A 288,358-nucleotide genomic window follows, 5' to 3' on the forward strand; every position below is an offset into this window, starting at 1 on the left:
GTCAGGTCACGGAAATGGGTGTTTTCCACCCTAAATTTAATTATGCACATAAAGGGGGGGTTTGTGACCTGTCCATACCAGCATTATGAACGCTGACACGTCTCCATCCCAATTAGTAATACCAAAAAGAGAAAAGAGGAAGCGGGACTTTAATGAGACGTGTCAACGCATAATTATTAATAGATTGGCCAGGCACATATAGAATTGGCCTGTATCCAATATAAGTATAATCCGGACATCAATATTCTATAACCAGGGAGACACTGGGCGTAATCACAAAGGATTTACAACAATATTCGTATAAAACATTGTTTAATACTTCATTAGACATAAAGAGAATTGTTAAAAATCAATCAATCAAAGGTATGGTGGATACAAAGCGTATACAGTTATGCCGCGTACACACGGTCGGACTTTTCGTCTACAAAAGTCCGACAGCCTGTCCGACAGACTTCCTGCGGACTTTCGGCGGACTTGCAGCAGACTTTCTAACGAACAGACTTGCCTACACACGACCACACAAAAGTCCGACGGATTCGTACGTGATGACGTACACCGGACTAAAATAAGGAAGTTCATAGCCAGTAGCCAATAGCTGCCCTAGCATGGGTTTTTGTCCGTCGGACTAGCACACAGACGAGCGGATTTCGGGGTCCGTCGTAGTTACGACGTAAAGATTTGAAGCATGTTTCAAATCTAAAGTCCGTCGGATTTGAGGCTGAAAAAGTCTGCTGAAAGTCCGGAGAAGCCCACACACGATCGGATTACCAGCCAGCTTTAGTTCGTCGGCGTCCGTTGGACTTTTGTAGACGAAAAGTCCGACCGTGTGTACGCGGCATAACAGTACAGGTAGTTGTTAAATTGTAGGCATCCTTAAGTTGTTAACTCTACGCGTTTCTTGGCTTACAACCAATCATCAGGAGTTCAGATGCATAATAACTAGAAAATAATAAAGCAGCCATTAATCTAATGATTGACATAAACATATCGAGAAAGCAAGGACTACAATAGTACTCACACGTAAAATGGATAGATGATAAAATGAGAAGGTGGTCCGGTCTATGAAGTCTCACCCGGGGTTGAGGCAAGGACCAGCCCCCCCGAGGTAACCCCTAAAGGGGAGGGGGCTGCCATCAAAACCAGGACACCCCACACAGTATGGCCCAACGAGAAGGGGGAACCTGGCAAGCGCATGTGGAGCGCTATGGGGGGAGAAAAAAAGAAATGTGAGTGGAAGTGAAAGTGAAGTGAAAAAACCATCCATTAATGGACAGATGAAAGTGACAGGGGGATATAGCAAGAAACGTGGAGAACAAGAGGGAAGTGGAGGGATGATGAATAGTGCTGGTATGGACAGGTCACAAACCCCCCCTTTATGTGCAAAATCTTCACTTTCACTTCCACTCACATTTCTTTTTTTCTCCCCCCATAGCACTCCACATGCGCTTGCCAGGTTCCCCCTTCTCGTTGGGCCATACTGTGTGGGGTGTCCTGGTTTTGATGGCAGCCCCCTCCCCTTTGGGGGTTACCTCTGGGGGGCTGGTCCTTGCCTCAACCCCGGGTGAGACTTCATAGGCCGGACCACCTTCTCATTTTATCATCTATCCATTTTACGTGTGAGTACTATTGTAGTCTTTGCTTTCTCAATATGTTTATGTCAATCATTAGATTAATGGCTGCTTTATTATTTTCTAGTTATTATGCATCTGAACTCCTGATGATTGGTTGTAAGCCAAGAAACGCGTAGAGTTAACAACTTAAGGATGCCTACAATTTAACAACTACCTGTACTGTAACTGTATACGCTTTGTATCCACCATACCTTTGATTGATTGATTTTTAACAATTCTCTTTATGTCTAATGAAGTATTAAACGATGTTTTATACGAATATTGTTGTAAATCCTTTGTGATTACGCCCAGTGTCTCCCTGGTTATAGAATATTGATGTCCGGATTATACTTATATTGGATACAGGCCAATTCTATATGTGCCTGGCCAATCTATTAATAATTATGCGTTGACACGTCTCATTAAAGTCCCGCTTCCTCTTTTCTCTTTTTGGTATTACTAATTGGGATGGAGACGTGTCAGCGTTCATAATGCTGGTATGGACAGGTCACAAACCCCCCCTTTATGTGCATAATTAAATTTAGGGTGGAAAACACCCATTTCCGTGACCTGACCAACCATATTCCAGAACTCACTGTATCATCTCTGTTATTTATTTTTCCAATTTATTATAGCTTTCGGCTTCTTTTTCTTGTTTTTTTCTTTTCATCAGCTAAACATTTGCTGACCAGTATATGCAACTTTGATTCTGATTTAATTCAGTGCATACTTTTCCACTCCTTTACTTGTACTACCCCATTATGTGTGTCTTTTACCACTCACTATAATATAGGTACTGGGAGGTTGGTCTTTGGTCTGGTCGTGTCTCATTCCCGGGGTTGTGATGCGCCCAGTTTGCGGCCCCTCACCCGCCCTACACCACGGTGGGGGCGGACCGTGACCTCGACGCATCAGCGTCATGGGTTTGCGCCCTTGGTGCGGCGTCTCACGATGCCGCACTGCGGGCGTCTCTGTTCCATTCTTTGGGAGTCATGGCAACAGGGGGAGGGCACTCCGCCCAGATCACATGATCGGGAGTGGATCTTCCCTCCTCCTTGTATGCCGTACGGACGTCCCCTCATGACGCTGGCGGGGACACGCCCCCTGCCTGGGGTATATGGCGGCGGCCTCTGACTAGCCCACTCCACATGCTGTCCCGGCGTGTATAGGGATGACCGGCACACGCTACACTCGCACATCACAGGTAATCTCCCTCACTGCTCATAGCCATCCATGTTCTCACATTCTTAATACTCATATTCCCCTCAGTATTCATCATCCCTCCACTTCCCTCTTGTTCTCCACGTTTCTTGCTATATCCCCCTGTCACTTTCATCTGTCCATTAATGGATGGTTTTTTCACTTCACTTTCACTTCCACTCACATTTCTTTTTTTCTCCCCCCATAGCACTCCACATGCACTTGCCAGGTTCCCCCTTCTCGTTGGGCCATACTGTGTGGGGTGTCCTGGTTTTGATGGCAGCCCCCTCCCCTTTGGGGGTTACCTCGGGGGGGCTGGTCCTTGCCTCAACCCCGGGTGAGACTTCATAGGCCGGACCACCTTCTCATTTTATCATCTATCCATTTTACGTGTGAGTACTATTGTAGTCTTTGCTTTCTCAATATGTTTATGTCAATCATTAGATTAATGGCTGCTTTATTATTTTCTAGTTATTATGCATCTGAACTCCTGATGATTGGTTGTAAGCCAAGAAACGCGTAGAGTTAACAACTTAAGGATGCCTACAATTTAACAACTACCTGTACTGTAACTGTATACGCTTTGTATCCACCATACCTTTGATTGGATGATTTTTAACAATTCTCTTTATGTCTAATGAAGTATTAAACAATGTTTTATACGAATATTGTTGTAAATCCTTTGTGATTACGCCCAGTGTCTCCCTGGTTATAGAATATTGATGTCCGGATTATACTTATATTGGATACAGGCCAATTCTATATGTGCCTGGCCAATCTATTAATAATTATGCGTTGACACGTCTCATTAAAGTCCCGCTTCCTCTTTTCTCTTTTTGGTATTACTAATTGGGATGGAGACGTGTCAGCGTTCATAATGCTGGTATGGACAGGTCACAAACCCCCCCTTTATGTGCATAATTAAATTTAGGGTGGAAAACACCCATTTCCGTGACCTGACCAACCATATTCCAGAACTCACTGTATCATCTCTGTTATTTATTTTTCCAATTTATTATAGCTTTCGGCTTCTTTTTCTTGTTTTTTTCTTTTCATCAGCTAAACATTTGCTGACCAGTATATGCAACTTTGATTCTGATTTAATTCAGTGCATACTTTTCCACTCCTTTACTTGTACTACCCCATTATGTGTGTCTTTTACCACTCACTATAATATAGGTACTGGGAGGTTGGTCTTTGGTCTGGTCGTGTCTCATTCCCGGGGTTGTGATGCGCCCAGTTTGCGGCCCCTCACCCGCCCTACACCACGGTGGGGGCGGACCGTGACCTCGACGCATCAGCGTCATGGGTTTGCGCCCTTGGTGCGGCGTCTCACGATGCCGCACTGCGGGCGTCTCTGTTCCATTCTTTGGGAGTCATGGCAACAGGGGGAGGGCACTCCGCCCAGATCACATGATCGGGAGTGGATCTTCCCTCCTCCTTGTATGCCGTACGGACGTCCCCTCATGACGCTGGCGGGGACACGCCCCCTGCCTGGGGTATATGGCGGCGGCCTCTGACTAGCCCACTCCACATGCTGTCCCGGCGTGTATAGGGATGACCGGCACACGCTACACTCGCACATCACAGGTAATCTCCCTCACTGCTCATAGCCATCCATGTTCTCACATTCTTAATACTCATATTCCCCTCACTATTCATCATCCCTCCACTTCCCTCTTGTTCTCCACGTTTCTTGCTATATCCCCCTGTCACTTTCATCTGTCCATTAATGGATGGTTTTTTCACTTCACTTTCACTTCCACTCACATTTCTTTTTTTCTCCCCCCATAGCACTCCACATGCGCTTGCCAGGTTCCCCCTTCTCGTTGGGCCATACTGTGTGGGGTGTCCTGGTTTTGATGGCAGCCCCCTCCCCTTTGGGGGTTACCTCTGGGGGGCTGGTCCTTGCCTCAACCCCGGGTGAGACTTCATAGGCCGGACCACCTTCTCATTTTATCATCTATCCATTTTACGTGTGAGTACTATTGTAGTCTTTGCTTTCTCGATATGTTTATGTCAATCATTAGATTAATGGCTGCTTTATTATTTTCTAGTTATTATGCATCTGAACTCCTGATGATTGGTTGTAAGCCAAGAAACGCGTAGAGTTAACAACTTAAGGATGCCTACAATTTAACAACTACCTGTACTGTAACTGTATACGCTTTGTATCCACCATACCTTTGATTGATTGATTTTTAACAATTCTCTTTATGTCTAATGAAGTATTAAACGATGTTTTATACGAATATTGTTGTAAATCCTTTGTGATTACGCCCAGTGTCTCCCTGGTTATAGAATATTGATGTCCGGATTATACTTATATTGGATACAGGCCAATTCTATATGTGCCTGGCCAATCTATTAATAATTATGCGTTGACACGTCTCATTAAAGTCCCGCTTCCTCTTTTCTCTTTTGGGTATTACTAATTGGGATGGAGACGTGTCAGCGTTCATAATGCTGGTATGGACAGGTCACAAACCCCCCCTTTATGTGCATAATTAAATTTAGGGTGGAAAACACCCATTTCCGTGACCTGACCAACCATATTCCAGAACTCACTGTATCATCTCTGTTATTTATTTTTCCAATTTATTATAGCTTTCGGCTTCTTTTTCTTGTTTTTTTCTTTTCATCAGCTAAACATATGCTGACCAGTATATGCAACTTTGATTCTGATTTAATTCAGTGCATACTTTTCCACTCCTTTACTTGTACTACCCCATTATGTGTGTCTTTTACCACTCACTATAATATAGGTACTGGGAGGTTGGTCTTTGGTCTGGTCTTGTCTCATTCCCGGGGTTGTGATGCGCCCAGTTTGCGGCCCCTCACCCGCCCTACACCACGGTGGGGGCGGACCGTGACCTCGACGCATCAGCGTCATGGGTTTGCGCCCTTGGTGCGGCGTCTCACGATGCCGCACTGCGGGCGTCTCTGTTCCATTCTTTGGGAGTCATGGCAACAGGGGGAGGGCACTCCGCCCAGATCACATGATCGGGAGTGGATCTTCCCTCCTCCTTGTATGCCGTACGGACGTCCCCTCATGACGCTGGCGGGGACACGCCCCCTGCCTGGGGTATATGGCGGCGGCCTCTGACTAGCCCACTCCACATGCTGTCCCGGCGTGTATAGGGATGACCGGCACACGCTACACTCGCACATCACAGGTAATCTCCCTCACTGCTCATAGCCATCCATGTTCTCACATTCTTAATACTCATATTCCCCTCACTATTCATCATCCCTCCACTTCCCTCTTGTTCTCCACGTTTCTTGCTATATCCCCCTGTCACTTTCATCTGTCCATTAATGGATGGTTTTTTCACTTCACTTTCACTTCCACTCACATTTCTTTTTTTCTCCCCCCATAGCACTCCACATGCGCTTGCCAGGTTCCCCCTTCTTGTTGGGCCATACTGTGTGGGGTGTCCTGGTTTTGATGGCAGCCCCCTCCCCTTTGGGGGTTACCTCTGGGGGGCTGGTCCTTGCCTCAACCCCGGGTGAGACTTCATAGGCCGGACCACCTTCTCATTTTATCATCTATCCATTTTACGTGTGAGTACTATTGTAGTCTTTGCTTTCTCGATATGTTTATGTCAATCATTAGATTAATGGCTGCTTTATTATTTTCTAGTTATTATGCATCTGAACTCCTGATGATTGGTTGTAAGCCAAGAAACGCGTAGAGTTAACAACTTAAGGATGCCTACAATTTAACAACTACCTGTACTGTAACTGTATACGCTTTGTATCCACCATACCTTTGATTGGATGATTTTTAACAATTCTCTTTATGTCTAATGAAGTATTAAACAATGTTTTATACGAATATTGTTGTAAATCCTTTGTGATTACGCCCAGTGTCTCCCTGGTTATAGAATATTGATGTCCGGATTATACTTATATTGGATACAGGCCAATTCTATATGTGCCTGGCCAATCTATTAATAATTATGCGTTGACACGTCTCATTAAAGTCCCGCTTCCTCTTTTCTCTTTTTGGTATTACTAATTGGGATGGAGACGTGTCAGCGTTCATAATGCTGGTATGGACAGGTCACAAACCCCCCCTTTATGTGCATAATTAAATTTAGGGTGGAAAACACCCATTTCCGTGACCTGACCAACCATATTCCAGAACTCACTGTATCATCTCTGTTATTTATTTTTCCAATTTATTATAGCTTTCGGCTTCTTTTTCTTGTTTTTTTCTTTTCATCAGCTAAACATTTGCTGACCAGTATATGCAACTTTGATTCTGATTTAATTCAGTGCATACTTTTCCACTCCTTTACTTGTACTACCCCATTATGTGTGTCTTTTACCACTCACTATAATATAGGTACTGGGAGGTTGGTCTTTGGTCTGGTCGTGTCTCATTCCCGGGGTTGTGATGCGCCCAGTTTGCGGCCCCTCACCCGCCCTACACCACGGTGGGGGCGGACCGTGACCTCGACGCATCAGCGTCATGGGTTTGCGCCCTTGGTGCGGCGTCTCACGATGCCGCACTGCGGGCGTCTCTGTTCCATTCTTTGGGAGTCATGGCAACAGGGGGAGGGCACTCCGCCCAGATCACATGATCGGGAGTGGATCTTCCCTCCTCCTTGTATGCCGTACGGACGTCCCCTCATGACGCTGGCGGGGACACGCCCCCTGCCTGGGGTATATGGCGGCGGCCTCTGACTAGCCCACTCCACATGCTGTCCCGGCGTGTATAGGGATGACCGGCACACGCTACACTCGCACATCACAGGTAATCTCCCTCACTGCTCATAGCCATCCATGTTCTCACATTCTTAATACTCATATTCCCCTCAGTATTCATCATCCCTCCACTTCCCTCTTGTTCTCCACGTTTCTTGCTATATCCCCCTGTCACTTTCATCTGTCCATTAATGGATGGTTTTTTCACTTCACTTTCACTTCCACTCACATTTCTTTTTTTCTCCCCCCATAGCACTCCACATGCACTTGCCAGGTTCCCCCTTCTCGTTGGGCCATACTGTGTGGGGTGTCCTGGTTTTGATGGCAGCCCCCTCCCCTTTGGGGGTTACCTCGGGGGGGCTGGTCCTTGCCTCAACCCCGGGTGAGACTTCATAGGCCGGACCACCTTCTCATTTTATCATCTATCCATTTTACGTGTGAGTACTATTGTAGTCTTTGCTTTCTCAATATGTTTATGTCAATCATTAGATTAATGGCTGCTTTATTATTTTCTAGTTATTATGCATCTGAACTCCTGATGATTGGTTGTAAGCCAAGAAACGCGTAGAGTTAACAACTTAAGGATGCCTACAATTTAACAACTACCTGTACTGTAACTGTATACGCTTTGTATCCACCATACCTTTGATTGGATGATTTTTAACAATTCTCTTTATGTCTAATGAAGTATTAAACAATGTTTTATACGAATATTGTTGTAAATCCTTTGTGATTACGCCCAGTGTCTCCCTGGTTATAGAATATTGATGTCCGGATTATACTTATATTGGATACAGGCCAATTCTATATGTGCCTGGCCAATCTATTAATAATTATGCGTTGACACGTCTCATTAAAGTCCCGCTTCCTCTTTTCTCTTTTTGGTATTACTAATTGGGATGGAGACGTGTCAGCGTTCATAATGCTGGTATGGACAGGTCACAAACCCCCCCTTTATGTGCATAATTAAATTTAGGGTGGAAAACACCCATTTCCGTGACCTGACCAACCATATTCCAGAACTCACTGTATCATCTCTGTTATTTATTTTTCCAATTTATTATAGCTTTCGGCTTCTTTTTCTTGTTTTTTTCTTTTCATCAGCTAAACATTTGCTGACCAGTATATGCAACTTTGATTCTGATTTAATTCAGTGCATACTTTTCCACTCCTTTACTTGTACTACCCCATTATGTGTGTCTTTTACCACTCACTATAATATAGGTACTGGGAGGTTGGTCTTTGGTCTGGTCGTGTCTCATTCCCGGGGTTGTGATGCGCCCAGTTTGCGGCCCCTCACCCGCCCTACACCACGGTGGGGGCGGACCGTGACCTCGACGCATCAGCGTCATGGGTTTGCGCCCTTGGTGCGGCGTCTCACGATGCCGCACTGCGGGCGTCTCTGTTCCATTCTTTGGGAGTCATGGCAACAGGGGGAGGGCACTCCGCCCAGATCACATGATCGGGAGTGGATCTTCCCTCCTCCTTGTATGCCGTACGGACGTCCCCTCATGACGCTGGCGGGGACACGCCCCCTGCCTGGGGTATATGGCGGCGGCCTCTGACTAGCCCACTCCACATGCTGTCCCGGCGTGTATAGGGATGACCGGCACACGCTACACTCGCACATCACAGGTAATCTCCCTCACTGCTCATAGCCATCCATGTTCTCACATTCTTAATACTCATATTCCCCTCACTATTCATCATCCCTCCACTTCCCTCTTGTTCTCCACGTTTCTTGCTATATCCCCCTGTCACTTTCATCTGTCCATTAATGGATGGTTTTTTCACTTCACTTTCACTTCCACTCACATTTCTTTTTTTCTCCCCCCATTGCACTCCACATGCGCTTGCCAGGTTCCCCCTTCTCGTTGGGCCATACTGTGTGGGGTGTCCTGGTTTTGATGGCAGCCCCCTCCCCTTTGGGGGTTACCTCTGGGGGGCTGGTCCTTGCCTCAACCCCGGGTGAGACTTCATAGGCCGGACCACCTTCTCATTTTATCATCTATCCATTTTACGTGTGAGTACTATTGTAGTCTTTGCTTTCTCGATATGTTTATGTCAATCATTAGATTAATGGCTGCTTTATTATTTTCTAGTTATTATGCATCTGAACTCCTGATGATTGGTTGTAAGCCAAGAAACGCGTAGAGTTAACAACTTAAGGATGCCTACAATTTAACAACTACCTGTACTGTAACTGTATACGCTTTGTATCCACCATACCTTTGATTGATTGATTTTTAACAATTCTCTTTATGTCTAATGAAGTATTAAACGATGTTTTATACGAATATTGTTGTAAATCCTTTGTGATTACGCCCAGTGTCTCCCTGGTTATAGAATATTGATGTCCGGATTATACTTATATTGGATACAGGCCAATTCTATATGTGCCTGGCCAATCTATTAATAATTATGCGTTGACACGTCTCATTAAAGTCCCGCTTCCTCCTTTCTCTTTTGGGTATTACTAATTGGGATGGAGACGTGTCAGCGTTCATAATGCTGGTATGGACAGGTCACAAACCCCCCCTTTATGTGCATAATTAAATTTAGGGTGGAAAACACCCATTTCCGTGACCTGACCAACCATATTCCAGAACTCACTGTATCATCTCTGTTATTTATTTTTCCAATTTATTATAGCTTTCGGCTTCTTTTTCTTGTTTTTTTCTTTTCATCAGCTAAACATATGCTGACCAGTATATGCAACTTTGATTCTGATTTAATTCAGTGCATACTTTTCCACTCCTTTACTTGTACTACCCCATTATGTGTGTCTTTTACCACTCACTATAATATAGGTACTGGGAGGTTGGTCTTTGGTCTGGTCTTGTCTCATTCCCGGGGTTGTGATGCGCCCAGTTTGCGGCCCCTCACCCGCCCTACACCACGGTGGGGGCGGACCGTGACCTCGACGCATCAGCGTCATGGGTTTGCGCCCTTGGTGCGGCGTCTCACGATGCCGCACTGCGGGCGTCTCTGTTCCATTCTTTGGGAGTCATGGCAACAGGGGGAGGGCACTCCGCCCAGATCACATGATCGGGAGTGGATCTTCCCTCCTCCTTGTATGCCGTACGGACGTCCCCTCATGACGCTGGCGGGGACACGCCCCCTGCCTGGGGTATATGGCGGCGGCCTCTGACTAGCCCACTCCACATGCTGTCCCGGCGTGTATAGGGATGACCGGCACACGCTACACTCGCACATCACAGGTAATCTCCCTCACTGCTCATAGCCATCCATGTTCTCACATTCTTAATACTCATATTCCCCTCACTATTCATCATCCCTCCACTTCCCTCTTGTTCTCCACGTTTCTTGCTATATCCCCCTGTCACTTTCATCTGTCCATTAATGGATGGTTTTTTCACTTCACTTTCACTTCCACTCACATTTCTTTTTTTCTCCCCCCATAGCACTCCACATGCGCTTGCCAGGTTCCCCCTTCTTGTTGGGCCATACTGTGTGGGGTGTCCTGGTTTTGATGGCAGCCCCCTCCCCTTTGGGGGTTACCTCTGGGGGGCTGGTCCTTGCCTCAACCCCGGGTGAGACTTCATAGGCCGGACCACCTTCTCATTTTATCATCTATCCATTTTACGTGTGAGTACTATTGTAGTCTTTGCTTTCTCGATATGTTTATGTCAATCATTAGATTAATGGCTGCTTTATTATTTTCTAGTTATTATGCATCTGAACTCCTGATGATTGGTTGTAAGCCAAGAAACGCGTAGAGTTAACAACTTAAGGATGCCTACAATTTAACAACTACCTGTACTGTAACTGTATACGCTTTGTATCCACCATACCTTTGATTGATTGATTTTTAACAATTCTCTTTATGTCTAATGAAGTATTAAACGATGTTTTATACGAATATTGTTGTAAATCCTTTGTGATTACGCCCAGTGTCTCCCTGGTTATAGAATATTGATGTCCGGATTATACTTATATTGGATACAGGCCAATTCTATATGTGCCTGGCCAATCTATTAATAATTATGCGTTGACACGTCTCATTAAAGTCCCGCTTCCTCTTTTCTCTTTTTGGTATTACTAATTGGGATGGAGACATGTCAGCGTTCATAATGCTGGTATGGACAGGTCACAAACCCCCCCTTTATGTGCATAATTAAATTTAGGGTGGAAAACACCCATTTCCGTGACCTGACCAACCATATTCCAGAACTCACTGTATCATCTCTGTTATTTATTTTTCCAATTTATTATAGCTTTCGGCTTCTTTTTCTTGTTTTTTTCTTTTCATCAGCTAAACATTTGCTGACCAGTATATGCAACTTTGATTCTGATTTAATTCAGTGCATACTTTTCCACTCCTTTACTTGTACTACCCCATTATGTGTGTCTTTTACCACTCACTATAATATAGGTACTGGGAGGTTGGTCTTTGGTCTGGTCGTGTCTCATTCCCGGGGTTGTGATGCGCCCAGTTTGCGGCCCCTCACCCGCCCTACACCACGGTGGGGGCGGACCGTGACCTCGACGCATCAGCGTCATGGGTTTGCGCCCTTGGTGCGGCGTCTCACGATGCCGCACTGCGGGCGTCTCTGTTCCATTCTTTGGGAGTCATGGCAACAGGGGGAGGGCACTCCGCCCAGATCACATGATCGGGAGTGGATCTTCCCTCCTCCTTGTATGCCGTACGGACGTCCCCTCATGACGCTGGCGGGGACACGCCCCCTGCCTGGGGTATATGGCGGCGGCCTCTGACTAGCCCACTCCACATGCTGTCCCGGCGTGTATAGGGATGACCGGCACACGCTACACTCGCACATCACAGGTAATCTCCCTCACTGCTCATAGCCATCCATGTTCTCACATTCTTAATACTCATATTCCCCTCACTATTCATCATCCCTCCACTTCCCTCTTGTTCTCCACGTTTCTTGCTATATCCCCCTGTCACTTTCATCTGTCCATTAATGGATGGTTTTTTCACTTCACTTTCACTTCCACTCACATTTCTTTTTTTCTCCCCCCATAGCACTCCACATGCGCTTGCCAGGTTCCCCCTTCTCGTTGGGCCATACTGTGTGGGGTGTCCTGGTTTTGATGGCAGCCCCCTCCCCTTTGGGGGTTACCTCTGGGGGGCTGGTCCTTGCCTCAACCCCGGGTGAGACTTCATAGGCCGGCCCACCTTCTCATTTTATCATCTATCCATTTTACGTATGAGTACTATTGTAGTCTTTGCTTTCTCGATATCTTTATGTCAATCATTAGATTAATGGCTGCTTTATTATTTTCTAGTTATTATGCATCTGAACTCCTGATGATTGGTTGTAAGCCAAGAAACGCGTAGAGTTAACAACTTAAGGATGCCTACAATTTAACAACTACCTGTACTGTAACTGTATACGCTTTGTATCCACCATACCTTTGATTGATTGATTTTTAACAATTCTCTTTATGTCTAATGAAGTATTAAACGATGTTTTATACGAATATTGTTGTAAATCCTTTGTGATTACGCCCAGTGTCTCCCTGGTTATAGAATATTGATGTCCGGATTATACTTATATTGGATACAGGCCAATTCTATATGTGCCTGGCCAATCTATTAATAATTATGCGTTGACACGTCTCATTAAAGTCCCGCTTCCTCTTTTCTCTTTTTGGTATTACTAATTGGGATGGAGACGTGTCAGCGTTCATAATGCTGGTATGGGCAGGTCACAAACCCCCCCTTTATGTGCATATATATATATATATATATATATATATATATATATATATATGTACTGTCAATAGGGCATACAGCCATAGCAAATAATACAACTCTGCAATGGATCCTTTAATTTGGAATGACTTCTATAGTCTGGATATATCTGTTGGGTAAATAGTTTAAAGCCTAACTCCAGGCAAAAATTAATTACCCTATTTCATAGTTTTGATTGCAAACACCTCTTCCTAAGCCATCCTGCAGTGTAATAGATCAGTCTCCATTTCCTTTATGAGCCAAGCTAATTTCCTGCTCATGGGGACCAGATATTTTTCCCTGCTTGTTATCTTATTGGGCACTGGTCCCCTCACTGCCCCCATGAGTTCTCCAGCCTATGCAGCTTATGAGAGGACCCAGACTCGGCAAGTATCACCTCCACCAACCGAAGGTCATGCAGGCAGTGACACCCAGTGACACCCAAAGAAGAACTTCACAAAACAAAAGAAAAGAGAAGGATCATCATGTGTCCATGGCTTCAGGTAAGTAAAATGGGTATTTGGATATTTTTTTCATACCAGCTGTTAGTTAGAGGAGTGTGGAAGGAGGGGTTGCTAATATCTTGTAACTGGGCTTTAGGATAGAATGGATGTGTATAACATTTTAGTACTTTAATCAGATAGTTGTGATTTAGACTTGCAACACAAAAAACTCTGCAGCAGCAAGGTGGCTGGTCCCAAATCTCTCTCCTCAAAGGAGTCTCCCATAGGTCCCAGACCTTGTCTAGGCTGAATGTCTACAAACATATCCAAAGAACTGAGTTCATGTTGATACTTATCAACCTAAAGAGTCTTGATGTGTTTAACACACAACGTACTTTTCTGAATGACTAAGATTTCCATGTTCTGTATTGGTTTGCCATTGCAAGAGAATAGTATTCTGCTTTCTTCATATAACATGATTTCTTTTTTTAATTTTTCAGTGGGAAAAAAATCAGCTAAACTTTAACTACTTCAATACAGGACACTTAGACCCCTTTCACACTGGGGCGGTTTGCAGGCGGTATTGCGCTAAAAATACCGCCTGCAAACCGCCCCTAAACAGCCTCCGCTGTTTGTTCAGTGTGAAAGCCCGAGGGCTTTCACACTGAAGCGGTGCGCTGGCAGGACGGTGAAAAAAGTCCTGCAAACCGCTTCTTTGGAGCGGTGAAGGAGCGGTGAATACACCGCTCCTGCCCATTGAAATCAATGGGACAGCGCGGCTATACCGCGGAAATACCGCGGCTATAGCCGCACTGTACGAGTGATTTTAACCCTTTTTCGGCCGCCAGCGGGGGTTAAAACCGCACAGCTAGCGGCCGAATACAGCTGCAAGAACGACGGTACAGCAGGGCTAAAAATAGCGCTGTTGTACCGCCGACGCCCCCACCGCCCCAGTGTGAAAGGGGCCTTACACCCCCTTCCTGCCCAGACCAATTTTCAGCTTTCAGCGCTCTCAAATTTTGAATAAAAATTACTCAGTCATGCAACACTGTACCCATATGAAATTTGCGTCCTTTTTTTCACACAAATAGAGCTTTCTTTTGGTGGTATTTAATCACTAGTGTGCTTTTTATTTTTTGTGCTATAAATAAAAAACGACCATAAATTTTGTGAAAAAATACCCTTTTCTTTGTTTCGGTCATAAAATTAGCAAATTAGTAATTTTTCTTCACAAATTTTGGCCAAAATTTATACTGCTACATATCTTTGGTAAAAATAGCCCAAATGAGTGTATATTATTTGGTCTTTGTGAAGGTTATAGAGTCTACAAACTATGGTGCCAATCACTGAAAATTGATCACATCTAATCACATCTGATGTACTGAAGGCCTATATCATTTCTTGAGACACTAATGCCCCGTACACACGGTCGGATTTTGTGCGATCGCAGCATGTTGTCGGAAATTCCAAATGTGTGTGGGCTCCATCTGACTTTTTCCATCGGATTTTCCGAAACGCAAAGTTCAAGAGCAGGCTATAAAATTTTCCGACAACAAAATCCGATCGTGTCAATTCCCCTTTGATCCCCCGTGATGGCAGGTAGCACATGTTGACATTTGGCACTTTGTGTGCATCTTCAAAATTTGGCTTTTCCTGGGGTGACTTCACCCCATCTGAACACAATATCAAACACAGTTTGTAAATACTCATGTCTGATATTGCCTTCAAGTTCTACCAAATGTGAACTTTGTAAGTTCAAGATTTGGGTCTTTCTTGTTGGTTTTAAACATGCCTGTTTTATCTTAAACGGACATTTCTACTTTTTCTAATGTGACCCCAAAAATTGTTATACAACAAACATGTTGGTTTGTTTTAAAAACCTTTTCTAAATGCACATGTGATTGTGCTGGTATTAAAAAGATTGATAATCAAGAATGTGTGGATTATTGTTTCAACGCTCCAAAACTTTTGTTGTGCTCTAATTGGTGTTTTCAGTGACAATGGGGATTATTTCCTAAGGGAAAATCCACTTTGCACTACAAGTGCAGTTTCAAGTGCACTTGTAGTGCAAAGTGTCTTTGCCTTTAGTAAATAACACCCAACAATGCTTTGTAATGTTACATAATCATGCCATTTTCAGGACTCACCACATTTCTGTCAGGGTCAGCTAAAAGAAACACAAGCAGTAAATGTCACCAAAGATTTTAGTAGTTATTTTTTTTTTTTTTCCTTCCACTTTGTCTTCTGGAGATGGCAAGTCCAAGCTGCCATTCTGGAGACGCCTGTAGAACTCCGTCTGGGCGATGACTCCACCATCGGACATCCAGTCATTCTTCCCCACGTCCACATACAGGAACTCGTAAGTAGCCGACACCACCGCCAACATCACAATACTATTGAACCCCTTATAGTTGAAATAGTATGACCCCGAGTTGGGTGGTGGGACGATGTGGACGTGTTTCCCATCAATTGCCCCTCCGCAGTTAGGAAAGTCCCACCGCTGGGCAAAGTGGGAGGCTACAGTCTGCCATTCCTGTGGCATGGAAGGAAACTGTGGAGTCAAACAACAACAAAAAATTAGTCATTTTGCACATAAACAGGGAAAGCAGATTAGACATAAACATTCTTGACCAACATCAAGATAACATTTATTTGAGGGAGTTTTTAAAGACCGAAGTATAAGGTCCACCTATCAGATTCCCCCTCCCCCCCTCTCATAGACCATTTCTAACATTTTAGGGGGGGAGCTTTTGGACAGGTAACCCTCTCCACTTCATTGAGAGATGAATGCCTAAATAATGTGTGTTACTTTGGCCAGCCCCTCTTTAGTTACACTATTGACAGCCCACTGGACATGTAAGAAGTGTCATAATACAAAGATATAAATACACACTGTACACATTTTAGCACATTTGGAAATTCTGCTATTACCTATCAAGATAATAATAGGATACAAAAACTTTAAACAGTACCATTTGAAAGTATACAGGCAGGCCCTTGCACTACATGCTTTGGGGAATTCATCCATACATCTGACCACAAAAGAGATGGGTATAGTGTGTATGGGTTTGGCACAGTCAGCAGATAGATGATTGAGGATAGATAGAGAATTGGTATCAGCTGACTTAGCAGTTGGGGGGAGGGAGGGTTCCAAATGATTTGGGGACGCCCCAAAAAAAGCTTCTGACACTCTGCCTGAATTTAAAGCACAAATCACATTTAAAAACATTTTAGGGGGTGTTTGGGGTAAAGCACTACTATGGAGCTGATAAAATACATTGTTAAATGACTACATGAGGTGAATATAGGGCCAGGAGACCATGCTGGGGAGGTAAGTGAAGGCAAATATGTATGAAGGACAAAAAAAATTACAGAAAAATCCAGCATGCATGAGGACAAAGGGGACATTCACAGCATATTACAAACATGGTAATTAGGGAATGAGGAAAGAAATACAATATATTATCAAACATTAAATACAATAAAATGTGATGTTAAAGGATAAATCTTACCTTAATATACTCCTTCTGCAGGACCTGAATGATGGCAGAACAGGTCTCCGGGATAATGATCCCCAGAGCCTGGGGGGAGATGCCTGTCGAGAACTTCAAGTCCTGCAGGCTTCTCCCCGTCGCCAAGTACCGCAGGGTGGCGACTAGCCTCTGCTCCGGAGTGATGGCTTGCCTCATGCAGGTATCCTGCCTGCTAATATAAGGGGTCAGCAAAGCCAACAAACGGTGAAATATGGGGTCCGCCATCCGGAGAAAGTTCCTGAAATCATCAGGATTATTCTCACGGATCTCATGGAGCAAAGGCATATAATAGAACTGGTCACGCTGGAGCAACCAATTCTTGGTCCATGAACTCCTCCCCACCCTGTTCATGGACTGGGCTTGTGTCAAGGTAAGGACCCCAACACCAAGCCCCCGCACAGCACGAACTCTATGAGGAGTACGTATATGCAACATGGCTAGAAAACGGTCGGCTGCTCAGAACGAAGTAACAGAACGCACTGAAGAACAGCAAGGCCTGTGAAGATGTCAGAGAGCTCACCTAGCTGGTCATGGTATTGGCTGCCTTGGGGCGCGCCTGTGAGCATCGGCGTGCACGTGGGCGTCGTTTGGCGCCAAGCCAGCCTATTTAGGTTTGTCAGGCACTCTGTTCAGTGCTGCCTGATCATTAGCTTCCTGTGCCATAGTTCCTGTTTCCTGTCTTGTCTTCCTGTTTACCTGATCTCCTGATGACCCGGATGGCCCTTGGATTCTCCTGTTTGCTGCCTGTACCTGACCTTGGCCTGTTTGACTCCGCTTCTGCCTGCTCCTATTGTACCTTGCTGCCAGTCTGTTGCTGAACCCTGCTTGTGTCCCGATCTGCCTGTCTTGCTCCTGCTCAGCACCTGTTACCAGTGGACTACTGACCTGTTGTCTGAAGATCATCTCTCATCCTGTACCTGGATCTCTTCAGCAGGCTCTCATACCATTCCGTACTCTCATGCCTCCTGTCTGCTCTACCAGGGGCCGTGAGTCGGATAAGTAAGGGAGTCTAACCTCTGCCCAAGCGGACTCATCAGTCTGGTAAGTAAATCTGACAGAAGAGCGACCTGAAAAACAGTAACGAACTAACAAAGAACACAATGACAAGAGTCACGCGTAACTCGCTGCACGCACTGAAGACCAGATACAAACCCACAAGCACAAACTGAACAGCAGAAAACGATCTGAGAACCACGAGTCTGAAAAAGCGCAAATCGTCTCTCACCAAACTTTTACTAACACGAGATTAGCAAAAGGAGCCCAAAGGGTGCCGCGCTTGGTTCAGAACTGGCCTTTTCTAATCTTGTCGTACGTGGTGTACGTCACTGCGTTCTTGGCGATCGGAAATTCCAACAACTTTGTGCGACCATGTGTACGCAAAACAAGTTTGAGCCAACATCCATCGGAAAAAATCCATGGATTTTGTTGTCGGAATGTCCGATCGTGTGTATGGGGCATTACAAGTCAGGAAAGTACAAATACCCCCAAATGACCTATTTTTAGAAAGTAGAATTTCCAAGGTATTAACTAAGTAGCACGGTGAGTTTTTATAAGTTGTAATATTTTTTCACAATTCTTTGCAAAATGATTTTTTTTCTTCTTTTTACAAAATTGTCATATTAACAGGTTATTTCTCTCACAGAGCATATGCATACAACAAATTACACCCCAAAATACATTCTGCTACTCTTCCCGAGTATGAAGATACCACATGTGTGAGACTTTTACACAGCTTGACCACATACAAAGGCCCAACATTGAAGAAGCACCTTCAGTCGTTCTACGAGCATAAATGACACATCTCATTTCTCAACCACCTATTACACTTTTAAATGCCCAGGAGCATCCAGGACAATGGAATTGCCCACAAAATGACCACATTTTGGAAAGCAAACACCCCAATGTATAATCTATGAGGCATAATGAGTCTTTTGAATGGTTCATTTTTTCCAGACGTTTTTGGAAAATGTGGAAAAAAAACGCATTTGTTTTACACAAAGTTGTCCATTTATCAAATATTTCCAACACATAGCATGTACATAGCAAAGATGACAAACCAAAATACATTCTGCTACTCCTCCTGAGTATGACGATACCACATGTGTGAGACTTTTACAAAGCCTGGCCACATACAAAGGCCCAACATTGAAGTAGCACCTTCAGGCGTTCTACGAGCATAAATTACACATCTCATTTCTCAACCACCTATTACACTTTGGAAGGCCTTGGAGCACCAGGACAATGGAATTGCCCAAAAAATTACCGCATTTTGGAAAGCAAACACCCCAACGTATAATCTATGAGGCATAATTAGTCTTTTGAACAGTTCATTTTTTTCCCGAAGTTTTTGGAAAATGTGGAAACAAAATGCAAACGCTTTTTTTTTTTTACACAAAGTTGTCCATTTATCAGATATTTCCAACACATAGCATGTACATAGCAAAGATGACAAACCAAAATACATTCTGCTACTCCTCCTGAGTATGACGATACCACATGTGTGAGACTTTTACACAGCCTGGCCACATACAAAGGCCCAACATTGAAGTAGCACCTTCAGGCGTTCTACGAACATAAATTACACATCTCATTTCTCAACCACCTATTACACTTTGGAAGGCCCTGGAGCACCGGGACAATGGAATTGCCCACAAAATGACCCCATTTTGGAAAGCAAACACCCCAACGTACAATCTATGAGGCAAAATGAGTCTTTTGAACGGTTCATTTTTTTTCATTGTAAAATGTTGGAAAATGTGGAAAAAATATGGAAAACACATTTTTTTACACAAAGTTGTCCATTTATAAGATATTTCCAACACATAGCAAATACATAGCAAAAATGACACCCCAAAATACATTCTGCTACTCCTCCTGAGTATGGCAATACCACATGTGTGAGCCTTTTACACAGCCTGGCCACATACAGAGGCCCAACATCCAAGTAGCACCTTCAGGCATTCTATGAGCATAAATAACATATATAATTTCCTGGCAACCTATCATTTTTGAACATATCATTTTTGAAGGCCCTTCATATTTCTTACACGTATGATGTACTTACCAAGAATTACAATCCAAAATAAATTCTTTTGCGGAAAGGGTAAAAAAAAAAAAAAGCATTACATGTGCTTTTATTAGTGTCCACAGAGGAGAGCACAGGTCCAGGCAGCAGGCAGGGATGTGCTTAGTGACAGCAATAGTAATTATCCAGGCAGCAGGCAGGAATATTGTCTATAGTCAGCACAAGGATATTCTCAGCACAGCACAGTCCATATAAATTGTCCAGGCAGAGACAGCCAACACAGCCATAATATTGGTCCTGGTTCACTGTTACCTGCAGACACTCATTATTGTACAGCTCTCCTGCCCTTCATAAACATACTGCCTCTTGCTACAGCTAATTATTTGCATAATCCAGGTAGCAGGCAGAGGTGTGGTCCGTTCATGCGGCAGGCAGAGGCATGATGACAGTAAGTCAGCAGCAGGCCGAGGGCCGCAATCAGGTAAGACCTGTGCACAGGGGCAAAGGGGTAGAGGCTTTGCCCACCCAAATCTCTATGAAACCTCCAGACTCCAGACCCTAATCCGGAAATTACGAAACCCGGAGAAAACAAAAAAAATAGTTTTCTCCATCCGGAAAACAATTCTGGAGCCCCTCACATATGTGAAACCCCTGTGCACTACAGTAGCAGGGCAACAGATCAGTCCAAGCGGTAGGCAAAAGCATAGTCCATAAAACAGGCCAGGGTCAGTTCACGTGCAAGCAGTCCAAGTGGTTAGCAGAAGCGTAGTTGATAAAACAGGCCAGGGTCAGTTCATGTGGAAACAGTCCGAACAGTAGGCAGAGGCATAGTCAAAAAACAGGCCAGGGTCAGTTCACGTGGAAGCAGTCCAAATGGTAGGCAGAGGCATAGTCAAAAAACAGGCCAGGGTCAGTTAACGTGGAAGGCAGTAGCATGGTTATTTGGGGAAGCATGGAAAATGGTCAGCACAGATGATGAAAATGGGGAAATGGTTAAAAATATGGGCTAATATTTTAGGGATGTATGATAACGTTGGAAGCATTCACCAATGCAAAGGACAGGTTGGGAGGGACACTGGGGACAATGGTAGCTGGTATCTCTTCAAAATCCTTTTTTGCTTCACATGCAACATTTTTTTTTGCCGTCTTCGGCCTGCTTCAGATGGTGGAATGTTGTACGGGAAGTGGGGCTCATGAAGTCGGCTAACAGCATCAGAGCAAAGGTCTTCTGGTGGGGTCTTTGTTGATAGATGAGGGATGTGACAACTTCATCTATGAATTTTAGGAAGGGGGCGGGGCTTTCTGTGGATTTGGTGTAGACTACGTAGGAATTATAAATGGCCAAATGGATGAAATAAATTGCTACCTTCTTGTACCAGAATCGGGACCACCTTATTGACAAATATGGCTGAATCATTTGATCATTGAAATCCACCCTGCGATGTAGAGATTGTAATCTTGGACACATGTTGGCTTTTCAGTGGGACCTCGTCTTCTTTGAACCTCAATTGTAGTGTCGTCATCGATGGTGGACATCATGTGCATGTCCCTTTTATCCTTCTACCTCAAGGCCAGCACTTCGTTGTATCTCAGTGTAGCTCTTTACCCCCTTTGCAGCTTTTTGTTCGTTAGAAATTGTGAGAAGCCCTTCCTATTCTTTCTGGAGGTTCCGCAGGCCAGGGTTTTTGCGATGTATAAGTGTTTGAAAAGGGGCAGGCTGGTGTAGAAGTTATTATTATTATTATACAGGATTTATATAGCGCCAACAGTTTGCGCAGCGCTTTACAACATGGGGCAGACAGTACACTTACAATACAAATCAATACAGGAGGGATCAGAGGGCCCTGCTCGTTAGAGCTTACAATCTAGAAGGGAGGGTCAAGTGGAGACAAAAGGTAATAACTGTGGGGGATGAGCTGATGGGAAAAAAAAAAAAAAAAGTACAGTTGTTAGGTGTGGGTAGGATAGGCTTCTCTGAAGAGAAGGGTTTTCAGGGATCTTCTGAAAGCTAATAAAGTAGGAGATAAGCGGACAGATTGGGGTAAGGAGTTCCATAGGATTGGAGAGGCTTTGGAAAAGGCCTGGAGGCGAGCATGGGAGGAGGTGACAAGGGAGCTAGAGAGCAGGAGGTCTTGAGAGGAACGAAGAGAGCGAGTAGGTTGGTATTTAGAGACTAAGCAAGTGATGTAGCTGGGGGCGAAATTGTGGATGGCTTTGTACGTAGTTGTTAGAATTTTGAATTTAATTCTTTGGCCGAGCGGAAGCCAGTGGAGGGATTGACATAAAGGAGTGGCAGACACAGAGCGACTGGTAAGGTGGATGAGTCTGGCAGCGGCATTCATAATGGTTTGAAGAGGTGATAGACTATGTAGAGGTAAGCCAATGAGAAGGGAGTTGCAGTAGTCAAGGCGAGAGATGACCAGCGAGTGAATTAAGAGCTTTGTTGTGTCATTGGTTAGAAAGGGGCGTATTTTGGAGATGTTGCGGAGGTTGAGGCGGCAGGATTTGGACAGTGATTGGATGTGTTGCTTGAAGGAGAGTTCAGAGTCTAGGACTACACCTAGAACCTTGGCATGTGGGGATGGGCTTATAGTTGTGCCATCAATTTTGACAGAGAGATCAGGGGAAGAGGCATAGGGGGGAGGGAAAATTAGAAGTTCGGTTTTGGCTAGATTGAGTTTAAGGAAGTGGTGAGACATCCAGACTGATATATCTGAGAGTAAATTACTGATACGTGAGGAGACAGAGGGAGTGAGCTGAGGGGTATAGAAATAGATTTGGGTGTCATCAGCGTAGAGGTGGTATTGGAAGCCATGGGAGGCTATCAGTTGACCCAGGGAGGCAGTTCTCCTTTTACCATCCAAGAAGAAACATCTGCCAAGTCGAGAACCGAGTACCTAGCTCATCGATCGAACTCTGATCAACCATCGGACATTAATTGCAAGTATTCTTTCTTCCCAATTCTACCTTATTGCTTTGCGGCTGTATATTGTCTTTATCTTTTGAAACATCTTTTTTCTGTAAATATTTTATTTGCATCAACTTTGACCTTTTCATAATAAACCCTTATGTTGAAAAGTGTTAACCTTGTCTCTAAAGCTCTTAATGCAAGCTATAAACGAACCTGCCTCTTGAAGGGCGCTACTATTGTAGAGTAAGACTCTGAGCAGACCTGTCTGTGGTGGCAGTGTGTGTGGCAGACGCTTATTCTAAAATTATAATTGGTATTGCTAAAATTACGAGTCTCCCCCGGCTCAGTCTTTTAAACGGGGGTGGTGGCAGTTAAAGGGTTAATTGTGTAATTAGCCCAGTGACAATCACTCTCAGGTTGCTCGCACCTAGATTGTGGTCCTGCAAGCTGGAAAATCTTTGTGCTGGGCGCAGCTGAGAGTGGCATTGTTACGTAAGTGACAGCGTGGTGTGAGGTTGGCCGGTCCTTCGTTGCAAGTTAGCGAGGAGGGCGGGGATCTGACACCCGCGTTTGTCACATATTGGGTATATGTGTCAAGGTATATGTGATATCCTTTGTTCAGAAGTGGATATGCCAGATCCCATACAATCTTTCCAGTTGTGCCCATGTAGGCCAGGCACTCAGGGGACTGGAGCTGGGAATCTCTTCCTTCATTGATGCGGAACGCATACAGATATCCCGTGACTCTCTCACAGAGCTTCTAAAATTTTACTCCGTGTCTGGCCGTTTTGCTAGGAAAGTATTGCTTTATTCCTAGCCGGCCTGAAAAGGGTACCAGGGAACTATCTACACATATATTCTGATCGGGGATATAGAGTTCTGCAAATCGTTGGGAAAAGAAATTTATCAGTGGGCAAATTTTATATAACTTATCGGAATTTGAATGATTGCGGGGAGGGCACTGGGTGTTGTAGCTAAAATGAAGGAATCTCATAATCATCTCGTATCGGGGACCTGAACATTACGGCAGAATAAATGAGCTTGTGGTGGATGGGGTTGGTGGACCAATAGGCATGTCCTTCATTTTTTTTGTAAGCCCCATGTTTATGGTGAGGCCCATAAACAATTTGAACTCCTCCAAATTCAGATCTCTCCACTCAGACGGACATATGATGGTTGGGGGTTGTTGGCAATATACTGCTGGGCATATAAGTTGGTCTGGTCCACAATAAATTGTAGCAAAGTGTCGGTCAAAAACAGATAAAAACAATCGATCTTTGTGAAATTTTGGGTGTTGGTCTGCACATCTGGCTGTGTTGTGAAAGGGGGAATATTTGGTGATCCCGAGTTCGAAGGCAGCCATGTTGAGTTGGCAAGACCATCTGGCATGTATGTAGCGGCCCTGGCTCTTGTGGGACGTGACACTCCTGTAGTTGGGGGATCTGAATTTCCTGTGCTGGTACTTAGGCGTGATGTGGCAGCATTGGTACTGGGCCTGGGCATTTGTTCCCGGGGCCTATCGCTGGCGGCAGCACTGGTACTGGGCATTTGTTCCCAGGGCCTATCGCTGGCGGCAGCACTGGTACTGGGCCTGAGAATATAATCCTAGTTGCTGGTGGCTGCCTGGTTTCCAGAGCGCTGTGCCCTTTTAGGAGGGACCCATTCTTCCCCCGAATCATTTCCCAATTCCCTACTCTCAATCGGTTCAAATGCCGAATTTGATTCGGAATAAGAATTGGAATCTGATGAGAACTCCCCGCTGCTCTCATCAGTCATGGAAAGGATCTGGAATGCCTCTTCACTGGTATATAATCTTTTGGACATGACGCTGATGGCTGTGTGACAGGTGGCAGGTGATGGTCACTGATGGGCTGTGCGATGGGTGGCAGGTGACGTTCACTGATAGGTGATGACGGTGTGATGGGCGATGTTCACTGATGGGTGACAGGTGATGGTCACTGATGGGTGACAGGCCATGGACGGTGACGGGTGATGGCCATAGATGGGTGACAGGCTACGGTCACTGATGGGTGACAGGTGATGGATGACAGGCCACGGTCACTGATGGGTGATGGGTGACAGGGCACTGTCACTGATGGGTGATGGGTGACAGGGCACAGTCACTGATGGGTACACGGGTGCACCTCTGACGGTCACTGATGGCAGTCTCTTATGTGACAGGTGCACTTTCTGGGGTGACTGTGGTGAATGTTGGGTGACAGATGACAATGGGGGGGTGATGGGACAAGTGTTGTGCTTGGTGCAGACACTACAGAACACAGATCTGTAACTCCCTGCTCCTGGCTCTTCTCTCCTCACACTGGAAACAGCGTGTGAGGAGGGAAGAGCCGGTAACAGCTAGTTACCTTTCTGTGTTTACATTTAGTGATAGGCTGTGAAAGGATCACAGCCAATCACGTGGTAAACAGCCGCCGTCCAATGGCTGTTTATCAGCGTTGGTGACGACCAGTGTTCCCGGGAACACGCTGCCACCGACGTGCACGTGCAGTGCGCTTGCGCGCACATGCCGTGCAAAGTGGGGTGGTACCATCTGTGATCGGCCATGACTTCCTCACGGCCGATCATGTTGTAAACAGCCATGCCCAATGGCTGTTCACCCCCATCGGTGACGAGCGGTGTCTCGGTGACACGCTGCCACCGACAGTATAGGGCTGCGCGCACACGATTGTGCGCATGCCCTGTTTAAATGGACGGACATCATATGACACCCGCCCAGAACAAGAGCCGTGCCGCCCAGTCGTCATATGACAGTGGACGGATGGCAAGCGGTTAAAAATGCTGTAATCCTTGGTACTCTATAGCATAATTGAATATCATGCTTTTGGTTATAGTCTATTTATCACCGTCTAATATGTCCATTTACCCGAAAGCTTGTCCTGAAAAATTGTATGTTAGTGCAAATAAAAAAGTTATTATGGACAGCACTCAATTGTTTCTGTCTATTTACCAAAAAACTATTTCTAGCTCAAAGGGAAGGTGCACATGCGATACCGACTCCATTTTTCTCAATACAAGGCTTGACTGTAGCCTGTCAACCTGCTGATAGGCTTCCACTGAAATGGATGCATGAGCATATGGGTTCCCTCCCTAGCTGGAAAAATGTTGTTTGAAGTTGTGTGTCATGGGATAGGTTGATTATAAAGATGGCCAGAGCCCCAGGAAATCATATGTTATTGGTAAAATTCTTAGCAAAGAGAAAGTGCAAGGAAAAGATATGAGCACAAAAAGCTCAACTATCCTTTAACACACAATGACACTGTGACCAATAGCTTAAAACTTATTTTAATGTTAGTAGTGACATTTGGGACCTTAGTGTTGCTCTCCTTTGATAACATCAGCAAGATAATAATGGCACAACAGCAGGTATGCCAATGGTTCTCTACCTTTTGAAAAATGCCTTTTTTGTGAATTCAACAAGAAGGAAATTCTATCAGACCAATGACTAATTATTCCTTACCTCATTGATGCATTGAAGCACCAGCTAAGTAATGGCTCAGTGGCTGGACATTTGAACTGGGTTTCTTTAGAAAGAAATGTATACTTTAAAAGGAACATTTTTAGCTTCAAGGCTTTGTGTTAAACTGCAGCAAGCTCGGATAAAAGCATCCCTTCTGGATAATCTCATAGATGGATAAACCCTGATAGTATTTACCATGACATCTCAGTACATGAAAGGAGACTCTAGTAACATGATTTCACAAGGCTATAAATTACCACAGCATGCTCTAAATCTTAACTTAACAGATGGCTTTGGGTCATGTTGAACAACTCTGCCAGATCTCTCATTGCCCTTCAGAAAGGGAGGATTACAGATCTGAATGTAAACATGTAGGAGTTGGAAATCAGAACAGTCTAATTCTTGCTTGTCCTTGATGACACTAAGTCATATCACAATGAAAGTAACTACTAAGTAACACAGTAAGATGCAGGATTGGTTCCCTACAGTTGAAGTTCTGGTGATGGTATTAGCATGGGAGCCTGAATGAGAGGTCAGAAAGAATTATAAAGATTACGTTATATTGGTAAATTACAGCAAAGGCTCAAATAAACTGAATAGCTGCAGCTCTTGATATACAAATTGTATGCACTGTATATCTAGGCAGATGACAAAGATCATTGTATTGTGGACTACGCTATAGCAAATGGTAATGTGCTTTTATTACTTGACTAAACTTGACTGATAAATTTGTTAATTACAACCCTCCTGATGAAAGACCCCAATAACACACTGACTGCGGAACATGGGTTCCAGCCACAGTAGCCCTTTATTTAAGCACCAAAAACAATTAACAATTAAACTTAACAAATATCATAACGACTGCTGAAATTGAGAATTGAGAACTGGTGTCCACTAACCACCCTTGTACCAAGCCGTATCTTACCAGCTCCAATATTGACTATAGTTAACTTCCAAGGGACTGAACCCCCATTAAAACAACTGACACCAACGAGGGTAGTGCCATACTACCAGATGAGATGGGCTCACCTTAATACAGACTCCTAAAGACCTCCTAATACGCCATAAATTTAAATGAACATATAGTATAACACCTGCTGAAATTGAGAAGGAGGTCTTTGGTGTCCACTAGCAACCCTTGTATCCAGTCATATCTCACCAGCTCCAGTATTGACCATAGTTGGCTTCCAAGGGGCTGAACCTCCTTTAAAACAACTGATACCAACGAGGGTAGTGCCATACCACGAGATAGGCTCACCTTTGTACAGTTTCCCAAAGAACCACTAATCCATCAAGCTGCCTTGTCAATAAAATGTAAATCTAAGTCTGTTGTCAAAACATTTACAAGGGCACAACTTTCCCTCCTCATTGACCTTCCAAAAAGAATTTCTAGCATCCTCTGCAGTTCCTACCCCTTTGGCTCCTCCCTACTACCTAACCCTTGATCTCCAATCAGGTAAAAACTAACCTACGGCAGGGCCACAAAACCATGGCTTACAAACCTCTTTTTTTGAAACCAGGATGGTAACCAGTAGCCACAATCATAGATCAACTAAGGAGGTAAGACTGGGGTTAGGCTTTACATTTTAATGAAAGTCAAATTAAGTACCTTAATGTTCTTGTTACACTAACCAGTCATGATCAAGTGCATCCACCAGATAATGGCACTAGTTAGTCACATCATAGTATTGGGTGACTAGCATTTCTGTGTACAACAGTGCTGCACTACTTAGAGGTCACTTATCTAGACAGGCTGCAGGTACTCCTTTCTTAATTATATAGAATTTTACACTACATATGACCTGACCTTTCCTTTAACATACACAGATGGTCAGCAAAAGTTCAAAAGAGCACACGTGGCCTTTCTGAAAGCCTTCTGGCTTGATCTTGTAGGGTGATGCTCCAATTATAGTTTTGTAGTGAGTTTGCTTTTCTCTGTCCTTTTTGTGGGGGATTGTGTGGATATTAGAGAGCTAATATAACTGATATTTGTACAATGTTATTTTTGGGTTATACTGATACTCAGCTTAGCATATTAATGAAATAGGTATTGTTATTAATGTGATGGTTGTTATACATGACTTTTCAGTTCTTATTGTCTGGACTACACATAATGTAACATCATTATGTGTAGTCCAGGCCACATGTGATGACAATCTAGCAGTTTCCCTTATGCCATGCTTTGAAACTTTTCAACTTTCTGGTTTGCTTCTAGTGGCACTACGCCTACGTTCACATTGGAGGTGGGTTTGAAATGCGCGTCAGCTGAATTCACACGATTTCAAACCTGCATTTCATTGCGAGTTTGGGGGCGATTTGAAGGACATCTGTGCAGATTCATGCACAGATGTCTGTTGAAATCACCCCCGAAGCCGCCAAAAATAATGCAGGAACTACTTTTTGGTGGGGTGCCGTTGCCGACATAAGGCTGCGATTTGGCATGCAATTTGACATGTCAAATCAAATGTCAAATCGCCCTGATGTGAACGGGGCTACAGGGGACACCTGGTGATCAACAGTGAATGGGAATGCCAGCACTGTGCCTCTCGGTATTTCTTTTGACATTACTTGGCGATTTATGTGTTAAATGTATCTAAACCAAATGAAAAAAAAAAAAACATATTGCAGCTTACCAGTCTTTAGATGTGGTGGCTGCATTCGATTTCTTGTTTTTTTTTCACTTGGCAATCTTGCCAGTAATGCAATTCTTGTCTTAGGGTGATTAGAATAGGACTAGACGGACAGAAACCCCCACCTCTCATTTTCTTCTAACATGTATGGGTGGAGTTCTTTAGTCTAGAGATGACTGGGAACAATGTAACTAAAGTGCAGCACAAGCAGAGAGCAACTAACAGGATTTGTGGCAAGATCAATACATTTTTTTTCACTTATCAATCGGATATGACCAAACACTTTCATTGGTATATTTAACAGATCAAAATGGACTGAATAAGCAGAATTTACTGTTGGAGTTTTAATACGCTTTTTTGGTGGTAGTAGGTTTTGGGATCATCTATCCCATAGCAGCATTATGTTTTATTATCCATGAGACACGATTGAGGTGGTTTTGCACTCAAATAATTATTGCCTACAAATATTTGATTCACAACATACACCATGTTTTTTTTTTGTGGGATGTATGTGAGAAAGAAAGAAAGAAAGAAAGATGACACAAGTCACAATGTGAAATAATGTGTTTCATGCAAAGTAATGAAGTAGAATGCCTACAGTTTCTGTTTTTCTTCTCTTTGGAGATTAATAACAAAGTATATCTTGAAGTATATCTTGAAGAAATCCCTTGATACAGTTCTCTGTGCCTGAACTAGTGAAGAAATTAATGAACTAGCAAGGAATTTTTTTATTTTGTGCCCTAAGGTGATAATCTTTGAAAACAGAGTTATGTTTTGAATCTGTTCAATAGAAAAGTTATATTATCAATCAGTCTTCAACAACACACCCTGCACATTTATTATTACTAATATTATTTTACTTTTACATTAAGCCTGTTTATGCATCCTGCTGGATTAGCGAATGCAAATGTGTTTCAAAAAGCTAATTCTGGGAATTCAGACTAACAGCTGCCACCTTCCTTCTTTAATTAACCAAGTTCCAGTGGAACAGCTACTGTGAATTTGCAACATGGCAGTGACTTTGATAAGCTAAGCAGCTGAATTAAGCTAGCCATGAAATAGAAAAATAAACCCAAGGCAAATAGTGCTCGGTGCTTACTGTTAACCTGTTCAGGTAGTGTACATTATATATAACCAGGGCTACAAAAACAATATTTATTTAATAATAGCTTTCATTGGATTTAATATACTAGCAAGCCAAATGTTTGTGGATAGTGCTGGCTAAACATTATGCGATTTTAATAACTCATGCATCAGATATGATAGTTGTTCAGTCTAATAATCAGTAATTGAACACTAATTGGTATTTGAGACGAAAACAGTATATGAAATATCACTAAGTAAATAGTACTAAGACTTTGTACATCTGATGTGATTATTGTATAAAACGAATGAGTCTGCCTAACTTAGTTGATGGGTGCAAACGATTATTTCATATGCTTTTAGGACTATATTGCTGTTTAAAAAAAATAAATTGCAATATCTCATTTGTTCCTATTGTCATCAGAAGGGATTGCCTAATGCACATGCAAATACATTTACTTTGTGTGGCTAGCTTTAAGAGGAGAATCAATTCTTTTTGCTTTACCAACTAACACACTGGGGGTTATTTACTAAAGGCAAATCCACTTTGCACTACAAGTGCACTTGGAAGTGCAGTCGCTTTAGATCTGAGGGGAAGATCTGAAATGATGGGAAGCTCTGCTGATTTTATCATCCAATCGTGTACATGCAAAAATGCTGTTTTTTATTTTCCTTGCATGTCCCCCTCAGATCTACAGCGACTGCACTTCCAAGTGCACTTTCACGTGCACTTGCAGTGCACTTGTAGTGCAAAGTGGATTTGCCTTTATTAAATAAACCCCACTATCTCCCAAATGTCCCTTTTTTGATGATCTGACCCTTTTTTGAAACAAAATCCATCTGTAATATTTTTTTCTCCTCAGTTGCCCCTCTTTTTGGTTGGCTGTATATACATTAAAAACAAAATATATTATATAACACCTGAAAGTGTTTTACTTCAATAAATCCATTTGTTCAACCTCTATTTTTGCATTTTTTATTTTAAAAGGACAATGCAAGGGATAAGTTGTTAAATCTAGCACTTGTGAGTTTAACCAAGTGCATTTAGCCTATTAATTCTTACGTACTTTGTCCTATAAAATGTCCTTCATATGCCCCGTACACATGGTCCGATTTTCCAACGGAAAATGTGTGATAGGACCTTGTTGTCGGAAATTCCGACTGTGTGTAGGCTCCATCACGCATTTTCCATCGGATTTTCCGACACACAAAGTTTGAGAGCAGGATATAAAATTTTCCGACAACAAAATCCATTGTCGGAATTTCCAATCGTGTGTACACAAATCCGACGCACAAAGTGCCATACATGCTCAGAATAAATAAAGAGATGAAAGCTATTGGCCACTGCCCCATTTATAGTCCCGACGTACGTGTTTTACGTCACCGTGTTCAGAACGATCGGATTTTCCGACAACTTTGTGTGACCGTGTGTATGCAAGACAAGTTTGAGCCAACATCCGTCGGAAAAAATCCTAGGATTTTGTTGTCGGAATGTCCGATCAATGTCCGACCGTGTGTACGGGGCATTACTCATTTTAGAAGGTTGGAAGGTATGCTAACAGTACATGTGCATAGAGGCTATTGCAAACTTTTTATCATTTCTTTTTTTGGGTCATAGCTATCCAATCAGTAAATAGAAGCTGTGAAACTCTGAGTAAAATTGCTTTACTGCTCGGACTATGGACATTCCAGTATTTACATAGTCTTAATAAGCAGCAAATTCCCTGTAAAATAATCCCTTACTGACTTATGTAGCTGAATGCGCTATGGAGGAATTAATCCTCACATTTCACAGAATAGGTACTTAAAGACATGCTTTAGTCTCATTTTAAAAAATGAAAAGTCAGCAGCTACAATAACTGTATCTGCTGACTTTTAACCACTTCAGCCCTGGAAGATTTGGCTGCTTCCATTTTTTACGTTACGGCACTCTGTTGCTTTAACTGACAATTACACTGTCGTGCGAGGTTGTACGCAAACAATAAAAAATGGACGTCCTTTTTTTCCCACAAAAAGGGCTTTCTTTTGTTGGTATTTGATCATCTCTGCGGTTTTTATTTTTTGCGCTATAAACAAAAATTTTTTTTCCTCAGTTTAGGACGATATGTATTCTTCTACATACTTTTGGTAATAAAAATTGCAATAAGCATATATTGATTGGTTTGTGCAAAAGTTATAGCGTCTACAAAATAATTTTGCTCACTCTGTTTGCAGCAGACTCAGAGATTGCTCTCACAGTGCCTCTCCTCACTTCTTGTCAGAGGCACTGAGCTCAATGGACAACTTGGAGTCTTGGACCAATGGTAAATTACCATTAGCCCCAGCTGTCCAATGAAAATGCTGCAGTGGAGGCACATCTCTTACTGAAGTGTCATAGAAGGGGCATGTGTCTAAAAGGCAAATGCTTCCTTCCAGCCCAGCCCTCTTAACTACAAGGAAATATATGTGTTTATAGGTATAAGATTTACCCACAATCCCATGTTTTTCTCACACAGTTAAGAGGGAGAATGAGAATCTGCTGCTGTTGTAAAGGTACTGTTATAATCAAGCTAAATCATATATTATTATGCTATATGTTATAAGATAATCATTTATTATTTATCGATTTACTGTGAAATTTCTGGTTTGAAGTTATAACTTCAAACTTCAGTAATTTTTCTGTTAAGCCACCTGATTCAGTACAGTTTTTGAAAATATAGTACATTACCTTAAAAACAATATTTAATAATTATTTGTAGATTACGTATGGTAATTAACCCCTTGCCACCCAGGCCAATTCTGATACATGTAATAATCATCATTTTTTTGCTAGAAAATTACTTAGAACCCTCAAACATTATATGTATTGTTTTAGCATACACAATAAGGAATAAAATACTGGTCATTGCAACTTTTTATGTTAAACGGCATTTGCGCAACCTTTTTTTAAATGCATTTTCTGGGGAAAAAAACTGTTTCATGAATATAAAAAAAGAAAAAAAAAACACTAAAGATGACTCAAATTTTTTAGTATAATGTAAAAGATGATGTTACGCCAAGTAAATAGATACCTAACATGTCACGTTTTAAAATTACACACACTCGTGGAATGGCGCCAAACTTCAATACTTAAAAATCTCCATAGGTGGCTCTTTAAATTTTTTTTACAGATTACATGTTTAGAGTTACAGAGGAGGTTGATTGCTATAATTATTGCTCTGATTGCAGTGTATGCAACCTGTATCTGGCTCTGATACTAGCCAGTGCCTCACCAGTCACTGACCTTGCCACATGTCCCTGGTTTCCTCCCACACTTCAAAGAGATGGTGGTAGGTTATTTGGATGGATCTTAATTGGCTCTTGTATTTATGAATGTGAGTTAGGGACCTTAGAATATAAGCTCCTTATAAGGGCAGGGACTGATATGAATGTACAATATACTGCATTTAAGTAAAGCGCTGCATAAATTGACAGTGCTATATAAGTACCTGTAATAAATAAAAAAATAAAATAAAACATATTGACACAAGTGGCAAGTAAATAATTAGCAATGTAGAAAGCGAGCAGTGTGAAAATTTAAGGTATTGGAACGCCTTTATGAAGACATTTTTCCTGTGTTAGTTACATACCGCTCAAACTCTCATTGTCCTTGGCTGTTTGAAGGTCATACACAACAGAAACATTTTGAGCTTTAGCTCAGCTAGTTCCAAAATGATAATGACTAATAGCAGTTTTTAGAAACACCTCTACACTTACCTTTTAGCAGGGATACAGTGTACTGTACATATAAGCTACTTTTGATTTTTTTTTAGGAGAATTTATATAGTCTAACATTCTTGGTTAACATGTTAGTGTAAAGATGAATCTTAATATGCAAGGTGCAGTAATTCATAGCAACCAATCATAGCAACCAATAAGGTTTCAGTTTTTATCAACTTAAAAAATGAACATTGATTGGAAATCCCATAGCATGATGTATGTCTGAAATGGATATGTTATGAACAGGCAGCCATTCTTATTTAATAATATGACAAGTCATATGCCATTGCAGTGCATGTATTTAGACAGGAAATAGCTACAAAAGGGCTGTAGGAGGTTATCAGTACTTAGTGGCAACAGAGGATGAAAAAAGTTGGTACAATATTTTTTTTTTTTAAATCGAGATTCTCAATATACCTCCATACTGGAATACTGGAAAGATCCAGAACCTGGAGAAAGACCAGAAGATGATGTTGGCACCAGCAAGGGAGTGAGGGGAGGTGAGCATGCTTGCACTTTAACTTTTTTTGTATGAGTCCCACAGTAATATAGTTTTAATAACTGCTGATTCTGCCAATAAATGCATTCATTTTCCACTTCATGCAGCAGTGTTGCCAACCTGTTGATGTCCCCTCTATTCCACACTGGCCATTAATATTCACTGTATTTTACACCAACCCTTTCCTATCCCATCATTGTCCTAATTTATCTTATTTGGATCTAATCATTTGATACATTCAGAGCCCTTTCACACTGCCAGCGCTCGGGCATCATTTTTGCATCGCTTTTCAGGTGCTAGCGGGGAGCTTTTAACCCCCACTAGTGGCTGAATAAGGGGTTAAAAGCGCCCGCAAAGCGCAGATGCTGAGAAGCTTTACAGGCGCTTCTGTGGCGCTGCCCATTGTTTTCAATGGGCAGGGGCGCTTTAGGAGCGGTGTATTCACAAAGAAGCTGCTTGCAGGACTTTTTTTTCTTGCCAGCACAGCACCCTGGTGTGAAAGCACGCAGGCTTTCACACTGGGATTGCAGATGAGGCCTTTTTCAGGCGCTTTACAGGAGCTATTTTTAGTGCTAAAGCACCTGAAAAACACCACCAGTGTGAAAGGGGTTTAAGTATTTTTATTAAAATTTTTATTTTGGTGTCGCGCTTGCACAAGTGTTTAATACATGATCTGAACATATACACACATATGTCTCTATATGAATTCATGTACTAATTTTTGATTTTTAATTTCATTTTTGAACTGATTACATTTTCTTAATATTTTATATTGTTAAATAGTGTGTAATGTCTATTGGCAATACAGGGAAGCAAGCCTATGTAATTATGGGTGGGTTTTTCATCTTTTATTTCTCCACAAGATGGCGATATGCGCTCCCATTGCCATAGGATTGTGTTTTCGTTTAAGGTTTTGTCCTTCCCGGATGATGGACATATACAGTAGCTCTACCAATGGCTGCAGAGATTATTTGCTCATTTCACCTATGTTTGAACATCCAATGAGCGCCTTTGGGTCATTTTGTTTGACCAATGGCAGCACTCCCTTGTCTTGCTAATGGAGTATTTATAGCGTGAGCACAGGCGTGTGGGCGTACCCTTGATGACATCATTCATGATGAAGCGATCATCGGAGCGCTACGCACACACGCTCTGCCCATGTATGATCGATTTTATGGACCTGTAACCTGTAAGGAATTGCTTTTGGCTTGTTTACACTGGAGATATACTCTGAACCTGTGTATGCAGCATTGCAGCATTGACAATACAACTGCTTAAAGAGACAATATCACACTATCTGGAGTCTCTTGTCTCTTTGCATATTTAAACATCCTGTTGCTGAGGCTGTCTGAACTTCAGGCATTTGACCATCGCCCGGTGCACACAGAGGCTTCTGGTGGGAGATGCTTGGATACCTCTTCAGTGGATATTTGATCCAACAACCTGAGTAAGGGTGGTCGCAGGCTTTCTGGTAAGCCTTTAATCTTACTATGGTGATGGGTATCACACTGCCAAGCACCTGATCAACATTCCACACCTTATATGGGATCTCTTCTACTGAATATCAGCTGCTGAATATCAGCCATATATGAACATTTTTCTTTTCATCTTTTTTAAACTTTTTTTACATTTGTACTGTCACTCAATATCGCACATTGGTCACAGTTGGCATTGCACGTTTGCACTTTATAGTTCATTACATGCTAAACATGCATTGTGTTAGTCTTATACGAACCTTTTTTCCTTTCACTACTATTTTACATTTGTATTGTTATTGCATATCAGTCATAATTGATATTGCATATTGTTTATTGCACGTCCGCACTTTATATCACATGCTATATATTCGCAAAAAAAAAAAATATTTTCCCGAAACTTGTGACAAAATATAAAATATTCCATGGACACAACATGCCTCTCAGCAAATATCTTGAAGTGTTTACTTTCCAAAATGGGGTCATTTGGAGGGTTTTGTGCTATCTTGACATTTCATGGCCTCCGAAACTGTGATAGGTAGTGAGGAGTGAAATAAAAAATTTACTCCCTTAGAAATACTGAAGGCGGTGATTGATTTTCAGGGTCCTATACACGGCTAGGCTCACTCACTCAGAAGAAGCATCAGAATGTATTTTGGAGTTAAATTCCACATATACCCATGGCATGTTTGAGCAATATATCATTTAGTGGCAACTTTGTGCAAAAAAAAAAAAAAAGTTTGTAATTTTCCCGAAATGTGTGGCAAAATATAAAATATTCCATGGACTCAACATGCCTATCAGCAAATAGATTGGGGTGTCTACTTTCCAAAATGGGTCATTGGGAGGGTTTTGAACTGTCCTGGCATTTTATGCACAACATTAGAAACTTATGTCACACATCAACCACTCTTCTAACCACTTGAAGACAAAGCCTTGTCTGACACTTTTTGTTTACATGAAAAAATATTTATTTTTTTGCTAGAAAATTACTTTGAACCCCCAAACATTATATGTTTTTTGAAAGCAAAAGCCCTACAGATTAAAATTAAAATTTACACAGTATTTGCGCAGCAATTTTTTAAACGCAATTTTTGGGGAAATAAACACCTTTTTTAATTTTATGCCACTAAAACACACTATATTACCCAAATGTTTGATGAAATAAAAAAGATTATCTTATGCTGAGTACATGGATACCAAACACGACATGCTTTAAAATTGCGCACAAACATGCAGCAGCGACAAACTACATTCCTTTTTAAAAGCCTTTAAAATCCTTTACAGGTTACCACTTTACATTTACAGATGAGGTCTACTGCTAAAATTACTGCACTCGATCAGACCTTTGCAGTGATACCTCACATGCATGGTGCAATTTCTGTTTACATATGACACCAGACTGATGCTTGCGTTCGCCTTTGCACATGAGCACGGGGGGTCAGGGGTGCTGTTTTTATTTATTTATTTATTTATTTATTTTTTGCTTTTTTTTTTTTTTTTAAACTGTTCCTTTCATTTTTTTAATCATTTTTATTGTTATCTCAGGGAATGTAAATATCCCCTATGACAGCAATAGGTAGTGACAGGTTTGAAAAAATTGGGGTCTTTTAGACCCTAGATCTCTCCTCTGCCCTCAAGGCATCTGACCACACCAAGATCAGTATGATAAAATGCTTTCCCAGTTTCCCAATGGCGAAACCTATTTCACGAAATCCGATCAGCTTTATGGTCAGCTGGCGGAACTACCGGCTGCATTCTCGGGTTCCCTATTGGGACAGGGGAGGCCAAGAAAACCATGAAAGATGGTGGGGGGGTGGGCGTTCCCTCCCATTGCTTGTAAAAGCAGTCTAGAGGCTAATTAGCTGCCAGGATTGCTTTTACATGAAAGCCGACTGCTGGCTGAAAAGAATGATACCAAGATGATACCTAAACCTGCAGGCATCATTCTAGTATAGTTTGTAAAAAAGCAAACTGCGCTATTAACCACTTGACGACCGCCTCACGCCGATGTACGTCGGCAAGGTGGCACGGACAGGCAAAATCACGTACATGTACGTGATTTGCCTTCCGCGGGTGGGGGGTCCGATCGGTCCCCCCCCCGGTGCCCGAGGCGGTCGCCATTTGTTCCCGGGCGATGAGAGGTGAGGGGGCGGCCATCCATTGTTGGCCACCCCCTCCCGATCGCTCCCGGCGAATGAAAATGCTTCCTTTCCCTCTGTAATGTAAACAGAGGGAAAGGAAGTGATGTCATCTCTCCTCGAGTCGGTCTTTTTGATCCGACGCAGAGGAGAGAAGACATCCAAGTAAGTGCACCAACACTACACTTACAGTAGAACACGCAGGCACACATTTCACCCCCCTGTCACCCCCCGATCACCCCCCGATCACCCCCCTGTACCCCCTGTCACTCTGTCACCAATAGCAGTTTTTTTTTTTTTTGCATTGGTGTCAGTTTGTGTCAGTTAGAAGTGTTAGGGCAGTTAGGTTAGCCCCCTTTAGGTCTAGGGTACCCCCCCTTAGGTCCAGGGTACCCCCCTAACCCCCCCTAATAAAAGTTAACCCCTTGATTACCCCCCGTCACCAGTGTCGCTAAGCGATCGTTTTTCTGATCGCTGTATTAGTGACACAGGTGACGCTAGTTAGGGAGGTAAGTATATAGGTTCGCTGTCAGTGTTTTATAGCGACAGGGACCCCCATATACTACCTGCTAAAGGTTTTAACCCCCTGATTGCCCCCTAGTTAACCCTTTCACCAGCGATCACCGTATAACTGTTACGGGTGACGCTGGTTAGCTAGTTTGTTTTTTGTAGTTTATTACAGTTTATTACAGTTTATTATAGTTTTAGGGCACCCGCCGTTTATTACCCTATAAAGGTTTAACCCCCTAATTGCCCGGCGGTGATAGAAGTTAAGTTTTTAGGATCAGATAAGGTCTGCGTCGCCCCAGGCAGCGTCAGGTTAGCGCCAGTACCGCTAAAACCCACGCACGCAGCATACACCTCCCTTAGTGCTATAGTATCTGAACGGATCGATATCTGATCCGATCAGATCTATACTCCCCAGCAGTTTAGGGTTCCCTGAAACGCAGTGTTAGCGGGATCAGCCCAGATACCTGCTAGCACCTGCGTTTTGCTCCTCGGCCCAGCCCTGCCCAGCCCACCCAAGTGCAGTATCGATCGATAACTGACACTTACAAAACACTAAGCACACATAACTGCAGCGTTCGCAGAGTCAGGCCTGATCCCTGCGATCGCTAACAGTTTTTTGGTAGCGTTTTTATACAGTCGCCAACAGTCAGGAGCTTTTTTGCCTGTGAGTCTCACTAGTGTACCCCTAAATTTAGAGGCCAAAATGGCAAATCGAAGGTACACTAGTGAAGAGGCCTACACGTTTCTGAGTATGACAGATAGTGAAGAGGAAGTCACTCATCTGTCAAGTTCAGGCTCAGAATACGAACCTGTAGAGGACAGCGGCTCCATGACAGATAGCTCTGACGACAGAGTTGTGGTCCCTGCTAGAGTCAGGCGTACCAGACCCCATTCTTCTTCTTCTGTCCTTGAAGTGCAAGAACCGCAGGGCTCTCGTATGGAGCAGAGAAGTACTAGCGCCGCTATTCCTTCTGGTGAACTGGCAAGCACCAGCGGCCTAGTACACCCTGGTCGTACATCCAGCACTGCAGTATCACGTGGTGACGTGGCGAGTCCCATAAGTGCAGTTCAAGCTGGCGAGGTGGCAAGCACTAGTAGTGTCCCGCTGCCACCAAGAAGACAAAGACAGGCCCGTCGTGCCCATAGTGCCCTTCCTGCTGCATTCGCCAATCCGAATTGGGAACCTTCCACTTCTGCAGCACCCGTACTTCCCCCTTTCACTGGCCAACCCGGAATTCAGGTGGAAACAGTTGACTTTACGCCACTGGATTTTTATTCACTGTTTTTCACCGAAGATCTCTATAGATCTATTGTGGACCAAAGCAATTTATACGCTGGTCAACACATCGCCGCTAATCCCCAGTCCTCCCTTGCCAGAGATTGGAGACCAATTACGGTCTCCGAATTTAAGACCTTTCTGGGCCTTTCCCTCCTCATGGGGTTGAATAAAAAGAGTAAGTTGCGGTCATATTGGTCCACTGACCCAATTTACCATTCACCCTTGTTCTCTGCTTCCATGGCCAGGGCACGATACGAGCAGATTTTGCGGTTCATGCACTTCAACGACAATGAACTCTGTCGTCCTCGTGGAGACCCTGCATACGATCGGCTCTACAAAATTCGGCCCCTCGTAAACCACTTCAACCAACGTTTTGCAGACTTGTTTACCCCCCATCAAGTTGTCTGCGTTGATGAGTCCCTGATTAAGTTTTCTGGCCGCTTGTCATTCAAACAGTACCTTCCCAGCAAGCGTGCCAGATACGGGGTCAAGATGTATAAGCTCTGTGACAGGGCCACAGGCTATACATGTAGATTTATGGTTTACGAGGGCAAAGATAGTCACGTAGAGCCGATCAACTGCCCTGACTACATAGGAAGCGCTGGCAAGATAGTGTGGGACTTGGTGTCACCCTTATTCGGAAAGGGGTACCACTTGTACGTGGACAATTATTATACGAGCGTGCCACTTTTTAGTCACTTGTTTGATCAGCAGATTGGAGCATGTGGCACCGTGCGACCTAATCGCCGGGGCTTTCCCCAGCGGCTTGTAGATTCCCGTCTTAGGCTGGGGGAGAGAGCCTGCTTGAAGTATAATAATTTGCTCGCTATGAAGTGGAGGGATAAGAAGAATGTTTTCGTTCTCACCTCCCTTCATGCAGACACGACGACCCAAATTTCTACGGCGACTGGTGTTGTGGAGAAACCCCTCTGTGTCCACGAATACAACCTTAATATGGGAGGGGTGGACCTCAACGACCAGTTGTTGGCGCCGTACTTAGTTGCCCGTAAGGCCAGACGCTGGTACAAAAAAGTGTCTGTATACTTATTTCAATTGGCTTTGCTGAATGCTCATGTGCTATACAGAGCTTCAGGACAGACTGGATCCTTCCTTAAATTCCAGGAAGAGATCGTCAGAGCCCTTCTGTTTCCAGACGGTGCTCTACCTCACCTTCCCCAACCAAATGCAGTAAGCCGGCTGCATGAGCGGCATTTTCTTTATGCCATCCCGAGTACCCCTACCCAACGAGCCCCCCAAAAAAGATGTCGTGTCTGTAGCAAGCGCGGATTTAGGCGTGACACCCGGTCTTATTGTCCCTCCTGTCCTGGCAATCCTGGTCTTTGCATGGGTGAATGCTTTGAACGCTACCATACATTAGTTGAGTATTAGCGTAGGGTTCAGCACTGCACAGACTAGGCACACTAACACAGGGTCTCCCAAGATGCCATTGCATTTTGAGAGACCCAAACCTGGAACAAGTTACAAAAGTTAAAAGTTACTAAAAAAAAGTGTAAAAAAAAAATTAAAAAAAAATTAAAAAAAATAAAAACAAAAAAAAATATAAAATAAAAAAACCAAAAATAGTTGTTGTTTTATTGTTCTCTCTCTCTCTATTCTCTCTCTATTGTTCTTCTCTTTTTTACTCTATTCTATTCTGCAATGTTTTATTGTTATTATGTTTTACCATGTTTCCTTTTCAGATTTTTCATACTTTACCGTTTACTTTGTTTTGTTGGTAACCATTTTATTGTTTTCAGGTACACCATTCAGTTGCAGCGCGGATTTATTTATCTTGACAGCAACAGCGTTTGCTCCCACGATATCTAAAGCCGTGACTCCAGCGCTGTCGGAGGTGATTTCACCACCACAGTTACATACTTCAGCATATATGCCGAAGCGTGGGGGCAGCAGTGGGTGGAGGAGCAATTTGCTCCTGCCTTTTGCGGGAGGATGCCCCCATGCTTCGGCATATATATATATTTTAGGCACAGGTTGCGTTAAATGTTTTATTTTTTACTATGGTTTTTTTTTGTATTTGCTTTGCAGGTATGGTAAGTCTTACTGTTATACTGTAATGTTACTTTGTTTTATTGTTAACCATCATTTGCTTAGCAGGTACGCCATTCAGTTGCAGCGCGGATTTATTTATCTTGACAGCAACAGCGTTTGCTCCCACGATATATAAAGCCGTGACTCCAGCGCTGTCGGAGGTGATTTCACCACCACAGTTACATACTTCAGCATATATGCCGAAGCGTGGGGGCAGCAGTGGGTGGAGGAGCAATTTGCTCCTGCCTTTTGCGGGAGGATGCCCCCATGCTTCGGCATATATATATTTTAGGCACAGGTTGCGTTAAATGTTTTATTTTTTACTATGTTTTTTTTTTTGTATTTGCTTTGCAGGTATGGTAAGTCTTACTGTTATACTGTAATGTTACTTTGTTTTATTGTTAACCATCATTTGCTTAGCAGGTACGCCATTCAGTTGCAGCGCGGATTTATTTATCTTGACAGCAACAGCGTTTGCTCCCACGATATATAAAGCCGTGACTCCAGCGCTGTCGGAGGTGATTTCACCACCACAGTTACATACTTCAGCATATATGCCGAAGCGTGGGGGCAGCAGTGGGTGGAGGAGCAATTTGCTCCTGCCTTTTGCGGGAGGATGCCCCCATGCTTCGGCATATATAAATGGTGCATGTATGCCCATCATTAGAAGTGGGTGGATGAAGGGAGGTATTCTAATGGTGGGCATACCCACCGATCAATATCTTTTTTTCGTTCAGCCCACAGGCTGCATGAAAAAAAAGTTTACAATATATGCCTAACAAGGACCAGCAACGTACTGGTATGTTGCTGGACTTTGAGTGGTTATACCAGAATGATGCCTGCAGGTTTAGGTATCATCTTGGTATCATTCTTTTCAGCCAGCGGTCGGCTTTCATGTAAAAGCAATCCTAGTGGCTAATTAGCCTCTAGACTGCTTTTGCAAGCAGTGGGAGGGAATGCCCCCCCCTCCCCCACCGTCTTCCATGTTTTTCTCTGGCTTTCCTGTCCCAACAGGGAACCTGAAAATGCAGCCGGTCATTCAGCCAGCTGACCATAGAGCTGATCAGAGACCAGAATGGCTCCAAACATCTCTATGGCCTAAGAAACCGGAAGCTACGAGCATTTTATGACTTAGATTTCGCCGAATGTAAACAGCGCCATTGGGAAATTGGGAAAGCATTTTATCACACCGATCTTGGTGTGATCAGATGCTTTGAGGGCAGAGGAGAGATCTAGGGTCTAATAGAGCCCAATTTTTTAAAAAAAGAGTACCTGTCACTACCTATTGCTATCATAGGGGATATTTACATTCCCTGAGATAACAATAAAATTAATTTTAAAAAAATAAAAATGAAAGGAACAGTTTAAAAATAAGATAAAAAAGCAAAAAAATAATAAAGAAAAAAAAAAAAAAAAAAAAAAGCACCCCTGTCCCCCCCTGCTCTCGCGCAAAGGCGAACGCAAGCGTCGGTCTGGCGTCAAATGTAAACAGCAATTGCACCATGCATGTGAGGTATCACCGCGAAGGACAGAACAAGGGCAGTAATTTTAGCAGTAGACCTCCTCTGTAAATCTAAAGTGGTAACCTGTAAAGGCTTTTAAAGGCTTTTAAAAATGTATTTATTTTGTCGCCGCTGCGCGTTTGTGCGCAATTTTAAAGCATGTCATGTTTGGTATCCATGTACTCGGCCTAAGATCATCTTTTTTATTTCATCAAACATTTGGGCAATATAGTGTGTTTTAGTGCATTAAAATTTAAAAAAGTGTGTTTTTTCCCCAAAAAATGCGTTTGAAAAATCGCTGCGCAAATACTGTGTGAAAAAAAAATATGAAACACCCACCATTTTAATCTGTAGGGCATTTGCTTTAAAAAAAATATATAATGTTTGGGGGTTCAAAGTAATTTTCTTGCAAAAAAAAATTATTGTTTCATGTAATCAAAAAGTGTCAGAAAGGGCTTTGTCTTCAAGTGGTTAGAAGAGTGGGTGATGTGTGACATAAGCTTCTAAATGTTGTGCATAAATTGCCAGGACAGTTCAAACCCCCCCCAAATGACCCCATTTTGGAAAGTAGACACCCCAAGCTATTTGCTGAGAGGCATGTCGAGTCCATGGAATATTTTATATTGTGACACAAGCTGCGGGAAAGAGACAAATATTTTTTTTTTTTTTTTTTTTTTTGCACAAAGATGTCACTAAATGATATATTGCTCAAACATGCCATGGGAATATGTGAAATTACACCCCAAAATACATTCTGTTGCTTCTCCTGAGTATGGGGATACCACATGTGTGGGACTTTTTGGGAGCCTAGCCGCGCACGGGACCCCGAAAAACAAGCCCCGCCTTCAGGCTTTCTAAGGGCGTAAATTTTTGATTTCACTCTTCACTGCCTAGCACAGTTTCGGAGGCCATGGAATGCCCAGATAGCACAACCCCCCCCCAAATGACCCCATTTTGGAAAATAGACACCCCAAGCTATTTGCTGAGAGGTATAGTGAGTATTTTGCAGACCTCACTTTTTGTCACAAACTTTCGAAAATTGAAAAAAGAAAAAAAAAATACATTTTTTTTGTCTTTCTTCATTTTCAAAAACAAATGAGAGCTGCAAAATACTCACCATGCCTCTCAGCAAATAGCTTGGGGTGTCTACTTTCCAAAATGGGGTCATTTGGGGGGGTTTTGTGCCATCTTGGCATTTTATGGCCTTCAAAACTGTTATAGGAAGTGAGGAGTGAAATCAAAAATTTATGCCCTTAGAAATCCTGAAGGCGGTGCTTGGTTTTCGGGGCCCCGTACGCGGCTAGGCTCCCAAAAAGTCCCACACATGTGGTATCCCCATACTCAGGAGAAGCAGCAGAATGTATTTTGGGGTGTAATTCCACATATGCCCATGGCATGTTTGAGCAATATATCATTTAGTGACAACTTTGTGCAAAAAAAAAAAAAAAAAAAAAAAAAAGTGTTACTTTCCCGCAACTTGTGTCAAAATATAAAATATTCCATGGACTCAACATGCCTCTCAGCAAATAGTTTGGGGTGTCTACTTTCCAAAATGGGGTCATTTGGGGGGGGTTTGTGCCATCTTGGCATTTTATGGCCTTCAAAACTGTGATAGGTAGTGAGGAGTCAAATCACAACATTACGCCCTTAGAAATCCTGAAGGCGGTGCTTGGTTTTCGGGGCCCCGTATGCTGCTAGGCTCCCAAAAAGTCCCACACATGTGGTATCCCCATACTCAGGAGAAGCAGCTAAATGTATTTTGGGGTGCAATTCCACATATGCCCATGGCCTGTGTGAGAAATATATCATTTAGTGACAACTTTGTGCAAAAAAAAAAAAAATTGTCACTTTCCCGCAACTTGTGTCAAAAAATAAAATATTCCATGGACTCAACATGCCTCTCAGCAATTACCTTGGGGTGTCTACTTTCCAAAATGGGGTCATTTGGGGGGGGGTTTGTGCCATCTTGGCATTTTATGGCCTTCAAAACTGTGATAGGAAGTGAGGAGTGAAATCAAAAATTTATGCCCTTAGAAATCCTGAAGGCGGTGCTTGGTTTTCGGGGCCCCGTAGGCGGATAGGCTCCCAAAAAGTCCTAAACATGTGGTATCCCCATACTCAGGAGAAGCAGCAGAATGTATTTTGGGGTGTAATTCCACATATGCCCATGGCATGTTTGAGCAATATATCATTTAGTGACAACTTTGTGCAAAAAAAAAAAAAAAAAAAAAAAAGTGTTACTTTCCCGCAACTTGTGTCAAAATATAAAATATTCCATGGACTCAACATGCCTCTCAGCAAATAGTTTGGGGTGTCTACTTTCCAAAATGGGGTCATTTGGGGGGGTTTTGTGCCATCTTGGCATTTTATGGCCTTCAAAACTGTGATAGGTAGTGAGGAGTCAAATCACAACATTACGCCCTTAGAAATCCTGAAGGCGGTGCTTGGTTTTCGGGGCCCCGTATGCGGCTAGGCTCCCAAAAAGTCCCACACATGTGGTATCCCCATACTCAGGAGAAGCAGCTAAATGTATTTTGGGGTGCAATTCCACATATGCCCATGTCCTGTGTGAGAAATATATCATTTAGTGACAACTTTGTGCAAAAAAAAAAAAAATTGTCACTTTCCCGCAACTTGTGTCAAAAAAGAAAGTATTCCATGGACTCAACATGCCTCTCAGCAAATAGCTTGGGGTGTCTACTTTCCAAAATGGGGTCATTTGGGGGGGTTTTGTGCCATCTGGGCATTTTATGGCCTTCAAAACTGTGATAGGTAGTGAGGAATGAAATCAAAAATTTATGCCCTTAGAAATCCTGAAGGCGGTGATTGGTTTTCGGGGCCCCGTACGCGGCTAGGCTCCCAAAAAGTCCCACACATGTGGTATCCCCATACTCAGGAGAAGCAGCTGAATGTATTTTGGGGTGCAATTCCACATAGGCCCATGGCCTGTGTGAGCAATATATCATTTAGTGACAACTTTTTGTAAATATTTTTTTTTTTTTTTGTCATTATTCAATCACTTGGGACAAAAAAAATAAATATTCAATGGGTTCAACATGCCTCTCAGCAATTTCCTTGGGGTGTCTACTTTCCAAAATGGGGTCATTTGGGGGGGTTTTGTACTGCCCTGCCATTTTAGCACCTCATGAAATGACATAGGCAGTCATAAACTAAAAGCTGTGTAAATTCCAGAAAATGTACCCTAGTTTGTAGACGCTATAACTTTTGCGCAAACCAATGAATATACGCTTATTAACTTTTTTTTTACCAAAGACATGTGGCCGAATAAATTTTGGCCTAAATGTATGACTAAAATTGAGTTTATTGGATTTTTTTTATAACAAAAAGTAGAAAATATCATTTTTTTTCAAAATTTTCGGTCTTTTTCCGTTTATAGCGCAAAAAATAAAAACGGCAGAGGTGATCAAATGCCATCAAAAGAAAGCTCTATTTGTGGGAAGAAAAGGACGCAAATTTCGTTTGGGTACAGCATTGCATGACCGCGCAATTAAAAGTTAAAGTGATGCAGTGCCAAATTGGAAAAAGACCTCTGGTCCTTAGGCAGCATAATGGTCCGGGGCTCAAGTGGTTAACTGTATGTACCAAGCTGAAACTCAAGATGTTGTACAACACCAACACGAGAATACAAAAAGAAGGGAAGCTGCGCTAAATAAATTGACCTGTGAAGCACTAACCATTCAGGAACTGGAAAGGTGCACTCACAAAAAATGATGAATGAAAAACATATAAAAATTGTGATTAATATGTGAACTAAATAGTGTAAACACAACAAACGTGAAAAAATGTGTGAATGAACTAAACAAAATTAACAAATGGAAGTGAACCAAATATGCCAATAAGACAAATGAACTAGAAGGTACACTAAAAATAAAAAAGAGGAAAAATTGTCCCAATAGTGTTAGAATGAAGCTGAGCAATAAAGGATTGACAAATAAATAAAAACATATAATTACAAATTGTCAACCTGCTTAAGTGATAATGGTGAATAATATTCTCCAACCAAAAATGGTGTTAAATATGTAACAAAAGTAAGTCCATATAAAAATAGCAGAAAAAAAAAAAAAGAAAAAAATTCCAACTGCATGTGCTAATGGTGACTACTGGGACTTTAGTTAGTAAATTAAAAAAATGATAGTCCATAAAGATGTATCAGTGAATCCTCCATGGTGACATATGATCCAAACATCCCAGAAAGTGTGAAGAAATAGGAAAGTGCCTCCACCTGAGCACACGCTGCAGCTTACCAGAACGATATGGTCCCTTATTACAGGGGACCAGGGGGCGCCTATGGCTTATAACCCAGCCTAGGGTCTCTGTGCCGTGCACCGAACTCCTCAGCCTCAGCGGTGATAATCCTCATACAATAGGATACAATTAATCCACAAAAAACAACAAAAGGCTTGCATAGTATAAAACCCTTTAAATTTAATAAGCTTAAAAAGACGAGTGAACACTTACAGTTAAGTGAAATAAAACCAGCGATAAGAAAATCGAGCCAGCTGGCTCTCAATAACAGCCCTTTACTTCCGGGACTAGCATAGTAATCATCTCGGGGCCATTCTGATATAACCACTCAAAGTCCAGCAACATACCAGTACGTTGCTGGTCCTTGTCGGGCATATATTGTAATGTTCTTTTTTTCATGCAGCCCTTGGGCTGCTTGAAAAAAGAGATTGATTGGTGGGTATGCCCATCATTTGAATACCGCCCTTCATCCACCCACTTCTAATGATGGGCATACATGCACCATTTTTTTTTAACTGTGGTGGTGGAATCACCTCCTACAGCAATGGAGTGGCTGATTTACGCATCGTGAGAGCAAATGCTTTTGCTGTCAAGATAAATAAATCAGTGCTGCAGCTGAATGGCATACCTGAAAAGCAAACAATGGTAACGATACAACATTAACTCAATTAATGTTTATTTATTAATGAAATAAAACAACTTGATTTATTAACACAATATGTGTCTAAAAAATATATGCCGAAGCATGGGGCAATCCGCCCCTAATGTTAGGAGCAAATTGCTACTCCACCCCTGCCCCCATGCTTTGGCATATGTGCTCATTTTTTTAACTGTGTTGATGAACTCACCTCCTACAGCACTGGAGTCACGGCTTTAGGTATGGTGAGAGCAAACACTGTTGCTGTCAGGATAAATAAACCATTGCTTCAGCAGAATGGCGTACCTGCTAAGAAAATGATGGTTAACAATAAAACAAAGTAACATTACAGTATAACAGTAAGACATACCCTACCTGCAAAGCAAATACAATAAAACATAGTAAAAATAAACCATTATCGTTCTAAAATACAGTAACAATAGAGAGAGAGCAATAGATATAGAACAATATAGAGCGAACAATAGAGCAGGCAATAGAGAGCGGACATAAGAGAGAGAACAATAGAGAGAGAAAAAAAAAAAACACAACTATTTTTGGCTTTTTTATTTTTATTTTTTTGTGTTTTTGCACTTTTATATAAACTGTAAACTGTAAACGTTCCAGATTAGGGTCTCAAAATGTGATGGCTATCTTATTTTTCAATACCCTGTGTAAGTGTGCCCTAGGACTGTGCAATGCTGTACCCTACGGTAATACTCCACTAGTGTGTGGTAGCGTTTCAAACAGTCACTTTTCAGACACCAGGTTGGTCAGGACATGAGGGACAATAAAAGTAGGTGTCACACCTAAATCCACGTTTTCTGCAGACATGACATCTTCTTTGGGGATTTCTTTAGGTAGAGGTACCAGGGAGGACATACGGAAAATGCCTCTTATGCAGACGGCTCACTGCATTTGCGTTGAGAAGGTGGGCCACAGCACCGCCTTGAAACAGAAGGGCTGTGATGATCTCTTCCTGGAATTTAAGGAAGGATCCAGTTCGTCCTGAAGCTTTGAAGGGCACATAAGCATTCAGCAGAGCCAATTGGAATAAATATACAGACACTTTTAATGGACTTCAATGGACTTAAGGGTCTGGTATGGATTTTGGGGGGTGGACCCCTACGCCTTTTTTTAAAAATTTGGCGCAGGGTTCCCCTTAATTTCCATATCAGACCCGAAGGGCCTGGTATGGATTTTAGGGGGACCCCAAGCAACATTTTTTTAAAATTTTGGTTCGGGGTTCCCCTTAATATTCATACCATGCTCTTTAGAAATATAATTTTGCTGTTGTACTATTCTTTACACAGAAAAAACTGCCATCTTTAAAAAAATTTTTTGCATAGATACATGTCCCCTGGGGCATGACCCAGGTCCCCAAATACTTTTTATGGCAATAACTTCCATATAAGCCTTTAAACTTAGCACTTTGATTATTCATGTTCGTGTCCCATAGACTTTAATGGTGTTTGTGTGTTCTGCTGAATTTTTTGCCTGTTCGCATGTTCTGCTGTGAACCGAACAAGAGGGTGTTCGGCTCATCCCTACTGGTGACACTTTAGAAGTTCAGCAGCTATATACACTTTGATTTACACTACTTTAATTGTCAACATTTCTAGTAGCGCATAAGTACTTTACCCACTTCTTAGATCAGCTGTCAGCACTCTGGGTAGAAGACACCACTCCAGTGAGGTCCAAGCTCCACATCCGAGCTTTGTTTGGCACCTCAAGACATCTGGAGGTCCTCCGTGGCTCTTAAAACCCCAGGCTCGAAAGGCTAGGCCCCAATATCACGCCTCTGTCCAACCTCGTGGCCACACTCTCAGGACGCAGGCCTAAGAGATTAGCACAACACACCCCTCCCCAATGCAGGAGGCCCAGGGCAGAACAGACTGACTCCCCAAGATCACACCCTGGATGTTTATACCCTCTCCCAGCATGCACTAGTGACAAGAAAACTCCTACTAGTTGACAAGAGATAAATATTCAAGATTCTGGTTAGTGCAGCTCTCATGCTATTATCAGAAACAGCAATACCACCTATCAGGACACATACAGTAACCAGGGCCTAGGAGAAACCCAAAGAATCTGAGCTAGCAATCCACCTAAGCTGACTGCAGCTTAGTACTACTAAATTTAGACACTCCTGATTCAGGCATCATTGATACACTATAAAGAAATATATTGGATCCACTTCTTTTCACGTATACTTTTCTACATATTTCTTTGTGATTAGAGTGATGTCAGAAAGCCATGCTACATTAGCTGAAAATAAACATTATTCACAATGAGTTTTGACACTCTTTTGTTTTATTAGAAAAAAATACATCTGCTTGTCTTTGTTAACAGCGTTCTGATAATACCCCTGATAATATGCACTGGAACATTTTTTTTAATGTATATGAACTTTGGATTTTTGAATTTACCAAGCTGTTTATTTTAATTAAAAGCGGCACAATTCTCAATGACATTAAGGCTGTTCCTTCTCTAGTTACTGCTCGTCAATTTAGCTCTCTGTCAAATTAGTGTCTTGTTGACTTACTGGTTTGTCGACTTAATGCGCTTCACCCTCCAGGATCTTATCTACACATTTTAATATGGGTTGATAATTTTCCTCTACATTTGCTTGTCATTTACACTACATTCACTTCACAGTTTCTAAATTACAGTCATTCCGCATCCCATATTTCATTGTGTATGACAGCCTTGACTGCAGATGAAAAGAGCAGGGGATAAAAGGTCCAGTTGTTACCAAATAAAATTCTACATTAAATGGACAAATTGTAAAACCCTCCAATTAATAAGGAGGGGATATTTCATGCACTTTAGCAATAGATTCTTTGCAGGAGCTATTTACTTTTCACTGATACTACAATGATCTGTCTTGTCTGGATTTCTTTTCCTCTCCATATCTTGCCTTGAAACATGGAATTTGTTCTAGAAATAAATTGTGTTAACTTGATTTAAAAGAGCCTGTGATGCCCTCAGCACATAAGCTTCTTGGAAGCCTTCACATGTTACTGTTCATGAGGAACCTTACAAATGTCTGAATAAAATAAAATAAAAATGATCTCTAAAAATACTCTTAGGTATATGATGGTTGTTAGATGGTCTTGTTGCTTTTGGCAGGATTGGGAAATGATTGCTTTGTCAATAGGCATGTTCAGAGCTTAGACACCTCTGGATGAATGAACACAGGGAAACATATACTGTATGATGCTGAATTTTATTATACAAAAGATTTTCCTTCCTCAAGAGTCCCGTTCATTTTAAAAAAAGATAACCTGTAGGTCAGATCATGCGTATGTGCCAATACAGTTGATACAGTTTATGTACTGCAGAATGGAGCTGTCATCCAATCAAAAGCAGCATTCAACTGGCAGGATCCATTCACAAAATGGGGTTGATTTAAAAAATTAGTGGAGAATGGCTGCATTTCAAAGTTAATGTTCACTTAGCTTACTTAATAAAGGGAAGCTTTGTTCGCTTTGAATAAACAATTTCATGCAGTAGAAGTAAAAAAAAAAAAAAAAAAACAAGAAACAGATTTGTAATTGGGTGACTAGCATGGCTTCACCTTATTCACCCAAGATGTTCACATTTCATGTAAGATTTACTTAAAAAAAAATGTAAACATTTAGAAATAGACTCATTGGTTAATAAGGTGAAGCTGTGTCAATCATTCATACCTTCCATGCATATAGAGCCAAAAGTGTTATATTTTATAAGACAGATTTACTTTAACCACCTCAATTCAGGGCAATTTCACCCCCTTCCTACCCAGGCCAATTTTCAGCTTTCAAGCGCTCTCACATCTTGAATGAGAATTACTCATTGAAATTACTTGCTGAAATTTTTATCATTTTTTTTCACACAAAGAGATGTTTCTTTTGGTGGTATTTAATCAGCACTGGGGTTTTTATTTTTTGCACTACAAATGAAAAAAAAATGAAAATTAAAAAAAATATTTTTTTCTTAGTTTCTGTTCTAATATTTTGCAAATAAAGTAATTTCTCTTCATAAATTTTGACCAAAATTTACACTGCTACATTTCTTTGGTAAAAATAACCCAAATCAGTGCATATTATTTGAAAGTTGTGAAAGTTATAGAGTCTACAAGCTATGGTACCAATCATTGAAAACTGATTACACCTGATCAGACCTAATGTACTGACAGCCTGTCCCATTTCTTAAGGCCCTAACATGTCAAGACAGTACAAATACCCCCCAAATGACACCTTTTTGGAATGCAGACAGTCCAAGGTATTTAGTAAGAGGCATGACAAGTTTTTTGAAGTTGTCATTTTTTTCCCCACAATTCTTTGGAAAATTAAGAAATAATTTTTTTTTTCATTCACAAAAATGTCATATTAACAAGTTATTTCTCACACACGGCATAGGCATACTTGTTACTCATCCTGAGTATGGCGATACCACATGTGTGAGACTTTTTCACAGTCTGGCCACATCCAAGGAGTACTACAGCCATTATCTACAGTAGTTTAAGACCAGACCTTATTCCGACACTTTTTGTTTACAATTAAAAATCAGTATTTTTGCTAGAAAATGACTTAGAACCCCCAAACATTATATATTTTTGTGCAGAGGCCCCTAGAGAATAAAATGGTGAGTTTTGCACATGTTTATGTCACACGGTATTTGCGCAGCAGTTTTTTGAACTGGGTAACTCTACTTTTGTAGGATAAAAAATAGCAAATAAAAAAATACTATAGCATATACAATTGCGACTTAAGTCAATAATTGAATATTATTAAAAATTACCTTTCCTTTTCAATCTGCAGCTCTGTCATTTTCTGAAAATACAATGCAATATGGCTACCTGGAGGTGTTCTGTACACAGAATGTGTACAGAATGCCCCCAGAAACATAATTTCCTGCTTGTGTGATTGGCTCACTGATTCTCCCAGGAGTCTACACTAAGATAAATGTCAGATTTCAGACATCCCCTACAACAAAAATGTCATTTTTGGTGAGATACTCCTAATAGGAAAGCACATCTTAAAGGGATGCAGGCCCAGCAGCTTTCCTTAGCGCCCTGCAGGTGCAGCAGCTGGTTGATAATTATGAAACCACTCCCATTAGATACACTTTCCCACATGGACACAAGCACACAGGGATTTCTTCAGAATAACAAAAGGTAGGAATCAGCAATAAAGTTTGTTAAAATCCTTGTAGTGTACATAGATCACCCAGAGGTAATTGTTTTTTTTTCAACAAAAGTGGAGTTACTCTTTAAAATATCATATTACTGCATATTTCCTCCCCAGTTCACTGCCCGAATATACACAGGCTGCTGAGAACCTTTTAGGTGTGTGTTTTAAAATTATATAAGTTTTTCCATTTCTCTAATGCTGGACCACAGAGCACATTCATCTCTGCGCATCTTCATAACGTGGTGGAACTAAAGTATGCAATATTTACCTTAGCCCATGAGGTCCCTTGACAATGCTTGCACCTTCTCCCCGGCTTCTTCCAGGTGCTCTTCTTGGCCATATTGATTGGATGGCTGCACAGAATGAAGTTAACTCACTTGCATGCCCAGGAGTTCAGTCATCTAGGCATACAGGGAATGTGCCGGAATGTATACTGAGCTGCAGATGCATAGCTTAGTGTACATTTTATAGAAAATTGTTCACAAGAGGTAATTTTATTTTATTGCAGAGGGATAAATACAATAAACAGCCCGGCTGCTCCGAATTTTTTAAGGTTCTGCTTTAAAGCGGGTCCCCACCCAACCTTCCCCTGTTTTTTATTTTAGTTTACCCCCGCTTACCAGGAGGTGGTATCTGCACATTTCAGATACTTACTCACCCAGCGAATCCAGCATTGTCCCGAAGAGATTGTCTCATGTGCTGCCATCGCTCTGTCCTACGCAGCCATGTTCTTTCTGACATCATCGAGAGGCCTGCCGTCTCTTTCAGGCTTAGTGGGCTGGCCCCCGATGATGCGCCAATAGGCCTGTCCCCTCCTTCTTAATAAATGGCTATGCCTCCTGGAGCAGAGTGCATGCCATCTGTCTAGACAAATGACGTGTATGGGGGCAGGGGTGGACATATTTCTAAAAACAAAGAGAAAAAAAATAGAAAATATAAAAAAAAAGGCACAGTGCTATACATGTACTGGATGGGAGGAGGGGTGGAGTGGAGGGACCTTGTTTAAGCGGGAGAGGATACAGGGTTATACTGGTTCTGACTGCTTTTACACATTCACTTTAAAGTACTGCTTGGCTATGTTGTAGAGCATACAGAGTGAGACCCAGATAAGGCTACCAGGGTCAAATAGCGGCTACTTTGGCAACAGAGTGTCTTAATCAGGGTTAGTTCTAAAAAGTACAAAATTTATTGATTTCACAATTTATGCAAAATATAATAATTCATAATGCGACTATAAATATCTTGACAACTTCATTCACAATACTTCAAGAGTTTAAAAAACACTAAGAAGTAGTGCTATAAAAACAGACAAGAAATGTGAAAAACACATAACGATACAAACACAAATTCAAAAACAAAGTCCGGACACCAACTACAATTCACAAAAAAGCTGTCATGCGATAATGATCACATTAGTTCAAAAATATAAAAATAATTACTTATTAGTATTAATTTCAACAGCTTCTTTGTGAATGGCCCCCGAGGGATCTAGGTCACTTCCTAATCTCCCTAGAACTGGAAACCTGCTAAGCAGTTACTGAATAACCTAATTAGAAGTAGTTGCTATATAGCAAGATGAGCGATGATCTGGTCCTGTTAAGTAAATCTGTTAAAGCATTACATGTTATGTCAGTCCACTGGTGCTATAAGTTGCAATTTAATTGGCAACCAGGATTTTTTTTGAACAGTGCTCCTTAATCAAACTCAGTCCCACTTGCATTTACTGCAAACAGTACAAATCAAAAGATTAGGGACATATGATCCCATTAAAGACATGGTAAAAATGACACAGTGATTAGAAGGTGATATTGATCAGGTACCAAGAACATTTATCATGTGTTCCTATATGTTGTCCAATCCACTAATGGAATCCTCAGCAATATCCCTGCTACTTTGCTTATGCCCAGCTGGAGGCAGCAAAAAATCGGGAAATCTAAACAATCATTTCTTTCTGGTAATCCCTGAGAAAACAAAGCATAACCCGCTTTATCGCCGGCAGGAAAATCAAAATTGGCTGCAGGGTGGATAGACACAGTAAAAAACCACTGCTGTGTTCTCACTAACAATCAAGGCATTTCACATAACATGCTTCTGGCAGTCAGAATCAGCTGTTTCAGGGAGAGTTCCATCCTGTGGAGTCAGCTGGTTAACTTATCCCGCTGAATTATAGCGGTGCTGAGGTTCAGTTTTAACCGTGCTTATGGTCCATGTGCTCTTTAGTAAAGGCGGATATTCCGATGAACAGCTGCTTGATCTGCGGCAATCACCGATTGAAATGTACCGCGGGGATGTATGCAAGGATGTGCACCTTCCGACCTGCAATCTCAGTTTGAACAGGGCATTCCGTAGCTGGCGTCACATGACTGTAGTGACTTTTAATAAACACACACTCACCTGTCCCATGATCCAGTGATGTGGCCACCTGAATCCCTCAGCTCTCTCCCCCTCCTGTCCTCTGCGCCGGCATTACTAGTATGGGCACCCAGCTGTGACAGCTTGCTGCTTCACAGCCGAATGCGCATACACGAATCGTTCTGTGCTGTCCTGATTGGCCAAGCAATCCTCTGGGACCTGTGATGTGTCCCAGAAGATTGCAGGGAGGGAGGGGGAGAAGAGGAGTCACCTAGGCAGCGAGGGTGGAAATGGGAGCTGGGTACCTGTCAAACTAGGTACCCACTAACCCCCAAAAACAAATTACATGCCAAATGTGGTATGTCAGGGGGTTAGGACTCCTTAAAACGGAAGTTCCACTTTTGGGTGGAACTCCGCTTTAATGTCAATAAAGTTTTCTTAGGATAAACAAAAGAGGGCGAGGATCTGCTATAAAGAAGAAGTATGGGTTTTTTTTTCTCAGATCTTACTTACCTAGTTGGATGCAGCATCGATCTGATGCTGCATCTATCCCCCAGCGTCTCTGCACTGAGAACCGAGCCATCGAACACTGCCAATCGCTCGGTTCTCTCGGCTCCTCGAGAGGAGAGCTGCTTACTGTCAATCAGCAGCTCTCCTGCTCTGCTTCTCCACGCTCACTGGAGCACTGAGCTGTGGAGGGGCAGGGAGCGGTCATCTCAGTAGCTCGCTGAGAGGCTGAGACTGCCATCAGTCCAGGCACCTGGTGGATCCAGACTTCCAAAGTTGGGATGACTCTGTGCCTGGACCGAACTTGGTGACGTCAGCAGAGAACAAACTTCAGTCCGCTCTCTGCTGAAAACGGGTCTCAGGAGTGCAAAACGAATTGCACTCCTGTGGCCCTTCGGAGAAGCTCAGCCAAATGAGCTCAGGCTGGACTTCTCCTTTAAGGGTGGGGTGTTTTGTAGTCCTTCAGAGGAAATTTTAGGTAGTGCTGACAACATTCACTAACAGGAGCCCACTGGATTTCTAGCAGATCAGATATATTTTGTTATTTGCAACATTTTTAAACAGAAAACAGAAAAACATGAATAAATAGATGTTCTGATCTTTTTTATTTTGACCAGACATGTATTTCAACTCTTCAAAGAGTTTTATTTTTTTGTCCGGTGGTTTAAATAAAAAAAAAGATAAGGGTAAGCCAAGACAGGGGGTATCCTGCTCCATATGGAGTGGATCATGGTGGAGGAACTGAACACAAACAGGAGCCATGAAGGAAGAATCAGGGGCTCACAGAAAATTCCCCATGTGTGGGTGCTTGATGAACTGAGCCCCTGATTGGAGGAACATAGCTGAAACCACCATAGGAGTAATTGCTCCTCGTACTGATGCATACAAAGAATATTGGTTTGATTGCTAACCACAAAACGCAATTGGATTTATCTTTTAGTTTAGCAAATGTATATACTAACTAAGCACATCATTAGCAACCTTGCAGATGTATCATAACTGATTTCATATTCTTTTGATCAGGTTCACAGCCTGCTTGATGTATGTAAAAATCAGAATGTAGCCATAGAATGAGTTAGAAGGCATATAAATACACCTAAAGTTGTCTTAAGGTCACCAATTTTCTATGTGACATATCAATTACAAGGCTGGAATACCAGTAAATTCATAGTCACCTGATGTTAACTGATCGATTCACTATCCTAGATACTTATACATGTGGGAAGCTAATATCAAACAATTTTGTATGATTGTTGTTCATAGCACTGTGAAGATTAAAAAGCAAGCTGACTGACTAATATCTCTTGATGGTATAGATTATAACAGTAATGGTAGAGCAGATAATGAAAGCTTATAAGCTTAGATGTGAAAAAAAAACTTGTTAAGATAAACTGTATCTTTGATCCTTAAGTAAAAAAAAAAAAAACCTAAGAATAATTTAACTGAAGTGATAGAACTGTATGAAATGCAATACGATTTAATGATTTGCAATGCTGTATGAATCTGATAAAATATTTTCATAGAGATATGTAATACATCAGGAAGTTTTGCTCATTATAGATGGCTAAAATGTGTGCTAGCACAACAAAAGAATAATTGTTACAAAGAATATTATTTAGTTTATGGAAGACTACTCAAAAAGTTGAGAACCTTTACCTAAAAAAATGTGTGAATATTTACTTCAATTTTAAGGTAAAGTGAAAAACATCTGCACATGATTTAGTATTCAAAGAAAAAGGTAAGTTGCTTTTCACATGACTGGATATTAATATTTACATCGTTTTTTGAGTGAAGATTCTCAACTTATCTAGTAACTCAGCCTATATCTAGGCTCACAATACCAAAAAAATCTTTACTTTTAAAACACTTGAATCTTATTTTAATAATTAGCGTTATTTTTGTTTTGTGTGTTATGTTCTCATGATAATTTTTTCTTAAAAATGTAATGTCGTGTAAATAAATATTGCTTTTTTTTTTTGTTAAACGTTTATTATTTTTTATGAATTACATGTTATGTCATTTTAAGGCAGTACCTTTACCTTTTTACTGTTACCCCTTCTCAGAAGGCACAAGACCGAGTGTACAGAGTTTTGTCAAGGAAGGCATTCCTAATTCGCTAGTTTAATCCCATAGGTTGATGGGGATCAGCTGGTAGTAGGCACAATGCTCCGGATTCATTTTTTTTTTTGTCCCTTCTTTACACCTGTTTCTTTTACTACCTTTTGTTTGTTGATTGATGGATTGACTTCAGTATAATCAGCCTATAGTGCAGCACTAAGATATATGCAAATAAAGTTCATATGACAAAAACAAATGCAAATAAATGCAAATAAGGTTAATTTGTCTAAACACAAGCACTGATATGGGACTTCGTGTCTGAATGGACACAGGGAGCTGTGACTTGGGTGCCCCCAGAGCAAGCTGCTTTCTCTGGGGGCACTCGATAGGAGGGAGGGGCCAGGAGCTGTGAAGAGGAGGATCCAGGCTGCTTTGTGCAAAACCAACTGCACAAAGGAGGTAAGTATAACATGTTTGTTATTTTAAAAAAATGAGACGTTACAATCACTTTAAGGGTACATAGAAATTTTGCAACATTTTAGTATTGCTGCCGCAAAAACAATGAATCAATGGAAGGACCAACATACCTTGCTCCGAAACTAAAAGAAAACGGTTGGCCATTAGATATTGTATAATTTAATAAATTGTCCACCATAGATGTATAGTAATAGCAGCTTCTAGCTAGGCATGAGAGTTTAATTTCCTCAAAATTTTGCTGAAAATTGGGAAATTTCAGTGAAAATGTTGTCACTACTAAACAACTATGTTATGGAGAAAAGGAAAGAGGTGTGTTTTTGTGTGTTGTAGTACAACAGGGGCAAAGTGGGCAGGGCTGACAACACAGATTGGGATTTTGGTGTAACAGGGAGGGCATTGCCAGCTCAGTTAGGAGCTCACTACTCGTCAACAGCTATTTTATTCATTATTATAGGGATAAAAATAGGGAGAGTTGCAGAGATGTAGTGAATATATTTTTTTTGTCTTTGTATTGTCTAGACATAGACTTTAATACCATAATTAAATAAATTAATTTAAAAAATAATTTGAACCTCAGATAAATGATAAAATTGCACAAAAAAGAATTACGCAGATTCAATACACCTCCTGTGGTATAACAGTATAAAGTAAAATTACATCTGCCGTGATTAAAAACAAATTCTCTGCCACAGCAAAACCTCCAAAATATCAAAAATGTGTCTAACATATTGAAGGAATGCAGGCAGCTTAAAAAACCAAAGGTTTAGGAAAAAAAATCAATATACTCTCCTAACCTTGCTGTAACTATTCCATTTACAATTGTTTATCCCTCAGGATTTGTAAAATCTCTATGTATTCTAGGTAAATAATACATGGCAGACATTTTACAAGAAGAACTAAAGATCTAAATATCTAGCTTTAAACCCCAACAAAACTTTCAGTTTAAATCAGCTGAATACATTTTAGGTGCATCAAAAAAAACAAGTGTACAAAGTCTTACAGTTCACTTTCTTAAGAAAAATAGCCACAGACTAGAGTTGTAAAGCCTGTCCCCTGCCAGCATTCTACATAGGGAGACTCTTGCTATCTGTGTGGAAGCAGTGGTCTTTCTGAAGAGGTCTAATTTGCCCCCTGCTAGAGCTCTCTAATCAGCAGAAAGTTAGACAACTTTCACACTGGGGCCGCTGCCGCATTAGCACTAAAGCACGGCTCGTTTTAGCGGTGCTTTAGCGCCGTTTAAACTGTGCTTTTCGGCCGCTAGCGGGGCACTTTTAACCCCAAAGAAGGGGTTAAAAACTCCCACGTTGCGCCCCTTCCGAATCGCTTTTCAGGCGCTTCGGAAGCGCTGCCCATTCATTCCAATGGACAGGGAGTTTTGGGAGTGCTAAATACAGCGTTCCCAACCCGCCCGAAGATGCTGCTTATAGGACTTTTTGGAATGTCCCACTTGAATGAATGGGAGGCGGTTTTCAGGTGCTTAGCAGAGGCTATTTCCAGTGCTAAAGCGCATGAAAACCGCCCCAATGTGAAAGGGGTCTTAAGGTTACCAGATTTTCAAAATTAAATTCGAGACAGCCTACTTACCATATCTACTTTTACCCACACACACAAAACCACATCCCTATTTTTAACCACACCCACAAATATATGACCTCATTTTTAATAGGCCCTAAAAAATAGTCACAGACTTTTGAATAAGAAGCAGACATTCAAGGCATAAAGTCAAAATGCCTATGGCACCACGAGTATAAAAATAATGATGCTTGGCACATTGTGGAAAAGTGTGTGGCCAAGTTACAGTAACAGTGGGAGGGGCTTAAAGGGGTACTGTTAAAAAAATCTTGTGCCTTTTCTTCTTTGGGTCAAGGGTGCATATTGCACACAGTAACACAGAGAGTGCAGGGATTAAGGGTGTGTAACGCACAGAGTGCAGGGATCAAGCATGTGTAATGCACAGAGTGCTGGATCAAGGGTGTGTAATACACTGAGTGCAGGAGTCAGGAGGAACTGGCCGAGATTCAAACTGCTAATGTGCAGGCTGAATCGATCAATCAACATGGGTACAATCAGCCTGCCAGATTCCCTTGTGATTATTGCTAGTGGCTAAGCAGCTATCACTGTCTTCTCTTGGCAGGGGCAGTTTCCCCTGCAGCCCCCCTTCTGGGGGAAGACCAGGGCCGGACTTACCATTGGGCTTGATTGGGCTCAAGCCCATGGGCCTCGCCCAATAGGGGACCCCGCAGGCCCCAGCCGAGTGTACCCGGCTATACTCGGCTAGTTCCACTCACAGTCACGCCTAGTCCCGCCCTATGATGGACATAACACAGGGACTGGGCGTGACTGTGAGCAGAGCTACCCAAGTTCACTAAGCTATGTATGTATATTGGCTCACAGTCATGCCCAGTCCCGCCATTGGACCTGTGTTATGTCCATCATAGGGCGGGACTGGGCGGGACTGCGAGAGGAGCTGAGAAAAGCCAACAGGAGCCGAGATACACAGGACCGGCTCTGTGTATCTCGGCGGCGCCATATTTAAACTGCAGTGACACTGACAAGTCACTGCAGTTTAACTGCAGCCTGGGCAAGGCTGCAAATGACACGGACAAGGCTGCAGATGAACACTGATAAGGCTGCAGATGGAGGCTGCAAGGCTGCAAATGACACTGACAAGGCTGCAAGGCTGCAAATGACACTGATAAGGCTGCAAGGCTGCAAATGACACTGATAAGGCTGTAGGCTGCAAATGACACTGACAAGGCTGCAAGGCTGCAAATGACACTGATAAGGCTGCAAATGACATTGACTAGGCTGCAATGTCACTGGGCAAGGCTGCAAATGACACTGGACATGCATGCAGATGGATGCTGTGCAAGGATGCATTGATGAGCATTTAAATGTAAGTTTTTTTTCTTAAATAGTTTTTTTCCTTAAAATTCCTTAAACTCTTATCTTGAGGTTTGCTCATTGGTTATTGGCAGTTACGTAGTGCCTCGTTTAGTGCCGTTGAGAAAACCTGTCTGCATTAGAAAGTGATGTAATGGCGGACAAACGGTATCAGAGTGGCACGCTTAAAAGAAAACTAAAGGTTTAAAGTAATGTATAGAAAGTAGGGCCCGAAAGTGACTCAAGCCCAGGGGCCCCCACCATCCTAAGTCCTGCCCTGGAGAACACAATGGCAAGAGGGATTCCCCTGTCAGCACTGTCTGTGTGGATGGGGGAATCAGGCAAATTTATTTCCTGCAACCTGTGGTTGCAGGAAAGAAATTAGCACCTTGTATGACCTGCCTTAGTAGTATATAGAGTGAAATTTTCAGGAGTAAGTAATCCAGGAGTAACACTCAGAGTGCAGGGGTCAGAGGTATGTAACACACAAAGAGCAGAGGTCAGGGGTAAGTAATGCACAGATTGTAAAAGTCTAGAGTAAGTAATGCTAGAAAGTAGTGTGTCTGGTATTTAAATGGTTTATACATAATAAATATAGCAATAAATGTTCCAATTTTTCTGTCATTTTTTGCTAAACCATATGATGGCCTTCACTTTTCCACCTGAACTAAGAAAACAGAAAAGCTGTAAGTGGATTGGCTGCGACAGCCAACTCTGGGAGCTGGTCTCTGCAGCAAAATGTTTCCTCTGTTATTGAGAGGAAGGTAGGACTGAAGTAAAATAATCAGATCTCTGCTTGCGCTAATCTGGAGAAGTGGCAGAATGTGTTTATTCAGACACCTCTTCTCCTACTCTTTGATCTCTATTTTATTGGCCATCTTGCTCAGTTGTACAAGCACTGAGATCTTGTAAGGTGCTCTTCAGTCCAGGAACACGTGTCCTCTAAAGTTTATGGCAGGGAAATCTGACCCATATTGTGCAGGTGCTGTGGTCACCCCACTGTAGCGCTGAGAGACTTAAAGTGACCACTTTTTTTAACCACTTAAGGACCGGAAGATCTTCCCTCTTAATGACCAGGCCATTTTTTGTAATATGGTACTGCGTCGCTTTAACCAACAATTGCGTGATCGTGTGACGCTGTACCCAAACAAAATTTGACGTCCTTTTTTTCCCCCACAAATAGAGCTTTTATTTGGTGGTATTTGATCACATCTGTGGTTTTTATGTGCTATAGACAAAAAAAAAACAATAATTTTGAAAAAAAAACAATATTTTCTACTTTTTTGCTATTATAAATATCCCATTTTTTTAAAACTAATTTCTTCATCAGTTTAGGCCAATATGTATTCTTCTACATATTTTTGGTAAAAAAATTGCAATAAGCGTATATTGATCGGTCTGCGCAAAAGTAATTTTTATTATTACTTTTTTTTTACTAGTAATGTTGGTGATCAGTGATTTTTAGCGTAGCGTGACTGCGACATTGCGGCGGACAGATCAGACTAACAAAGCAAACAGAATATTGGCATGCATTAAAAAGGGGATCAACTCCAGAGATAAAACGATAATTCTCCCACTCTACAAGGCTCTGGTCCGGCCGCACCTAGAGTATGCTGTCCAGTTCTGGGCACCAGTCCTCAGGAAGGATGTACTGGAAATGGAGCGAGTACAAAGAAGGGCAACAAAGCTAATAAAGGGTCTGGAGGATATTAGTTATGAGGAAAGGTTGCGAGCACTGAACTTATTCTCTCTGGAGAAGAGACACTTGAGAGGAGATATGATTTCAATATACAAATACTGTAACTGGTGACCCCACAATAGAAAAAAAACTTTTTCGCAGAAGACAGTTTAACAAGACTTGTGGCCACTCATTAAAATTAGAAGAAAAGAGGTTTAACCTTAAACTACATAGAGGGTTCTTTACTGTAAGAGCGACAAGGATGTGGAATTCCCTTCCACAGGTGGTGGTCTCAGCGGGGGGCATCGATAGCTTCAAGAAACTATTAGATAATCACCTGAATGACCGCAACATACAGGGATACAATGTAATACTGACCCATAATCACACATAGGTTGGACTTGATGGACTTGTGTCTTTTTCCTTGTCAAAAGAAGTTTATTGAGTATACAATATTTTAAAGATACATAAAGTAAGTTTACAAGGATCTATAAAGTAAGCTCATTGTTTTACAGTAGGGTTTATATAGGTAAATATCATGAAATTTCAAATATTAAACATTGGGTTCACGTAAACCTAAATTAAAGATATATATCATTTCCTTAGTTACTTTTGTAGGTATTTAAATGATTTATACCTACTATACATATTGTTTACAGGTAGAGTGTATATAGGTCAAATAAATTCTGATAATGAGCTTTAATCGTAAGGTGGAGAAAAGGAAAGAGAAAGAAGAAAAAGGGTAGAAAGGCAGAGGTATGGTCCACAAGGTTGTCCCGCTCGTCAGTTTATTTTTCTTTTTAGTTCTCTTTGAAGCCTTAGAATGGGTGTCTCTGTAAGTCATTTAATCTGCTACCATGGCAACAGGACAGAGTCATTGAAGTTTGACAGGAACTGTTGTTTTATCCAAGGATGCCAAAGTTTTTCAAATTTTGGAATTTGATTTTGATCGATGGCTACCATCTTAGCATGGGACATTGTATTATTCATTCTGTGAATTGTTTCTGCTAGTACCAATGTAGGAGATTTCCATGCCTTGGCCACTGTTTGTTTTGCAGCCGTTGTTAGTTGGATCATAAGTTTGAATTGAGAGAGTGTTAACCATTCCGGTTTTAGATTAAGTCAAGTTATATAAAGATCTGGTTGTATTATTTTTTTAAATATTTTAGATGCAATCACGAAGACTTCCTTCCAGAAGGTTTGGATTACTGGGCACGTCCACCATATGTGTAAATGTGTGCCTATTTCTGGGCATCCTCGAAAACAAAGAGCTGAGGTATTAGGTGAATATTTTGCCACTCTAGCGGGTACAAGGTACCAGCGAGTTAGGACTTTATAATTTGTCTCCAGTGCTAAGATGTTGGGTGAAGATGACTTAGATGTGAGCCATATGTTAGACCAGTCCGTGTCTTCTAAAGTTCGTCCCAGGTCCTCCACCCACCTCTGAACGTAAGAGGGTCTATTAAGATTTGGTACTCCATATAATTGATTATAAAGTGATGAAATTATACCTTTAGCAAATGGATTTTTGGAAAGATTGATTCAAAAATGGATAATTGGGATAATGGTGTATCCCCCTTTAGGAATGGTGTATAGAAATTTTTGATTTGGAGATATCTAAATATCTCAGAGTTTGGTAGATCATATTTTTCTCTAAACGATGGGAATGAAAGGAATGATTTAGATGCTATGAAGTCATTTAGTGTCTGAATGCCTGATGTTGTCCAAGCTTTAAAAGAATTTGGGTAGATCCATGCCAGATAAAAGGCCAGATTTCTGATAAAAGAAAGGAGAGGATTGTGTGGAGATTGTAACTGATATTTGGTTTTTAGTTTATCCCAGAGAGATAAGAAGTGTTTAGTTATGGGATTATGAATTTTAAAACTGTCTTTAGGATCAAGCCATAATAAGTTTGATATTAATAGAGGGTCATTTTCTGAAGCCTCTATAAATACCCATAATGGGATTTCCTGTTTTGCATGGTATTTGGACAGACTGGCCAAATGTGCTGCTCTGTAGTAGTTAGTAAAATTAGGGTATCCCAGGCCTCCTTTATTTTTGGGAAGATGTAGTGTGTGTATAGGTATACGTGGTTTAGAAGAGCCCCATATAAACGAAGTTGCTCTTTTTTGTACTATTCTCAAAAAATAGGAAGGAATTGGAATAGGGAGGACTCTGAATAGATAAAGCAATTTGGGTAGAATAGTCATTTTGATTGCATTAATCTTCCCTATCCAGGATAAAGGAAGTTGTGACCATTGTTTTATTAGATTTGTGATCTGTCTTAATACAGGAGGATAATTGGTTGAGAATAAGTCAGAATGAGATGCTGTTAAATGAATTCCAAGATATGGGATTGATTTTTCTGCCCATGTGAATGGGAGTGCAGCCCTAGCCGGGATCAACTCCATGTTTGTGAGTGAAATATTAAGCACTAGGCATTTCTTGGGATTAATCATAAGGCCGGATAGGGCTGCAAATCCATCAAGAGCTGGTATTAAGTTAGGACCAGAGACCTGTGGTGATGATAGAAAAAGTAATATATCATCTGCAAATATACATAATTTGTGTGTGATACCTCCTACTTCAATGCCAGTTATAGTTTGGTTTGTTCTGATGTATTGGGCCATGGGTTCGAGTATAAGGGCAAATAATAAGGGAGATAATGGGCAACCCTGTCGGGTACCTCTTTCGATATTAAAGGCATCAGATTTGTATCCAGCATATTTTATATAGGCTTTGGGTTTATTATATAATGCTTTGATCCATGTTAAAAAGTGGGGTCCATAACCCCATTTTTGTAATGAATATTGCATATATTGCCAGGATACTGTGTCAAATGCCCTCTTAATATCGAGAGATAGAAAACATAAAGGGATTTTCCGTTTTTTAGCAATATGTGCCAATAACACTGCCCTGCGTATATTATCGCCTGCCTGTCTATTTGGCATGAAGCCTACTTGATCTCTATGTATTAATTTTCCTATAATGCTATTGAGGCGTTTTGCTATTATTTTTGCTAATAATTTAATATCAAGGTTTAACAGAGAGATAGGCCGATAATTCACACAGGAAACAGAAAGGGGTTTTGGGATCATACAAACAATTGCCATTAGTGTTTCTTGCCGAAAAGAATGTCCATCTAGAAGTTTGTTAAAAGTTTCAGTGAGAATGGGAGAGAGTATTTCTGAGAATGTTTTATAGTATAAAGCCGAGTAGCCGTCTGGGCCTGGTCTTTTGTTAAGTTTTAGGTCTTTTATGGCGTTAGCAACTTCATCTATAGTTATAGGCTCATCCAAACTGCTTTTTTGATTCTGAGATAACTCAGGTAAGGTTATTTTTGAGAAGAAGGATTCAGCCTCTGTAGGATTAAATTCATTGTTTGTCTTGTATAAAGTTGCGAGATGTGAGTGAAATTTATGGACTATTTTAACTGGATTACAAGTATAAACATTTTTTGATAATTTCAAACGTATTGGTTTGAAAGATTTGTTAGTTGAATTTAATGCCCGAGCCAAATATGTACCTGGTTTGTTTGTATTCATGTAGAAATTGTGTTTGGAGCGTTTGAGGGATTTATCAACTGACTCAGTGAGAAACAGATCGTATTCCAATCTAGATTTTTCCAGATGAGATTTTGTACTCTGAGATGGATTATCTTGGAATGATATGTAGGCTGCATTAAAATTGAGTTCTAGTTTTTTTGCTAGATTTTTGCGTTCCCGTTTAAATAGTGCCATTTGTCTTTATATTGTACCACGCAAGACATGTTTATGAGCTTCCCACAGTGTTATTGGGGAAATGTCTATTGTATTATTAATTGATATGTATTCCTTTAAGCCTCGGTTCACACCAGAGGCGGCACGACTTGCAGGTCGCCTCACCGAGGCGACCTGCACACTACTGCCGGGGCGACTTGCAAAACGATTTCTGTATAGAAGTCTATGCAAGTCGCCCCAAGTCGCCCCCAAAGTCGTACAGGAACCTTTTTCTAAGTCGGAGCGACTTGCGTCGTTCCGATTAGAACGGTTCCATTGTACTGAACGGGACGCTACTTGTCAGGCGACCTAGGTCGCCTGACAAGTCGTCCCAGTGTGAACCGAGGCTAAAGCTTGTTCAATGGCCATCTGATGTAGTGGGTGTTTGAGCATTATGTCCGGTAAGTACCACGTTGGGTCATGCGCTTTTGGTATGGCTGAGGCTATAGTAGTGTATACTGCATTATGGTCAGACCACGGAATCGGAATTATATCTGATGCAATAATTTCTGGTATCATTTCTATTGTTAGAAAAATATGATCTATTCTGGTGAAGGTTTGATGAGGGTGCGAGAAATAAGTGAATTTCTTTTTCATTGGGTTACTTTCTCTCCATGAATCTACCAGATTGTATTTGGAAAGAAGTTGAGAAAAAGGTAATCTAGAGGTTATTTTGGATGGTGTAAAACGTGATTTATCTAGAAATGGGAGGAGGACTTGGTTCGAATCCCCACACATTATCACTGTTCCTATTTTGTGTGTATTAATCACTTGTAATGTATGTGAGAGGAATGGTGTAGGTTGTTTGTTAGGAGCGTAGTAGGAAATCACCGTGATTGCTGTATCCATTATATAACCCATGAGTATCAGGTATCTACCTTCTGGGTCTTTAATTTCTGATGATAAGGTGAATGGTGTGGATCGGTGAAATGCAATTAGAGTTCCCCTTTGCTTGGTACAGGCAAAAGCCGTGTAAATTTGTTGATAAAAAGGAGAAATATATTTTGGAGTAGAATCTTTGGTGAAGTGTGTTTCTTGGAGGCATACTATGTGAGCCTTCTTGTTATGGAAAGTACGGAAGGCTTTGGTCCTTTTTTGAGGGACATTTATTTCCTGAACATTCAGGGAGAGTATATTCAGTGGTGCCATGGCAACAGATCAAATAGTTTTGACTTACTTTTTGTTATGCAGAGCTGACTGCGCAGATCAACCTGTGTGGACTGAAGAGATGAAAAGATAGAAAAGAAACCAGTGAATTCTGGAGTAAAGAGTAAACAAAAAACATATGAGATTAGATGATACATTGTATAAATTATTTTTTGCAAGTAATCACAATTTACCCGTGAAAGAGAATAAATATCTCTCTCAGGGGAATAAGTGCCTTCGTCACACTCCCACATAATATGGTTGGGAGAATGAGGAGGGCTAATGGGGGTACACGGATCTTCCGCTTACAGGAGAGAAGTGCTATGTCAAAAGACATCAAAATGATGTTTCATTAATTGGAGTGCAGAATATAGTTTTTGTTGAAATTATTTATTCCAGGGTGGTTGTATATGGTTAGTTTTGCCCTAGGCTAAATAATTCAGTTAGAAAGGTACTGTTAATAACATTGGTATTGATGAAGATAGTTTGAATTATTTTGGGATTTTAACCCTTTTAGAGTAAACAATTACATATTTTATTCATATGCAACTGTTTAGAAATGTTAACTCATAAAATTGAGGTTGTATTGCTTCAGATTAGAATAAATAAAAACATAATTCTAGGAACTAGTTAGGTAATAATATATTTGTTTTAAGAAAAGAAAGAAAAAGCTTCCATTACTTCTGGATTATTGAACATATTTGTCCTAAAAAGTAATAAATCTATTGTTATTACCTGATAATATATAACTGAACAAGAATTTCCTTATTTCACGTATATATTCTAAGGCTATATGAATCAGAAGCAATAAGAAATATAACTGGAATGTAACATGATCCCACACAGTGTGTGACTATCAGAATGCAGTTACATTCAGTTATAAATATAGGTTTTTTATAGAGAACCATCTCTTAGTATAATAAATGAAGAGATATCAGGAATTAGGATGTCAGTCCATTGAATCTTCTTGGTCCATGGATGATGTGGCATAACGGCCTCTTTTGTGAGAATGATGATTCCCATTTTGTTCTGAAATTTTCTGGGTGCTGCCTGAAGGTGAAGATGATGCCATTCTTCTGCGTGTGGGAGTGTTGCTGCTTGTGGGTTCTGTCAGATTTAATTTTAAAAGGGTTTGTTGTAGTTCATCTGCTGATCTGCTTCTGTAAATTGTACCTTGGTGTTTAAATCTGACTGAAAAGGGGAAGCCCCATTGATACATAATGTTGTGGCGTTGCAGTTCCATTAGTTGGGGTTTCATGGATCGTCTTTTAGTAATAGTGAGTTGGGATAGGTCAGCAAAAATTTGATAATTGTGTCCTTGAAAATTAAGTTCCTTTTTTTCTCTTGCAGCAATTAGTATTTGTTCTTTCGTTCTGTAATAATGAAATTTTGTGATTATATCACGTGGGGGTCCATCTTTCTTTTTGGCTATGAGGGCTCTGTGTACTCTGTCCAGTTCTAAACGTTCAATAGGGATATCTGGCTTTAGTTCTTGTAATAGAGCAGTAATAGTAGATTGCAGGTCTGTCACAGTTTCAGGTATTCCCCTTATGCGCAAGTTTGAACGTCTGGCTCTATTTTCGTAATCTTCGAGCTTAGTTTGAAGTATTAAATTCTCTTTTTTTAATTGTTCCAATTCTGTTATATTTTCTTGGGTTGTAATTTCAATTTCATCCATTTTTATTTCTAAGGCTGCGGTGCGGTTTCCCAGCTCTCTTATTTCTTTGGTTAGGCTTTTTGTTATTTGGTCTGAGGTTTGTTTTAAAGCCTTATGAAGCATCTTTTCAAATTGTAATAATATTACTGGGGATGCTGAGGAGGCTTGTGGAGAAATTTGTGAGAGGATTTGTTCTGTATCTGACTCAAATGGAGAGTCTTGCTGTGACATTTTCTGTCTGTGAGAGTGCCCTGATGCTGTATATTGTGAGGTGACTGGAGCTGCTTTAGTTGCAGTGAGTGCCTGTGAGCTCTTTGTGAGGTGATTTTTATTTCTGCCACGGTTTCCTCCCAGTACCATATTTCCTGCCCAAACTTTCACAGTTTGTTCCCTGGGGCAAAAAGGTTCAAATGGATACCTTTTGAGCCTGCAGGCTCCGCTTTGTCCTTCTCTTCTCTCCTCAGCGGTGTGGAGCTCTAACAATGCATGTCTGCTCCGCTAGGCTCCGCCTCCTGCTCCCGGACTTGTGTCTTTTTCAACCTCACCTACTATGTAACTATATATGTAACTATGTAACTTTTGTGTGGGGAGGGTGTGTACTGACTGGAGGAGGAGAGTGATGGTCTACTCCTAGTGATTAGGAACAGCGATCGCTCTCCTCCTCCAGTCAGTACACTGCTCCCACACAAAAGTGTCACGCCCACTGCACGGCGGGGATGCTGATGCAAGTGGCCATGATGTCCGCTGGCCACCCGCGATCGATCCCCTGACAGAACGGGGATCTGTTTGTTAACATTGACAGATCCCCATTCTGCCTCTCTGTGGGGCGATTGTGGGTGGATGGCGGACATCGTAGCCACATGCATCAGCACCCCCGCCGTGCAGTGGGCGCGCACGCCTGCTATAGCTGTTTAAAGGGCTGACATACAGCTACAGCGATTTGCTGAAATGAGTCGACCTGCCACAGTATAAAGATGGTCGGCAAGTGGTTAATTTACATTGTCTCTTCTATTTCTGTATATGGATAATGGCACTGTAATTATTTTAATAAAAAAAAATGTAGTACCTTTTTCCTAATCGAAATATACAGCTGTCACATCACTCAGATCTTTTCCAGCCTGTCTGCAGGGAAACACAAGCAGGAATAGCTTGTAGTCCTCTGCTGCTTGTCACAAAATAAAAAAACAGCCTTTGGAATACAGAGTAAAAATAAATAAATAATATCAATAAACTGTTTTAAATTGGCATACAATTATATATTTGAAATCAAATCTTTATTATTTTGTGGAAATAACATGGCGTGGATGGATTTCTGCCAGTCACAGGCTGTGTCACGCCCCTACAGCCTGTGTCTTAGAATAAGAGGGAGGAGAAGCAACCATTAATCTACATGTAATATCCCACCCCATTGTGTTTCGCTGGTTAGTGGGCATGAAAAAGCTGGAGGGATGGAGTGGGCTGTCATTTACCACTGTGTATATGCACACATGTGTGACTCTATAGTCACATGGGTTGTGATAGGGAGAAGATGCTCAGCATAGAAACTCACTGAAAACTGAGCATGTGCAGAGCTGGCACTACAGCTGCAAAATTCCTAGCTGAATTGCAAACGTGAACAGAAGATGGAGATAGAGAGCAGTAGGATCAACCAGGTTTTTTTGCAGAATACAGAAAATGAATCTCATAGTGAGTGAGTATGAACAGCATGTAATACAGCATTTATTGATGCAAGGGTCCTCTTGTGCAGTATTCTGGCAGGAGATAGGCTTTTCTACTCAGGCGCTGGTTGTTTTCTAAAGAAAAAGAACATATGACTTTGCACACATGTTGTTCTGATGCATCTGTATTGTATTTAGCTGACTTAAACATTCAGTTGTATTTTAAAAAAGTCCCCTTAGACAAACACTCTTTTGCTAAATTTTCCAGCTTTTCTAAAGATTGCATGTATGTGTATAGTTATTATTTTTTAAGATTTATTCACCCTTTATTCCGTATCCTACAAAACTGGTTGCTTACATACCTCCAAATACTTTGTACATTTTGGAGATTACTATTATTATTTTTGTAACTTTTGCTTTCTAAAAAAAAAAAAAAAAAGAAAGCTGGCAAAAGCTTAAAATGCATTAATAATATTTTTTGTTAAAAACTTCAAGTCCTTTCTTTCCAGCCCATGAACAAACCCTCCTTTTTCCTTTTGTTTGAAAGCCCATTTACATTTTTTAAGGTACATTAATGTGTGTTATGTCATGCTAGGGGGCATTTTTCAAAATGATTTCCCAGCAAAATAAGCATGGAGACATGGATGATGGGAGAGTTTGCTCTGAATATCAACAATTAATTAAATAGCGTTTTTTGGTTTGTGGTGCTCAGATGCAGTGAAGATCCACTTTAAAGTGGAGTTCCACCCAAAAATGCAACTTCCACTTTTTGGATTCCTCCCCCCTCCGGTGTCCCATTTGGCACCTTTCAGGGGGAGGAGGGAGCAGATACCTGTCTAATACAGGTATTTGCTCCCACTTCCTGGCATAGATCACCACCGCGCTTGCAGTGACCTATGCCACTTCCGGCGCCTACTCCGTCCTCCCCCGCTGTATTCTGTGAGACACAGAACACAGCAGGGACCTGAGAGGATGCGTAGCGTGACTCGCGCATGCGCAGTAGGGAACCAGGAAGTGAAGCCGCACGGCTTCACTTCCTTATTCCCTTACCGAGGATGGCGGCGGCAGCAGCCGAGAGCCAAAGGACGGACCAGCTTAAGCTGCCGACATCGCGGGCTCCCTGGACAGGTAAGTGTCCATATATTAAAAGTCAGCAGCTGCAGTATTTGTAGCTGCTGGCTTTTAATTTTTTTTTTTCAGCGGACCTCCGCTTTAAGATGGGCCACTAAAATTAATTGGCTGCTAATACAGCAAAACGGCTTGGAAATTGGACATGCCACAAACTGAGTATCTCAATTCACTATGATATGCAGAATTCTGCAATGAATCTAAATTGCCTTAGTGTGGTGTGGGGGCCAGTTGTATTGCGGCAGGTTGGCTCTCCTGCGCGAATCACCGTCATTGTATGTCGGGCGTGTACACGGCGATCTGTGGGCGGCCACGCGGGTGTCCATTCGCTAGCGGGGGAGCCAATCAGTGGGTCCAGCGGACTCGATTTTCACCGGCTACCCACAGAGAGGCACAACGGGAATCTGCCAGTGTAAACAAAGCAGATCCCCGTTCTGTCAGGGGAGTACAGAGAGATCGTCTGTTCCTAGTAATTAGGAGAAGAGATCTCTCTCTACTCCCCGTGAGTCCACTCTCCCCACAGTTAGGAACACCTCCCTAGGGAACATTTAACTCTTTGATTGCCCCTGGTGTTAACCCCTTCTCTGCCAGTGTAATTTATACAGTAATCAGTGCATTTTTATAGCACTGATCACAGTATAAATGTCACTGGTCCCAAAAAAGTGTCAAAAGTGTCCGATCTGTCCGCCGCAATGTCGCAGATTACTAGTAAAAAAATAATAATAATATTAAAAATGCCATAAATCTATCCCATATTTTTTCTAGACGCGATAACTTTTGCGCAAACCAATCAATATATACTATTTGGGATTTTTTTTTACCAAAATACGTACAAGAATACATATTGGCCTAAACTGAGGAAGAAATTTGTTTTTTTTACATTTTTTGGGGGATATTTATTATTGCAAAAAGTAAAAAATATGTTTTTTTTCAAAACTGTCACTGTCACTCTTTTTGTTTATAGCATAAAAAATAAGAGGTGATCAAATACCACCAAAAGAAAGCTCTATTTGTGGGAAAAAAAGGAAATCAATTTTGTTTGGGTACGGCATCGTACGACCATGCAATTGACAGTTAAAGTGACGCAGTGCCATATTGTAAAAAATGACCTGGTCAGGAAGTGGGTAAATCCTTCCGGCGCTGAAGTGGTTAACCTGGCTGTAAGTAGACAAGAGGAGGGTGAGTGGGATTAAGCAGTGCTTTTTGTGTGATGTGTGATCAGTAGTGTACAACAGGTGGATAAGTAGTTTTAGTTAAAGGGGTTGTAAAGGTAAAAATTTTTTCACCTTAATGCATTCTATGCATTAAGGTGAAAAAACTTTTGACAGTACCGCCGCCCCCAGCCCCCCCGTTTTACTTACCTGACGCCTCGAATCTTCACTCCTCGTCCTCGTCAGCTTCATTGCAGCTCAGCCTGGTCGCTGATTGGCTGCAGTGGATGGATTGAAAGCAGCGCAGCCATTGGCTCGCGCTGCTGTCAATCACATCCGATGACGCGGCGCGCCGGGGGGCGGGGCCGAGTGATACAGCGAGCGGCTATAGCCGCCAGCTGTATCACGGGAGCGCGCCCGCAAGCACTCACCACCGTGCGAGGGAGCTCGCATGAAGGTGGTAAATGCTTGCGGGGAGGAGCTGAAACAGCCGCCGAGGGACCCCAGAAGACCAGGTTCGGGGCCACTCTGTGCAGAACGAGCTGCACAGTGAAGGTAAGTATAACATGTTTGTTATTTTAAAAAAAAAAAAAAAAACAACTTTACAACCCCTTTAAGGTCCTTTACAGTAATCCATGCTATGTACAGCACAGGTATATGTTAATAAAGTATAACTAAAGGCAAAACTTTTTATGAGCATTGGATATAGTGGAGAAGGACTATTAGGTTGTATTGGTATCTGTGTCCTCGATAAGGAGAGCCACTCTCCATTTTTCCTAATGACCATTACATACCTCCCAACTTTTTGAGATGGGAATGAGGGACACCTATCAGCAAAAGCATGCAGGCTTAGGACACACCCCCTGTCATGCCCCCTTAAAGGAGAATTGTACAAAAAAACAAGATTGGTTAAACCCACAAGTGCTTTTTTTTTACCACTACTATTACTTTATATTGGCTTTTGTAATTTACAAATGCAGCAATTTAGAAATCAGATGAAATGTTTAGCGCTGGACAACACTTTTTGATTGATAAATAGTGCATTTTATATACAACCATAAAGATCAGACAAAAATGAGGGACAAATGAGGAGGAAAGAGGGACGGAGGGACATTGCTCCAAATCATGCCATTATCAATGAGAGTGAAAGTGAAAGAAATCGAGTTTTTCACCCAAACAGGAATAGAGTGTAAATCTTTGTGACTTAGGAAACCGCTAACTGTTTCCCACACTTTGGAGGGATTTCCTCTGGCTTCCTGTTTTGGCTATGGGACAGGAAGAAAAGGGAACTCTCCCCAATAGGACAAAGATAACAAAAAACTGACAGGGGTTAGTTTAGACGTTTGACTTTAGTTCTACTTTAAGTTAAAGTGCTATGGAAAAGCACACCTGTCAGCAAGAGATATATACAGCAGTATGATGTATGTCAAACAACCTGTAGGAGGAAAAGGCTGATAATGAAACTATGCTACAAGGGAAACACTGAACAACATAAAAATCAACATAACATTACATCCTGCAGCATATGGCGTTGTTGCTTTTGCCAAAAGTTCTACTATAATTGTAGCACCCTCTAGTGTGTGCTACTAGAATTAGAGTAGGAAAACTATAGTCTGGCCCAGGGATAAACCTGAGTCACTGAATCTGGGACAGGGTTATTAGAGTCCAGGGCTGGATGACTTATCCTGGCAGCTCTCTGGTGTCTCCCCTGTTTCTAGAATGTTGGAGAACGTTCCGGAAGATAGTGGGCAGAAGCTAGGAGGGGTTGCCTTGAATATTTAGGGACCCTTAGCCAATCTCCAGTTAGGGGGCCTGGCAGGGAACTAAGGAGCCCTTTAATAGACATGAGCCATGCCAGCAGGGGAGTCAGGTGAAAGATGGAGAAGCAGTGCTGAGGAGTGTCTGTCAGTGGCCCTTAAGGGACCCCTGCTGGGGAGGGGTTTGTGCAGGTGGAAGGAAGGAGAGAAGTCTGGAATTAGGGAGAAAGTTGTCCCTGGTTTTGATTGTTGGACATTTTCAATTTGGGCTCCCTTATAATCCCTTACCACACCCAAGTTACCATCTCCTAATAAAACAAACAAAAACAAGCCAAATGACTGATTTCTTTGTCTGGATGTAAGAAGGAAATGCTATGTGACTGGCTGTGCAGCAGTGGGGAACTCTGACATCAGCAACTCCTAGGGGGAGTGCTACATAATATACAAAAAAAGATTTAAACCATTGTTTAACTAAAACTCCACTTTTGCGAAGGCCCTAAACAATCCCTGCCTGTTAGTTATACGTATTGCAGGGATTTTATCAAACTTCATTGCATAGTCACAACTGGTGTCATTCATATTGAAACTCAGACATACATACACATCACTTCCTACTTTGTGAACACTGAGTGGGATGGTCTTCCTGTTATAGTCACATGTACAGTCCTGGTATTTTAATTGGAGAAATAATGCTGGCAATAGGAAAAAAAAAAAAAAATAAATATATATATATATATATATATATATTTTTTTTTTTTTTAACATGATGTTACCCTTTAGACATACAGTATGTTATAGCCATTTCTGATCATTAATCTGAGAAGTACTGCAGCTGGAAAACCTATTGTTAAAACAACGGCCACAATTCTTAATATTTGTTTCCAGAGAACACAATACATTATTATACCCTGCAGGTTTAATAATAAATTCTACCTATGTAGAGACTTTGAAAATAAATAAGTGTTCATGGTCTACAACAAATGCAGGATCTGTTACCCAACTATATATCATTTTAAAAAATGGCATTGTTAAGGTAAATTTAACCATTTTATATTTGTACTTTAAGTTAATTTTTAATCTTTTAACTACCAATTAATAAGGGAAGGCTGGCATGGAGGTCAAGTTTGCAAATGCTTAACAGGTACTGGGGTTTTCACAAGATAGGTATCTTGTGTTATATAAACCAGGGACCAGTTTCAGTGAATTATTTGCAAATTCATTGCCAATAAATTCATAGTCCACCCCTGTTCCACCAGATCCTGCTCCTACCGCCTTTCATGAGGACCTTCCAATTCCTGCTTCCTTCCCACATTTTGCTCCTTATATCACCCCCAGTACTTCCAAACTATCAGGTGCAATTATGCTGAGTGTTTCATGCTTAGTCACTGGAGTTGATTTTTGCTCAACATGATTGGATGATGGAAGTCAGGTAAGCTTCACCTCATTCACCAAGCACTGGGGAAAATTACCTTGCAAAGTGCAACGTCCTTTGCAAAGTGCACATTCTATTTACCTTTAGTAAATCAACCCTGCACGTCTAGGTTGCTCACCACTGGATTTTTTAAGCTGAATCTAGGATTGTCTAGGATTGTCCTGGTGATGGAACCCTAGTGATGTAAAGTTCTCAGCTCCTAAAACTGTGGTCACTACGAAGAGGGCCTAGGCTGCAAAAGAGCCCTGTTGTCTCCTCAAACTGAATGTTCTTAACTAGCCCTCAAAGATTTGCAGTTTCATGGATAGAAGACTAATTTCAGTCAATGTTTGACTATTCTTTCTATCTATCTATCTATCTATCTATCTATCTATCTATCTATCTACTGTATCTATCCTTATATCCATACCTTTCATACTATATTTTTCCCTCTATGCAATAACTTATCTCCCACTGCTGCCACATCTCATACTCCACCAACTATGCAGCTATATGTGTATATACCTCACTCTGCATCTTCATCACCCTCCTATGCCCCCATCCCTATCCCCCTCCCCGTAGCCCAATATCTTATCCCCAACAGTTACAACTTCTCAGTTTCTATGATGTTACAACAGGAGAAATTATATTGAGGTGAATCCAAATGAGTTTACTCCACGGTTTGGAGTGGAATATATGAACTGGAGTACAATGACAGGTTCAGCTGCTCTCATGCATGCATGCATCCCCCCCCCCCCCATTTCCATAAAGCTCTTGAATCTTGAAAAAGGAACTATGTGCCCCTGAAAAATTGCATTAGTTCTTCTGTCTGTAAGAGATGCTTATTTATGTAAGATTGCTTGCTTCATTGAACTATGGGGCAAAGCCCATCTACACCAAATTTAAATCACAGAGCATGCAAATTCCTGGTGGTGCAGGTTTTAGAGATAATAATCATTTCTTGGAAAACTTTGGAACAGCAGGGATGGTGTTTGCCTGGGTCTTTAGTAGGGACAGGGACACAAACATAATGATTTTTACACTATGTTATATAAAGCAAGGTTTAGGAAACCTTGGGAAGATCTGTACAACTGATAAAAACGTTACCAGTTATAACCATGATCTCATAGACCTAAGGACAGTGGTTTCATCTACATACCTTTTATGTTCCATTAGTTGGTGGGATTGGAGATCTTATTTTCAATTTTATTCAGTGTGAGCAGTGTGACAGTACCTGGCTGCATGTATAGCAATATTAGATCTAGAAATGAATGCAACTTCCAAACCACAAAGTGGAAAGTTCTTAATTGCATTCAAGGAAGGCCGTAGATGGTCAATGATGAAAAGAGTAACATTTGCATATCCCTGAACATATGGGTATCTACCTCCATGAAGCAAATGTATGAAAATTATGGTAATAAGAAAGGTTTGTGTTGCTTATGACAACCAGTCAGTCTTCAACTGTATTTTCTAAAGCCCCTGATTAAAAATAAATCAAGGATTTATATTGGCTGGTATGAGAAAGCTGTTTTGAAACCTTCTATCTTTAAAGTTTTGAGTTACCAAAAACTCTGCTTTTATTGTTGGTTAAAACGGTGCAACACTGCTGCTATTTTTATCATTATACGGCAATTTGCAGCATGTCTGGGCAGAATTGGAGATCAATAAAAAGCTGTTTGCACCAATGGAGGTTTTTCCTTAGCATTTCAATAATGGGAGCACTTTAGAGGGGACTTACCAATACTGGTGCACACAGAATCTGCTGCAGCTGTGCATAGTAACCAATCAGCGTGTTCAATTAAATTTTGACAATAAGCCCCCATTCACATCGGCGCAATTTGATATATGATTTGACATGTCACAGCCTATTGCCGACAATGGCACTGTCTCAATCGGTGCAACGCTGACTTTGCAGCGCCACACCGATTTCCAAAAGTAATTCCTGTATTTAACTAGAATAAGGAACAGAAGTATGTAGGCTAGATATTTAAAGGGGCTGTAAACCCTCGTGTTTTTTCACCTTAATACATCCTATGCATTAAGGTGAAAAAACACCTGGCAGTGACCGCCCCCAGCCCCCCGTTTTACTTACCTGAGCCCTGGAACTTCACCTGGCGGGGACGCGCTGTCCCTCTGCCTGGGGTTCTTGGCTCTTGATTGGATAGATTGATAGCAGTGCAGCCATTGGCTCCCGCTGCTGTCAATCAAATGCAATGACCTGGGTGCCGGGGGGCCAGGGCCAAGTCATACATTCGGAGACTATGGACACCGAATGATGGACTTGGGAGCGAGCCCGCAAGGCAAATCCCTGGGAGAGCGCTTCTCCTAGGAAGCTATCTTCTCCTAGGAAGCTATCTGATGTGGGAAGGAGCAACAAGAGCCGCAGGGGGACCCCAGAAGACGAGGTTCGGGGCCACTCTGTGCAAAACGAGCTGCACAGTGGAGGTACTGTAAGTATAATATTTGTTATTTAAAAAAAAAAATGAACCCTTACAATCACTTTAATTGTAAGTAGCTGTAAAGCAATGTCAGCTTTTAAAATGCTTACATAATACGTTTGCTAGAGTGCTTACATTTAGTAAGCTTACACAATAATCAATTACGGAAACACATTAAATTATATAAACAGACTACTATATGGGTGTATCATATACTATCCTTGCAAATGTGTTTTTTTGTCTTATTGCTTAATGTAATATTTAGATTGCATGTCAATACTCTTGTTTGAAAATTCATAATAAAATCTTGTTTTTCTACTTGTTTTGACACATTAAATCATATTTATAGATCTTTTCATAATGCATTCCAAGGTTGCTGCATTGTTTTACCATGTCCTTTCAGAAAATTCCTTTACGGAGCGTTGTTTTATTGCTGTCAGCTTAACTAATCCATTGATTCTTAGTAAATATGAGAAGGATATGGTCAGAGAGCTAATTTACAGAGGAATTATACCTGTAGGCAATGCTGTTCTACAATGTGCATAATAATAAGGGTATTTTCATGGGTTACATACTAACACTCTGGAGGTTTATTTCCACTTGGGAATACACCGAGCAGTTCTCCGCTGATTAGCTCCTATACAGAACTGTAGAATTAAGTTTAAGCCAGATTCTTAACTTGGCCAAGTATTTTAGGTGCTCAAGTATGACAAGTTTACCAACAAAGTCTGCAATATCTTCAGTTATTTTTATACATACAAACAAAATGTGATACTCTTAGGTAGGCTATACCTACCCTATTGCTATATGAATTTAATGAAGTGTTTTATTGCAAATACATAGCTGCCTGAAGATGGACTAATATTTTTTAGCAGATGCCATAAACCTGTGACATTTGGCCACAATGATAAATACTTACATACTTAGTAAAATTACTTTACAGATAAACAGTGATAATTTTTTTTTTAAATGTCCCCTCAAACATGATTGGGTACTTAACTACTTGCCTACAGGGCACTTTTAACCCCTTCCTGCCCAGACCAATTTTCAGCTTTCAGCGCTGTCTCACTTTACACAACAATTGCACGCTGTACTCAAACACATTTATTTTTGCTCTCATTTTTTTGAGACAGATGGTGGTATTTAATCACCACTGGGTTTTTTATTTTCTGCTAAAAAATGAACAAAGACTGCAAATTTTGAAAAAAAAATTTTTTTAGTTTCTGTTACAAAATGTTTTAAATAAGTAATTTTTCTCCTTCACTGATGTGCAATGATGAGGCTGCACTGATGGGCACTGATAAGGCGGCACTCATGAGACTGCACTGAAGGGCACTGATGAGGTGGCACTATTATGCAGCACTGATGGGCACTGACAGGCGGAACTAATATGCAGCACTGATAGGCGGCACTGATAAGTGCCACTTATAGGCACTGATTGGCGGCACTGATGAGCAGGCACTGATGGGCACTTAAAGGCAGCACTAACTGACATCACTGATGGGCACTGATTGGCATCACTGCTTGGCACTGTTGGGGCTGGACCGATAATCAGTGCCCTGGTTATCTGTGCAGATCTCCCCTGTGAGGAAATGCCACTGATTGGCTCTCCTCTCCTCACATGATGAAAAAACGTCTGGCCTTAGAATCACTTAGGCCCCGACCCCACGCTCTACTCATTGGCTCACTAGCCCCAACACTCACTCTCTACTCATTGGCTCACTGGCTGTGATTGACAGCAGCGGGAGCCAATGAGGAGAGAGAGACCTGGGGGAGTCGCTACTCTCATGCACATTACTGGACTGAGATAGGGCTCAGGTGACTCTAATTGTAGTATAAACTGTTGAAAGGGAAGGTTTGTTATGCCCACATCCCTAATTACTGCATACCAAAACCAAACCCAGTTTGGGTTTGGGTACCTTCTGTCACCACGATCCATCAGCTGACAGAATTCTCTGGTTTTCATGTATAATCATGTATTATATGTTATATGACTGTGAAAATTCTGTGCTTTAAACTTCTCTACTGATTTTAATCAGAACAAAGTTTAGTTTGATTTTACATAGATACATTTCTTGTGCCCTTTAATCCCATATAGAGGGTTTGGTTCTGGTATGCATTTTGGCTACTACACCAACTGGCGAAATATGGAACTATTGTGTAAAGAAGGGCACGGCAGTTATGGGCCCACTATCATGGGATTGCATTGCTTTCTCCCTTATTTAAATTCCATTTTGTGCATTAATTATAGCACATGTAATACTGGTTTTTAAATTTTTTGACATACTTGGAGAACAGGTAAAAGTGTCCAGTGAAGTGGCTTGTATCCTTCAGGAAAGCCTGGAGATCAGTATATAAAGAGCTTGCATGCTGGGGCGCAGCGCAGTTGGTCAGCAGAAGCAAAAGAGCTCCCTTACCCTCCCTCCTGATCTGAGCACGTTATGTGGTATGTCACCCTCGAATCAAGGGGGGACTTTGTTTTGATGATAAATTATAATTTAGCTTGAGTTCTCATGACTATGCATTTAAATTATTTATATTTTATAATTTGTGCATTTATATTTATTCTGAATAAAGATTATTTAATTTCTTGTTTGAATCAATAAAACTGCCACAGCCAAAAATGTATGTCAAATATATTTGTTGTTTGTGTTTTTTCTTAAGAAAATGGGATGGTTGTTATTTAGTTTTGGAAAGTTGGAGAATGTGCGCTCTGCAATCCCATGTGTCTCCTCCATTTAGCAAGGAATCTAGCATGGTACATTTCTTCAGACTAGAAACAAATGGTCATAAGCATTTACCCATACACAGCAAAGAAAGTTTGGTATAAAATTGTGCAGACAGCCTAAAATGAAGTTATTAAATAGTGATATATATATATATATATATATATATATATATATATATATATATATACAGGGGCTCCCCGGGTTACAAACAAGTTAGGGACTGTAGGTTTGTTCTTTTTGGATAGCATAGGGAAGGGTTAACACCCCTGTAACATTTGTTTTGCTGTCTGTGCCCCTGTTCAGAAGATTTCATCTCACATTCTGTCCCTATGACAATTGGATTTTGAAAATTTGGGGTTGTTGTGGAAACAAGGATTGGTGATAAAGCTTCAGTGGAGACACCTTTTTCCCATGATAACTCTTAAGCCACGTACACACAAGCGGAATGTCTAACAGAAAAAGTCAGACGGAAGCTTTTCATCATCTATTCTGATCGTGTGTAGGCCCCATCGGACTTTTTTTTTTCGAAAATTGTGATGGACCTAGAAATGGAACATGTTCTAAATATTTCCGATGGAACCAATTCCTATTGGGAAAACCAATCATCTGTATGCAGTTCCGACCGACCAAAAACGACGTATGCTCTGAAGCAAGTATGAGACGGAAGCTATTGGCTACTGGCTACTGAACTTCCTTTTTCTAGACACGTTGTAAGTGTTGTACGTCACCGCGTTCTTGATGTTTGGACTTTGGTCGGACTTTGGTTTGACCGTGTGTAGGCAAGACCGCTTGAATAGAGTTCCGTCGGAGAAACCTTTGGAGATTATTCCGATGGCTAAACCTGTCCTGTGTGCGCGGCATGACAGTAGTGGATTTCCCTTCCTAGGGGGAGATGTCCACTCAGTTCCTGTTGTCTCCCTCCGTTTGTAAGTAGGAGTGGCTTGTAAGTCAGATGTTTGTAACCCGGGGACAGCCTGTACTGGCTTTCAGGCAACCTCCCAACTTAAACAGACATAAACTAAGCAGGAAACTTCATTCTAATTTGAAGTCATAAATAAAGGTACCAATCCCTGCAACAAAAAACACTGCAAATTATGTAGACAAATCAATCCATTAAAAAGTGTAATACACACAAAAGGGACCTTCATTACTACAGGATCGTTTAGCTATACCTTCAGTAATGTGGTGTACCTCATCCAATGCAAAAAATGCAATTAGGGATATAACATTGGCAAAACCAGACAGACATTACAAACAGGAATGAACTATGCAATAAGAAGGCGTCAACTCATACATCCTTTTACCAAGTGCATCTGCCCCTTTAAGTGTAAATAACACTAAATCATTAAAATAATATAAAGGTAGGCACTACTCTTTTAACAATTAATGACATATATGTCAAAAGGAAATAATTACAAACAAATATTACAATTATCCACATAAAACATTAGTTGAAAAATAATACAATGAATATAACTCCAATAATATCCTAAATGTGTACTGAAAGGTTGCTCTGTCTTCAATCCAAACAATGTGCTCCACCACTTGCAGTAACATTGTTCACTCACGAGACAAAAGTGGCAATAAAGACCTGCCAAGCCTTAGCATTAAAACCCAAATGGGAGAAAGGATGGATCTGATGTCACCATAGGCTCCACTGCAGCTTCTCTGTCATATGCAGCAGAAATTACAAGCCTATCAGACATGAACTTGTGTCTGATAGGCACCAACATAACCAGCTTCCTGTTAGGGACAATGCTTGTGCACCACCTCTCATATCCACAGAGCTGATGTGTATTCCATGGACCCAGAAGTGACATTAGCAAGTGATGACCGGGACCCAGCCTCAATGCATTTCGCAATTGTGTGTCCTCAGGAAGCTTCCATTCTGAGCATTATTCATTATATTATTTTCAAACTAATGATTTATGTGGATAATTGTAATAATTGTTTGTAATTATTTCATTTTGATGTTTATGTCATTAACCACTTGCCTACTGGGCACTTTTACCCCCTTCCTAAACAGGCCAATTTTCAGCTTTCATCGCTGTTGCACTTTGAATGACAATTGCATGGTCATGCAGTATTCATATAAAATTTTTATCATTTTTTTCACATAAATAAAGCTTTCTTTTGGTGGTATTTAGATGCCACTGGGTTTTTTATTTTTTGCTAAACAAATGAAAAAAGACCACACATTGGTCAATAGATGCACCCTCCCAGAACTAAACGACCGTGCTGTAGCCATCATTTGGCTATAGCGAGGATGGCCAGTGGTTAATTGTTAAAGTGTTACTAAACCCAGAAGCCTGCATTCATTATATCTGGTCTCCCACAGTACACATAACATGGAAATGCAATTATTTTAGTAAATATAAATGGATACATACCTTTTCTCATCAGCAGTATATACTGTAGCAGTCTTGACTTCTATCAGTGTCTGATTAAAACATGTAGGAGGAATTTTCATTCTCCTCTTACTGTCCTATGAAGCTGCATAACCCCTGACTTTCTGTCTTGGACAGTGCTGATCGGCCCTGTGCTGATCACATGCACATTCTCCCCAAAAAAACTCTCTAGCAATACACAATAAACTGTGCATGTGCAGAGTGCCTCTTAGGGCTCATTTCTATCAGCAGATAGGGGACAGTAAAAGAAGGGGAGGATCAGAGAAGCCAGGATCAAACAGCCTGTTTACACAATCTAGAGGATTTACCCCTTAGGTTCCACAGAGAGTTTAATAAGCATGCTTTACTGCAGATACAGACTGATTTTACTGCTGTAGGTTCAGTGACACGGGTGGCACAGTGGTGTAGTGGGTAGCACTCTCGCCTAGCAGTAAGAAGGGTCGCTGATAGGTTAATTGGATCCTGTCTAAATTGTCCCTAGTATGTATGAATGTGAGTTAGGGACCTTAGATTGTAAGCTCCTTGAGGGTAGGGACTGATGTGAATGTACAATGTATATGTAAAGTGCTGTGTAAATTGATAGCGCTATATAAGTACCTAAAATAAATAAAATAAAATAAAGGAGTAGCACCTACCTTTACATTATTTTCATTACAAACAAGAATGAATTTACACAGGCACAACATTAAATAGTAAAAAGAAAATTATTTCTGCACGCTCGTGGGACATCATTTCTCACAACCAGGCCACACTGGTCGACGCAAATGTTTTAGTTCTTAAAGGGAACTTCAAAACTACTCAAGAAAGGAAAATGTTTGAACTAACAATGATAATTCTAATTGACACAAAAAAATAATGGACTAAATTTGGACCTCAGCTTTCTAAATCGCTATCCAACAGTTTTATGACCACTGTCACCTGTGACTCTAACCCTCTATCCAGTTCGTAGCTCTCTGTCTGCCATATCTCACTAACTATCCACGTTTAATTACCATTGCTGTGTATGTGAATGAATGAGTGACTTGTATAGCACTACCTATGTGAACTGAATCGCCTCAGGGCGCTTCTTTGTGTTTTTTTTTTCCTTCTCAGAGATTGTCTTATTAACATTCTGCTAAAATGTTTGTGTATTAATGCTTGGACCTTGAAAAACAGGGTACACCCCAAAAGGTCCTGAGAATTTGGATGTTAGTGCTAAAAAGTATCTATTTTTTTGAATAGTGAAATTGGCCTAATTCTTTAAAAACTGCTGTAAAAGCTGTATAGTAAACAGTACCCATTAGCAAGATGAGGACATGGTGATGACAAACAATGTAGACCCTGGCTGGATGCTGCAACTAGGGACACAAACCCTGTCTTTCTAATGCGTATTAAGATGGGAGATTTTTAGGCTATTTAGAATAAAGTTTTTATAACACAAATTTGGTATTTTAGAGTTATTATTTGATTGCCTGGTTCAGCAGAATACATTTCACAGATGCTTTAAGTGTACATCCTCTACTCTTTTAAAACAAATTCTATTGTAACAATATTGTTGCATTGAGCGCTGTTTAGTGGGACTGCTTCAGCAGTCCCACTATTGTTATTCGTTTTTTTATTTATTTTTAATTCTAATTTTATTATTCCGTACGTTTTTTGGCTCTGCGTAACTTCTGCATACTTTCAGCTATTAAAACCATTCAACTTTTAAAATGTTCAGCTCTTTCAGCTAATGATGGGGCTTCTTCAACTTTTTTTCTACTATTTATACTTTTTAAAATATTAAGCTTTTTATCACTTATTTTTAACATTGAAGTGAATGAGAGCATGCTTCAAATCCTTAAAATCTTCTTCCGCTCCCAAAAGTTTCAGCTCCTTCTTTCACCTACAGATGCCAAACAAACTTTAAAATGTTCAAAAAATATTCAGCTATCTGGCTATATATTTTCAGTTTGATATCTTTTACAGTTTTTGTGAAAAAGCTGTTTAAGTTTAGTGATCATTTCAGGACATTTTATTGATTAAACAGAATGTGTATTGGGCTGCTTAGAGTGGATGATGTCATAGCTAGAGCATAGAGCCTTAAAAAATGATCTTAGTTCCTTCTCTATAAATTGCTCTCATCCCCACAAGATCTACTTGTCATACACAATTTATACATCAAAACGTAGGTATTATTGTCTAGTTTCAGGCACTGTGCTCGGTTTTGTGATACACCTTTTACTTTTGGCTGCTTGAGCTTCCAAATGACACTTTCTTCCATTGACTGTCCTGTATAAAATTCTTCACATTTCTCAGCGAAACGCACAGCCAACTTCTTTTTTAAATCGCTGACATGCCCACATTTTTAAGTTTATCAACATAAATTTTATACCCATACATTCACAAAGGCCGTGTGTCTCTAACGGTGAAGTCGCTGTTTCAATAGCATGTACTGTTGTGGATTTTTTAAGGCTTGTTTGAAGGGTTCTCTCACACTGTCTCTCACTCATTAGGTGTGGGGATTAATGATCAAAAAGCTTTTCAAAAAACCTTTAAATATTCCACATCTTTCATACATTAGTGATGTTGTTAAACTTTTTTAATGAAATTCATGTTTATTTTAAAACCATTCCTACTTTTCCAACTATTCTCACTTCTTCTACTTTTTCTTACGGATTTAAGCTATTCATCCAGTTAGCTTTAGCAATTCAGCTATTCAGCATTCCCACTCATTTTCTCCAGGAAATGAATTTTCTAGTGTTGATTGATATTGTGATAGCTATTATGAGCAGATCAAAAGCTTATTTGGTGATAAGCTAATGACAGTCACAGCAAAGCTGAAAACGTTTTTTTTCAGTTTTTTTCTCTTATTAACCCTTAGGCTGGCGATAGACAAGTCGAAAACAGAAAATTCTGTCTGCCAAAAAACGAAAATGACATATACAATGGTGCCATTATTTGTTCTGTTTTTCTAAAAAAAATCCAGCATGTTGGATCAGGCACTTTGGATTGCATGAAAATTGTGTGTCGCGACTGGCACACTAATGATGCTAAAAACTACTGAACTGGCAATCTACAAGAATTTCAGTTTTCAACTCATCTATGGCTTGCTCTAGTTAACCATGACTAACTGCCTTCATCAACTTCTCTCCTAACTTTTTTGTTTAGTTTTTGTGTTTTCTTACTGTTGTTACGATTTTTTTTTCTTGTTTTCATTATTTTGCACCATTGCATAACCAGTTTATCTTTCACACCTGTATTACTCTTTCAAACCAGTGCAACTTTTGTTTTTGCTATGGACCTATCGATTTGCAAAATTATTCACAAATGAACAAAATCTTTAAATGTTTTAATGCAGCACTTAAAATGAAAAATGAAAAGAACTGATGAGAAGATAAGGTTTAATTATTATTATTATAAAAAAAAAAATAAAAAAAAAAATGGAAAAAAATAGCAATAAGGAGGAGGGATGGATCAGAGCTGATTAGAGTTGCCTTATGGTTAATGTGCAGATCAAAAGTCACTCCTTTGATCTGCACATGAATGAAACATAGTAAATAATATTATTATTATTATTGATATACACAATTTATATAGCGCCAACAGTTTATGCAGCGCTCTACAATGTAGATGGGGGACAGCACAATTACCGTACAGTTCAATACAGAAGGGACAGGAGGGCCCTGGTCATAGAGCTTACATTCTAAAGGGAGGGGGTGGTGGTACAAAAGGTAATAGATGCAGTGAATGATTTGATGGGGGTGGCTCGGGGACAGTTGTTAGGTGGGTGTGGGATAGGCTTCCCTGAATAAGTGAGTTTTGGTGGACAGGTGGACAGGTTAGGGGCTGATCAGACATACCAGGGCAGGGAGTTCCAGAGGATGGGAGAGGCTCTGGAGAATTCCTGAAGGCGAGCATGGGAGGAGGTAAAAAGGGAGCTAGAGAGCAGGAGGTCCTGGGAGGACTGGAGGGGTCAATTTGGGCAATATCTACAGATGAGGTTGGTGATGTAGCTGGGGCGATATTGTGGATGGCCTTGTATGTTGTGGTTAGCATTTTGAATTTTATATGGTGGGGTAGGGGAAGACAGTGAATGGATTGGCAGAGAGGAGCAGCAGTCACGGATCAGTTAGTGAGGTGTATTAGTCTAGTAGCAGCATTTATAATAGACTGAAGGGGGGATAGCCTGCGTAAGGGTAGGCCATTAAGGAGAGAGTGGCAGTTGTCAAGGCCAGAAATAATCAAGGAATGAATAAGTTGCTTTGTGATGTAATTCTAGAGATGTTGCGGAGGTTAAGGGGGCAGGATTTAGCCAGAGGTTGGATGTGGGGGCTGAAGGAGAAGTCAGAGTCAAGGATTACACCTAGCACCCTGGCATGTGTAGAGGGACCAGTGGTTGTGCTGTTGATCTTAATGGTAAAGTCATGGGGGGGGGGACTGGGAAGGAGGAAATATAACAAGCTCAGTTTTAGAAAGATTGAGTTTGAGAAAGTGGTGTTACATCCATACCAATATATCATTCAGTAAGTTTGAGATCCGTGAGGAGATTGAAGGGGTGAGTTGAGGAGTGGAGAGATAGATCTGGGTGTCGTTGGTGTAGAAGCGGTATTGGAATCCATGGGAGGTTATTAACAGGCCCAGTGGTACCTCAACAGAAAGAGGAAGAGGGGCGGAAGAGATGGAGTTGTAAGTGACACTGAAAGTGCACTGAGATAGGAAGGAGGAGAACCAAGATAAAGCAGAATCACAAAGGCCAAGGGAGTGTAGTTTGCTGAGGAGGAGCAGGTGGTCAACTGTGTCGAAGAGGTCTAAGAGTATGAGTGTGGAGTAATGGCCATTGGTTTTAGCAGTTAGTAGGTCATTGGTGAGGTTAGTAGGGCAGTTTCAGTGGAATGTTGTGGATGGAAGCAATATGTAATCGTATTGTTGTTATATGCTATTTTAAGCTTTTGAACGGTGACCTTTTACAAAGCAGTAGCTTCAGCTGCTACTGTGACACAGGGCAAGTCCTTATTGTCATTTTGACAGCCATTACCTTGAGGTAAATGCCTTAAAACAGAAGTCCAGGCTCACACTAAGCTTAAAACTGCTCTCACCTCCCTACTATCTCCTATATAACTGCCCTGTGGAAGCAAGATGCTTATACTTACCTATTCTCTGGGCACTCTCAAGAGAGGTAGAGGGACATCCAACAATGGATGCCCCTGTAGTAAGCCTATGGGTGATGTCACCACATAGGCATTTCATCTGTTGTTGGCTTTCCCTCATCTCCTTGAAGCCGACCTCTGCAGAGATCACATGACCTGTCTGGAGCACTCTGAGGCTGGGTTCACACTATTGCAAGCTTCTATGGATGCCGAATGAATGACTCGGGAGCGCGCCCGCAAGGTAATGTCCTTGAGAGAGCGCTTCTCCTAGGGGGTTATCTAATGGGGGAGGAGCCACAAGAGCCACCGAGGGACCCCAGAAGAGGATGTTTGGGGTCACTGTGTGCAAAACGAGCTGCACAGTGGAGGTAAGTATGACATGTTTGTTATTTAACCCTTTCATGACTAAGCCTATTTTTGACATTTGGTGTTTACAAGTTAAAATCCACTAGAAAATTACTTAGAGCCCCCAAACATTATATATATATATATATATATATATATATATATATATATATATATATTTTAGCAGAGAATCTGGAGAATAAAATGGCGATTGTTGCAATATTTTATATCACACGGTATTTTTGCAACAGTGTTTTAAACTTTTTGGAAAAAGGGACACTTTCATGTATTTAAAAACAAACAAACAGTAAAGTTAGCCCAATTTTTTTGTATAATGTGAAAGATGATGTTACACTGAGTAAATAGATACCAAACATGTCACGCTTTATAATTGCACGCACTCGTGGAATGGCGACAAACTACGCTACCAAAATATCTCCATAGGCGACGCTTTAAATTTTTTACGGTTACCAGGTTAGAGTTAAAGAGGAGGTCTAGTGCTAGAATTATTGCTCTCATTCTGACGATCGTGGCAATACCTCACATGTGTGATTTGAACACTGTTTACATATGCGGGCGCGACTTCCGTATGCATTTTCTTTGCTGCGCAAGCTCGCGGGGACGGGGGCGCTTTAAAAAAATGTTTTTCTTATTTTTTTATTTATTTTTATATTAATAAATTGTGCTTAAATTTTTTTTTTATCACTTTTATTGCTGTAAAAGTGATGTAAACATCCCTTGTGACAGTAATAGGTGGTGACAGGTACTCTTTATGGAGGGATCGGGGGTCTAAAAGACCCTCCGATCACTCCTTTACACTTCAAAGTATTCAGATAGCTGTTTTCTTCGATTCTGAATACTGTATATTTTTTTAAAACCTGCGCCATTGGCAGCTGAGTATACGGGAATTGACGTCATGACGTCGCTTCCATGTTTACAATTAAGAGACTGGAACGAAGCCGCTTACAACTTCGTTCCAGTCTTTCCCTAACCACCGGAGGCGGCGGATTGTTAATCGGGCCTCCCGGTGGAAAAGGAGGCCTGGTAAGAGCAGCAGGAGGGAGGGACGTCTCCTTCCGTTCCTCCGGTATAACAGCCGAGCGGCTTTTAGCCGCATGGGTTGTTATCCCTGGAAAGCTGATCGCCGGCTCTAAAAAACAGTACCGGGATGATGCCTGCAGCTGCGAGCATCATCCTGGTATAACCACCAAAAACCGAGTACGCACATCTGCGTACGCTCGGCGGGAAGGGGTTAAAAAAAAAATGAAGCTTTAGTATCACTTTAAGTTTAGTTAGTTTTAGCTTGGACTTCTACTTTGAATCTTGTTTTAAAAAAAAAACAACACAAAAGGTTTAATAATGTACATTTTGCCATTTTTTGCACCAGGAATATAATTTTAGTGTCATGATAAAAATTTTGAAATAAAATGTTCTTTGCATCTATTGTAACACTAATTGTTTTAAAACTATAATTAATCAAACTTTAAAAAAAAAAATCATCTTTAATGTTTTTACTTCATTTTTCTTTTTAGAGGGTATAAAAAAAAATTAAAATAAGATAGAACAGCCAAAAGAAAACTTTAGTTTGTTCCAAAGCCAATCTGTGCATCTCTTGTAACAATAGTTGTTTTTAAACTATAACTAATGAAACTTAAAAAAAGCATCATCTTTCATGTTTTTACTACATTTTGCTTTTTGCAGGATATAAAAATAAATTAAAATGAGATAGAACAGCCAAACGAAAGCCTAGTTTGTTACAAAGCCAATCTGTTCATCATCTTGCATCATAGATTGTATCAAAGTTATTCATCAAGCTCTTAGCTCATAGCTGAAATGTAAAACTACTCTGGTTTATAAGGGGGACTTAAAGTTTAACTTGAGTTTCGTGAAAAAAATAAAATAAAAATTAGCAAATAAAAAAAGAAAAATAATATAGCATATGTAATTTCTACACAAGCCATATGGTAATTTAATATAATTAAAAATAAGTCCTCTTTTCAATTTGCAGTCTCTGTAGCTTTCTGAAAAATTAAATGCAATATGGCAACTAGTAGGCCTTTTGTACACAGTTGGTGTACAGACCTTCCCCAGAAATGTAATTTCCTGCTTGTGTGATTGGCTCACTGATTTTCCCAGAAGTCTACTCTGAAGTACAAGTAAAATTTTAGGCATTCTCTGCAATAGGAATGATATTTTTGGTGAGATAATACCTAAGCCCTGGGAAACACCAAACTGTCAAATCGCATGACAAGTACCTCTCCATTTGCGGCAATGGAGCCATTCAAATCACTGAGACTCAAGTCACAGTGACTTTGAAAAAGCTTCCTGCTCTATTTCTGTGCGATTTTATTGTGACTTGCATTGACATTTGTTAAATGAAGTCACACAGATGTCAGCCAGCTACACATGAAATCACACCTCAAAGCCACATGGGTGTGAACCAGAGCTAAGGGTTAATTACTTCTAAAGGGATGCAAACATTGCAGATTTCCTCATTGCAAAAGAATCAGCCGATTAGAATGAACACAAACACTCCAATTCAGAAATCAGTATTCCAAGGACAAATTTGAGCATACAGCTTTTTCTTAACAACAGAAATAGGTAGGCATCTGTTACAAAGTTTACAGGCATCTGCGCTGTACATACAGTGCCTTGCAAAAGTATTCACCCCCCCTTGGAATTTTACATGTTTTGTTGCCTCACAACCTGGAATTAACATGGATTGTTTGAGGATTTGCATATTTACAGAACATGCCCACAACTTTGAAGATGTTTTTTTTTTATCGTGAAGCAAACAACAAATAGGACAAAATAATAGAAAAAGTCAATGTGCATAACTATTCACCCCCCTAAAGACAATACTTTGCAGAGGCACCTTTTGCGGCTATCACAGCTCTAAGTCACTTTGGATAAGTCTCTATGAGCTTGCCACATCTTACCACTGGGATTTTTGCCCATTCCTCCTTGCAAAACTGCTCCAGCTGCTTCTGGGCTTTGACTAGGCCATTCATACATGTTTCTCCTTAAACCACTCAAGTGTTGCTTTAGCAGTGTGTTTGAGGTCATTGTCCTGCTGGAAGGTGAACCTCCGTCCTAGCCTCAAATCACACACAGAGGGGTATTGGTTTGGCTCAAGAATATCCCTGTATTTAGAACCATCCATCTTTCCCTCAACTCTGACCAGTTTCCCAGTCCCGACTGCTGAAAAACATCCCCACAGCATGATGCTGGGGGATGTGTTCTTTGGGTGATGTGATGTGTTGGGTTTGCGCCAGACATAGCGTTTTCTTTGATGGCCAAAAAGTTCAATTTTAGTCTCATCAGACCAGAGCACCTTCCTCTGTACATTTTGGGAGTCTCCCACATGCCTTTTTGCAAACTCAAAACATGCCATTTTGTTTTTTGCTGAAAGTAATGGCTTTCTTCTGGCCACTCTGCCATAAAGCCCAACTATATGGAGCATACGTCTTATTGTCGGCCTATGTACAGATACTTCTCCAGTCTCTGCTGTAGAATTCTGCAGCTCCTCCAGGGTTACCTTAGGTCTTTGTGCTGCCTCTCTGATTAATGCCCTCCTTGCCCGGTCCGTGAGTTTTGGTGTGCTCCCGTCTCTTGGCAGGTTTGCTGTTATACCATGTTCTTTCCATTTGATTATGATAGATTTGATGGTGTTCCTAGAGATCATCAAAGATTTGGACATTTTTGTATAACCTAACCCTGACTTGTACTTCTCAACAACATTGTCCCTTTTTTGGAGAGTTCCTTGCTCTTCATGGCAGTGTTTGGTTAGTGGTGCATCTTGGCCCTCTTGGGGCCTTTCAAAAAGGTATGTATATGTAATGACAGATCATGTGACACTTTGACAGACTGCACACAGGTGGACATCATTTCACTAATTATGTGACCTCTGAAGGTAATTGGTTGCACCAGAGCTTTTTATGGGCTTCATAACAAAGGGGTGAATACATACGCACATGCCAATTATCAGTTTTTTATTTCTGAAAAATAGTTTTATGTACCGTATTTATCGGTGTATAACACACACTTTTTTCCCCTTAAAATCAGGGGAAAATCGTGGGTGCGTGTTATACGCCGATCCCCCGCCGATCCCCCACTGATTGTGAGCGGAGGAGTGAGCTGCCGAGATACACATAGCCGAGTGTACTCGGCTAGGCTTGGCTCCGCTCACAGTCATGCCCAGTCCCGCCCTATGATGGACATAACACAGGGACTGGGCGTGACTGTGAGTGGAGCCGAACCTATCTGTATCTCGGTGGCACTCGGCTCCTCTCGGCTACTTTCGGCTCCGCTCACAGTCACACCCAGTCCCACCATTGGACCTGTGTTATGTCCATCATAGGGCGGGACTGGGAGGGACTGCAAGAGGAGTCGAGAGCTGCCGAGATACACAGGACATCCGGCTCTGTATCTCGGCGGCGCCATTTTTAAACTGGAAGGCTGCAATGACAAGGCTGCAATGACACTGGAGCAAGACTGCAATGACAAGGTTACACTGGCAAGGCTGCAATTGACACTAGGATAAGACTGCAATGACAAGGCTGCAATGACAAGGCTGCAATGACGCTGGACAAGGCTGCAATGACAAGGCTACACTGAAAAGGCTGCAAATGACACTGCGGCAAGACTGCAATGACAAGGCTGCAATGACAAGGCTACACTGACAAGGCTGCAATGACACTGGACAAGGCTGCAGATGGACACTGATAAGGCTGCATTGATGGGTATTTAAATGTAAGTTTTTTTCCTTAAACTTCCCTCCTAAAAGTTTTTTTTCTTAAAATTCCCTCCTAAACTTGGGGTGCGTGTTATACGCCGATAAATACTGTATATATTTTTCTAATTTTACTTTCTCTAACTTAGACTATTGTGTTGTGATCCATTACATATAATTCAGATTAAAAAAAAACATTGAACTAAAGGCTGTAATGTAACAAAATAGGTAAAAAGCTAAGATGGTGAATACTTTTGCAAGGCACTGTCTATCTCCCAGAGGAGATTGTTTTTTCTCACCAACAGTGGAGTTACCCTTTAAGGACGAATTTATCTAAGTTGGCAAAACTTAGGCAACTGCAGAAAGTTCCCGATGATGTCAAGTTGTATTGAATTTAAATTAGAACTAAAGGCAAGACTTTTTGTCTAGAATGATGAAGATGCATATCCTCTGTCAGTTTTTTTTGCCTTCTATGTTCTATTGGTGAGATTTCCCTTTACTTCCTGTCCCATAGCCAAAAGAGGAAGTGAGAAGAAATCCCTCCAAATTGAGGTAATCCCTTGTTGTCACCAGGGTCACCAGAACTGGTGTCCCTATTGTAAAATTCCCCCTCTATAACTGCCTGGGTGACAACTCAAAATTTGTAATTTTCTTTCACATTCACTCTAGGTAATAACAGTAAGCAGGACAAATAGAGAGGATGAATCTCCCAAAAAGGGAACTCAGACAGAAATAAAAACCTGACAGGTATTCTAATCCCTCTTCATTCTATCCAAAACAAAAAATTTGTTATTAAAGTACAAATTTGATGCTATGGATATGTCTCACTGTGTTGCACTGATTTTAAAAAAGGTCTGATTTCTGGGGGTCCAACAGGACACTATGGTTGTTGGAGAGCAGCCTTCAGGACCACACAGTACATATAAAGTCATAACAAATCACCTCAAGGTTCAGAACTCCTATACCATAAAAAGAGTGGTGGATGGAAGACGTGTATTTGGTGTTCTTGGGGAGGGTGACTATATTGTCCCTTATATATGTTGTGGAGGAGAAGGTGTATATACTGCTCTGAAGCGCTGGGGTACTCTATATTACTCTGGGAAGGGAAAAAAATACTGCACCTTTTGATATTTTGGAAAGAAACTGAAACCTATCATATACTGAACTGGCTTAGTCATTTTAAAATGTTTCCTTCTGAATTATCTAGAAGTCGTTAAACCCAGGCTTCCAATGTGCAAATTGCATCTTTAGCTGCAAAGTGGGAACTTTGCAACGTCCCCACATCTCTCTGAGTGGTGTGGGTGATCCTGACCTATTGAAAAGCAACACACTGGAAGGGGAAGGGCAATTTGGAGGCTTCAGGGGATCTCAGAACTACAAAAGAAAAAAGGTTACATGCAGGCATCTATCATAAGTGTCTACTTTCGGGTTTATATGCTAACTTTACCTGTTTAGGTGTATAAGCCTCTTTTGGGGAGGAGGGGGGGTTATGAGATATGGTACTCCCCGAACAGGATATTGCACTAAAGCTATAGGAAAATACAAGAACTAGAACAACGAGAATAAATACAAAAATATGAGAAAAAGGGAACTCAGACAGAAATAAAAACCTGACAGGTATTCTAATCCCTCTTCATTCTATCCAAAACAAAAAATTTGTTATTAAAGTACAAATTTGATGCTATGGATATGTCTCACTGTGTTGCACTGATTTTAAAAAAGGTCTGATTTCTGGGGGTCCAACAGGACACTATGGTTGTTGGAGAGCAGCCTTCAGGACCACACAGTACATATAAAGTCATAACAAATCACCTCAAGGTTCAGAACTCCTATACCATAAAAAGAGTGGTGGATGGAAGACGTGTATTTGGTGTTCTTGGGGAGGGTGACTATATTGTCCCTTATATATGTTGTGGAGGAGAAGGTGTATATACTGCTCTGAAGCGCTGGGGTACTCTATATTACTCTGGGAAGGGAAAAAAATACTGCACCTTTTGATATTTTGGAAAGAAACTGAAACCTATCATATACTGAACTGGCTTAGTCATTTTAAAATGTTTCCTTCTGAATTATCTAGAAGTCGTTAAACCCAGGCTTCCAATGTGCAAATTGCATCTTTAGCTGCAAAGTGGGAACTTTGCAACGTCCCCACATCTCTCTGAGTGGTGTGGGTGATCCTGACCTATTGAAAAGCAACACACTGGAAGGGGAAGGGCAATTTGGAGGCTTCAGGGGATCTCAGAACTACAAAAGAAAAAAGGTTACATGCAGGCATCTATCATAAGTGTCTACTTTCGGGTTTATATGCTAACTTTACCTGTTTAGGTGTATACGCCTCTTTTGGGGAGGAGGGGGGGTTATGAGATATGGTACTCCCCGAACAGGATATTGCACTAAAGCTATAGGAAAATACAAGAACTAGAACAACGAGAATAAATACAAAAATATGAGAACAACCTTTACTAAGTGGAAGAGTGGGTTTGATAATGAAGTTGGCAGAGCCTCCAACCAGAACAGGGTTTCTGTGAGCAGAGGGAGTTCCCTTCCTTTGAAATTAACCAGTAAGCTAATCAAATTAATTGGGAGAAGTGAAACTACTGCAGCCAGCATATGGCATAAACCATAAGTATATAGATGCACACTAGTATGGGAATAATACAAGCATTATGTAATAAAAGATTCATAATAGTACCTACATCCAATGTGCAAACAGGTATTATCAGCAAAGAATTTTCTCCAACCATTGTCCAACCAGCTTGGAACACAGCTTCTCACCAGCAGAAACTGTGGTGTGACACTGGAACTCAGATTCAACCAATCTAGTCTCCTTTTTAGTCCCTAGTAATTTCTAATCTGCCATGTGACTGGACTTTTAACTACCTATGGGCCACCAGGTGCCTAACTTTAGTATATGCTTGTTACTGAACCCTGAGCTAACACTAGCTATAAAATCCCAGACCAGAAGGGACAGGGTTAACTAGAATAACAGGAGATGCATATAAACTATATTGCAATAAACTGGTACTTCTGGTTTGGATCAGAAGCAGCTCCTCCTTGGCAGGACATATGTCCCAGACTCACACTCTCCACTTCCTCCCTCTGGGGTTTCCAACCCAGCCACCCAAAGATGGGAGATGCTGATACATAATTAACGTCTTAATACTAGGCAGCACAGTTTTTTACAGTAGAGGGCAGCAGATGCCTACAGGTGTATGGCAGGTTTATCGTATCTACGGCCCTACCATATTAGCTGCTATAAATGGCTTGTTTTTAAAAGGTGCACATTCCAGGAGTGTTATTTAATTAATTAATTTAAATTATGTCTCACGGATCCTTCCACAGCCTCAGTAGCCTCTTAGAGGAATACGACTCCTGGCCAATTCTTCGTTAGCTAACTGGCAAATACTCATGACCATTCGAAAATTTTAGGTGGGCATATGTATCATAGGACTGCACTATTTTCAAATTAAGCTGGCATAAATACCATGACCAATGTATGTATGTATGTATGTGGGATTTTTTTTCTTTCTTTGTCCCTGGTTTTGTATGTATATTATTATTTATGCAATTGTCAGAATTATTATTTCTTTTTTTGTCTGTGTTTTTGGAAAATACTGTAGATAAAAACGTATATCTAAAAAAAAAAAACAACTGACAGCTCCGGTTGGAGCCGCTGTACTAACCATGCAAGGTTAATCCAACTATCTCCCCCGTTGAGTTTTTGTGTTCTGGCAGGGGGATGCCCCCCCGCTAGAACACTCTGATCAGCGCTCTCTGCCATTGGACGAGAGTGCTGATTGGGAGTCAGTTGGCTGCTGGTTTTCCAGCATCCATGTCCAACATACACACAAGCTCAATGTCATCTGTTTTTTTGCACTGTCCGTTGTCTCCTGACATTCGGCCCGTGTGTTTGGGACTTTAAACACCGGATATACACATGCTTTTTCTACACTCTGTAGACTCTCTATTGCTCTATAGTAAAGCAAGCTTGTAAATATAACCCTGGGACACGCATATTTAAAATCAGGTAATTTTCCATATTTCTAATTTGACAGAAGATTTTGTTATACCAGTATACATGACCAGATTCATGAATACAAATTACAACACCAGGAAGTTAACAATTTAAAATAGAAATTTTACTGCTGGGGCCTGCTCATAAGCAATTTACCCTGAGACCACCAATGTTTTAAAACAGCCCTGAGTACAGTTATCTTTGCATTTCTTTAAATTTCTTCCTCTTCCAAGACTTTCAAGCCCTTCACTTTCCCGTCCATGATCTCTTGTGGGGCTGCTGGGTGTCCCATAGTATCTGAGCAAAAAGTCTCTTGGCAGGTTTGCGCTCTTGTAGAAGATTTCCTATTCTTTCCTACTGGAAGCCCTTTAATTGATGAGCCTAACTTTAATGTGAACTGTGAAAATTAATTTCTCCTCAGTGCCTGCAGCTAGGGAGGTCATAAAAGGCTTGGTTTAAACTTCTTTTACTGCTTTTTAAGAATATGTAAATATTTTAAAGTCCATAGTCTGGGCACATAAAGGATACCCTGAAAGATTAATTTCATTAGATTAATCACTCAACAATTGTCCCAAATCTCCTACAGTAGCACTACATTTTATCCTTAGATGATTTTTTTAGTCTCTGAGAATACACTCTCCCATGTAGCCCTAGTCTTAAACTGTGCAGAAGGCTTAAAGGTTTTCTTTTAATCTAAAATAAATATTCCATTATGTCTTTCAATAGACCTTTTCAATCATGTACTTATTAATATGTGTTAACGTTAATACTGAGGAATATACTATAATGGCAACATATCTCACACACTACAAAAACTGATACTTTTATTACCTGCATTAACCTGTCAAAAATGAAATAATTAACACTAATAATATTTTTAATCAGTTTCCTACTGGTTAAGATATAATGCAATGAGCCAAAATAAAAATTACACCTAGATGTTTCTATAATGTAATTGTACTGTAGCTTAATTAAATGAACATTAAAATATGACATTTAATTTTACTACTTTCTAATCATTTTTATGTTGGTCCAATAAAAAGGTACCATCACCTGGAAAGAATCCATTTTCTCTTAACTCGGTTAACATAACACCGTAGCATTATTAGATTGAAACATGTATATTGCACAATGCAATTGCTGTTTTAAACTATATTCATGTTTTACAGCATCATAATTTTACTCTTTTTTTTTTTTTTTTGCAGTAAAGAGGACATTTAAACATAGCTAATGTGATACTGATAAAATATTCCACTTTATTAATTAGTTCATTTACTATTATTACAATATGTCGTTTCTAAAGGTAGTGCATTGTAACTTTTTATCTTAATCATGAGGATTTAAAAAAAAAAGTTAGGTAAATTATATATCAAACTATGAAGTATACTTTTAATCTTACAAGGAATGCTTGAAAAACATTTGGGAAAACTGGACACAAGTCTGAAGAGGGATAGTACATAACAATGGAACAGTTGAAACATACATGCTCTCACCTCAGGGGGTTGATTTAATCAAAGGAGTAGAGGCTGTTCACTTTATAAAACCAATCGCGTGCAAGGAAAATGAAGAAAAACAACTTTTTTTTGCTGAATTGTCAATTAACTAATGCTACTAATTTATACATCGAACAATACATGCCAGGTAATCAGCTGATAAAGTGAATCTCACACAATATGACGAGAGCTATCACCAGTTTCTGCTTTGTTAAAAGAATACTTCAAGGATGTACAGAAATCCTGGGGCTTGGGTGGTGCAAATTTTGCTATGGTGCTGACAATTCAAAAAATACTTATATAATAAAGGAGCAACATATTTAACCCCTTGAAAAAAATGAAAAAAGAAAAAAAAAATATTTTCATTTTATTTCTTCATAATCGAAAATCTTGTGGCAACAAATAAGATCTGCAAAATACTTGCCATGTCTCTTAACAAATACCTTGGAGTGCCTACTTTCTAATTTCCAAAAAGGGGTCATTTGGGGGTGTCTGAACTTTCCTGGCATTTTAGGGCCTCTAAAAACATTACGTGCATGGCCAGCATTAGGGGTTTCTACCACATTCCTTATGTTGGGCATACATGTAATGTTCTTTTTGCAGTTCAACCCAACAGATTCCTCCATTCACATAGATCAGTGATGGCAAACCTTGGCACCCCTGATGTTTTGGAACTACATTTTCCTGTGAAGCTCATGTGCTCTGCAGTGTAGTTGAGCATCATGGGAAATGTAGTTCCAAATAATCTGGGGTACCAAGGTTCACCATCACTGATATAAATCAATGTGGATGAAGAAATCTCAGCCAGAAAAAAGTGAAAAAGTATATGCCGAAGTATAGGAACTACCGCCCGTTGACCACCCCACGTGCCTAATGCTTGGGCATACTTGTTCTTTTTTTTTTAACTGCAGATGGAGAAATCTCCCCCTGCAGCTCTGCAGGCACTGACGTATTTATTCAGAGTACACAGATCCATGCTACAGCTGATTGGCATTCCTGCAAAGCAAACAACAATTAACAATAACACACAGTAACTAAAAATATTAACACAATAAAACAACTTTTTTTAACTTTTGATTTGTTTTTTATTATCTTTTTTTTACTTTTTTTCTAACAACTTTTAAGAACCATAACATTTCCAGGCTTTGATTTTAGGGTCTCTCAAAATGTGATAGACAGTTTCCTGACTACCTAACATCTTTCAAGACCTTTATTGTGCAGACTTGTGTGCCCTAGACTATGCTGTGCTATACCCTAGACCAGTGATGGCGAACCTTCGCACCTCAGATGTTTTGGAACTACATTTCCCATGATGCTCATCTACACTGCAGACTGCATGAGCATCATGGGAAATGTAGTTCCAAAACATCTGGAGTGCCAAGGTTTGCCATCACTGCCCTAGACTAATACTCCACTAGTGTATGGTAGCAATGGAAACATTCCTTAATGCAGATGCCAGGTTGGCCAGGACAGGTGGGACAAAAAAAAAAAACAGGTGTCACAGCTTATTCCATATCTCCCACAGATACATCTTTTTTGGGGTGACCTTTGGGGTGGGGTATCTGAGAGGACATCTGGAAAATGCCTCTCATGCAAATAGGATGTGGTGATCGCTTACTGAAATTTTAAGAAAGATCCACTTCTTCCAGTTGCCTTGTAAATCACAAAAGCATTATATAGAGCCAATTAAAATAAATATAAAGGGGGCGTGGCCTGAGCAGGGTATGTGAGCGGTCGCACTACACGGAGCTCCCGCTGTTAATCCTCATCTGATCCTTCTCCCGCTTCCGATTCGGACTCTCACCTACCCCATCTGCCGCCGGACACCCCCGTGATTCCCGTAGTGCTTACCCCGCGCTGCACGGTCCTCATGAAGCTCCGTAAGGGGGATAAAGAAACCGAGAACAGGCCCAGCATGGAGATCCAAGATGACGCCGACACCCCTCAGGCACAGAGGACGGCGAGAGGCTCCGCTAAACAGCATGACGGCGGCAGTAAGTCTCATACTGCCCAAAAGCACCAGGGGAAAGACCAGGGGAAAGACCAGCCTAGAGACATGCTGTACTATGCACAGAAGTTGCAAGGGGCAGGCTGCTCGAATCCTTCATCCATGCAGGCCCTTCCTTATGACACTAGCAGAGGCCGCAGCCCTCCAGCATTAGATGACACAGTGCCGCTGGAATCATCCCTGATCTCTACCCCTGATATGTTTGACATGCTGCAGGATGACTCACAACAACCCACACTGAATGATATATTGCGTGCTGTGCACCGCTGTACTGCCTCAGTGGATGGCTTAAAGGAGCAGTTTGGGGGTCTTACAGAAACGGTCTCTCTATTAAAGCAAAACCTCCAGAAAATTAGGGAGAGAACCACAGCAGTGGAGGGCAGAATTAGCGATGTGGGGACCAGATGCCCCCACTTACTAGAGACACCAGAACAGCACTACAGCAGGCGACGCAAGCTAACGCCAAAACTGACGACATTGAGAACCGTCTCAGACGGAATAATGTTCGCATTGTGGGACTTCCAGAAAAGGTGGAGGGCAGAGACCCAACGGCATTTGTAGAGCAATGGCTGCAGGACACTTTTGGCAAGGAGGCCTTTACACCACTATTTGCAGTAGAGAGGGCACACCGCACACCGCCGCGACCCCACCCCCCAGGCAACCCGCCAAGATCCATGCTGGCGCATCTACTGAATTACAAAGACCGTGAGATCATACTTAAGCTAGCGAGGGAAAGAGGCTCCGTCCATTTTAATGGGACAAAAATTTTATTTTACCCAGACTTTTCTGCTGAGGTGCAGCGAAAAAGGGCCAAATTTGCAGAGGTGAAGAAACGCCTGCAAAAACTTCAAGTAACATACGCCATGCTGTTCCCAGCTAAGCTTCGCATTACTGCCAGAGGTCAGGTTACTTTTTTCGAATCGGCAACGGAAGCGACATCATGGCTAGATCATAATGAACAAGACCTACGGAGACGCCGAGAGAATGAAAGGGGTGACTGATGGCTGGAGAATAATCCTGATAAGGTCGGTAAGCTGTTGGCGGATGGTTACAATACATGGTTAACGGGACACTTCTCATTAAGCCAATTTCAGCGTTTTGAACGGGCTCAAACAAACCACAGAACTGAGCTCAATACCACAATGGGTGAGTCACACCCACAAGATCTTGCAGATCACCAATAGGTCCCAGTTTCAGGGATAGGTTAACAGTTGCCCGGTTGGCACAAGTTAGATTGACTGTTATGAATCTAAAGAAGCAAGGGGACGGTCTACTTTCATCCCATATCGATGGGCCAAGGATGGCCATACTAACACCAGGGACTGTCTCCCCCGTTTCATTTCTGTTGCGCAGTTGCGCCTTGCTCTAAGTTACACTCTCTGCTGCATCATATTACTAAATTTAAATCTTGGTCAGTTTATGTCCATGGGCTATCACAAGGAACTGCCTACATTCTCACAAACATGGGACACTTCACCTTCCAGGTGCGAGGCCGGCTGGCTCTTGCTCCACCCGGATAAGAATTCAACTTACTGGACATGGCTACTACAATAATGGTGTCCTGGAATGTCCGAGGTGTACATGATCCACTAAAACGCACAATGATAAGTTCATGTTTAAAGAAGTTTCACCCTGCTATTGTGGGGTTGCAGGAGACTCACCTCACAAAGGATACAGTGGGACTCCTGCAGTACTCCTGGGTGGGCAGGGCTTATCACTCCACACACTCTGCGTTATCTCGAGGAGTGAGTGTGTCGGTTCATAAGTCCCTGGCCTACCAGGAATTAGACTCTGCTATTGATCCATTAGGTAGATATGTATTTATTATTGCTTTTGTTTACATTCCCCCCCGTTTTCTAGAGAGATATTGCAGCTCCTGCTGACGTACCTGGTTGACAAGCCTGATATACCCACTATAATTATGGGTGATTTTAACGGGTATCTTGACCCAAAACTTGACAGACATCCTCCGGTCCGAGCTCCGCTGGGGGGAAGAGGCACTATTTTGAGCCGCCTGCTGGTGGAGGTTGGCTGGATAGATGTCTGGAGAGCAAAAAACCCAACATCCAAACAATTCTCATGTTTTTCTAAATCACATAGCTCGCTCTCACACATTGACTTATGTGTGGGGTCCTCGCATGTTGTAAATCTAATTACCAAAGTTGAGTATTTTCCTAGAGGGGTGTCAGACCACTCCCCAATAGTAACACACCTGATAACGCGCCCTGAGGTCTCTTTGCCCAAAGCTCCTTGGAAACTTAATGCCTTTTGGCTAAAGCTTTTCACATCACAAGAAAGGGTAATGAAGCAAATTGAACAATACTTTTATGAGAACCGACTTCATCCTGATGGTGCAACTAAATGGGATGCTTTTAAGGCATGTCTTAGGGGCATATTCATAACAGAAATAGAAACCAATAAACATAATTCATCGGCCCTCGTGAAACAGGTTGAAGACCAGGTGCGGCGGCTTGAGTTATCCTATGTCACAGATCCTTCTGAATCTGCAAGGGAGGCGTGGATATCGGGACAGGATTCCCTGGACCAGTTGAGATCCTCCAATGCAGAGCGGAAACGATTTTTTACTAAGCAAGCTTTTTACGAGGAAGGGGAAAAGACAGGTCGGTTACTGGCCAGAAATGCCAAGTCTCAGCAGTCGTCACCGACTATAGGAGCTATCAGGTGCTCAAATGGGAGATTAGTAAATGACACTGAATCAATTATTAATGAACTAGCATCCTTCTATCAGGATTTATATAAGCCATGTGAGAACTATACAGATGAGGCATTACAGGGGTACATAGACAAGATTTCCCTGCCTGTCCTGACGTGTCAGGCGCGCATGGAGCTGGAGGCCCCAATTACACTGGACGAATTAAAGGAGGCGGCTGCCTCCTTTTCTACGTGCAAGGCGCTGGGGGATGATGGGCTCCCAATGGAGGTGTACACACAATACGGGGAGGCCATTTTACTGAAATTGCTGGAGGTATTCAACTCATCCTTTAAATCAGGAAAGCTACCAACATCCATGACAAGGGCCAATATTATATTACTACTTAAACCCGGTAAGGACCCTGTAGATCCCAGTTCATACAGGCCTTGCTACTGCAGGGTGACGTGAAATTACTGGCCAAAATTCTGGCCCTAAGGGTTAATAGAGTTATCTCTTCCATCATACATCCCGACCAGGCAGGTTTTATGCCCAAGAAGTCAACCGCCACTAACCTGCGGCAACTCTTTCTGAACATGCAGACCCAAACAGAGGTGACCGGCAGTAGGGCACTGTTGTCTCTTGACGCTAATAAAGCATTCGACAGTGTTAGCTGATGATACTTGTGGGCTGTACTGTTCATATTCGGGTTCGGTCCTAGGCGGTGCGAGTAACGGACAGGATGTCACAGGTCTTCGCACTGGGTAGGGGGACCAGGCAGGGGTGTCCCTTGTCCCCCCTGCTATTTGCGTTGGCCATTGAACCACTTGCCGCACAGGTCAGAGAATGTCAGCAGATTAAGGGATTTAGATATGGTGAATTGCATGAGAAGATAATGCTTTATGCGGATGATATGCTCCTCTTTTTGGATAACGTGGGCGCCTCATTGTCCCATGCAATGTCCCTGATTGCAGACTTTGGCCACTATTCAGGTCTTACAATTAACTGGTCCAAGTCTGCATTGATGTTTTTGGATGAGACTCCGGATTTGCGGGTGAGTCTCCCATGTCCGGTCCCAGTTGTAACCTCCTTTAAATATTTAGGCGTTTACATATCTCCCAATTTGAATGATTACTACAAACTAAACATATACCCCCTACTGACACGTTTTAGAGACAAAATAAATATATGGAACAGACTTAAAATATCCTTGGCAGGGAAGACGAATCTCATAAAGATGATTCTGATGCCCCAGCTCCTATACATGCTGCATAATACGCCGATAGTTATCCCCCTCAAAATATTTAGAGTTGTTAATACGCTATTCAGAACACTGCTGTGGCACAACAAACCCCCTAGGATCAAGTTGGAGCAACTGCAATATCCAAAGGAGGGAGGAGGTCTTGCACTCCCCAATCCTTGGATATACTATCTGGCGGCGCAATTACAACATCTAATAGGGGCTATGGCTCCATTCCCTGCAGGCTCCTCGGCCAAACTTCTGCTGAGGGGAGCAGGGGTGGAGTCCATACCAGAGGGACTAGAGGCTCAGAGATTCCAGAAACCCAATAAACAGATGCCTACTTACGCACTTCTCCAAAAAGTATGGAACAAGGTTAAACAACTGCAACATGTCACGTGACACACCGCCTACAGCCCAATATGGGAAAATAATTCTTATGCGGAACTGGCCAAAATTAAGCAGGGTTCTAGATGGCGCCCTCTGGGAATTACTCACCTAAAACACATATTTCAGAATGGGAAGCTGCTATCTTTTGCAGACTTGCAGTCTGAATATGCATTACCATCTACTATGCTGTTTTATTACCTACAATTACAACATGCAATACAGGCGCAGGGTAGGGCAGTGGAGTGGGTACAGTCACCCACCCCTATTTTTCACATATTACAGGGGAACAGTGGGAGGAGGCACTTCAAGCCGTCAATACATGCTCCCTGAACGTTTCTCAAAAAGTTTCCCAATTATATATTTTGCTGAGAGTGCATTACACACCAGTAAAACTACACAAAATGGGGAGGTTACAAGATCCACTGTGTAGCAGGTGCAGAAATGCGCCAGGTGATCTGATTCATCTCCTCTGGTGATGCCCCAAACTCCATAGATACTGGACAGGGGTTATGACATTACTCAATAGGGTTTTTCAAACTAATGTTCCCCTTGACCCGCTGGGATGCCTTCTGGGAATACTGGAAGAGGCCATCCCGGAGAATATAACTAGAATGGCCTTTGCCAGAGCCCTATTTCAGGCGAGAAAAACAATACTTCTGCACTGGAAATCAGCCACACCACCGTTGGTTAAAATGTGGATCCAACAGATGGGTAGTACCCTGGTTATGGAAAAGTACATATATCAGCATAGGGGGAACCCAGGGAAATTTGATAAGCTATGGGATGCATGGCTGGATACCCCAGGTATAAGTCCGGTAGAACTGGTACAAATGAGATTACTTAGAGGTATATAGAGATGTTTGGGATTGTGAGCAGAGGAGATACTATGTGAATCCTGGAGCAATGTCGTGGATGTCAAAGATATGAGACAGTGGTATAAGGGAGGGGGGAGGAGGAGAAGGACAACAAACATACTGGTTAAAAAGAAATTTATTAAAAATGTATCCGTTAATTTTCAGTTGTACATGTAAATGTGAACTTGTAAACAAGGGGAAAAAGGCCTAATTGAATGTACACATAACATATAACTGACTGTACAGAATGTGATAACCTAAATGTATAGTGATATTGTATGTTTTATGAGCAATAAAAACTTTGTTGATTTAAAAAAAAAAAAATAAATAAATATAAAGACACGTTTTAGTACCAGTGTCTAGCTCTGCGGGACGCTAAATACGATTTCATCATTTGGTCGTTGAAATCTACTCCTCCCCATATAAAGATTATAGTCATGGACATAGAGGGGGTTTTTCAACAACACCAGATGCCATGCTAATTTGGACTGCTATGTCTTGGTGAATGGAAGATAAAATGAATACATCCCCAGAGGCGGCTCTAGACTTTGTGAGGCCTTAGGCAAAACTTAGACATGAGGCCCCACTGTATTATGAACTGTATTAGGAGGGTAAGAAAGAGAAAGAAAAAAAAAGAAAGATGGACAGGAAAGAAAGAGAAAGAAAGACAGATGGAAGGAAAGAAAGAAAGAAAGAAAGAAAGAAAGAAAGAAAGAAAGAAAGAAAGAAAGAAAGAAAGAAAGAAAGAAAGAAAGAAAGAAAGAAAGAAAGAAAGAAAGAGAAAGAAAGACAGATGGAAGGAAAGAAAGAGAAAAAAAGAAAGAAAGAAAGATGGAAGGAAAGAAAGAAAGAAAGAAAGAAAGAAAGAAAGAAAGAAAGAAAGAAAGAAAGAAAGAAAGAAAGAAAGAAAGAAAGAAAGAAAGAAAGAAAGAAAGAAAGAAAGAAAGAAAGAAAGAAAGAAAGAAAGAAAGAAAGAAAGAAAGAAAGAAAGAAAGAAAGAAAGAAAGAAAGAAAGATGGACAGGAAAGAAAGAGAAAGAAAAAAAAAAGAAAGATGGACAGGAAAGAAAGAGAAAGAAAGACAGATGGAAGGAAAGAAAGAAGGAAGGAAAGAAGGAAAGAAAGAAAGAAAGACAGATGGAAGGAAAGAAAGAAGGAAAAAAAGAAAGACAGATGGAAGGAAAGAAAGAAAGAAAGAAAGAAAGAAAGAAAGAAAGAAAGAAAGAAAGAAAGAAAGAAAGAAAGAAAGAAAGAAAGATGGACAGGAAAGAAAGAGAAAGAAAGACAGATGGAAAGAAAGAAAGAAAGAAAGAAAGAAAGAAAGAAAGAAAGAAAGAAAGAAAGAAAGAAAGAAAGAAAGAAAGAAAGAAAGATGGACAGGAAAGAGAAAGAAAGACAGATGGAAGGAAAGAAAGAGAAAAAAAGAAAGAAAGAAAGATGGAAGGAAAGAAAGAAAGAAAGAAAGAAAGAAAGAAAGAAAGAAAGAAAGAAAGAAAGAAAGAAAGAAAGAAAGAAAGAAAGAAAGAAAGATGGACAGGAAAGAAAGAGAAAGAAAAAAAAAGAAAGATGGACAGGAAAGAAAGAGAAAGAAAGACAGATGGAAAGGAAAGAAAGAAGAAAAGAAAGAAAGAAAGAAAGAAAGAAAGAAAGAAAGAAAGAAAGAAAGAAAGAAAGAAAGAAAGAAAGAAAGAAAGAAAGAAAGAAAGAAAGAAAGATGGACAGGAAAGGAAAAAAAGAAAGATGGACAGGAAAGAAAGAAAAAGAAAGAAAGATGGACAGGAAATAAAGAGAAAGAAAGACAGATGGAAGGAAAGAAAGAAGGAAAGAAAGAAAGAAAGAGAAAAAAAGAAAGATGGAAGGAAAGAGAAAGAAAGACAGATGGAAGGAAAGAAAGAGAAAAAAAGAAAGAAAGAAAGAAAGAAAGAGAAAGAAAGAGAAAGAAAGAGAGGGGGATGGAGGAAGAAGGAAGGAAAGAGAAAAAGAAAGAATGACAAAGAATGGAAATAAAGGAAGAAAGAAAGAAAGAGAGGGGGATGGAGAAAGAAAGAAAGAAAGAAAGAAAGAAAGAAAGAAAGAAAGAAAGAAAGAAAGAAAGAAAGAAAGAAAGAAAGAAAGAAAGAAAGAAAGAAAGAGAAAAAAAAAGAAAGATGGACAGGAAAGAAAGAGAAAAAAAAAGAAAGATGGACAGGAAAGAAAGATAAAGAAAGACAGATGGAAGGAAAGAAAGAAAGAAAGAAAGAAAGAAAGAAAGAAAGAGAGGGGGATGGAGGAAGAAGGAAGGAAAGAGAAAAAGAAAGAATGACAAAAAGAATGGAAATAAAGGAAGAAAGAAAGAAAGAGAGGGGGATGGAGAAAGAAAGAAAGAAAGAAAGAAAGAAAGAAAGAAAGAAAGAAAGAAAGAAAGAAAGAAAGAAAGAAAGAAGGAGAGGGGGATGGAGGAAGAAGGGAAGGAAGAGCATCCCCTACATCAGTGTACTCACTGGGAGGCAGGAGGGACTGGATGGATGGATGGATGGATCAGACTCCCCTTTTCCTGGTCTTCAGATTGAATCTTCCCACCCACACATCCCCTTCTCTGAGGCAGAACAGAGAACACTGCCGAGGAGAGTGGGCGGGGCAGACACAGGAGGAGAGGCGGGAGGAGGAGGAGCATAAGCTCTCTCTCCTCTTCTGTCTGGCTGTGCGGGCAGCAGGGGGAGGGGGGAGATCTGTCAGAGCAGGCTGTACACTGAGCGGCTCTCCCTCCCTGTCTGTGATCCGGAGATGTATGTGAGCTCCGATCACACGTCTCACTCGCAGCCTGTTATCTCTCCCTGTAGCAGAGCGAGGGGACTAAGGACGGAGATCTCTGCTGCTGAATGAGGCGGCTCTCTAATTAGGTAAACTAGCCAGCTGTGCGAGGCCCCTATGACTGCGAGGTCTGAGGCCACCGCCTATTTCGCCTAATTAGAGAGCCGCCTCTGTACATCCCATTTGTCCTTCCACTTCACTGCAAGTAGTTCATCATTCCACAAGCAAGCTTTCTCCCCCTTTCTAAATGGGGTGATAACGAGTCATTGGGGGAAGCCTCTGCGACTGAGTCACATGGCGCTACAGCAGTCAATTGTTTTAATGAACAAATGTAAAAAAAGCGACACACTTGCATAAGACAACATACAAATGGTACCCTTATAGGAACAAGGGTGACACCAAGTCCCCACCATTCTATCTTGCCAATGTTTCCAACATAGTCTGGGCATCTGGGGGGCTCCAGCTGGGTGTTTTTTCCACCAATATGTTTAGCATGCTACCCTTTGTAAGAGCTTATACAGGTTTACCCCATATCTGGCACGCTTGCTGGGGAGATATTGATTAATTGCAAACCTGATAGCAAAATGTAATAGGGACTACACAGATGTTTTTTTGTGGAGCATATAAACAAGTAATTTATGATTTTGTGGAGTTGATCATAATCAGGGTCACCCCGAGGATGCCTGAATGCATGAAACGCATTATATGCTCATATCTATGCCTTGCCATGGCAGCAAAGAACACGGGCATATGATGATTTCGATCTGTTGACCAATGTGATTCTTTTTTGTAATGCCCATGTAAAGGTTTAGGCCCAAAAAAGTTTTAAATTTGAAAACTGTGACAGGTCTCCACTTGAACGGTCTGGCAAAGTATGAATTGGCAGGCAATGAAAGTGCGGTAAATATTAGAAAAAATCGCGCTAATAATGTGATGAAGGCAACAAATAAATGCCTTAAAACCTCATAAAGGAATATATATATATATATATATATATATATATACAAGCAATATGCAATGTGCAAAATGAATTATAAACAAGTGATATTCAATATTAAAAAACAAATCTTAAAGAGCGCAGATAATGTCCGGTATGATCTGTGCGCAATAAACAGTGAATAGGTGAAGTCCATATATTGTGTATGGCAAAAACCAAAAACCAAAAAAAAGGACCAGAAAAAAGGACCAAAAAAACCCAAAAAAACTATATCCCCAAGTGACAGGTGAAAAAGACTCTTGCTGTAGTGAATGGGGTGCGTAGATGAAACCTCCACCTTCAAAAACTGCTGCCTCTTACCAGAGAACGTTGGTCCCTTAATTATAGGAGACCTCACTGGGCAGACGGCTGTAACCCCAGCCCGGGATCTCAGAGACAGGCACTAGATGTCATCATGTCCACAGGAACCCTCTCCACAGACCGCAGTAGGATATGTGTGTCAGCGTGAAAAACATAAATTGCTCCACATAGCATAAAATCTTCACATTTATTGAATAAAATAAAGCCAAAGATAAACTTACAAACATCAGTTGTAAATAGGCATAAGCAGAAAGCCGGCTGGCTCCAGAACAGCCCGTAACTTCCGGGTACTCGAATAGCGGTGTCGTCAGGACGTGGCTCCTCCTCCCTACGTCGTTTCGTCGCTACAGGACGTGGTCACCGCTTACATGCAGAAAAAAACCCCGCCTCATTGCAGCAGGAAAAATGAAGCGCCATCTCATCTGAGGGAAACACTAAGGGCAAATGCAAATAGTTATGTCCCTGATAGACATACCAAGACATGGTAACAGTGTATGTTTCGGCGCTGCCAAAATTGACATACAGACGTCGAAAACCTACGGGCTGAGAAGGTGCTATTACAAAGTCTCTTGAGATAAAAACAAATTGACATATAATCTAATCACAAATTATAATTAATTATAATTAAAGAATTTAAAAAAATATAAAATAAATAAAATAAAATAAAAAAATTAAAATAAAAAATTATGAATTAACACCATTAGTGCGCAGTCTATGGGTGGTCATTGAGGGACATAACTCGAACGGCCCAGGTGGTCTAACCCCAATATCCTAGGTAATATGGAGATAAATATAGAATTAAACGCCACTGGCCAAAAGAAACAAACTGAATATGGGTTGTGACTCGGATGGCCTGGGTCACTAAACTGGAAATAATAATCCCATATTTCATAAGCTCCATGTGGCTGAAAATAAATATTAATGATCCATAAATAGGGTCATTGAATGCTCAAAAAGCAGACCAAGATAATGCCGTCTCCCTGAGATGAGAAGGCACCCCAAACCCAGAGAGTAGTACAAATACCAGATATTAAATCAAAAATATCTTAAACAATCGGAAGTCGCTAGAAAACATAATGGGGTTCACATATATGTGATGTAATACTCCAAAAGCAGAAAATAAAAATAAAAATGAAAATAAAAATAAAAATAAATAAAAATATAAATAAAAATAAAATTAAGGAATAAATATGAAAATATCTTGTTGTAACCATAGTAACCCAAAATATCTAGGAGTTGTCAATGAAGGAATTAACATCAACATCGATGTTAAGGCCAAAGGGGGTATAGGTCTTTAGCTTATAAACCCAGGCCATCTCTAATCTCGAGATGCTCCGAACAAGAACGCTGCCCCTCCAATGGGGCCTAAATTTATTGATTCCCAGGAAGATGGTGCCTGTGGGGTCTCTACCATGAACAGTCAATTTATGTTTTGATACAGAATGCTTAGTGAATCCTCTCCTGATATTATTAATATGCTCATTTAGTCACACCTGCAGGGGTCTTTTAGTCCGGCCCACATACTGCAGGCCACAAGGGCACTGCAGCATGTAGACGACCCCTGAGGTGGAACATGTAATAAAGGGCTCGATGGTAAAGGATTTTCGGGCACGGTTGGAGGTGAAATTCACAGACCTTCTACTCCTGCAACCGTTCAGAGAGCAAACCTGACACCTCCTACATTGAAAATACCCGGTCAATTCAGAAAAAAAGGTAGGTCTTGAGATGGGAGGGTCAAAAATGTTAGGTGCCACTTTGTCCTTGAGTGACGGTGCCCTCCTAAAAACTACTATTTGGGGTTTGTCTGGCAGGATAGATGTCAACACCCTATCATTTTTAAGGATATGCCAATACTTGCTGATAATATGTTTGACTTTAGAGTGTTGGCAGGTAAAGTCAATGATAAAGGGACAGCGAAAGGAAGCATCGACTGGACCCTTGGCTCGCTCTGTAAGCAAATCCTTATGGTTCACTTTGACTACCTGATCCAACGTACTGGCAACAAAATCAGGGGAATAACCCTTAGCGACAAACCTCTGAGTTAAGATCTGTGCCCGAGTCTGGAAGGTGGCAACATCAGTACAATTCCGTTTTAATCTGAGAAACTGGCTCTTAGGTACAGATCTGAGCCATGAAGCATGGTGGCAGCTATCATGAGGAATAAAAGAATTTCTATCGGTCGGTTTGAAGTATGTTGAAGTAATGAATTCATTGTTGCGTATGGAGATTGTAAGGTCCAGAAAATTGATCTGCTCCGAACTGGCCTCATATTTGAGCTGAATGCCCCTATCGTTGTTATTGAGAAAGCACATGTACTCAGATAGATCAGAGTCAGTGCCATCCCACAGGAGGAGGATGTCGTCTATGTAGCGAACCCACAAGGCCACCTGGGGCCTTGGCTGGGCATAGACGACATCCTCCTCCCATCTGGCCCTGAACAAGTTCACCAGACTAGGGGCATACTTAGCCCTCATTGCAACCCCCTTATCCTGGCGATAATAGTTCCCATCGAACCCAAAAAAATTGTGAGTGGCTGCAAACTCTAACAGTAACATAATAAATCCAATTTGTTCATCAGGAAGATTGGACAATCGATTAAGATGTTCCAAAACGGCCTCTAAACCCAATCGGAGGGGAATAACCGTGTACAAGGAGGTGACATCGGCTGTCACCAATATCATCTCCTCCCTCAGTGTGAGGTTGGAGAGGAGATTGATGACATCCCGAGTGTCCTTGACATAGGACCTCATAGTGCGCACTAGAGGTTGTAAGTAAAAGTCTATGTATTTGCCCACCCGGGACGTAACAGAATCGATACCAATAACTATAGGACGTCCCGGGGGGCAAACAAGGCTCTTGTGTATCTTCGGCAAATAATATATTATCGGTATCCTAGGTGCCCTAGGGACCAGAAAGGCCCTTTCTTTCTTATTCAGGATACCAAGATTAGAAAGTGCGGGCACTGACAGCGTGTATCATGCATGCCCGCAAACCGTTGTCTGTTGGGGCTGTGCTGCTCGCTTGCAGTAAAACTACTATGGGCAGGTGAAAAGCAATTAAAAGAAAAGCAGGTCATATTTTTTCATTTTTATAGTATAAATATTTTGAAAGAGAGCACAATAAAAAATAACGCATTCATAAAATTTACTGTGCAAATACTCCCACTTAAGAGGATACACCTAGAGAAAACTTGTAACTTTTCCAGGGTCAGATTCACATTGTTACACCCATATCTAGGGTGTAACATGTAGCATATTCAGCACACACACCCTCTCCTCTCGAACCCCACCCCCACCATGACAGTGGGTGGAAGATCCTCTCTTCCTACACAAAAACAGCACAGCCATGTGTGGCTCTGCCCACACAGCAGCATCATTCATTCACAGTTTCCTGTGAATAAATAGATTACAAGTACTGTCAACCACTGTAGTGAGTGCTCTCATAGTTAATTGATCTCCTTTCTCTCAAGAAACTGCCTGCCTGTATAGGAGGTACAGACAAACAGCTATATTGAGAGTCTGCATGAGCCTTGCGTTGGTCGTAGTTGCAATGCTCTGAAGGCTCCTTAGAAAAAAAATAATTGCACATTTTTTTTACATGCAAAAAGTGGATTTTTTTTTCATAAGGTGAACTTATCCTTTAATAGAAATCCTCCCTTGCTCCTCCTGAGACCCATAGTTTTGTGAGACTTGTAGTTTTGCAGCTATCCCTGTACAAGAAAGCAATCCTAACCCTGAACTACACCTCCCAGTGTCCCTTGCTTCTGTCCTGTGTCCTCCTTTTCCTGCTGCGGATTGGCTGATTGGCAGCTGCAGGAGGGAGGGGGTTAGTGGGCTCCCACACAGACACATTGTTGCCTGCTGCACTTTGACATTACAGCAGCGGTGATGGCAGGGTGCAGGGGGGTGTGAAGAAAAACTGTAAATGCAGCGGTGCCAATGGGAAGGGGGAAGAAGACAGCCCTCCCTCCTCTGGGTCATACATAAATAAACAAGCCAGCATGATCTTGCTAGTGGGGGGTAGTGAATGCTGATTAGCCTCATCAGCAGTATGAGGCCCTTAAAGCCTCTACGTTTCAAAAGTATGTGATAGAAATTCTGTATCTAGCCCTACAGAACAGACAGTGCACAGTCCACATGGGCTTTCCTGCTGCTTAAATGCAGACAGGAAACAAGAACTTTATTATACAGAGAAAAGACATTGAGTTTTGCAACAGAGATCAGTTAAAAACTTATAAACACTGCCATCTACTGGCTAATGTAGTTGTTGCACAAAATACATAAACAATGTATTCCAACAGTAAGCACTGACTTTATAAACACATTTATTTAAAGTATATCTACAGCCTTTTTTTTTTATTCTGGATAGAGTAGGGGAGGGTTAAAGTGTAGTTGCACTTTTGAAATTTGGGAAAACACAGCTATGTGTTTGTTATGTTTAGACAGCATTCCTAAAAACAAAAGAAACATGTACTATCTTTCCAGTTGTTTCTTTGGTGCAGGTCTTTGGACAGACTGCAAGATACTCTGAACAATTACAAAGTGAAAGTGGAGGGATAAAGTGGGGACAAGCTTAGTTTCCTTCATTAACATTCAATGCAGAATTCAGACTTTGAGATCTTGATCCTTTTGTTGGGCTAGACAGTGTTAAAATGTAATATACAACTGATAATGAGATCCACCAGCACAATACAGAGTAACAGGGCTATTTAAGAGCAGGAGAAAACTTTAGTCTGGGAGTTTTCAGAAAAAGAGCAAGCATAAATGTAAGAAGCAATTATAAATATATATTTTTAAATTATAGTTATGCTATGTGAATGGGAAATTGTAACAAATAGGAAATGCACTTTAAAACTGCTGTCAGTGTTTGCCATCTATGTCTCATTAGGGAGATTTCCCTTTCACTTTCTGTCATGTAGACTTAAAGTGGTAGTAAAGTCTACTTTGTGATTTTTACTTACAGGTAAACCTATAATATAGGTTTACCTGTAGGTAAAATGAATATCTCCTAAAGGTGCACTGTTTAGGAAATATTCACACTGAATGCAGCCTGTGCCATCAATGGCACATGTGCTCTGAAGGCCTGGCATACTGTCTCAGGCCTTCCGAGCTCTGTGCTGGAGCCGAGGGCTCCTGCGCATATGTGCGGGAGTGACATCATCGCGGCCCCAGCCACTTAACCAGCCAGAGCCCACAAACCTGGAAGGACGACCGGGGGCAGATGGAAGCTCTGTCAGTGGTGACAGCTCACTGCTGGAGAACTTCGTCCTAAACTATTTCATAATGTGCTAGTAAGTGATGCATACTAGCACATTATACAATTGTCTTACAGGGGATTTATTTTTATTTTTTTCCGAAAGGACGCGGTTTACTACAGCTTTAACATGAAGTGAGCAGATATCCTTCCAATGTAAGGGAAAATGTGAGGAAAGTTGTCACAAAAACAAGTTTCTCCTTTGGAAGTTGTCCCCTCTATTCCAGACATGTGTGGCACTTAAATAAAATGATAAGTGAAGGAGTAGCAGGTTACATTTTAGGGGGTTGGGGATAAAGTGAGGGGCTCTTACCTTATTGGATGAGCTGATGGGGTGACGGGGAGGAGCAGGAGAGATAATAGTTGAGGGGAGGAGCGTAGGGGCGTCACTTGCAGTCTGGAAATCGTAGGAGGAATGTCCCTCCGTGGTGAGGATGTCTGGTTAGAGTTCCTGAAGAGGATACTCGCTGGCGGTTGGGGTCCTTGACGAGGGTATAAAACATGAGGTATATTGACAAAACAGTGGGACCAATCTCAGGTATGAAGTCCTCATGTTGGTCTTGTTCAGTCTAGACTGACCAGGTAGTTAAGGTGGTAGGGGTCTGTGGTCAGTTAGGGTAGTCCTCGAGGCAGTGTTTAGCGGCTGGGGACAGAACCTAACTTAACGGTATCACAGATTCCAAACTGTGGGAGATGGTGTCGTCAAGGATCTGCATTTCTTCATCTTTGAGCTGGAGTGTTTACGAATGTTTTATGTTCAATTATGGTTTTTGGTTTAATAAAAGGCTGAACCGGCCATTTAACCCCAATGCAGATTTTGGTGTCGTTATGGGTGGTAAGGTACAGGTTTACGTAGTATGGTAGCAGGTGTTATCTGAACTACCCTAGTCATGTTCTGGTGGACACTGAAAATTTGGGATTTACCCTCACTTTCATTCTAAGTGACATTGCTGATCAGGACAATTAGAGCGAGCTAATCTTCCTGATAGAAACACAGTCAGCAATAAAAACCTGACAGTGGTTCTGTCCCCACACCACTCTATCAAAATCTAAAAAAAGGTTTGGCTTTAATTATACTTTAATGAAATAATTAAAATCCTGATCGGTGGGAATTGTTTAATTTGAGAAATCCAATATGCTGCATTTTATTTTGTACCACTAAGGCCCAGACTGCGTTTCCTTTAATCCTTGTACCCCATGGCATTCCATCTCCTAATTGAGTAGAACTTTAACACGATGTTGGAGCCGTAGTTAACAGAGAAACATTATCTTGTTTATGTTTAGCAGTATCTAAGCAGACACTCCTTCGCACATTATGATCAGGCACAGAAGTGCGTGTTGCATAGTCGGTGCAGATTTAATGAATATAGGATTTATTACACTGAATGTACTTGTTCTTCTGCTGAGAAGTTGTTGCTCCCTCGGTGTTTCTGTGTTGTGCTTTTTTTCATTTTCTGATCTGTGTTGCTGCAGTTTGAATGTTGTATGTGTACTCTTGGGTTATTCTTCTGAAAACCCTGGGAATTAATGATTTCTACTTAATGTTCTCCCAAACTGGTACATTCAGACTAGGAAGCTATTATTCTTGATATAAAGGCAGCTAACTGAAGCAAATTCTGCATGAAAATCTCTGATGGTGTTTTATGTGCTAAGCAGAAATGATGCTTTTGAATCTCCAGGAACGCGAGATGGAATGCAGGTTTACAACACTTGTAATGATGCACTATAAAAATATTTTATAAGTGATTCAGGTGTCTATGGATTGGTGCGTAATATGCAACTGATCCAATTTTATGGTAAACTCTCAAGGATACTCCTGTCTAATTCTCCCTCTCTGCATATAGTAAATTATTTGATATTATTTGTTGTTGACACAGAGCAGAGTAATACATTTCGGCTATATAAATTGAATTTCCAGAGGAGAAATACATATATAATATAGAAGAGTAGAATTATTAACAGAATCAGAATGTATCTTAAAACATAAAGAAAAGTATATGCTTGTTATTTAAATGTAAGGATCTTTTAAAGATACTATATATTTAATATATATTTTATATAGTATATAATACTATATTTAATACCTTGCTGTGTTTGAGGATGTTGGGGATTTGAAGACCAGGCATTTTCTGGCACTTTTTTATTCATGTGAAAATATTTTTTTTTTTTGCTAGAAAAGTACTTAGAACCCCCAAACATTATATATATATATATATATATTTTTAAATCAGAGGCCCTAGAGAACATAATTGGTTGATCTTTGCAATTTTTTATGTCCACATAGTATTTGCTCAGCGGTTTTTCAGGTGCAATTTTTGGGGAAAAAATACACTTTTTAAAATTTTACTGCAAAAAAAAACATACATAACCCATTTTTTATAAGATTAAAAAGATGACGTCATGCCAAGAAAATTGATACCAAATATGTCACACTTTAAAATTGCACACGCCTGCAGCGACGACAAGTGCTATAAATTGTACTATCTGTAGGAGACATTTTAAAAGCCTTTACAGGTTACCACTTTAAATCTACAGAAGTGGGCTAGAATTACAGTCCATGATGTGCTGTTCACAGCGATACCTCACAAGTGTGGCACTTTCAATTTTTGCAGATTAACATAGCGAAGACCCGATCAAAGCCGGTTGGATGGGACAGCCCAAGAGAGCTGCGGAAGGTCGTGGGAGGGGGGATGTCCACTCCAAGTTAGCCACACCTATTGCTATTACAGAAGAGCTGACCGTCGGCTCAAAAAAAAACTTATTAATAGTTAAACATACATGAGGTTTTGTATTTCACATATAATCACAAAAGTTTTACAAAATGTATACAATGTAAAATATCAAAAGCTTATAAGAATAAATATATGCAGCTTAAGATATCCAGTTGTTCTTTTTTTTATTTTTACACAGTTGCTTTACATTTTTTTTTAGCACTTTTATTGCTGTCACAAGAAATGTAAACATCCTTGTGACAGCAATAGGCACATGACAGGTACTCTTTATGGAGGGATCTGGGGTCAATAAGACCTCAAATCCCTGCTTTGCACTTGAAAGCATTCAAAACACCAAGACCGGCGTTTTTGAATAGTTTTGATTTAAAAATTTTTTTTTTGAAAAAATGGTGCAGTTTACAGCCAGATAAACCAGAAGAGATGTCATGTCATCACTTGCAGGTTAATATAACGAAGACCCGATCAAAGCCGGTTGGATGGGACAGCCCAAGAGAGCTGCGGAAGGTCGTGGGAGGGGGGGATGTCCACTCCAAGTTAGCCACACCTATTGCTACTACAGAAGAGCTGACCGTCGGCTCAAAAAAAAAAAAAGAAAACGGTACTGGTGTGATGCCTGCAGCTGCAGGCTGCAGGCATCATCCCAATACAACCACTTGAAGTCAAATGACGTACCAGGTACGTCATTTGGCAGCAAGTGGTTCATTTTGTTTGTTTTTATTTTATTTTATGTTGATTGGGCCTTTTTTAAGTTTAGGGCAATCAAGGAGCAGCATTCACTGTTATGGAACTGAAGCTGCCTTTTGTTGGAAGCACATCACCGCTTCATTTAAAATAAATAAACAAAATATGCAAGATTTTTTTTCATTTTTTGTTGCATCTTGGTCCTTCTCATCTCCAACAGCCTTTTTGCAGCTACCTTCTGTCTACATGCACTTCAGTGATGACTGCATGGCATTTCTCATGTGGGTTACCTGAAGGTGACAACAGTGGTGTATGCCTGTGTAGTGTGTGTTAATAATTGGCACATGTGAGGGGAGGAGGACAGACATGTCCAGCTGAAGCTCCACATCTCTCAGGACTCCTCAGCTGATAAAGACACCCGCAAGGATTGGTAAGCTGAAAATAATCTTACCATAAGCCTCCTCAGTGACCCTGGGATAAATAAAATGGTCTTTGGTGCCACCCGAGGTAAAAATAGTCTAAAAAGTGCCAAGGATACACAGTCAAGAGGCCCCTGTAAAATGGCATAGCCTCCTTCCTCACACACAGGCACATCTCGTGCTGCTAAGCAAATGCTGTTACCTCAGGATGCCTATAATGACTCTGACTGTGAATACACCTCACAAGAAAAACAAACAGATTCCCTACATCCAAATATTTTGAGACAAAATAGAAAAAATGTTACAGAAAGCCTTAAAGCAGACCTCAGACTATATAACAAAAGTCTCACAAAAGAAATCCGTGAGTTAGGCCAGTGCACTTCTGACCTAGAAATCAGAGTGGATGACATGGAAACAAGTGTACTGTCCCATGATAATGAATTGGAGACTCTTAAGGAAGAAAACCTTATTCTGCAAACACGCTTAGAGGACTTTAAAAATAGAGCACGTTGATCAAATCTTCGTATACGAGGAATACCTGAGACTATTGTTGACTTTCATTCTTTTCTAAGAACTACTACCGTCAATCCCGGTCAATCGTTTGGAGATGGATAGGATTCACAGATCTTTAACAAGACGGAAACCAGAAGGTCCCCCTCGTGATACTATTGCGAAATTCCACTTCTATCGCACCAAAGAACAACTCATGGCTGCAGCTAGAGGAAAAGATTCCCTCATCTTTCAAGATCACCCTTATCAGGTTTTTGCTGACCTTTCCCCAAATACTGTGGCTAAACAACGTGCACTGAAACCCTTACTTCATAATCTACAGCAACGCCAGATCCCTTATCAATGGGGATTCCCATTTTCTATCGATTTTTCAAGGTGTCAAGCTTTCCTGTAGATCCTCAGATGAACTACAAAACACTTTACAAGAAGTACATCTAATGAAAAGATCTTCAACTAGCTCTCATCGACGCACAACATCCAGCTCCCCTCAAGAATCCTCCAAATCTGAAAAAGATCGAGGCTGACAAAATTCATCTAAGAGAAGTCGATTCAATTCTCCTGATATAGATCCTGTAGACACAATGGGCTGAATGACTTTTACTACTCATCTTGAAGCGTATTCAATCTTAAGGCTTTGCCTTTCTTTGGTCATTAAGTAATTTACCACCTTCAGTATAATCGGACTAAACTTATTTAAAATAATATTGTTCTATTATGTTTTATCTATATACCCCCTTTCTCCCTCCCCCTCCCTTAAGCCAATGAGATACCTATTGTCTTGATTATAACCTTATTTACTTATATTTATCTTAGAGAAAAATCTAGTTATTTTTAAAATTGAAGTACTTCTATTGTTTTATAGTTAATGATGCTGTTTATCAATATCACTATTTTCCTTCTTCATTACTGGAAATACTATGATAAGTAATATTGCTATGCAAACTATATAGTTTCTTATTTATTTATGTATTTTTCCCTAGGGTTACCTGTAGGTATATATACTCACCTTACAGTATAGTTGTTAATAGGCCGTTGGGGTCTCAAGAGATTGTCACTGCTCCCCCAGTTTTTCTGTCCTAGGATAAACCTCCATTCTGACTTATTATTGGAGGACCTCCTCGGATAGATACCAGGCCTCTGAGTTAGCGTTTTTTCATGCACTCAGTACGCTGCCTTTTTACTTTTCTTATTCGCACAATTTACTTACTATTATTTGACTATATGACTCTTACTCTCTCTTTCTTCCTCTTTATTCTGTCTCTACTCCCCTCTTGGTTCTTGCCCCCTCTCCCCCTGGGGTAATTGTAGACTCATGAATGCAGTATACTGAAATATTTCCTTTAAGATTTACCGATGGCCCCCTTAAATGTCCTTACGTTAAACGTACAAGGTCTAAATATCCCACAAAAGCGAACTAAAGTTTTTCGCTCCTTAGCTTCCTCAAAAGCACATGTTGTATGCCTCCAAGAAACCCATTTTGCAGATAAGGCAACCCCTAAATATTTTGGTTTAGCTTATCCCCAAGTTTTCACAGCCTCTGCCAAACTGAAACAACGAGGGGTCCTAATAGCGTTTCATCGTACTACACACTTTTTCCTTCTGACAGAGACTAAAGACCCAGAAGGTCGCTATCTTATACTCATGGCATATCTATTCGATTCTCTAATCACAGTGGTATCCTACTATGCTCCTAACAAAACTCCCTCCTCATTCTTCTCCCATTTATTACAGGTAATTGATACTCATGAAATGGGCACACTTTTAATCTGTGGAGATTCAAATCAAGTCCTTTATCCTTTTTTAGATAAATCCCCAACTCCTATTGCATTTAGTTCTCAATCTCGTAAGTTCTATCAACTTCTTCAACAGCACTCTTTATTATATTCTTGGCGTTAAATCAAACCTGATAGGTGCCATTTACTTTTTATTCTCATCCCCATAAATCATTTTCCCATATTGATCACATTTTGATCTCAATAGGCATGACCCCTGAACTCCTTTCTTCATCTATTATCCCTTTTACATGGACTGACCACTGTACTGTACTTTCAACTTTCACTTCTCTAATACCCAAAACACAAGATTCTACATGGCATATTAATGACTCAATCCTATCTCATCCATCACACTCCTCTGATCTAGAAATAGCCATAAAAGATTACCTGACCAATAATGAGACCCCTGATATATCCCCGCTGACCCTATGGGAAGCTCATAACCTGTTCTCTGTGGGGTCTGTATACGCCAAGCCTCATTTCTTAAAAGAGAAAAAGGACAACTAAAACAAAAATTAGAAGCAAAATTTAATACATGCCACAAATCTTTCAATCCAATCCTACCCCTGTGACTAAATTACTGCTTGATAAAGCCTGTTTAAACCTTGACCTTTTTTTATCAGAATCTGTAGATAAAAAGTTATGTAAGTCTAAACATAAATTTTATCTTAAAGCGAATAAACCAGACTCTCTTTTAGCCCAAGCACTTAAAAAATGATACATTTACTAGTAATCCAGTAAAGATCCTTGACACCTTTCAAAAACATCTTACCTCCTTATATAAAAAGGAAGGATCTTTTGATCAGAATCATTTTTTTTCACAAATCAAACTTCCTAATATTCCTTTAGCCCAATGCGATTGTCTTGAAAGCCCCATTACAGCTATCAAAATTAAATACTATAAGAAATTCTCTCATATCCTTGCTCCAATGTTAACAAATGCATTTAATTCTCTCCTTAACGGTCAATCCTTTTGCCCGGAAACATTAACGCCTATAATTTCAATGGTCCCCAAACCACAGTCAAATGATACATCTTGTTCTAACTATAGACCCATATCAAACTCAACCTTGACATTAACCACTTAATGACCGAGCCTCTTTCTGAGATTTGTTGTTTACAAGTTAAAAACAGTTTTTTTTTGCTAGAAAATTACTTAGAACCCCCAAACATTATACATTTTTTTTCTAACACCCTAGAGAATAAAATGGCGGTCGTTGCAATACTTTCTGTCACACAGTATTTGCGCAGCAGTAAAGCTAGCCCAATTTTTTCTATAATGTGAAAGATAATGTTACACCAAGTAATTTGATACCCAACATGTCGCGCTTCAAAATTGCGCCCGCTCGTGGAATGGTGACAAACTTTTAACCTTAAAAATCTCCATAGGTGATAGTTAAAAAAATTCTACAGGTTGCATGTTTTGAATTACAGAGGAGGTCTAGAGCTAGAATTATTGCTCTCACTCTACCGATTGCGGTGATACCTCACTTGTGTGGTTTAAACACCGTTTTCATATGTGGGCGCTACTCACGTGTGCGTTCGCTTCTGCACGCTAGCTCGTCGGGATGGGGCACGTTTAAAAAAAAATTTTTTCTTATTTATTTTACCTTTTATTTTTTATTTTTACACTGTTTTTTAAAAAAAAAATTGTGTCACTTTTATTCCTATTACAAGGAATGTAAACATCCCTTGTAATAGAAAAAAGCATTACAGGACCTCTTGATATGGAGATGGGTGGGGGTCATCTTCCCCTCACTCGTCTCCATGTCAGACTGGGGAAAACATATGATCGCCTCCGCTGCTGCTGGCGGCTCCGGTAAGCGGCGGAAGGCACCGGAGCAGGGAGGGAAAGAGAGGCCCTCTCCCACCGACGATAAAAGTGATCTCGCGGCGAATCCACCGCAGAGACCACTTGTATCTGAAAGCGGACCGCCCACTGAAGAAGAGGTTACCGGGGGAATGGCAGCTAGCTGCTGCCATAACAACGATATTCCTCTTCAAAGTATGACGTATAACGACGGTGGACGGTCCGGAAGTGGTTACTAGCAAAAGTCTTAGCGACTCGCTTAAATAGTGTAAGAGGGTCTTTAATAAAAAAAGACCAGGTTGGCTTTATCCCACAGCTCCAAGTGGCAGATAATGCATTTGATACAGTTTCGTGGCATTACCTACATTTTGTCCTGCAGTGTTGGGGATTTGGTCCTCATTTTCTTAGCTGGGTCTCTTCATTATACAAAAATCCCAAAGCTTATGTTAAATATGCTGGATATAAATCAAACCTATTTGACATCTGTCGGGGTATGCGTCTGGGATGTCCACTTTCCCCACTCTTATTTACCCTACTTATTGAACCCCTTGCTCAATCAATCCATACTGACCCCTCTATTAAAGGTCTAGATTTAGCTTGTCACCAACATAAACTTTGCCTATTTGCTGATGATATCTTAACCACTTCAGCCCCAGAAGATTTGGCTGCTGAATGACCGGGCCATTTTTTTGCAATTTGGCACTGCATCGCTTTAACTGACAATTGAGCGGTCATGCGATGCTGCACCTAAACAAAATTGATGTCCTTTTTTTCCCACAAATAGAGCTTTCTTTTGGTGGTATTTGATCACCTCTGCGGTTTTTATTTTTTGCGCTATAAACAAAAAAAGAGCGACAATTTTGAAAAAAACACAATATTTTGTATTTTTGCTATAATAAATAATCCCTTTTTTTTTTTTTTTAAAAAAAGCACATTTTTTCTCAGTTTAGGCTGATATGTATTCTTCTACATATTTTTGGTAAAAAAAATTGCAATAAGCGTATATTGATTGGTTTACGCAAAAGTTATAGCGTCTACAAAATAGGGGATAGATTTATAGCATTTTTATTATTATTTTTTTCTTACTAGTAATGACGGCGATCTGTGATTTTTATCGGGACTGCGACATTATGGCGGACACATCGGACATTTTTGACACATTTTTGGGACCATTGGCATTTATACAGCGATCAGTGCTATAAAAATGCACTGATTACTGTTAAAATGTCACTGGCAGGGAAGTGGTTAACACTAGGGGGCAATCAATGGGTTAACTGTGTTCCCTGCTACGTGTTTATAACTGAAGGGAGAGGGAACTGACTAGAGGAAGTGATGGATTGTGGTTCCTAGCTAATAGGAACACACAATCTGATCTGTCACTCCTCTCAGAACAGAACAGGAATGTGTGTGTTTACACACACACTTCCCTGTTCTGCCTCTCGTGCTCACAATCGCTCGTGGCTGGCTGTCTTTGTGACTGGCTGTCTTTGTGACCGTCGGCTACTAGCAACGACAATCGCTATCCCAATCCCGCGAGCCGATGTATAGCTACAACGGTTCGCGGGATCGTGCCGACCTGCCGTAGTAAAATGACAGCGACTGGTTGGCAAGGAGTTAATCTTTAGGTCATCCCCTCATATTTCTGCTCCTAATCTTATAAGTAAACTTCATCACTTTGCCCACGTATATCTGGTCAAATTATTAACTCTCAAAAATCTATAGCCTTAAGTATATCTTTACCTCCTCATATTTTACAACAAGCACAAACATCCCGCCCTTTCTCATGGTCCACTTCACGCCTTCTTTACCTAGGGATAACTTAAATACCCAATCTTTCTGACATTTTCACTGCCAATTATCCTCCAATTTTGTGTCAAATATCTAATCTTCTGACACAATGGTCCTCTCTACCATTATCTTGGATAGGTAAAATTAACATAATAAAGATGGCTATACTGGCCAAAATTCTTTATCTTTTTTTGAATTTTACCTATCCCTGTTCCAGCATACTTTCTCAGAATAATACAACGTAAGGCATTAACTTTCGTTTGGGGCTCCTTGAAAACCTTTCTGCCCAAACACACTCTTTACCTTCCAAAGCCCAAAGGAGGACTAGGATTTCCTCATTTTACCACCTATTACCATGCAGGTCAATTAGCCCATATCCCTAAATATCACGCAAAATGTGAAATTCCGCTTTGGGCTGCACTGAAATCTATAGATTGTGACCCACTTTCAATAACCAACCTCATATGGTCTAATTCCTCCGACCGTAAAAAACTCAATAATCCTATAACTAAACATACACTAGCCATTTGGGATACATTCAAATTAGTAAATGGACTACAATCTCCCCATATACCTCTTTTATCATTTCTTAAAAATCCTCTTTTCTATCCTGCTTGGTCTTCCCCTAAATCTTTTAAAGCACGGTCCTCCACTAATTTAACTCAACTCTGTGAACTAGCATTCTCACTTCATTCAAAACTTTCCCTGACTTATGTGAATGTCACAAACTTCCTAATTCGATATCTTCAGATTAAAAAAAAAAATGTGCTCTATATACAAGGAAGAATTCATTTAGATAAATTAAAGTGCTTTTAAAATATATGTAAACTTAACCCACACACTAAGGGACTTATTTAAACTCTTTACACTCATCTTATTACTAAACCCAACTCAGACCCGCCATCATATGTGGCTAAGTGGAAGATGGTTCTTGGGTTTTCGTTAGAAGCAGCCGATTGGGAGAAGATCTGGGTCACAACTAAGTCATCCTCACAAAACATAGCTGCCTTAGAGACAAATGACAAAGTACTCACACGGTGGTATTTGGTCCCTGTCAGAATTGCGAGGGGTGAGCACAAACTGTGGGACAGAATGCTGTCACATTCCAGGAGGAATTGTCTGAATAAGACACTTCATAACAGGATCACCAGGTATTATTTTATTAAAAGGTACAGATTAAAACATATTGAAATGTATGTTTAAAATTACAGCAATATGTTAAAGCATATGTGATGTTTTATGATAATATCAATGAAAAGCCACGCTGGTCCCCCCAAAAAAACAAACAAAAAATTACTATATAATCAAACTAGGATGTTATTCAACTACCACTCATCATTTTATGATTTTTAATATTTAAGCTTATCTTTAGATACATCATTGAGGATGTCTTTTGCTCAGATACAGGCTGATTTACAATAGGAGTAGAGAATCTTACCATGATAAAATAATCCATCTTGTGAAAAACAAATTCCTGTTTACTTATTTCATCTGCGCGTGATTGGATAAAAGAAGAGAATATTTATACAATTTATTTTGGGAAGATTCTCAACTCTTGTAGTAAATCAGTTGACCCATCTATACATAGACATGATGATGTAACAATGTTCCGTAATTTTTCAGTCTGATATTTTGAAATACTTATTTTATTTTGTTATGATATAGTTAGACAATTAAATAATTTAGCATGTAGGTAGGCTGCCTACTGTTGTTCATTTTAGCCAGGCTAGTGTAGCTGCCCAGGTTAAGGGGGATAACATATTCAGAATATCAAATGAGGTTATAAGGACCACAGTGTATCGCTGCACTTTAAACTTCACCATAATTAGGATCCCTCTGGTTTAAAATTTTGGTGTGTAGACCATATAAAACCAGTGTGGCGGAATTCAAATATGGTGAGAGAACTTTCTAAGCGTGAGACTCATTGGATTTTTTTGGCAGAAACTCTCACCCCGAATAGGTTAAACGTGGAGCTGGATATTCATTGTTTTATTAGCAACTATTAAATGTAATCCTTGTCAGTTTGTTTGCACATTATCAATTTTCTTCTTTTAGGTAATTTTAGAATGCAGTTGAATTAGTATATGATTTTAACCATTTACTATGTACTTATTTATTAGATATGAGTTTTATATAAAGTTATGAATGACTAACCTGTATTTTGTGATATAATCCAATATGTTAGATTTTATTGTGATTGATTTTAATGTGGCAATGCCCTCTAATAAGGTGGAGTTGTAATATGACCGTATATGGCTAAATGTTATAGATTACCATCACCAGCTGCTGAGAATGTATTGACCTCTGAGTGGTGTACTGATCACCTTCTATGTGCGCCTCTAGAGAACGGCAAGGAAGTACCGTCAGGGGGTTAAATTTCAGCTGTGTGGTTTTGGCATAAATACCAGGACGCCACGCCATAAGGCCTCGTCCTTTGACCAAGTCGTGATGACAAAACGCATCAGTTAGTGACCTTACAGCAAAGTGACGTTTTGCATTCCACAGCTAGGAAGGGACAAACCGGAAGTAACCAGCAGCCGCTGTGCTTTCATGGTGAACGTCCTGCTGCTATTTAGAGCTGTTAGTAATGTTATTTAGTACACTCTTTTGTACATTTTATCTATTGGATAAAATATAAAAAATATGGTCTACACTGTTATTCTTTGAAGTTGGTGACAATAAAAGGTAAACGGAATCACGCTATGTGGAGTTTTTTTCCTATGTATCCGAGTGCCTGTGGAGGTAATTGGAGGTTCTGATCCAACTTAAGATGTGGATGGTGTACTTCTTGGCATATTAAAGGCTGTTTTTATGCTGACATCTGGTGAGTGAAACCCCTAAGGGGAGTGCGACACACATTTTGGAGGATCTTGGTGTGAGGTGCACTAGTACTATTCAGCATTAGGACCGCATCCTGTGTCTTTTGGACTTTTTCTCATCACCACCTGTCATCTATTTTTCCTCATGTGTTTATAAACATATGAAAGCTTGTCATACGGCAAAGTGACAATAGCGCTACTTTAGTGAAGCGCTTACACCCGAAGGAGCGGCTGAATAATTGTTATATCCGTAATTCACGTTTACCACCCAACCCTCGCAGCCCATAGATTTAAAAGTCACAGTCCTTAATGCTTTTTCTTAAAGCTTTATTCATCAACATAACTGGGATGGGAGAAGGACTTTCTTTGAGATGCTTTTTGGTTGATTTCTGATCTTTCCTTTGTTTCACTGGCAAAGACTCATAACATTGTGGGTGACAGTGATTCAAAACTGGATGATTAAATTGCCGGGGAAGATGGAAGTAGATTTTTTTGATAGAGAATAAACAATAAAGAGTCACTCTGAATAACGTCTTTATCTGCAGAACTTTTAAGAACAGTCTGTATCTCTATATATGTGCTTGCAGCTTCACCGCCACCTTTTTACCACTACTTCCCATCCACATGGTACTTCCAAGTTGAGCTAAAAAGAGTCACTCTAAATGACCTCTCCCGATTGACTGATTGGAATCCCGGGGCAATGCTGAACCCAAAGTCACAGGCCACAACCACCTGTCTTGTTGACTTGCGTACCAACATCCCTCGGCCTCTGGACAGTACCCCTCCCGGGGCTTTTCACTCACTTGATCAATAGCCCGTGTGTCGCTCCTAAGCAATTGATCACCCAGTTTCCTTCAGCTTGTCTCCACTTCTCCCGCTTGACTCTTAGTTCCTCTTCTCGCTTTGTGGCCCGCTCCCCTCCCCGCAGGGGCGGCCAACGACATCAGCGACTACATGCTGTAAGATGTCATCTGTTCCTCCATGAGAACCGGTTCTCCACCCTTCTTGCTAAGGTGAAGCCCCGTTGGCTCCCCGGAGGGGAAAAACCTCCACCTTCCCCTCTGGGAGCCAGGCTGACTCTCCTGCTCCTCAGAGCAGGACTCAACTCGAACTCCAAGCCAAAATGGAAGATGAAAAAACCCCCCCGGTCACCATGTGACACCACTTTTATATGAGAGTCCCGGGACTACCAAGCAAATCAATGATTGCCGGAGACTAACACATAAACTGCCTGCCACTCAAAAATGGAAATTGACAACAACAGGCCTGCTGTAATAGCACAAGCCTGTCTAAATTTACCTGACATAGTAAGCTAGCAGGAAGGGTCACCTACCTAAAAGTAGGTGCCCGCTACATACACCCCCCTTGAATCACAACTGTCCCCAGTTGTGGGGAATGAATTTCAGAGTAACTCCTTAACATGTAAGAAAGAAGAGCATCTCATTACATCAATTGGAATGGGGAAAAAGGAAATAAACTTTAACAAAGTTAACATTAATTGCCACTGTATACAATATCAGCACAATAGTATTTACATGCCTGACTGTAGATCTCTACATCTAACATTCAATACAAGCAGAACCAAAGCATTGCTCCCGTGGGAGGAATACTCTGATTACCACAGGCCTTCATCTGTAGAATGGACAGCCGTCACATCTTCAATATACCTAAATGAAGACACACAATATTTCTAACTTATTCTAACTATTACACAAACATTACCATGCAGAGGGGGTTATCATCCTCTACCGGGTAATTAAACAAATATACAATTCTTTATGGCATGTGTGTTTCTATTGGGATAGTCGCTCCCTCAAAAGGAGTCCAGCAGTACTCCTGCAAAGCGCATCCCAACAGTCATGCTCGGCAAATAAATCCATTTGCCCATTGGCAAAATAAACGTTCTGTTTGGCTCTTAAACAAGAGTCCTTGAAGAAGTACTTGTGCTACAAAGGGACTTCTAACAGAAACAGCACACCCTAGTGTCCATAACCTTGTACTTGTTAGGCACTATGAATGTGAGTCTCCTGCTTAACAGTTTAATTGGGGAAAACCCAAACGAACCCATCTGCCATCCTGCAGTCAATCTGGGTAAAGAAAATATATTTGTGAATACAATCCTGCTCACAAAAAATATCTCGGGTCAGGCAACCTCCTTCGACTATCTCCCGGTCCCCTCACCGAGATAGAGTAGCTGCGGGTATTTTGTCCAGCCTTTACCGCTAATACTCTGTCTTTGTGGATCACCCTTCCAAGCTTCTACTCCCGATGAATATCCTTGAACCAGACCCAAACCTCACTGTCAGGTGTCCTTTTTGGCTTGGGAACATGAAGATAGTCCCACACTAGTTCATCTTCCCATGATTCCCGGGAACTTTCCACAACACCCATAATTTGTTCCGGGACATAGGGGTAATCAAAGCCCCATTCCTGAGCTACCTTTCGCTGGACCTCTCTCTGGAATCTAGAGAGTCTAGGCAATTCCTTAGCCTTTCCTCTGCCAGGCAAAACACAAGCATCAGTAGCTCTACTGATCCATTGCTGGAACGTAGCTGGCCTTCTAGGAACGGCAGTATTTGACACATTAAATGGGGGTACTGGAACTTTAACTGTACCGAACACTCCTGTGGAAGCCTCCACTGAAGTTGAGCTTTCAACAAAACACTCCTCATCACTGCTTGAATTAAACTCTTCAGGGGATGACCATTCGAATAGATTGTCTATCGATCCGTATTTCTGCAAGATCTGTGGTGATCCCCAATCTACAACCCGATCTTCATCTACTGTGTCCGGCTCACCCGAGGGATCCCCCTCCTGTAACTTAGGCTCCTTCCGGACGGGCAAATCAAAGGGCTCGCTGTAAACCGGCTCCTCAGGGGTTTTCTCCAGAGACTGGGCAAAAACTTCAACAGTCCCTGGGTCCCCAGCCAGATTACAGGCTTTCTCAGTAGATCCTACCTGATCTCCTGGTGGCTCCGATTCAGCCAATTCAGATGGGAGCAGCTCCTCTACTGCTGCTGCAGGCGATACACGACCCTCTCCGGTCTTTCGAATCACCCATTCTTGCGGCAGACAAAGTCCCGTTGTAACATTAACAGAATAATATTTGACCTTCTGTTGGACGGGTCCCAATCGTGTTAACTGGATACCACAATGTCCGGACTGAGCCCAGGCGGTGACTCCAACCGTAGGCCTCCAACATCCAGGACACAGCATGCAGAGCCTCTCCACTCCGTCAATCACTCCCAACGCCAGTCCTCCGGTTAGCTCCAACCGAACACCGGTGTCAATCAGAACCCAGTCCTGCAAATCAGATAGCCGCTGCATGGCAAGCGTGTTTCCAACACCTTCCGCCATCTTCCTCCGCCTATCTCGCTCTGGCGCGTGGCACGCTGAACACTAAGAAACTTTTCCTCTGGGGCATGGCTCCACCCCCCACTTGTTGGTTCAGCGCGCGAGGAACTGTAGCTGTACATTTTCAAAGTCCTCCCCAGCGACCCCTGGTGGCAGGCACTGTTGTACTGCAGGCTATCTTGGCAACAGTCACTGAAATGCAGGTTTTTGTTGCTATGGGAGATAGTTAGCGGTAAACGTGAAACAGATATCCCGGACGACGCCCCCACATGAAGCGCTTACTCCTGAAGGAGTGGCTGAATAATTGTTATATCCGTAATTCACGTTTAATACCCAACCCTCGCAGCCCATAGATTTAAAAGTCACAGTCCTTAATGCTTTTTCTTAACACTTTATTCATCGACATAACTGGGATGGGAGAAGGACTTTCTTTGAGATGCTCTTGGGTTGATTTTTGATCTTTCCTTTGTTTCACTGGCAAAGACTCATAGCATTGCGGGTGACAGTGATTCAAAACTGGATGTAGATTTTTTTGATAGAGAATAAACAATAAAGAGTCACTCTGAATAACATCTTTATCTGCAGAACTTTTTAGAACAGTCTGTATCTCTATATATGTGCTTGCAGCTTCACCGCCACCTTTTTACCACTACTTCCCATCCACATGGTACTTCCAAGCTGAGCTAAAAAGAGTCACTCTAAATGACCTCTCCTGCTTGACTGATTGGAATCCCGGGGCAATGCTGAACCCAAAGTCACAGGCCACAACCACCTGTCTTGCTGACTTGCGTACCAACATCCCTCAGCCTCTGGACAGTACCCCTCCCGGGGCTTTTCACTCACTTGATCAATAGCCTGTGTGTCGCTCCTAAGCGATCGATCACCCAGTTTCCTTCAGCTTGTCTCTACTTCTCCCGCTTGACTCTTAGTTCCTCTTCTCGCTTTGTAGCCCGCTCCCTTCCCCGCAGGGGCAGCCAACGACATCAGCGACTACATGCTGTAAGATGTCGTCTGTTCCTCCATGAGAACCAGTTCTCCACCCTTCTCGCTAAGGTGAAGCCCCATTGGCTCCCCGGAGGGGAAAAACCTCCACCTTCCCCTCCGGGAGCCAGGCTGACTCTCCTGCTCCTCAGAGCAGGACTCGAACTCCAAGCCAAAAAGGAAGACGAAAACCCCCCCGGACACCATGTGACCCTGCTTTTATATGAGAGTCCCGGGACTACCAAGCAAATCAATGATTGGCCGAGAATAACACATAAACTGCCTGCCACTCAAAAATGGAAATTGACAACAACAGGCCTGCTGTAATAGCACAAGCCTGTCTAAATTTACCTGACATAGTAAGCTAGCAGGAAGGGTCACCTACCTAAAAGTAGGTGCCTGCTACATTAGTATATACTAGTACTTAAAGGAGTACATGTGGAATTGATGCTATTTGCTGATATAAAGTTGTATGTTTAAGCAGCTGCTGCTTAATGAAATATAGGTGAATTGTATGTATTAGTGTGTTGGTAATAGCATTTTAGCTCCGGAGCGCTGAGAGAGTGGAAGGAGGCCTTGTTTTCCATTTTTTATATTTATATTAAAGGATGTGTGTTGAGTTATTTTGAAGGGACAGCAAATTTACACTGTCATACAAGCTGTACACTCACTACTTTACATTGTAGCAAAATGTAATTTCTTCAGTGTTGTCACATGAAAAGATATAATAAAATATTTACAAAAATGTGAGGGGTGTACTCACTTTTGTGAGATACTGTATATCAATTTTCTATGTTCCTAAGAATTGCAATTTGTTATAGTATCTATTTTTTATATCAAATAAATATGTCATTATTTTTGACCATTTTTCACCACCACGTTTCATGTGCCTCATGTAAAGTCCCACCCTTCTCTCTTTTGTTTCAAGTAACAGGGATGGAGGCTCCATGACCACTATCATGCTCCTCATTTAAAGTCCCAAAAAAAAAAACCCTTTTTATGCAAAACCAGAAGTACTGTCTATCACATTGGAAGGTATGTTTTGTATGTTTTAGCCCTCGGATTTTCAAATGAACTAATATTCTATTTGTATATGTGTTAGGAACTTATCTGGCATACTTTCATTAAGTTAGTTGGTCAGTGGATGTCATCTGGAGCTGGATGGGTATTGAGCAGTCAGCTGTGGGTAATTCCTCATGGGCTTATCATTTTGATTGTTCTCCTGGTGGTTTTGCTCTCACCCATCAATTAATTTGTTAGTGCATTGGTACAACTCCTTTGCTGTTCCTCAAACTTGCTTTGATTTCTGACTATCCTCTGTTTTTAACACCTACTTGTAATGACCCTTGGCAAAAACCTGTGGTTATGTTTCTGACAATGCTCACGTCTCATACTTTAGTATAGTTTACATCTGCGCTACGTAAACTGTTGGCGCTATATAAATCCTGTATAATATTAATAATAATCTGTCTGGTTCTGATCTGTGTTCATTTTCTAGTTCCTCCTAACAAATCTATGGTTTAGTATACTCCTGTGGGGCTACAGCTACCCTATCCAGATCTGTAACCTGCTGAATACATTCATAAGGGCACTCTAATATTAGTAGACCCAGCGGGTTGAATGAAAAAAAACTGACAATTCAGGTTGGAGCTACTGTACTAACAATCCAATGTTAGTATAGGGATCTCCCCTGCTGTGCTATTGTGTTCTGACAGGAGGACGCCCCCCGCCAGAACACTCCGATCAGCACTCTCAGCCACTGGCTGAGAGCACTGTCCGGGAGTCGGTCGGTAGACCTTTTTCAGACATGACCCTTTGACAGAAGCCTGCCAAACAGACCAGCTGCCATACACAAGGGCCGAATGTCGGCTGGTTTATATTGATCCGGCCGATGCCACCCTACATTTGGCCCATGTGTACTAGGCTTCACCTATCAATCTGTAAAGATAATTACCTTTTGTTTACCAAAGGTTATGTTGACTTCTGAAGATTTAATTTCTGATTTCCATTTGCTCATCTAATTAGGGGCTGCTATGGCAATTTAGGAAGCAGGATTTCGTACATTTAGTACATTGTTCTGTTATTAAGTTTATATATTCAAAAAAGCTGTATTATAAATATAACTTCAAATATACAGGTCTAGCACCCCCCTTCCAACAACATTATGTAGAAATTGTGCATCCATTTTCAGTTGGGGGTGTCGGGTAAGGGTTACTATAGGATTGACATGAATTACTCCCTACTCCATGATTTGTGATTCTTTTTATGACACTTTTGGTACATATTCACATTTGTTTTCTTCTACATACATTTCAAAAGCTAAAACTCGCTGGTGTTTCTGCTAGATTTTTCAGTTTTGGTTTGTTCAATATAGATAGTTCTTATGACAAGGACTTTATCATTGCTCTCTGACATTTTCTACGCAATACAAGGCTTTATCAGCCAAACCAGCACTTCTTTCTGAAATCCTGTGTTCAGCATATCCGTAGGTATTAGTTCGGGAATTAAAGTTCATATTTCCTTGACTTTGATCTGTATTGCCACATATCTAATTTCTACAAGATGTATGTTTGCAGAAAGGGCCAGTGTGCATCTTACAGCCATGATAATTGATAATAACACAGCCTTTCATTTTGCCCTTCATTTTAGAAGGCAAACGAGGAAAGAATAAACACTTTGTGATGTACTCATATAATCTTCCTAATAGTGGAATACATTTAGAAAACATAACCTTTCTTTAACTTGAGTCTGAAATTCTACAAACAAGAAAGGAGTCAAAAGACTGCCATTGTACTCTCTACCACAGTAATAGGCATCTTTGTGTAAGATAAGCAACTTTGCCGTATGTAGAAGAGCATTTTCATGAGAACAATAATTATATGATGTTATATCTCTAGAGTGCTGTAATGCTTTTAACATTTAAAGTACACCTGTCATGAAAATGATGTATAGACTGCCATTTCTGGACATTTTCTTAAAACTGTAATTGCCTAGAGGTACAGCTTTAATACTTCAGAATCACAGACTCAGAAACAAGTATGCATTGAAAAATGTAGAGAAAGGAAAACTCAGAGAAAAGTTTTAATTTTTGTCTGTATACTTGTTCCAGCTTTGAGACTCAAAGTTTTGGAGCCAAAGCATTAGCACGCCAAGCAATTAACTAGCCTTTGTAAAAAAAGAGGCCAGCTGCCCACACATTTCTCTCATGACAGGTGTACTTTAGAAGGACAGATATAAAGTGCACAATTGCCAAGCCAAGCCAAGCCCCAGAACTTTCTTCTCCCCTGTTTTCCTCCAGCAGGACCAGACCATTTTTTTAAAATCAGTTTGGAGATGTGGGGAAACCCACACATTACAAAATTTGCTATATGTCAACCGAAGCACAAAGCAGGGGCCAAAGCCATTTTTGACATACTTAGAGATGTAAACACTAAACATGTAAAAAGAAAAAAAAATAATTCAATATTTTTGTTATAGAACAAAATGCAGACCTGTTGAGCAGGCAGTGCAGTCAGTAATTAAACTAAAATATATGAGTCTACTTTATCAGCACTTTAGGGCTCACACACGGTTGATTTGGGCCATACGCCTCCAAGAATTAGCATTTCTCTGTGGCAGGTCTGTTTGCGATCAGCTATGGCAAATGGCCTGTAAAAGTCAATGACAGGCTGACAGGCACCATGGCTGTTTGCATATAACTGTACATCTGAGTGGTTACATGTGATTAAGAACAGATGAGTGGCCCTATATGCAGGCAGTTTGCATACACAATCACTCATCTGTCCCTAATTGAATGCACATGCTCAGATGCATAATTACATGTGAACAGCAGTGGCCCCTGTCATTGATTTGTACAGACTGCTTTCCTTGGCTAATCTTATACAGCACACCTGTATTTAGAATATAATTTAACATTGTCAGCAACGGGCAATGAAAGAGATCCTGGTTGGGGAGGTGGACCACTGTGTATAGTGTGACCTGGCAACTTAAGAATCTACCAAGTGATAAGAGCCCCCCTGATCTAGCCCAACTACTGCTAGGCAATAATTTAAATAGTAAGTGATAGTTCTCCTTGTATTGTATTGCTCAATCATAGTGAAGTCAATTGCTAAATAAGTAAATATATATTTATATATACAATATATATACTGTATATGCACACACTATATATATTTGAGGATATGTTTGAAAATCTATAATGCAGTTTTAAAGCGTTAAAAGCATTTAGAAATGTGTATAGAGAGTCTCTAATATATTATTTGTATGGTAGAAAGAGTACAAATAAGTTATAAATATGTGAGTTTAGCATCTCCGGAGGAACTGGTAAACCTCATATAAATTCATTTAATGCATCCTGCAAGTGGGAAATAATACAGATAGTGAACTTTGTATAGAATCAGCTGCTGTAGATGTCTGGACGAGAAAGTATATTATTTTTTAGCACAATATAGCCCCTTTCACACTGGGGCGGTGTGTGTTTTGGCGGTAAAGCGCCGCTATTTTTAGTGGCGCTTTACTGTCAATTTCGAAGCGCTATTCAGCCGCTAATGCCGAGAAAGGGTTAAAACCACCGCAAAGCGCTGCTGCAGCAGCGATATGCCGATGGTATAGCTGCGCTGCCCCATTGATTTCAATGGGCAGGAGCCGTTTAGGAGCGGTGTATACACCGCTCCTTCACCGCTCCAAAGATGCTGCTAGCAGGACTTTATTTAGCATCCTGCCAGCGCACCGCTCCAGTGAGTTTATTGCCCCTAATGTGCAGTGGCTCCCATTATTTGGGTTTAGTTATAAGCAGCTAACACCAGACATTCTCTCATGAAGAAATCTTCTGGGTCCATGTGTTTTAACAATATCAAACTTTAAAGGTACATCATGAGGCAACATAAATTCCATAAAAATGTGCAGGAGTGGGACAGACCCAGTGGCTGGCATACTGTACTTAGGTTATATGGCTCCTACCTTCCACAAGGGATAGACACAGAGATTTCTATTCATGGGGTTAGGACCTGCCCTATCTGCTCTGGATGTCTACAGCTGTGTTTCTCAACTCCAGTCCTCCAGTCCTCAACATGTTTTCAGGATTTCCTTCAGATGAAACAACTGTAGTAATTACTAAGGCTGTGAAACTGATCAAATCACCTGTGCAAAATAATGATAAGCCTGAAAACATGACCTGTTGGGGCGCCTTGAGGACTGGAGTTGAGAAACATTGGTCTACAGTATCTAGCTTTTAGATCTTTTATTGGACTCTCTACTTGGATTTTCTACTTTATATTAGGGATAGATATTCCTTCTCTGGATGGGTTAAGACTTGTAGGATCCGGCAATTAACATCTGGGACTCTCCTCTATAGGTGGTTACTAGTTTTTGTTGCATTCTGCCTTCTGTTGCCCCTTCTGGCCCCTGTGCCTGCCGGGAGACCAGTAGGTCCTCTCTGCACTGCCTTGCCTTTATTTTATACACACCGTGCTATCCTGAGAAAGAGGCTTTGGCCGTGATATGTGTCAACATGTAACATGCAAAGGATGCCTTTGTATACATTACTATAATGGCCCGTTAATAGATATAAGTATGAAAACATGTTTAGAGTCTATTTTTGAGGGATCATTTCCTTATTCTTGGTATGGTTTGGTCACTATGTTTTTAAATAATATTTTGTGTACTGTGTACTGTACATTATTTTGTGTGTTCTTTTTAACGTTTTGAAAATAAATTGGATGTTTTTATGTAATTTATGTGTTGCATCATGATGTACCTTTAAAGTACAATATTGTCGAGCAACAGTTTTGTTTCTCTAATTAGGAATGGTTATTGATTCCGCACCAGACAATGTTTGGTGAAAGTCACATCCACTGCTTCATAAATATACCTATGTGTGTGAATTGGATTGTCTGCCTCCAATCTGCTTAGGTATATAGCAAAGAGTAGCCTGTGCATTTCCATCAAAGATCTCTCAATGTTTTATATGTTATTTTGCATTTTTCAGTGTTTGCTAACTGTGATTAAATCCTATTGTATATGCACATATATGAGCTATTACACTTCATAAGCCTACCAACAAAGTGGAAGAGAGGGGGAAGGAAGAGTAGAAAAAGTTAGAGGGAAAGGGTGGGTAGGAAAGCAAGGAAAGAAAGTCGCTGGGGAAACTACCAATATATAATATATAATATGTCACAGATATATATGGTAAAAACATAAACAGTATAAGGACCCTTTCACACGGACGTGTCCGTGTATGGGCTTCTCTTTTCTCAGCAAGGGATCGCTCCGTCGATCCCAGCTGAGCAGGCAGATGACAGGTCTGTCTCTGCACACTGTGCAGGGACGGGCCTGTCAGAGCGCCGCTCTCCTTTATGGGGGATCGGATGAAGACGGACTGTAGAGTTCGTTTTCATCCGATCCGATCCGCAGACAGATGGAAAAATAGGGTTTTCCTCCGTCACACTTTAGCAGATTGGAGCGGGTCGGATGTCAGCGGATATGTCACCGCTGACATCCGTCGCTCCATAGACCTGTATGGAGTGTCCGATCAGTTACAATAAAAAACTGACAGACAGACCTAAACGGTCTGCCCGTGTGAAAGGGGCCTTAGAGAGTATGCAGTGGTGCCCACCAAGCAGCAACATGGTAAAAAGTCAAGACAGCTTCTTTGAAAAGTCTCTCTCTTTGAAAAGTAAATAATAATGACTAGTTTCTTTGGACATACATAATACATCCAAGGAGTGAAGGGTTAAGCAAAAGCTGAATAAAAAAAGAATTTCCAAATTTTCAAATTTCCGAATTTCCGAAATTTCAAATTTCCGAACTTCAGAATTTCTGAAATTTCGAATTTCCGAAATGTCAAATTTCCGAATTCAAATTTTTGAATTTTCCAATTTCCGAAATTTCCAATTTATGAATTTTGAATTTACGAAATTTCCACTTTACGAATTTCCAATTTATGAATTTTCCAATTTCTGAAATTTAGAATTTTCCAATTTCTGAAATTTAGAATTTCCGATTTGCGAATTTCCAAAATTTGAAAAATTTGAAAATTCGGAAATTTGAAAATTTGGAAATTCGAAATTTCGGAAATTCTAAATTACAGAATTTGAAAAATTCGGAAATTCAGAAATTTCGGAATTAACGAGTTAAAATTTGTTAAAAAACTAATTTGAAACTAAACGAATTGCACATGTCTACGAATGATCTAATGATGTTTAAAATGCACATGTGCTCAGACTATGAACATTGAGGTGTCTTTGGGGTTAGCAACACCTGCTGCGTGTTTTCATTAGAAGGCTGAAAAGCTGCCAAGATTCTGAGAGCAGTAAAAAGTAATAGGAAAATAGCTGAGAGTTCTGTGTCCCTATTGTAAACTTTTAAGATGAATTTCTCCACAATGCCTATAGCTAGGGAGGTGAATGATGGTGTTTTAAACACATTCATTAGTGTTAGATAAAAAGATCTAGTTCTTCCTGTTACAATTTGACATTCATTTTCAGGGACCTTATATAGTTATAAAACTTGAAATGTAATACAATTGTGCACTTTCTTCTTCTTGGCATCTGCTCTGGTTAAAATTTTTTTAGGAAAAAATGCATGCAAAAAACGACAGGTAGCTATGAGCAGCAAATAGGTTTCATGTAAGAAAAAGATACTTGCTTTCTGCTGTTTAGAGTTGGGCGAACAGTTGGAGCTCAGCGAAAGTTCGACCCGAACATCGCCCGTTCGGCGAACACCTGAATTTGCGGGGCGTTAGGAGGCATGTTCGCCCATCAAACGCCCCACAATACACTGCGCACCACACAGTGCATTCTAGGGCCCTAATTTGATGAAGCAATGCACCTAACTGCTGGTCAGGGACAAGGCTTTGCCCAATCAGGGCACAGAGTACAGTCAGAGCCATGATTGCACAAAGTCATGATGACTTTGCCCAATCATGGCGCAGTGCTCATAGTCCCACCCCACACTATAAAGGTTCCTTCCCACAGTAGGATCTGAAGAAGCCCAATCAGAGGATAGGAAGGAGGATCCTAGCCCGTGACATCATGCAGTCACCGTGAGCTGAGTATAGTGGTGAGCCAGCTGACAAATTATGTATATTAGTGTTTTTTTATTGTACTTTTTGTAAGTGTTTTTTTAACGGAGGCATTTTAATAAATTGATTGAAATGGAGAGCACTATGTAGTTGCCTTTCTATTACATGTGGTTCGTTTGAGTAAGAATTGGTTTGAGAGAAGCACTGTATCCCAGGTGGGAAGGGAGGCGATCATCCCAGAGTGGACTGCGGGAGTTGTAAAGAGAAGCCTTTGATTATTGTTTGGTAGGTGAGCAGGTTTTTCACCTTCATTTTTCAAGATGATTATAGAATATCACTGCGGTGGATTATACACTTAGACCAACTTTATTTTATTTTTATTGTGATTTGAATTTAGTTTTTCGGATAAAAAGGACTATATTAATAAAACAAGATTTAGGAATGTTTATTACTCAGTAACGCTGCGCTATATGAGTCACTTTATATGGCAGTGCCTTGCAAAAGTCTTCACCCCCCTGTGCTTCTTACCTGTTTTGTTACATTACAGCCTTTAGTTCAATGTTTTTTTAATCTGAATTACCGTATTTATTGGCGTATAACACACACAGGCGTATAGCACACAACTTCAATTTAAGAGGGAAGTTTCAGAAAAAATGTTTTCTTTTCAAAATAAACCACTATGAAGCAAAATAATGCTCAGTGCCCATCATTGCAGCCTGATTAGTGCCCGTCTGCAGCCTCAATGCAGCCTGATCTGTGCCCATCTGCAGCCTCAATGAAGCCTGATCTGTGCCCATCTGCAGCCTCAGTGAAGCTTGATCTGTGCCCATCTGCAGCCTCAATGCAGCCTGATCTGTGCCCATCTGCAGCCTCAATGTAGCCTGATCTGTGCCCATCTGCAGCCTCAATGCAACCTGATCTGTGCCCATCTGCAGCCTCAATGCAGCCTGATCTGTGCCCATCTGCAGCCTCAATGCAGCCTGATCTGTGCCCATCTGTAGCCTTAATGCAGCCTGATATGCGCCCATCACCCATCTGCAGCCTCACCATCTCTCATGCAGGAAATCACTGAGCCCTCATCTCCTGTTTACTTGGCTCTCAGTCAGCAGTCATATACACAGTCCCGCCTCCGCCATCGGCATTGGACCAGCTCCTGTGATTGACAGAACACTGGTCCAATGCCGGTGGGGGGACTGTGTGTGTGTGACGTCAGAGCTGATTGAGAACAGATTATACAGGAGATGTCAGCTCTGTGAATTCCGGCGGCACTCGTCCCTCTCCTTCCCCTCCAAGGTAAACTATCAGCATATAACACGCACCTGTGATTTGTCCCCTATTTTCAGGGGGAAAAAGTGAGTGTTATACGCCGATAAATACGGTGTATGTGATGGATCAGAACACAATAGTCTAAGTTGGTGAAGTAAAATTAGAAAAATATATACATAAAACTATTTTTCAGAAATAAAAACTGATAGTTGGCATGTGCGCATGTATTCACCCCTTTGTTATGAAGCCCATAAAAAGCTCTGGTGCAACCAATTACCTTCAGAAGTCACATAATTAGTGAAATGATGTCCACCTGTGTGCAATCTAAGTGTCACATGATCTGTCATTACATATACACACCTTTTTGAAAGGCCCCAGAGGCTGCAACACCTAAGCAAGAGGCACCACTAGCCAAACACTGCCATGAAGACCAAGGAACTCCCCAAACAAGTAAGGGACAATGTTGTTGAGAAGTACAAGTCAGGGTTAGGTTATAAAAAAATATCCAAATCTTTGATGATCCCTAGGAGCACCATCAAATCCATCATAACCAAATGGAAAGAACATGGCACAACAACAAACCTGCCAAGATACGGCCGCACACCAAAACTCACGGACCAGGCAAGAAGGGCATTAATCAGAGAGGCAGCACAGAGACCTAAGGTAACCCTGGAGGAGCTGCAGAGTTCCACAGCAGAGACTGGAGTATCTGTACATAGGACGACAATAAGCCATACACTCCACAGAGTTGGGCTTTATGGCAGAGTGGCCAGAAGAAAGCCATTACTTTCAGCAAAAAACTAAGTATTGACTTTAGGGGGGTGAATAGTTATGCACATTGACTTTTCTGTTATTTTGTCCTATTTGTTGTTTGCCTCACAATAAAAAAAAAAAAATCTTCAAAGTTGTGGGCATGTTCTGTAAATGAAATGGTGCAAAAACTCAAACAATCCATGTTAATTCCAGGTTGTGAGGCAACAAAACATGAAAAATGCCAAGGGGGTGAATACTTTTGCAAGGAACTGTATGTTTTAGTGTTGTGGAATCACTAAAAAGTGTACAGCGGCAACTGGAGATATTTTATACACAATATTATGTTATTACATAATTTTATATGATTTATTATTTGTTTGATAACATATACTTGTCATAAGAATCACTGTTTTGCAGGTAACGCTGATTGTATCTATTTTATTTGGTTAAAATAGATTGTTTGCCTTGAGTCCTATGAGCTCTTCTTTCAGAGCAGAGTGTTGCGACACATTAATGCCGCGTACCCAAGGTCGGATTTTCTGATGGGAAATGTTGGATGTGAGCTTGTTGTCGGAAAGTCCGACCGTGTGTATGCTCCATCGAACATTTGCTGTCGGACTTTCCGCCAACAAATGTTGGCTAGCAGTTTCTCAAATTTTCTGCCAACAAAACTTTGTTGTCAGAAAGTCCGATCGTGTGTACACAAGTCCGCACACAAAAGTTCTTGCATGCTCGGAATCAAGTACGAGCCAGAAGCGCTCGGTCTTGTAAAACTAGCGTTTGTAATGGAGTTATCACATTCGTCATGCTGCAAATTATGAAATCTAGAAATGCAGCGCATTCTGTTCTTCTTTATAATGCTATAATAATGAAGTTGCTTTGCTGCTGATATTCACAGAGTTCTGACAAATGGATTTTTTATTCTTTATAGTAGTCTCCTGAATAATATTTGTTTTTGTTGTTTTTTTTCTCGTGATCTCAAGAATAATCTTATTTATTTTTATTTTTTTCTCATGATCTCCAGAATAATCTTTTTTTTCCCTAGTGATCTCCAGAATAATCTTTTTTTTTTTTTTTTTCTAGTGATCTCCATAATTTTTTTTTTTTTCGTTTTGGGGGTCAAGTTACCACAACACCATTATTATCTTGTACTTTTTAACCTCAAATATACAACTATGTTGGTGTCCCTTGTTAATTTGACATTGTATTTTTGAAATGTACCTGCCTACTCACAAACAAACTGTCCTTTTTTGAAATAAAACACATAGCCAAGTATTTGTCAAAAACAAAATGTAAAATTTAATAGGGAGCACAAGGTCAGAAGGAAATAAAGAGGAAAGCAACGCTGGAGAAACAGTTGGAATTGGTGAAGCCTTTGTACCCCAGGGCAGACATCAGTTATTTAACTGTCAAAATTGGTAACCTGAGGAGTCCATTTAATAGGGAGCACAATACAGTCGAGGACTCCGAGAGATCGGGAGCAGCAGCAGATGACATATATGTCCCGAGGCTGTGGTCTTACAACAGCCTGCATTTTTTGCCAGACCACACCAAACCCAGGCCATCACTCTCAACACTTCCTTCCACACTTCCTTCCATGCTGCTATGGTGGGTTGGGTGGCTGTGGTGTTGGTGGTGTTGCTGGAGGTGGTGGAGGAGTATGGTCCAACTCACACGGGTGGGTTTGAGTTTTTAGTTCGCCCCTTGTCCCCTTGTTTAGGGCCTTCCAAATTAGTTCTTCATAGATTGTGCGTTGGCCCTCCTCCATGTTTTCTAGTTTGCTTGCAGCGACAAGTCCAAATGCCTCGTGTACACCAGGGGTCATGTTAAGTGCCGCAGTAGCTTGTTTGAGGAAAACAGCCACGGACTCCTCAAGATTCCTTGCCTTCCTGGTCCTTTTGGTTGGAGGGCAGAGGGGAGGAACCTGGGATTTCATCAGGCTGCTTGCCACTGTCCCCTCCTGGCTGAGACTTTCCTGTGTATGAAAATGGGACATCGTTTTTGGTCATCAATCACACACAATTTTGAGCTCATGACTGTTGCAAATTGAATGTTAACAAATAGAAAAGACTATCATTCTGACCCCAGCATTTTTCATTCTTGTCCCAATCATTTTTGGCTATTACTGTCTATTGATATGCAAACCACTTTGTTAAATCAGAAATTAGTGATCAATAACATCTAGTTAACATCATTCATTTTTGACAAGAAATATGTTCAACAACGCTATACATGGGTCAAGCTAGGCTTCTCCACATCTTCTTCATGGGTGGAAGGCCCAGGTTGGACTTCAGGAGCCTCAGCTGATGTGGAAGGAAGTGTTGAAAGAAGTGTTGATAGTGATGGCCTGGGTTCCATTTGGTCGGACAAATAACGCAGTCTGTCGTAGTACCACAGCCTGGGGACATATACGTCATCTGCTGCTGCTCCGGATCTCTGGGAATCCTGGACCTTCTTGCGCTCCCTATTATATGTGCTCCTCAGGCTACCAATTTAGGCCTTCAAATAGTTGATATCTGCCGTGGGATACACAGGCTTCACCAATTCCAACAGTTTATCCAGCGCTGCCTTCCTCTTTTGCTTGTTTGAATAGTCCCTGCATTGGACTTGCCAGAGACATGGCAGCTCCCTGTATTTATCAATGAAGCTGGGCAGGAAGTCAGGGTCTGTGAATTTATCCACCATTTTATCTGCAAGACACAACACAAGACAAACCCTAATGTCAGGCTAAACTCTCCTAATCTTGTCCCAATATATGCCTCAATCTCTAAGCAGTATAGGCCACTAACCACTGATGCCCCAAGTTACAATTGTACCTTCATTTGAACAATCGGCACTTACAATCCTTCGTCCTCCACTCACAGATCGTACGTACGTGGCACGCGTGTTATGCTTTATATATACTGCGCATGCCTGCAGAGAGCAGCAATGAGGAGGAAAGCCCGGAGCAAGGTAGTTTCACATCCAGGAGGAGATATAAGGCCTCAAATATGTCCTGGTGGAGATGGTGGACATCTTGAAGAGGACCGACTATGATGGGAATCATGAACCGTACAGAAGCCCAAATGTGAGAAAGGCCAAGATCATGACTAAAGTTGTGAGAAGTCTACACAGGACTTTTGGGGTACGACAATCCAAGGAGCAATTGAGGAAACGCTGGCCAGACCAGAAACTGAGGGAGCAGGATCAGTATAGAAGGATCAAGAAAGTGCTGCAAAAAAAGTAAGTATTTGTTGTGTGTTCCTATTATTATTACTACTTTCGTGCTGGTACATGTGCTTTTCTTTACTGATGTACAGTTTCAAATGCCAAGTTTGAGGTTCGTGGGCACAGTAATCGTTCGTATTAAACATTGTTCCTTTGACCACTAATACAACGTTTTTGGCAGATGCAGGTTAACTACTAATTTGTTCATGCCTATTTTGATTAAAAGAAGTTTATTACATTGTTGTCTAGATGTGTTTGAAACTAGAATGAAATGAAAACTTGATTCAGTGTAAGGAGAGGACACTCAGCAGCTGTTTACACATCTAGACGCAGGAGCACTAGTGTGAAACACCATAACAACCTTTTTATGGTGTCCCACTCAGGTGCTCCAGTGGATACTAGGGGTCTCTCCATGTGTGAAACTTGCACAAAACAGGTAAGTATTCCAGCTTTTGTAAGGGACAAAAATCATGTCTTCAGCTTGGAAATCTGCCAAAACAGACAATTGGATGACACTTCCAAGCAATGTTTCATATTACTATTTCTAGCCTCAAATATCTGTCTAAGTATACCATTTTTGTATTCACATAGGGAAGAAAAGAATCGTGATATCTGAGGACACCAGGAACCCCACATCTGAAGAAAGGGAACTCAGCACACAACCTGATGATGTGGATGCAGAGGTTCAGGAAGTGGTCGAAATGGTGACCACAACAGGTCAGACCACAGCTTCAGGTAATAGATGTATGCCTGCATTTTTATAATACATGGTGTGTTTTTTTTTATTTTTAGGTGATGTGGATGTTGTGGAAGAAGAAACTCACTTCAACGGTGCAAGTGCACAAATACTCATCAGTGAGATAATGGTGTGCAATCGGGATTTAGAGAAGGTCAAGCAAAATATCAATGATGTTCAAAAAAGATGTTCAAAAAAGACTGACCAACATCATTGATGTTTTAGCCAAAATCTAAAACCCCCAAAAATGTACATTTTGTCGTTATTGTTTTATGTTTTTTATAAGTTTTAAAGTAATTGAAAAGCCAAATTTTGAAGATGCACACAGTGTGTCAACATGTGCTATCTGCCATCATGGGATATCAATGTATGCGTTTTGTGGGTGCAACCCCTTCCTCGAAACTAAAGTAGGTGAGAGGGAGGGGTTGCACCCCCGAAACACATCCATTGATCCCCCATGATGGGAGCTAGCACATGTTGAAACACTGTGGCTTTTTTCAAAAGAGTAAAACAACTTTGCACTACAAGTGCAATGCAAATGGATTGTCGTTTCTGAAATAAGGTCCAGTGTGTCAACATGTGCTAGCTCACATCATGAGGGATCAATGGACGTGTTTCGGGAGTGCAACCCCTTCCTCTCACCTACTTTATTTTCGAGGAAAGGGTTGCACCCACAAAACGTGTACATTGATATCCCATGATGGCAGATAGCAGGTTGACACACTGTGTGTTTTGTGTCTTTAGAAAAATAGATGTAGGGAAATGACACACATTTTAGGCATGGAATTATGAGGGAAATCAACATTTTGAGTCTCATTTTTTGTGCATCTTCAAAATTTGGCTTTTACAGGGGTGCGATCACCCCATCTGATGAAGGCAAAATCAACACAGTTTTGACATACTAATGTCTCATATGGCCTTCACTTTATCAAAGTTGAACTTTGTAAGTTCCTGATTTGGGGATGTGTATGTTATGGTTTTAAACATGCTGGTTTAGCCACAAAAAAGGCTATATACTGTCAAACATACATGCTATACACCAAAGATGTTGGTTTGTTAAAAAACCCTTTTATAACGCACATGTGAATGTGCTTGGAGTAAAATGTTTTATACTCAACAATGTGTGGCTTCTTCTTTCAATGCTCAATACCAGTTTTTTTTAGAAAGTTGGTGTAGTTACAGTGACAATGGGGGTTATTTACTAAAGGCAAATCCACTTTGTACTACAAGTGCACTTTCAGTGTAGTGCAAAGTAGATTTGCCTTTAGTAAATAACCCCCACTGTGCTGTCAAATGTTCCAAAATCAGGCCATTTTAGGGACTCCAAGCAATTAATTCATGGAGTTGAAAAGGATGAATATTTTTAGCATTAATGCATTACATACATTAACAACTTAAACATTGTGTGTGTGTGTAGCAGACTCACAGCACAAGATAATAGTTAGCTGAAGAAGAGATTGTCACCTCATGTATCAAATAAGTTACATTTGCACCAATGAATAAAATGGCCAAAAATAAAAGGCCATTGGAGAACCTAGGAGACAGATAAGAAACACAAGCAGTAAATCAAATGAAATATGAGTTTAGTTTTTCCAAAAAAAAAAAATTATTTTAAGGAGCTTCCAGATTCTCTGGTATATCATTTGCCCCCCTACCCACAAAGTACTCCACATAGCTTTGCCATACTTTGGGGGCGCTTTGGGGGGGGCAAGCCAGGACGGCCAGTTTCAAGTGCCGTTGTTGTTTCTGCGGGTGAAAAGTCGGCCTCAGTCGCAACTGAGGCCAGATAGTTGGCAGCATTCTTACGTAGAAAATTATGTAGAATGTAGCAGCTTAAAATTATGTGGTTCAGTTTGTATTCGGCCATGTTTATGGCCGTTTGGAAAAGCCAGAACCGGCTGGACATTTTGCCAAAGGCATTCTCGACCACTCTTCTGGCTCTGGCCAGCCGGTAGTTAAAAACCCTCTGCTCCAGGGTCAGGGTCCTCATGGGGAACGGCCTCATCAAATGCTCCCCCACGCAAAGGCCTCATCCACAACAATAACAAATGGGAAGCCCACCACGTTATCTGCTGGGGGTGGTAACCCCAAGCTGCCATTCTGGAGAAGCCTGTAAAATTCTGTCTGGCCGATGACTCCTCCAATCCGAACGTGCTTCCCATCTATCGCACCACCGCAGTTGGGAAAGTCCCACTGCTGGTCGAATCGGGAGGCCACAGTCTGCCATTCCTGCGGGTTGGAAGCAAACTGTGGAGTCAGACAAGCAGATTAGACACAAACATTCTTTGCCAACAGAAGTATAACATTTATTGAAATGAGTATTTAAAGATAAAAGTATAAGGTGCACTTATCAGATTCCTCGCCCCCTCTGATGGCCCATTGTAAAAATTTTAGGGTGGGGGAGGTATTTTGGACAGGTAACCGTCTCCACTTCATTGAGAGCTGAATGCATAAATAATGTGTGTTACTTTAGCCAGCCCCTCCTTACACATTTTTACTTTCTGCAATTACCTATCAAGATAATAGGAGAACACAACTTTAAACAGTACCATTTGAAAGTATTCAGGCAGGCACTTGCACTACATGCTTTGGTGAATTCATCCATAAATATGAACACAAAGGAGGTAGGCATAGTGTGTAAGGGTTTGGCAAAGTCAGTAGATAGAGTATTTGTATCAGTTGACTTAGTGGTGGGGGGGAGGGAGGGTTCAAAATGAGTTTAAAAAAAGCCTTTTGCACTCTGCCTTAATTTAAGGACAACAATAACATTTGGACACATTTTAGGGGGTGTTTAGAGTAAGCACTACAATGGAGCTGACAAAATACATTGTTAAGTGACTAGGCTAGGTGTGTATGGGCCCAGAATAGAATGATGGGTAGGTTAGTGAAGGCAAATATGCATGAAGAACAAAAAAGGAGCATTAAAAGCTTACAGCATGCATAAGGATAAACAGGACATTCACAGCATATTACAATCATGGTAATTATGGAATGATGAAATAAATACAATACATTAGCAAACATTAAATACATAGAATGTGATGTTAAAGGATAAAACTTACCTTAATATAGTCGTTCTGCAGGACCTGAATGATAGCAGAACAGGTCTCTGGAATAATGATTCCCAGAGCCTGGGGGGAGATCCCAGTTGTGAACTTGATATCCTGGAGACTTCTCCCCGTTGCCATGTACCGCAAAGGTGGCGACAAGCCTTTGCTCAGGAGTGATGGCTTGTCGCATGAAAGTGTCCTGCTTGGTAATATAGGGGGACAGCAAAGCCAACTGATGGTGAAAGACAAGGTCCGTCATTCGGAGATAGTTCCTGAAATCATCAGGATTATTCTACTGGAGCTCCCGCAACAAAGGCATATGACAGAATCGGTCACGATTAAGTAACCAATTCTTGGTCCATGAACCCCTCCTCCCCCTGTTTATGCCCAAGCCCAACAGCAGCACGAACTCTATGACGAGTACGTAACCGCAACATGGCTAGAAAACGGTCAGCTGCTCAGAACAAACTGACAGAACGCACTGAAAGTCAGAAAGGACCTGAGAAGAACGAGCTGAAAATCAGAAATGAGCAGACAAGAATGCACTGAAAAACAGAAGCGAACTATAAATAGAATGCACTGAAAGACAGAAATGAATTGACAACATGCACTGAAGAACAGATACGAACCGACAAGCACAAAATGAAAAGCAGAAACTAACTGAAAAGCATGAGGCTGAAAAGCGCGAATCGTCTCTCACCAAACTTCTAACACAAACATGAGATTAGCAGAAGGAGCCCAAAGGGTGGCGCACTGGCTATTGAACTTACTTTTTATCGGCTCGTCGTACGTGTTGTATGTCACCGTGTTACCACGTTCGGAATTGTTGGCCAACATTTGTGTGACCGTGTGTATGCAAGACAAGTTTGAGCCAACAACCTTCGAACAAAAATCCACGGTTTTGTTGGCGGAAAGTCCGATCGTGTGTACGCCGCATAATGCCTCATACACACGGTCGAATTTTCCGACAGAAAATGTGTGATAGGACCTTGTCGGAAATTCTGACCGTGTGTAGGCTCCATCACACATTTTCCATCGGATTTTCCGACACACAAAGTTTGAGAGCAGGATATAACATTTTCCGACAACAAAATCTGTTGTCGGAAATTCCGATCGTGTGTACACAAATCCGACGGACAAAGTGCCACGCATGCTCAGAATAAATAAAGAGATGAAAGCTATTGGTGACTGCCCCGTTTATAGTCCCGATGTACGTGTTTTACGTCACCGCGTTTAGAACGATCGGATTTTCCGACAATTTTGTGTGACCGTGTGTATGCAAGACAAGTTTGAGCCAACATCCGTCAGAAAAAATCCTAGGATTTTGTTGTCGGAATGCCCGAACAAAGTCCGACCGTGTGTACGGGGCATTACACTACATTGCAAACTGCTGCATGCAAGTGAATAAAATGTAATTTTGTGACATTTCAATAAAGTTGAAAAAAAAGTTAAAAAAAGTAAACAATGCAATCAGAATATCAGAATATGGAAGAATGAACTGAAAAACATGGGTAAGGCATTCTTTTACGCTATAAAAAGACTGTGGAAGAGCTTTAATTCAGAGGTTAATTTATATCCCTGGATTGTCAAAATCTTCCATTTGAGCTTTGATAGAAGCATTTTCAGATTTTAGGTCAGTGTATTTTATGGTCCAACTGCTGCAGAGCGGAGGCCAAGTTATCATGCTTGTTTTCTAAGGCATCTGTGCAGCGGCCTAGAGCAGCAATTTCAGCTGTGACCTCTAGCTTACAATTCCTCGGATTACTTTAAAAGAGATCATATATTTCATTTAAAAAGAGATATTTGGAGATATTTTTAAGCCAGAAAAATAGAAATGATAACAAATTTTTAATAAGAGATGATTTCAGATAGGTGTTACCATTACCGAAAAGCATCAATGTTTGAGTTGCTGCAACAGTTTTTGTTCTTTTCCTATCATCAGCACATTCTTTGTTATGACAAGAGAATAATATCATTCATGCCACAGGTCTCCCTGCTTCTCATATCAGAAAAAAAAAACAGAGAAGTTACTTTTCAAGCCACAAAAAAGGGGAAAGTATTTTGGATTTTTAATAGAAAAAAATAGCCTTGCCTTGCGCCATGATGTCATTGCTTTTTCTGAAAATAAGGAATGATATGATTCTTGTCACAGTTTTCTCAGACAACTCTGGTCACTCTAGTCAGATAAATAGTAGACTTCCATATGCATCTGAGAAATAATGTCAGTCATTTTTTTTTAGCAATTTTTTTCAACATTTTAAAATGTAGGAAAAGTGTGTAAGCCATTAAAGAGGTTGTAACCATAAAAAAATGCTCCTGTCCCTTTAAGGCACGAGAAATATTTCCATGTCAATTGTCCCTTTCTATGTTGTACCATACCTGGTTGATCCTGCCTGTTCCTTTTTTCTCCTCTGTAAACTGACCACATTTATCATAGTTACATAGTTACATAGTTGTTGAGGTTGAAAAAAGACAGATCAAGTCCAACCTATGTATGTGATTTTATGTCAGTATTACATTGTATATCCCTGTATGTTAAGGTCGTTTAGGTGCCTATCTAACATTTTTTTGAAATGATCTATGCTCCCCGCTGAAACTATTGCTTGTGGAAGAGAATTACACATTTTAACAGCTCTTACAGTAAAGAACCCTTTACGCAGTTTAAGGTTAAACCGCTTCTCTTCTAATTTTAGTGAATGGCTGCTTGTCTTTTTAATTTCCCTTTCGCAGAAAAGTTTTATCCCTATTGTGGGGTCACCAGTACGGTATTTGTACATTGTAATCATATCCCCTCTCAAGCATCTCACCTCTAGAGAGTATAAGTTCAGTACTCGTAATCTTTCCTCATAACTAAGGTTCTCCAGTCCCTTTATTAGTTTTGTTGCCCTGCTCTGCACTCTCTCCAGTCCCAGCACATTTCTCCTGAGGACTGGTGAACAAAACTGGACAGCATACTCCAGGTGCGGCCGGACCAGAGTCTTGTAGAGTGGGAGAATTATTGTTTTATCTCTGGAGTTAATTCCCCTTCCTAATGCATGCCAATATTCTGTTGGCTTTGCTTGCAGGAGCCTGGAATTCCATGCCATTGCTGAGCCTGTCATCTACTAAGACCCCCACCATTCCGAATACTCCCTATTTATCACTACCCTCTGAATTCACCCCTGTAGCCAGTTTTTAATCCATGCACTCACGCTATGGTCCATGCCGACAGACCTTAGTTTGTACAATAAACGTTTATGGGGAACTGTATTGAATGCCTTTGCAAAACCCAGATACACCACGTCTACGGGCCTTCCTTTATCTAGATGGCTTCTAACCACCTCATAGAAGGTTGCTGCTGATTTCTGATAGTGTTGTCAGATTACGTGCCTCCATCATCCAGCTATCTCCTCAGCGTCTCTGCTTGTCTCCCTGTCTCTTCTATAGTCTGTGTGAGAGCCAATCTCCTCCCCACCCCTCCCCGCGATCATGTCTACATATGCATGGGCGACTTATGTATGTGTTTGCGTTTTCATGTAAGCCCTGGGGGAGGGGGCTAATGATTATTTTTTTAATATTTTTATTATTTATTTTATTCAAAACGTTTTTTACACTGTCTTTAACTTTTTTTAAATCAACTTTATTGCTTTCACAAGATGACCAATCCAATGACCGATCCTTCCTACAATTGACCGACTGATCCTTCCTTCTACCAATTCTTCCATCGATTGATCGACTTATCCTCCCTTACTTTTATCCTTCCTGTGATCGACCGACCGATCCTTCTTTTGATCGACCAATCTTTCCTGCAATCGATTGGCTGATCCTTCCTGCGATTGGTCGGCCAATCCTTCCTGCGATTGATCTACCAAGTCTTCATGCAATCGGTCGACCAATCCTTTCTGCAATCGATCAATCGATCCTTCCTTACTTTGATCTTTCCTTTGATCGACAGACCGATCATTCCTGAGAGCGACCGACCAATCCTTCCTGCGATCAACCAACCGATCCTTCCTGCGATCGACTGACTGATCCTTCCTTCTGACCAATTCTTCCTTGGTTCGATTGATCCTTCCTATATTTGATCCTTCCTTCCCTCATTAGTTTTGTGCAAGTAATTTTTTGCAATGCTATTTATCCTCTTCCATATAGTATAATACCTGGTTGACCTTGCCTGTTCCTGTGTTTGTGCTAGTAAACTGACTTTTCCTTATCCTGCTCTCTCTGCAGCATCTATATCTCCCTCTCGCCTCCTCCCTTCCTGTCATTTCTGTGGTCTGAGTGAATCTGAATCTCTCCCCGTCCCTCCCCTCCTGAAAATGAAACTAACAGCAGAGGAATGTGAGCCCCTCCCACTGGAGTCCCTCTGCTTGGGAGAAAGACCCAAGAAAACCATGTGACTGCACAGAAGCACTGCTGGGAAAATGTATTTAGATCTTATATTGCTGAAAAAAAAAAAAACATTGCCATTACTATTGCCCCATAAGAGAACCTATCATGGGAGTTTACTGTGGAGAGTACAACCACTTTAAACTTTTGAAGAGCCTCAGAAGGTCAATATATCCCTGCTCATCTACCACTAGCAAAGTAACATCATGTTTGCAGATCAACTTGCAAACAACTTTGCTAAATTAAAGAAAGCACTTTAACCCTTTAAAGATCCTCTAAACCACATAACATTTATTGGGAAGGTCAGAGACGTTTAAATTTCCAGGGTCACCCTTTGACTGCTTTTTCAAAGCCAGGACAGACTTTTAGGGGTGTATTTATAAAAAATATTGCAGAGCTATTTGTCCTGTAAAACTGTATGTACATTTGTTCTTTGCAAAATCAGCAAACATTTGTTTTGTGTAAACAAAGGTTATTTCACATTCAAAAACATCTTTATTAAGAAAAATAAAATGCAGGTAATACAAGCAGCATAAAGTGAGACCCATAGGAGAGAATGGACGCAGGGGCTGCATGACTATGGGAGGAACAGGGGTCAAGTAACGGTCAGTCAGGTCAGTGGTGGGGGCACGAAGTCATCTCTTACCTGATTGGAGGTAGAAATCAGATGGAGGGCAGGGTCCAGAGGCTTGGGGTCCGGTGTAGGGGGTGGATTCTTCATCACTCAGAGAAGTTGGAGAGGAGACATCTTCTAGGGACATCCTTGCGGATCACCTGCAGGTAGAAAATTAGGGAGATGAGTGATCTTGAAGCCTTGCTGGCTCAGGTCAGAGCTGCAGCGGTCGAGCGGGGCCCTCAGTGGCTAAAACAACAGCTATCTGATGTGTTTGGGGGGTCGGGAGCTTCCCCCTCACCTGCCCCTTCTCCCCCAGGGCGAAAACGAGCCAGGAAAGTGCGCCCTCCGGAGCGCCTGAGCCCATCTCCTGTCCCACGGGCTCAACAGGCTAGAAGGAGCCCCTGTCCCAGGGACCCTCCAGGGCTTGCTGCCGGGCTGCACACTATCAGTTCCGGTGGGGGCCCTGGGAGGAATCCTACCCCCCGGCGCTCTCCTGCAGCTCGCAACACTGGCCGGAGCAGAAGGCAGCCATCCCCCTCCCCCCCCGCATGGATGTCACGGTGGGGAGGGCGGCTCGGCGTGGGAGAAGCAGCGGTATCAGCGGTGGGGGGCGGCCATGCCCCTCAGCTGTTCAGAGCGAAGAGGAGCCGCGGGAACAGAGGGTACTCACTGGGGGGGTGCCGCCATCGTCCCGCGCCAGCCGCAGTCGCAGGGCTCCGGAGCGTTCGGCTCCCTCCACAGACGCTGCACAGAGGGGAACTCGGCAGGAGAGAGGAGCTGATACGAACGGCAGGGGGGTTGGAGCACCCTCTCCTGGTTCGCCAGCGGAATCGCAGGCCAGGAACAGTGCAAGGCTTCAGGCTGGGGGACACGCCCCCTTAAAGAGACAACGCGTCCCTGCTGCAGCTGGGGGTACTACAGTGCCCAGCAGCTCTTCGGCGATGAGAAATGTGCCTGGGGCAGAAGAGGAGGCTTCCGGGAGCCCAGGTGAAGAGTCGTCGGTGTGAAGGAGGCAGGGGACGTCGCAGCGGCAAGATTCTTCGGCTGAGTCCGGCGAGATTACCAGCGCAGATGATGAGGATGATCGGTCGGTCGGGAGGCGTCCTGCCTTACGGAGTCAGCTGGGATCCGGACAGACGGCTAGTCGTGTGGCGGTGCGACTGCAGCCTGGTAAGTCGCCAATTTTACCTATACTTAGTAGTCAGGTGGGGGGGTGAAGTGGGGGTTTCTGCGGGGGCTAGTACAGCTGGATCAGGAGTTGTGGGGGGAGATGCGGGTGCCACGCCGGTTTTGTCCGCATTTTTTGCAGGTTTTCGGGATTTGTTGGCCCGTTTTGACCCGGCGGGAACTCCTAACACATCGCAAGGGCCTGTTGGGGCTTGGGCTCCGGCAGCATTGGGCGGGATCTCGAGTTTTCCGACCACGGTCCCCTCAACGGGGCCGGTGGTGGTCTCGGGGGCGGGGGTGTCCTCCGGTGATAGCGTGACGGCCGCGTCGCAGACAGAAGTGACTGGGGCGGACCCGAGTAAGGGGAAGGAGTATGCGGAGGATAAGGTGCGGTTGGCGGATGCGGCGAAGTGCGAAATTTACGTGTGCTTCGAGGGCCCACTGGGGGTTCATTTGAAGCAAGACGTACGGGAAAAAATTTGGAAAGGGGAATATGTTGAAATATTCTCTCTTTTGCCACTGGAAAAATTTAATATTGACAAAGGGAAAGCAGACGAAAGCAAGAAGGAGGAAGAAGAGAAGCGTCGCTGGAGGCTTATTCCTCGCACTTTTGCGAATTGGCTCCAGGCGTTTGCCATCTTGGCTAGCGTGATTGGCGAAAAAGCACCAGAGAATTGTTCTCCCCTTTTTTGTTATCTGGATGCCATTGGGGAGGCTTATGGGGTTTATGGGGGTATTGCTTGGTTGCGTTATGACGAGCAATTCCGACAGCGCAAGGCTTTGCGTCCGGGCCTGCGTTGGGATCACAAGGACATTGGGCTTTGGATGAAGCTTATGTCCCAGGCACGGGTTTCGGGACAGCCCTTTCTTGGGGGGGCCGGCAGTTCAGGTACCGCTGGACAGTCGACCTCACAACGAAAAGGAATTTGTTGGCAGTATAACGAGGGGTCATGCCGTTTTGGCACGAACTGTCGTTTCCGGCACGAGTGCTCTGGTTGCGGGGGCTCCCACAGTTATGCCAAGTGTTTTAAGAAAGGAAAGTCCCAACCCGCCGAGTCGACTTCAAAAAGTGAAGACGCTGGTAAACCTCCCCGCGATGGTGCCGTATCTAGATAGGTATTCGCGGAGGGAGGCAGCACGTTTTTTAGCTGACGGTTTTGCCCATGGTTTTCGGATCCCGTGTTCGGGGCCAGTGACCCCGTCGCCTCGGCACCAAAACTTAAAATCAACCCGCCAATTTCCCCAGGTGGTTTCTGACGAGTTGGCGAAGGAGGTGGAACTCGGGAGAATGGCTGGACCATTTGATCACCCCCCTGTGTCGCCTTTACACGTGTCCCCCTTGGTGGTTGTCCCCAAAAAGGAACCCAACAAATTCCGGTTAATTCATCATTTGTCGTATCCAAAAGGGACGTCGGTGAATGATGCGATTTCTCCGGATTTGGCTGTAGTGTCGTACACCTCTTTTGATGCCGCAATTCGTTGGGTTCAGAAGTTGGGCCAGGGTTCATTGATGGCAAAGACGGATACTGAATCCGCTTTTCGCTTGCTACCAGTGCACCCGGACAGTCAGCATTTGCTGGGTTGTCGTTGGGAGGGGCAGTTTTATCTTGACCGGTGTCTTCCGATGGGCTGTTCCATTTCTTGCGCATATTTTTAGGTCTTCAGCACCTTCGTGGAATGGGTGGTTCTGGAAGAGACTCGGTTGAGGTCGGTGCTGCACTATCTCGCTGATTTCCTCTGCATTGGTCCCCCGGATTCTTCAGTCTGCTCAGTGATGTTGCACACTTTGGAATCTATTGCTACCCGTTTTGGGATTCCCTTGGCGCCGGGTAAAACGGAAGGTCCTTCCACGGTCATACAATTTTTGGGCATTATCATTGACACGCGTCTAATGGAATGTCGGCTCCCGAGCGACAAACTAGAAGACTTGCGTCGGGGGGTGGCGGAGGCTCTGGCGGCAAAGAAGGTGAGGCTTAGGCAGTTGCAGTCGTTATTGGGTAAGCTTAATTTTGCTTGCCGCATCATGCCTATGGGACGCATCTTTAGTCGTCGTCTCTGTGCGGCTACCGCGGGGGTTCTGATGCCGCATCACTTCATCAGGCTTTCGAGGGAGCTGAAGGCCGACCTGCAGGTTTGGGGTGAGTTTTTGGTCACATATAATGGCAGGTCATTATGGATGGCCCCTGTTGTGGCAGCCTCCGACATTGACATTTTCACGGATGCGGCGGGTAGTTCGGGCTTTGTAGCTTTTTGCCAAGGGGCTTGGTGCGCGGTGGCGTGGCCCGAGGAGTGGAGTGTGGCGGGGTTCTTGCGTAATTTGGTGTTGCTGGAACTATTTCCGATTGTGGTGGCGGTTGAGATTTGGGGCTCCAAATTTCGGGAAAGGCGGGTTTGTTTTCACTGCGACAACTTGGGGGTGGTGGAGGTAATATCGAGCTTGTCAGCTTCTTCTCCGCCGGTGGTGCGATTGCTGCGTCACTTGGTTTTACGATGTTTAAGTTTGAATTGTCTTGTACAAGCTGTTCATGTCCCGAGTGTTTTGAATTCCATTGCCGATTCTTTGTCTCGTTTTCAGTGGACAAGGTTTCGAAGGTTGGCGCCGGAGTCGGAGCAACTGGGGGTGCCTTGTCCAGACAGGCTGTGGAGACTGGAATTAGAGTAACGGAGGAGCTGTTACATCGATCGGTGACCGGGGGTACATGGGCAGCGTACTCGTCGGTGTGGGGTGAGTGGTCTAACCTTTTAAGTTCGGTTGGGGGGAGTGTTTCACAACAGGAGCACTTGGCTTTGCTGCTGTACTTTATTGGGAATGGGTTTGCGCGGGGCACATCGGTGTCAAAAATGAACAAGAGTTTAGCTGCCTTAGCCTTTTTCTTTCGGATTCAAGGCCTGACGGATATGACGAAGGATTTTAGGGTGCGCCAGGCCATGAAGGGGTTTCGGAGGGGGCGAGTGCAGCTGGATTCTAGGCACCCGGTATCGTTTGAGTTGCTTCAGGAGTTAGTGGGGCTGTTGCCAGGGGTTTGTACTTCTGATTATGAGGTGAGGCTGTTCACGGTGGCTTTTGCGTTAGCATTTTTCGGGGCGTTGCGTATTGGGGAGCTGGTGAGTAAGAACAGGTCGGGGGCCGGGGGGTTACAATTGACTGACGTGCAAATGTCAGGGGAGTGTGTTCAGATTTATATTCGTAAGTCTAAAACGGATCAGTTGGGAAAAGGAGTTTCTGTGTCATTGTTTAGGGTGCTGCCGGCGTCTGTTTGTCCGGTTTCTTCGGTGCAACGGTATCTTGAAGTGAGGGGGTTGGGGTCGGGGACCTTTTTATTGCACGAAGATGGTTCGTCCCTGTCGCGTTTTCAATTTTTGGCCGTTTTTCGCTGTTGTTTAAAGCAGGGGGGTAGGGAGGTTTCACAGTTTAATACTCACTCTTTTCGCGTGGGGGCAGCCACAGAAGCGGCCAGGTGGGGTTTGGATTCCCAGGTAGTGAGACGGATAGGGAGGTGAGAGTCAGATCGTTTTAAGATTTATGTCCGCCCTCACCTGCTTTGAAGTGTCATTGAGTATTGTGCATGGTTCTATGTTCCTTTTTGTTTCCTTTCAGGTCTTCCTCCTGGTCTGGTGTGGATCCTGGGGGATTCATATGTTTTCTGGGGGGCTGTTCGGGCTGATGTCCGACCGGATGGGAGACAACTGGGCATTTCACAGAGTGAGGCTGTCCTAAAATGGTTAGGGATTTGTGGAATGATGTGGGGCCAGATTCTCCCGGAATTTCATTATTTTTCAAGAGTTGACAGGCCACCAAATGTGGTAGTTCTCCAGGCAGGGGGCAATGATTTAGGGGTACGTGCAGCCAGGGATTTGGCGAGGGATATAAAGTTTGATGTTTTGCGCCTGTTGCGTGATTTCCCTGACTGCATCATAGTATGGTCGGATATTGTGGCGAGAAAGAGGTGGCGTTTCGCCCGCTCCGTAGCCCGTGTGAACAAAGCTAGAACCAAGTTGAACAGGGAGATTGGGAGGTTTGTGGCCAGGCTGGGAGGGATAGTGGTCCGACACAGGGAGTTGGAGGATCAGTCTGTTCGATATTGGAGAGATGACGGTGTTCATTTGAATGCTGTGGGTATAGACATCTGGTCCCTTGACCTTCAGGAAGGGGTGGTTCGGGCTTTGCAGGTGTGGAGGGATTCGCTTGAATGAGGTTTTTCAATCAAGCTCATGTGGCGGTTCAAGGGGTCTTTGGGGGGTCAGTGAAAATTTTGCATGGTCACAGGATTAGTGGGGCCCATCTAAGGATGGCGCTTTCCTTTGGTTAGCGGTGGTTCTCCCAGGAGATAAATCCCCTGGTGGAAGGGAATATGGAAGTTGGTGTGATGTCCGAGCGTCCTCGAGCCAGTTGGGGTTCAGCTGAGGATATAGACCATTAAGGTCATAAAGTGTGCCTTTTTTAATACACCCAAAGACCTCTTGCTGTTGGATATTATTTTTGTTCTTACGGGTATGTGTTACGTGTTTTTCACGTTATGTTATTTATTATTTGGTTAATAAATGGGGCTGCTGTGGCTTTTTAAAACCCATGTCACGCGGTCTGTGTCTTTAATTTAATGGTAAGGACCCAAGGTTGACGAATCCTTTAGTCATGTATCAAAGAGATTATGCCAAGTAGTATGCCCATAAAACTGACATTACAGCGGTCATAGCCCTACATGAAAAAAAACAAATATGAAATGGCATGGTATTAGTAAGGAGTAAACAACTTAAAATAATACTATCATTCAAATACTCTTAGAGGCATGTGGCTGGTTGCACCAACCATCTGTCCCACAACTTGTTGTATTTAGCTGGGCATCCTCTGTGCACATAGATCATTTTTTGTGAATTCCATCCTCCCACACCCACGCCTCAAATAAAGGGGGGTTGCCTGCATTCAGTTACATGCAATCACTTTACAAGCAGTAAGGGCTAGTTTACACTTGCTGCAAAACATGGCTTCGGACTCGCTTTGTCAAAACTCTCCGAAATCCAGTCAAAGCCTCTGTCACTAAATAAAATGGTTAGCTTAAAGTCCTGTTTACACCTTGCTTTTGCTTGTGCTTTGTTGGGCTTCGATGAGGCTTTGGTGGAACTTTGAGGAGGCTTTGATGAGCCTTAGATGGGGCTTTGATGAGGCTTTGGTGGAACTTCGATGAGGCTTTGGTGGAACTTCGATGAGGCTTTGATGGGCCTTAGGTGGGGCTTTGGTGAGGCTTCGATGAGGCTTTGGTGGAACTTCGATGAGGCATCAATGAGCCTTAGGTGGGGCTTTGGTGGGGCTTCGATGAGGCTTTGACGTGGCTTTGATGATTCTTCAGTGGTGCTTCAGTGGGGTTTCAAGCAAGTTTTGCCATAAACTTCTATGGAGGCTTTGAAGACACTTTGAAGCACAACTACAGGGGGTATAATCTTTGAAGCAAAGCCGAAGCAAAGCAAAAGCAAGGTGTAAACAGGACTGTAAGTTAACCATTTTATTTAGTGACAGGAGCTTTGACTAGTGTCCTGAGAGCTTTAACAAAGCATGTCCGAAGGCTTGTTTTGAAGCATGTGTAAACTAGCCCTAATGTGTGTTGAAGCCGAAGCAAGTGTAAAGCAAGTGTAAAGCAAGTGTAAATGAGCCCTAAATGCAAAAAAAAATTGTCTATAGCAGATGCCCTGCAAACTTGGCTAGGGATCTAGGGACAGGGAAGAGTCCATGTGGCCATGTAAAGGTCTGAACCACACAGGACATGACCACATGAGATGACAAAAAGTACCTACATGTTGTGAGCAAAGGGGGCAAGAAGAGCTATAAGATGGTTTGTAGCGTGAAACACGAACTGGAGTCAGGTAAGCCCTATGTAGGATATACTGTACATCTGGGTGAGGCAGTCAGATAATTTAAGTGAAACCAATTTGTAATTATCTACGACTTCTTCCCACTTCGCATCCTCCACAGCTCCCAAGTAATATTCCCACTTTTTTCCACATTTTAGCTCGATAGGCCAACTATAAAAAATTATTAGTCCATTTTCTTGCCAGGTCAAATGTTTTTCATTGATTTAGAATTGCATATATCAGGAAAATACCTCATTATGGCCACTAGATGGAACTGAGGATTATAGTAAATAAGCATTAATTTATGGGGCAGCACAGTAGTGTAGTGGGTATCACTCTCACCTAGCAGTAAAAAGGGTTGCTGGTTCAAATCTCAACCACGACACTACCTGCCTGGAGTTTGCATGTTCTCCCTGTGCCTTCATGGGTTTCCTCCGGGTACTCCGGTTTCCTCCCACACTTTAAAGCAGACTCCAGACTCCAGTCCTCCAGGCGCACCAACAGGTCATGTTTTCAGGATTTCCCTCAGATGAAACGGCTGTGGTAATTACTAAGGCAGTGAAAACTGATCAAATCACCTGTGCAAAATAGTGGAAATCCTGAAAACATGACCTGTTGGTGCGCCTTGAGGACTGGAGTTGAGAAACACTGCTATAAAGATATGCTGGTAGGTTAATTGGTTTTCTGACAAAAATTGGCCCTAGTATATGAATATGAGTTGGGGACCTTGGATTGTAAGGACCAATGTGAGTGTGCGATATATGTGTGGAGCGCTCTGTAAATTGACGGCATTATATGGGTACCTTAAATAAATAATGTACAGGGATAGGGAGAATTGTAGACACTCACACTGGATGGACTGGTGTATTTATTCAACCTTACTAACCATGTACTATGACCATCAGCTTCATACTGTGGCCATAATGTAGTTTTTTCTTGTACTTCTGTATATTTGAAAAATATTCAACCTGGAGAAAAAAATTGCTTAATAACGTTCCTTTTTACACCCATTCACAGAGAATGAAGGTACATGCTGTAATTTGTGGTGAAAGTCACTCATAAAGGATCATGCTGTAGGTCATCAGGGCATCATTTATCATAATTAACTATCTGCATTGCCGGAAATAGTGACTGGTAATGTACACCATGAGACTTTAAAAGAATAAAAAAACAAACAGGCCACATGCCCTCAACATGCCTTACTCACCATGTTCATGGGCACACTAGCCTTAAACCCACCTACCTAGCCTGGTGGATGTTAGGCTATATAGGGGAAGGGTTGAAAATAAGCGGGCTCCCAGATTTTCAGAGGCATGGAGTTTAACCACTTTAATACAGGGCACTTATACACCTTCCTGCCCAGACCAATTTTCAGCTTTCAGCGCTGTCGCATTTTGAAGGACAATTGCGCGGTCATCCAACACTGTACCCAAACTAAATTTTTATCATTTTGTTCCCACAAATAGAGCTTTCTTTTGGTGGTATTTGATCACCTCTGCGGTTTTTATTTTTGCTAAACAAATAAAAAACACCGAAAATTTTGAAAAAAATAAAAGTTTTGCTTTTGTTTCTGTTAAACATTTTTGTAAATAAGTAAGTTTTCTGTTTCACTGATGGGCACTGATAAGGCGGCACTGATGAGGTGGCACCAATGAGCGGACACTGACAGGCACTGACGATGGGCACTGATATGCGACACTGATGGGCACTGGTGGGTGGCACTGATGGGTGGCACCAATATGCAGCACTGATGGGCATTGATAGGTGGCACTGATGGTCACTCATGGGTGGCACTGGGTGGCACTGGTGGGCACTGATGGGCACTTATAGGCGACACTGATGGGCACTGAAAGGCTGCAAAGAGGGGGTGGCACTGATGGGCACTAATAGGCGGCACTTCTGGGCACTGATAAGCGGCACTGATGGGCACTGATACGTGGCACTGATGGGCACTGATACACGGCACTGATACGCGGCACTGATAGGCATCCCTGGTGGCACTGGCAGTGGTAGGCATTGTGAGTGGGCACTGATTGGCAGCTGCGTGGGCATTGATTGGCAGCTGCCTGGGCACAGATTGGTATTTCCCTGGGGGTCTAGGGGGCATACCTGGTGGTCCAGTGTGGATGGCTTCCCTGGTGGTCCTGGGCGGCTTCCCTGGTGGTCCTGGGCGGCTTCCCTGGCAGTCCTGGGTGGGATCCGAGGGGGGGCTGTGCTGATAATCAATCAGCACAGACCCCCCTGTCAGGAAAGCAGTGGATCGGCCCTCCTCTACTTGCGTCTGTCAGACGTGAGTGAGGAAAAGCCGATCACCGGCTCCTCCTATTTACATCGTGATCAGCCGTGATTGGACACGGCTGATCACGTGGTAAAGAGTCTCCATCAGAGACTCTTTACCTAGATCGGTGTTGCGGGGTGTCAGACTGACACCCCGCAACAACGATCGCCCAGTCAGGATGTTGAAACCACTTTGCCGTGGTCATTCTGCTATATGGCGGACGGCAAGTGGTTAAGCACCAGCCAGTTTTCAGCAGTGCTCCTGATGGCAGAGATGGGTTTGGCTGCATGCTGCATTTATGGTTTCGGCTGTCAGGATCATCCCACCAAAGGGTGAGCAAGGACAGGAAGGCCATGGGCATGGAAACAGTACAATAAACATTAGGCAAGTAGTCAAATTTAGGCAGTGGTCAATGTCAGGTCCAGTCAATGATCGTGAGCAATCAGTAGGCAAGTAGGGCGGTTGTACAACCAGGGGTCATGGGCAGATGGCAGGTAGAGTTGGGCGAACAGTTCAGCCCGAGCATGAGTTTGGGCCAAACATTGGCTGTTTGCCCCCTTTGGGGAACATCCAAATTTTCAGGGTGTTCGGGCCTAGTATGGATTTTAAGGGGAACCCAACGCCAAAATAAAAAAAATGGTGTGAGTTCCCCCCAAAATCCATACCAGACCCTTATCTGAGCATGCAGCCTGGCAGGTTAGGAAAGGGGGAGGGGACGAGTGAGTGCCCCCCCCTCCTGAACCATACCAGGCCACATGCCCTCAACATGGGGGGGTGGGTGCTTTGATGGGGTCAACTGTCTCTTCCCCACAACCCTGGGCTGTGGTTGTGGGGGTCTGCGGGCAGGGGGCTTATCAGAATCTGAAAGCCCCCTTTAAGAAAGGATCCCCCCTATGTGCATGAGTATGGGTACCCCTACCCAAGCACCAAAAAAGTGTCAAAAATTAATAAAAACACAGAGACAGTTTTTGACAATTCCTTTATTAAAAAATAAAAAAAACTGTGTCCCCTGATGTAAATCCATTATCAATCACGCCGTCCGGTGCACCTGAAAAAGGAAAAAAAATGCCTCCTCCGCTATTTGACAGTTTTTATATAGGTAAGGACGGGGGCCACCTGGCGATATCACCTGGTGGCACCGCCCCCTTGTGATGTCACTGACCCTGCATGCACCGGTCCATGACATCACAAGGGGGGCAGTGCCACCAGGTGACGTCGCCAGGTGGCCCCGTCCTTACCTATATAAGAACTGTAGAGGAGGCATTTGACTGTTGGCCGTCAATAAGTGTGGAGCGTTTTTATTTTCTTTTTCAGGTGCGGCGGGTGGTGTGATTGAAGATGGATTTTATCGGGGGACACTGTTTTTTTATTTTTGATATTTTAATAATGGAATTGTAAAAAAACTGTCTTTGTGTTTTTATTACTTTTTGACTTTTTTTGGTGAATGGGTAAGGGTACTATGCACCCCCATACTCATTTACATGCGGGGGCCGGGATCTGGCAGGCCCATTCTTAAAGGGGCTTCCAGAGTCTGATAAGCCCCCTGCCCGCAGACCCCCACAGTGCAGGGTTGTGGAGAAGAGACCCTTGTCCCCATCAACATGGGGACAAGGTGCTTTGGTGCAGAACCCTCCTGTCTCAAAGCACCCCCCATATTAATAAAAATACTGCATTTATTCTGTAAGCACCATTGGAAATACTAGCAATGATTCTGCAAATGCTGACAGAAGTACTGGCAGGGTAATGGAAGTCCTGGCAGGGATTCTGAGAACACCTTTGAAAATACTGACAGTGATTATGGGAGTGCCATAATGTGCAGCACTGACACAAAAACAAGGACCCGCATATGATGATTCTCTATCACTAAACTTTCTCCACAAATTACAGGTCCCCAGCTTACAGCTGAATGTCAACAAGCTGGCTGGTGATGCTGGCGGATGTCATTCACCAAATATGGTCTTAATATGGGTCAATGATCACAGCGGCTTGTTTACTATGTGAAGTATTAAAACTGCCACCAAATGAATGACTTTTATATAGTTACATAGTTACATAGTAGGTGAGGTTGAAAAAAGACACAAGTCCATCAAGTCCAACCTATGTGTGTGATTTAATGTCAGTATTACTGTACATTGTATAAACCTGTATATTGTGGTCATTCAGGTGCTTATCTAATAGTTTTTTAAACCATTGATGCTCCCCGTTGAAACCACTGCCTGTGGAAGGGAATTCCACATCCTTGCTGCTCTTACAGTAAAGAACCCTCTACGCAGTTTTAGGTTAAATCTCTTTTCTTGGCCACTGTCTTATTAAACTCCCTTCTGTGGAAAAGTTTTATCCCTATTGTGGGGTCACCAGTATGGTATTTGTAAATTGAAATCATATCCCCTCTCAAGCGTCTCTTCTCCAGAGAGAATAAGTTCAGTGCTCGTAACCTTTCCTCATAACTAAGATCCTCCAGTCCCTTTATTAGTTTTGTTGCCCTTCTCTGTACTCACTTCATTTCCAGCACATCCTTCCTGAGAAACGGTGCCCAGAACTGGACAGCATACTCTGGGTGAGGCTGGACTAGAGTCTTGTAGAGTGGGAGAATTATAGCTTTATCCCTGGAGTTAATTCCCTTTTTAATATATAAAAACTAATAGGGATATATTCAGCGCTGACTAACCAACGGACAACTCACAAAAGATAAATGCAAGCAGACACTAAGGCAAATTCAACAACACCTCAGTAACATATAACAGAAAGTAGTGCTGCGCAAATATAAATGTCCTTGAAAAAATATATCTGATGTAACAGGTGAAGTGAGCAACTGGAACCACCAGTGGACACTCAAGACGACAGGGGATGAATTTACAGTGACTGTGATCCCTCCACCGCACATGGATGGCCCCTCACCTGAAATATTTGACCTGAAGCAGGTCATACAGCATAAATAGCATACAATAGATAAACCGATCCAGATGATGGTAGCTTCGTTTTCAGAGTTCAGCACTCGTCAGGTTAAAAGGAATGTTGTATATGTAATATAAAAATAGCAAACATAGTGCTCTCTGTGTATATTTTATTGAATTAAGAGAGTAAAACAATGCACTTACAGAGACCGGCACTCAGACCCGAGTGCCGGCTGAACAGCGTGTGATCGTAACAAGCTGATGGCCGCGGGTGACGTCATGCGCTCCTGGCCCCCGTACGCATTACGTCCGTGGGTGGGACTTCATCAGCGTGGGGCGGGAACAGCGTGTGATCGTAACAAGCTGATGGCCGCGGGTGACGTCATGCGCTCCTGGCCCCCGTACGCGTTACGTCCGTGGGCGGGACTTCATCAGTGTGGGGCGGGATCAGCATGTGATCGTAACAAGCTGATGGCCGCGGGTGACGTCATGCGCTCCTGGCCCCCGTACGCGTTACATCCGTGGGCGGGACTTCATCAGCGTGGGGTGGGATGAAGTCCCGCCCACGGACGTAACGCGTACAGGGGCCAGGAGCGCATGACGTCACCCGTGGCCATCAGCTTGTTACGATCACACGCTGTTCAGCCGGCACTCGGGTCTGAGTGCCGGTCTCTGTAAGTGCATTGTTTTACTCTCTTAATTCAATAAAATATACACAGAGAGCACTATGTTTGCTATTTTTATATTACATATACAACATTCCTTTTAACCTGACGAGTGCTGAACTCTGAAAACGAAGCTACCATCATCTGGATCGGTTTATCTATTGTATGCTATTTATGCTGTATGACCTGCTTCAGGTCAAATATTTCAGGTGAGGGGCCATCCATGTGCGGTGGAGGGATCACAGTCACTGTAAATTCATCCCCTGTCGTCTTGAGTGTCCACTGGTGGTTCCTGTTGCTCACTTCACCTGTTACATCAGATATATTTTTTCAAGGACATTTATATTTGCGCAGCACTACTTTCTGTTATACCTTTTTAATATATGCCAATATTCTGTTTGCTTTGTTAGTGTTTTTTGCCACCCAAAAGCGTTATTTTACATTTTCCCACATTAAACCTCATTTGCCATGTAGTTGCCCACCCCATTAATTTGTTCAGATCTACTTCCTGCGGAGAAGTTATTACCCTGCTTAGCTTAGTATCATCTGCAAATACAGAGATTGAACTGTTTACCCCATCCTCCAGGTCATTTATGAACAAATTAGATAGGATTGGTCCCAGGAGAGAACCCTGGGGCACCCCACTTTCCACCCCTGACCATTCTGAGCACTCCCTATTTATCACTACCCTCTGAACTTACCCTTGAAACCAGTTTTCAATCCATGTACTCACCCTACGGTCCATGCCAACGTACCCTACTTTGTACAGTAAAAGTTTATGGGGAACTGTGTCAAATGTTTTTGCAAAATCCAGATACACCACGTCTACAGATTGGTTTGGCAAGAATGATTTTTCATGACTCCATGCTGATTACTGCTAATGATACCATTTTCATTACTAAAATCTTGTATATGGTTCCTTATCATCCCCTCCAAGAGCTTGCATACTACTGTATTGATGTTAGGCTAACTGGTTTGTAATTCCCATGGATGTATTTTGGCCCTTTTTTAAATATTGGTGCTACATTGGCTTTTCTCCAATCAGCTGGTACTATTTCAGTCAGTAGACTGTCTGTAAAAATTAGGAACAATGGTCTGGCAGTTACTTGACTGAGTTCCCTAAGGACCCTCGAGTGCAAGCCACCGGGTCTCGGTGACTTATCAATGTTAAGTTTTTCAAGATGTATCATAAGGAAAAACACTGCAGTTTTGGTTACTGAAGCCCCCCCGATTCCCTTGTGAAGACTGAGGAGAAGAATAAATTCAATACCTTTGCCATCTCACCATCCTTTGTAACCAGATGTCCTTCCTCATTCTTTATGGGGCCAATATGGTCTGTCCTCCCTCTTTTACTGTTTATATACTTAAAGAATTTCTTGGGATTTTTTTTTGCTCTCCTCCGCTATGTGTCTTTCGTGTTCTATCTTAGCCCCCCTAATTGCACCCTTACATTTCTTGTTGCATTCTTTGTAAAGTTTGAACGCTGATGATGATCCCTCAGCCTTGTATTTTTTGAAGGCCTTCTCCTTTGCTTTTATATGCATTTTTACATTGGCGTTAAGCCACCCAGGAGCTTTGTTCGCTCTTTTAAATTTATTTCCCAATGGGATGCACTGGCTAATGCCCTTATTTAATATGCTCTTAAAGCAAACCCATCTCTCCTTCATGTTCTTTGTTCCTAAGATTTTATCCCAATTAATATCTTCTAGCAAGGTTCAGAGTTTAGGGAAGTTGGCTCTTTTGAAATTTAGTGTCTTTGTATTCCCCTTATGTTCCCTATTTGTGTGATTTATACTGAAGCTAATTGACCTTTGATCGCTGTTTCCTAAGTGCCCCGTATTTCCACATCCGTGATCAGGTCTGTATTGTTGTTAATCAGTAGGTCTAGTAATGCTTTGTTTCTAGGTGGCACGTCTACCATCTGACCCATGTAAGACATTTAGGAACTGGCAAGCCAAATTGTGATAGGAGGTTCTCCTCCCCCTCCTCCCCCAGGTTAGGGGGCCAATAGCATATTCCCAGTATTACTTTCCCCTTAGTTTTTTCCCTTTGGAGCTCTACCCATAAGGATTCCACCTCCTCCCTTGCTCCCTTAGTGATGTCATCTCTCACATTCACTTGTACATTATTCTTGATATACAGGCATACCCCTCCCCCTTTTTTACCCTCTCTATCCCTGCAATATATGTAGAATATATTGTGAGAGAAGCATTTGGAAATTCAGTAAGGCAGGCCATACATTATGCATCTTTTTCATTCAACTCGTGGGTTGAACCAAAAAAAAAAGTGTAGATTCAGCCATCCACACATTTGATGTAGTGAATGCCATACAGGCATGGATTTATGTTTTTACTTAGTGGAAAGACATTGCTGTCCATGTCCATCTTGGTTGCAGACTTTCTAAATTTGAATTCCTTCATGAACTTACATTGAAAATCCTATTTTAGTGAAAGCAAGCCTGCATATATTTATTTTATATATACAGTATATATATTCTAGTGGTTGCCACTGTACACACATCTGAGAGAAAATAATAAAAATCCAAAAGTCACCACTCATGGAGTTTGAGAGGTAAACACTCAGCGATAAGGTTTATTTTGACATTTGGACAAGCTCAAGCTCATCTTCCTCAGGATTAAAGTGAAGTAAAACAGAACAACATATACCCTAAAACCGCCACAATCATTCTTACCCAAATATGATGACATCATCAAGTGCAAAGGTCAATGTTTCAGGTAAAAAATATTCTATTTGGACACTTTAGACATTTGCTCATAATTTTTTTATTTAGCTGTAGTCTTGAGGAAGACAAGCTTGTGCCTTGCTAAAATATCAAAATAAATGTTACCACTGAGTGTTCAACTTTCAAACCCCATGAGCTCTCACTTATATTTTAGATTTAATATATAAACAACACATATACAGTATATGTATATATATTATATACTGTATATACAGTATATTTATTCAGCCTGTTTATAAAATATGTATATATTTGCATATATTTGCTCTTAATAGTAATGTGTGCATTTTTTGGTGTTTTCCCTTAATTAAGTAATTTCGCTAAACACTAAATATCATTTCACAGTATGTAAGCCACACACCATTTACATTTTACTGTGGTGTGCTGGCCTAGTTTTCACATTGTTATAATAAAATGCCAGCTGCTTTCATGGTCCAATTAGCATAAGAATTTAAATGTGTATTTAATAGTTATTGTGGTCATAATGCCCGCACACCACTGTCACATGGTGATGGCAATATCAACTCCCACTGTCACCTATCAGCATAGTATCATTGGCTGGATATTTGCCTTTCTGTGTTAATGGCCCTTCATGTGAGAAAAAGTCAGTGGTTATTGATAAATCATTTACCACAAGGATCAGTATTCCCAATTTCATCAAACTTGTGCTTACTGCAGCTATAGAATTGAACAGACAGCTATAGAAAATTCCAAGTAACAGAGTCCTAAGGGAATGACTGCAAAAATACAGTTTTTTCCAAACTTTATAAAGCATTGTGCAATCTCTCTAGCGCTACTGCATTTTTTATCTTTCTCCCTTTTTTGTCCTGGAAAGGTATAGCATATATGGAATTCATTGAGCTTTCTTCACTCCCAGGGGTGCAACAATTTATGAAAAAGTTATTTTTATTTTAGGTCTTTTTTTTTTAACACAATGCTTTTAAGCTTAAAACCACTTAACCAGCTGGAGTTGAGATGCTCAAATGAAGTCTTGGCAAGCTTCCATTATGTACAGGATCAGCTTTATCAATGATCGGATCTTTTCTGATTTCAGTCAGTGACCTCTCCGATGTGATCTTGCTGTTGCTCGTGTTATGCGTTCTATACAATATGCATATATTTTATTACCATACCTTCCAACAATTCCAAATCCCACAGGAATGTTCTGGGTTTTGTCCAAAATCCAGATGTCCTCTGGGTCCAGGACACGTCCCACTGCTTGGTGTTGGAACACTCTTTTCAGCACTAAATGGAAAATCTTTGCCAGCAGAATAAGATCATAATTATGTAGTTACATAGTTGGTAGGGTTGAATTAGGACACCGGTCCATCCAGTTCAACTTGAGTATGTGTGTGTGTGTGTGTGTGTTTGTGTGACTACTGTTTTCCATATACCAGCACATTGTGTTCACTAAGGCTAGCCATACATTATACAATGTTCTTGTACAATTTTCCTAAAATAAAAACCTTACAGTATAATATGAGGTCAAATCTAAATACTTTTAATTTGTGTGTAATCAGGCAGGCACTTACACTACATAGTTTCATAGTTTCATAGCTGGTAAGGTTAAATAAAGACACTAGTCCATCCAGTTCAACCTGTGCAAATGTATGTGTGCCATATCCCCATATATTGTGTTCACTAAAATACATGTCCAAGAGTCTTTTAAAACTATCCATTCTCCCTGCTGACACCACAGATTGTGGAAGCGAGACCCACATGTCCTTATCGCCCTGACAGTGAAAAACCCCCTACAAAGTTTAAGGTTAAACCGCTTCTCCTCAAATCTCATTGAGTGGTCCCGTGTCCTCTTACATTCCCTGAGACTGAATAGTTTTCTTCCTACACTGGGATCACCATTGAGGTATTTGTATACTTCTATCATATCTCCTCTCAAGCGTCTCTTCTCCAGGGAGAATAAGTTTAGTGTTTGTAGTCGTTCCTTGTAATTGATGTCCTCCAGTGTCCTGATTTGTTGCCCTTCTCTGGACTCTTTCTAGTTCCAACACATCCTTCCTGAGGATTGGTGACCAGAACTGGATGGAATACTCCATAGTTGAAGATAACTCTAAAGGAAATTGAAATAAGAATATTGTATAATGTATGGCCAGCCTAAGAAACACATTTAAAAGTTATTTGAACTTACCTACACTTGCTGCAGACTCCATCAACTGTGGATTTGTTTTAGCTGGCCTGATCGCACTCTTGCATTTCTTATTGCACTTGTTGTAGTTCTGGAATGCTGACGATGACCCTTCAGCCTTATATTTATTAAGGGACTGTTTTTTCTTGGTAATATGCCTTTTCACATTTGTATTTAGCCACCCAGGTTTATCTTTTGTTCTTTTATATTTGTTGCCCAGTGGATTGCACTGATGAATGCTGTTAATATGCCCTTGAAGTGAAACGTTAGTCATAAAATTAAGTCCTGCTAGATCACTTCAGGTTTGTCCCTTTTGCAGGTATAGCTATGCAAAGCGTTAAAAATAAGTGCCTATACTGTTTAAAATCCAGTAATACACTGTCTCACCCAGCTCTGCTCATGCTCAGCTCTCTGTATTTTTGGCATTATGCTGACAATCAGAGCCACTTGAGACCTAAAGCCTAAAGATTTACTACTGCTCAGGGGCTCTGGGCTTCAGCAAAATGGCAGCCTCAAACAAGAAGAAACAGGAGTGATGCTTGAGGCAATTTACAGAGCACACTAATTTAGGTAGCATAATTAATAATGTGGAATGCACTGTATTCCTTGCAAAAGAACCATTTTTTTAATCAATTTGTTATGGATAAAGTTCTGTTTTAAAGCATTCTCACTTCTCTTCAGTATTCCTTGTAGCAAGAATTTGATCCCATTTAGTGTCATGTAGTACGGAGTACAGCTTATAAAAGTGTTCATGTCCTACTCTTATGCCTTCTTGTTCCTATAATTCATGTCAAATGTAATTGTTCTATGATCACAGTTACCTACATTTTCCTTTCCGAACCTCCACAACTGCAATCAGTTCTATGTTATTTGTATTTTGGAAGGTCCAACTGAGCATCATCTCTAGTTGGGGCTTCGACCATTTTACTCATGAAATTGTCCTCCCGTACATTCAAGAAATTATGACTCTTAGTTGAGTGAGCAGTTCCACTAGCCCAATCAGTAAATCAGGATATCAGGATAGTTGAAGTCACCTGTGATTATAAAATTGCTCTGCCTCCCCACCATCTCTAACTGTGAAAGTAGATGGGGCTTTTCCTCCTTATGGGCCTATAGCATACATCCACAATTAATTTACTGTTTGCTTAGTCTCTTTGTAGTTCCAGTCACAAAAACCACACCTCACCAGCCAGATTAACAATATCATCCCTCATATTCACTAATAAATTGCTCTTAACCTAAAAGCACATCCTCCCCCCTTCTACCCACCCTGCCCCTCCAATACCCTTGGACTATTGCAAGCAAGTCATGTGAGCTGTCTAACCCAATTTCTAATATCCCCACAAAGTCAAAATCCTCATCATGTTTCAAAAGTTCTAGTTCTTCCATTTTATTAACCAGACTTCATTTGTGTATATGCTTTTTAATTTTGTACACACTCACATTTTATCCTTGCACACCTTGTTATTCCCATTAAGTTCAACATGCCTGCTAGCCATGGAAACCTTAGTTTGAGGCCCCCTTGCCCCCAACTTTTCTCCCATCTGTACACTCTGGCCCTTGCTCACTATTCTGTATACCTTCATCTGACCCCCCCCCCCCCACATACGTTAAATGTTCCTCCAACCTTCTGGTTATTTTCTCTCCCAACAGAGCTGCCCCCCCCCCCTCCTCCCCATTTAGGTGCAGTCTGTCTCTACTGTAGAGCTGGTAACCCGAGTGGAAAAATAATGGTACAGCGCTAGTGACAATCGAAATTAATCAAATGAAAAATGTTGGTGATCTAAAGTGCATAGAAAACCTTAAATAACGTCTTAATATATCAAAGTTGGGATATTTGTATTTCAAGTGAGAACATTTCCAAAAAAATAAGAGTAAATGCCACCCACACACGAGCGGAATTCCGCTCAGGCTTGGCTTGCATACACATGGTCACACAAAAGTTCGCTGAACTTTCGACCATCAACAACGCGGTGACGTACAACACTACGATGAGCCGAGAAAATGAAGTTCAATGCTTCCGAGCATGCGTCAAATTATTTCCGAGCATGCGTAGGAATTTTGCACGTTGGAATTGAGACAGGCGATCGGAAATTCAGATCGGAACTTTTCCAGACCGAAAACTTGAGAACATGCTCTCAACATTTTGCTGGCTGGAATTCTGCCAGCAAAAGTCTGATGGAGCATACACTCGGTCGCATTTTCGGACCAAAAGCTCTCATCGGACTTTTGCTGGCGGAATTTCCATTCGTGTGTACGGAGCATTTGAGTACAATATTATGACAGTGCTGTCCCAGTGGTTGTACAAATAAATACAGTGCACATATAAATGCAGTGAACAGCTTATTAAGGCTAAATATAGGAAATGGAAATGAAAATATAATGAAAAGAAGAAAAGTAAAAAAAGTCCACTGAGTGACAAATAGTATTTGATACATGAAAATGTCTTATAACATGTATATCTTGATGCCCCAAGTAATGATTTTCAAGCCACCTCTGAACGTCATATGGATTCACACATAAATGGCCTGTGCTTGCTTGTCCTAATTGGTGTTGTATGTCCAATGTGAGCAAAGATGGCCACCTGTAGAGCTGGTAACCAACCATAAATTCAGCCCTGTTGACCATAAACTCAAAATCCTCCTTCTTACACCAGGATCTCAGCTATATGTTTAGCTCTCTGAGCTCCTGCTGCTTCTCTAGTGTAGCTTGAGGTACATGCAGTATTTCTGAGAATACTACTTTGGAGGTCCTATAGCACCTAACTCATTGAAGTCATTTTTAAGACTGATCCACCTTCCTCTGCCTTTGTCATTTGTACCAATGTATACCATGACAGCTAGGACCTCCCCAGCCTCACCTAACAATCTACAAACAACAGACTTAGGGGACACACCCTAAAAATGCATTTACATTCAAGATGGTGCTGCTATAAGACCGCAAACAGAACAAAATAGTTTACAGCGCACACTGTCCTGACCAGATACCTTGGGCCTGAGCACCCCATCCCCCCTTCATTACCTCTTATTAGTGTCCACCTGTGTTAAAGGAGGATTCCTTATAGTTCTCCAATAAAGAGGAGTTTGTCTCCCATGGATGAGATGCAGGACCTTTCATTCTATGAATAGCATAGGACCCACTGATATTATTATTATTATATTATACAGGATTTATATAGCGCCGACAGTTTACGCAGCGCTTTACATTAGGGCAGACAGTACAATTACAATACAATTCAATACAGGAGGAATCAGTGGGCCCTGCTCGTTAGAGCTTACAATCTAGGAGGGAGGGTCAAGTGATACAAAAGGGTAATAGCTGTGGGGGATGATCTAATGGAGAAAATAGTGCAGTTGTTAGATGGAGGCAGGATAGGCTTCTCTGAAGAGGAAAGTTTTCAGGGATCACCTAAAAGTGGATAAATTTGGAGACAGTCTGACAGATTGGGGTAGGGAATTCCAGAGGATGGGCGAGGCTCGGGAGAAGTCCTGGAGGCGGATATGGGAGGAGGTGATAAGGGAGCTAGAGAGCAGGAGGTCTTGGGAGGAATGGAGATGGCGATTAGGTTGGTATTTTGAGACTAGGTTAGTGATGTAGCTGGGGGTAGAGTTGTGGATATTGGGGTACTTTGATGTAGTAGTGGGCTTAGTACTATATGGCCATATGGTAAAACCAAATCCCCATATTTTTGAACATGTTCAGGTGTTTTAACCACTTGCCGACCGCCTAACGCACATATACGGCGGCAGAATGGCACGGGCAGGCAGAATCACGTACCTGTACGTGATCTGCCTCCCGCGGGCGGGGGGTCCGATCGGACCCCCCCCCCGGTGCCAGCGGCGGTCGGCTTGTGACTGGGAGCGTTGGGAGGCGAGGGGGAGACCATCCGATCGTGGCCCCCCCCCTCGCGATCGCTCCCAGCCAATCGGAATCCTCCCCTGCCTGTGTGTAATTTCACACAGGCAGAGGATGTGATGTCATCTCTCCTCGGCTTGGCAGTTTCCGTCCCAGCGCCGAGGAGAGAAGACATGTAAGTGCACAACACACACACACAGTAGAACATGCCAGGCATACTTTACACCCCCGATCCCCCCCCGATCGCCCCCCGATCCCCCCCCAATCACCCCCCCCCTGTCACAAACTGACAGCAAGCAGTATTTTTTTTTTTCTGATTACTGCATGGTGTCAGTTTGTGACAGTTACAGTGTTAGGGCAATGAGTATTACCCCCCTTTAGGTCTAGGATACCCCCCTAACCCCCCCCTAATAAAGTTTTAACCCCTTGATCGCCCCCTGTCACCAGTGTCACTAAGCGATCATTTTTCTGATCGCTGTATTAGTGTCGCTGGTGACGCTAGTTAGGGAGGTAAATATTTAGGTTCGTCATCAGCGTTTTATAGCGACAGGGACCCCCATATACTACCGAATAAATGTTTTAACCCCTTGATGGCCCCCTAGTTAACCCTTTCACCACTGATCACTGTATAACCGTTACGGGTGACGCTGGTTAGTTCGTTTATTTTTTTTAGTGTCAGGGCACCCGCCGTTTATTACCTAATAAAGGTTTAGCCCCCTGATCGCCCGGCGGTGATATGCGTCGCCCCAGGCAGCGTCAGATTAGCGCCAGTACCGTTAACACCCACGCATGCAGCATACGCCTCCCTTAGTGGTATAGTATCTGTACGGATCAATATCTGATCCGATCAGATCTATACTAGTGTCCCCAGCAGTTTAGGGTTCCCAAAAACGCAGTGTTAGCGGGATCAGCCCAGATACCAGCTAGCACCTGCGTTTTTCCCCTCCGCCCGGCCCAGCCCAAGTGCAGTATCGATCGATCACTGTCACTTACAAAACACTAAACGCATAACTGCAGCGTTCACAGAGTCAGGCCTGATCCCTGCGATCGCTAACAGTTTTCTTGGTAGCGTTTTGGTGAACTGGCAAGCACCAGCGTCAGGTTAGCGCCAGTACCGCTAACACCCACGCACGCACCGTACACCTCCCTTAGTGGTATAGTATCTGATCGGATCAATAATTGATCTGATCAGATCTATACTAGCGTCCCCAGCAGTTTAGGGTTCCCACAAACGCAGTGTTAGCGGGATCAGCCCAGATACCTGCTAGCACCTGCGTTTTGCCCCTCCGCCCGACCCAGCCCAGCCCACCCAAGTGCAGTATCGATCGATCACTGACACTTACAAAACACTAAACGCATAACTGCAGCGTTCGCAGAGTCAGGCCTGATCCCTGCGATCGCTAACAGTTTTTTTTGGTAGCGTTTTGGTGAACTGGCAAGCACCAGCCCCAGGCAGCGTCAGGTTAGCGCCAGTACCGCTAACACCCATGCACGCAGCATACACCTCCCTTAGTGGTATAGTATCTGAACGGATCAATATCTGATCCGATCAGATCTATACTAGCGTCCCCAGCAGTTTAGGGTTCCCACAAACGCAGTGTTAGCGGGATCAGCCCAGATACCTGCTAGCACCTGCGTTTTTCCCCTCCGCCCGGCCCAGCCCAGCCCACCCAAGTGCAGTATCGATCGATCACTGACACTTACAAAACACTAAACGCATAACTGCAGCGTTCGCAGAGTCAGGCCTGATCCCTGCGATCGCTAACAGTTTTTTTGGTAGCGTTTTGGTGAACTGGCAAGCACCAGCGGCCTAGTACACCCCGGTCGTAGTCAAACCAGCACTGCAGTAACACTTGGTGACGTGGCGAGTCCCATAAGTGCAGTTCAAGCTGGTGAGGTGGCAAGCACAAGTAGTGTCCCGCTGCCACCAAAAAGACAAACACAGGCCCGTCGTGCCCATAATGCCCTTCCTGCTGCATTCGCCAATCCTAATTGGGAACCCACCGCTTCTGCAGCGCCCGTACTTCCCCCATTCACATCCCCAACCAAATGCAGTCGGCTGCATGAGAGGCATTTTCTTTATGTCCTCCCGAGTACCCCTATTCAACGAACCCCCCAAAAAGATGTCGTGTCTGCAGCAAGCGTGGATATAGGCGTGACACCCGCTATTATTGTCCCTCCTGTCCTGACAATCCTGGTCTTTGCATTGGTGAATGTTTTGAACGCTACCATTCACTAGTTGAGTATTAGCGTAGGGTACAGCATTGCACAGACTAGGCACACTTTCACAGGGTCTCCCAAGATGCCATCGCATTTTGAGAGACCCGAACCTGGAACCGGTTACAGTTATAAAAGTTAGTTACAAAAAAAAGTGTAAAAAAAAAAAAAAACACAAACAAAAATATAAAATAAAAAAAAAATAGTTGTCGTTTTATTGTTCTCTCTCTCTCTCTATTCTCTCTCTATTGTTCTGCTCTTTTTTACTGTATTCTATTCTGCAATGTTTTATTGTTGTTATGTTTTATCATGCTTGCTTTTCAGATATGCAATTTTTTATACCTTACCGTTTACTGTGCTTTATTGTTAACCATTTTTTTGTCTTCAGGTACGCCATTCACGACTTTGAGTGGTTATACCAGAATGATGCCTGCAGGTTTAGGTATCATCTTGGTATCATTCTTTTTAGCCAGCGATCGGCTTTCATGTAAAAGCAATCCTAGCAGCTAATTAGCCTCTAGACTGCTTTTACAAGCAGTGGGATGGAATGCCCCCCCCCCCAACGTCTTCCGTGTTTTTCTCTGGCTCTCCTGTCTCAACAGGGAACCTGAGAATGCAGCCGGTGATTCAGCCAGCTGACCATAGAGCTGATCAGAGACCAGAGTGGCTCCAAACATCTCTATGGCCTAAGAAACCGGAAGCTACGAGCATTTTATGACTTAGATTTCGCCGGATGTAAACAGCGCCATTGGGAAATTGGGAAAGCATTTTATCACACCGATCTTGGTGTGGTCAGATGCTTTGAGGGCAGAGGAGAAATCTAGGGTCTAATAGACCCCAATTTTTGCAAAAAAGAGTACCTGTCACTACCTATTGCTATGATAGGGGATATTTACATTCCCTGAGATAACAATAAAAATGATTTAAAAAAAAAAAAATGAAAGGAACAGTTTAAAAATAAGATAAAAAAATAATAATAATAAAGAAAAAAAAAAAAAAAAAAAGCACCCCTGTCCCCCCTGCTCTCGCGCTAAGGCGAACGCAAGCGTCGGTCTGGCGTCAAATGTAAACAGCAATTGCACCATGCATGTGAGGTATCACCGCGAACGTCAGATCGAGGGCAGTAATTTTAGCAGTAGACCTCCTCTGTAAATCTAAAGTGGTAACCTGTAAAGGCTTTTAAAGGCTTTTAAAAATGTATTTAGTTTGTCGCCACTGCACGTTTGTGCGCAATTTTAAAGCATGTCATGTTTGGTATCCATGTACTCGGCCTAAGATCATCTTTTTTATTTCATCAAACATTTGGGCAATATAGTGTGTTTTAGTGCATTAAAATTTAAAAAAGTGTGTTTTTTCCCCAAAAAATGCGTTTGAAAAATCGCTGCGCAAATACTGTGTGAAAAAAAAAAATGAAACACCCACCATTTTAATCTGTAGGGCATTTGCTTTAAAAAAATATATAATGTTTGGGGGTTCAAAGTAATTTTCTTGCAAAAAAAATAATATTTTTTTATGTAATCAAAAAGTGTCAGAAAGGGCTTTGTCTTCAAGTGGTTAGAAGAGTGGGTGATGTGTGACATAAGCTTCTAGATGTTGTGCATAAAATGCCAGGACAGTTCAAAACCCCCCCAAATGACCCCATTTTGGAAAGTAGACACCCCAAGCTATTTGCTGAGAGGCATGTCGAGTCCATGGAATATTTTATATTGTGACACAAGTTGCGGGAAAGAGACAATTTTTTATTTTTTTTATTTTTTTTTGCGCAAAGTTGTCACTAAATGATATATTGCTCAAACATGCCATGGGAATATGTGAAATTACACCCCAAAATACATTCTGTTGCTTCTCCTGAGTACGGGGATACCACATGTGTGAGACTTTTTGGGAGCCTAGCCGCGTACGGGACCCCGAAAACCAAGCACCGCCTTCAGGCTTTCTAAGGCCGTAAATTTTTGATTTCACTCTTCACTGCCTATCACAGTCTCGGAGGCCATGGAATGCCCAGGTGGCAAAAAACCCTCCCAAATGACCCCATTTTGGAAAGTTGACACCCAAAGCTATTTGCTGAGCGGTATAGTGAGTATTTTGCAGACCTCACTTTTTGTCACAAAGTTTTGAAAATTGAAAAAAGAAAAAAAAAATTTTTTTTTCTCGTCTTTCTTTATTTTCAAAAACAAATGAGAGCTGCAAAATACTCACCATGCCTCTCAGCAAATAGCTTGGGGTGTCTACTTTCCAAAATGGGGTCATTGGGGGGGGGTTTGTGCCACCTGGGCATTCCATGGCCTCCGAAACTGTGATAGGTAGTGAGGAGTAAAATCAAAAATGTACGCCCTTAGAAATCCTGAAGGCAGTGATTGGTTTTCGGGGCCCCGTACACGGCTAGGCTCCCAAAAAGTCCCACACATGTGGTATCCCCGTACTCAGGAGAAGCAGCTAAATGTATTTTGGGGTGCAATTCCACATATGCCCATGGCCTGTGTGAGCAATATATCATTTAGTGACAACTTTGTGCAAAAAAAAAAAAAAAAATTTGTCACTTTCCCGCAACTTGTGTCAAAATATAAAACATTCCATGGACTCAACATGCCTCAAAGCAAATAGCTTGGGGTGTCTACTTTCCAAAATGGGGTCATTTGGGGGGGGTTTTATGCCATCTGGGCATTTTATGGCCTTCAAAACTGTGATAGGTAGTGAGGAGTAAAATCAAAAATGTACGCCCTTAGAAATCCTGAAGGCAGTGATTGGTTTTCGTGGCCCCGTACGCGGCTAGGCTCCCAAAAAGTCCCACACATGTGGTATCCCCATACTCAGGAGAAGCAGCTAAATGTATTTTGGGGTGCAATTCCACATATGCCCATGGCCTGTGTGAGCAATATATCATTTAGTGACAAAAAGTCCCACACATGTGGTATCCCCATACTCAGGAGAAGCAGCTAAATGTATTTTGGGGTGCAATTCCACATATGCCCATGGCCTGTGTGAGCAATATATCATTTAGTGACAACTTTTTGTAATTTTTTTTTTTTTTTTTGTTTTTGTCATTATTCAATCACTTGGGACAAAAAAAATTAATATTCAATGGGCTCAACATGCCTCTCAGCAAATTCCTTGGGGTGTCTACTTTCCAAAATGGGGTCATTTGTGGGGGTTTTGTACTGCCCTGCCATTTTAGCACCTCAAGAAACGACATAGGCAGTCATAAATTAAAGGCTGTGTAAATTCCAGAAAATGTACCCTAGTTTGTAGGCGCTATAACTTTTGCGCAAACCAATAAATATACACTTATTGACATTTTTTCTACCAAAGACATGTGGCCGAATACATTTTGGCCTAAATGTATGACTAAAATTGAGTTTATTGGATTTTTTTTAGAACAAAAAGTAGAAAATATCATTTTTTTTCAATATTTTCGGTCTTTTTTCCGTGTATAGCGCAAAAAATAAAAACTGCAGAGGTGATCAAATACCATCAAAAGAAAGCTCTATTTGTGGGAAGAAAAGGACGCAAATTTCGTTTGGGTACAGCATTGCATGACCGCGCAATTAGCAGTTAAAGCGACGCAGTGCCGAATTGTAAAAAGTGCTCTGGTCAGGAAGGGGGTAAAACCTTCCGGGGCTGAAGTGGTTAAATACCCTTGCAGGATTTAAATGTCATTTTTGCATGTGTGGGCTGTAATCTATTTTGTTCTGTTCGTGGTCTTATAGCAGCACCATCTTTAATGTAAACGCATTTTTTAGGGTGTTCCCCCCAACTCTGTTGTTTGTATATTGTAAGGGTCCTGATCCCTTGGGCCAGAGCGCCCCTTCATTACCTCTTATTAGTGTCCACCTGTGTTATAGAAGGAGTCCTTATAGTTCTCCCATAAAGAGGAGTTTGTCTCCCAATGAATAGTTTAGGACCCAATGATAATGGGGTACTTTGATGCATAAGTGGGCTTAGCACTATATGGCCATATATTGTAACCAAATCCCCATATTTTTGAATATGTTCAGGTGTTTTAAATAGCCTTGCAGGATTTAAATGTCATTTTTACATGTGTGCGCTGTAATCTATTTTGTTCTCCCAACAATCTGTCCATCCAATCTACAATGCAGGGCCGGTACAAGGGGTGGGCAGAAGGGACGGATGCCCTGGTTGGGACCATTTACTGGAGGAAGGGGGGCGCAGTAGAGGCCAGGCTACAGGCCACCTGTCCTGGGTGCGCTTTGATCTGTGGCTGCAGCGCTCCCCTCCCACCTCCTCTTCTTGTTTGTCACACAGCGCCGGAAGCGCTGTGTGTCAGGGAGCTGGGTCTGCGTGTGTTCGGCGGCGCCATAACAAGGTCCCGCCCCCCTAGACTGGATCATGTGGTAGCAGATTGAATCAGTGTTCCGCTTATCACACAAGCTGGTCTAGGGGGGCGGTACCTTGTTACGGCACCGCCGAACACACACAGACCCAGCTATGTGACACACAGTTCTGCGGGAGATGTCCGCTGTGTGATCCAGGCAGGCTATGGTGAGTCTGCATTCATAGGCAAAGTGAGGCTGCTATTATGGGCACCGAGAGGCTGCTATTATGGGCACTGAGAGATTGCAATTATGGGCACTGAGAAGATGCGATTATGGGCACCGAGAGGCTGCGATTATGGTCACAGAGAGTCTGCTATTATGGGCAGCGAGAGGCTGCGATTATGGGCACAGAGAGGCTGCGATTATGGTCACAGAGAGGCTGCTATTAAGGGCACCAAGAGGCTGTGATTGTGGGCACAGAGAGGCTGCGATTATGGGCACAGAGAGGCTGCGATTATGGACATAGAGAGGCTGCGATTATGGGCACAGAGAGGCTGCGATTATGGGCACCGAGAGGCTGCGATTATGGGCACAGTGAGGCGGCATTGATGGGCACGGCGGTAGGCTGCATTTGATGGGCACTAGTGAGACTGCATTGATCTCTTGTATCATGTCTGCAGTCTCTGACCATCTTTAGTATGATGTCCTCAGTCTCTAACCATCGCCTGCATCATGTCCTTATCCTCTAACCATCTCTTGTCTTATATTGTCTTATATCATGTCTGCAGTCTGAGGGGAGTTTGCTTAATTAGCAATGGTATTGGTAATATGCAGCAGGAATGGGGTTAATGCACTGTCACTGATGCATTAGTATAGATCCTATAGTCTGTAGGCGCTGTAGCTTTTCACAGTGGGGGGGGGGCAGTTTTTCATCTTCGCTCTGGGCACCGAATGACCTTGTCCCGACACTGCTGCAATGTGCACCCGACAAACAACATTCTGTTTGGCAATCACATCCTTTATCACAGATTTCCCTATCTGTCCTTCTAAAAATGTAATCCCCTACCACCACTAGCTGTCTATCCTTGCCTGTAACTTTGTCTGCATCTCTACTGGAGTAGTCATTCCTCTGGCATATCCTTCAACAGAAACTGACAATCACATTGATAAAGTTATTAGACTGAATTCAGCATCTGCTGGAGTTAGGAGCCCTGTATATGCAATTTGGGCAGGAAAACCACTCTAATCTGCAAGGCACATTGAGGGTGGCAATAGCATTGAGGCTTCTCAAGGACAGGTGTGTCATCCCTTACTATTCTCACTCCTGCTCCTCCTGTCCATGTGCCTACATAATTTGAGTTCTGTGCCATTTAAAATAGCACCTGCAGCTGTAGGTAATAGATAATTCTACATTGAAACAAGTGACAGTTAAAGTGAAGAAGCACTAGTTAGTCATCATCCCCTGCTGTAATGTTACATCTAAAAAATTGCCACTCAACTGAAATCACTGTCTGGTGTTTCTTGTCAGTCTTTAAACTATTGTTTTTCAATCGTTCTGTCTGTGCAGGAAGCTTGTCATAGTATTGGGTAGTTTTAGGACTTGTTCACAAAAGCAGCTAGGAATGCCGCTTCTCTGAAAAGTGATCCGATTGTTCTTGTAGCTTTGTTGGGACACTTAACTGTGTAATTCTCAAAGTCCCCACAATATAGATGTAAATTCTCTGAATGTCTTCTCTCTTTCTCCAGAGTAGAAATTGCTCTTTTAATAGCATCAACCTGCATAAGTCTGGGAATGTTAGAATCCAGAGAAAATTTTGAATCCTTCTGAATAGGGATGAGCCGAACACCCTCCTGTTCGGTTTGCAGCAGAACATGCGAACAGGCAAAAAATTTGGCAGAACACACGAACACCGTTAAAGTGTATGGGACACGAACATAGATAATCAAAATTGCTCATTTTAAAGGCTTATATGCAAGTTAATGTCATAAAAAGTGTTTGGGGACCTGGGTCCTGCCCCAGGGGACATGTATCAATGCAAAAATTTTTTTTAAAACTGCAGTTTTTTCAGGAGCAGTGATTTTTTTTAATGCTTAAAGTGAAAAAATGAAACATTTCTTTAAATATTGTGCCGGGGGGGGGGTCTATAGTATGCCTGTAAAGTGGCACGATTTTCCAGCGTTTAGAACAGTGCTACAGCAAAATGACATTTCTAAAGGAAAAATTGTCATATAAAACTGATCGTGGCTGTAATGAATTGTCGGGTCTCGGCACTATAGATAAAACTTATTGAAAAGAAAAGCATGGGATCCCCCCCAGTCCATTACAAGGCCCTTTGGGTCTGGTATGAATATTAAGGGGAACCCCAAACCAAAATTGAAAGAAAAAAATTGCATGGGGGTCCCCCTAAAATCCATACCAGGCCCTTCAGGTCTGGTATGGATTTTAAGGGGAACCCTGCGCCAAAATTAAAAAAAAAATGGTATAGGGGTCCCCCAAAATCCATACCAGACCCTTATCCGAGCACGCAACCTGGCAGGCTACAGGAAAAGAGGGGGGGCGAGAGAGCACCCCCCCTAACTGTACCAGGCCACATGCCCTCAACATGGGGAGGGTGCTTTGGGGAAGCCCCCAAAGCACCTTGTCCCCATGTTGATGGGGACAAGGGCCTCATCCCCACAACCCTTGCCTGGTGGTTGTGGGGGTCTGCGGGTGGGGGGCTTATCGGAATCCAGAAGCCCCTTTAACAAGGGGACCCCCAGATCCTGGCCTCCCCCTCTGTGTGAAATGGTAACGAGGTACAAATGTACCCCTACCATTTCACAGAAAAAGTGTCAAAATGTTAAAAACGACAAGACACAGTTTGGGACAAGTCCTTTATTAAAAAATAAAAAATAAAAATGTCCCACAATGTCCATTTATCTTCTTCTATCAAACCGCGACGGACCGAAAAAGAAAAAAAAATCTGCAACCGACCCGGCTCCATGGGAGGCTCCTGCCTTATGACACTTCTTCGCTTGTGACAGTTCTTATATAACTGAGGACGGGCCACCTGGTGACGTAACTGGGTGACCCTGCCCCCTCTGACGCCACAGGGACTTCCCCATGGTTTAATTTTTTTTTTTCATTGATACATGTCCCCTGGGTCCCCAAACACTTTTTATGACAATAACTTGCATTTAAGCCTTTAAAATGAACACTTTTGTTTTTTCATGTTAGTATCCCATAGACTTTAATGGTGTTCCGGCGGCTTCCGAATTTGCCCCGAACACTGCATATTGTTAGGTGTTCGCAGAACATCCGAACAACCAAAGTTTGGCCCGAACTTATGCTTGGGTCGAATCGTTCGCCCATCCCTACTTCTGAATGAACTGATTAGCTTGGAAACACACACCACCATTACTTCCAAACATTCCCAGTCCCTCCTTCCTTGTTTCTGAAAGTCTGACTAATTCGGACACATAATTTGATGAAAGCCTCAAGATCATCTATTCTAGCAAGGTCATCTTTACCTGTTCAGAGAGCCCTTGGCGGAACTTGCTCTTTTGCTCTGGTAGGTTGCAAGTGGTATCAACATCGAAATTTAGCGGTGTACTGCGCAACAGAGCGCTCACCCTGCCACAGACTATGCATGTTTATTTAGCAGTAGCATAGAGGTTTTAGATCATCAAAAACTTGATTAATTTCAGTCACAAAAGACTCTAAAATTATTCTGAAGTGCTCTGTCTTTTTCTATATAAGGAAGGCCCAAGCTTCCTCAGTCAGGAGGTTGATAACAAACATTACCTTCCTTTTCTCAGAAGGAAATGCAGCAGGTTGCATCTGCAAATATATGCAACATTGGTTAAGGAAGCATCTGTAATGGTGGCAGTCTCCATTGAACTTGAGTGGTAGAGGTATATGTGCATTAGCATCATCTCAGGAATGTAAGTCCAGCAATTGTCTCTGCAGAGCATGGATTTCCTCCTGTTGCCCATTCACCACACTTTCCAGTTTGAAACATTGTTCTTGGTAGGTAACACCAAACTCTTGCAGCTATGCAATTTGATGCCTGAAAGGGGCCATAGCAGTTGCTATATTAACCTCCATTTTTGAGCCAAATTATTCTGTTACAATCAGGGGTCAGGCTTGTAAGCCAATGACTATAGCAGTGGAAAGGCTCACACAGAAACCAGTTTAATACACAAGAAGAATTCCCTGGCGGGTGATGCGGGCTTGCCTTAGGTGCAGGGTCAAAGCAATAAGCGGTCTTCACCAGAGCTCCTAATGGTGGAGTTGGGTTTCAATGCATGCTAGTGGCAGGTTGCAGCCCTCCAGGTCACCCCACTAGGAGGTGAGCAAGCCAGGGTGCAGTAGCAGGTAGAGATCAAGCAGAAGAATAGTCGGTGAACAAGCCAAAGGTAACAAGTGGTTGCAGGTTGGGAGCAAGATATTGACTGGAGAAGAACACAATAATTTGGAAAACAAGAAGTGCAAAGTCATGGCTTAAATAAGAAGTTCATGGGAGGACTAAAGAGTTCAAGATCCACCAGATACAAGATAGAAAATACGTTTGTCCAAGGGATCAGGCAGAGAGCTGTCCAGCATCTCAGGTGACTCAGCATGAAGAGCTAATGCCAGATGCAGCAGAGTGCCTGGTTCCAGATCCACATCCTGACCCATTGATGTCTATTGGGACACAGCAACTACAAGGACACAGCCACTGTGTCCCAATAAGACAGCCGTGCCAGTGCAGGTCTCTGAACACGGACAGTTCAGGGTTCCACTCCCACATGGATATCATATTGGGACACAGCAACTGTGCCCATGCAGCTGTGGTGTCCCAATAGGCATCAATGGGACTGCCCGCAGAGGAACACAAAGAACAACTGTGCATCCCTGTGTGGCTAAACATGGCCCAGGATTAGGGATGAGCCGAACACCCCCCCCCCCTAGTACCTGCGAACGGACCGAAAATTTGAGCGAACTTTAGAACCCCATTGAAGTCTATGGGACTTGAACGTTCAAAATCAAAAGTGCTAAATGTAAAGGCTAATTTGCATGGTATTGTCCTAAAAAGGGTTTGGGGTCGTTTTTTTGGGAGCAGTGATTTTAATGATGCTAAAAGTGAAAAAAAAGTTAAATATTCCTTTAAATATCGTACCTGGGGGTGTCTATGGTATGCCTGTAAAGTGGCGCGTGTTTCCCGTGCTTAGAACAGTCCCTACACAAAATGACATTTTTAAAGTCATTTAAAACTGCTTGCGGCTTTAATACAATGTCGGGTCCCAGCAATATGGATAAAAATCAGTGAAACAAACGGCATGGGTACCCCCCACCCCCAGTCCATTACCAGGCCCTTTGGGTCTTGTATGGATATTAAGGAGAACCCCGCACCCAAATTAAAAAAGGAAAGGTGTGGGGCCCCCAGGCCCTATAAACAGCAGTATACAGGTGGTGCAAACAAGACAGGGACTGTAGGTTTGTTGTTAAGTAGAATCTGTTTGTAATTTTGAACTGGTACATTTTTAAAGTGTAGCTCCAGCCAAAAAAATCTATTTTTAAGCTTTATGGAAAACATAAGGAACAGTTATCACCCCTTTGACATTTGTTTTGCTGTCTGTGCACCTCTTCAGAAGATTTCACCTCACTTTCTGTCCCAATGACAAATGTTTTTTGACAATTTGGGTTTTCTTAGTGAAACAGGGATTGGTGATAAAGCATCAGTGGAGAGGAGACACGTTTTTCCCATAATAATAACACTTAAAGGAGAGAATTTCCCTTCCTAGGGGTAGATTTCATCTCACTTCCTGTTGTCTCCTTCCGTTTGCAAGTAGGAGTCGTTTGTAAGTTGGATGTTTGAAAGTAGGGGCCTGCCCTATATACTCTGAAGAAATTGCAGCCTTAGGTGTTGGTGTTGCCACAACACTGTAAGCCCTCACAGTTACTCTTGGTGGGCGCAGGAACGGGCTCTGCTGTGAAATATTAGATCAAGAATTGTAATTACATGCCCCTGTTGAACAGGGGCAGAAAAATTGAGCCTTTGGTGGTGGTGGTGGTCGTGGTGTTGGCACAACACTGTAAGTCCTCACAGTTACTCTTGGTGGGAGCTGGAACGGGCCCTGCTGTGAAATATTAGATCAAGAATTGTAATTACATGTCCCTGTTGAACAGGGGCAGAAAAATTGGGCCTTAGGCACTGGTGCCACAACACTGCAACCCCTCACAGATACTCTAGTTGGAGCGCAGGAATGAGCCTTCCTGCAAAATATTGCATCAAAAATTGTAAATACACGCCCCTGTTAAACAGGGGCTGAAAAATTGGGCCTTAGGCACTGGTGCTGGTGCCACAACACTGCAACCCCTCACAGATACTCTAGTTGGAGCACAGGAACGAGCCCTGCTACAAAGTATTGCATCAAAAATTGTAATTACATGCCCCTGTTAAACAGGGGCTGAAAAATTGGGCCTTAGGCACTAGTGCTGGTGCCACAACACTGCAACCCCTCACAGATACTCTAGTTGGAGCACAGGAACGAGCCCTACTGCAAAGTATTGCATCAAAAATTGTACTTACACGCCCCTGTTAAACAGGGGCTGAAAATTTGGGCCTCAGGCACTGGTGCCACAACACTGCAACCCCTCACAGATACTCTAGTTGGAGCACAGGAACGAGCCCTGCTGCAAAGTATTGCATCAAAAATTGTAATTACATGCCCCTGTTAATAAGGGGCTGAAAATTTGGGCCTTAGGCACTGGTGCTGGTGCCACAACACTGCAACCCCTCACAGATACTCTAGTTGGGTGTCAGCGGTAATATGCACCTTACTGCTGACTGCCCTGTCCTGGCCTCGCTGGACAGGGCGGTCAGCAGCGGTAATATGCACCTTACTGCTGACCGCCCTGTCCAGCGAGGCCAGGACATTGCCTTCCACATGCTGGTAGAGAGCCGGAATTGCCTTCCGTGAGAAAAAGTGGCATTTGGGAACCTGCCACTGAGAAACTGCACATTCCACAAACTCACTGAAGGGGCAGAGTCTACCAACCGAAAAGGCAGCAGTTGAAATGCTAGCAATTTAGTCAAGCTAGCATTCAACCGCTGGGCATGTGGATGGCTGGGAGCGAACTTCTTTTGGTGGTGCAGCAGCTGAGGCAAGGAAATTTGCCTGGTAAAATCTGACGTCAGTGTACTGATAGCAGATTGCCCCCAGGTACTTGGCTGTGACACACCTAATTCTACACCTTCATTCCTCTCAGTGCAGGTCCCAGAGAGGACTGAAGGTATAGTGGGGTTGGAGATCCCAGCTGATGAGGAGCAAGGAGAGGTCCTCTTTGTTCTTTGGTGTGGGTCTTTTAGGTACGCTTGCTAACGAACTGCATGGCAGGTCAACATATGTCTGGTCAAGCATGTGGTGCCCAAGTGGGAGATGTTTTGGCCACGCAAGATACGCTTGCAAATAGCAGCGGTGGGATCTGATGCACTCATCTCAAAAAAGGCCCACACCAAAGAACTTTTGGAATAATGCACAGAGACAGCAGCACCCTGCACATGTGGAGCTCTGTGGTATGATGCAGTCGGTATGCTGCCCTTAAGCTGGCCCCTGGAGGGCATCCTGCCTCATTGGTGATGTGCCTCCTCCTCCTCCTCCTTCTCTCTCCTATCAGGCACGCACGTGGAGTCAGTGACCTCATCATCCCCTCCCTCCTCATCACTGAAGCAAAGCTGGCAGTATGCTGCAGCTGAGGGAACATGACTGCCAGATTGCTGTCCTTCTTGAGCACCCCCTTTCTCTGGGCTCACGTTACTGCCTTCCTCTAGCTGAGTACCATCATCGGAGCCTTCAAAATGCTGGGCATCCTCCTGGAGCATGTACCCAACACTGTGGTCAAACAGTTCGGGGGACTCCTCAGGAGGACATGGTGGGGCTGGGGAAGGAGTGACTGATGCCATTGGGCCGAGGGAAGAGGCCGCGTTGGCAGCTGCTTTTCCAGACAAAGTTCCCTGAGCCTGGTTGAGAGAGGTTGAGGAGGATGAGGACGGCTTGGTCATCCACTCTACCAAGTCTTCCGCATGTTGCGGCTCAACACAGCCAGCTGCCGAAATAAAGGACAAGCGCGTCCCACGGCCACGTGCTGATGAGGATGCACTGTGTCCATGACCAGCACTGTTGCCTCTGGACTTAGAGCCTGCTTGCCCTCTTTTATTGGCTTGTGACTGTCTGCCTCTCCTTGTTGGCCTTCCAGACATACTAATGGCCTGCAGTGAGATGTAGCTGCACAAAGCTGGGATGTATATATATACTGATACTGCAGCTAGCAGAATCAACTGCCTGCCTGTAGTATTATTAGTATGAGAACACCAGAAATTGTCTTCAGGTAGCTTTAGGTGCACACTGCACAGAGGACACAGTACACTAACTGTAAATACTGTAGCTGCCTGCCTGTGGTATTAATATAGGATCAGAAGAACACCACCAATTCTATTCAGGAAGCTTTAGGTGCACACTGTGCAGAGGACGCAGTGCACTAACTGTAAAATACTGTAGCTGCCTGCCTGTGGTATTAATAGGAGCAGAACAACAGCAATTGTCTTCAGGTAGCTTTAGGTGCACACTGTGCAGAGGACACAGTACACTAACTGTAAATACTGTAGCTGCCTGCCTGTGGTATTAATATAGGATCAGAAGAACACCACCAATTTTATTCAGGTAGCTTTAGGTGCACACTGTGCAGAGGACACAGTACACTAACTGTAAATACTGTAGCCGCCTGCCTGTAGTATTAATATAGGATCAGAAGAACACCACCAATTTAATTCAGGTAGCTTTAGGTGCACACTGTGCAGAGGACGCACTACACTAACTGTAAATACTGTAGCTGCCTGCCTGAGGTATTAATAGGATCAGAAGAACACCACTAATTTTCTTCAGGTAGCTTTAGGTGCACACTCTGCAGAGGATGCACTACACTAATTTGTAAATACTGCAGCTGCCTGCAGTACTGTACTAATAGGATCAGAAGAATACCACCAATTTTCTTCAGGTAGCTTTAGGTGCACACTGTGAAGAGGACGCACTACACTAACTTGTAAATACTGCAGCTGCCTGCGACACTTATAGGATCAGAAGAACACCACCAATTTTCTTCAGGTAGCTTTAGGTGCACACTGTGCAGAGGACGCACTACACTAACTTGTAAATACTGCAGCTGCCTGCGGTACTGTACTAATAGGATCAGAAGAACACCACTAATTTTCTTCAGGTAGCTTTAGGTGCACACTGTGCAGAAGACACACTACAATAACTTGTAAATACTGCAGCTGCCTGCGGTACTGTACTAATAGGATCAGAAGAACACCACTAATTTCCTTCAGGTAGCTTTAGGTGCACACTGTGCAGAAGACACACTACGCTAACTTGTAAATACTACAGCTGCCTGCGGTACTGTACTAATAGGATCAGAAGAACACCACTAATTTCCTTCAGGTAGCTTTAGGTGCACACTGTGCAGAGGACACACTACACTAACTTATAAATACTGCAGCTGCCTGCGGTACTGTGCTAATAGGATCAGAACAACACCACTAATTTTCTTCAGGTAGCTTTAGGTGCACACTGTGCAGAGGACGTACTACACTAACTTGTAAATACTACAGCTGCCTGTGGTACTGTACTAATAGGATCAGAAGAACACCACTAATTTTCTTCAGGTAGCTTTAGGTGCACACTGTGCAGAGGACGCACTACACTAACTTGTAAATACTACAGCTGCCTGCGGTACTGTACTAATAGGATCAGAAGAACACCACTAATTTTCTTCAGGTAGCTTTAGGTGCACACTGTGCAGAGGACACACTACACTAACTTGTAAATACTGCAACTGCCTGCGGTACTGTACTAATAGGATCAGAAGAACACCACTAATTTTCTTGAGGTAGCTTTAGGTGCACACTGTGCAGAAGACGCACTACACTAACTTGTAAATACTGCAGCTGCCTGCGGTACTGTACTAATAGGATCAGAAGAACACCACTAATTTTCTTCAGGTAGCTTTAGGTGCACACTGTGCAGAGGACGCACTACACTAACTTGTAAATACTGCAGCTGCCTGCGGTACTGTACTAATAGGATAAGAAGAACACCACTAATTTTCTTCAGGTAGCTTTAGGTGCACACTGTGCAGAGGACACACTACACTAACTATAAATACAGTAGCTAATAGAACTAATAGAATCAGAAGAACACCAGCAATTTTCTTCAGGTAGATGTAAATACTGTGTAAAAACACCTGCCTGCCTGTCAGTAGTAGGAAGAGAATAACAGGAACGGAGCTAGCTAAACTGAATACAGTATATATATATATATATATATATATATATATATATATATCACCTAGGATGTATATATATACACAATACACTGTAAGTGCAGCTAACTGACTTGCCTGCCTACTCTATCTAACTTCAAATGACACTGTCTCTCTGTCTATCTCTCTCTCTCTCAACACCGGAACACACTACACAGGGCCGCCGTGCAGGCGGCCTTATATAGTGTGGTGCGTGTACTAAACCCCTTGAGCCATAATTGGCCAAAGCCACCCTGGCTTTGGCCAATTACGGCTCTCTGTACAGACGGTGCTGTGATTGGCCAAGCATGCGGGTCATAGTGCATGCTTGGCCAATCATCAGCCAGCAATGCACTGCGATGCCGCAGTGAATTATGGGCTGTGACACGCCACTTGAATTTGGCGCGAACGGCCCATACCGTTTGTAATTCGGCGAATGACCGAACACACGATGTTCGAGTCGAACATGGGTTCGACTTGAACATGAAGCTCATCCCTACCCAGGATGTAAGGCATTGTACACCCAGTGTGAACAAGGCCTAAACCACTTTGTTCAGGCTTTTATTGTAGTCTGTCCACTCTGAAATTCCTCTTTATTTCCTGTCCCAATGATATGTATCACGAGGGATTTATTTGCATTGCCATTTTTTGTAAATGAGTAACAGGGGGTACTACATACCCCTTACTCCTTCCAGTAGGGGGCAGATATCTGGGGGCCCTCTTATTCTAAAAAGGGGTCTCCAGATTCCAGTTTGTTCTTTACCACCTACAGACCTCATCATACACAGGGCCATAGATTAGGGGATAAGACACTTGTCCCAACTAACAAGATGCCTTTTCAGGGGGAACCCACATGCCTGGATAAGGTTCTGGTTTGCACCTGGTATGGGGTTTCCCTCAAAATCCATACCAGACTCTTATCAAGAATAAGGGTTTGGTATAGATTTTGAAGGTGGACCCCATGGATATATTTTTTTTGCCTTGGATCCACTTTAAAATCCATACCAGGCCCTTTTTCCAGAATGTTGACCCTCTCCTTCCTGGTCATCCAGGCTGCATTCAAGGTTAAGGATCTGCTATGGATTTATTTATTTTTTTTGGGGGGGGGGGGGCACCTAAATAAAAGCAAAAAAAAAGTGGGTGTGCCTGCTTTAAAATCCATGGCAACTATGGTATAGAATTTAAGGTGGATCATATGCCTTTTTTTTTTGTTTTTGTGTTTTTTCTACTGCAGGGCATGTTTTTTTTTAAAGGTGACCCAGACCAAAACAAAAAAGAAACCCTATAAATCTATACCAAACCCAGAAATCTAGAAAGGATTTTAAAGGTGGACCACATACAAAAAAATAAAAATAAAAAAAAAGATATTGAGAACAGTGCTATGAGACTCATGCTTTTTTTGTGTTAATGTTTGATGCTCATTTTAATGCAAGCCTTTGGTAGAAGTTGTAGAATAGTTGCATTGATAGGTTAACTGGCGTTAGTCTTTTGATGATAATTTTTTCCTTGTAGTATCAAAGTCATGCACTTAGGGTACTCAAGTGTGCTCATATAAATAAAATAAAAAAATAAATAAACACAAAGCACAAAACTTTTATATATAACAGAGCCTAGAGTAGTTGGCTATTTAATTGTAAGTTCCACTGGTGGTGCAGGGAATGGTGTAAAAGTGAGCCTAATTTTGTAAAGAACTATGTAGATTGTCAGCATTAGAAAACTATAGGTAATAATAATAATAACAATAATAATAATAATATGAAGAAGAAAAAGATCTATACCACTGAGTAATCATCTCTCTCTCTTCTCTCTCTTTCCCTAGGGCTGTATTGAATCGCTTGTGGTTTCTTGGTCTTTCATCACCTTCAGTACATGTTCTCAAAGACAAAATGACCTTTGTCAAGTCTAATAAGAAGCAAATAACCAGTGCAACTAGTGCATGTGAAGGGATTTGATGAAAGAACAGCTAGCACTTGGAGAATAATTCAACATTCCCATGGAGAATAGCTGAATGTGTATGTGCTTCATTTCTAGCTCCCTGGGAAAAGATAGGATCCCAGCTGTTGCACAGTTCTTAGAATATTGTGGTTTGTGCTATATATCATACTTAATCAGTCACTACCGTTCAGCCAGCAATGTATCCATGGTTTTTCTATGGTCCCTTCTTCACATGCAAACTAAAAATCCTAGATATATTCATGTCATAAGAACAAAGAACAAAATACATGGATGTATGTAAAAACAATATTCCTAGATGTTCTTTTATTGTTGTCTGCATGCTTTTCATACTGTTTGTAACACGTTGTTCTCATCTGTTATTAGATCACAATCATTAAATTGTAACTAAAGCCAAAACTTTTTACTTATTTTTAATTTTTATTTTTTTGGATAAAGTGTAGAAGGATTAGAACACCTGTCAATTCTTATTGCTGCCTGTGTCCCCATTTGGAAGAGTAGAAGTGAAGGAAAATATTCCCAATAGAACAAAAAAATAAAAAATAAAACCTGACAGGGGTTATAACTCTCCCTTACTCTATCCAAAATGAAAAAAAAGTTTTGCCTTTAGTTAGGCCCCTTTCACATGGGTGCCTCTGCTAAGCGGAATCCGCTTGCTCAGCGGGGGGGGGGATCTGTCTGCTGATCTCCGCTGAGCAGGCAGATGACAGGTCTGTGTCCGCTCCACTATGCAGAGTGAACACGGACACAGTCCTGCTCTCCTCTATGGGGCAATCGGATGTAAACTGCCTGTCCGGTCTGTTTCCATCCCATGCCATCCGATCCGCTGGGAAATAGAACCACCATCCATCTGTTTTTGCCGTGTTTGTTTTTGACATGTTCTCTGACATCCGCCACTCCATAGAAAAGACTAGAGGGTTCGATAAGGTCCGGCTAAAAAACTGACAGGCCGATCTGATTGGACAGCTCCTGTGAAAGGGGCCTTACTCTTTAACATACATAAATATTCAGTAAAGCAGCAAAATAGAGAAGTGATGATGGGTTAAATGCCACAACCTGAAGCAATCAAATAGAGGGCCACATACCCACTAGGCGTTTAGCCCATGTGCGCCCAATCCAAGTGTTTTAGTGCACCTGGGGAGTCAAAGTGCAGAATCCAGTCCTGCTGTCTGCACCCTGGCAGGCTGAATTGCACTACAGGTGGTCAGGACTGAGTGCTGTGTTGAGCTGTACTTCCTTTTAGGGCCGGAAGCCTTCAGGGATGCATGCCTAGAACACAGCTACGTACAGTCAGGTGCATAAATATTGGGACATTGACACAATTCTAATCTTTTTGGCTCTATACACCACCACAATGGATTTCAAATAAAACGAACAAGATGTGCTTTAACTGCAGATTTTCAGCTTAATTTGAGGGTATTTACATCCAAATCAGGTGAACGGTGTAGGAATTACAACAGTTTGTACATGTGCCACTTTTTAGGGGACCAAAAGTAATGGGACAGATTAACAATCATCCATCAAACTTTCACTTTTTAATACTTGGTTGCAAATTCTTTGCAGTCAATTACAGCCTGAAGTCTGGAACACATAGACATCACCAGATGCTGGGTTTCATCCCTGGTGATGCTCTGCCAGGCCTCTACTGCAACTGTCTTCAGTTCCTGCTTGTTCTTGGGGCATTTTCCCTTCAGTTTTGCCTTCAGCAAGTGAAATGCATGCTGAATTGGATTCAGGTCAGGTGATTGACTTGGCCATTGCATAACATTCCACTTCCTTCCCTTAAAAAACTCTTTGGTTGCTTGCACAGTATGCTTCGGGTCATTGTCCATCTGCACTGTGAAGCGCCGTCCAATGAGTTCTGAAGCATTTTGCTGAATATGAGCAGATAGTATTGCCCGAAACACTTCAGAATTCATCCTGCTGCTTTTGTCAGCAGTCACATCATCAATAAATACAAGAGAACCAGTTCCATTGGCAGCCATACATGCCCACGCCATGAAACTACCACCACCATGCTTCACTGATGAGGTGGTATGCTTTGGATCATGAGCAGTTCCTTTCCTTCTCCATACTCTTTTCTTCCCATCACTCTGGTACAAGTTGATCTTGGTCTCATCTGTCCATAGGATGTTGTTCCAGAACTGCGAAGGCTTTTTTGGATGTTGTTTGGCAAACTCTAATCTGGCCTTCCTGTTTTTGAGGCTCACCAATGCTTTACATCTTGTGGTGAACCCTCTGTATTCACTCTGGTGAAGTCTTCTCTTGATTGTTGACCTTTACACACATACACCTACCTCCTGGAGAGTGTTCTTGATCTGGCCAACTGTTGTGAAGGGTGTTTTCTTCACCAGGGAAAGAATTCTTAGGTCATCCACCACAGTTGTTTTCCGTGGTCTTCCGGGTCTTTTTGTATTGCTGAGCTCACCGGTGCATTCTTTCTCTTTAAGGATGTTCCAAACCGTTGATTTGGCCACACCTAATGTTTTTGCTATCTCTCTGATGGGTTTTGTTTTGTTATTTTAGCCTAATGATGGCTTGCTTCACTGATAGTGACAGCTCTTTGGATCTCATATTGAGAGTTGACAGCAACAGATTCCAAATGCAAATAGCACACTTGAAATGAACTCTGAACCTTTTATCTGCTCCTTGTAAATGGGATAATGAGGGAATAACACACACCTTGCCATGGAACAGCTGAGCAGCCAATTGTCCCATTACTTTTGGTCCCTTAAAAAGTGGGAGGCACATATACAAACTGTTGTTATTCCTACACTGTTCACCTGATTTGTATGTAAATACCCTCAAATCAAAGCTGAAAGTCTGCAGTTAAAGCACATCATGTTCGTTTCATTTCAAATCCATTGTGGTGGCGTATAGAGCCAAAAAGATTAGAATTGTGTTGATATCCCAATATCTATGGACCTGACTGTATGTCCAGAACACTGCTTCGCAATTGTCTTAAAGGGACACGAAGTACCTGGACTTATTTGATGTTTAATGGATTTGGTTATTCGGTTTCCTGCTTCCTACTTTTCATTGAAAGCTTTAAATTATCTACCATTTTTTCTCCAATTTTGCCTTCTCCAATTTTGCTTTGTAGTGTGAAATTAAATTCCAGTTTTGGTGAAATATTGGGGAATGCGCATCTGCTAATTTTGTGTCTAAATCAAGTTCAAAAGTTCAAAAGTGGTTGTGAAGGTAGAATGTTTTTACATTGTATACCCATTTTTTAAATTTTTACCTACAGGTAAGCCTATAATAAGGCTTACCTGTAGGTAAAATGAATATGTCCTAAACCTGTATGGTTTAGGAGATATTCACTTTGCATGCAGCCGCTGACGTCAGGAGAAACATAGTGTACCGCTCACTAGTACAGCAGCACGCAGGAGGAGAGGGAGGGGGGAAAGGAGAGGGAGGGGGGAAAGGAGAGCCCGCAGCTGCATTGGCTTTACTAGGGTTGGGGTCACCCCCCTTCCACCAACTATAGTCGCCCCTCAGTACAGACCCCCCTCCACTACATATAGACCCCCCTCCGTCAGTGCAGAACCCGCACTAAGTATAAACCCCTCCCTCAGTACAGACCTTACTCAGTACAGATCCCCCCAGGTAACCCCCCCTCCATTAGTACAGACCCCCCCAGGACAGATCTCCCTCTCCATTAGTACAGACCCCCACAGGACAAACCACCCCTCCATTAGTACAGACCGCCCAGGACAGACCCCCCCATTAGTACAGACCCCCCCCTCCATTAGTACAGACCCCCCTCCATTAGTACAGACCCCCCTCCATTAGTACAGACCCCCCAGGACAGACCCCCCTCCATTAGTACAGACCCCCCAGGACAGACCCCCTCTCCATTAGTACAGACCCCCCCCTCCATTAGTACAGAGCCCATTAGTACAGACCCCCTCTCCATTAGTACAGACCCCACCTCCATTAGTACAGACCCCCCCATTAGTACAGACCCCCGAGGACAGACCCCCCTCCATTAGTACAGACCCCCCATTAGTACAGAACCCCCTCCATTAGTACAGACCCCATTAGTACAGACCCCCTCTCCATTAGTACAGACCCCCCTCCATTAGTACAGACCCCATTAGTACAGACCCCCTCTCCATTAATACAGACCCCCCTCCATTAGTACAGACCCCCTCCATTAGTACAGACCCCCTCTCCATTAGTACAGACCCCTCCTCCATTAGTACAGACCCCCCTATATTAGTACAGACCCCCCTCCATTAGTACAGACCCCCCAGGACAGACTCCCTCTCCATTAGTACAGACCTCCCCTCCATTAGTACAGACCCCCCTCCATTAGTACAGACCCTTCCTCCATTAGTACAGACCCCCCTCCATTAGTACAGACCCCCCAGGACAGACCCCCCTCCATTAGTACAGACCCCCCAGGACAGACCCCCTCTCCATTAGTACAGACCCCCCCTCCATTAGTACAGACCCCCCCATTAGTACAGACCCCCCAGGACAGACCCCCCTATTAGTACAGACCCCCCATTAGTACAGACCCCCCCTCCATTAGTACAGACCCCCTCTCCATTAGTACAGACCCCCCCTCCATTAGTACAGACCCCCCAGGACAGACCCCCCCTCCATTAGTACAGAACCCCCCCATTAGTACAGACCCCCCCCATTAGTACAGACCCCCCAGGACAGACCCCCCTATTAGTACAGACCCCCCATTAGTACAGACCCCCCCTCCATTAGTACAGACCCCCTCTCCATTAGTACAGACCCCCCTCCATTAGTACAGACCCCCCAGGACAGACCCCCCCTCCATTAGTACAGAACCCCCCCATTAGTACAGACCCCCCCATTAGTACAGACCTCCCCTCCATTAGTACAGACCCCATTAGTACAGACCCCCCCTCCATTAGTACAGACCCCCCATTAGTACAGACCCCCCCATTATTAGTACAGCCCCCCTCCATTAGTACAGCCCCCCCAGTAGTACAGCCCCCCCATTAGTACAGCCCCCCTCCATTAGTACAGCCCCCCTCCATTACTACAGCCCCCCCTCCATTACTACAGCCCCCCCTCCATTAGTACAGCCTCCCTCCATTAGTACAGCCCCCCTCCATTAGGGTACATAAATACACCCGGGTGGCAGCTGGAGAGGAGAGGACAGTGTGCAGCCAGCCATGCCGCCCGGGTGGAGAGCAGAGCAGTTCAAAGCAGGCAGGAGTGGGAGACACAGAGAGGAGAATGTGTCAGGCACGGACCGCTCCTCCGCCTCCGCCCCCCACGTGACATCACTGTGTGGCTGGTCTCCCTCCACACAGAGACCAGCCGCTCTGCCTCCGATGTCATCTCCAGCTGGCAGCTGCTCTCTTTCTCGGACAGGAGGAGGGAGGGGCTTGAGCAGCACACACAGCGGCGCCTTTCTTCTTTTAACACCGGCGGAGAGCCGCCGCCGGACACAATCAAGAGGAGGAGGAGGAGGGAAGGGAGCACTCTGGCGCTTCAGCGCCCCCACCTCTCTGGCGCCTGGGTGCACTGCACCCCATGCACCCCGTCTAGGATCGGCCCTGTATCCTCATGCATTCTATGCATGAAGGTAAATAACCTCCTCTGTGCAGCAGCCCCCCCAAGCCCCCCTAATGCTTACCTGTGCCCCATCTCAATCCAGCGATGTGCATGAAAGTCTCGGCTCTCTGGGAACTTTCCCTCCTCATTGGCTGAGACATTGGCTCCCACTGCTGTCAATCACAGCCAGTGAGACAATGAGGTGAGAGAGGGGGCAAGGCTGAGCTGAGGCTCTGCATGTGAATGGACACATAGACAGCAGAAGCTTGGGAATGAGCCTGCTTGGGTGCACCCATTGCAAGCTACTTGCTCTGCGGCCACTCAGCAGGAGGGAGGGGGCAGGAGCGCCAGCAAGGGACCCAAGAAGATTAGGGCTGCTCTGTGCAAAACCACTGAACAGAGCAGGTGAATATACCATTTTTTTTCAAAGAAAGCCTTTAATATCCCTTTAATAGGGTGACGTGGGACACTAATAAAATAAAATATGACAATAAAAAAAAAAGCCACCTGACCTAAATGATGATGCTGAAGTTCAAATGCTGACAAATTAAAAGCCATAAGCAAGAATGCAGTTTTATTATGGGTTTGTTTTAACTATCAAGGCATTAACTGGGACATTACCTTACCCTAGTGCAGGGGTGTCCAAACATTTTCAAAGAGAGAGCCAGATTTGATGAAGTGAACATGCGTGAGGGCCAACCATTTTGACAGACATTCTTTGAACCAATAGAATTCGGTCTAAGTGTGTTCATCCGAGCACTAATACACTGTCCAACAATAATTCTCATGACTTTGTGGCAGTGTGTGGTGAAGAGATGAGCTTGGGCGTGTTATTTGGATGGATATATATATATATATATATATATATATATATATATATATATATATATATATATATAAATATTTTATTATATCTTTTCATGTGACAACACTGAAGAAATGACACTTTGCTACATTGTAAAGTAGTGAGTGTACAGTTTGTATAACAGTGTAAATGTGCTGTCCCCTCAAAATAACTACTCAACACACAGCCATTAATGTCTAAACTGCTGGCAACAAAAGTGAGTACACCCCTAAGTGAAAATGTCCAAATTGGGCCCAATTAGCCATTTTCCCTTCCTGGTGTCATGTGACTCGTTAGTGTTACAAGGTCTCAGGTGTGAACGGGGAGCAGGTGTGTTAAATTTGGTGTTATCGCTCTCACTCTCTCATACTGGTCACTGGAAGTTCAACATGGCACCTCATGGCAAAGAACTCTCTGGGGATCTGAAATAAAAAATTGTTGCTCTACATAAAGATGGCATAGGCTATAAGATGATTGCCAAGACCCTGAAACTGAGCTGCAGCATGGTGGCCAAGGCCATACAGCGGTTTAACAGGACAAGTTCCATTCAGAACAGCCTCGCCATGATCGACCAAAGAAGTTGAGTGCACATGCTCAGCATCATAGCTAGAGGTTGTCTTTGGTGGGAAATAGACGTATGAGTGCTGCCAGCATTGCTGCAGAGGTTGAAGGCGTGGGGGGTCAGCCTGTCAGTGCTCAGATATATATATATATATATATATATATATATATATATATATATATATATATATATATATAGCAAGGCAAACCTTTTTTTCCTAGTTTTTGATAGAATGGAGAGGGATTAATACATCTAACATGTTTTATTTGCCATCTGTACCCCCATTAGGACCCTCTCTACTTGTCTTGTTTACAATGATCATTAATACTGAAAGTTAAAGAAAATCCCAAATTTGTTGTCCCCAGAAAAGTAATGGAGAGGAAATCTTCCAAAGGAGACATTAGTTCTGGTGAACCAGGTGAAAACCAGGGTTTCCCTCACTTTGGAGAGATTCTCTCTCACTTCCTGTTATGGCTATGGGACAAGAAGTAAGGATAATCTCCTCAATGGGGCACAGATGGCAACAAAAACACTGACAAGGGTTATATCCCTCCCTTACTCTATCCAAAATAAAACAAAAAAAGTTTGCCTTTAGTTCCACTTTAAAGTCAAAACCAAAAACACTTAATATGGCCCTGTTCATATTATTTTGCAAATAAGTCATTTTTCTATATAAATTTTGACCAAAATTTATACTGCTACATTTCTTTGGTAAAATAACCAAAATCAGTGTATATTATTTGGTCTGTGTGAAAGTTATAGAGTCTACAAGCTATGGTGCCAATCACACCTAATATACTGATGGCCTGTCTGTCTCATTTCTTGAGGCCCTAACAAAGACAGTACAAATACCCCCCAAATGATCCCTTTTTGAAAAGTAGACTGACCAAAATTTTTCGTAGGAGGCTTGGCGAGTTTTTTGAATTTGTAATTTTTTTCCACAATTCTTTGGAAAATAAAGAAATGCATTTTTTTTTTTCACAAAAATGACATATTAACAGGTTATTTCTCACACACTGCATGCTTGCACCTACACCCCAAAACACATTTTGCTACTCGTCCTGTGTATGGTGATACAACATGTGTGAGACTTTTTCCCAGCCTAGCCACATAGAGAAGCCCAACATCCAAGGAGCACCTTCAGCCGTTATCCACTTTAAGACTGTCAGATTATTATTATTAAGAATATTATTCTTAATTCTTAATCCTTAATCTTAATTCTTAATTAATGAATAAATTATTTCTTAATCCTTCTTCTGACGCTTTTTATTTACAAGTAAAAATCTGTATACTTAGAATACTTAGAACCCCCAAACATATATTTTGGTAGCAGAGGTCCTAGAGAATAAAATGGGGGGTTTTGCAAATTTTTATGTCACACGGTATTTGTGCAGCAGTTTTTTTAAATGCAATTTTACACACTAATGTAAGACAATATAATACCCACATTTTTGGTAAAATATAAAATATGATGTTGTGCCGGGTAAATAGATACCAAACATGTCACACTTTAAAATTGCGCACGCTTGGGAAATTGCACCAAACTTCAGTATTTGTTGATGTTGCAATGGAACACTAGTGCACTTCTGTAGATGTTTTTGTGCATTGGTACACTGGTACATATGTTGATGGGACACTGTGACAGATGTTTTGTGCACTGGTACAGATGTTGATGGGACAGTGGTACAGATGTTCATTCGACACTTGGACAGATGTTCATGGGACAGGGACAGTGGTGCTTGGTGTACTGTATGGGGGTGGCTGCAGTCTGTGTGATCTGGAACAGGACATCTCTGTGTAAAATCATCAATTACACAGAGAGCTGTAAGCACAGGCTGCAGCATCCCAAGTGACGCTTGCAGAGCAGCCTTGTGTGTCAAGCTAGGGACCGAGCGGGCCAGCATGGGTGACGCTTGAGAGGTATCTAGAGTGCCAAGCTAGGGACTTTACATTGTAGCAAAGTGTCATTTCTTCAGTGTTGTCAAATGAAAAGATGTAATAAAATATTTACAAAAATGTGAGGGGTGTACTCACTTTTGTGAGATACTGTATATGTAGCAAGGTCCCAGATATCCTTTGGTCTGATGAGAACCTCTAGGGCCAGGGATAGCTGACATCCTTCTGTATGTAATGGGTTGTGAGGCATAGTGGGAGCAAAGATGGTGAAAGTCATTGGGCGCCAGACACTTATTGGATGTAAAAGAGGTTTTATTTCTCTTAACAGTCCTTTTTGTATTTTTGAGGGAAGAGAGGGTTAGGGCCAGGACACCCTTAGATAGTTGCAAACTCAATTAGCAGACTCCGAGACTTCAATAGGAGGACAGCCGGGAAAGCAGGGAAAGGCCTCCAGCAAGAAGCCACATCAGCAAGTGCAGGAATGCTGGCTCCTATGGCAACAGTCTTTAACAGTTCTTAACACAAAGATTGATTCACTGCCACAGAATCCCTTGAGCTCCTCCAATCTTCACGGTGGTATCTTCCTAAACCTTTCTGGTATCTTCCGCTTCTCTGCTGGGTCCCTAGCTTAGCACTCTAAATACCTCTCAAGCTTCACCCACGCTGGCCTGCTCAGTCCCTAGCTTGACACACAAGGCTGCTCTGCAAGGGTCACCTCCACTGGCTGGGTCCCTGGCTTGATTTCCACTGCAGTTTCCTGATTCTCCACCGTCCCTGTCTGGTGAGAATGCTGCACCGGTACTTGCTTCAGTTACTCACTGTGATTCCTGGTAATAAGGCGGATAGTCCCTTACTGGTGACAGCTTCCCCTCTATCTCCGACCACGACAGGTTCTCCAGCCGACAGAACCGTCGCTTTTGGTTGAACTGAAAGCTGCAGTCCCAACCCTGTGCTACTCTCTCTTGCTTCTGGATAGGCCCTCAGACAGCCTAGCAGCCAGATGTGCCTGGGATAGGCCCAATCTTCGGCCTAGCAGCCCGGGCACACGTCCACCCAGACAGCTGTCCAGGTGGCACAGAAAACAGATCACCTGACTCCTCCCGAATATATAGGCTCTCCCAGCAGGCCAAGGGATTCAGGAAAACCCCTGCCCATTGGCTAAGATACCCCACATATCCATAACCTTTAACATATCATAAAGTGAAGATTCTGGAGTGGCCATCTGCATCTCCTGACCTCAATATCACTGAGCCACTCTGGGGAGTTCTCAAACGTGCAGTTCATGCAAGACAGCCCAACAATTTACAGGAACTGGAGGCTTTTTGCCAAGAGGAATGGGCAGCTTTACCATCTGAGAAGATAAAGAGCCTCATCCACAAATACTACAAAAGACTTCAAGCTGTCATTGATGTTAAAGGGGGCAATACACGGTATTAAGAATTGGGGTGTGTAAACTTATGATCAGGGTCATTTGGGTAGCTTCTGTTACCATTATGAATTTAAAAAGAGGAAAAAACAGTTGACTGATAATAAATGGCTTCAGCCAAACACTAACCATGAGTGAAAGAAAAGTTTTTGTGTTAACATTTCTATTCTCTGAAAAATGGTCAAGAAATCATAAATTCTGCCAGGGTAAACTTATGAGCACAAATATATATATATATATATATATATATATATATATATTGCGATAGTACAAGGCTCTGTCTCTGTGAGAATACAGGAAAATGTGACACATGATTAGCCATTAGGGTACATTTGACATTCCACACTAGTGGGCAGAGAAAGCTGTGTAAATGGCTTTCTCTGGATTATGCAGTTCTGGATCGGAACATTCAGTCTTGTGTCCGGGTTTTGCTAGACAACTGCAACCTGGTTGAGTACACAGGTGTGCAGGGTCATTATATACTCAGGTCTGGGAATAGCTCAGGGCTCCCAGTTTGGGGACCACTCCCAGTGGAGGATAGGGAAGTTCTCATTGAGGGGTCGGAGGGCCCAGCAAGAAGCCAAGAGACAAAGGGTCTCAGTTCCAGGAGTCAAGTCAGCTCCTACTGGGGTGTCAGGAGAACACCAATCCATGGGCCAGAGGTGGGCCGCGCAGTGGGCGCTGAGACTAAGGCTATGTTAACTCCTAAGCGTTTTGCGCTGCGTTTTGCAGAAACACACTACAGTTCATTTAACATTATTTGCTATGGGTCTACATGATCTGTAGATGAATAAAGAGAAAGATACAAAAAGAAAAAATGTTTCTTTTTACCTTTCTGTTTCAGTGGCTGAGCAATGTTGTTAATAAACATTGCCCAGCTGCTTTTTTTTTTTATTTTATTTTTTGACAGCTCCAATTGCACTTTAGCTGTCAACAGAGGAACTAAATGAGTCATCAGTTGTTAAGGACTCGGCGGTCCCGCTCCTTAAGAACCGATCATTTTTGGCTTTTTCTTTAAATTTTAGCTATCAGTGGGGGAATCCCACAAACAGCTGAAAGAACCAAGCCTGAAAGTATCGGTTTTAGGTATTGCAGCATTTGCATGAGTACTGAGATTTGTTGAATGCCTAGTATTGGCACGGATACCAGTAATGGTATTGGTGCAACCCTAATTATAATTACTTTTTTTCTTTTTCTATAAGTGATCGCATGACCTCTGTTCTCAGCTGCTTGGGGGATTGGAGAGGTGTGGGGGAGACTGCAGGTGGGCGTGTCAGCAGGAGGCAGAGAAAGCACAATATAGTGATCTTCCCAGTGAAGAGCTGTTGTCACATACCAGGTGTGAGGCTGAGATGCTGAGAGGGCTCCCCTTGCGGCTAAGTGCAGCACTTCCCTGAAAGTGGTACAGTGAGAGCAGTACCCAGAGAAGCACGGTTTGCCAGGTACTGAGATGAGTTGAGCTGGTCACCACAATGTAGCAAGAACAGGCTGGGTGAACTGTAAAGCTTGTGTGCTTACGGAGTACCAGGTAAGCTTGATAGAGAAGCAACCGGAGACAGAAACAAGAGCCAGGCTGGGGGTCATACATGGTTAGATCAGTTCAGATTTTCAGATTGAATAGCCGGGGTCATACACAGGAAGATGGATCTGTAGCAGAGTCCATAAGCCAAGCCAAGGTCAGACACGGGTGAACAAGCCAGAAAGAAGTGAGAAGTCCAAGCCAAGGGTAATCAGGAGATCAGGATCACAGGTCAGAGCAAGCCGGGTCAATAACAGAAGTTCAGTCAGGAAACACAGGAAACATAAGATCAAGGAGAAGCTGAAGATAATCCAGCAATGAGCAGCTCCAGCAGCAGGCTTAAATAGACCAGGAAGTAAGTCATGTGATCTGTTCAGATTACAAGGAGGAAGTACCGCCCACATTAGTCATACTGTGCACCATGGCGGCCATGATTGTCTTGAACGGAATTGCCAGTCCACGGCCATTTCCCTGACAGCTGTGCATAGGGGAGTGTCAGCACAAGTTTGAGCAATGGAGTATGGGAAAGTTAGCTATAAGCAAAGCCAGAGAACTGACCATGCTGGAAGAATGTGCTTTCATGCCTAGCGTTGTCAGTTTGAAATAGGAAGACAGAGGGACTGGCAAAATCACTAGGTATTTCACACAAAGGAAGCAATGCAAAGACAAGGATAGACAGGATACCTTTTAACACAAGTACATGGTACAGCATACACCAAATGTGGTACAGAAGCTGTCACTGCACTACGCTCAGGTGTGAACAGAGATTTAGTGTGCATGGACACATAGGCTTTTATTAAGTTGAGTTGAGGAGCTTTGGCAAAAAAGGATACTTCAAAAATCTAAATCAGTCCCTTATCCTGGATGAAGGTCTAGTGCGGATTTAGAAGGAGATGCCAAACAATTAAAAAAAAAAAAAATGCAGCCTCGTTGGCCAGAAAAGGGAGGTCAGTGTGAGTGTGCCCACCTCTGCTCTCCTGAACCATACCAGACCACATGCTCTCAACATGGGGCACATTGGGCCTCATCCCCACATCCTTGGCTAGGTGGTTGTGGGGGTTAGCAAAGGGGAGACATATTGGAATCTGTAAGCCCAACAAACCATCAAGGTATCCTGGGTAGCCTCATTGACCAAATATGGTCATGACCATACCACTATTTAATGAATCACTTGTGGCTGCAACAGCAGTCAGAAGTTTGGACGGGCAAACAGGCAAAAGTTGATCATTTAGTTCTCCCTTTGCACGAACCTTGAATAGTTAGAAGTTAGGTTGAACTCTTCTTCGACCCAAACCTTAAACTTATATCCATTTACGCCACTCAACATCAACTTTTTTTTTCTACATATTTTTCTATATATCTTTTCTACATACATTCTATATATTTTTTTTTAAATGGGTAATATATCAAGTTAGTATGGACTAAAATGATCTTTTGTGTATTTTTTACTGAAAATACAGGTATGATAAAATCATGTGGTATAAAAATTGCAACTACACCATGTTCTTCTCCAGGGTCTCTGCTTTAACCCCCCTGGCGGTATTCCCGAGTCTGGCTCGGGGTGGATTTTACATACCAAAAGCGGTATCCCCGAGCCAGACTCGGGCTTGCATCGCAGGATCCAGGAAGAGATTACTTACCTTGTCCCCTGGTTCCTGCGATGTCTCCCCGCTGTGATCGGTGAGCCGCTGTGTCTCGCTCGATTCACAGTGCCGAGCTCCGTTCCCTGCGAGCGTTGCGACGCACGGGGACGGAGTTCGGCGGTAAATTCAAAAGTGAAACACACAGTACAGATACAGCATACTGTAATCTTACAGATTACAGTACTGTATCAAATAACTACACATCCCCTTTGTCCCTAGTGGTCTGCCCAGTGTCCTGCATGCAGTTTTATATATATAAAACTGTTCTTTCTGCCAGGAAACTGGAGATTGTCCATAGCAACCAAAACTGTCCCTTTACATCAAAAGTGGTTTTAGACCAGCTAGAAAAAAGCGATAATAAATTATAATCACTTGCAGAATTGAGCGATAGTGATTTGTGGGGAGATCCGTCATCAAACACTAAAAGTAATAAAAGCTAAAATTCTGCAACTGTGCAAATTTCAGTGTTTTTGATTTGATTACATTATTATATAATTTTTATTATTATTATATTATTATGTGTTTTAATTATTTATAGATATTTATTATATTATAATTTTTTATTTCGTTTTTCAAACTTTATCATACCCGGGATGTCTACTAGACTCTTGTTTGGACAGATTTAAGTGAACTATTCCTAAGAATTACAGGCCTACAATATGAAACGCCATATTTCTGTGCAAAATAATTGTACCGCTTTCAGCACCTAAAATCTGAAATAATCATACCGCCAGGGAGGTTAAGAGAATATCTAATGTTTAGGGGTTTTACTTAATCTCCAGGCCTAAAATGTGCATTTTAACACGTGTGCCAAAAAATGGCTCTGGTAGACAAGTGGTTAAACTGTATTGTTGCTTTTTTTCCAGATTATTATTATTATGCAGGATTTATATAGTGCCAACAGTTTGCACAGCACTTTAAAACACATACATACCAGCACAGTTACAATACAATTCAATACAGAAGGATTAGGAGGGCAGATTAGCTTCCCTCATAAAAAGTATGCTTATGTTTCAGGAATGGTATTTTGGGGGTTTCTTGATATTTAATTTATGTTGATATGGCCTTTTCTTACATTTGGGATGTTCAAAAGCCAGCTACATCTCAACTCCTTAACCTAACCTCTTCTTTTGACCTAATGCAATAGACACTTCTATTCACTCTGATAACAACACTCTTGACCTTGTATTCCCACACCTCTGCAATTCTTGCAACCTCTCACAGCCTTATCAGTTTCATCAACCCTCTATTCCTCCAACTATCAAGCAGTAACTGGTAGAAACCTTCACCAGTTTAACCCTTGTCCATTCTTTTCTGCAATGAATCTACGACAAAATCTCATCCCTGTCCTGGCCATTTCTGTTTACAACAGCTCACTCTCACCCCCCTTGGACACACGCCTCCTACTACACCAGTGGTTCTCAACCTTGCTAGTGCCGTGACCCCTTGATAAAATTTTCCAAGTTGTGGGGACCCCTAACAGTAAAATTATTTTCGTAGCGTGGGTTGTTAGCACCCAAGGCAAGACAAGTAATTTCCACCCCTAACCCACGGACATTTAGCGCTCCCTGAGTCCCTTCCACTCGTACAATATTAAAGTCCCTTATGATACATTTTAGGATGTACCACTCTTTCTCTTTATTCTCCTTTCTTTCCCTTTTATCTCTCTCTATCCTAATTTCTTGTTTTTTTCCCCCACCCCTCTCTCTAGCCATCTTTCTTGTTCTTTCTCTTATTCTTGCTCTCCCTTTTTCTTTGTTCCTCCCCCTCTTTTCCTCTCCCTTCCATATATTCTCTATTTTATTCCTTCACTCACTCCTTGGTGGGGGGTGGGGGGAATGGAATGAGTGGTAATGCTGGGGGGAGTTCTGATCATCCAACTTAGGTGCTCTTGATCAAGGTCATCTGCTGATCTGAGAACTGTAGTGGGGACTTTTAATGGCAACTATAATCACAGGTAGTGTTACTCACTGTGTCTCTGACATTGTGGTGTCTCGTAGCAGTGACACCTATGCCGAAATCAGGAGATAGGGTCTTCTTCAGCCCCTCCTACTTCACATTCCTCACCAGTCAGCTGACCTCTAGTCTCTGACCCCCAGCCATGTCGTGAACTGAAAGAGGCTGAGTGGACTCCAGGGACAGCCCTGCTGGGCAGCTGCAAAAAAGCTGGGAGAGCGGTGCAGGCTTCAGGAACAGCCCAGAATTCAGTGACCCCTGGCAAATCGTCATTTGACCCCTATGGAGGTTCCCGACCCCCAGGTTGAGAACCACTGCACTACACACAAAATTGGGCCCTGACTGGTACAACCCTAACATCCAGATGGCACCAGAAGTCTCCACAGACATCCAGGATGTCTCATTTAACTACTGCTTTTTGGTCAAGGTTTTGGCAACTACACCCTTGAGCTGCTCTTATACACATGTACAAGCCATCTATTTTAGTATTTTTTATCTTGATATGTAATAAAGTAATAATATTTTACATTTTCTGTTCTTGGAGTCTCCTTTGTGGTGCCTACAATAGTCCTCATTCAATTGGAAGGTATTCCTTTTCTCTCTGCCTTCTCTATACAAACCCTCTCTGGGTCAGTTGATAACCTCCCATGCCTTCCAATAATCTCTATACTGATGACACCAAAATCTATCACTGTACGCCTCAGCTCACCCTTCAGTCTTCGAACTAATCACTAATTTACTGAATGACATATAAGTATTGATGTCACACTACTTTCTAAAGGTCAGTATTTCAAAAACTGAGCTTATAAAATGTTCTCTCTATCATGCCCCCCCCCAGACTTTTTAGTCCAAATGAACATCACAGCTATTGGTCCCTCACATCATGCCAGGGTGATCAGTGTAATCTTGGACTCTGACCCTTTATTTTGACCACAAATCCAATTACTGTCCAAAACCTGCCACTTTAACCTCCTTAATATTTCCAAAATTTGCCCCTTCGCAAAAAATTACACCACGTAGCTACTAATTCATTCCCATGTTATCTCTTACCTCAATGTTTGCATCTTCCTCCTCGTTGGCCTACCTTTACACAGGTTATCACCATTTCATCCTATCATGACGGCTTCTGGAGACCTATCCACCTTTCAACTGTTCAGTAGCTGCCACCCCTCTTTGCCAATCCCTCCACTTTTGCTTACCCAACAATTGCAATTCTAAATTCTAATAACAGCATACAAAGCTACTTTCAACTCTGTTAGAACCTCATCTCAAAATATAACCCACAGCATCCTCTCTGCTTCTGCCAAGACCCCCTGCTCTCTAGCTCCCTCATCATCTCCTATGCATGACTCCAGGTTCAATACACCTGTCACCTTACCGAACTTCAGCCGGGACAGTTGTAGCAGCACTCGTTAAATATCTCCATATGTAAGGATATTGTCACTCCTAATTTTAGCAAAGCATTTCAGGCATTTCAGCACATCCTTTCAAATTGTACATCCAACAACTGGTTCCAAAGGGACATACTGTAAGGGCAGGCATGCATAGCTTAGTGGTATACTAGGCCACTGCATTCCCATCACACACTTTCCTGGAACATGGCTCATCAGTAGCGGGTGCTGCAGCGACTGCCAGCTGGATACCTCACATATAAATGCACATATTTGCCAGCACACCATGCAGTGGCAGAATTACCAGGGTCGCAACAGTCCCACTTGCGACTGGGCCCTGGCATTCCGCCAGTGTGGGGGGGCCCCAAGACCCCGCACCTCCCCCTGTACCTCCGGCTGGCATCTAACTATACAGGGGAGGGGGTAAGCGGCAGCTATGTGATATCCGATACTGGCCCCCCACCTGTCACCCGTGACATTGGCCTCCCACCTGTAACACTGGCCCCAAGCCTGTCACAAGTACAGTATACACTTGCCTGTACTTTTTGTCTCAAGTACATTTCAGCTTTTCAAAAATGCCCTGCATTGATACTAAATAGTGCATTGATACTAAATAGTGTTGTTTGAAAACATCCGATTGCAACAGTCCCTATATCAGGAACATTATACACCACTAAGGTGTCTCTTGACCGCTCTAGTGATGTAAAATAATAGTGTAAAAAATATAAAGTTTAATCCCAGAGTAAAAAAAGTATATTAAAGTGACACTACACATTTAATAAAAATATGTAAAAGAAATGGTGTGGGTTTCACCTAATATTTCAGCCAGACCCTTATTTAGGCATGTAGCCTTGGTGGCCAGTAAAGGGAGGGCAGTGAGCACATATCACACCTTCCTGTACTTGAAAAGGCCACATTCCCTTAACCACTACCCTCCCGGCCTATAGCAGAATAACAGCCAGGCGGTGGTTCAGTTATCCTGACTGGGCGTCATATGACATCCAGCAGGATAACATGCCGGGGCGCGCCTACGGGGGCGCGCGGCACGGCGATCAGTGGTGCTGTGTGTCACTCTCACACTGCATCTTCGATCGTAGTAAGGAGACTCTGATGGAAGCTCCTTACTACGTGATCAGCTGTGACCAATCACAGCTGATCACAGCGTGAACCAGGTAGTGCCGGTAAACGACTTTCCTTGGTTCGCGATGACAGGGAGAGCCTGAATAAGGGTCTGGCTGAAATATTAAGTGAAACCCACACCATTTCTTTTACATTTTTTTATTAAATGTGTAGTGTCACTTTAATATATATTTTTTTTACTCTGAGATTAAACTCTCCCTATCACCCTTTCAGAGGGGGGTCTGTACTGATAATCAGCACATTGATTATCGGCACAGCCCCATCAGATGTGAAACTAACAATGACAATCAGTGCCCATCAACTGCCAGTCAGTGCTCCATCAGAAACACCAACAATGTCAATCAGTGCCCACCACAGTGCCAATCAGTTCCCATCAGTAAAACCTGTCAGTACCTCATCATCAGTGCTGCCCATCAGTGCCATCTATTAGTGTCCGTCAGTGCCAATCAGTGTCACCTATCAGCGCCCATCAGAGCTGCCTGTCAGGGCCCATCAGTTCTGCCTGTCAGTGCCCATCAGTGCCGCCTGTCAGTACTCATCAGTACCACCTATCAGTGCCCATCAGTGCAGCCTATCAGTGCCCATCAGTGCTGCATATCAGTGTCACCTATCGGTGCCTATCAGTGCTGCATATCAATGCCCATCAATTCTACATATCAGTGCCTCCTCATCAGTGCCCTTCAGTGCCACCTTATTAGTGCCAACTCATCAGTGCCCATCAGAGCCCATCAGTGCCGCCTCATCAGTGCCTGTCAGTGAAGGAGAAAACAAAATGTTATAACAGAAACAAGGAAAAAACTTTTTTTTCAAACATTTCGGTCTTTTTTTAGTTTGTTTAGCAAAAAATAAAAACCCCAGTGGTGATCAAATACCACCAAAAGAAAGCTCTATTTGTGGGAAAAAAATGATAAAAATTTAGTTTGAGTACAGTGTAGCATGACTGCGCAATTGTCATTCAAAATGCAACAGCGCTGAAAGCTGAAAATTGTCCTGGGCAGGAAGGGGGGAAAGTGCCTAGTATTGAAGTGGTACATTGGAGGTGTTTGCAAACTGCCTTTGTCCCAATGTTGAGGGACAAAGGCCTCTTCTCCACCTCTAAGCCTTCGTTCACTTTGAATGCAGCTTTAAAATTGCACGTCTTCATCTGAAATCACACAATTTCAAAGCCGCATGTTAGTGTGACTTCAGGTGCGACGTTGAAGACATCTGTGCTGCTTCATGCACAGATGTCTATGCAAGCTGCACCCGAAACTGGCAAAAGCATTACAGGAACTACTTTTTCAAATAGATTCAGCACAGCAAAGTCAGCGTCGTACCTATTTGAACAGTGCCATTGCCGACAATAGGGTGCACCTTGTCATGAGACTTGACCTGTCAAATCGTATGACAAGTCGCTCATGTGAATGTGTATGTGTATGTGAATGAGGGCTGATTCCCCAAGAAGGAGGAGGAAGTAATATGTGGTGGACCCCTCTAGTGATGTATATTAAAATTACAAAAAAATATATAAAGTTTAATCTCAGCATCAGATAATGTTAAAAACCATAATGACAGTACACATTTAACTAATTAAAATGTGAAAAGGATATGGAGTTTACCTTAGTATTCCAACCAAACACTTATCTAGGCATGCAGCCTAAGTGATCAGGAAGGGGACAGCAGCATTGGGGATGTACCTTGTAAAAGGGGAGAAATGTATTCTTGTCCCAGTGTTAAGAGGCAAGGTACGCTTTATGGTGTCCCAAGATAGGTAGGGATAAAATGGGGTGGAGTTATGATGGAATCTGGAAAGGGGGCCAACAGATATCAGGCACGCATACAAGGGTACATTGCCCATTCCCACAAAATGTTAAATGCAAGTAAACACACACACACAATGTGAAAAACTTACCTACTTTTAAAGTTGAAGTTGAATCCACTTATATTTTGCCTTCCCTGTTACCTCTTTTCCACTCTCAACATGTTAATAAAATGCTTAAATAAATAAAAGCATACTATTTCCATGACATACTTTATTTTCGACCCAGTGATGAAATCACTGAGTCTCTGTTCTTTTCTATTAATTGCAGGCAGATCATGGCTAGTGGGAGGAGCTAGTAGGGCGCTGTATATAGCTTTCTGAAAACAGTATCCTGCCTCGGTACACCTCTTAAGAGCCCTCAGCCCAGATCCATGCAGTCGTCTGGCTCTTGGGAGGAGTTATTCAAACATCAAAAGGCTTTGAGCGGTGGATGTGAGTCTGGAGAAATGGGCAGTTCTAGGCATGCTACATGTGTTAGGGAGCCTCCATGATTGAAAGAACTGAAAGCCATTGAAGTTAGAGTCAAGCTGGGGAGGAAAGGGCTAGATGATGCTTGTAGGAAAATTGTGACCTGGAGCACCATTTATAATCATGTGCCTCCATCCCTAAATCTGTACGTATAAGTTTGCATTCTCCTGGGACTTTAAATGAAGCATCTAAAAATAAAGTCCTAGGGGAGGGCTAGATGATGCTGGACTAAGGAATTTAAGCAGGTTCTAATTGACTTGTTGCGGCTTCAAATGCACATTGTAAGAAGCAGAGAGTGTTCAGTTGCAGAGAAAGTGATTTCAGTACTGGAGAGGAGCCTTTACAACAAGACTGAACGTAAGGTTGAAGGTCAGTTTAAACATAAATATTATTAAGGTTCCCAAAAGTAATTAAACTTTAATCACGTCATCCAGCAATGTAATTCATGACAGAATCTCAGCTGCAGTAATATAAACTGACAATCAGAAATTGTGGGTGATGTAATTGATATCACTGAGGTGTACACATCACTGAGCGATGGGTCATCACGGGATTGGCATCACTGCATGCCATCAATCACAATATCCACAGATGTAAATCCAGCGTCAATCACATAATTTGGTCATTGACATAATCTGGGATCCCAGTCATCTATTTTGATTGGCATGATTACATTACTGTACGTGGATTACATCATCACTACCTCCACCTTCTCTTTGGGGCACCAAAGGTGAGGAAAAGATCCCACAACACTGGGACAAGGGCACTTTGCGGTGAGGTGTGTGTGTGTGTGTGTAGGGGGGGATTGGGGAACAGAATTTAGTTAAAGGGTTGTTAGAGGAACACACATAGACCAAAAAAATGTGAAACTAAAATAAATAACAGTCACGCCTCCATATATAATATAATGCATTTAAACTAGAGGGTTTGATAAAAACAAATACTTATTTTATACCTCAGTCCCATGGCAGCTGGAACTCTGGTCTTCTCCATTCTTGGCTTGGAATGTGAGTGAACCCTCAATGCCAGTGAGGGGGGCTGCCGCATAACTAGCAAAGAGGAGCAGTGTTGGATGGACCATTCATCCAGTTGGAAAGCAGCTTGCAGATCATGGATTAGTAATGCACTTTATTAGAGCCCCCCACGCTAAAGGAGCTGTATATCTAGAGTAAGCAAGGCTAGTTGCTTTCTCAGCCTTAACCTGCACAGAGATTTTCCAGCTCACAGGACAACAATCCAAGCACCAACAGACAGAGGGTGATCACTGGGGTAGGTTAACACTTCAATTAACCCTTTACACACACACACAATAGCCTCCACCACATGGTTTAATGGAAACATGCACCGTTCACAGGATCTACTGTTTCATCTCTCATCTTTGAAAATAAATAACTGTATTACTTGCTGCAATGCCAAGACAGGAATGTAACAGATGCTAGACTATGAATGCTTCAAGTTCTTGAAATTCTGATTTGAGCATTTAGAAACTCAGTTTAACGATTTTTACATATCTGTTAAAGTGGTTGTAAACCCTTGCAATCCACTTTTTGCTACAGGTAAGCCCATAATAAGGCTTACCTGTAGCTACCCCGCATATTTTCTAAACCTGCACTGCCATTTGCTTCAGTGAGTGTGCCATTACCGGCGGCTCCCACACGCATGTGCTGGAGTGACGTCATTACGGCTCTGGCCAATCACATCGCCGGAGCCGCTGTACCCAGAAGTAACTCTGGGGAGAAATGTCACCGCCCGGTGCTGTGTACGGGGCCCGCAGCAGGGGCTTCGATCTCAGGTGAGTATTACATAATGAGCTAGTATGCTATGCATACTAGCTCATTATGCCTTTGTCTTGCAGGTCTTTTTTTTTTTCATGTGGGTTTACAACCACTTTAATGAATGAGAAAAAATTGGTGAGGGAAAATATTTAGAGAAAAATATTACAAAATAGAATAATAAGCATCAGTAAAATAAAATGGTATTAACAAAAAATTAAAAAGTCAGCAGCTACACATACTGTAGCTGCTGGCTTCTACTATTAGGACACTTACCTGTCCAGGAATCCAGCGATGTCGGCACTCCAGCCAATGTTTTCATCGGCTCTCGGGTACTGCCGCCGTCATTCGTGGTGAGGGAAACTGGCAGTGAAGCCTTGCGGCTTCACAGCTGATTCCCTACTGCGCATGCGCAAAGCGTGCTCCACTTCCTGAATGGCCTTGTGGCGGGGGGAAGGAGGAGTTGGGCCGAACTTCCGAGTGTTCTCTCTTAAAAACAGGTACCGGCTCCCCCCCGAAAGGTGTCAAATGGGCACCGGAGAGGGGGAGGAGGCAGATAAGTGGAGCTTCCACCTTTGGGTGAAACTCCGCTTTCAGTTCACCTAGCCTTCGGCTCCACAAAGAGTCTAATTTGCTTGCAGAGTTGTCCAATCTGATATATATGAGTCAATAACTTTTATAATGGACTTTTATCATTCCTTCATAGTTCCAATGGCAAGCAAGTGCTCCAGAGATGCAAATCCAGCCATCTTTCTGATCTCTGAAGAGGGCATATACAAAATTAACACAACCAATCCAAGGGCCTGAGAGGTGTGCTAAAGGAGTGTTGAAGTTTTATTATGCTCCAGCGGATGCTTTCCTAATGCCAATTAATCTATCTATGTCTATATTTCCAGATGACAAGGTTTAACAATCTGAAAATCAACATATTATTGAACAGAATGAAATTGTGATTTCATAGACACCAAATATGATATAAATCATATGTATGTATCCCTTAGGGGATGTAATCTGTCCCATGAGCCTTTTGCTCTTTGTAATATACTGTAGGTGTGTTCAGGGCCACCGACAGGGGGTACCACCAACTCTCCTGTAGGGGGCCTAGGCACTCAGGGGGGCCTGGACAGGAAGGGGGATCGGATTGGCGGGACAGGGGTTAATTACTGTAATAATGCCCTGTGCCGCTCTCAGCAGCAACTGAAAACCAGTTTATTTGCCCTATTCTGCTGGCTTTCAGCTGCTGAAGGGAGAGACACACAGGGCATAGTTCCTATAATAGCCCCCCATCTTGCCGCACTGATCCCCCATCCCTGTATTGCCTACATTGGATCCCCTCCTGTGTGCCAGCCCCCCACCCCCCCTCCTGCCAACAGCTGCAGGGACACAGGAGTCAGGATAGAGAGTGGTAGAAGAGGCTGGTAAATATGTAATTGGCAGACCCCCACCCCCTCCCCTTCCCTTAAAAGAGAACATGTAAAAAAAACATGTAAAAAACTATTTTACAAATGTAAAAAAATCAGTTTTAAAAAATTGTACAAAAATTATTTTAAAAAACTGTGAAAACATATTTTAAACTGTAAGGGCACATTCACACCTGTTCTCAGGCCATACAGTGTTAATGAGTGGTTTGCTGGAGCCACCTGTTACTCGGCCACAATACCTAATTTATCAGGTGTATAGGTGTGGGTGCATGAATGCATGCATATTGCCTGTGTTTGGGGTCGAACACCTGCATCCACACACCTGCCAACTTATGACCTTCGGCTGTGTTCATACAGCTGCTGCGTCCCCATAGTGTGGCTGCCCACGCACAGCAAAAGCCACATAAAAAAAAGAACACTGATTCACACTGTACAGGCCACAGCACCTATGTGAATGAACATGAGGAATACATGGGATGAGGAAGATGAGACTGGAAAGGGAGGACATGCAATGGGGAGATGGAACTGGAGGAGGAGATGGGAAGGGGAAGGAGAAGGACATGAGATAGAGGAGATGGGACTGGAGGAGGAAGAGGACATGGAGTGAAGATTGGAGGAGGAGATAGGACTGAGGGAGGAGGAGGACATGGGACTGGAGGAGGGGATTGGATTAAGGGACGAGAAAGACAAGTGATGTAGAAGGAGGAGGACATGGGATCAGGGCCGGTGTTACCACTAGGCGGACTAGGGAGCCGCCTAGGGCACACTGCTGCCTAGGGCACCTGGCCACTGGTTATACTACTCCTGCACTGTCAATCCACAGAGCTTGCAACTAACACCAGGCAGCTGCTATGCCATGTGTGAAGCAGCACCCCCGCCACCCCCCCATCTCCGCTCTGACACTGTTTGTCCACTGTCCAGTCCAGCACCCCCCCCAGGCCCCGCTGCTCTGACGTGTTTCCGCTGCAGAACCCATCCCTACCCCTTGCCCGCTCTCTGCTCTGATTCGGAGCGGAGATTCTTCTGACAGTGAGTGACATGTGACAGTGTCCAGGTCCAGCCCACCCCCCAGGGCACTCTCCACTCTGATATGATGTGTGTGTACAGGGCCGTCAGCGCACCCCCCCCAGGACGCTTTCTGTTCTCCGTCGCTCTGACATGTGTGTCCATAGCATGCGCACACACCCCCCCCCAAGGACGCTCTCCTGGCCGTGTCAACACACATTTACACTGCTGGAGCAGAGTAAATCATGATGGCACAACATAGTGTGGTGCCTGGCAGTAGCTCTCCAGGCTTGGGGACAGGTGGAGTTGGAGCCAGGAAGAGGCACCCGACACAGAGGCAGGTACAGCATAAAGCAGAATTTTAGATTGGTGCGACCATGCGAGCGAGGAACAGGCAGCAAGCAGCACAGGGTCACATCGCTACAAGTTTGCTGAGCCCAAGACCATCACCTTACATGGTGTGGTGAGTAAAAACTGTTGCTGTCTGTCTTAGATCATGAGATTGTGTATTAGATAATGACAATGACATGCAATTTGCAAATATATATGTATATTCACTGATCTGCCAAATTCCAAATGCCAAGTATGTAACGGGGCCCCCTCCCCCGTGAGGCTGCATTGATTGGCAGTGGTGAAACGGCATTGATGGGCACAGCTGAGATTGTATTTGATGGGCACAGATGAGGCGGAATTGATGGGCACAGCTGAGACTGTATGTGATGGGCACAGGTGAGACTGTATTTAATGGGCACAGGTGAGGCTGCATTTGAAGGGCACTGGTGAGGCTGCAACTGATGGGCGCTGGTGGGCTGTAATTGATGGGCACTTCATTAAAAAGGTGGGGTATACATGGGCAGCGTGAAGGGGGTGGAGTCAGGGGTGGAGCAAAATGAGGTTTCGCCTAGGGTGTCAAAAATCCTTGCACCAGCCCTGCATGCGATGGAGAAGATGGGACTGGAGGAAGAAGATGTGGAATAGAGGAGATGGGACTGGAGGAGGAGGAGATGGGATTAAGGGAAGAGGAGGACATGGGATGGAGGAGATGGGACTGGAGGAGGAAGACATGGGATGGAGGAGATGGGATTGGATGAGGACATAGGATAGGACTGAGGGAGGAGAAGATGGGACTGGTGGAGCAGAAGATGGGACCAAGGGAAGAGGAGGACATGGGATGGAGAAGGCGGAGAACATGGGTGGAGGAGATGGGATTGGAGGAGGAGATGGGACTAATGGAAGAGGAGGACATGGAATGGAGGATATATTAAGTAGTATGAGTTTTTTAAAAAAAGTGGGTGCACTGAAGGACTCCGTGGGGATGCCAGTGGGCGGAGTTGATGGGACGGCCAATGACCAGGCCCTGGGGAATGTTGGTGCTCAGGCTGGGGGGGAGGGGGGGTTGGCAGGCCTAAAACTGTGTAAGGGGCCTCAAAATTTCTGATGGCTGCCCTGAGTTGTGTTTTATATCTAACTGATTGGAATCATGCCATACATACTTATAAAATTATAGGCACTGTTAGAGCTGAAATCTTGAGATGTACTAAAACTCAGGCTCAGTTCAAATAAAAACTAACTTGTAGATGTATATTACTTCTAGACTGGTTTACAACTGGTGTGCAACAGCCATTAATGACTAGGCCAATTAAGAGTCTCTTGTAAATCTTGGGCTGAGTTTAATGTTTCTGCATTCCTTTCTTGCTGATCTGCTTTATGGTGTCTTAAGCTGGACTGTTTTGTTTTGTTTAATGTCTAGCACTGGCATGACATGTAAATCTGACAGTTTTGACTTGTGAATCTTGGAAATATGAGGTTGGCACTGTGTTCAATATGACTTCCCAATTCCTTCGACAAACGTCACTTTTGTCACACCTATCGCTTATGAATGAAAGCAGATATATATGTTGCAAAATGTGATTCCCACTCTTCTGGCTCTAATCAAATTGCTAATTCAGTGGTTTCCTGTGTTTTATCAGCTTGACTTGACACAGTTTTCCAGAGCAGAGTTTTCAGTGAAGTGCTTCACAGAAGTCACAAATACTTTATTAGTGTGTTTTATGGTGACATCATTTGCGGAAATTAAAAATGCAATAACATTTTATATGGACCACTGGTGCATAAACTACAAGTCACATTTTGCAAGTCAGGTTTTTTTCAATGATTGTAAAAAAAAAAAAAAAAAAAATGTACATTGTAACATATACATTTCAAGTGACTTTAGGTTTAAAGTTGTATCCATACACATAGTTCCTTTGGCAATATTTTTATGAACATTTTAATATAAAAATAGAACAAATTTTTTCCAATATTTACAAACTTATTACAAGTACACAGTATTTATGTTTCATCACTACCAAATGGCAAGCCATGTGTGAGATTAGAGCAAAAACACAGTAAAAAATTAAATACTGCACATTTCATAAAAATTACAGAGACATCAAACAATATTTGTTTGCAAATATCAAATGGTATTGACCTGGCAGGAATGCAGTTCCACCAATTATTTGATTTAAGGCACATTGGGGGGAAATTATCAAGATTTTGCACGCATTACTCTGGGTCTGCATTACGTTACTAGATTAAAAACATCTAAAAATGTTTGAAAGTTTAAAAAGTTTTATTTGTTTGGTTGAATTGTTTTGTACAGCACCAGAGTCAAATTTTGATAGATTCCTCCCACTGTTTGAGTGAGGGTAAATGTGCATGTGTAAAATAAATATACACACACACTGTTCACTATTTATCCAGGTACAAGTACACTTAAATATTGAAGGTATGCTTTGTATCTATGTCAAGTTTAAAAAAGAATACTGGAAAATAATATTTAACTAGAATATACTTCTATATGGTATAAAGATGAATATTATTTTTTTTAATAATTTTTGGCTTTTTGGCTGGCAACTAAAGAAGTTTTATATTAATTGGGCTCTATCCTAAAAATTTGCAAAACTGGGGGATTCCAATGCAATCAAGATAAGTTTCTTGGTTGACTACCAAATGGATATCCAATCTTTATAATAAACACAATCCTACCTAGAAGTCTACGGAAGGAGACATGCTTGAGCAAACAGATTTGTATCAGGAGCCATTTGTGATAGTTTTTTTTTTTTTTTAAGGCTTTTCAAGCATGAGATCAGGTAAGTCACTGAGTGACTAACCTATAAAGATTTATCTGACTATAAAAACCTTGTTTTTTTTTGTCAAATATCCAGTAAGGCTAAAGGGAAATCTGAACAGATTGACTGTTGGAAGTAGACAGGGGTCTTTAGTAAATCATCCCAGATGCATATTGTCATTAGCTAGTTGGAAGAGCACCTTTGATTTTTTTTTTTTTTTTAAACATACTACTGACTTGTAATATTAGTAGCGGGAATTACTCCTAATCACAACTGCAAATTACAGTCAAGGTAATTGGATGAACAGTATAGTCATTTTCATTGTAAAATATTCAATGAATACAGGATATTCAAGAATTCAGACCTTATTTTGTGAAGCTATCCTAAATGTGTAACTCATGTAACAAGATCGAAATTTGCAATAAAAGATATTTAAAAATTTGTAATAATTATGACACTGGAAGACTTTGTAATAAATAATCCAATAGACATATTTTGAACTATGGCAAAGAAAGTGCTGTAAGACTTCTTGTACCTAAATAAAGAATATATATCATTTAACAATGGTCAATAACTTAAAACTCTTAGAGTTATGCAGCCTCATTTACACAGATTGCGGTTCTCCAAAACTGTTAAAAGGAGTCAAACTGTTTTAGACTAAAGTTCATCCTGCTCACAGGTAGTGTCATGTGGTGGCACAAATCTGGTGGTGCCAGGGGACTTAAAAATTGGCATGGTGATTTCTTGGAGATCAGGAAGTCTACCCGATCTTGATATTGTTATTGTCCTGCTTTCATAGTCTTTGGGTGGCACTTTGACATTCTGTAGACCCCCCACTTTTTGGAGGTGTGTCTGAGCTGGAGATGATTGGTAATAGTTATCTCTGTGCAAAGGGTCACGTGGTAAAGAGGTGCTTTTACAAAAGCTGGAAACTGAGAGCTGCCCTGTGTGTACTGGTGGCGGATGAACATTGGGTGGTCTGCCACACGAAGGACTCCAACAGCGGTCAGAATGGCCTAGAATCTTGCACTCAGTTGTACAGGCCCAGAGTCCTAAAACAGAAAAAGTAAATGAGTTGATAAACTGCCTCTATGATGAGAAAAATATTTGCATGTTCTTTGCTTCTGCTGCAGAAAGAGGTGTAATATTCATATAACTCCATGACCGATGTATACATTTAATACATATGAAAAATATTCAGCTACAGTCATTTAATAAAATGCCTGTATTGTAGAAATACGTCTGTGATAAAAGTGTGACGTTTGGCACATTATTCCCTAGATTAAAATGAATGTCGGCATGTTTTTTATGCTGTAGTATCTTGCTAACCACTACAATGTATCTATTTTCTGCTGTATATAAAACAATATTCCATGCTTAATGTGTTATTATTATTATTTTTAAAGTTATACAGTATTATTATTATTATTATATTGTTTCATAATTTTCTACTATTGGAATCAGCCATTACTATATTCCTGAAAATAAATCAAAGACTTTTTACAATAGGTATCAAAGCGGCAACACAGTGACGGTCGTTTTCCAAAAGGTGTCATAACCAGTCTTTCTTTATAAAACTATAAAACATACTTATATGGTGCTCTCTATATATATATATATATCCAAAAGGATATACCCCTTTGTATAAGTTTAGGAGACAACTGGTTATAAAGCGATAAAACATACTTATAAGGAGCTCTATGATATTCAAGTATATTTTGTAACTAAAAATTTATATATGAATATATATATATATATATATACCTACATATATACTGTATATATATATATGTGTATCCAAAAGGATATACCCTTTTAGTAGTGCAGAAGAAAAATGGTTTAAAATTGCAGTGATACAACATATCGTCAGAGCACAAGGTACTGTAGATATATTTGGGATTATGGTTACTTATAAAAACAACATTGATGTGACAATGCATTTTGGCTACCAATTTTTAAAAAATGCATTCTGGAAAAGGTTTAAAATCTATACCATTCATTGTTTTGCAAAGACCTGGGCATTTTGAAGGAATGCACACACTTTTGTGTATAAATGATGTAGAATAGATTTAGCAATAGGTGTAACAGGTTTTACATCTCAACAATGAACCTTTTTTTCCCCTGTAAAGACACAACTGGTTTAGGTTGCAACAATATACCCATGTCATTGGCTAAAAAGATTACCAAATAGATTTTTCCTGGTTTATATTGTATACATATACTCCTGCCCAACCCCCCCCCCCCCCCCCCCACACACACACACACACACACACAAAAAAACAAACAAAAAAAACCCAGATATGACCAAATCAGTCTGGTGGCAGGGGTCACAAAGCGGCTTTTCTCTTATCTTGCTTTCATACAGACTAAACTTATAGCTGTAGCTAGAGACCTCCACAAACAGATGTGCAGTCCTGGCAATGTTATTAGTAAAGAACAGTGGGGTTGATTTACTAAAATCTGAGAGTGCAAAATCTGGTGCAGCTGTACATGTTAGCCAATCAGCTTCTAACGTCAGCTTGTTCAATTAAGCTTTGACAAAAAAAAAAAAAACTGGAAGCTAATTGGTTTTTATGCAGAGCTGCGCAAGATTTTGCTCTCTCCAGTTTTAGTAGATCAACCCCACTGTCCTTAATGATATCTATAATATGATCAAAGGACACTTACCAGTCTGCATATGGTTAATGAGATCTTTCTTCAGAGCATCAGCACTGATATCAGAGTCGCTGTCATTGAAGTCACTGTCCCCCTTGCCACTGTCCTTTCCACTGAATTTTTCTGCTTCTCGGATGGATATGGTATTGAATGAATGTCCCTTCCACACTGTCACTGTGGGTCCTGTCTCCTTCCCGAAGGTAGGAGCTGAGGCATAATTCTGCAAGAGAGAATACTATTACAAGCCTGATTCACCCAACTACCCCACCCATCCCTGCCATTCCAGGCACCCAGTCCATCCTCTTACCTCACTGTTAGTGGTCCTCAGCCTCTTCTGGGTGTCATACAGACATGTCCCAAAGGTGTCTTCAGTGCTGGGCACCTCAGGAGTGACTGCTGCTTCTGTTCCAGTGAAGGGGGTGGCATTGGGAAAAGGTCTGGCATCAAAGAGATTGGCTTTCTGATTATCAATAAGCTCCTCATCTTGATCTGCTTTTTCTAACTCAGATATGTCTCTTTCAGTCTTGTTGCCAGCCTTGTTCTCCTTCCTGCGTTTGTTGCATGTAGTAGCAATAGTGATGATGGCCGCTAGAAGCAGGGTGCAACTGCCAGCAAGGACAATGATCACAATCAAGGGAATGTCCCAGTGGGAAACTTTCTCCTCCAAGGAACTTGGCTGCATGACTTCATGATTAATTGGAGGAGTGGCAGCAGTGACCAAGAAACTGACAGTGGCAGTATTGGCCAGAGGTGGTCTACCATTGTCAGTCACTGTGATGATGGTCTTGAACACCTGGCCCAGGTCATCGCTGACATCTGCAGTGAGGAAGACCTCCCCTGTAAGCTTGTTGACAGTAAACAGGTTTCTCCCTTCTTCTGAAAGGCTGAAAGTGAGCTCAGCATTAACCCCTTCATCTGCATCCCTGGCTTTCACCTGAGTGACCAGAAAGCCATGGGGGGCTCTGGCTGGGATGACCACCTCTGCAGACCCATTGGACAGTACGGGGTTGACAATCACAGGTGCATTATCGTTTTGATCCACTATCCTGACCTTGATGATGGCGCTGCTGGTAAGCTGGGGAGATCCTCCATCACTCGCCTGGATCCTGAGGTCCAGCTGCTTGAGGATCTCATAGTTGAAGGTTCGCAGGGCGTAGACAGCCCCGGTGGCCGGATCTAGAGACACATAGGTGGAGATCGGGGCTCCCATAATTTCAAAGTCGGCCAGTCTGTAGATGACTTTCCCATTGTGACCAAGATCGGGGTCCCTGGCCACCACGGTGGTGATGTAGGCTCCGGGGGCATTGTTCTCCATGACGGACACTTCATAGACAGGCTTGGCGAAGACGGGGGCATTGTCGTTCTCATCGCTCACCCTGATCGTGTATTGTTTAATGGTTTTAAAGGGAGGGGAGCCCAGATCCTCGGCTACCACGGTCAGGTTGTACTCGGCGATCTTCTCCCGATCTAGAGGGGAGGTGGTGACGATCATAAAGCTATCCTCATAGGCTTGCTGTAACTTGAAGTGTTCGTGTCCATAGAGAGTACAGTGCACCTGTCCGTTAGCTCCGGAGTCCCTGTCCGTGGTGCTGATCAGCGCTACAAAGCTGTCCTTGGCTGCAGCCTCGGTGATATAGGCTACTCCCGCACTGATCGAGGTCAGGGGGGTGATGGTGATGGCAGGGGCATTGTCATTTACATCGATCACATGCACGATGACTTTACAGGTAGCAGTTAAAGGGTTGGGACCCAAGTCCTGAGCCTGCACATCAAACTCATAGGTCTGCTTAGTCTCAAAGTCAACCTGACCTTCAAGGGTGAGTCGGCCAGATTTGGGATCGATTTTAAAGAGCTGACGTACCTCGGGGGACACCTGAGGACTGAAGCCATATATGATCTCTCCATTAGCACCTTCATCAGGGTCAGCAGCATTGAGGTCCAGCAGGAGGTATCCTACAGGAGCATCTTCCATCAAGTCCACGGTAACAGCGCTCCTCTCAAACACCGGGCTGTTGTCATTAAAGTCCAGCACCCGGACATTAACCACTGCACTGCCAGAACGGGACGGGCTCCCTCCATCCATGGCCACCAGCTCCAAGGTGTAGGCAGCCTGGTTTTCCCTATCCAGTTCCTTCATCAGGACCAGGTCTGCATACTTCACCCCATCAGCCCTGGTCTGGACATCAATGCTGAAGTGGCTGTTGACTGAGATCTGGAAGGTCTGGATGGAGTTGGAACCTACATCTTCATCCATGGCTATCTCTAGGGGGATCCTGGTCCCCACCGCTGCGCTCTCTGACACATCCACAGGGATCTCCTGGCTGGGGAAGTGGGGGCTGTTATCATTGATGTCTCTCACCTCCACCTCCACATGGATCAGCTTGAACTGCTCCTTGGAGAAGCTGACCACGTCCAGAGCCAGGATACAATTGGGGGACTGTTTGCAGATCTGCTCCCGGTCTATCCTCTCTCCAATGCTCAGCTGTCCATCGCTTTCTCTGACTCGGATCAGAGAACTGTTGAACTGTTTCATCAATCGGAAACTTCCTTCCCCTGGGAGCTTCAGGTGCAGATCGTCAGCTAAAGTGCCTATGACTGTGCCAGGGTCATCCTCTTCATAAGTCCTGTATCTCATGGTCTTACAGCTACAGAATGCCACCAGTGCCACACAGCACAAGAGCCTAAAGGGACAAGTCCAGGAGCTCCCCTTTAGAAAAGTCATTGTGTCAAGTCTTAGCAATCAGGATGGGATGGAGTGCGGTGCAGAGCCCTTATGGAGCCTGCATGTATACCGTGGCGTAGTACAAAGTGTCCCTGACACTCCTCCTTGTCTGGAGTTCTGAGCGGCTCTGGACACTCTTCAGGGGGTTTTATAAGCTCAGACATGCAAATGAACTGGAGGAGCAGCCAATCACAGGCGTGCCTTTGACAGCAGCCTCTTGAATTCTTCCCATAGCACCGATTTAACCATTTCAAGGGGGTAAAGAGGAGCAATGAATAGAGGTGTCACGTGGTGGCGGGCTATTAAGAAACAAAAGGGTTATTATTAAAGAAAAAAAAAAAAAAAACCTTGAAGGGAAACAAGAAGCTTCTATTGTTTGCCTTCGGCACCATTGTTATCGCGGCAGGGCTCCGGTGATCGTGCAGACGCTGAGTGCTTTGATCTATGAGATATGACATAGAAAAAGTGTGTAACTGGGCACTTATTTTTATCCTAAAGTCTATGTAAACTCTAACAATACATTTCTCTTATTTGCTCCCTTTTGGTCTGTTAAAGTCAAACTCAAGGAAACATGAAAATTCTTTCCTTGCAGCGAGGGGTTAACTGCATGTTTAGGTCCAGAGGGCATAGAAAAGAAGATTTACTTCCCCAAACCTTCACTCTTTCATACTGCTAGACTGATCCCTGCAGCTCTTCTCTCTCATCTTCCAGCATTCTGGGGTTCAGATATCAGCCAGAACAATGCAGGGAACCTAGCTGAGGGTTGGATGTGGGGACATGGAGGGACAGTTCACCGCTGGAGCTGAGGGGTGCTCATATTAATCGTAAAGTGTATGTAATCTCTAACAATACATTTCTCTTATTTGCTCCCCTTTGGTTTGTTAGGCTCATGCACACTATGGGGTTGATTTACTAAAGGCAAATACACAGTGCACTTGGCAAGTGCAGCTGCTCCAGAGCTTAGTAAATGACGTGAAGCTTCACTTGGCAAATAATACCCAATCACATTCAAGGAAAATTAAAAAAAAAAAAGAGCATTTTTGCTTGCACATGATTGGATGATGGAAGTCAGCAGAGCTTCCCCACCATTTACTAATCTCTGGAGCAACGGCACTTCCGAAGTGCAAAGTCTATTTGCCTTTAGTAAATCAACCATTATAAGCTAAAAAAATGCCAGAAAAACACTGGATGAAAAATGCTCATAATAGTTTTAGTGCCAGATTTTAGCAGCAGTTGGGGGTGTTTAGGGTTTTGTTCTGCCGACAATTTGTTCCCAAAAATGCAAAAAAAAAACATTTTTTGCTTCTAGAAGTTGAAGCTTCAAAGACGCTTGCAGACTAAAATAATGTGTATGGACAAATAGGGATTGATTTACTAAAGGCAGATTTGCAGAAATGCAGTTGAACTCTGCAAGGGTAGTTTCTCCAGAGATTATTTCATTCTTTCCTTGCAGCGAGGGGTTAACTGCTTGTTAGGTCCAGGGGGCATAGAAAAGAAGACTTACTTACCCAATCCTTCACCCTTTCATACCGCTAGACTGGTCCCTGCAGTGTCTCCTCTCTCATGCTCCAGCATTCTAGGGTTCAGATATCAACCAGAACAATGCAGGGTCCATAGCTCTGGGTTGGATGTGAGGACACTGAGGGACAGTTCACCACTGGAGCTGAGGGGTGGGAATCTGTCTGAGGATCCAAGAAAGTAGAAGTGCTTTCACTCTCCCCATAGAGCTAAACAAGCACTTAAAACTTGCAGTACATGGGAGAGTTTTCAGATTTCCCAGAGTTGGGCTTTAAATGTTCAGTTGAAAGCATTTGGTTATACTTGGGGGTTGATTTAGTAAAACTGGAGAGTACAAAATCTGGTGCAGCTGTGTATGGTAGCCAATCGGCTTCTAACTTCAGCATGTTCAATTATGCTTTGCCAATAAAACCTGGAAGCTGATTGGTTTCTATGCAGAACTGCTCCAGATTTTGCGCTTTCCATGTTTAGTAAATCAATATATCTTTTTAGAAAGTGGAAAAACTAGCTGTTCATCCAGCCAGAAATTGTTTGTACTCTCTGCCTCTGGACTGGTATCAGCTAGCATTGTTCCCTACTATCTGCAAGGACTATAGAAAACCTCTCCCTGTTATGGTGAAGAGAGGAAGGTGTTATGTCATCCTAACACAGTATTGGTTCAATAAGTGCAAAAAGTAGCTTGTTCATTCAGCTGGAAATCTTCTGTACTCTCTATACAGGAAGTCCCCGAGTTAGGAACACAATAGGGACTGTGGGTTTGTTCGTAAGTCGAAGTTGTTCGTAAGTCGCAAAACTGCTTTTGTAAGTGTAACTTCTGGTCGGAACACTGCGTTCGTAAGTGTAACGTCCGCCTGTACATGGATGTGGGATATTCCAGGCACTTGTTATATCTGGGGCTCTTCTGGCCATGCAGTACATGCAGTACTGCAGTATGGGATGTGTCCGGAAGTATCCAGGACCAGCGTGGAGCACAAGTGGACGGCATTTGAGGCCTTTCGTAAGTAGGAGTCGTTCGTAATTCAGGTGTTCGTAACTCGGGGACTGCCTGTAGTTGATTTACTAAAGGCAAATAGACTGTGCATTTTGCAAAGTGCAGTTGCTCCAGAGCTTAGTAAATGAGCAGAAGCTCTGCTGACTTCCGTCATCCAATCACGTGCAGGAAAAAAAATTCTTTGCAAAGTGAAGGTTTATCTCATTTACTAAGCTCTGGAGCAACTACTCTTTGCAAAAGGCACAGTCTATTTGCCTTCACATCTAGGGACATGCAAGCTGAAATGCCATCCATTTTTGCTCTTGAATTTAGATACACTTAAAGATCTGCCTAGTTACAGAGGCTCTGTTTTATGAATAATGCTCATAACAGATTTCCTCCCTAAATGAGATTGAAGGATTACCCCAAATTCATTTTCTTCAAACCCCCACCCATTAGTGATTCGGTCGCGTGAGAGCCAACGATCAGAGATGCAATTTGCTTTTTAGAAGGCTGGGGGTGGGTTAGTATGCATGTCACTGCCCAAGTGGCTTTCTTAAAGCCTCGGACACTGGCAGGCCGAAGAAAGAATTAAATGTTCCAAATAGGATTTAGGAGAAGCTTGAGGAGATTTGGAAAGGTTTCAAAGATCAGGCTGTATCAAAGGCTTATGAAGCCCTCGTTAGCTCCAGCAGGAGAATGGCATGGCAGGCTATCCCATTGGAAGCACCAATGTCTGTATTATTCCAACAAGACAGGCGCAAGGGAACAAAGTTGAACAGTTTCCACAGAGGAATTGGACTAAGATGAATATAATGAGCCAGCACCACATGTATCCATTCTGCTCCCCTATTCAGGCCCAATCACTGCCATAACTCTTTGGCTAAATGATGATGGGTGCTGAATAGGGCACAATGCCTCTTACCTATTAGAATGCGTTTAGTAAGCAATCCCTCCTGATGCTCTGTTCCGCCTATTTAGGGGATTTTCTTTTCTTGTGCTAACAGGGCCTCTCTGGGAAGTTACAGGAGTCTCGTTCCAAGAGCACAAAACCCCAGTAGGGGGCTTCAACCTGCCATGAAGCTACAGACTCAACCATCTGCCTCATAAGACTTAATACTTAGTGCAAGGGATGTTCAGCTTTTACTAGACTTAATGTACAGTAACTTGGTGCACGTGTATCACACATTTCATCCTACCCCCCCTTCTATCTCCACACCAGGGGGCTTCCCGCATTCACATCTATGATTCCCCAAACTGCACACACGCTCCACAGATTATCAATGAGCCTATGCTGAACCCATAGGGATCCAAGACCCTTCATAATCTCCTTGTAGCCTTCCATTCTGGAATACTGATACATCTGACTTGTGTGATCTTCTATGTGAACTTTATATAGCTTTTCCTCCATCAGTTCAGTGCAGCTTAACCAAATACAAGGTCTATGTAGGTGTCCTGCTATAGAGGACCAGTCACATCTGTCACCCATGTATTATGGAGGCAAAAATTAGAATGAAATGCTACCAGCCTATTAATTCAATAGGGGGCAGTGAGATATAAAAAAGCACAGCAACATGCAGATTTATGCAGCAGACCATGCATCAATGTGAGGAATACAGCATATGCATGACAAATGCACATAAACACAAATGCAGAAAAGCACAGCGAACATGAAGTTTGTGGTGTGAACGAGCCCTTGAATATTTCTGAAAGCCTGTGTTTATTTTGTACATTAAGAAAGTATACCAGATTATTAATGGAGGCAGGATGTTGACAACACATTCCTACTTCCTATGTTATAGAGTGGAGATTTTTTTGGCTACATTTAGATATGTGTCAACAGTACCGTACCTCTGAAAAGTGGTTCGCATTTGGATCACTTTTCAGAAATGTTGAACAAGCAGTGAGGAGGCAAAATGTCACCTTTTCACTGCCTATTTTAACTAGCCCCACTTAGCCCCATTTCTTGGAATGAGTTGGGTTTGGCAGTGGTAATGTCCATCAAACACATTTTTTTCCTATGAAGCAAATCATTGCAATCTAAAAGAGACCCTAGATAGGCAAAAGGATGGTTATTTTGGAAAAAAAGGTGATTGTTTTAAATGCCACTTTAAAATGGTTTTAAAGGCTCAAGGTTTTTTATCTTCATGCATTCTAAGCATGAAGGTATAAACCTTCTGTGTGCAGCGCCCCCCCCCCCCCCAGTCCCCCTAATACTCACCTGAGCTCCATCTCGATCCAGCAATGTGCACGAGAGCTGAGCTTCTCTTGGGTTTCTTATTCTTCATTGGCTAAGACAGCAGCGGGAGCCATTGGCTGCTGCTACTGTCAATTACAGCCAGTGAGCCAGTGAGGATGGATGCATAGAGAGGGACCCGGGGGTGAGCATGCACTAGTGCCCCCAGAGCAAGCAGCTTGTTATTGGGGGCACTGGCTGAAGAGGAGGAGGCAGGAGCACTGCGGGGGAGCCTAAAAGAAGAGGATTGGGGGGCTGTTCTCTGTGAAACCATTGCACAGAGCAGGTAAGTATGACATGTTTGTTATTTTTTAAATTAACCTTCAATGTCACTTTAAGGCCTTGCTTGAACGCAAAAAAAAAAAAAAAAAACAGTTTTACAGGCATTTGATGTTTATTTTTCTGTCTCTAAACACTCCTGCATGTTAGCTTATGGGGTAGATTTGCTAAAGGCAAATACTGTAGATTGTGCACTTTTGCGAGTGCAGCTGCTCCAGAGCTTAGTAAATGAGGTAAGGCTTCACTTTACAAAGAACACCCAATCACATGCAAGGAAAATAAAAAAGCAGCATTTTTGCCTACACGTGATTGGATGATGGAAGTCAGCAGAACCCTACCTCATTTACTAAGCTCTGGAGCAACTGCACATGCAAAAGTGCACAGTCTATTTGCCTTTAGTAAATCAACCCCTATATGTCCATGCACACATAGGCATTTACAGGAGTTTGGTGGCAGGGGCGTTTAGAGGCAGAAAAAAATATCACTTGTGCTTTCAAAAGAGGAGCATATTTTGGCAGAAAAAAAAAAAGCCAAAACATGCCTAAACGTGGGTAAACAGGCCTAAGCACTAGGCGTGTTTAATGCTTTTTTGATATCAATGGGCAGAATAAATCATTATTCTATCCAATTAAATATGTAAATGCCCAAGTGCTTGACACGCTTAAACGCGTTTGCAAAAACAGAGCCTGGGCGTGTTTTAGAAGCTGCTTTTCTCTTTCAAGCAGTGTTTACTAAAGCTCCAGTGTGCATGAAGCCTTAGAACAACAGCCTTAGGCTCATTTATACATTTGGCAGCCCTTGCCGCCCCTCCTAAAAGGGATCCACTCTGGATTGCTTTGCAGAGGTGTTTGACAGGCAACATATTGCCTCCTAACCACCTGTTTTAACCCTGTAAATGCAACACAACCGTGCTGAAACCATGTGCATTACATGAGGTTGCAGGGCGTTTGTGGCAAGACTCCATACACTTAAATGGGTTGCATTCGCCAAAGGCATAGCTCCCAACTGTCCCTGATTTGGAGGGACTGTCCCTGATTTGGAGCAATGTCCCTCCATCCCTCATTCCTCCTCATTTGTCCCTCATTCTGGTCTGATCTGTATAGATGTATATAAAATGCATTTTTTATCTATCAAAAAGTGTTTTCCAGCACTAAACCTTTCATCTGATTTCTAAATTGCTGCATTTATAAATTCCAAAAGCCAATATAAAGGAATAGTAGTGTTTAAAATAGCACTTGTGGGTTTGACCAATCTTGTTTTTTGGCACAATTCTCCTTTAAGGGGATCATGGCTGGGGGCGTGTCCTATGCCTGCATACTTTTGCTGATAGGTGTCCCTCATTCTAATGTCAAAAAGTTGGGAGGTATGCAAACGCGACATGCTGTTTTATTTTTGGCCACAAAGCAGAGCATCGTGCATTTGTGAAGCCCTGAACGACTGCAGTGCATACCTTTCTCTATAGGTAGGCGGTAAAACCGTGGCTCAACTGCTCAAATGAGCCCCTATTCAAAACTGTGGCACAAAGCGCAGTAACAAATTGAAAAGCAGCAACTAGGTTTGAAATATAATAAATCAAAAGAGTTAAAACAGAAGCTGTCTGGTTTCTCTGGGTTACTGCTCTTTATGCACTCTTTTTCAGATAAGCAAGTCTTTGTTTCCAAAACTCATCCACACTTTACAGACTACCTGTCTATTGGGACGTATAAATGACTATCTCAGTTACTGATCTGCTCTGCACTAGCAGCTCCATCATCACAAACCATGTATGCTTATCTTCCCTTTATAATCTCTGATAGGCATTGTGTGAGTATTGAGTGGCAGACCTGATTTACAAGGAACATAGCTAGAGAACGGGGACTATGCTGTGTACCAGAGCAAGTTATATGCATACAGATTGTGCATGCTTTTCAATGCCGGCACATCCATTATTTCGATGATTAGGGCAGTGTAGTTACAGTCGCGATGATTACAGTGTATTACTTTTTATGTGTAGGAAAATGGCTTAGCAATCTCTTTGAAGCATCCAGGCAGCTATTTTGATAATGTAATAAGGCTGTTCTACAAAGGAAAGAACACAAAGCACATGGTGATGGCAGCATCAACAGACTTCTATGTAGAACAGCAGAAACTCATGAGCTCAGGTCAGCTCCATTCACTGTCCTATGTCAGTTCTCTCCATCTTATCTGCATATCAGGGTTCTAAAAAAGGTGACATTGGATATACTGTTGAAGTTTTTAGGCAGCTCATAGATGATTCATTTATTTTGTTCAACCCAAAAAAAGACCTGATTCCCTCATTCACATATTTGAGGTGGATAGGGGAATCCCATAGCTCCCAACTGTCCCTGATTTCGAGGGACTGTCCCTGATTTGGAGCAATGTCCCTCTGTCCCTCTTTCCTCCTCATTTGTCCCTCATTTTGATCTGATCTATATAGCTGTATATAAAAAGCACTTTTTGTCTATCAAAACGTGTTTTCCAGTGCTAAACCTTTCATCTGATTTCTAAATGGTTGCATTTGTAAATTCCAGAAGCCAATATAATGGAATAGTAGTAGTAAAAAAAGCACTTGTGGGTTTAACCTATTTTTTTTTTGTACAATTCTCCTTTAAGGGGGCGTGGCAAGAGGTGTGTCCTATGCCTGCATACTTTTGCTGATAGGTGTCCTCATTCCTATCTCAAAAAGTTGGGAGGTATGGAATCCTTCCTGCTGAGCTATTGTGCTCTGATAGAGGGGAGACTTCCCTGCTGCCTGAACACATTGATCAGCGGAACCAGCTATAGCCAGTGGCACTGATCAAGCGACATTTATCAGACAGGCTGGTTGCTGTGTTGCCAACCGTCAGTATTTATACTGGCAGCCAGTAAAAAATGGCCACTTTGCTCCTGACAGTAAATACTAGCGAAAGCAAAAGGCTGCCAGTAAAAAATATGGCTGTGATGCTTGGCACAGAACTGCGCATGTGCAGTTCCGGCTAGGAGTTGGCTGAGACTATCTGAATGCCTTCCACAGTGTGTTCAGGTGGCGTTGGTGGGGGATGGGTCTGCCGGGGGAGGTGCCTGAGCACGTCATGTGATGTCATGGTGCAAAAGAGCCGAGTGGAGTGGCTGGAGCCTCGTGTGCGGGTCTGCAGGACCGGAGCAGGCAAGCCGGGAGCAGGACTGTCAGTGCTGTTTGGACTGGAGTGGACTGAAGGGACCACCTGGTGTCAGTGTGACTCAGGAGGGGACATGTCGTGACGATGATCTGTGCTGCCGCACACTGCTGTCAGTGTCACTGTGAGAGTCAGTTTCATGTGTGTGTACCTGACCATTCTAATTTCTTGCCCTCCTAAATCCTGTCCCAGAGCTACTTACTTACTAATATGTTTTTTGCCTTAATATCTACCTTAAATCACATTGCAAATTGCATATTGTACTTGTTTGTAGCCAAAACACTGAAATTTTCACCAAAAACTGTAATTTTGTAACTTTTGGAAATGCCAGTAAAAGCGTGGCTGTGCCAGTAAATGGTGGGTGTCGTGTCAGTAAATCTCAGTCTAGTAGGTTGGCAACACTGGTTGGTTGTACAGAAGTCGATCAGTATACTGGCTTTTGTACAATCAGCCTGCCCATACATACATCAAAATTCAACTGGCCCCTGCTGAATTGGCTGAATTTTAATCCATGTATTGCTGGCTTTACTCCTTGCAACTGGCCATACACTGTATGATTTTTCTTGTTCAGCCCTGATGGCCTTCCCTGAGGAATCTCTCCTGTCAGCTATTGTATTCTGATGGTTGGCACCCGGGACTGTCGGAATATCCAAACAGTGGCTCCATCTGATTGGATGCCTGGTTGACTGACAGGTTGTTTGTCCATCAACTCCTTCCATTTTCAGGTAGAGGGGTGTTGGCATGCCCACCTATGGTTTGACTTTTGCAGGAAGTGCTTGGAACTAAAAATAGTACAGAAAAAGAAAGAAAGAAAGGTTTATTTTGTAACATTATTTTGTAACATTAAACGACTGGTAAAGGATTTGAATAGTTTTGAAAGACTCTGTAGTTATTATCTCATTTTATAACTGGAACAAATGCTAAAGCCAACCTTCTAAACCACAAACCTCTAATAAAACCCCACGAACCTCTAATAATGAAATGTCACTGCATCTCTTTAATAGTCAGCAGGTGCTATATTGTGTATTCGTCAGTGCTATCACTATATGGAGTGAAGAGGAAAAAGGGGGATTGTTGCGGTGCTTACAGATAATAATGAAAACTATTTCTTTCAAAAAGTATATAATTTTAATGAGAATAAAGGTAAAACAAGACAGGGATACTTTGTTCACAAATAATCAACATTTCCTAGTGAAGGTGGTCATATGGCGAATGTTCAGCTCTAACAGAAGTTTCATATTTGTATATTAGCCCGACATGTTTCGCCTAATAGCTTCATCAGGGTATATACGAATCAGGAAAATGCGTAAACCTGTACAAAAATACAAAAAGGAATGAAATAAGTACAAAATATACAGAACATATATGTATCATTAAATATAAAGGTATACATCTCTTGCCAATACCCGCCCCTGAGGAAGGAGAACCAACCGCGCCAAACCTCCCAGAAGTAAAGCACTGCCAAGGGGGACCAGCCGACCCAAAGGAAAGGAGCCCTGCATGGCCACAGAAGACACTCAGTAACCAGGCTGCGGGGTAGTCAAAAAGATGGGAGGAAAAATAAGTGTATAAAATATATATAAAAATATATTATATATATATTATATTTAATGATACATATATGTTCTGTATATTTTGTACTTATTTCATTAGTTTTTGTATTTTTGTACAGTTTTACGCATTTTCCTGATTCGTATATCCCCTGATGAAGCTATTAGGTGAAACATGTTGGGCTAATATACGAATATGAAACTTCTGTTAGAGCTGAACATTCGCCATACGACCACCTTCACAATGAAATGTTGATTATTTGTGAACAAAGTAGCCCTGTCTTGTTTTAACTTTATCCTCATTAAAATGATATACTTTTTTAAATAAATGGTTTTCATTATTATCTGTAAGCACCGCAACAATCCCCCTTCTTCCTCTTCACTCCATATAATTAACTATTTGGAATGAGGTGCCAATTACTTGGGTGTTTTACCTCTAGCCGGACATATCTAACATAAATTAATGCTATGACAGAGTTAAGAGGGGCATTATGACCCTGTAAACGGCAAATATTTTTTTTTTCCTGCAAAGGGCTATTGTTTTCCTCAATTATGATAAGCTACCAATTAAAGGTAAAGCTAAAATACTTTAATGTGGACCCCATGGTAAAAAGTTAACTATAAAAATAAAAATGTCACATTAAAGAGAAACTTCACTGCCCCAATCCACCCCCATGTTTTTCCCCCCACTTCTCTTTTTTTTTGGAGTTATGCACAAGTCATGAACTCACCCTGCCAGTGATTCCAGCAGTGTGCTGCTATCTGCCACGCCACTGTCATAAGCCACCCTGACATCTTTGTTGCTGACATCATCGGGTACGTCATTGGCTGACTCTAATTTGTTCAGGCAGCCCAATACACTGATAACATGCACCTGGCCCATCCTTCTCTGGCCAAGAAAATTAGTGCCATAGAAGATTTTCGAGAAGTAAGGAGAGCAGTGATGCATCTAGTGGATGTAGGCCTGCTATAAGAAAAAAAACAAAGATATACTTTCTTTACATCTCGATTTCCTCCCACAGAGAGTAGGTGAGGATGACATCACAGGTCTTCCAGCAAGATCTTGGAAAACTGAGGGTCCGAAATTTCATGAAAATGCGTAGTGCTTATGTGTTTTCTTAAACAAGATTTTGGATCCTTAGATTTTGGTTCCTTAGATTTCCCAGGTCTCACTTTTCTCCTGTGTAAATTTTTATTTTTTTATTACAGGTAATGCTGCTAAGGCATCTAAAATTTAAGCAGTCCTTGCATTTTCTTGCATGGTCTGTTTTGAAGTATTGTGTCCCATATTTACCTTATCTCCACATTTTTTTTTTGAGTTGCTATAAGCAAATGCAATGTTCTTTTGCTCTTATTACTGAAAATCACACCTGATTATTTCTAAATTATAAACACCCCAGAAGTACAAAGCTTAGAAAAATATCCATTTTGCATTATCTGTTAGTATGTACATAGCTTTTGTGTGAATGTAAAAAGAATAAAGCAGTTTTACTAACAGTCTTAATGTAACTCTTCACTAGTGATACATTATATCAAATGAGATTTTTGTATCAAGGACATTTCTAACATAAGCCATCATGTCTGGAAATAGGGATGCATGTCTGGAATATGTTACAAGTTCAACGTGACTGGGAGGATCCATTTAAGCCTGATACTTTTTTGTCTTTTCTTATTCTGTGTTCAACAATGTCACAAAAGTCCAACTTATATAAATAAGTGAATATGTGGCTAGTGCATATGATATACTAAATTACTTCTTGTTGCGCTTAAAGAGTGTAACGCTTTAGTTTCTATGACAGTAAATGCAAATCTATCAATTACACGCTCTAAATAGTGACACAACCTGCTAAAGATAGGGATTGCATTCATCCATTCCTGAAGGACACTTTCAGGAGCCATAGCATCCATGAATATCATCTCCGGGGCTAAACGTGATTTTTTCCCTTTCTCCAGCTGCACTCTGTCACACAAAACCTGGCACCGAACCAACAAAGACAAGGTTAATTATCCAGAGGATCAACTATTTTTATCAGGTTATGGTCACACTCAATTGTTTAATGCTATTAAATGTCTGCCTATGTTTGACATTCAAGATCACCGCTTTGTCCTACTTTGTCTCCCTTTTCTAATTGTTCATTCTGTCCATACACCATTACTAGGGTGTGTTGTCTGAGCTCTGGAGTTGTTTTTATTAGTGTATCTATTTCTATCAAAAGAAATACTCATGGAGGTTGAAAGAAGTAGCGTCTGGTCACTTAGCTTAGTAAATAAGGTGAAGCTCTGTTCACTTTCAATACCCAGTCATGTGCAAGAAAAATTGAAAAAAAAACAAACATTTTTTTTAAATGCTTGTTGATTGAAATGAGCACAGTTTCAGCTTATTAAGTATGCTTCACAAAGTAAATTTACGTGATCATTCACCATTTCAATAAACGGTCTCTAGGGATATATAACTAGGGATGAGCTCAAGCCCTGAACCTCTGTTTGGACCAAACTTTACCTGTTACTCAAAATGCCAGATTTTGCTTGTTCGTCCAAATGCCTTTTTGCTTACTTAATGGGAGCCAAACGTTATGTATGGTAGTAGTATTTCTACCGCTACCATATATGATAGCTTCCTTTACGGAAGCAGTGGGCACTGACACCACCAACCAAAGTAGGGTCACATGACTATATCTAGGCAATGTCATTGAACAAATATGGCCATGTCCATATTTAGTCAAAGACATTACCCAGGAGACCCTGATACTTTGTTTATATTTAGGGGCGGGGACCATGAGCTGTCATTCACAGTGAGCGTATCGCCAGGCTCGGACATGTCAGTCGGTCAGTATGTTATTTATGTTTGCGGTCAGGGAGTGTGGTTCATTAAAATTGATGAGGATCTGCATTGCTGGATGACATGACTGATAATGGATTTACATTGTGGGACTTTTTGGGGGCATTTATTATTTTCTAGAAAGAACTTGTCAAAACGTGTGTGTCTTTCTTTACATTTTTTTGTGTGAATAAGTAAGGAGGGCTGATATCTGGGGACCCCTTCATTTTTAAAGGGGGCTTCCAGAGTCTGATAAACCCCCACTTGCAGATCAACATGGGGACAAGGTATAATGTTGAGGGCATGTGGTTCTGGTATGGTTCAGGAGGGGGGTGACACACTCACCCCCTCCCACCTTCCATAGCATGCCAGGCTACAAGCTCGGATATGGGATTTATTATGGGTTTTGGAGGGGGGGACCTCATGCTTATTTTCAATTTTTTTTTTATCCATGGTGTTAGAAAGGTCAATGTTGTCATTTACCAGCAATTTTGCTGTAGTAGGTTGTATACGTCGTACAGATGCAACATTTTACAGGCAGGTTAAGAGTATCCCCCAGGCATGTTATTTAAAGGAATTTAGCATTTTTAAAGTTTCACATCAAATCATTTGGCACATATTCCTCAGGGCAGTGCCCAGTCCTCCTAAGCCATTTGTTTGACAATCCCTTGCCTATTAACCTAGAAAATGGGCACTACTGTTTTTTTAACTTTTGGCTCCCATGATTTAAATTAGTTTCAGATTCAGCAGCTGAACTTCAGTAACATTTGTTGAACCCTCCTTGACTCGCACCCAGATACTTTCAGGTCATCCCTTTTCATAACTCAACCCTAATTACATGTCCTTAATTGAAATATATTAATCAGCCCCAACTCTAAAGCGGGCCATAGACAATTCGAATCTCAGCCAGCTCAGCAGGAAACGGCAGGAATTTGAACCATATATGGGCAGGCTGATTGATCGATTAACTTGGGTACAACCAGCCTGTTGTTACATGCAATTACTGTTAGCGGCTGTTATAGCTGCTAGCAATAATCACTGTATTCTCCCGGTGGGGACAGCTTCCCCCACCTCCCCCGCTGGAAGAACAAAATGGCTTTGCGGGAGGGAATCAGGGATGGTTGCAGTAAAGAAAATCGCTTTGTCTATGGCTAGCCTAAAGAAGGTCTGGTATGTTCCAGTACAAGAAGACCAATGCAGGTGCATGTGTGTAGTTCTGTGTATAAGGTCACTATAAGTCTGCAAAAGCATTGCAATGGTATTGGTGCCAATGGCTTATATAAGCTGGAGTGTGACATGGAAACAGTGCTGAGTGGTCTTCAGCTAGTTTTTGAATAACCTGTGACTTGACCTTCTACTTCTACCTTCCTGTGTATGAGCCAGCTTGTCTTTGACCTGTCTCTGGATTCTTGTCTGCCTGCTGTGAGCACTGCCTGTGTTTTGGATTCTGCATCTTGTCTTCAGGTTTGATACCTTGTTGCCTAGGTGGTAATTGACCTTGAACTGTATCCTGACACTGCCTCTGCCTTATATTCCTGAACCTCAATGCCCAACTTTTGCTGACCTTAGCCTGTGTCCTGAGGCTGTCACTACCTTCTGATTCGGCACCTTGCTGAGCAGCTGTTGACAACCTTCAACTTGTGTTTTGGTTACAATCCTGAATGCTGATCGGTGGCAACCATATTTCAGCATCTGGTTCTTACTGGTGGTCCACAGGCATCTATTCTCCATATCCGACAGCTGGTGCTGTCTGTAACATTGTCCCTCATACTATCTGTATCCTCACATTTCTTGCTACCACTACCAGGATTGTTGGAGGAAACGCCTCCTCTTCTGCTAAATCTCCACCAGGCTTGCGACACTGACACAAAAGGTTTTAATCTCTCTTTCTCTCTCTCTCTATATATATCGTATATACTGTACATATATAGATTACTGTTGTCCATGCTAAAATTTCTCATAATAACTATAATCCAGGCAATGCTTTTGATAATTGTATAGTGGAGAGGTTGATAAGACAAGTAAGTGCACTTAAGCAATGAGAAAGCTCATTATTACTCACAGAAATGTTCCATTGTGTGGGAAAATCTCTGTCACCATTTATTACTTCATGGATTTAATAGGCAACATTCCCATATTTTTTATAGGATAAAATTAAGTAATTGGCTTCCATCCCCATTTTTAACCCTACAAAAATTTACTAATAAAGAGGAAGACCTGCCTTGAGACAACAAAAGAGGCTATCTTTGTGTCAATAAGAGATTCATTTTCTTTATTTTCAATATGTAATTTATTGGATATCATGCACAATCACATGACAATTAGTGGGCAAAAATCAACTATACTAATGAACCATTGCTTTGCATAAGGGCACCCTGAAATGACATCCAGCACTAACCTTAATAGCAAATGTTAATAATTCTGCTGAGAATGGATCTTAACGTTGTAAGTTAATGGTGCCCAAAAACATTAAATCGTAATCTTCCAATACAGTCTTTTTGCTGGAACTGATGCTATCCAATGTCTGCGAAGCAACATCTGACACGGTTTTCTGGGGAAAAAAAATGATGAGGGATGTTAGAGAACCTTGCCCAATTGCTATTGTGTTCCCTGCAACTGAATGTCTGGGCACAACTTTCCATCCCTCCTCCATTGCTTATGAATGAAACCTGTAATGGTTTTTGGTAAGTTTGTACTTTTGAAAAAAAAGGTAACTACCTTTTTAAAACACTGTCTTCTTTGTTTTACAAATAAATATATGACAAAGAATTAGCAGAGCACAATCTTTTGGCTGATGAGACAGTACAGCAGTGGTTACTTTCCTTGCAGCTCTGCTTGACTGATTGAGCCCTCTGATAATGAATAAGTCACTGGGATGCATCATTCACTTCAATTCATACTTTTCAGATTGAGCTATTGAGATCTATAAACAACTGGATTTTTTAAACAGTACAGCTAATGGTAGCCTGTAAATACATGAAAAGAAGCCTTAACGTGGTTGTAAAGGCTAAAGGTTTTTTACCTTCGTGCATTCTATGCATGAAGGTAAAAAAAAACTTCTGTGTGCTGCCCCCCCCCCCCCCAGCCCAGCCCCTTCTAATACTTTCCTGAGCCCTTATCTCAATCCAGCATTGTGCACGAGGCAGTGGCTTTCCCGTCTCTTCCTACTCATTGGCTGACACAGCTGCAGGAGCCATTGGCTATTGGCTCCTGCAACTGTCAATCACAGCCAGTGAGCCAATGAGGAGAAAGCAGAAACAGGGCTGAGCTGCACTCTGTGTGTGAATGGACACATACAGCAGCAGCTCAAGAGTGAGCCTGCTCAGGTGCCCCATAGCAAGCTGCTTGCTATGGGGGCTCTCAGCTGGAGGAGGGACCAGGAGGGGGACCTGAGAAGAGGGAGATCAGGGCTGCAAAACCATTGCACAGAGCAGGTAAGTAGGACACGTTTGTTATTTTAAAAAAAATCTGCCTTTAATATTGCTGGTTTAAAAGAAGAATGCAAAATATTAATGATGAATAATTTGTATCCTCTTGACCAAAATATATTTTTTACAGTGTTATTTTTCAATCCTATCATAAGAGATAAAGTAAGTGAAAATATGTACAAAACTTTAACAGTCATGCTACTGATTAGAAGAGTCACTGGCTAAAAAAAACTCTTTTGTCTTTGGTTACCATTACACTATAAATCCAGTGATATTAATCATTTCATATCTGACAGCTGTGTTGGCTACAGACCCACAATTTGTACTTTTTAGGCTGGGTACAGATTGTCAGACATCTCCCCAAGAACAATTTTCTCTGCTCCATATCATACCCTGTTTCCCCCGAAAATAAGACCTAGCGTGATTGTCGGTGATGGCTGCAATATAAGCCCTACCCTGTTTCCCCAAAAATAAGACCTACAAGGACTTTAACTAGGGCTTATTTGGGGGTAGGGCTTATATTGCAGCCATCACCGACAATCACGCTAGGTCTTATGTTCGGGAAACAGGGTAGAAAAAAAATTGCCAATTGTTTGGAAATCTCTATTTGCAATATCTCAGTCTACTAGAGGTGCTCATTACTGACCAAAACTGGTCAGTAATGCCCAGTAATCATGAGTAATGGTTTACATCAACGGAATGTCTTGTAAATATTGCCTTGCTTGTAGCCATACTTTCTGTTTAGTCTTTAAACATTTTTAAAGTGTTTTTATTATTTTGTTTTTTGTTCAAGAACTGCATTTTTATAGCTTTAATTGCCCATCCTCCCCAGCATATACTTATTTTTGCTTGGCTCTCCAGCAGCTCATTTTTAATGCCAGAAGGCAAAATAAATACCCGTTACTACAGGGTATGGAGTAGCATTTTCCAACAATTTGTAACTTACACAGCACTTTCTTTCACTCCCAGTGACTGTACTCAGTCATAGAGGAGCAAAAAGGTATATGCTTCTTAAAGGGAAAAGTTAGCAGTGACAGAGTTCAAATATGTAGGTGCATCATAATCTTCAACATGTCATCACATAGAGGGGACATAGTATCAAATAAATTATGTGTGAGATTAATAAAAAAAAAAAAGTTAAAAGAAAATTATGGAGGCTGACTTTCCTGACCTTTCTGAAAATAGCAGTTATAATAATGTAATATCAGTGGCAGTTAGGTAATTTCGGCAAAGTGTCAGTTAGTGTCAGATTTCATGCCATTCCACTATAAGTCACTGATCACCACCGCCATTACTAGTATAAAAAAATAAAATAAATTAAAAATTCCAGTATAAATCCCATCGTTTGTAGATGCTATTACTTTCACGCAAACCAATCAATATGCACTTATTGGGATTTTTTTTTTCCAAAGGCATGTAGCAGAATACATTTTGGCCAAAATTTATAAAGAGATTGGATTTTTTAATGGGATATGTTTTATAGCAAATAGTTAAAAATATAGTTTTTTTTTCAAAATTGTCTGTATTTTTTCCACAGAGATGGATCAGCATAGCTGAGCTTTTAGCCAAGCACTCAGATCTATAAAGTAATGTTGATGATATCAGAGAGACGTCATCAGTATATATCCTGTTACCGTGATGTGACACCCTTACAAAGCACTTGGTGACACATTAAGAAGCCATAAAATAAAGGGATCATCTCCTGGGATTGAGGCTGACCCTAGTAGTCAGTGACAGATGGTGCTTCCAGCCCTGAAGCCCACCAAATCTGTGCTTCTGTGCCATTCTGGGGGCTTAACTGAAACCATGCAGGGCATTTTTATGTGATGCTTTGCTGGGAACTGTGTAAAGTTCCAAAATTGCTGTTATTGACATAAGTCATATTCTTCTAGCTGTCATATCAATGGGTGAGTCTCTCTCATTTATCTAATCAATACAGCTTTCAAATAGAAAAGGTATGGTAAAGAAATGTGTTAAAATAGTTGTAAACTGAAATAAAAAAGAACAGAGTATACCCTTCTATAGTGTGTGCTTGCCTCAACCCAAAACACCTAGTGTGATCTCTGTCTGCTCTATCATTCTTGCTATCTACGTGAGTCTGACAGTCTATCCATGTTGACCCCAAACAATCTCAAGGGATGGCCCTGCACTCCTTTTAGCCTCAGCTGTATATGTTTCCCTATGAGACTAAGTAGAGGATGGTGTTTCCTTTCCCTCCACTCAGGTCTCAGATTCCACTCAGCTCCCTGTTCTATGCTGTGCAGTGTATGATACTAGGTCCCCATCCTCTTTCTTTTGATGCTCTAAAACCCTGTGTAAAATGTGTGATTTAATAGGATTTTGAGAAGAAAGGGCTGTAGGTAAACAGGTACAACTTATAGAAGAAGATTTGTTTGGTGTATGACCTGAGGATTGTAACTTCTGCTGGTTTACATAAGGCTTCATTTAAACTTTTGCAACTTGCCATGCAACTTTGGACACACAAAGTCACATAACACGCCAGAGAATATGTGTTTCAAATGAAACTGGTCAAATCTATGCAACTTAAAGTTGCATAAACTTTAAAAAGGTTCCTGCACTACTTTGATGAGAATTTCATGTGACTTGAGTGCCATAGACTGCAATGTAAACTCTCAAAAGTCGCATGAAAGTTGCATCTTAATGTTATCAATGCGACGGTTGTGCAACAGTCAAAGTCAATAGTAAAAGTCGCCTTTCAAGATGCACCCATCCATCGATGCATTAAAGTTGCATTAAAGTTGCAATGGAGTTGCACAGGTGTAAATGGAGCTTTAGGGTTTACAAACACTTTAATGCCATCATTGTGTAGGCATTTCTGCTCCTGGCTCAGGTGCTCTGTTTGAGATATGGCACAGCTAGGGCAGGAGGGAGAGAGAAATCACAGAATTCAACGTATACAATATATACAGTGTATAGTTTTATAACATGCATTAGTCTCTGTTCTCAAAGGTAGTAACCCTAGGGTTGGTGAGCAGCAGCTGTCTTTTCAGTGCTCTACTTGAACACTTTAAATCTTACAAATCACGGTAGGGGGGTGCACTTTGGTGTCTTCACTTTGAATGGCAGAGGACATGGTCTGGCACTGATTTTATATGCCTTGACAATTCAGAACGCTTGTGACCAGGGCTGGATTTCCTTTCGGGGAGCAAGGTTTGCCTCCTGTCCGGGAATCACCTGGACAGTCCGGGTTTTGAATCATGTGTCCGGGTTTCAGTCCACCTGAAACCCGGAGACAATATTCAGACAGGAATGTGGATCAGAACAGGGCTTGACAAGAGGGTGAGGGGGCACTATTTGCGTCACATTACTATTCTCTTTGGAGTGCCCAAAGATGTCCCAGGTCTGTTACAATCCTATAGTGTGTGCTAAAAAATTTTTTTAAAAAATAGCTGTGCGCCACTAAAGTGTTCAGGTTTGACTTAAAGAAATAGTGGCAACCCTAGGGAGAGCCTGAAGACACCAAACCTTTGGTAGAACCCCTCTGCTAGGATCGCCACTGTTATGTTTTCTTACAATGCATTTTAATAGTCCTACTTTGGATTATGCTATTGTGACAGCGTGTAAATAAACTAAAACAGGATTAATGTAGCTCTGCTGATGATGGAAAAATAACTAGATGAAAAGCTGTTTCTGGGTCTCTGCCATGGAATGACACAGGCTTATTAAATCTAATGGTAATGCCCCTGCATATGGCCATTAAAAAAATCATTTATGTTGGGTCTATTCATCTTAGCAATGCATCTTAAGATCTATTGTCACCTTTAAGGAGGCTGTATCTATTGACCTCTCTTTCTGAAATCTAGTTGCTTGACTGTCAAGACTTTGATGACTTCTGATCATTTTAAAGTAAGTATACCACATTACAAAAATGCTTTAGCAATAAAGTTGTATTAGGCAGATACTATACCTGTAATAGGTACAAATTTCCAAGTTTGCCATATCACTTCAAGCATAATATAGCATAGGTATTCTGGCCCCACTGAGGCAGACCCTGGTGAAAAGCAAGAGGAGGCGAAGAATCCAATGTTTTGGAGATATAAGAACTCACTTTCTTAAAGATGAACTGCAGTCTGCTCATATAATTTGCAATAAAAACATCTTTGCCATTCTGAAGCTTCCCTCCAACCACTTTGCATATTATTTTATATATACTGTGATTCTGTACTTGCCAAATATGCTACATAAATCTCCCTCCACTGGGTCTGGCTGCAACCATTTTAACTGTGTGCAGCTGAATCTGCTGCCTGTTCACTTCCTGGATTTACACAGAAACACAGGCACACCTGCAGCTCTGCAGCTCTCATTTTCCCTCTTATGACTCACCCCCCTCCCTTCCTGGCAAACTCTCACAAGAGAGAGAGCTGTGCATGATGTCATAAGCCTAGGCTAATGACCAGACAAGAAAGAGGGAGTGGGCTGTATAAGGTATTTACTGGCAGCAAAAAAATGTTTTACAATCCAAAGTTAAAACAACAAGGGCAGAAGATTTAATAGATGGAAAGATGAAAAATGACTGAAGCTCTGCTTTAAGAACCTTATTAAGAAAGGAGGTTCTTACATCCCCAAAATTTTAGGTTTTTCCTCCTTCTCTCTCTTTTCACCAAGGTCTGGCTCAGCTTTCCTTTTCATTACTCTGTTCTGGGTACTGAATTCCTGTATGTTTTTCTGAGCATTAGCTGCTATATGACAAAGTGGATGTAAACCCGAAATGTTTTTTTTTTTTATATCATACTGTAGAGTATAAGATTTCCTATCATTTGAGCCCAGTCTTGCCACACAGAGTTAATCCAGCTCTGAGCAATCCTCTTTTATTGTTCAGTGAGATAAATCTTGACAAACAGAGAAAAACTTTGTCAAATCCTCCCCCTTGCTGTGAGTGACAGGTGATTTACATCTTGTGCACTAGCCTAGGAGACATGCATTATTTTTTAATTTCCACCCCCACTCCTTTCTTCAGCAGCTCTGCAAGGATTGGATGCTCCACACCTCAGCATGATTTGGCATGCTGAAGTCATGTGGTTACTTTCCTGTCTTTTCACTGGATATTAGAGATCATAGCAGAAGTTCAGTGTTAGAAATACACAGGAGAAAATGCATATTGACAAGGGGAGTGTAGAGGTGGGCGGGGAGTCTACTGACATCACGACTCCACCCACCGAGCTCCAGACAACAGACCCGCCCACAGAATCTGCAGTTTTTCGGCTCTCATAACAGACAGAGGGGAGACATTTGACATGTAAAGATACATGCAGGAGGCATGTATATCCTTATAGATAACCCCTATGGCAGTAGTTTAGAAAGGATGACATTGGGTTTACATCCACTTTAAAGTAGAATTCCAGTCAAAAATCAAAATCTCCCCTTTATTTTCTGGATTGCTAAATGCCTAATTAGAAACAACCATCCAATGCAGCCTTCAGCAACCCTCCTCTCTGTGACGGACAATGCTTGCCTGTACAGTGGAATGTGCCTGTTCACAGATACTGGCTGGTAGTGTTTTCGGTGTTTGTTCTCCCCTGTTGGCCAGCCCCACCTCACTCCTCCCCTTCCAGCGCCGCTCCGTCTGTGACTTATCACCCACCGGCCCACTGGCCACAGAGCAGCAAGCGCACGTTACTTCCAGAATTGATGGCACTAGCTCTGTATGTACACACCCACTGGCTGCCATTTGATCCAGAAAACAGAGGCTTGCGGTGATGTCATAGGGAAGAAATCATCCTAAACAAAGGTATAAAAATGGCGATTTTTTTAGTTTGGGGTATATCAGTCAATTTTCATTACAATAATTATTTTCTGCAACCATTTAGGACTACGTGGGTTTACAACCACTTTAAGTGGTCCTCTCTGTACCTACTGTATATACATGCATGTATTTTTGTTGGCTGGATTTAACAGTAGAGGAAATACTTATGCTGTATTATGCTTGATGTGATATGACAAACTTGAATATTTGTACCTATTGCATAATTGTATGTATATGCCTACTACAACTTTATTGCTAAAGCATTTGTGTCATGTGATGTGCTTACACTATATATTTAAGATTATTGCACTAACAGACTGATGCACTTTAGAGGGGTTTAAGCATCCTTAAAAAAAAAACTATTGTTGTTTTCTAAATGGTGTAGATCAGGGGTGTCAAACTCAATTTCATTGCAGGCCGCATCAGCAGTATGTTTGCCTTCAAAGTGTTGGTTGTTTCTGGGGTGAGCTACGTACAGAGTTCAGAGTTCAGGAGTGTACTACGTACAGAGTGCAGAGTTCAGGAGTGTACTATGTATAGAGTGCAGAGTTCAGGAGTGTACTACGTACAGAGTTCAGGAGTGTACTACGTACAGAGTGCAGAGTTCAGGAGTGTACTACGTACAGAGTGCAGAGTTCAGGAGTGTATTACGTACAGAGTGCAGAGTTAAGGAGTATACTACGTACAGAGTGCAGAGTTCAGGAGTATACTACGTACAGAGTGCAGAGTTCAGGAGTGTACTACGTACAGAGTGCAGAGTTCAGGGGTGTACTATGTACAGAGTGCAGAGTTCAGGAGTGTACTATGTACAGAGTGCAGAGTTCAGGAGTGTACTACGTACAGAGTGCAGAGTTCAGGAGTGTACTACGTACAGAGTGCAGAGTTCAGGAGTGTACTACGTACAGAGTTCAGGAGTGTACTACGTACAGAGTGCAGAGTTCAGGAGTGTACTACGTACAGAGTGCAGAGTTCAGGAGTGTACTACGTACAGAGTGCAGAGTTCAGGAGTGTACTACGTACAGAGTGCAGAGTTCAGGAGTGTACTATGTACAGAGTGCAGAGTTCAGGAGTGTACTGTGTACAGAGTGCAGAGTTCAGGAGTGTACTACGTACAGAGTGCAGAGTTCAGGAGTGTACTACGTACAGAGTTCAGGAGTGTACTACATACAGAGTGCAGAGTTAAGGAGTGTACTACGTACAGAGTGCAGAGTTCAGGAGTGTACTACGTACAGAGTGCAGAGTTCAGGAGTATACTACGTACAGAGTGCAGAGTTCAGGAGTGTACTACGTACAGAGTGCAGAGTTCAGGAGTGTACTACATACAGAGTGCTGGGTCCAGGGGTGCGTTATGTACAGTGTGCAGCGATCAGGGTTGTGTTGTGTACAATGTGCAGGGTTTATGGGTGCACTATGCACAGTTTGATACCCCAACCCCCCCCCCCCCCCACAAAGTTTCCTTGCATCCCTTTCACCTATCTGGCCTAGCTCTAGTACCTTCCTGTGTAGGCAGCTCTATTACCTGTGTATTTGGCTCTAGCACCTCCCTGTGTGGGTGGCTCTGCCTTGCCGGAAGATCTTTGTCTCTCTCAGATTCTGGAGATTTGTCCCTGCTGTGCCCTATCTGTTAGATCTGGGAGCCACTAAGGGCAAAGCTGTCCCTTATAAACACTAAAGGCTTGTTTACAAGTGACAGTGGGAGCAGAAGGAGAGAGCTGGAGGTGGATGAATGGATTTCCCTCATGTTCCAGGTGCAAAACTGGGTGCGAGGGCCACATGGCAAGGCCCAGAAGGCCGCATTCAGCCCTTGTGTTTGACATATGTGGAGTAGATAATAGTGGTGTGCAGACCTTTATCGCTAATTACATGTGTTTATTGATGATTTCTGAAGCATTGACCTGAAACACATATGTAGATCAGGAGTTGCGACTTCGTTCTGACTTTCTAATCTTGATGCTCATTCCAGGTTTGTGAAATACTGAAGCTAGAGACAGTCAGGGAACTAGTAGTCTTAAAAGGAGTTCAGAGTTAGAACCCGTTATATTTCTTTCAGTACATTTTTCCTATATATAATTTGTTGCACACACTCCAATGGTAATATTTTTTTAAGACATTTAAAGTGTAATTGTACTAGCCGAATAATCAAGTTTCTGTTGTCATAATAGTGATATAAGACCAATGTTTCTGAACTGCAATAATTTCACGTGTCTATCACCGGAAGGTATCTGATGCTACTTTTCTTTAAATCTTAATGTGATCCATGTGGATTTGTCATATGTGGTTACTGACAGGTAAATTGTATACATCATATCTAATTTTCACTACTGCATTCCATACTAGCTCTGACTCGATAGGGTAAAATAGGGAAATATGAAAAAAAAAAAAAAACAATTAATTTGTATATTATTTCACTACATACAGAAAGCAAACAGCATACTTCGGAACAGATGAAGCTGGCTTGTTCTTGACATCTTATGAAGTTAAGGCTAGAAACAAGGATGTGTGATTTACCTCCATCAAATTACTGAAAGCGTTTGTCATTTCTGAAGGAAAGGATTGGGTTGAAAGCCAGTATTTAATATCTCTTCCAAACAATTGCTTGTAATGAAATGGAGCAGAATAAACAAAACAACGCAGGAGCAAATTACTGCACCTTCAGCAGCATTTTATTGAAACAGGACGAGAGGGTGCCGACAAATATTACAGAAACACAGGCAGATGATGAATAAGTCTCCTGAATATGCAACAGGCCACTCCATACAGAACACGCTCAGCCAAACACATCGAAACACAGCTCGCAGGTAATGACCATATGGCCTTTCAGGTTGATGATATGCTTTGCTGATCCAGCATGTGCAAAACCATTAGAAAACATGACAAGACATGGTTGGCTAGATAGTCTACTATTTCAGTGGTGCTCAGAATTTGAAGCAATCAGACAGGTTGTGCACGATACACATGATCTCAACTGATTACCACCAATATGGTGATTGCTCTACGCCATTTTAAATGTTGTTGTCAGTCTATTAATATGTTGTACGTCTGCTTTAAAGGGCATGCTGGTCACTGGGCAGGTAATATAGATGAGTAGGGATGAGCTTCGTGTTCGAGTCGAACCCATGTTCGACTCGAACATCGGCTGTTCGATCGTTCGCCGAATTGCGAACGTTATGGGCCGTTCGCGCTAAATTCGTGTGGCGCGTCACGGCCCATAATTCACTGCGGCATCGCAGTGCATTGCTGGCTGATGATTGGCCAAGCATGCACTATGACCCGCATGCTTGGCCAATCACAGCGCCGTCAGTAGAGAGAGCTGTAATTGGCCAAAGCCAGGGTGGCTTTGGCCAATTATGGCTCAGGGGATTTAGTACACACCCCACACTATATAAGGCCGCCTGCACGGCGGCCCTGTGTAGTGTGTGTTCCGGTGTGCTGAGAGATAGAGAGAGAGAGAGACAGTGTCATTTGATTTGAGTTAGATAGATTAGGCAGAACAGTCAGTCAGTTAGCTGCACTTACAGTGTATTGTGTATATATATGCATCCCAGGTGTTGCATATATATATATACACTGTATTCAGTTTAGCTAGATCCGTTCCTGTTATCTTCTATCTAGACTATTTACATTTAATGCAGTGCGTCCTGCTCACAGTGTTCAGCTAGATCCGTTCCTGTTATCTTCTAGACTATTTACATTTAGTGCAGTGCGTCCTGCTCACAGTGTTCAGCTAGATCCGTTCCTGTTATCTTCTAGACCATTTACATTTAGTGCAGTGCGTCCTGCTCACAGTGTTCAGCTAGATCCGTTCCTGTTAAATTCCTACTGACAGGCAGGCTTGTCTGGTTACAGTATATAAAGCTACCTGAAGAAAATTACAGGTGTTCTATTTGATCCTATTAGTACCACGGTCAGGCAGCTAGACTATTTACATTTAGTACAGTGCGTCCTGCTCACAGTGTTCAGCTAGATCCGTTCCTGTTATCTTCCTACTGACAGGCAGGCTTGTCTGGTTACAGTATATAAAGCTACCTGAAGAAAATTACAGGTGTTCTATTTGATCCTATTAGTACCACGGTCAGGCAGCTAGACTATTTACATTTAGTACAGTGCGTCCTGCTCACAGTGTACAGCTAGATCCGTTCCTGTTATCTTCCTACTGACAGGCAGGCTTGTCTGGTTACAGTATATAAAGCTACCTGAAGAAAATTACAGGTGTTCTATTTGATCCTATTAGTACCATGGTCAGGCAGCTAGACTATTTACATTTAGTACAGTGCGTCCTGCTCACAGTGTTCAGCTAGATCCGTTCCTGTTATCTTCCTACTGACAGGCAGGCTTGTCTGGTTACAGTATATAAAGCTACTTGAAGAAAATTACAGGTGTTCTATTTGATCCTATTAGTACCACGGTCAGGCAGCTAGACTATTTACATTTAGTACAGTGCGTCCTGCTCACAGTGTTCAGCTAGATCCGTTCCTGTTATCTTCCTACTGACAGGCAGGCTTGTCTGGTTACAGTATATAAAGCTACCTGAAGAAAATAACAGGTGTTCTATTTGATCCTATTAGTACCACGGTCAGGCAGCTAGACTATTTACATTTAGTACAGTGCGTCCTGCTCACAGTGTTCAGCTAGATCCGTTCCTGTTATCTTCCTACTGACAGGCAGGCTTGTCTGGTTACAGTATATAAAGCTACCTGAAGAAAATTACAGGTGTTCTATTTGATCCTATTAGTACCACGGTCAGGCAGCTAGACTATTTACATTTAGTACAGTGCGTCCTGCTCACAGTGTACAGCTAGATCCGTTCCTGTTATCTTCCTACTGACAGGCAGGCTTGTCTGGTTACAGTATATAAAGCTACCTGAAGAAAATTACAGGTGTTCTATTTGATCCTATTAGTACCACGGTCAGGCAGCTAGACTATTTACATTTAGTACAGTGCGTCCTGCTCACAGTGTTCAGCTAGATCCGTTCCTGTTATCTTCCTACTGACAGGCAGGCTTGTCTGGTTACAGTATATAAAGCTACCTGAAGAAAATTACAGGTGTTCTATTTGATCCTATTAGTACCACGGTCAGGCAGCTAGACTATTTACATTTAGTACAGTGCGTCCTGCTCACAGTGTTCAGCTAGATCCGTTCCTGTTATCTTCCTACTGACAGGCAGGCTTGTCTGGTTACAGTATATAAAGCTACCTGAAGAAAATTACAGGTGTTCTATTTGATCCTATTAGTACCACGGTCAGGCAGCTAGACTATTTACATTTAGTACAGTGCGTCCTGCTCACAGTGTTCAGCTAGATTCGTTCCTGTTATCTTCCTACTGACAGGCAGGCTTGTCTGGTTACAGTATATAAAGCTACTTGAAGAAAATTACAGGTGTTCTATCCCAGCTTAGTGCAGCTACAGGCCATTAGTATGTCTGGAAGGCCAAGAAGGAGAGGCAGACAGTCACAAGCCAATAAGAGAGGGCAAGCAGGCTCTGTGTCTAGTGCTGGTCGTGGAGACGGTGCATCCTCATCAGCACGTGGCCATGGGACACGCTTGGCCTTTTTTTCGGCAGCTGGCCGTGTTGAGCCGCAACATGCGGAAGACTTGGTCGAGTGGATGACCAAGCCGTCCTCATCCTCCTCATCCTCTCTCACCCATGCCCAGGGTGCTTTGTCTGGCAAAGCAGCGGCCTCTTCCCTCAGCTCAATGTCATCAGTGACTCCTTCCCTAGCTCCACCATGTCCTCATGAGGATTCCCTCGAACTGTTTGACCACAGTGTTGGGTACATGCTCCAAGAGGATGCCCAGCGTTTGGAAGGCTCTGATGACGATACTGAGCTCGATGAAGGCAGTAACATGAGCACGGACAGAGGGGGTGCCCAAGAAGGACAGCAATCTGGCAGTCATGCTCCCCCTGCTGCAGCATACTGCCAGGTTTGCTCCAGTGATGAGGAGGGAGGGGATGATGAGGTCACTGACTCAACGTGGGTGCCTGATAGGAGAGAGGAGGAGGAGGAGGAGGAGGAGGAGGAGGAGGCGGCGGCACATCACCAACGAGGCAGGATGCCCTCCAGGGGCCAGCCTAAGGGCAGCACATTGACTGCATCACACCCCAAAGCTCCACATGTGCAGGGCGCTGCAGTCTCTGCGCGTTATTCAAAAAGTTCTTTGGTGTGGGCCTTTTTTGAGACGAGTGCATCAGATCGCACCGCTGCTATTTGCAACATATGTCTCAAGCGTATCTCGCGTGGCCAAAACATCTCCCGCTTGGGTACCACATGCTTGACCAGACATATGTTGACCTGCCATGCAGTTCGTTGGCAAGCGTATCTAAAAGACCCACACCAAAGAACAAAGAGGATCTCTCCTTGCTCCTCATCAGCTGAGATTTCCAACCCCACTAGACCTTCAGTCCTCTCTGAGACCTGCAGTGAGAGGAATGAAGGTGTAGAATTAGGTGTGTCACAGCCAAGTACTTGTGGGCAATCTGCTTTTGGTACACCGACGTCAGATTGTACCAGGCAAATTTCCCTGCCCCAGCTGCTGCACCGCCGAAAGAAGTTTGCTCCCAGCCATCCACATGCCCAGCGGTTGAATGCTAGCTTGGCAAAATTGCTAGCACTTCAACTGCTGCCTTTTCAGTTGGTAGACTCTGCCCCCTTCCGTGAGTTTGTGGAATGTGCGGTTCCTCAGTGGCAGGTACCCAAACGCCACTTTTTCTCACGGAAGGCGATTCCGGCTCTCTACCGGCATGTGGAAGGCAATGTCCATGCCTCGCTGGACAGGGCGGTCAGCGGTAAGGTGCATATTACCGCTGACTCATGGTCCAGCAGGCATGGACAGGGACGTTACCTAAGTTTCACGGCGCATTGGGTGACTCTGCTGGCAGCTGGGAAGGATGCAGGACAAGGTGCAGTAGTGTTGGAGGTTGTTCCGCCACCACGCCTCCAAAATGCTGATTGTGACACACCTCTCTCCTCCACCCCCTCCTCTTCTTCTTCCTCCATGGCCTCTTCCTCGGAACCAGCGGTGCTCCGTAGGCGTTCAAGGGGCTACGCAAGTACGCAGGCCAAAAGATGCCATGCGGTGCTTGAGCTGGTGTGCTTGGGGGACAGGAGCCACACTGGGGCAGAGGTTTTGTCAGCTCTGCAGGGGCAGGTTCAGAGGTGGTTGACGCCACGCCAACTTAAGGCAGGAATGGTGGTTTGCGACAATGGCACCAACCTCCTCTCTGCCCTCCGACAGGGACAAATGACCCATGTGCCCTGTTTGGCTCACGTCCTTAACTTGGTGGTGCAGCGGTTCTTGGGCAGGTACCCGGGCTTACAGGATGTCCTGAGGCAGGCCAGGAAAGTCTGTGTGCATTTCCGCCGGTCATATAATGCCAGTGCTCGGCTGACGGACCTCCAAAAGGAGTTTAACCTGCCCAAGAACCGCCTAATCTGTGACATGCCCACCAGGTGGAACTCAACGTTGGCCATGCTGCAGCGGCTGCACACGCAGCAGAGGGCCATCAATGAGTACCTGTGCGACTATGGCACCAGGACAGGGTCAGGGGAGCTTGGTTTTTTTTCCCCACGCCAGTGGGCCATGATCAGGGATGCATGCACTGTCCTGTCACCATTCGAGGAGGCCACGAGGATGGTGAGCAGTGACAGTGCATGCATCAGTGACACTGTCCCCCTTGTCCACCTGTTGGAGCACACGCTGCGTGGAATAATGGACAGGGCACTTGAGGCAGAACAGAGGCAGGAAGAGGAGGACTTCCTTAGCTCTCAAGGCCCCCTTTATCCAGACAGTGTTCCTGCGTGCCCGCCGATCACACAGGAAGAGGACGAGGAGGAAGAGGAGGAGGAGGAAGATTGTGTCAATATGGAGGTGGAGCCTGGCACTCAGCATCAGCAGCAGTCTTTAAGGGATCAGTCCCAAGAAACACATGGACTTGTACGTGGCTGGGAGGAGGTGGCTGCGGACCATGTCGTTCTTAGTGACCCAGAGGACTCCGGACCGAATGCCTCAGCAAACCTACGCTGCATGGCCTCCCTGATCCTGCAAAGCCTGCGTAAGGATCCTCGTATTCGTGGTATCAAGGAGAAGGACCAATACTGGCTGGCAACCCTCCTTGATCCACGTTACAAGGGTAAGGTTGCGGACCTTATCTTGCCATCGCAGAGGGAGCAGAGGATGAAACATCTTCGGGAGGCCTTGCAGAAAGGTCTGTGCAACGCGTTCCCAGAGACTGGGAGGTTACAAACTCCTGTTTCTGGACAACGTGTTGCTGAGGCTTCGGTCAGTCAAAGAAGGAGCGGTGGAGAAGGTGGCCGTCTGACCGATGCGTTCAGACAATTTTTTGGTCCGCAGCCCCAAGGTATGATCGGTTCCAGCAACCATCGCCAGCGTCTGTTTTACATGGTGCAGGAATACCTAGGGGCAAGATCAGACTTGGACACCTTTCCCACCGAAAATCCTCTGGGTTACTGGGTCTTGAGGATGGATCACTGGCCAGAGCTTGCACAGTATGCAATTGAGCTACTGGCCTGTCCTGCATCCAGCGTTCTTTCGGAACGCACATTCAGTGCTGCTGGAGGCGTGGTAACCGATCACAGGGTGCGTCTGTCCACCGACTCGGTCGATCGGCTGACCTTCATAAAAATGAATGAGTCTTGGATCACCACCAGCTACCAAGCACCTGATGCTGATGTAACCGAATAATTTTTTTTGAAATCTCAGATCCCTTCAAAGACTGCCTATGCTGATGCTGAGTGACTATCCCTGAGTAATTATCCTCTTCCTCCTCAATCATCACGCTGATAGCTTGTAAGAACATTTTTGGTTCTGGGCGCCACCACCAGTGCCTAAGGCACAATTTTTCAGCCCCTGTTTAACAGGAGCGTGTAATTACAATTTTTGATGTAATACTTTGCAGCAGGGCTCGTTCCTGCATTCCAACTAGAGTGTCTGTGAGGGGTTGCAGTGTTGTGGCACCAGCACCAGTGCCTAAGGCCCAATTTTTCTGCCCCTGTCTAACAGGGGCGTGTAATTACAATTTTTGATGCAATACTTTGCAGCAGGGCTCGTTCCTGCGTTCCAACTAGAGTGTCTGTGAGGGGTTGCAGTGTTGTGGCACCAGCACCAGTGCCTAAGGCCCAATTTTTCTGCCCCTGTCTAACAGGGGCGTGTAATTACAATTTTTGATGCAATACTTTGCAGCAGGGCTCGTTCCTGCGTTCCAACTAGAGTGTCTGTGAGGGGTTGCAGTGTTGTGGCACCAGCACCAGTGCCTAAGGCCCAATTTTTCTGCCCCTGTCTAACAGGGGCGTGTAATTACAATTTTTGATGCAATACTTTGCAGCAGGGCTCGTTCCTGCGTTCCAACTAGAGTGTCTGTGAGGGGTTGCAGTGTTGTGGCACCAGCACCAGTGCCTAAGGCCCAATTTTTCTGCCCCTGTCTAACAGGGGCGTGTAATTACAATTTTTGAAGCAATACTTTGCAGCAGGGCTCGTTCCTGCGTTCCAACTAGAGTGTCTGTGAGGGGTTGCAGTGTTGTGGCACCAGCACCAGTGCCTAAGGCCTAATTTTTCAGCTCCTGTTCAACAGGGGCATGTAATTACAATTCTTGATCTAATATTTCACAGCAGGGCCCTGTGAGGGCTTACAGTGTTGTGGCCACAGCAACACCTAAGGCCCAAATTTCTGCTGAGTATATAGGGCAGGACCCTACTTTCAAACATCTAACTTACAAACGACTCCTACTTGCAAACGGAAGGAGACAACAGGAAGTGAGATGAAATCTACCCCTAGGAAGGGAAATTCTCTCCTGTAAGAGTTAATATGGGAAAACAATTTCTCCTTTCCACTGATGCTTTCCAATCCTTGTTCCACAAAAAAACCCAAATTTTCAAAAAACATTTTTCATTGGGACAAAAAAGTGAGGTGAAATCTTCTGAAGAGGAGGAAAGACAGCAAAACAAATGTCACAGGGGTGATAACCCTTCCCTATGTTTTCCAAAAAGCTTAGAAAAGATTTTTTGGCTGGAGCTAAACACGTTAAAAATGTTCAAAATTACAAACAGATTCTACTTAACAACAAACCTACAGTCCCTGTCTTGTTTGCACCGCCTGTATACTGCTGTTCAGAGTATATAGGGCCTGGTGGCCCCACACCTTTCCTTATTTTAATTTGGGTGCGGGGTTCCCCTTAATATCCATACAAGACCCAAAGGGCCTGGTAATGGACTGGGGGGTACCCATGCCGTTTGTCTCACTGATTTTCATCCATATTGCCATGACCCGACATGACATTAAACCCGCAAGCAGTTTTAAATGAGATTTTTTCCTTTAAAAATGACATTTGGTGCAGGGACTGTTCTAAACATGGGAAACACGCGTCACTTTACAGGCATACTATAGACACCCCCCAGGTACGATATTTAAAGGAATATTTCACTTTTTTTTTTTTACTTTAAGCATCATTAAAATCACTGCTCCCGAAAAAACGGCCGTTTTTAAAAGTTTTTTTTGCATTGATACATGTCCCCTGGGGTAGGACCCGGGTCCCCAAACCCTTTTTAGGACAATACCATGCAAATTAGCCTTTAAAATGAGCACTTTTGATTTCGAACGTTCGAGTCCCATAGACGTCAATGGGGTTCTAACGTTCGTGCGAACTTTCGGTCCGTTCGCGGGTTCTGGTGCGAACCGAACCGGGGGGTGTTCGGCTCATCCCTATAGATGAGCACTGACCACGTACAATCTAGCCACTGTCAGAATGCCAGGTTGCCGAATCTTCAAGCCTGGCCACACACTGATACTATTTTGATTGTAAAATGCCTTTAGAATAAACAGCAATGCAGTGTGAAGGTGAACCTAACTGAATGTAAGCTGAATGGGTTGCTTAGGTAAGCCATGATATGTTACATTTGTTACTGAATCTAAAAGGAATTGCACAGACATTGTACTTTTAGATTGTGACTCATGTGACCAGATTCACTATTGCTTTCTTTGACAGCCATATCAGAAAGACCCAGATGAAAGATAGCCATAGCTGGTCATTGCCAACAAAGATGATCAAATCAGGAGGATCATTTTTTAATTTGCTTAAAGCTTTAATGCTTTAATTTGCATAGAATAATGCAATCGAGAAGCCAATTATGATTTATGAGTTGTAAGATTCAGCGCAGATTGGACAAATCTGCATGTAGACATTTTATGCAGGAGATCCAGTGCTGTGCCCGAGAGCAGTGGCTCTCTCGGCTCTCTCTCCTCACTGGGCAGATTGATAGCAACCATTGACTCCTGCTGCTGCCAATCACAGCCAGTGAGAAAAGAATGGGGGAGTGGGCCAAAGTCACACTCTGTGTGTCAATGGACACACCGAGCACATCTCAGGATTGAGCAATTAGCAAGAGGGAGGAGCCATGAAGACCCAAGAAGAGGAGGATTGGAGCCGCTCTTTATAAAACCATTGCACAGATCAGGTAAGTAAACCATGTTTGTACATTTTTTAAAAATAAAAATTTTCCCTTTACAATTACCGTAAAGCGGAGTTCCACCCATCTGCCTCCTTCCGCCCTCTGGTGCCACATTTGGTACCCTGTCTCCACTTCCACTGGACCTCACTGCGGCGAGATATGCTAGAAGTCCAGCTCCCTCCTTGTCCCTCCTCCTTCCCCTGCCACCGGGTCAGTAAGGGAACGCAGCGCGCTTTGCGCATGTGCAGTAGGGACCTGACCGTGGAGCTGCAATGTTTCACTGCTGGGTCCCCCTATCGGCAAAAGCAGCAGTAGCACCCGATAGCCGATGGAATCATCAACTGCCGTGCCGACATCGCTTATCTCCAGGACAGGTAAGTGTCCTAATATTAAAAGTCATCAGCTACAGTATGTGTAGCTGCTGGCTTTTAATTTTTGGAGGGGGGGGGGCAGAACTCCGCTTTAAGGTAAAAAAAGCTCATGTGCCAAAAGACCCCCCCCATACTTACCTGAGCCCGATCTCGATCTGGCACTGTGCTGGAGAGCAGCGTCTCTCTCTGCTCTGCTTCCTTACAGGGCAGATTGATAGCAGTGGGAGCCATTGATTTTTGTTGCTGTCAATAAAATTATGTAATGAGGGACAGGGTGTTGGGGCCAAGCTGCACTGTCTGTGTCTATAAACACAGACAGCATGGCTTGGGCTAGAGCCTGCATGAGTTCTCCCATAGAAAGCGGATTTCTATGGGGGCACTCGCAGAAAAGGAGGAGCCAGGAGAGCTGTTGGAGGACCCTAGAAGAAGAGGGCTGGGGCTGCTCTGTGCAAAACTATTGCACAGAGCAGGTAAGTGTGATATGTTTCTTATCTTAATAAAAAAAAATAAAGTGGAGCGTGGCTTAGACGTGCTTCTGAAGAGCTCCTGGCTTCCCCCTGCCTACCACGACCAACCAACAGATTTTCACCCATGTATATATGGCATGCTATCGAATAAAAGGCCCTGTCTGTCCACCCTACTCCCTCTCCAGAACCGGATCATCTTTCAAAGACCCCAGCTGCTTAAAATCCTTCCAGACCTCTCAAGAGCAACATTGCAGAGAAGAACCTTACTGCGACTGGTCCTAGACTTGGCTAGGCGACATGATTGCACCTACAGATGGGGATATCCTCTGGTTGTCACATTCCAAAAAGCCCAGGTATCCTTCACCCTGCACACCCCAGTGGATATACCGGCTTTTTTTACCTTCCTTGATGCAGACCCTGTGCAGGTACAGAATTGGCTCCAGATTATCCCTCGACCGTCAGGTCGCTTGGGACTCTCCGTGAACCAGAACAACCAGCCTGCCCACCCACAGAGATCCAGACGAAGATCCCGGGCACCATCCTTGCGGCAGCTACAGACCGATTTCGCTGCCCAACACTGAACTAAATTTTTTTACGAAACTCCTGGCCACCAGAATTCAACAACATCTTCCAATTTTGATTCACTTGGATCAGGTTGGCTTTGTACTGACTCGTGAGGCAAGAGACAACACGATCAAAATCCTAAACCTCTTACACATGCTCAATAGGAATTGCACTCCCAGCGTATTCCTGGGTACAGACGCAGAGAAGGCCTTTGACAGGGTGAACTGGCAATTTATGTCTTGTGTCTTAAGATATGCGGGGTTCAGTAGCACCATGTTCAACTGGATAAATACACTGTACTCTGATCCCTCGGCCCGAGTTAGAGCTAATGGTGTACTGTTCGAACCCTTCACGATCACGAATAGGACTCGACAGGTATGCTCCCTGCCGTCACTCCTCTTCGCCCTGTCAATGGAGCCGTTCCTGTGCACTATACGCCTAAACCCAGACATAACGGGAGTGGTGACTGGGGATACAGAAGGTCTCTGCCTACACGGGTGACATGCTGTTCTCGCTCACAAACCCTTCAATCTCGCTTCTGAATCTTCTTCACGAATTTCAAAAATATGGAACCTTGTCGAACTTGAAGATTAACTTAAACAAGTCCGAAACGAAGGGGGTAGGCATAACACAGTCCCTTCTCACACATCTCCAGGCTAGTTTTAAATTCAAGTGGACATAATAGCCCTGAAATATCTAGGAACCTACATACACCTTAAATTGACCCAAATCTTTGCCCTTCCTACCACTGCTGAAAACTGCTCGAGAATTACTTAACAAGTGGCACACGGGCCTTCATTCATGGTTTGGCAGGTGCAACATCCTCAAGATGAGCATTCTCTCCAAATTCCTATACCTCCTACAAGCCCTTCCGATCCTTATGCCCACCAATTATTTTGATCAGGTAAGGACGATGTTCTTCCGACTTTATTTGGGCACATAAACAACCAAGACTGAACAGACGACAGCTCTCGCTGCCCAAAATATATGGTGGCCTAGCGGTGCCAGACTTGCGTGTATACCAACAGGCGACCCACCTGACTAGACTTATTGACTGGAATTGCCATCAGACCACCAAATTGTGGCCTCGTCTGGAATAGTCCCAATGCAACATCCCACTAGACAGAGCACCTTGGTGCCACCAATCGCTGCCAAATGCTATAAAAAAAATCACCCTCTGCTGAGGCTGACTATGAGGATTTGCTCTTCCCTTTTCATTAGATTCTCTCTTACGTCAACCCTCTCCCCGCTATATCCGATACTTGGAAACCCACTATTCTCTCCAGGATCCCAAGATCCCGTCTTCCACTCCTTGAAGAAATCTGGTTGCCTCCAAGCTTCCCATTTCCTCACCCATAGTAGGTGGCCGTCCCCTATACGAGCTCATGAATTCAGAGGGACCGTTTAGATTGGACCACTGGAGAGCCCTCCAAATTAACCACTTTTTCAAGTCCTTACCTTTCCAAGACAGTTTCTGCCAAACTCTTACCACCTTTGAGACTTACTTTTCAGAGAAGGGCACCATGCCTCACACCCTACCGGCCACCTACCAATTGCTGATTACACTGCCTGATGGCTACCACCTGTTATGCCTTAGTACATGGGAGAAGGATATCAAGAGTACGCTCTTCTCACTTCAAAGGCAAAATATTCTCTGCTTCACTTATAAATCCTCCGTATGTACAAAGATACAGGAGGCTAACTTCAAAATTGTCACCAGATGGTACAATACTCCCGCAAAATTACAAAACTTCTTCCCCTCGTCATCAGATCACTGCCTGAGGCGCCAAGAGGACTGGGGAACAATTCTCCACATCTTCAGGACCTGCTCTAAGCTGGAACAGTTCTGGACGACAATCCAGCACTTTGCCCAAAAGCTTACCGAGCGCCCCATCCCAGATGCTCCATGCCTTCAACATTCCAAGCAAAATTTATAAAAAATCAATAATTCGCCATCTCCTTGACGCGGCCAAGGCATGCATCCCTCTATGCTAGAAATCCACACAACCTCCATCCATAGGCTTGTGGTTCAAAGAAGTGGAGGAAATCAGCAAAATGGAGGATCTTATCCTCACAGCCCGTCATCAACGTGAACGCTACACTAAGACGTGAACACCCTGGAACATGTTTGCCTTCTCTGACGAGGGACGGGCCCTCTTTGAAAGCGACACGGTAGACTAGTTCAACCCTAATATAGCCAGGATGGACTTCAGTAGCCTGCTGACGCTATCCACTGACTATTCCTGTTTGTACTGCAACCCGGGAGATGTGCATTCATCACCCCCCCCTCTAGCTTTAGTAATTAAACCCCATAGTGCCTACATATTTCTTGTGCCAATGTCACTTGGCAAAGCTAGGGGCAGCATGGGTTAGGAGATCTACTCTTATTCAGGTTAGTAACTACTTGCACCAATTGTCTATTTAGCTGACCGCCAATACAATGCAGCACCTCTTGCTTGATGACCAGTGTAAGTGGATCTACTACCACTGACTAAGCTGTGCTGTACATTACAAACTCTTGTCCATTGCACTTTGTCAGCAATACGGTACATTACGTACTGTAGACTGCTGTACTGCCTGCATTTCTTTTCAAACCATTATTATTATTATTTGTTCCATTTAATAATTTATTACTTAAAATATAACTGTGGGTATTGTGATAGATGGGCATTCTATCTGTTACTCTCACTAATATTATATGAAACAGTTGTAGCCCACTTTTTTTTTTTTTTGGATATTATTAGAAATGGCCCTCTCCAAAAAGGATATTGTGCTAAATCTGTAGGTAAATTAGTGAACCTTTGCTAAGTGGAAGAGTGGGCTTGATAATAAAGTATCTCCACCCAGGACAGGGCCTCTTTGAAGAGGGGACTTCCTTACTGGGAAATTAATCAGTAATCTAAACAAAGTAATTCTGAAGCAGAAAAACTGCTGAAACCAGCATATAACAATTACCAGAAAGACATATATGACATATATGCACGCTAGTATATAAATAATACAGGCTTTATATAAGAAGGGATTAATAACAGTACATACATCCAACGTTCAAACAGGTATTATCAGTAAAAGGGCCGATAGAAGTCCTGGTGGAATTGTGCACATATACTGTGGTATATGAAGTCTTTACTAGAGATGCCTCCAGATGAATGTTGCAGCAAATTCCAGTTGCAGGGGCTTAAGGATGATGTGTCTTCGATTGGGGGGGATCCTCCAACTGTTGTCCAAACAGCCTGGAACAGAGCTTCTCACTGACAGGAACTGTGGTGTGGCACTGGAACTGTGGCACTCAGAGTCAGCTTATCTACTCTGCACTATTTCTAATCTGACTTGCAACCAGACCTTTAAGCCTGATAATCCTGATGTGGCCACTGGAAGCCTGAGCTGGCTATAGCCTATGCTTGTTATTAAGCCCTGAGCTAAAACTAGTTATAGAAACCCAGATCAGAAAGGACAGGGTAAACTAAAATAATAGGTGCTGGGTATATCTAAAATAACTGGACCCTGCATATATACTCTATTACAATAAACAGGTTCACCTAGTAATATACTGGAAGGTATAATATAATATATATACAGTAGCACAGATCTAACTATCTGGCACTGTGTATGTGAAATGAACAGGGCAGATATATTCTGTCTGCCACAAGGATTTAGATATACCCTCAGCAGCTGCAATTAAACTTTGCAATTAGAACAAAGGAATACTTGGATATTAGTTCTTTCTGGTTTGGGGTTTAGCAGTATGAACATAACATGTGGCTGAGAATTCTCTCTCTCTCTACTTACTTCTGAGGTTTCAAAGCCAACAACCCAGGGACAGGAAGTACAGACATAATCTACAGTGCTTACAGGAATATAAAAATTCAAACAGTGGAGGACAGCAGATATTTACACAGTCCAATCCAAAAATCTAACCTAAACATTTTCAGATTTGGTTATCACTGTGTATAGACATATCTTTTTTGGACAACTGGAGCCTGTACCTTTGTGGGACTAAATTAACCAATCATCATTTGTTTAGGCACCTTTCCTGCATACTGAAATATGCCTGTACTTTTCTAACCAAATTCATCTTCTTCGCAACTGAGAATTATCCTCCGACACAAGGAGACGGCACAGGCTCCTGGATTAAGCAAATGTCATTGAAAGTATCAATTCTTAGATCCCTGCAGGGTGTACAAAAACACCCAGTGCCACTGATCCTCATAACAAAAGCTGCTTGTTATCATGCCAATAGGCTTTTTGCTGCCTCAAAAGAACCCCTCTCTTTATTTAAGCAACTTAGCAGACAAATGTCTACTGGTCATGCGACCAAACATGCTAAAAAGCTCAGTATATGGGGGGAATGTTAAACTATAGCCAGCATACAAATCCATAGCATTATTCTAATCATGTGCAGACAACTAGATTGACAGCATCATCACGTGATGGGTAAGATCTAGAGAATATTTTGAACATGGTTTACAAAAGATAGCTCAGCGTCATCTGATCTCTTCTCTGCATTAAAAGAAGATAGACACAGGGTATAGTCTCGTGTGTAATAGGATTATCTCTCTCATTTTAAGTTCTATACAGCATGTAATTTATTTTTAATTAGGATTAGATCTTCTGGTATAGAAAACACGAATTTGCAAAGGGATAAGAGTTTTTATTTTCTTAAGACAGAACCTTGTTTGAATTGCTGTTTTTTTCATGCCCGGTCAGGAATTTATTTGACTTGGAACAACCAGGTTTGGAACACACAAAAAAGAAAATGTATGCTAAATAAATTATTATACCTTCTGGAGCAAAAATCTTTAATAATAAGTTTACAAACACAACATTTATTATGAACAGTTTACATGAAGGGCAGTCCTGTATTGTGTTACTGTGACATTAAGTTTATTAATGGCCTGCAAATTAAATATTATTTGTCCAATATAAAATAATTTTTATTAGTATTCAATTACAATATGGCTTTTGTAGCAAATGTACAGTATATGCTATATTCTAATTTTTATTTTAATAACTATGAGTGTGAATGCGGGTGGAAGGTGTATAATTCATTTGCGCCTCATCCCTTGTATTAAATATAAAAAAAATGTACCAAAGGTAGGAGTGTGATTTTTAGGCTGCTAGGATATAACCAAACAATGATAACAGTTAAAACTTTACCATTTTTATTACAAATGATGCCTAAAATCCATACAAAAAGCTTGAAAAATTCCTAGTAGACATCCATTTTACACACTGTGGTGATGTTGACAAGTTCCTTTACGCAACTTCTTCTACATGTTTCGACAACATGGCTTCTTCAGGAGGTATATGTGTATAGGCTACTAGTAAAGATACAAAAACATTCTTGTGAGATAACTTGAATAAGATATATACATGTATGTTCGGACAGACCAAAACACACCAACCCAATTGCCCCCTGATCCCACACACCTTGGATTAAGACTGTAAGGAGCACCACAAGATGGAACAAAAGGAATTTATACCCTACGGCCCTCGGGCCGATATGAGACCGCACAAGGCCAACCACGGAAATCCAGGTGAAATCAATTTATATATCGTTTATTAATTTTAAAGAATGCACTTTTTACTACGTCACAAAGGAACACCAAAGTCACAAGGGCTTTGTACTTACTAAAATCATAACACAAATAATCCACTAGGGGCCTGTCTGCACATGCATGCATATATGTTATTTCAAGTTATCTTACATGATTGTTTTTGTATCATGTTGGCAAAACATGTAAAAATAAAGTTGTGTAAAGGATCTTGTCAACATCACCATAGTGTGTAAAATGGATGTCTACTAGGAGTTTTTTTTAAGCTTTTTTATGGATTTTATGAATCATTTGTAATAAAATGTAAAAAATGTAATTGTTATTATTTAGTTATAACCTTAGCACCCTAAAAATCCTACTCTTACTTTAGGTATATTTTTTTCTAAATATTTTTTATTTGCTATTTTTTTCCCCATGAAATGGCATTACCCTTTAAATCTATTTACTGTCATGGATACAGTTGAGCTTAGACTTTGATGCCTATGTGGTTCTCATTCTTGCTGCACCAAAATAATTGCAAAGCCTTTCTATGATTTTATGATTCAAAGTGAGTATTATGAAAGTTTTTTTGCTAGAAAATTACTTAGAACCCCCAAACATTATATATATTTTTTTCTAACACTCTAGAGAATAAAATGGCGGTCGTTGCAATACTTTCTGTCACAACGTATTTGCGCAGCGGTCTTACAAGTGCACTTTTTTTGGAAAAAATACACTTTTTGAATTAAAAAATATGACAGCAGTAAAGTTATCCCAATTTTTTTTATATTGTGAAAGATAATGTTACGCAGAGTAAATTGATACCCAACATGTCACGCTTTAAAATTGCGCCCGCTTGTGGAATGGCGACAACCCCTTTTTTTTTTACCCTTAAAAATCTCCATAGGCGACGTTTAAATGATTCTACAGGTTGCATGTTTTGAGTTACAGAGGAGGTCTAGGGCAATAGAATGATTGCTCTCACTCTATCGATCGCGGTGATACCTCACACCTGTGGCTTGAACACCATTTTTGATATGCGGGCCCTGCTTACATTTGTGCTCGCTTCTGCGCACGAGGTCAGCGGGATGGGTGCGTTTAAATATCTTTTTTTTTTTCTCATTTATTTTACCTTTTATTTTTTATTTTTATACTGTTCTTGTAAAAAACAGTGTAGACATTCCTTGTAATAGAAAAAAAGCATGACAGGACCTCTTAAATATGAGATCTGGGGTCAAAAAGACCTCAGATTTCATATTTACACTAAAATACAATAAAAAAAGAATTTAAAAAAATGTAAATGTTATTTAATAAAGAAAAAAATGTCTCTTTAAGAGCTATGGGCAGAAGTGACATTTTAACATCGCTTCTGCCCTGCAATGGTATGGAAATGGGTGGGGGCTATCTTTTCTTCACTCGTCTCCATACCAAGCCAGGGAGAGGACTCGATCATCTCCGCCACTACCGACAGTTCCGGTAAGCGGCAGAGGGCACCGGAGAGCGACGGGAGGGGGGCCTCTCCTGCCACTGATTAAAGGGATCTTGCGGTGAGTCTGCCGCAGAGACCACTTTTATCTGAAAGAGGACCGCTTACTGAAGAAGAGGATACCAGGGTTATGATAGCTAGCTGCTGCCATAACAACAATACCCCTCTTCAAAGTGCCGACGTATAGTGGCATGAGCTTGTCCAGAAGTGGTTAAAGTGATCCTGCCGCAGTAAGAAGCCATATGTCAGGTCACCAGAGTCCAGGTGGCAGATGCACACCGCTGGGGTCAGGAGCGCACCGCTAAGCTTGTGGACCCTTCGGCTGAGTGCTGCGGATAGAGCTCTGGGTGGTTTAGGAAAGCAGCTCCACCTGAGCACCGACACGGATCGAACATAGCATAAGATTCCCCAGGGTGCGCAGTCTAAGAGCCAGCAGGTTTTCACCAGGGCCTCTGATCTTGTGGATGGCTTTCACTGCAGCTGACTCCTGGTCGTGGCCCCCAGGGTCTCAGAGCTCACACTCACGGCAGGCTCTGGTGGATGGAGAGGAAGCAGCAGTACAGGGCAACAAGGAATAGTCATAAGGACAAGCCAGGGTCGGGGTAACAAGCTGACAGGGATGGGCAGAAGAACACGCCAAAGATCAGGGCCACAAGCAAACAGGGATAGACAGGAAACAAGACAAAGTCGATACATGGAAACAAACTAAAAGCACCCGGCAAGAAACACACAGGGGAGCCTAAACACACTTTTTGGCTGAGAATGTGGCTGAGAATGTGAAAGAAGGGAATTTGCCTTTGTTACCTGACAAAAATGTCTGTAGATCCCATCCCTATATACATGTAGTAAAAGCAAATTTCCTCAGAAAAATGGGACTTTGAATGGACCACAGACAGGAAGTGTATGGAAAAAGTATTACGTTTTATTACATAAATAAACAACTCATAATGAAACACATAATATACAGCATTAGACATTAGACAAAACATATAAATGCAAACCTAGAATTAAAAGACCAACTAAGAACCAAAGCCCAAAGGCTGTCAGAATGACAGACCAGCCAATGGGTTTCAGAAAAACACACATGGTTTTTTTCTTCTTCAGGGACTGAACCGGGCTTATTATTTTCAAAGCTGAGAGTTGGATCACTGCTAAGAGCATTTCACCAAACCAGATACGATAATTCAGTTAGGAGTAAAGAGTTCAGAGGATAATGTTCGTCCACCACATGCATGTGTAGGTAACAGTGCCATGTACCCATGGGGGTTTTTTTATCCCTAGGGAGATGCTGTAGTGAACAGTGGGGAATCCTAGTCGCCGGAAGTTTCAAGGGATTTATATTCTCAGGAGTTTAATAATGGTATAACAGCACAGGTCTGTGAAAGATCAGTCGGATTGTGGTATGATCTGGTAGCCATGTCCTAATTTTATCTGGTAGTTTAGACAGGGCACAGTGCAGGACAAGGTATAACCTCAAATGATAGATCTGTGGTGATCTTGCTCCTGGAGTAACTAAGTATGGCTCCTGTTGTCAGTCAGCAAAATAGAGGATTTCTGGCAACAAAGCCCCCCCCCCCCTTTTTTCCCCTATTTTCATCATGTGCAATCATCCATTCATTGTATACATTTATACGCTTATCCATGTGTATATATATAGATATATATCTATCTCTATATATATTTTATATATACCTCTACTATCAATAAAGGCCCTATTGTCCATCTACATTAATTGATTATAGTAAATTAATAAAACAATTATAAATACAAATTAATCCCCCCCCTAAACACCCCCCCCCCTCCTTATCCAATAGTTAATTTTAAATTAATCACCTATTTAATTTTAACTAATTTTAAAACATTTTATTACATTTATTATCAATTAATGTACTGTGTTTGCTGTATTTAATGCAGTATTTTAATCTTATTTTTATTATTATTTATGATGATCATCATTTATTGTGTTCCTTATCAGTATCCATATGTTACTCACAATAATGCTGCTGCATGTCATATGTTTGTGAATGTATATTGTGCCCTTTTTTCAAATCACTGGTAAAATGTTTAAATGGTTTTATTTTAGTTAGTAAATTCCTCTTTGCCCTCTGCCCGTTTATTATTTGCCATCACTAAATAATATCTATTACCCAGATATAGTGCCAGCCATTGAGCGATATATTGCCTCAGAGTGCTGTGAATCACCTTGTTTAGATATACCAGCCTCTCCCCTCCTCCCCCCACCCCTCATTTGCACTTTATATTGCAGCTTCTAAGTCCCACTAGTTAGCTTGAAAAAGGAGCGCAGCTGCCGTGTCAATCGCAGCGCGCATGCTGAAGAAACGCGTCACTTTCCAGTCCCAAGATCTTGAAAATAAGCTCTGGATGGATGGCTGCATAAGTATATCCAAACACCGGTAGCACCGCTCAATCCAGGACCATTAATTCAGCAACAAACTTAGCAGTAAACCAAGAAAGAGAAAACTAACCATAGTGTAATATTGTGTAACTGGATATTTAATAGGTAAAAACAGTATTGCACTTTTAGACAGTTTAAAATTTGCGCATAAACCATGCTGTCTCGTTAGGAGGAGGGGAGTTTGTTTGTAGCCGGCCGGCTCAGCTGTTTTTATGCGCAAATGTTAAACTGTCTAAATGTAAGTGCAATACTGTTTTTACCTATTAAATATCCAATTAGACAATATTACACTATGGTTGGTTTTCTCTTTCTTGGTTTACTGCTGAGTTTGTTGCTTAATTAATGGTCCTGGATTGAGCAGTGCTACCAATGTTTTTTTGTAATTTTGCCAATTAGAAACATGATGTTTATTTCTACAATCAAATATCTTGCATTAATTGGACTATACTAGCGCGGCTTCTCCTTTCTAAGTCTGTTTACATGTGATCAGCTGATCACATGGTAAAGAGCCGCTGTTATTGCGCTGGATGCACGTCCCAGGAGACATGTGAGAGACAGGGTCCTGAGAGGATGTCCATGGACGCCCTCCCAAAATTGGAAGCACAGGGCTCCGTTGGAAGAGAGGGTCAGGGAGGGCCCATAATGGTTTCTTTTACCGGGACCCTGAGAGTTCTAGTTACGTCTCTGACTTCAAGTACCTGCTTAATATATTGGGTATAGTTCTTGTTCATCACTAGGGATGAGCCGAACAGCCCCCCGTTCGGTTCGCAACAGAACATGCGAACAGGCAAAAAGTTAGAGCGAACATGCAAACCCTATTAAAGTCTATGGGACACAAACGTGACAAACCAAAAGTGTTAATTTTAAAGGCTTATATGCAAGTTATTGCCATAAAACGTGTATGGGGACTCGGGTACTGCCCCCGGGACATGTATCAATGCACAAACAAGTTTTTAAAACAATCGTTTTTTCAGGAGCATTGATTTTAATAATGCTTAAAGTGAAACAATAAAAATGAAATATTACTTTAAATATCGTGCCTGGGGGGTCCCCTTAGTCTGTCTGTAAAGTGGTGCATATGTGCAATGTGTAGAACAGTGTCGCAGCAAAGTGACATTTCTAAAAGAAAAAATGTTATCCAAACTTGCTCGCGGCTGTAATGTATTGCCGGCTCCTGGCAATATAGATGAAAAATCAATGAAAAAATTGGCATGGGTCCCCCCCCAAATCCATACCAGACCCTTTGGGTCTGGCATAGATTTTAAGGGAAACTTCACGCCAAAATGTAAAAATAAAACAGTGTGCCCCCCCCTAAATCCATACCAGGCCCTTCGGGTCTGGCATGGATTTTAAGGAAAACTTCACACCAAAATGTTAAAAAAATTGGTGTGGGGTCCCCCCAAAATCCATACCAGACCCTTATCCAAGCAAGCAGCCTTGCAGGCCAGGAAAAGGGGGGGGGGCGAGCGAGTGCTCTGCCTTTGGCCAGTCATGGCTCTCACAGCATTGTGATTGGCCAAAGCATACAGGTCAGGTGCATGCTTTGGCCAATCAGCAGCCGTCAATGCACTGCAATCTCACAGTGCATTATGGGGTGCTCCGTGACGCTCATATTTGCCGTGAACGCCCCATATGTTTGGTTCGTTTGTGAACAAACACCCGATGTTCGAGTTGAACTTATGTTCGATTCGAACATCGGGACCATCCCTATTCACTACTAAATTCAGATGGAAAACTTAAAGGAAACCGTGTTTCCTAACAAGACCAAACATAGGTAGATGCCTCATTAAGTTTTTTTTTCCTTTAAAACAGTAAAATGTGATATAATAGGTTAACTCAAAAGAATTTGACAATTGTTGTCTGGATCAGAATGCCATTTCAAGAAGAGCATGAGTAATTTTAGCATTTTCAGATATTTTTTATTAGTGTATTATTATTTTTTTGCTATTTACTTGGCATGCAGTTGTGCACTTTAGTTATTTTCGTTATTATGCATGATGAAAAGCATAAAGTCTGTACAGTAAGATGCTACTGAAAATATTGTCCTTATGTCGTGCTGCAAACATGTCTTTGATTTTATTGCCATATTTAAGAGCTGTTTGAGATTTACAGTAAATGTGGCATTTTCAAGGCAGTTGTGTGACTAATAAGACAGACTCAGGAAAAGGAAGGTGGAAGTTTTTTTTTTTTCTGTTCTGACAAAAAATTGATCACATTGGTTAACATATTTTTCCTTGCATATACATAATGAGCTAGAACATTTTTTATCATAAATAATCACATGGTTACCTTGCAATCTTATTCATGACCAGTAGTGCTTTGTTACTATGGAAAGCCATGCTATTTTTCTATTGAGCAACCTTATAATACAGTATATTGCTTTTTTTATATTTTTGTATTTGGAATTTAAGTTCTTTGAGCTGATAATAGCCTAAGGATGTTAGATAAAATAAACATGTAGAAAGAAGCTGGTGGTTAAATACAAATGTGTATGACATAGAAGCAATCCATTATCCCCCCAACGTATTCCCCCAATCATTTGTCAAATGTATAGCCCATCTTTCACAACAGTTATGCAGTTGAAAATAAATGCAATATGTTGGGTTGCTTAAAGGCTCATTTACGCATGCGCTGGCCTTTGTAGAGTGATGCATGTTGGATCACTCTTCAGAGGGCGTTTGACAGGAGGCAAGGAGACATTATGTTGCCTCCTCACCACCTGATTTGAGCTATAAAAAAACCCCGCACCATCACACCATGGTCCAAATCGGTTGAATGGGTAGTGTTCGGCAGGGGGTACTACTCACTAAGCACAATAGTAGGGATACATTTTGCCATGCCGAGAGGCAATGCATCATAGACACAGCATATGTAAACCATCCGCTGCCTTCGCAGCTTAAGAGGGAGCAGTTCAGGGGGAGGTAAAAACACAAGTGTAAACAAGGCCTTAGAAAGGTTAATCCTGTTTTCGCAGCATTGTTTACATCCATCTTTGCTGTAAACGAACTACCCTTAGTCATCACTAGAAAGTGTTATATGAACAACTCACACCCAATCCACCATAGGTGTGTTTAGCCTCTTGCATTAGGGTGTGCACCCCAAATACATATGCATGTGTATATGTACTGATGGTGTCAGTAGGGCAGTGGACAGTGTCATTATTTTTATTTTATTTTTAAATAAATTATTGTATTTTGTAGCAATTTTTTGGTGGATGAAATATCAGTGGTCTAAACAGGGGGGGATATGCACCACACAAGGCGAGTAGGGTGTGCCCAGGCACCCCTGGCACACCCTGTGCGCACGCCTATGCAATCCACATTTAGCTGGAAATGCAGCCCAACTCCTGGAAGCAGATTTTTAGAGCATAGCAGGAAGTAGTCAGTGTCAGGATGTTGCTTCCTGTTTTGACTTATCTTTAGTAAAGGTAACAGTATTTTAGCACGTTTTAGAAGCTGTTGGGATGGTTAAAATCTGAAAATGTAGTAACTAATTTTGTAACTAGCACAGGAACTGGTCAGGGCAGTAACCACTTTGACATAGATGGCAATCTCAATATGTTTAGCAATATGTAGAACTAAACATTGTAGATTCAGACATGTCCAATTTATATGTTGTAGCACAAGGCTGGCTTTCCCCTAATGCAGTGGTTCTCAACTCCAGTCCTCGGGACCCACCAACAGGCCAGATTTTAAGTATTACCTTGGGGAGTTGCAGACTAGAGTACTGCAATCACTGAGCAGCAAGTGATATCACCTGTGATGTATTTCAGCTATCTTGCAAACCTGGCCTGTTGGTGGGTCCTGAGGACTGGAGTTGAGAACCACTGCCCTAATGCATTATATAACGTTAATTTTAGCTATCATGGCCGGCTCGGCTCTTTTCCGGCACGGGTTTGATTATGTTACTACGTCACACCTGTGTCGGCTTTTGCTGATGTCACTAATGCAGAATGTCCTGTCGCTCAGGGTGTGCTTTTTGTAGAAATGTTATTAAGATGTATTTAATATGTATTGTCACAGTGTCTCCCAGTGTTAGTTTTACTTGCGACTCACTCATAAGAGCGAACCGGCACCTGCGAAGGACCATTGGTAGTGAAAAGCTTCCTGTGGATGTGGAGAGGTGCACGTTCTGCAAGGATATGTCCTCCAGTGAGGGTCCATGCGCTATGCACAGATTTGTTCGTTTGGTGAGGATATGTTTGCTCTGTGAAGACATCATCGGTTTGATACCTGTCTGCTTTTGCAGAGGGATGTACAGTGCCTTGCAAAAGTATTCACCCCCTTGGCTTTTTACCTATTTTGTTACATTACAGCCTTTGGTTCAATGTTTTTTTTAATCTGAATTATATGTGATGGATCAGAACACAATAGTCTAAGTTGGGGAAGTAAAATTAGAAAAATATGTACATAAAACTATTTTTCAGAAACAAAAAAATGATAATTGGCATGTGCGTATGTATTCGTTATGAAGCCCATAAAAACTCTGGTGCAACCAATTACCTTCAGAAGTCACATAATTAGTGAAATGATGTCCACCTGTGTGCAATCTAAGTGTCACATGATCTGTCATTACATATACACACCTTTTTGAAAGGCCCCACAGGCTACAACACCTAAGCAAGAGTCATCACTAACCAGACACTGCCATGAAGACCAAGGAACTCTCCAAACAAGTAAGGGACAATGTTGTTGAGAAGTACAAGTCAGGGTTAGGTAACCAAATGGAAAGAACAAGGCACAACAGCAAACCTGCCAAGAGACGGTTGCACACCAAAACTCATGGAGAGCATTAATCAGAGAGACAGCACAGAGACCTAAGTTAACCTTGGAGGAGCTGCAGAGTTCCACAGCAGAGACTGGAGTATCTGTACATAGGACAACAATAAGCCGTACGCTCCACAGAGTTGGGCTTTATGGCAGAGTGGACAGAGGAAAGCCATTACTTTCAGCAAAAAACAAAATTGCACGTTTTGAGTTTGGGGAAAGGCATGTCGGAAACTCCCAAAATGTATAGAGGAAGGTGCTCTGGTCTGATGAGACTGATGAACTTTTTGGCCATCAAAGAAAATGCTATGTCTGGTGCAAACCCAACACTTCACATCACCCAAAGAACACCACCCCCACAGTGAAACGTGGTGGTGGCAGCATCATTCTGTGGGAATGTTTTTTAGCAGTTGGGACTGGGAAACTGGTCAGAGTTGAGGGAAAGGTGGATGGTGCTAAATACAGGGATATTCTTGAGCAAAACCTGTACCACTCTGTGTGTGATTTGAGGCTAGGACGGCGGTTCAACTTCCAGCAGGACAATGACCCCAAACACACTGCTAAAGCAACACTTGAGTGGCTTAAGGGGAAACATGTAAATGTGTTTGAATGGCTGAGTCAAAGCCCAGACCTCAATCCAATAGAAAATCTGTGGTCAGACTTAAAGATTGCTGTTCACAAGCGCAAACCATCCAACTTGAAGGAGCTGGAGCAGGTTTGCAAGGAGGAATTGGCAAAAATCCCAGTGGTACGATGTGGCAAGCTCATAGAGACTTATCCAAAGTGATTTGGAGCTGTAATAGCCGCAAAAGGTGGCTCTAGAAAGTATTGACTTTAGGGGGGTGAATATTTATGCACATTGACTTTTTCTGTTATTTTGTCCTATTTGTTGTTTGCTTCACAATAAAAAAAAGAAAAAAATACATCTTCAAAGTTGTGGGCATGTTCTGTAAGTGAAATGAATCAAATCCTCAAACAATCCATGTTAATTCCAGGTTGTGAGGCACCAAAACACGAAAAAAGACAAGGGGGTGAATACTTTTGTAAGACACTGTAGGCTTGTGTCTTTCTATGTGTCTGATCACCACATGGAGAGACCATAGCGTGTCCTTGCAGATAGCCTTGCGTCCATAGGAACGGTAGTATAATCTGGCTCTCTGAACAATGCAGAATAAGATATTGCGCCAATGGTAGAAGTGGGAATGTGTGCGCGAGCTTGGTCAGAACATCGTTCACGATTTCTTAGTCGCTAATCTTACTAACTGTGGAGCACAGTTAACAAGTACAAACAGCGGAAAATTGTGCACACTGCTCTGCACGGACATGACCAGACACCCCAATAGTCATTGTTCTTTTTGAATATACACATGTGTTTTCATTGGTTGAGTTTTGTATAACACCTACTTTTTGAAGGAATACATGGGCTTGATTGGCTGAACTGTATAGTCACCAAGTCCCTTTTGTTACCCCTATTCAAAGTCCTAAAAATAAACAGAGCTATGTCTGTTTGACTTGGTAACCACGAGCACGCTCAGTTGCATTATCCAAAAGAGCTGAAAAGTGTGTTTATTAGTGCAAGCGAAGTTGATGGTGCATAGCGTACATTCATTTCCACAACAGCTTGCTTCCGCTACCACAATGCAGGGCGTGGGGGACAAGGGGCCGATTGGCAAATACAGTGGGGCAAAAAAGTATTTAGTCAGCCACCAATTGTGCAAGTTCTCCCACTTAAAAAGATGAGAGAGGCCTGTAAATGTCATCATAGGTATACCCCAACTATGAGAGACAAAATGTGGAAACAAATCCAGACAATCACATTGTCTGATTTTTGAAATAATTTATTTGCAAATTATGGTGGAAAATAAGTATTTGGTCAATAAGAAAAGTTAATCTCAATACTTTGTTATATATCCTTTGTTGGCAATGACAGAGGTCAAATGTTTTCTGTAAGTCTTCACAAGGTTGTCACACACTATTGCTGGTATGTTGGCCCATTCCTCCATGCAGAACTCCTCTAGAGCAGTGATGTTTTGGGGCTGTCACTGGGCAACACGGACTTTCAACTCCCTCCAAAGGTTTTCTATGGGGTTGAGATCTGCAGACTGGCTAGGCCACTCCAGGACCTTGAAATGCTTCTTACGAAACCACTCCTTCATTGCCTGGGCGGTGTGTTTGGGATCATTGTCATGCTGAAAGACCCAGCCACGTTTCATCTTCAATGCCCTTGCTGAAGGGAGGAGGTGTGCACTCAAAATCTCACGATACATGGCTCCATTCATTCTTTCATGTACACGGATCAGTTGTCCTGTTCCCTTTGCAGAGAAACAGCCCCAAAGCATGATGTTGCCACCCCCATGCTTCACAGTAATTATGGTGTTCTTTGGTTGCAACTCCGCATTCTCTCTCCTCCAGACAAGTTGTGTTTCTACCAAACAGTTCTACTTTGGATTCATCTGACCATATGACATTCTCCCAATCTTCTTCTGGGTCATCCAAATGCTCTCTAGCAAACCTCAGACGTGCCCGGACATGTACTGGCTTAAGCAGGGGGACACGTCTGGCACTTCAGTATCTGAGTCCCTGGCGTAGTGTGTTACTGATGGTAGCCTTTGTTACGTTGGTCCCAGCTCTCTGCAGGTCATTCACTAGGTCCCCCCATGTGGTTCTGGGATTTTTGTTCACCGTTCTTTTTGATCATTTTGACCCCACGGGGTGAGATCTTGCGTGAAGCCCCAGATCGAGGGAGATTATCAGTGGTCTTGTATGTCTTCCATTTTCTAATTATTGCTCCCACAGTTGATTTCTTCACACCAAGCTGCTTGCCTATTGCAGATTCAGTCTTCCCAGCCTGGTGCAGGTCTACAATTTTGTTTCTGGTGTCCTTCGACAGCTCTTTGGTCTTCACCATAGTGGAGTTTGGAGTGTGACTGTTTGAGGTTGTGGACAGGTGTCTTTTATACTGATAACAAGTTCAAACAGGTGCCATTAATACAGGTAATGAGTGGAGGACAGAGGAGCCTCTTAAAGAAGAAGATACAGGTCTGTGAGAGCCAGAAATCTTGCTTGTTTGTAGGTGACCAAATACTTATTTTCCACCATAATTTGCAAATAAATTCTTTCAAAAATCAGACAATGTGATTGTCTGAATTTTTTTGCACATTTTGTCTCTCATAGTTGAGGTATACCTATGATGACAATTACAGGCCTCTCTCATATTTTTAAGTGGGAGAACTTGCACAGTTGGTGGCTGACTAAATACTTTTTTGCCCCACTGTACCCTGATTGGAATACACTTATATAAAACCAGCATTGTGTATGTTTGGGCCATGCTGTGGTGTGACAGCGGAGTACATATATCCAGGTGTTACTCTAAGGTATGTATGTTTCTTGTGTAGGCTTTTATATTGTTTGCTCTCATCTGATAGCTACTCTTTTTTTTCTGAGGATTCACTTGTAGTTTCAGTGATGTATGGTCTTCTTTTCTTTCCTTTCTGTTTTCTGGCAGCTTTCAATTTGATAGACCCCAGCTTTCATCTGGAGGGTCATCTGATGGTGATTGGGTTGTTGTACTTTAGGCACTGTGATACAAATATACGGGTTATTGCGTTTACTGGTAGAGTCACCTAGTCAATTACACACAGTACATATGTATATCCTCCTCCCTTTTTTTTACTTTGAGTAGAATCTTTCTTTGCCGGTCTCTGTTTTTTCAAACATATGCCTGTGAAGTCACCTTTAGATTTCGTCTCCGTCTACTCTAGTGGATATTCATATGACATGAGCTGGGTAAGCCTGTGTATTTTATGTGGTCTAGTTAAACCTGTGTATATGATATACTTTGGGGGTTCTTTACCTGAACATCTTATGTTCTTTTTGTTTTGTTTATAGCTCTAATGCTACATGCCCCTTTTATATTTTTAAGTTAGCCCCTTGACCCTACCCGGACATACACTTCCTTATGGCAAAAAAGATATAAGTAGCTTTTTTCCTTTTCCCTTTCGCTTTCTCCCCCTCCCTTCCCCCCTCCCCCCGCCCTTTTCTTCCCTTCCCCCCTCCACTATATTCCCTATGGGTGCTTAATTGTAAATTTGTTTTGCTGATGTTATATATCTTTTGCTACACCGTTATTATACTACATTCTAATGTTTCCTAATTTCAATATATGCAGTTGTGCTGTTCCTCACCGCTGGCATGGATTCTGACGATGATACTCATCTTTTGTGAACAATAGCTGATTATGTGTTAAGGCCCATACACATGATAGGACTTTTTGACAACAAACATGCAAATTAGCTATTTTAAGGCAACTTTCGACCGTGTGTACGCTCCATTGGACAAACTTTTTCGGTTTTCATCGAACAAATGTTGGCTGTGCAAACAGACAAACTTTCCGGCAACAAAAGTCCTATGGTGCAAAATCCTATCGTGTGCACACAAGTCCATAGGAGTTTAGTCCAAAGTACAAACACGCATGCTCAGAACCAATGCAAAATATCAGACAACAATACATAAGTTGACCAAAAGGTGACGGTAAAGAGCTGAAAAACCACATGATTTAGTGAAAGTTGGCTGAAAAAGTCCTGCTGTGTGTATGCTTAATTCGTTTACAGCCAATGCCCTTTGTACAAAAATCCACAGGAAAGTTTGTACAAGTCTGATCATGTGTATGAGGCTTTACACACTGCAATATGTTTTTTGAACTGATCGAGATTTATGTATATCGGACTCTATGTCGATATCTTTAACCTTGAAAATTTTTACTATGTCATAAAACAAAGTGCACACAGGGCACACAGAAGTTGAAATGTAAAAATTGAGCCAGGGATATATTCTACTTGCCTTAAATAAATATTCAAGTTCAGCAGATTGAACTCAGATTTCTCCCTGCAGCATTGTGTTTCTGAACTTAGGGGATCTATGATCCCACATGCCATAGCATCATGACCATGGCAACAGGTTGAATCTTTTCATGCTAGACAATGGAAACTGTTTTTGTTTATCGACTATTGAAAGTTGACCTTTTTTTTAAATAAGATATTTAAAAACACCTTGACATTCACTATGTCTGAAAAACTGAAAGCAGTTTTTTGGACTTGCAAGAGTCTGTAACAAGAAAATAGCCTTTAGTTTGCTTCCATTTAATATAAAAGTTTGACTAAAGCCTATAGCTTCCAGCACAGAATTTCCTAATTCTACACAGTCAAATGGGCAGGCAGAGAGAGAGAGAGAGCTACTCAAACTATTCATCATTTACAAAAATGCATTTATATCCTGGAGTACAGGAAAACACCTATAAATGACATAGGGTCACCAGCTCACCTGTTCACAAGTGGTTGTGCTCAACTCACCTCGACAAACAACTAATTGACATCACAGGGTCATTCCACCTGCCCTAGTCAGGCACAAACAATTGATTAAAGGCCAGCTCCTGGCTCAGGATCTTCCTCCCCCTTTATTTGCTCCCTTCCCCTTTATAAGGGTTAGCATCTACTGACCTCTTCATGGTATGGGCATGTATATATGAATTAAATGCTTAGCTGTGCTTGATTGGCAGAAGGGATAATTCAGCATCATGTCAAATGCCCCTCTTAAAGAGGAAGTAAACCCTGATGGGTTTTACTTCCTCTTTTTTTCCCTGCAAAGTAAAAGCATTGTGCCCTTTATTCAGTGCCAATGTGCCAATGACGTTGGCACAAGCGTATATGGTAAATATCTCCTAAACCGTGCAGGCTTACCTGTAGGGAAAAGTGGTGTGTAAGGGTTTAAAACCATTTTAAGTGTGATATATTTTTTAATTCAGCATGGTCTATTTCCATTGGTAAATTATAGACCAGTACATGGCTGGTTTATGATTTTGTAATATGTTCTCATAAAAATACACAGTATACATGTATTACTTAAAAATGGTGTAGGGTTCCGCTTACTATTCTACTCAGACATTTATTCAGGCATGCAGCCTGGACATCCAGGGATAGGAGGACAGTGAGTGTGCAGCCGCCTACCTTTTCTTGTCACATACTGTGTCAGGATCCACACAGATTCCTGGACTGGCAGCTGGCTCAGCATTTCGGGGAGCCGCTGAGAGCATGAGCTATCCGCTCCCACCCCCTCCACAGCCTAGTGCCCCAGTGAGCGCTGGAGATACAGAGCAGAGAGCTGGTGATTGACAGTCACTGGCTCCCTGCTCACTAAAGACTTAAAACTGAGTCTTTGATGGTTCAGTTCTCGGATTCTCTCATTCACCTAGGTGAAAATGTGTGTTTACGTGTTTACATTACTAACTCTTATGTGAGTATACTCTGTATATATTATTCATTGGACTATAATTGTTCGTTTTTATTTTTATAATGCTCAAAAATGTTGCCTGTATGTTGGCATGGTCTTTCCACAAATGTACAGTACATATAAACCAACTGTCTGACTGTCTCCTGATGAAGTGGATGTTGTCCCGCGAAATGCATAAAGATTACAGCTTCTGCAAACTAACAATGCTTCAATAACCACGTTGGCATCTTGAATGTACAATGGTGAATCTGCTTCTTATCATGACAAAATCAGTGTGAAATTGTATATGTCTTTTATGTAAATTGAAATCAATTTACATTTTTGTTGTATTATTTTACCCAGCACTACTCCTAAAAGTCCCATGGGCAAATTGTTTTTTGGTTGTTTTCAGAATATTGGGGACTGAGTGCTATTCTGGTCTGAGCACTGGTGGCCCCTTTTTTCTTTACATGAGAATGTTTGTTTGTTTGTTTTTTTAAGTCCATACTTCTCTTTTAATGAAAGCTTTAGATTTTAAAATAATGGAAATTATTTTTGAAATTACATCAACAGGCAAAACATTATATGTGATTTTAATGACTGGATTTACATATATTTAGGGAGTACATATATTACTCCTGTCGCTTATTAACCAGAATCCTGTTGATTGTTATTCATTTTGTGGATTTTAAATTAAAAGGCAGATTTGGTCATACAACAATTACATCCATCTATGTGTTTCTCTCCAGCAGACAGCTGAATGCAGCAAACCACAAAAGATTGTCATCTCTAGTAATTACCTTCTGCTGCCACTCACCACGTCTTTGGGGCATTGTCCATCATTCACTACTGGGTTTTGCAAGACTTTTTCCTCCAGCTCTTTGGACCATCGAGATTTGGCAACAATAGATAGCAGGAAAGACCATTTCATATATTTGCTAAATACTTTGCTTGTCTATTAAATCAAAATAAAAGCTTTATATAACCTGTAGAATCTAGAGCTCTCTTGGAGTGAAAAGGAGCACTGGAGTCATTCTCTCTGGTCACTCTTCGATTTCTGACCAGCTAAGTGCTAATGTGTATGTAAGTTATGTAATTATATTGAATTATTCCATTTATATGTATTAGTGTTTTTTATGCAGCAGCACTTTATCCGATTACAACAACAGAAAATGAAATGCAGTACACGTCACAATAACAAATATGTTGATGGTATGTACTCATACATAGTGCATACAATCCATGAAAAAGCTTTCACTTTAGAATACAAAAGAGCACTTAGGAAACCAGGCAGATGATAGAAATTTTCAGTTCTTACAGTCATGTGTGCTGAATAGTTGTTTTTTTTTTTGTTTCACCTAGAATATGTATTGTTTTATGAATATGTGGATTGGACATAACTGATTTAATCTGGAAACTAAATAAACTAAACTAAAAAAAGTGGTGGCTGTTTTTAATATGTCTAGTATACTATACTATATTTACTCTACTATAATGTACTATAGAAACAAAAAACAATAAACAATATCAGGCTGATAAAAGAGGCATGGCCTTGCCTCCGAAACGCGTTCCGATTGGCCAGCACAGTGGTAGGTGGCACCAAGGTCTGACAGCTCCGGAACACTCCCACACCGAGAGTCTCTACTGGTGTCTTCCAGAGTCTTTACCTCATGGCTTCAGCTCCAGCTGACACATGGCGCCTGTTACCGACATCCAAGGATCCACTGTTCACCTAACAAGCCTTATCCACTGAGCACCATGTGAGTGCATTCATTATTTTATATTTTTATCACTTTAATGAACAATACTGCACCAGAAGTGACTTTTATTATTAATCAAATAAATCAGGGGTCCTCAATCTACGGCCTGCCAGGCTGATTTACCCAGCCCGCAGACTGCCCCGTCAATGAGATCTCAGCACTCCTCCTCCCCTCTGCTACCTTAATCATACATGAAGAGAAACATAACAGGTCCTGAATAAGGGCTGGACTTTTGGGGGGCTCTATGATGGGGATAGTCTGTGATTGAGGGGAGTCTGTGATGGAAGGGCTTTGCTATGGGTGGATCTATGATGGGGGGCTCTGTGATGGGGGCTCTGTGATTGGGGGGAGTCTGTGATGGGGGGGATCTGTTATGGGGGGCTTTGTGGTGGGGGATCTATGATGGGGGGGGGCTTTGTGATAGAGGATCTGTGATAGGGATCTGTGATTGGGGGAAGAGTCTGTGATGGGGGGCTTTATGATGGGGGGGAGTCTGTGATGGGGGAGTCTATGTTGGGGGGCTTTGTGATGGGGGAGTCTGTGATGGGGGCTTTGTAATGGGGGATCTGTGATGGGGGCTCTGTGATGGAGAGGAGTCTGTAACGAGGACTCTGTGTTGGGGGTCTGTGATGGGGTGCTTTGTGATAGAGATGAGTCTGTGATGGGGGGGGCTCTGTGATGGAGAGAAGTCTGTGATGGAGAGGGGTCTGTGTTGGAGAGGGGTCTGTGGTGGGGGGGATCTGTGATGGAGTGGGGTCTGTGATGAGAGGATTCTGTGAAATACTAAAGTTTATGTTAATTAAAATTGTTATTTATTTTAAACATAGTATTTTTTTTGCACTACAAATAAGATGTGTGCATAGGAATTTGTTCAGATTTTTTTCAAACTGTAGTCCGGCCCCCCCCCAGCAGTCTGAGGGACCGTGAACTGGCCCCGTGTTTAAAAAGTTTGAGGACCCCTAATATAAATAAAATATGGGGGGAATTTAGAAAAGAGTTTCATCGTACATACACTATATTACCAAAAGTATTAGGACTACTGCCTTTACACGCACATCAACTTAGTCTAATAGGGCGTACACACGGTCGGACTTTGTTCGGACATTCCGACAACAAAATCCTAGGATTTTTTCCGACGGATGTTGGCTCAAACTTGTCTTGCATACACACGGTCACACAAAGTTGTCTGAAAATCCGATCGTTCTGAACGCGGTGACGTAAAACACGTACGTCGGGACTATAAACGGGGCAGTGGCCAATAGCTTTCATCTCTTTATTTATTCTGAACATGAGTGGCACTTTGTCCGTCGGATTTGTGTACACACGATCGGAATTTCCGACAACGGATTTTGTTGTCGGAAAATTTTATCTCCTGCTCTCCAACTTTGTGTGTCGGAAAATCCGATGGAAAATGTCCGATGGAGCCCACACACGGTCGGAATTTCCGACAACACGCTCCGATCGGACATTTTCCATCGGAAAATCCGACCGTGTGTACGGGGCATTAGTCTGTAGGGTTCAATATTGAGTTGGCTCACCCTTTGCAGCTATAACAATTTCAAATCTTCTGGGAAGGCTGTCCACAAGGTTTAGGAGTGTGTCTATGGGAATTTTTGACCATTCTCCCAGAAGCACATTTGTGAGGTCAGACGCTGATGTGGACGAGAAGGCCTGTCTCTGAGTCTCCGCACTAATTCATCCCAAAGGTGTTCTATGGGGTTGAGTTCAGGACTCGTCAGGCCAGTCAAGTTCCTCCACCCCAAACTCGGTCATCCATGTCTTTATGGACCTTATTTGTGTACTGGTGCAGAGTCATGTTGAAACATGAAGGGTCCATCCCCAAACTGTTCCCACAAAGTTGGGAGCACGAAATTGTCCAAAATGTCTTGGTATGCTGACACCTTAAGAGTTCCCTTCGCTGGAACTAAGTGGCCAAGCCCAACCTCTGAAAAACAACCCACACCATAATCCCCCCTCCACCAAATGTTTTGGACCAGTGCACAAAGGAAGGTCCATAAAGACATGGATGAGTGAGTTTGGGGTGGAGGAACTTGACTGGCCTGCACAGAGTCCTGACCTCAACCCAATAGAACACCTTTGGGATGAATTAGAGAGGAGACTGCTAGCCAGTCAGGCCGATTGAGCCTCTGACGCAGCCGGTGAGCACCGGCAAAACCAGTAAGGCCTTGCCACATTCTCATCCTCATGACCCTATTGACCTTGTGACAGCACCCACTTGTCAGTGCATTTGAATGCACCCTACAATGGAATACTGATTGCTGCCCCATCAAGGAGTTGGCCACATTTTTGGATCTGATAAGTAAACCTTACACCCGAAGAACTTGGGAGCTACCCAATACTTTATATACAACCTTTGGATTACAAATGGTCTCTAGAGGATCGGGACTATCAGTTTGCTTCCTGTTGCCATATTCCACAATGCGAGGG

The 288,358-nt window shown here is 42.3% G+C and overlaps 1 protein-coding gene across 1 annotated transcript; it reads right to left on the reverse strand.

The window, feature by feature from the left end:
• Positions 1-222,615: 222,615 nt before the first annotated feature.
• On the reverse strand, positions 222,616-229,250 carry PCDH8 (protocadherin 8). The gene is made up of 3 exons (XM_073614230.1): positions 226,688-229,250; positions 226,393-226,600; positions 222,616-224,777 (listed from the first exon to the last, which is right to left on the reverse strand). The coding sequence occupies exons 1-3, from the start codon at positions 229,100-229,102 to the stop codon at positions 224,383-224,385; spliced, it is 3,018 nt and encodes a 1,005-aa protein (XP_073470331.1). The 5' UTR covers positions 229,103-229,250; the 3' UTR covers positions 222,616-224,382.
• Between the last annotated feature and the right edge of the window lie 59,108 nt (positions 229,251-288,358).

This window comes from Aquarana catesbeiana, linkage group LG02 (genome assembly GCF_042186555.1).
Source record: "Aquarana catesbeiana isolate 2022-GZ linkage group LG02, ASM4218655v1, whole genome shotgun sequence".
Taxonomy (NCBI): domain Eukaryota; kingdom Metazoa; phylum Chordata; class Amphibia; order Anura; family Ranidae; genus Aquarana; species Aquarana catesbeiana.

Bases quoted from the DNA above. Each gene is read 5' to 3' on its own strand.
- PCDH8 (XM_073614230.1), bottom strand. From the start codon at position 229,102: ATGACTTTTCTAAAGGGGAGCTCCTGGACTTGTCCCTTTAGGCTCTTG. The intron at 226,601-226,687 runs GTAAGAGGATGG...TCTCTCTTGCAG, and splicing joins TGAGGACCACTAACAGTGAG to AATTATGCCTCAGCTCCTAC. The intron at 224,778-226,392 runs GTAAGTGTCCTT...TTTCTGTTTTAG, and splicing joins CATTAACCATATGCAGACTG to GACTCTGGGCCTGTACAACT.